Here is a 222,721-nt window from a genome sequence, read left to right as displayed (position 1 = left end):
ATTCTGTTTTTGATCAACTCAGCCACTACCTACTTAAGGCTAGCAGAAGAGAGTGAGTCCAAGCAGGTATATCATGACAAAGGAAAAGCAACATCCACCCATATTCAGCATGAAGAACATGGGCAAGTCTGAAGTATCTTGTGTGAGTCAGCATTCTCAGCTTTCACTAAGATGAAGCAAGTGGCCAAAAAAAAATCAGAAGCTGCATTAAGATGTGTTGGCTGATAAATACACCCACAATTCCAAAGTCTGGTAAAAGAAAGAGACTGCAAATTTCATGCTGAATGGTAGATTTTATTTTATTCATTTATGGGATGTGGGCATTGCTGCCTAGGCCAGCATTTAATGCCCATCTCTATTTGCCCTTGAGAAGGTGGTGGTGAGCTGCCTTCCTGAACCACGGTAGTCTCGTGTAGGTACGCCCACCATGCTGTTGGGGAGGGAATTCCAGTATTTTGACCTAGCAACAGTGAAGGAACAGCAACACTGTTCCAAGTCAGGATGGTGTGTGAGTTGGTAGGGAACTCCAGATGGTGGTGCTCTTATCCATCTACTGCCCTTGTCCTTCTAGATGTTAGGGGTCTTGGGTTTGGAAGGTGCTGCCTAAAGAGCTTTGGTGAGTTTCTGCAGAGCATCTTATACTTGGTACACACTGCTGCCACTGTGCATCAGTGGTGGAGGGAGTGAATGTGTATGGATGGGGTGTTCATTAAGCGGGCTGCTTTGTCCTGAATGGTGTCAAACTTCTTGTGTTGTTGGAGCTGCACTCATCTAGGCAAGTGGAAAGCGTTCCATCACACTCCTGACTTGTGTCTTTTGAATGGTGGACAGGCTTTGGGGTGCCTGGAGGTGAGTTACTCACCACAGGATTCCTAGCCTCTTGACCTGCTCTTGTAGCTACAATATTTTTGTAGTTTCTGGTCAGTGGTAACCCCAGGATGTTTGTAGTGGGTAATTCTGCAGTGATAATGGCATTGAATGTCAAGGGATGATAGTTAGATTCTCTTGTTGGAGCTGGTCATTACCTGGCACTTGTGTGGTGTGAATGTTACTTGCCACTTGTTAGCCCTAGTCTGGATATTGTCCATGTCTTGCTGCATTTGGACATGGACTGCTTCAGTGTCTGAGGAGTTGCAAATGGTGCTGAACATTATGTATCATCAGCGAACAACCCCACTCTGACCTTATGATGAAAGGATGATTATTGATGAAGCAGCTGAAAATGGTTGGGCCTAGGGCACTATCCTGAGGAACTCCTGCAGTGATGTCATGGGACTGAGAAGATTGACCTCCAACAACTACAACCATTTTCCTTTGTGCTACGTATGACTCCAACCAGCTGAGAGTTTTCCGCCTGATTCCCATTGACTCCAGTTTTGCTAGGGCTCCTTGATGCCACACTCGGTCAAATGCTGCCTTGATGTCAAGGGCAGTCACTCTCATACAGAAACAGAAATACTTGGAAAAACTCAGCAGGTCTGGCAGCATTGGTGGAGAAGAGTACAGTTGAAGTTTTGAGTCCTCATGAGCCTTCAATAGAACTAAGTAAAATTTGGAAAGGGGTGAAATATAAGCTGTTTTAAAGGGGGGGGGGGGTGGGCGTGTGGGGTTTGTTGGGACAAGCAGCCAGTGATAGGTGGAGATGACCAAAAGCTGTCACAGACAAAAGAACAGAGGTGTTGAAGGTGGTGATATTATCTAAATGAATGCGCTAATTAAGAGTATAAAACAGGATGGATAAGGTACAGATAGCTCTAGTGGGGCTGGGGGAATACTAAAAGTTAGGAATAAACGATGGTGGAAATACATTTAAAATAATGGAAATAGGTGGGAAAGAAAATATCTATGAATTATTGGAAAAAAAACAAAAAGGAGGGGGAAGAAACGGAAAAGGGGTGGGGATGGAGGAGAGAGTTCAAGATCTAAAATTGTTGAATTCAATATTCAGTCCGGATGGCTGTAAAGTGCCTAGTCGGAAGATGAGGTGCTGTTCCTCCAGTTTGCGTTGAGCTTCACTGGAACAATGCAGCAAGCCAAGGACAGACATGTGGGCAAGAGAGCAGGGTGGAGTGTTGAAATGGCAAGCGACAGGTAGGTCTGGGCCATGCTTGCAGACAGACCAAAAGTGTTCTGCAAAGCGGTCACCCAGTCTGCGTTTGGTCTCTCCAATGTAGAGGAAACTGCATTGGGAGCAACGAACGCAGTAGACTAAGTTGAGGGAAGTGCAAGTGAAATGCTGCTTCACTTGAAAGGAGTGTTGGGGCCCTTGGACAGTGAGGAGAGAGGAAGTGAAGGGGCAGATGTTGCATCTTCTGCGTTTACGTGGGGAGGTGCCGTGGGAGGAGGAGTAGAGGGTGATGGAGGAGTGGACCAGGGTGTCACGGAGGGAACAATCCCTATGGAATGCCGCCAGGGGGGGTGAAAGGAAGATGTGTTTGGTAGTGGCATCATGCTAGAGTTGGCGGAAATGGAGGATGATCCTTTGAATGTGGAGGCTGGTGGGGTGATAAATGAGGACAAGGGGGATCCTATCATGTTTCTGGGAGGGAGGAGAAGGTGTGAGGGCGGATGCATGGGAGATGGTCCGGACATGGTTGAGGGCCCTGTCAACTACCGTGGGTGGAAAACCGCAATTAAGGAAGAAGAAGGACATGTCAGAGGAACTGTTTTTGAAAGTAACATCATCAAGGTGGTCTCCTCTACATTGGAGAGGCCAAACGTAGACTGGGTGACCTCTTTGCAGAACACCTTCGGTCTGTCTGCAAGCATGACCCAGTCCTCCCTGTCGCTTGCCATTTCAACACTCCACCTTGCTCTTTTGCCCACATGTCTGTCCTTGGCTTGCTGCATTGTTCCAGTGAAGCTCAATGCAAACTGGAGGAACAGCACCTCATCTTCCGACTCGGCACTTTACAGCCTTCTGGACTGAATATTGAATTCAACAATTTTAGATCTTGAACTCTCCATCCCCACCCCTTTCCGTTTCTTCCCCCTCCTTTTTGTTTTTTCCAATTCATATAGATTTTTTCTTTTCCCACCTATTTCCATTATTTTAAAATGTATTTCCACCATTGTTTATTTCTACCTTTTAGTATTCCCCCACCCCCACTAGGTCTATCTGTACCTTATCTGTCCTGTCTTGTACTCTTAATTAGCACATTCCTTTAGATAATATCACCACCTTCAACACCTCTTTGTTCTTTTGCCTGTGACAGCTTTTGGTTATCTCCAGCTATCACTGGCTGCTTGTCCCAACAACACCCCCCCCCCCCCCCCACACTTAAACCAGCTTATATTTCACCCCCCTTTCCTAATTATACTTAGTTCTGTTGAAGGGTCATGAGGACTCGAAACATCAACTGTACTCTTCTCCGCTAATGCTGGCAGACCTGCTGAGTTTTTCCAGGTATTTCTGTTTCTGTTTTTGTTTTGGATTTCCAGCATCTGCAATTTTTTGTTTTTTTCTGTCACTCTCACATCAGCTTTGGCGTTCAGCTCTTTTGTCCATGTTTGAACGAATGTAATGAGGTCAGGAGCTGAGTGATCCTGGTGGAACCCAAACTGAGCATCAGTGAGCTGGTTATTGCTAAACAAGTGTCACTTGATAGCACTGTTAATGACACCTTCCATCATTTTACTGATGATCGAGAGTAGACTGATGGGGCGGTAATTGGTTGGATTGGATTTGCCCTGCTTTTTGTGTACAGGACATACCTCAGCAATTTTCAGCATTGCCAGATAGATGCCAATATTGTAGTTGTACTGGAACAACTTGGCTAGGGGTGCAGCAAGTTCTGGAGCATGAGTCTTCGGTACTAATGCTGGAATATTGTCAAGGTCCAAAGCCTTTGCAGTATCCAGTACCTTCAACCATTTCTTGATTTCACGTGGAGTGAATCAAATTGGCTGAGGACTGGCATCTGTGATGCTGGGGACTTCCGGAGGAGGTCATAAAGAAATCTGATTATTGTATTTGTGATGGCATCGTGCCAAAAAAAACAGTGAGAAATCACTTCACATAAATAACGATTCTGCATATCAATCCAGCAGGTACAACATTAAGGTACCAGCTCAAGCCGGCTGGTGCCTATACTAGTGGCCACTTGGAAACTGGAGGCCCATACTGGATTTCCAAAAAGTCCAGTGGAATTGCCAGTTTATTAGTCACTTCCATTAAAATCCTGTTAAGACCAGTTAAGCACCAATTAGTGTGGGCGTCAACTGGTCGGACCTGTTTTCTCCTGGAAAAGTTCTCAATCTTTAGTTTTACTTTTAACTCTTGTTACTGTGTGTTTAATTATTTAATTCTTTTACTCTCCTTTGTGAGATCCTGAAAACAATCCTTGACCCACAACCTTGGTTCTGCCTTATTTGGAATTTGCAGAATGTCAGTTTTAAGGATCTGGACTAATACACCAAAGGATAGATGTCCTGCCATGTACACATCTATATATCCCATATAGATCCTCCATTTCTCTTCAATCTAGCCAGTCTATCTTAGGGATGTCCAGTCCTCAGTTAGACACTCAATCTAAAATACTTAAATGCTTAAGTGTTTCTCATCCTGCCTGACACCAACAAAGTTTGTTTTATATTGACTATTGTTATAGATCCCTATTGCTCTTAGCTGGAGGTACTATAGAATATTGTCAAGCTCAAAGGTAGGCACACAGAAATATCTGGGTAATACTTTTTTTATCAAATCTGCTCAATGATGTACTAAAGGACAACTCCTTACAAGAAGTGCATATGAGTTATATGTACCAATATTCCCAATACACCAAGGACTCCTTCAGGATTCATCTTCTGCAAGGAGTTCCAGTGTCTTCTATCTTTTGGTACTTTAATTGCCTAAGGCAATTGTGGGTACCATATGTCATCATGTTCTGTGAGTATACTGCTGACACAAAGATCCTTTAGTTGTAAGGTTAGCTGTTACCATTTGTTGTACCTATCTTTGATGTCTTAGGCTACTTGTTGCACTGAGGACATTTCATACAACTGCTCATGAATTCTACAAACATACGAATTGGGAGCAAGAATAGGCCATTCAGGCCCTTGAGACCGCTCCACCATTCAATGAGATTTTGGCTGATTTGATTGTAACCTCAACTCCACATTCCTACCTCCCCTGATAGCCTTATCAATGATCTATCTATCTCTGCCTTAAAAATATTCAAAGACACTGCTTCGGCTGCCTTTTGAAGAAGTGAGTTGCAAAGGCTCACAACACTTTAAGAGAAAAAAATTTCCACTTTCCTTTGTCCTAAATGGGCGATCCCTTATTTTTAAACATTGGCCCCTAGTACTAGATTTTCCCACAAGTGGAAATATCCTCTCGACATTGTCCCTATCAAGACCCCTCAGGATCTTATATGTTTGTATCAAGTCACCTCTTACTCTTTTAAAATCCAGTGGATACAAGCCTAGCGTGTCCAACCTTTCCTCATAAGACAACCTGCCCATTGCTGGTATTAGTTTAGTAAAATTTCTCTGAACTGCTAATGCATTTATCCTTCCTTAAATAAGGAGACCAATACTGTACACAGTATTCCAGATGTGGTCTCACCAATGCCCTGTATGACTGAAGCATAATCATTCTACTTTTGTATTCAATTCCCCTCGCGATGAATGATACCATTCAATTAGCCTTCCTAATTACTTGCTGTACCTGCATACTCGTCTTTTGTGATTCATGCACTAGGACCCCTAGATCCTCTGCAACTCACACTCTGCAATCTCATGATTTAGGTAATATGCTTTTTTATTTTTCCTGCCAAAATGGACAATTTCACACTTCCTCACATTAAACTCCATTTGCCAGGTCTTTGCCCACTCACTTAACCTATCTATGTCCCTTTGTAACCTCCTTGTGTCTTCTTCATATCTTACTATCCTATTTATCTTTGTGCCATCAGCAAATTTAGCAACCATACCTTTAGTCCCTTCAGATCATTTATATAAATTGTAAATGGTTGAGGCCCCAGCACTGATCCCCATGGCACACCACCCATTACATCTTGCCAACCAGAAAAAGACCCATTTATGCCTACTGTTATGGCATGGCAGAGGGTAAATGCCGATCTGCTCAAATCCCAAAGGAAAACTTGAATCCACTTCCATAGTCTTTGCAATTTGTATAGTAGAGCGGTTCTGAAATCAGGAAATGATGTCTCCAACCACTTATGATGATTTTATAGTACAGTAAACAATTACGAAAAGAATAAAGAAAAATAAAACACAATTGCACTTAAACACACAAATGGCTTCACACAGTAAACAGTACTTTAAAGCAGTTCCACAAATCTTAACTTAACTACCCTCAGCGTTAACCTTCCTCTTTTCTGTTAGCAACCATCCCTATAGATTTTAGAATCTATTGGAGTCCACCATTTTTTTGTTACCACAAAGTGCTTTTTCCTGAGGTGTCCTCTGAGGTTGACAGCAACTGCTTCTTTCAGTCTGGCCTTGCTAACACTCTTCTAGGAGTTATGACTAGCTGCCGTAATGTCTGCTGGGAGCTCTAAGCAGCTACCCTCTCACACAGCCTTTAGTATTTCCTTAAATATGTTCCTTCCCTTTGATCTTTCTATTATCTCAACCAGTCTCTTCAGAAATGTTTCCTTCCCAGAATTGATTAAATTGTTCTTTACTTTAGCTCTTAGACTTGTAAAAACAAACTTACCTTATCTTTGTCTTATTTCCTTACACCTTCTAACAACCCACATATACCTCCTTTGAATTAGACAACTCAATTCAAAACTACTCCTGTTATTGCTTTATGCAAAACTCTGATTGAAGTTCCTCTTGGTTCATTAACATATCAAAACCACTCTTACTGTTGACTTTATACCCTTGCTGTTACTCTAGCTCTTAATCCAATTACAGCATGATTCCAGTACATAAGAAAATATGCCAGGGTTATTACCAGAAGAAATATATTACAATTTCTTGTTTTCTTGACACCTACCCTCTGTTTCCTATTAGACAGCCAATCATCTATCCATGGCAATATGCTCAACCTGTTATAACAGCAGTTGGTAAAGGCTGAGTTATTTAAAATCCCTGATGGAAACTTTAAATAACTGCCATAACCTATTTTTAATTGGTATGTTTGAAGTGCAGCTCTGAATTCTGAAATGAAACCACCAGGCCTCCAGAGGTTATTTATTTAAATTAAATTAAACATTTATTAATCTAACAACAAATTTAAATACATACACATGTCTACAAATTACTACCATTATAGCTTTTAAACAAATCCCCAAATCAATCACCCCTAGGTAAACCTTCACCAAGGCAACAATAACCCATAGACTTAAACAGACACCAGGCAAAGCACATTTTATCTTACAAATTCAAAATGAGGTCCCTTTCAATTTGTTGCTTTGCACAGACAGTAGTAAGGTTTCCTGGCTGCTTAGACCTCACATGCCTCTGACTCATACACAAAACTCTTTTTTTCTGTATAACCTAGCCTTCCCTTTGAATGCAAATTCTCATTGTATCACTAGACCCTTTGAAGTCCAACTCTTCTAACAATAAATCCCCCTTGATAGTACCAATTTTGTTAGTAATATAAACATATTGTTTGCTGTCTCCTAGCTAGGTGCAAGATTTCACCCCCAGTCTTTGAATGGTTTATTCAACAAATTGCAAATGTACTTTACCTTTTAACTTACATTTATCTAATTAACATCTCAAACTACTATACATCAAAGCACCTAGACTAGCTAGCTTTAATACAATTAAGCCACACACAGACACACACATAGACACAGACCCTACTACAAGTCCAATTTAAAAATAATTTATAATAACATTGTACACATTAATATCTCTTCATGACAAGCAACATCATGAGCTTTCATTTTTCACAATATCCTTAGCTGTGGCACCTTATCAAATGCCTTCTGGAAACCTAAGAACAGTACATCATCTTGATCCACAGCACATATTACTTTTTTTAAAGAACTCTAATAAATTAGTTAAATATGATTTCCTTTTCACAAAACCATGCTGACTCTGCCTGATTAACCTGATTTTTTCCAAGTGCCCTGCTATAACGTCTTTATTAATAGCTTCTAACATTTTCCCTATTTCTCTATAGATTTGAAGTCATATTTCTTCTGAGTACTTTCATAGCACAACACATATTCACACACACAATACTCCCTGCAATCTCCTTGACTGATTTATTCTGTACCTACTACATTTCCTATCTCTTAAGAGGTAATGAGGTTAAGGAGGTAATGTCTTCTATATTCTATAGCCACTCGCTAATTCTCCTCCTCCAGCGCTGAATAGTTTTGAAGCAAGCCGCGTCCATGGCCACCATGGTCAGCTCCTGGTAGCTGACACTGTGAAGGGATGGTGCTGGCTCCTCAATGCTCAGTTGCTCTCGCTCTCCCCCTCACTCATCCCAAATTTCCCACTGCTTGCACCTGGCACCAGTGGCCCACGCCGGATGCTGCAGCCATCCAGCCTCCGCAAACTCTGGATTCCATCATACATTTTACAGCCTTTTGGATTTGATATTGAATTCAATACAGTAACTGAAAGTATTGATCATAACCTTTGCCCACTGTTTTTCATTTTTGGGTGACAGCTGTTGTTGATGATTCTTCTCATTTACACCTCCTCTAGACACAACCTTTGTTTCGTCACTTGTTCCATTACCATCTCTTTTTGCCTTGCACCATCACCCATTTCATCGTTTAATCTCTCTTGCCCTCTACCCTGTCAAGGACTTTCCCTTTTGTCCTTTCCTCCCCTTCCTCACACCCCTTTCCTTGTCATGTTTCAAAACATGTTACATCTCTAAGCCCTCCCAGTTCTGATAAAGGGCCACTGATCTGAAAAGATGGACTGGATTTCATGGTCATAAATCGGGTGAGCTACCCCCTGCACGAACATAAAATAGGGAATGACCAAGTCAGACCGAGAATACAAAACAAAAACAAAAACAGAATTACCTGGAAAAACTCAGCAGGTCTGGCAGCATCGGCGGAGAAGAAAAGAGTTGACGTTTCGAGTCCTCATGACCCTTCGACAGAACTAGAACTAGAACGAGAATACAACATCATCAGGCCAGTTTCTGAAACTACAGAAGGTGAGAGGATATGGAAATTGGAAGCCTTCCCAACATTTTGAAATTACTAATCAAGACGATATTGACACAATGGTGTGCAATTTTTCATTGCCACTGCACTTTTCAGACATTGAACATGAAAATGTTTGGGAGTGTTTTACATTAGCTATGACAAAATGGCACAAAGGCGAAAGAGAAGACCTGCCACAAGGACCATGGTTGAGCAGATTCTGCTGTTGAAGGTGGCAGCGTCTGGTTTTTTTTTTAGCTTTTTGTATTCTTCCATAAGAAATAAAGACAAATTCAGAGCAGGGGGCCTTTAAATTTGTAGCTGTGACTGACTTCCTATTCGCAGCAGTGTCCTCTCTGCCACATACCGTCCCGACCTACAGCCCTGATTGGGTGTACCTCTAATATGCTGCCTTCCTGCCAGATGGTTACTAATCGGACCACTGAGTTTCTATTCTATTTCCTTTAGACCCTTGCCCGAGTAACATAAAATCTAGCTCGCTAACTCTGTTTCTGTCTCAAAAGACTTCTGCGTTTATCAAAAACCCCATTTTGTTTAAATATTGCAATGAGAATTTCCAGCACTATCTGTGTTTAACCTAATTCTTAACACTCCTATCAGAGATGCAGCCTCACTGTATCCAGCAGCTTTTCAGAAGGTAACCTGACCATGGTAAGCCTCACAACCAAGCCCACTGCTCATGGCTCAATTACAAACTACCTGCATCAACTCCAACTATTAGGGGAATGGCTATACCTTTTTGTACTTGAAAAGAATGCAGGTTTAAACATTCATAATTTCACTTCTGGAGCATTGGAAATCTGTGGAAACTGGACGCAGTCAAATTCGCATTGTGCTCCATTCTAAACATAACCTGGTCACAATTATGCTGCTTTTAATTTCAACTAAATCATTCATACGTTCATACATATGTTTCATAAGATAGCCTGGAGGATGTGTCTTGCAAAAATTCAATTAGATTGGTTTAACTTTTGGGCGTAAACCAATTGGGGCATTAGGCCGTCCACGCATTCTCTAAAAGTAAACCTATAAATGCCTATAAATATCCAGCAGACATACAGAGGGAGAAGCTGAAGTTCCTCAGCTCCGAACTCTTTTCTGGAGAGAAGTTAAAAACGCAGAACTGCTGAATATATTCAGTACATTGTTGAATAAAAAGAGACGAAAGAATCGGATTGGACAAGAACAACAAATCCGGTGAGTGCAATTTCTTTTCTATTGGGATGACCACTGAATCTTCCTAGTTTGGTCGAATGAATAATCCAAGAAACAGTTTGGTTGTGAGCTAGCCACACAAACTCACACCTTGCTTCAATAACTTTAACATTAAAAAGAAACATTTCCACCAAACTTGATGAAGAACATTTGGGGAGTGAATGTATCCAGTCTCTGGCCCCCACGTACACCGATCGGCTAAAAAAGTGTAAAACTTGGAAATGAGTGGGACTGGCTGAACTGGTCTTAAATACGTGAAATGGAAATTCAGTACTACTGATTTTTGACCATTTTGAACTGGTTTCTCCTGCAGCATTCACTGTGTTTTATTTTTTTTAGCTGATATAGAACATTTTCTTTTTGGGCTCCAAGGTTCTATGGATAAATCAGCTGCAACTGTGCATTCGTACAGTTTCAAACTCCGGTGAACACTCAGATATACAAGGAGTTTTTTTAAAGAAGTCTAACATAACCTATTAGAAAACCCACTTATAAAGAGCAGGTCTGTATTTGGAAAAATGAAAGACGGGGTTAGATTTTGGATCGAGAACTTCAGCACTGACACTTGAAACGGAACTAAGTGTCTTTTTTGTGGTTTCTTGTGCGGTTTATCCCATGCATTTTACAGCCTTAGCTATGTTCATGTTCTTTTAATGTATTTTGATGGTCTCGCGGAGATGATATTTTATGTTAACAAAGTTATCAACGTTCTTGTTTTTGTAATGAACAGTCTGCAAGACATTCAGTCATTGCAACTTTTCCTATCTTGCATTCACTAATTAAAAGCTTTCGCATCTCTAACTTTTCAATTCTCATGAAGGGTAACATATTTCCATTCTACAATTGCTGATTGTCTCATCTTTTTGTTTCTGTTGTTTCTTAGCTTTACTTCAGTTTGCAGCAGGTGTCATTTTCTTTATAATTGGTGATATACGGGTTTCAATTACCTTAAGAGTGCAACATGTTTACTGAAAAGCTGATAATCTATTCATAAAGGGGCCAATCATTCTGACCTTTGCCTCTAAATATCACTCACTTTCTAAACACAATGGTTAGGAAGAAGGAATCAATGATATGAGGAACAGCACCTTATCTTTCGACTAGGCACTTTACAGCCTTTCGGACTGAATATTGAGTTCAACAATTTTAGATCATGAACTTTCTCCTCCATCCCCACTCCATTTCCGATTATTCCGCCCCCATTTTGTTTTTTCCAGTAATTTATATAGATTTTTGTTTTCCCACCTATTTCCATTATTTTTAAATGTATTTCCATCCATTGTTTTATCTCTACCTTTTGGCCTTTTTCGATTCCTTCACCCCACCCCCACTAGGGCTATCTGTAGCTTGTTTGTCCTGATTTCTACCCTTAATTAGCACATTCCTCTAGATAATATCACCACCTTCAACACCTCTTTGTCCTTCTTTCTGTGACATCTTTTGGTTATCTCCACCTATCACTGGCCCTCTATCCAGCTCTCTTGTCCCAACCCCACCTCCCTCCACCCCATTAAACCAGCTTATATTTCACCCCTTTTCTATTTTTCCTTAGTTTTGTTGAAGAGTCATGCGGACTCAAAACATTAACTGCGCTCCCTTCCACAGATGCTGCCAGACCTGCTGAGTTTTTCCAGGTAATTTTGTTTTTGTTAATGATATGTTTTACTGGGTCTCCACTCACTTAGTTTTGCATTGTAATGTCCGGGTTTCTCCTGGGTTGGGAAGGGGCAGATAGCTGAGCTGCATCTGCAAAAGTCACTGCCCCATTGCAGACATGTAAATGAAGCAGTGGGGAACATTCCCAGCCTCCTGCCCCGCTTTCTTTCTAATTGGTCCATCCAACCTTGAAGTGGAGGATGCCCAAATAAGGTGGGCAATGGAGCTTGAGCTGGAGCAATGATGAGTCAGAGGTTCTGCGGAGATCCTGGGGCTGCAGCTCAGAAATTGATGGTGCAGGTTGGAGGAGAGCCACAATTATAAGGCTCCAGTTCCAGTGGGTAGGAACACAACTGGAGGCTTACAACTGTGCTCCAATTTTTCCCCCTTTAGCACTGCTAAGATCCATGCCCAAATGGGACAGGAAATAATAGACCATTATTAAAAAATAATCTGAAGGATTGGCCCCTTTATGTGTGGATTATCAGGATTTCAGTGAAGTGCAGACAAGCTATTTGTTCATTTATCAATGATTCAATCTATAAGCATTGGCTTGTAATAGATGACTGAAAGCATAATCAAACAAATAGGTGGGGAGAGAATTAGCTACGTGAAGGGATTTAAGGGGGAAAATCTCCGAAAGCAGGGCCAGGTTACAGAAGGTGTATGCCATTGATGACAGAGTACACATTGGGTTGCACAGGTGGTCAATGCTGGGGGACCACAGGATCGGGTTGCAGAGGTAACTGAGGTGAGGACATACAAGGATTTGCAAATGAGGACAGGATTTTGAGTTGGTTAGGACCAGAACATAGAAACATAGAAAAATAGAAGGAGGAGTAGATCATTCAGACCTTCGAGACTGCTCTGCCATTCAATATGATCGTGGCTGATCCTTTATCTCAACAACATACTCCTGCTCTCTTCCCATACCCTTTGATGCCTGTAGAGTCTAGAAATCTATCCATTTCCTTTTAAATATATTCAGTGACTTGGCCTCCACAGCCCTCAGTGGTAGAGAATTCCACAGGTTCACCACCCTCTGAATGAAGAAGTTTCTCCTCATCTCAGTCCTAAATGGCCAACTCCCTATCCTGAGATTGTAACCCCTTGTTCTAGACACCGTCCTTCCAACCGTCAGAGGAAACATCATCCCTGTATCCAGTCTGTCCAGTCCCGTCAGAATTTTATCTGTTTCAATGAGATCCCCTCTCATTCTTCTAAACTCCAGTGAATACAGACCTAGTCAGCCCAATCTCTCCTCATATGACAATCCTGCCATCCCAGGAATCAGTCTGGTGAACTTTCGCTGCACTCCCTCTATGGCAAGTATATCCTTTCCTAGGTAAGGAGACCAAAACTGCATACGATACTCCAGGTGTCATTTCACCAAGGCCCTGTATAGCTGCAGTTTGACATCCTGTACTCAAGTCCTCTCACAATGAAGGCCAACATGCCATTTGCCTTCTTAACTGCTTGCTGCACCTGCATACTTGCTTTCAGTGATTGGTGTACAAGGGCACCCTGTTCTTTTTGTATATCAACATTTCCCAATCTATCACAATTTAAATTCTGTTTTTCCCAGCAAAGTGGATAACTTTATACTTAGCCACGTTATATTGCATCTGCCATATATTTGCCCACTCACTCAACTTGTCAAAATTGCCTTGAAGCCTCTTAACATCCTCCTCACTACTCACATTCCCACCTAGTTTTGTGTTGTCAGCAAACTTGAAGACCAATAAAATCAGTCATATCATTAGTATTTAGTTGAACTATCAATTGGCTTAAAAAGTACACATTTAGCCCTTAAGTCATCAAGTATTGTTGAACATTATTTAACAGTGAGATAAAAGCAAAATACTGGGGATACTGGAAATCTGAAACAAAACAGAAAATGCAGGTAAAACTCAGCAGGTCTAGCAACATCTGTGGAGAGAGAAACAGAGTTAACGTTTCGAGTTTGTATGACCCTTCTTCAGAGCTGAAGAGAAGTGGAAATGCGATGAAATATATACTGTTTAAGCAGGGTGGAGCAGGTGGAGCTGGATAGAAGGCCAGTGATATGTGGGGACAAAGGAGAGATTGACAAAGATGTCATGAGCTAAAGGACAAAGGGAGTGTTAATGGTAGTGGTAAAGGCTAAAAAAGGTGCTTATAGTGGCAAAGGTAAGAAAGCAGAATGTGATAATAGCAGAACAAGGGCCAGCACTCTGAAAAAACCAACAGGAACAAATAACAGATGACCCTTTTGGGGATGGGGTGGGGAGAGGGGGCGGTGGTGGGTAAAAGAAGGATAGAAAATGAGATAAATGGGGGGGATAAAAAAGGGTATAAAATCATGGATAAATGAATAAAAATAAAAATAAGTGGATAAAAAACATATAGAAAAAAGGGGATAAAAAGGGGTGCGAATAGAGGAAAGAGTTCATGCTCCAAAGTTGCTGAAGTTAATGTTAAATCCAGAAAGCTGTAAAGTGCCTAATCAGAAATCAGGTGCTGTTCCTTCAGTTTGCATTGGGCTTCACTGGAACATTGCAGCAGGCCAAGGACGGACATGTGAGCACGAGAGCAGGATGGTGTATTGAAATTGCAACCGACAGGAAGTCTGAGTCATGCTTGTGGACAGACTGAAGGAGTTCCGCAAAGCAGTCACCCTGAGTTTTCATTATTTAACAGTGCCTTGTTTTTAAACTCTCTGAATTTCAGATTCTAACATGGCAAAGAAGCTGTTGCTTTTAGATGTTGACTGTGGGGTGGATGATGCTCAAGCGATGATGATGGCTCTTGCAGCTCCTAATGTGCAGATCCTGGGTATAACATGTACTCACGGAAACACAGCAATTGAAAATGTGTGTAAAAATGTACTTCGGGTGCTACAACTTTGCAAAAGGATGGAGGTAGGTGTTGAAGAGCAGAGGCACAAGTATCTGTGAGGGTGACTCTTTGCACTTTTTGCTCAGTAATAACTCAGTTCATAGGAGACTAAAACACAACAAAAGCTTCTAAAATTTCTTTATTTGTCAAAATGCTTCCAATTGTTTCTAGTTTATGGTTGCATTAAACGTATGTACATTTGCAAAGGATATTTTTGTTGTGGACTCTGTATAACATCTGTATTGTGCTAATTGAAAATGGATATCATTTCATAGACATAGTTAGATACATACAATCCATGAGTGTCTCTGATTGTGTCTGCATAATTTTAGACTGCATTCTAAGCCTATTAAAAAGTGTTACATCTTTATTACAACATTACTAGCATGGCATAGCTTTTTTCATTCCTGTTAAGGAAATAATTTTTACCCAGCTTTATTCTCTTCCCAGTTTTCTTCCCTTTGATCCTGAAGACAGGATAGTGCAGGAAAGGGGTTTTACCCATAGAAATCACCCTCCAAATCTTCAACTGCCTAACAACTTGGCTGTCGGCTGTGGATGATGATTTGTTATTTGCTCCTGGGTAGCATAGTGGCTGAATCAAATCCTGTCTTTGATATTGGTGTGCACATTCCAGTAGAGAGTTGCTGAATAACAGTCAGGTATTTGAAATCTGTCTGATTTCTTCACTTATTGATTTGCGGTGTTGGCCTCAACTCTACAACTCCTATTTGTAGCTGACATGCCAACAGTACTGAAACTGGAAACTACCTGATTTTTAACAACTCACTTGTGCACTGGGCTGATCACTTACAAACTAAACTATTCAGGGGAGCTGTTAAATAAAATTATTTTCCACCTTTCTTACATTGTTTTAACTGAACAGTAGGCATGATGTATGCTTAGTAATTCTGAAAATGAATTTTCCATGTTTGCACAGATTCCAGTCTACCGGGGTGCAGGTAACTCTCTCCTTGGAGAACGTCTGCATGACCCTGCTTACCATGGAAAGGATGGGCTGGGTGATGTTCCAGACCCTAATGCTCCAGGGCTGGTACACATTCAAGCTGAGCATGCGGTGAATGCCATGATAAGAATAGTCAATCAGCATGTTGGTCAGGTGAGATGTCATTTTCTTCTTAGACAATCCCTCAGGATCGAGGATGACTTGTTTCCTTCTGGTTTGATGGGTTCTGAGATGGCTGATAAGTCCAGTACATGAGCTGCAGACTCCGCCACGTGGGGCAGGTGGTGTTTGGAGGGTCAGGTAGATGGGTCGTTTAAAGATTTGTAAACCCTCTCTGCCACCTCAACTTCACCTCTGCGTGTTCCTGATGAAGTTTGTTGATGTGCTCTGTGCCTTCCCAAATGAAACCTTCTCCATTTTGGTCGATCACATGCCAGGGACACCCATAAGTTGATGGGGATGTTTGACCTCTTCAGGGATGCTTTCAGGACACCCCTTAAGCATTTTCATTGTCCTCCTGGGTGCCTCCTGTCATGTCCGAGTTCTCAGTAGAGCAGTTTCTTTGGGAGTCTGATGTCAAGCATAAAAATGAAATGTCCTGCCCAGGGGAACTAGTTTTCAATGATCAGCACCTCAATGCTGGGCAAGTTGGGTTGGAAGAACACCCTGCTGTTGGACCACCTTTCTTGTCATTGGATTTGGAGGATCTTGTGAAAGCACCTCTGGCCGTACTTCTCCAGTGCTTTGAGGTGCCTCCTGTAGATGTGAGATGTGAAGGTTTTAGGAAAGCAAAACTTGATGGCCTGAGGCTATCGCTATTTACTTTGAGGGCACATTGCTGAGTTAAACATAGGAAACTTGGGTGAACAAGTCTTTTATATTGGAGCAGAGCTATGTAAATGTGAGACATAGGGTTTTGGCAGGGTTATCTTGGGAGAGGTGCAAAAGATCAAGGAAATTTGCAAGTAGTGATATTTTACTGTAAAACCAGACATGCTAATTTCTTCAGGATGGAATGATGCACTTATTCTGTAGTTTAAGGTACAGGAAATTCTGGCCCACTAATCTAGTCTAATCGTGAACAAGTCAAAATTTGCTTCATGAGGAAGAATATTTGAATATCTCAACTATAATTTGAGCAAGTAATTCTCTATGTTTTGTCAATAGGGAAACTAGATAAGGAAGCTACTGTAGAGGGAATTAAATTGTTTCCAATAACAAAACCATTTTAGTGAGAGTTCTTAAGTAGGGTGAATGGAGTTGAATACTCATTGAAGTCAGTTATTGCATTCTCCATGGCAACGCTTCTACCAATCATAGCCCACTTGCCTACCAATCAGCACTGCCTTCTCATGCAGTATAAATTGTTGTTCCCTTTACAATTTGGTATTCTTGCGAATTGTCCTGATTAGTGCAAGATGAAAAGTTCTGACAACATATCTTTTTACAGAATACTCATTGAAAGTCTAATACATAATGCAGTAGCTTAAAAATATTTACAAACATTGTGGTGGTTTGTACTGAATGTAAAAATAATTCTTTAAACTATTGCAATGTACAAAGGACTGAATGCCTCACTATTACTATGCTAAAATACTTTCCATCTTTCCATCATCTTTTAGGTCTCTCTTGTTGCTATTGGACCCCTGACCAATGTGGCATTAGCTGCTAAAATGGATCCCACTTTTCCTTCAAAGCTGAAATGTTTGTATATCATGGGAGGAAACATGGAAGGTATGCCTGCTTTACAAAAGCAAAATACTGTGGATGCTATAAGTGTGAAATAAAACCAGAAAATTCTGGAAATACTCAGCAGATCTGGCTGCATCTGTGGAAAGAAAAACGGAGTTAATATGCGGAATAGTAGGGTGCCTACCCACTGTCTGAAAAATTGGTGGGGACCCTGTGTTGATCATTTTCAGGAGGCCTGATGCAATTTTGTAACAATTAGGCACTTATTGGGCAGCATTGGGCCTCCCATTGAATTAAGCCCAATGCAGGGCCGAAATCCGCCTTCCATCAGAAGCCAGCAGCTCTCTAATACTGGCAGCACCACTGGGAGCAGTGGCTACTTCTGGTACTGCACCAGGACTTTGAACAGGGACCAGTGCTGGATCCCTGTAGAGTGAGTGGGATGGGGGTAGCAGGGAGAGGTGGGCAACAGCAAGGCGGGTGAGGGGGTCAATAGACAGGACAATGGGGTGGCTTCCCAAGAAAGCCCCCTCTTCCTGATGTCAGGTCCTCAGTCGGGCAGAGTGCCTGAATACGTGGGCAACCCCCCTCCCCCCACCTCCCAGTAGGCTGCAGACAAACTCAACAGGGTTTGCTGGGTGGTTGTCTCACGTGGCAAGTTCCCCACCAGATGCTGGTAGAATTCTAGCAGCAGCAAGATGAGGTCCTTAAAGGCCCTTCAGTGGTTACTTAAGGGCCTCAATTGAATTCCAGGTGGGAAGACCATCCTCCACCCTTCCTGTCCAGCGCTTGATTGCAGGGGCAGGGGGAGCTTCTGAGCAAGATGGCTAAGAGAGCCCAGAGATCCCCAATCTTCCTGAGAGTTCAGAGATCCCCAATGTACCTGAGGGTCCAGAGATCCCCAATGTACCTGAGGGTCCAGAGATCCCCAATGTACCCGAGGGTCCAGAGATCCCCAATGTACCCGAGAAACCATAGATCCCCAATGTACCCGAGAGCCTGAAGATCTCCAATGTACCCGAGAGCCTGGAGATCCCCAATGTATCCAAGAATCCAGAGATCCCCAATGTACCCGAGACCCCAGAATTCCCCAATGTACCCGAGAGCCCAGAAATGTTTTATATCAATTTGTGCCCTCAAAATCTACCCTGTCTGCTTTACTTTCAGCCAGAGGGAATGTGAGAGTCTGCAGTGAGTTTAACTTTGTCACTGATCCAGAAGCAGCTTCCATTGTTCTCAGCCACTTTACATGCCCAACTTACATTGCCACCTTGGAGTACAGTCTCCGCCATCGATTACCATGGGTAAGTTGCTCAAACCACACAATAGCAATCTCAAGACCAGGGGTAGAGTTTTACGAGTGGTGGGGGTTTCCTGCCTCTCCACCCGGAGAATTGGTGGAGGATGCATCCCCGCCGGTGTAGGTTGCCCGTCAGCCATTTATCGCTCTGGTCCTCACTTGGGAGGAAGTCCCATCTCAGAGAGCTGCCAAGTCCCAGCGTGACCACTGGGAATGGTGGTCACTGCTTGGACTACATCCAGTCCCAGCAGAGAAACAAAGCTAAGCACTAGGGCAGGTTGTGTGTGTGTGTGTGTGTGTGTGTGTGTGTGGGGGGGGGGGGGGGGCAACATGCACATTCTGTTTTATGTTATTGGACTTGTCAACATAGTGTTGTAATCCTGGTCAAGACCAGACATTTTTTTAAAAAAAGAAATCCAAAATCCATTACTTACAGCAAGAATGAAGCCACAAAGTTCCATGGTTTAAAACAAAATAACTTTTACTATACAAGAGTCAAAGCAAATACTAAATCCTATCTTGGGTAACCACCTGTACTCTAAAACCCAAAATCTTTGTCTTTGGTTTTGCAGTTCCCTAATTTAGGGGCTGTGTTTATTTTGTCCCTGATTTTGTTAATTTGGTTTATTTGGTGGACTCTAAAAGAAAAAAAAAACTCCAAAATCAACAAAAGCTGAACAGGAATTAACAGGCAAATTGTGGTCGACTTGAGTTGGTCCACATCAAGCGGAATGCCTGAGGTAGCAGCTGTGGCGAAGGGTGGTGTGTCCCACTAGGCATCGAAGCAGTTACTGATGCAAGTCACCAAGATGCTGCCCGAGAAGTGGAGGAAATCTCACAAGTAGAGCTATTCCACTTACGTGTACAGGGTGCTGACCAAGGTCCACCCTTCCACCAGGAACTCATCCAAGGCAATGAGTGTTATGAGTTCCTTCATTGTCGATGTTTTTGAGCACATCACCTCTCACTCTTCGTATCTCATTTACTACAATAAGCACCACACCATCTCGGCCAGGTAGATCTAGAGTGCTGTCCACCTCCTGCTGCCAGGGGAACTGTCCAACCATACATTCTCCAAAGGCACAAAGGTGGTCGCCAAATACACCAACTCCATTTAGGTTGATCATTCTAAAGATTATAAATTATGAATTGCACATTCAACACAATGATACAATTAAGACAAATCTTACAAATTGGCTTGCAATCCACACATATGTATTATCAATCTCAGTCACAAAGTCCTTCAAAACCCTGTCCTCCTCACAAAGAATCAGCTCCTCTTCTCCTAAGATTTAGCCTGACAGCAGCACACAAGCAACTCAAATTCCACAGGCACATTCTTCACCAAAAACAGCACTCATCTGCAGAATCTCCTCAACTCTGCAGGTGATGGTCTGGATATTTGAGATCCATCAACGTTATCTTTAAGTACAGGAACAATTGCAGCAACTGTATATTTGTCTATTCTCAGGTCATGGATCCAGCCTCCGTTTTCTTCATCTGCCTGTAGTGTACCACTGGGATCATCATCTGAGCTCGGATGGCTCTGTGTCCTATTAAGTGGTTTCAACCAGTTTCAGTCTCCTCTGAAGTTTTGGTTTCCAATCTCAGTTTCAGCCTTAGTTTCCTCAGAAACTGGAAGATTCTGTTTCCTTTTTCAATTAGGGTCTGTCTCAAAAAATACAAACTTAGAAACAACGGATTCTGTCACAGTAGGAATTGGTATCTGCACAAATGTCATCATTCTTGATTTCCTATCAAATAGAATAGAACTAAATCCAGTTTCTTCATGTGCTTACAACAGCAGTCTCAGTTATCCAAGCCACAGTGACCATAGATTTTGAACCTGCCAAGCCCTACCTTCTAGTTTTCTCTGAAAACATACAATAATTACTCATTTTGGTATGCTGCCAAAACTTCAGGGAGTGACGTATGAGGAAAGATGGTCCACCTTCCTAAAAAGAGAGAGCTGAGAGGGGGTATGATGGAAGTGCTTCACATCATGAAAAGTTTGGAGTTTTCTGTTTATATAAGGTCATATTGTCTCCATTGAGCATGTTTGTGCAAATATGTGATAGATTTTTGTAGATCACCATTGAATAAACTAAACAAGTCTGCATGCAATGATATGCAACTAGCTTTTTTTAAACTGTAGTCTGTGACCAATGCAAACTGTAACATAACGCTATGTAAAGGGGATTAAGCACACAAAATGTAGTTGAGCATTAAAGAGATATTATATACTTATGTCTGTTCTTGCATTCAGTGCACCTTAACACGCTAATGAGTAACCACATCTGTTTCTGTCCAGAATAGAAGAGCACTTAAGATGCTACAACTGCCAAATTTGAAATTAATGTTAATACAAACAGATAATTGTTATTGCTTTTTGGCTGATATAAATGGCTGTCCATTTTTAAATGTGGACACTTTAACTCATGGCAGACTGTATTTACAAATTAAGAACAACAAAAGAAAATAGGAAATGCAGGAAGAGCTTTTGTTTCACTAAGCAAAAGTTTAAAATGATGCCATTGTGTGGAACAGGTTACTGACATGGGTGATGGAACCAAAAAGCTTAATGGGCTTCAGGAGGAAGCAGGCAGTTTGTTGTTGACAGTTGGGATTCAGGGTTATTAGAAACCCATCAAAGGAATATTGTGAATCGGTGGGCTGGAAGATCTTCTCGTGCCTGAAACTTTATGTTTCTAAATCATTTTCTTTTTAATTGCAGGACTTTTTTCAGAAGTGGATAAATCAAAATACTGAGAAAGCTCAATTCATGAAGAAGATAACTGCACATACTACTGAGTTTACCAAAGGTGATCAAGGCAGTAAAGAGTTGCATTTTGGACAAGGGTTTGTGTCCTGTGATTCATATGCAATGGCTGCTGCGATTGATGAGTCTGTTGTCACTGAAGATGCACGATATGGGGTAAGCGTGGAATTGCATGGATCATTGACCAGAGGGATGATGGTTCTGGATACCCTTGACCTACTGAAACTTAAGAGTAAAGCTGTTGTCTTCTTGAAATGCGATATGGAAAAATTTAAGCAGCTGTTGATGAATGCTCTGAAATAGGATGCTGCAGGCTTCAAATTAAAGGAAAGGGGGGAAAAGTGCCAGGTACATTTTATATAGTGCTAACGAGGATGTAAAGCCTAACTCTCGGTAAACTTAATTCAAATTTAAACAATATGCTCATACATTCCTAATATTATCTGGCATGAGTGAATTTAGCTTCTAAATGACAAATGTAACCTGTAATAGTTAAAATGTTTGCTCACACTTCCTGACTAATGCTTAGAAAATGGTCAAATAATAAATCTGAATGAATATTGTGGAGAGTAGTTTCATTTCATTTGGAACTGGGGAGTATTAAGCAGAACTTTCTTTGGGGGATTAAATGGATGGTGTAGGAAAAATGGACTGGAATTTATATTTTTGTCACACATGTTATATCAGCTGAGTTTGCCCAGCTTCAACTGCTCTGCTGTGGTTTCATTCATGCCTTTGGTACCTCTGGACCTGACTATTCCAATGTTCTTCTGTTAGCATTCTATCTTTTATCTTCCATAAACCTGAGGCCAACCAAACTTTCATTGCCTGTATCTTATCTCCCACGAAGTGCAGTTTATCGATCACAAGCCTCCATCCCCCACCGCCCCATGCTTGCTGATCTTTATTGGCTTCCGGTCCAGCAACACTCCAATTTTAAAATTCCCTTCCCTGTTTTCAAATCCCTCTCGACCTCTGTAACCTTTCAAGGTTTCTGCACTCCTCCAATTCTAGCCTCTTGCACACCGATTTTCATCGCTCTGCTATTAATGGTCATGCCTTCAGCTGCTTGTTTCCCAAGATCTGGAATTCTTCCCCTACACCTCTCCACCTCTCTCGTTCCTCCTTTAAATCCTATCTATTTGATCAAGCTTTTGATCAGCTATCCTAATATCTTATGTGGCTCAGGGTCAAATATTGTTTGACAGGGTTTCATTAAATGCCTTGGGATGAGTTCCTACATTAATGATGCTGTATAAATGGAAGCTGTTTTTATTGATTATTAAGATGTTAACTAACTCTGATTATGCTTTTAGTTCAGAGATTTGCATTTTAAGAATACCATTAAGAATACCATTTACTTTCTTGAACTTGAAAGTTATCGGAATGCAATGTTAGATAAATATAAATATAAACCTATAAAATTCTAACAGGACTAGACAGGGTAGATGCAGGAAGGATGTTCCCAATGGTGGGGGAGTCCAGAACCAGAGGCAACAGTCTGAGGATATGGGGAAGACCATTTAGGAACGAGATGAGGAGAAATTTCTTCATCCAGAGAGTGGTGAGCCTGTGGAATTTGCTACCACAGAAAGTAATTGAGGCCAAAACATTGTATGTTTTCAAGATATAGCTCTTGGGTTGAAAGAGATCAAGGATATGGGGAGAAAATGGGAGCAGGCTATTGAGTTGGATGATCAGCCATGATCATGATGAATGGTGGAGCAGGCTCGAAGGGCCGAGTGGCCTACTCCTGCTCCTAGTTTCTATGTTTCACTCATGTATGTTGTAAATCAATGGAAAATAAATGTAGCATGCAACTAAACTGCTTAAAATGCATTCATTTTCATTCAGCTTTGAATTAGAGCATTGAAATTTATTGAAAACTTGCCTCCTTAGTTAAAATAACCATAAGCAGATAAAGTTTGCACCAGACAGCATAGCTACCAGTCACAGAACATTTGAAAGTGGGGTCTAAAAAACTGCATGGCTATCATTTCTGCCTCGTCCCTACATGTATTTTCCCACCCAGTAGTTCTTGCATCCATTATAACCGTGTGTTTTAAAGGAAACTGGTTGAAGATCTAATTTACAAGCATAGTAAATATTATTGAGGTTTCATTTTTTGTAGATTTTGAAAATACGGTTTTGTACATTGGTCACAATATTTACTCAAGGCCATGAATAGAGGAAGGGAGAGGGTTTCAAGACAATTTTCCCTGTTTTTTTTAAACATTAAGACAACTTTTACATTTTTTGGCAGGTGTCCTGCCTGACAGTCCAGTTAATTGACAGGCTGGCTGCCTGATTCGTGATAAAGCAGCTGAGGGACGCTTGCTAGGTAGGTCAGAGGTCATGGGGGCTGGAGCTGGGATGTTGGGGTTAGCAGCCGAACATCGCAGGGTGTTGGGGGTCAGAGATATGAGATTGCACGGGATGTGGGAATTGGATATTGGGGTTGGGGGGGGTGTTGGAGATCAAGTTGGTGGGGGTGGTGGGTGGTGTGGGTCAGAGATTTCAGGGGTCGGGGACTGAGGAGCAGAAATTCAGTGTATGGGTATTGGAGATTACAGAAGCAATGGGGCTTGGAGATTGTGGCTGGTGAAGGTCGGAGTTTGCAGTGTGCTAATGGGCTAAGTTTGGGCCTGGAGAAAACACTTCTCCTGTAACTCCTGTAAGTACATTTATCTTATGGATCTGATCCTTCTCACCTCCTTTTAACTGATGTGATTCCTGTGAAATCTGGTCAACTTTAGTTAAATAAAAGTAAAACCAGAGACATACAGCCCCTTTAAAAGATTCCACTAACTGATCCACCTTGTGAGAATAGTTTGGTCACCATTAAATCAGAAATGGGTATATTGGTTGCGGCTTGGGAATGAATAAGAAACCTTACTTTTTTTTTACTTCCCATCCAACCCAAACTCACCCATTTTTGGGGAGTCAAAATTACCCCCATTGTTTCCCACTAATGTTTCATATATTTTCTGAATCAGAACAAGATGGAAACTTATACAAAATGAGAATAACAGCAGAATCATTTTACCAATATAACAGAGAAACTTACTAGAAACTCCTTCCAAGAGTTTTGCAAAAGAGGATGATACTTAAGATTAAATCTGTGTAACAAATGTTCATTCCAACTTAGAATGCTCCATGACATCCAACTGGAAATTATACCAAGTGACTCTCGATAATTATATTCACTCAAGTTACTGTTATCTTACTGTTGGGAATGTACTTTGAAAGCAGCTCAATCACAGTATTTCATTATTAAAGTGGTATAAGATGAACAAGAACATGACTATGCAACCAAATTAACTACACGTGCTAATCTTTTTAAAAGATGTACAATTTGTAAATGTTAATGTTCAAAGAGACTTCAATGTGCCCATACAAGAATTCAGAAAGTTAGCATGCAGGTACAGTAAGCAATTAGGAAGGCGAATGGCATGTTGGTCTTTATTGCAAGGGAATTGGAGTACAGGAATATAGGAGTCTTGCTACAATTGTACAGGGTTTTGGTAAGACCACACCTGGAACACTGTATGCAGTTTTGTCTCCATATTCAAGGAAAGATATGCTTGCATTGGAGGTGGTACAGAGAAGGTTCTATAGATTAGTTCCTGGGATGAGGGAATTACTGCATTTCCCAAACTGGCTGAGACCCTTGATGGTGAGCACTCCTTTTATGCCATGACTATTTTCTTCTCTTTGCCTATGCCTGTGACCTACCTTATTATACTTCCCCAAGCTCACTGTACTCTATAGGATGTGTACACCTACGCTGGTGCTTGCAAAGGTTGAAAAGGTGTGTTGACTTGGGCTACTGACAGTCCATAATGAAGTCTGTAATAGAGATTATAATGCTACCTTGAAGAGGCATTAAATTTGGCCTCGGAGCTATTTCAACGAAGGGGTCACCCTGACCACATCTGCACCATGATGGATGCATGTGCAACTCTGCTGTCCGCCTCTCCAGGTTGATCTGCCACAGAGGCCTTAAGGATAACCTTACCTTCTACGATGGAGGCTCGAGCAATTCCCATTGAGGCCTTGAGTTGAAACCCTGCCTCTCCACCAAAAAGCTGAGAAAATTGTTTGCAGAACACAGTTGGCATAGAATATACAGCACAGAAACAGGCTGTTTGGTCCAACCAATTCATATGAACCATTTGAGTTTTCATGCAATATCTGTAAAGGAAATTTCAAAATATTCCTGCCTTTGCATTCCTGCCTAGCAATGCTGGATGCCTGTCTTCTACTCAGCGTTGTGTGAAAATTAAGCCAAAGTGCAATGGCAATTTGATACCTAAATTTAACTTGCTGCTAACTTCTGGGGAAAATCAATAATGATACGTTTGTGGGAAGAGTGCGGCATAATGTGTCTCAGATTAACTTGTGATACTTCCCAGCCCAAAACTACATGAGGAAACTTTGGAAGATCTAGTCCAATGCCTCTGAATTGTCCTCAGTGTGCTGATATTTGTGAGGATTAGATTGCTTTTCAAACCTCCAGTCAAGCATTTAAGTGTCAAACTTCAAATTTCAAGAAGTGCACTGGTCATTGTGTTTGTGGTACCACTTGAAAGCTCACGTCAGTATTTTCTCACCCCAAAAATTTATGTTTGAACAGACATTTTATAACCAAACCTGTTTTGTCAAAAGATGGTTGGGGCCCAGGTTCAGAGAAACCTGATGCATCTCCTTTGGCAAAAAAATGGTTGTGTGTGAAAAATGATTCCAGGTGTGTACTAAAATCCCTAAAAGAAAACCTCAATTCCTGCCCATTATCTAATTTCATGATATATATGTGGCTAGAATTTTGTTACTCTTCAATTTTCATGTGCAGTGGAAACATAGAAAGAAAATGGACTGCTTTAACTCCACCCAAAGATAATTTTTAAAAAAGGCTCACGCCTACCTTATGAAATAAGTGCAAATATTTGCACAGAGTCAACGGTTAATGTGCAATGGTTGAGCAATGTTCAAAAATCTCTGAGACAAAGGGCAACAAAACACTTGCAACTGATACTTTACAATATTTACAATCATCAATTTTACTATCTTCTCTACTGAAGTAAGTACTATAGTGTTGGTGCCTTGTCACTTTTCAATGTTTCAGAATTTGGCATAATTATCTCACTTTGATTTACAGTATGGTGTGCAATAAATGGCATCAGAATAGTAGAATCAGGGAGAATGGAAAAGATGCTTAAATGAAGCATTACAATTGCCTAGCCCGTGTCCTCCGTAGTGGCTAAAGCCAGAGGCTGGACTGGCTCTACTTCTGGGACCTGGGCTGTGCTGGAAGAGCAGAAAAGAATAGGCCTTCACATCATCATTGCTAAGGTAGTTTATTGTTGGCGATGACCGAATGCACTGGCTGCAAATGGGCCATTAAACTGTGTGTCTCCGCGTCCCAACACAAGAATGTCACTCAAGACCAAGACTTCTATAATAATGTGACATCCTAGACAGGTTTCTATTTGACACAGATAACTTTATTACAGAGCAATTTCAGAAGCTACATGCTTGAACCAGGACCATGACTAGAAAACTCTGCCACCCCAGATTACCTGCGCTTAGGGCTCATTCATCAAGAACAATCACGTGAGCCTTAATGGGCAATAGGAAAGGTTATACCTTCAACCACTACATTTCTTTCCCCCTTTAGTTTTTTTTTACATTTCCTATTTACAAGGAACATTTTAATCCACAGCATATACATATATACAGGTCAGGTGATTAAAGATTAAGTCTCTGAGGTGGTTTTCTGATTTGGTTAGAGCAGCGCAGCTCTACCACTTGAGGTTCTTCCACTGGATCGACTTGATCAGAAACTGCAGCATCAAGTATACCATTAAAAAGTGGCAGTTCTGGATTAGGCAATTCATCAGGTATGTCTATTCTAGGTCAATCTGTCACCTCAGGAATTAAAGGTTTAACATCAATTGCAGGCGGAATAGCTGTTTGTTGGAATGTCTCTCTACTCCTTATATGATCCATGTTTCCGAACAATTCAGTCTTCCACTTACACTTGGAATGACAAGGGACTAGTTTCTGACATAATTGTACCAGGAGCCCAACAAGGTCCACTTCCAACATTCTGCACAAAAAATGTATTTCCTACAGTAAATCTTTGAGCTTTGCTATAAATATTGTGATTCGAGTTTTGATTATTCTGATTATTCTCTACCTTCCCCTCTAAATTTAGAAACACCAGACTTAACCTTGTACGTAGGCGGCACTTCACCAATAATTCAGACTGTGTTGAACCCATAGTTGCATGAGGAGTCGCACGATAATTGAGAAGAAAATGGGAAAGTCAAGTTTCTGAAGTACTTTTAGATAACCTTTACATTCCTGATTTGAAAGTTTGCAGTGCTCTTTTAGCTAACCCATTTGATGGGGGATGATATAGTACTTCTAAGAGTTAAACAGGGATTCCTATTTTTTTAATAAAACCAAAGGTCAACAGAATTCTCTAGATGAACCTTGTACACCATAAGGGCCAATATCAGCAGAACTCTGCAGAAAGATCTTGGGGATCATAAGGGATTAACTGGTTAGGAGACAGAAGGCATGATGAGGATACATAGATAAGGGTAAAGACAAACAGTACCAGGGACGGAGCCAGACTAGAACAAAATGAAGAGTCCCTGCTTGGGTGAGTAAAGATATGTACCTGGGACTGGAGACATCTGCTTATCATGTGATTATGTACTCTCAAGATTAGAATTTGAATGATGCAATGTGTACATAACTAGCTGTGTATAAAAAGATGCATTTCCTGTGATCGGGAGAGTTCTGTTTCAGCCAGTCTAAGGCAGATTCTCCCTGTGTTCACTTGAACAAGTGATTGTTAACTTGTATCTGAGTCTCCTGTGGTCGATTCTTAGAAGGCTACCACAATATCTTGCGCTGCAAGTAGGTTACTCGTCTTGAACCATCGGAGCAGCGCTGCAAAACTGGAGAGTATAGTTTATTTACCACCTGTAGTGTAGTAAGCTGACCTGAGGACAGTCCGATTGAGTATCAAAGAATCTAAAGGAGAACTCAGTACAGGAAGTGCTGAGAAAAGGGAGGCTGCTAGAGAAGGGCCAAATCCATGCTGGTGGTATCTGCGCAGGGGCTGTAAAAGAAGACCACGCTGGTGGCATCCACGTGGAGTACAAATAAATTTTAAAAATCAGCCAGGAAAGGAGAAAGGCAGCACCAAAGAGCTTGATTAGGGGTCGGAGGGCTCCATCGCAAGATTTATAGTGGAATGATGGCCAAAAATGATTAAGAAGAAGCAGAAGAAAGGGTGGAACCCACAGGGAACTCCCAAGGAACAAAAAGGCTGGTGGATGAGTCAGAAGAAGAATAAGGAACAAATGGGAATAATGATCATTGCCATTCTACACTTGCAATTGTGTAGGTGAGTTAATAGCAATGTCCAACGAAGTAATAAAGAAACTGCAAAGTCATTGACTGAGGGAGGCATTGATGCCGATAAAGGTACATAATCACATGATAAGCAGATGTCTCCAGTCCCAGGTACATATCTTTACTCACCCAAGCAGGGAGGTTAATTGGGGGAGTTTACAGGAGGAAGCAGCTGAGTATGGAGAGAGGGCAGATCCATCCCCATACAATGAATCTTAACCTCCCACCACACCACAGTGCGAGAACACACTAATTAACCCCATGACTCCCATGACTGTAACTTCCAGAAAGCCCAAGGCTAAGAAGTGAAAACCTAAAGTTGAGGGTCATAGGAATAAGGAAGCTAAGGTAGCAGGGGAAGACTTAGAAGAGGTGACAATAACGGAGAAGATTACACATGTGCCTTTTAGCCCCGGCGAGAAACAAATGTTGCTCAAGGACCTGCCTAGACTTAACTCCCGGAATGACAATTTGGAATTCTGGATGAAGCTACGGGAAATGCAGGAGTTTCAGGCAATGCACCCAAAAGACACTCATGTCTTACTAAAGGCAAAATGTCCAGGGAATGTTTGGGAGCAACTGCCTTGAACAATAAAGATTGGGGACTGGACCTACCCCCAGGCTATCCTCAATTGGGAGGGGATGCAAGACTTACGCGATTTTGAGACGGATGTCAGAATCACCCTGGGTGAGGGGGAAGCAAATTGTAGAACGTCCATTACCCAGAGAAAAGGCCAGTCAGTAATGGAATATGCGGAACAGAAATGGGAGGCGTATGCACAATTTTCAGGGCAGCGGAATCCCAGACAGGATGACGAAATATTTTTTTAAGATGTTAAAGGAGGGATTGGGACCGGAACACCAGAAGGTCCTCAGAATGGGTCTCTCAGTGGGTAGTAATCACATGGGTGTTATGCGATGGGCTACCGGACTAGAGACACAGGTTGGGAATAAGGTTGCGCTGGTGGTGGCCGTGAATACATGAAAAGGGTGCTTTAATTGTGGTAAGGAAAAACATTTAGCTAAAGAATTTAAGAGCCCACGGAGGTGACAATCGAGTGTGCGGCGTACAAACTGCAGAAGGCTTGGACACCACCAAAACGAATGTTGGTCGTCGGGTGGGGGTAGGAGGGCCAGGGCCCGAGGTAGACTCTGGGAACAGACCCAGGACAACAGTTTGTCGTGGCGGACGAAGCTCGGAAGCTCTTACGGACTTGGCCAACCGCCAATAGGTAGCACCAGCCCTTGGAACAGGCCCTTGTTGATGTGCTGTTAGGGGGCCGGCAGAGCAGTATGTTGATAGACAAGAGGCATCCATTTCAATCACAGACCTGATTTTGCCAATCACCCATGTTACAACAACGGTGACTGGGATAGGAGGGATATATCTTAGAGCAAAAGTGAGTGAGACTATTCCCTTAGTGGTAGGGGTTCTAGTCACCTCCATTCAAATCTCGGTGGGCCAAACTATGGAGGGAAGTATCATAGGAATGGACATCCTAACAAAACTGGGGGCCTTAATCAGTCCTCAGGACGGTAAGATCATAATGCAAGGTCCACTTAAGAAGAATCAATCACCGATGTTCTTATGTAATGTAGTTGCAGTAAGTGAGGCTGACCCAGACCCATGTGAACACCACGGGCAGTGGGGTACCCTGTGTCGACAAGTGGGTTTGGGCACGGCACAGGCACGACTGCAGGAGGATTAATATGACGCCAATCCATATTCCAGGGCCAGCACACCCTCCAAGGAAGCAGTACCCCATTAAACAGGAGGTGCAGGAATCGGTCTGGGGTATAGTACAGAATCTTGAATTTGGCGGGCACAGTCCACGACCAGCTTGCCCGTTCGTAAACTGAATGGGACTTATCAACTGACCAGCTCTAAATGTTTCCCATGCGGGATTGTTCAGCCACAACTGTTGCTCGAGTCATGCTAGAGGAAGTGATTCCCCAGTGGGGAAATCATTTCAGACAGATTCAGATTAGGGCACATATTTTACAGGGCGGGTGATTAAGGAAGTGTGTAAATGGCTGGGAAATGAAACAGGAGTTTCATATCCCCTACCTCTCGCAAAGTTCGGGCATGGTCAAACAAGTGAACAGGACGTTGAAGAAAGGGCTGGCCAAGACTATTCAGGACACAGTGTGGGGGCAGGCGGATTTGTTACCTAGTATCTTGGTGGGACTCAGGGCAACACCCAATAGGATGACTGGATTGACTCCATGTGAGTTGATGACGGGAAAAGCTAAGAGATTGCCAGGAGATGTCGTGACATGGAGTGAGGAAGTAGGATCGGTGAGAGCGAAAGTGAAGCAATTTGTGTGGGATCTGTGCAAGCAGCTGCACGCGATGAGGCAAGAGATTAGAGACCAGCAGTCATACATGATATAGAGGCAGAGGTAAGAGCAGAATAGGCTGAGGTACCCAGTGTGGGAGATATGGTAATAGTCAGGGTCACATCCAATAAACCAGTATTTGCACCTAGGTGGGCGGAACCATACAATGTAATCATGACCAGCAATACGTGAGCCTGTGTGGGTATTAGAGGAAAGGGATGCTAGACACACTGGTTATAGCTAAAGCGTTTCCCTAATCTATATTGGTTTGCAGAACTAATCTCGACTGACCAGTGTCAACCGGGATAGTTATTTGTTTAATTTACAGAATGTTAACCGTCACACCAATACTTGTGGGATTGGTAATCCTAGCAGAGGGAATGGGTAATACCGCCCGACAAACACCGCAGATGGTATATACCAAGCTTTGTGGAGTGCAGCACCCAGCATGGGACACTGAACGTAACAAAAGGAGAGCAAGTAACTTTGCATTGCAGTATAGGTCTGCTTAAGTTTGGATGCAGAAGCAGTAATGCCTTAACACACACGGACGGTTGGTTTGTTTGTTAAATTCCCGAGTCTAACTAATGTATGTTTTAAACGTAAGGAATGGAAGGATTTTGTTTGTGAGGCAGAAAGTCACATACATGTGGCAGGCCTGATAGGGTGTGCCCAGTTTTTTTACTCATTCTCCCCCCAAGAATCAGGGATGGGACACTTGTGGTCCGAATGACAATAATAGCCGAGCATGGACAGAGGGCGGTAATAGGTGGACGTGGGGAGTATACCCCAAGGAAAGGATCATTACAACCACTTCACCACCTTTCACAACAGGACAATCAGTCCCAGCGGATACATTCAAAACCCCACCAACCATGCCAACATTGTCCTATAACCTTGTCCTACATTGAGCCCAGGACCGAAAATGGACTTGGGCTGATTAATGATAATAAAATCTTGTTTGATAATGTACACCATGAGCTGGTACCCGTGGTCCTAAACATTTCCGACATAACCCTGCCCCGATGGTGCTCGACTCATACTCAAGCACTGCATCCGGCCTTAATGGGTCAGTTAGTGATAGAAGCAGCTCAGTTCAATGGTGGAACACGGCCAATGGCCCAGAGGAAGAACCAGCTGAAGCGCAGCCTGGTAAATGATGTCACTACAGTGTTTAATATAGGAAACTTGGTAATTAATTCCATTAACCTAACTACTGTGGACCAAAAGGTCTGAACCTTAAGTTCACAGCTTAAGAAAATTTTAGAAAAGGGGCAAGGGACCCAAGACACTCAACTAGGCACAGACCAAGACCTGACACGAATAGATCAGAGCTTGACCACTGTGCTGGAGGGTCATGCAAGCATTATCAACAAATTAATTGGAATGGGTAAGAACATCTCGGATGATGCAAATAGGAACAATGTCTGGAGTACCTGTGGATCATGGATGCTTGAACAAACACAGGAGAATTTGAAACCAATTCATGAGGGTATGGTCCCTTTATGGGTAACAAATGCACATCTTTTTAACCTTTCATAACACAATCATGATTCGACTGGTTGCCAGTTCAAGGGCTTAATGCATGTGTACGGAACCGATGCCGAATGTATGATGGATATTAACACATTGACAGGTTTTGTCCTGTTGATACCTGTTATAATGAAGTGAACACCCAGCAGGGTGTTATATAGGTGTAATCAGTGGGAATCATTATGTAAGATATCACAATTTACCACCATACACAATAGAGATAGAAGGTAGTATGGTTAATACTTCATTAGATGGATACAATATAGAAGCCACCTCAGTTGTATGCGCTCATCCGATATGCGAAACAGAAGGGGCAAGGTGTGGATTTAATGCTAAAGCCAATTGTACAATGGAGACTATATGGGCTGCAAAAGAGCCAACCCACATTGCATACATGAATAATGGGAAATATTGTCTTACCACATGGCAGTAAGAGTTCCGGTATGGGAATAACTGGTCATGTCCCACATACAACCATTCAGTGTGCTTACACCCACAGGTGCTGGCAAGAGTGGGCAAGTTGGAACTGGTTGAAATATATAAGAGATGAACAGTTAATGTTCAAGCTGTGAAAAGTGTAAAAGACAGCCTGATGCAGTATCTGAGCCAGTTACCCTATGGTCTCCCACTATTGCCCGATCACCTCACCATAATCAAGGACAAGGCCCAGCAAATATATGGGACATATTATACAGTCCAGCAACAGACTCGAGCCTTAACTGACATTAGACAAATAGGCGCTACCGTTTGGTGGGAGGAACTGTGGAACTAGGGATCAAATGTACAGATACACGAATTCGGATTATCTCCCATGTCCTGCTTATTGCCCAACTGTTATTAATTTTATGTCTAATATGCCTTATTTATCACACCAGAAAGTCACACAGGGAATGGCGATGGGGACTTAAAAGTTGGGGCAACAAAGTGTTAAATCAGGCGTCAAAATTGAAGGGCTAACAAGTACATATAGTCTGACTCAATACTTTTACAACCATAAGCTGGATATCTGACCATTATCGATGAATGGCAGAGCATAAAGAGGAAGAGCAGTACCACTGAATTGGCTACCTTGGGCTAAGCCAAGGGCCAAAAGGGGGGGGGGGACTATAAGAGTTAAACAAGGATTTCTATGTTTTTAGTCAAACCAAAGAACAGCAGAATTCTCCAGTTGAACCTTGTACACCATAAGGGCCGGTATCAGCAGAACTCTCCAGAGAGACCTTGGGGATCATAAGGGATTAACTGATTAGGAGAGAGAAGGGGGGTGAGGATAAATAATAAGGGTAAAGACAAACAGTACCAGGGATCGAGCCAGGCTAGAATGAGATGAAGAGGCCCTGCTTGGGTGAATAAAGATATGTACCTGGGACTGGAGACATCTGCTTATCATGTGATTATGTACTCCCAAGTTCAGAATTTGAATAATGCAATGTGTACGTGACTAGTTGTGTGTAAAAAGATGTTTTTCCTGTAATTGGGAGAGTTCTGTTTTAGCCAGTGCAAGGCAGATTCTCCCTGTGTTCACTTGAATAAATGATCGTTAACCTGTATCTGAGTCTCCTGTGGTCAATTCTTAGAAGGCACCACAACAGTGCTGTTTGATTCCACTTAAACTCATGAATCTCTGAAATTCTGCACCAGTAAAGACTGTATTATTATCCAAAACAATGACTTCCGGTAGGCTATGTATGTTAAAACATTGGCGCAGCTTTACAATAGTTGTATATGACGTCGGTGATCTAACTTCATACACATCCATCCACTGAGAATGCACATTGATGATCAATAAAAACATGGTACCCATAAATGGATCCACATAATCAATATGTAGTCAAACCCAAGGTCAACCACACCACTCCCACAGATGCATTGGAGCTGAAACGGGCAACTTTTGTTGTTGCGGACACTGGAGACAGTGCTGGCCCATACTTTCAATGTCACTGTCTATGCCTGGCCACCAGACATAGCTTCATGCAAGCATCTTTAACTTCGATATGCCTGGATATGCACTGTGACGTTCTGCCAAGAGTGGTTCTCCTCCTTGCAAAGGGATGACGACTCTTGATCCCTATAACAAGATTCCATCTTGACAACTCTTTTTTTTGGGCATGGAATGGTCTTATCTCTTCAGACACTGGTTAATTTGGCCACCCTTGCAATACAAGGTCTCGAACTTCTAACAAAATTGGATCCCTGTTCATCCAATTCCTTATTTGCTTCACAAATACAGGTGAAGGGTGCAAGAAATTCAGTACAAGGACAACTTGTTGTGGCACTGGAGCATGTACAATGCTATCTGGTAATGGTAGACGACTGAGTCCATCCGTGTTCGCAATGTGCAAGCCTGGACAGTGCATAAAAGTATACTCATTTGCAGATAAAATCAAAGCCCAGCATTGAATTCTTGTTGAGGCTATCGGCGGAATGGTTTATCCTCACTGAATAAACCCATCAATGATTTTAGGTCCGACATAATGGTGAAATGTCAGCCATGCAGATACTGGTGGAATTTCTTCATTCCAAATTTTTCTGATAAACCTCCCTTTTCTAGTTGTGAATAACCCTTCTTGGCTGCAGAACAGATTGGCCTTTCAGATCCATCTCCCCTACTGTGTGATTACACAGCCCCCACACCATAAGGAGATGCATCACAGATCAATATTAATTCTTTTGATGGGTCATAATATACCAGCAGACATGATGAATGTAATAGCTTCTTTACTTTCACAAAGACTTCTTCTTCTTGAGAATTCCGTGACCAATGAAGATTCTTTTTCAATAACAAGTGCTAACATTGTTGACAAGTTTGGCAAGCAGTGGCTATAATAATCATGCCCAAAATAGACTTGAGTTCAGTGACACTGAAAGGAGGGGGTGCCTCTTTAATTGCCCTGACTTCCTGTTCTATTGGATGCAACCTCATGGCATCCACTGAGTGACCCAAGTAAGTGACTTCTGGCACTTGGAATGTACACTTCTCTTTCTTCAGTTGTGCACCAGCTTCCAAAAATCATCTTAAAATCTCTTCTAGGTTGACCAAGTGTTCGGTGTCAGTTGACCCTGTGATCAGAACATCATCTAGGTATACTGCAACTCAGGGAAGTCCTTGTAAAAGACTCTCCTTTGACAGTCCTTTGGAAAATTGCACATGCAAACAATACTCCAAAGGGCAGGCACGTATATTGATACAGATCTTTGTGTGTGTTGATGGTTACATATCTTCTCGATGTACTATCCAGCTCTAACTGTTGGTATGCATGGCTCATGTCCAGTTTGGTGTAGGATTTGACTCCAGCTAGCTTTGCGTACAAGTCATCTATCCTAGGGATAGGATATTTATCTAGGTTAGCTGCCTTGTTCACGGCTAATTTGTAGTCCCGACAAATGTGAATAGTTTGATCAGGTTTAATCGCAGGGCCTATGGGTGCTGCCCATTCTGAAAATTGGGCTCTTTGGATGATGCCTAGCTTTTCTAAGTGGCACAGTTCTGCATCCACCTTCTCCTTCAGGGCATAAAGCACAGGTCTGGCCTTAAAGAACTGGGGTATTGCCTGCGAATCTACATATATTTTTGCTTTTTAGCTTTCCCAATTTGTCATGAAATACATTGTCATATTTCCTCAACAGTTCAGGAATTCCTCCCATTCTCATTTGAAATATTTCAGACCAGTTGAGCTCAATTTTTTGTAACCGGTCGTGGCCAGAAGACTAGGTCCTTCACCTGTCATTATGATCACTGGAAACTGGACTGTCTGTTGCCTATAGGACACAGGTACTGTGCCGATGACCTTTACCCTGTATGGACTCTCCAGTGTATGTCTTCAATTGAGTTGTGGTTTGCTCCAGATTCAGTGGCTGGGTACCTCATTTAGGTATTTAAATGTGTGCTCTCCCACCACTGTGGTTGATGCTCCCATATCTACCTCATGACTAGTGGCTTCCCATTTGCTTGACTGGTGATGGTTATTGGTTCAGTTTTTACTGCTTAGACATTGTACAGGGAATAGATATCAGTATCGGCAGCTTCAGGTTTTGTTACTTTATTCATTTTGGTCTGCTGCCTTTGGGCTGTCTCGATTTCATTCTGAATTGCTTTATTACATGTCCTTTCTTGTGGCAGTAATGACATTCATCCTCCTTGAATCTGCAGGTGTCCAGTACGTGGTCACCCCCACGTCTGTAACAGATTAACTTTGGGGTCACTGTTGAAATGCTTCCACTAGGCTTTTATGTTTTTTGAGCAGCAGAGGCTGTCTCTCTCTTCTCTGCTGTCTCTCTCTGGTTTTCATGTCACACCTAACGGTAGATTTCTGCCCCAGCTGACGAACGGCGCCATGTTGCACACTCTGAAAAGCCTGCAAGTCTCTCGCAGCACTTTCCGTGACTAGCGTTATTTCCACGGTGCACTTCAAATCAATGTTAACCTCTGCAAGTAAACGGTGCTGAATGGCGTAATCGTGAACGCCACAAACTAACCAGTCCCACAACATGACATTGAATGTGTCTTTGAAGTCACAGTGCTCAGTCAACTGCTTCAACTGCTATATCGGTTGCAGTGGACTCTCCCGGCACCCTTACTCTGGAGTTAAACTTAAACCTCTGCATTATTACGGATGGCTTTGGCTGAAAATGCGACTTCATGACATCTACCAATTTGTTAAAAGATTTAGAATTGGGTGCATTCGGGGCTGTCAGACTATGGATGAGGTTATATGTCTTGCTACCAAAGACACTCAAAATGGCTTTCTGCTTCTCTTCCATGGTTATTTTGTTTGCCACGAAATAAAAACCAAGACACTCTATAAATAGCTCCAGTCTTCCGTGCACGTGTCATAAGGATCGATTTGGCATGACTGGTGCGTACACTTTTCTTTTTTCCTTAAGAACTGATGTACTCACATTTACGAGGCAAGGTGCAGTGTCGGAGCTATTTTACCCTCGTCACCATATGTAATGACTTGACGTACTGGACAGGTTTCTACTTGAAACAGATAACTTTATTACAGAGAGCTCTCTTAGAAGCTACATGCTTGATCCAGGTCCACGGCTTGAAAACTCCGCCCCCGGATTACCCGCACTTAGGGCTCATTTGTCAAGAGCAATCACGTGACCCCTATAGGCAGTAGGAAAGGTTATACCTTCAATCACTACAACTTCCTTCTCAATGTGACTTATTGCTCCTCGCACTGCATACTGTTCCTAATGCCTAATCCAGGGACCCAGCTAATGCATGGCAGCTGGTGGAATTTGAATTCAGTTATCAAATCTGGAATATGAAGCTAATCTCAGTAATGGTGACTATGAAACTATCATTGATTGTTGTAAAAACCCATCTAGTTCACTAATGTCCTTTAGGGAAGGTAATTTGCCATCGTACCTGGTTTGGCCTATGCATGACTCCAGACCTACAGAAATGTGGTTGACACTTAACTGCCCACTGAAATGACCTAGCAAGCCATACAGTTTAAGGGCAATTAGGGATGGTCAATAAATGTTGGCCTTGCCAGCAATGCCCTATGAAACAATAAATAAAAAAAAGCTGAAGCAGTCCATGGAGTGATTTCTGGGACCAATTTATGGTAATTTTTGTGACCACAGTGAAAAACTGGCCAAAAGAGTACAGTCATGAATTTTGTACTGGCTTTGCCAGGAATGACATCAGGCTTTCAAACCATCAGGAGCTTGGTCTCAATATTGTTCAGTTAATCAGGAGTGGTGGGCTGAGTAATATGAAGTTACAGCATCAACTTCACATTCACAACACAACGGGGATATTGCAGTTAGCGACAAATGAACAGTTTTGCCATTCATTACACTCACAGCTAACCATTCATTCACCAGTGTTCAGTGCTACCAGAAGTATTAAACTCAGAACATCAGGCTAATAGATTCTGTTTTAAACTCAATCTTACACTTTTTGGGGGACCACAGATTCTAAGAAGCTGTTGCTCTTAGATCTCGACTGTGAGGTGGATGATGCCCAAGCGATGATGATGGCTCTTGCAGCTCCTAATGTGCAGATCCTGGGTATAATATGTACTCATGGAAACACAGCAATTGAAAATGTGTGCAAAAATGTACTTCGGGTGCTAAAGATTTGCCAGCAAACATAGGTAGGTGATGAAAACTAGGGGTAACGGAACAGTGTACTTTCAAAGATAACCTTTTACGGTGACTAGAATCCTCTTTTCATGTGTGGTTTTGAGAAATGAATGTTATTATGATATACATATAAGATGCAGATCTATGACAAAAAGCTATGTTTTTGTAAATGATAAAAACTGGAGTAGGCCATTTAGTCCCTTTAGTTCCACCATGCAATGAGTTCATTGCTGACCTGTGTCCTAACTCTATGTACTTGCCTTTGCCCCATATCCATAACCTTTTGTGAACAAAAATCTATCAATCTCAGAATTAACAGTTACAATTGATCTTGCATCAATTGCCATTTGTGGGAGAGATTTCTAAACTCCTACCACCCTTTGTGTGTAATATCCTAATTTCACTCCTGGAAAATCTGGCCCAAACCTTTAGGCTATGCCCCCTACTGCTAGTTTCCCTAGCCAATGCCAGTATTTTCTCTCTGTCTACCCTATCTGGTCCAATTAATATCTCAAATCACTCCTAACCTTCCAAACTCCAGTGAATATATCCCTAGTTTGTGTAATATCTCCACATAATTTAACCCTTGGAGACCAGTTAGCATTCCTGTAAACCTATGCTCTACTCCTTCCAATGCCAAGATATCCTTCCTAAGGTGTGGTGCCTAGATCTGCTCACAAAACTCCAGATGTGGTCTAACCAGGGCTTTGTATAGCTAAAGCATTACTTCCACCCTCTTGTTCCTTTAGATATAAAGACCTGCATTCCATTAGCGTTTTTTGATTATTTTCTGCATCTATTATTTTAATCCCCATAGAAACTGATAGCATTTTAAAAGAGATTATTTTCCCAACAACCAATGGAGAGAACCCAGGAAAAGGTAAGAAACAAACTGAAATTAACTTAGGTCTAACATGAATTAACAGGAAACTAATACATCAGACTACAGAAAAGGTACTTTTACATCAGCTATGCAACTGAAATATGCCTTATGAAATACTTTTACTGTATGCCATGCTTCTAGCAGATTTGTAGCATTAAAGGAACAGTCTCAACATCGCTCTGAGTTCTCCTTGGCCAATCAGAGTCAATTTGCCAACCAATCAGCACCTTGATTATACAAATTGTTGAAAGCATTTGAAATTTGGCATTCTTGCGTTTGTCCTGATGAGTGCAAAACAAAAGGTTTTGGCTGTTCAGCAATATTCAAGAGCAGGGATCATGGGCAGATATAGAAACATAGAAACAGAGAAACTAGGAGCAGGAGTAGGCCATTTGGCCCTTCGAGCCTGCTCCGCCATTCATTATGATCATGGCTAATCATCCAACTCAATAGCCTGCTCCCGCTTTCTCCCCTTTGATCCCTTTCACTCAAGAGCTATATCTAACTCTTTCTTGAAAACTTACAATGTTTTGGTCTCAACTACTTTCTGTGCTAACGAATTCCACGAAGTTTCTAACGAAATTTCTCCTCATCTCAGTCCTAAATGGTCTACCCCATATCCTCAGACTGTGACCCCTGGTTCTGGACTCCCCCACCATCGAGAACATCCTTCCTGCATCAACCCTGTCTAGTCCTGTTAGAATTTTATGGTTTTCTATGAGATCCCCCCTCATTCTTCTGAACTCCAGCCAATATAATCCTAATCGACTCAATCTCTCCTCATATGTCAGTCCCGCCATCCCAGGAATCATTCGGGTAAACCTTCACTGCACTCCCTCTATAGCAAGTACATTCTCCCTCAGATAAGGAGACCAAAACTACACACAATATTCCAGGTGTGGTCTCACCAAGGCCCTGTACAATTGCAGCAAGACATCCCTGTTCCTGTACTTGAATCCTCTCCCAATGGAAGCCAACATACCATTTGCCTTCTTTACTGCCTGCTGCACTTGCATGCTTACCTTCAGCGACTGGTGTACGAGAACACCCAGGTCTCGTTGCACATTCCCCTCTCTCAATTTATAGCCATTCAGATAATAATCTGCCTTCCTGTTTTTGCTACCAAAGTGGATAACCTCACATTTATCCACATTATATTGCATCTGCCATGCATTTGCCTACTCACTTAGCTTGTCCAAATTATCCTGAAACATTTCTGCATCATCCTCACAGCTCACCCTCCTACCCAGCTTTGTATCATCTGCAAATTGTGAGATATTACATTTAGCTCCCTCATCTAAATCATTAATATATATTGTGAATAACTGGAGTCCCAGCACCGACCCCTGCGGTACCCCACTAGTCACTGCCTGCCATTCGGAAAAAGACCCATTTATTCCTACTCTTTGTTTCCTGTCTGCCAACCAGTTTTCTATTCATCTCAATACACTACTCCCAATCCCATGTGCTTTAATTTTACACGCTAATCTCTTATGTGGGACTTTGTCAAAAGTCCAAATAAACCACACCCACTGGCTCCCCCTCATCAACTGTACCAGTTACATTTTTGAAAAATTCTAGTAGATTTGTCAAGCATGATTTCCCTTTCATAAATCTATGCTGACTCTGTCCGATAATGCCACTCTTTTCCAAGTGCTCACCTATTAAATCTTTTATAATGGACTCTAGAATTTTCCCCACTACTGACGTCAGGTTGACTGGTCTATAATTTCCTGTTTTCTCTCTACATGCCTTTTTAAATAGTGGGGTTACATTAGCTACCCTCCAATCTGTAGGAACTGTTCCAGAGTCTATAGAATCTCGGAAGATGATCACCAATGCGTCCACTATTTCTAGGGCCACTTCCTTAATTACTCTGGGGTGTAGATTATTAGGCCCTGGGGATTTATCAGCCTTCAATCCCATCAATTTCTCCAATACCATTTCCCTACTAATACTGATTTCTTTCAGTTCCTCCCTCTCACTAAACCCTGTGTTCCCCAACATTTCTGGTATGTTATTTGTGTCCTCTTTTGTGAAGACAGAACCAAAGTATATATTTAGTTGGTCAGCCATTTCTTTGTTCCCCATCATAAATTCCCCTGTTTCTGACTGTAAAGGACCTACATTTGTCTTCACCAAACTTTTCTCTTAACACACCTATAGAAACTTTTACAGTTTTTGTGTTCCCCTCAAGCTTACTCTCGTACCCTATTTTCCCCTTCTTAATCAATCCCTTGGTCCTCCGTTGCTAAATTCTAAACTGCTCCCAATCCTTAGGTCTGTTGTTTTTTCTGGCCAATTTGTAGGCCTCTTCCTTGCATCCAATACTATCTCTAATTTCCCTTGTAAGCCATGGTTTGGCCACCTTTTTACACTTTTGCGCCAGACAGGAATAAACAATTGTTTCAGTTCACCCATGGGCTCTTTGAATGTTTGCCATTGCCTATCCACTGTCTTCCCTTTAAGTAACATTTCCCAATCCATCATGGCCAACTCGCAGCTCATACCATCGTAGTTTCCTTCATTAAGATTCAGAGCCCAAGTCTCAGAATCAACTACGTCACTCTCCCATCTTGATGAAGAATTCTATCATATTATGGTCGCTCATCCCCAAGGGGCCTCACACAACTAGATTGCCAATTATTCCTTTCTCATTACACAATACCCAGTCGAGGATGGCCTGTTCTCTCGTTGGTTCCTCAATGTATTGGTCCAGAGAAACATCCGGTGTACATTCCTCTACGGAGGAATTTCTCCTCTACGGTATTGTTACTAATTTGATTTGCCCAATCTATATGCATATTAAAGTCACCCATAATTATAGATATTCCTTTATTACATGCGTCTCTAATTTCCTGTTTAATGCCATTCCCCACATCACCACTACAGTTTGGAGGTCTATATACAACCCCCACTAACATTTTTAGCCCCTTAGTGTTTCTCAGCTCGACCCATACAGATTCCACATCGTCGGAGCTAATATCTTTCCTCACTATTGCGTTAATTTCCTCTTTAACCAGCAATGCAACTCCACTGCCTTTTTCTTTTTGTCCGTCCTTCCTAAATACTGAATACCCCTGGATGTTCAGTTCCCATCCCTGGTCACCCTGCAGCCATGTCTCCTTAATCCCGACTATATCATACATGTTTACAACTATTTGTGCGGTTAATCCATCCACTTTATTGCAAATGCTCCTCGCGTTAAGGCACAAAGTCTTAAGGCTTGTCTTTTTAACATTAGTTGTCCCATCCCACTATTTTTTCACTGAGGCCCTGCTTGATTCTTGCCCTTGATTTCTCTTTCACTTTTCTTATTCCGCTTTCTGTCTTTTGTTCTTGTCTTTGATTCCCCTTCCTCTGACTCCTTGCATAGGTTCCCATCTCCCTGCCATTTTAGTTTAAACCCTCCGCAACCACTCTAGCAAATGTTCCCCTAGGACATCCATTCTGATCCTGCCCAGGTGTAACCCGTCCAGTTTGTACTGGTCCCACCTCCCCCAGAACCGGTCCCAATGCCCCAGGAATCTGAAACCCTCCCCTTCACACCATCTCTTCACGTATTCATCTGATATATCCTGCTATTGTGACTCTGACTGGCACGTGGCACTGGTAGTAATCCTGAGATCACTACCTTTGAGGTCCTACTTTTCAACTTACTACCTAACTCCCTATATTCTGCTTTTAGGACCTCATCCCTTTTTTACCTATGTCATTTGTACCAATGTGTACCACCCTTCAGAATGTCCTCTAGCCGCTCCGGGACATCCTTGACCCCAGCACCAGGGAGGCAACATACCATCCCAGAGTCTTGTTTGCGGCCACAGAAACGTCTTTCTAGTCCCCTTACAATTGAATCCCCTATAATTATTGCACTCCCACACTTTTTACTCCTCCCCTGTGCAGCAGAGCCAACCGCGGTGCAATGAATTTGGATGTTGCTGCTTTCTCCTGAGAAGCCATTCCCCCCAACAGTATCTAAAGTGGTATATCTGTTTTGCAGGGGAATAGCCACAGGAGATTCCTGCAAGGCTTGCCTAGTCCTCTTGCTCTGCCTGGTGGTCACCCATTCCCTTCCCTGCCTGTGGACTCTTAGCCTGTTGTGTGATCACCTCTCTATACGTGCTATCCACGATATTCTCCACCTTGTGGATGCTCCACAATGTCCCCAGCTGCTGCTCCAGCTCCAAAATCTGGGCTTCCAGGAGCTGCAGTTGGAGACACTTCCCAAACACATGCTGGCCCAGGGAACTGGAAATGTGCCCTGCTTCCCACATATAGCAGGATGAGCACACCATGGCTTTGAGCTCTCCTGTCATGACTTACCTCTTTAAATTAAATTAAACCTTTTGGAAGATACTTAATATCAATTACTCTCGGGCCCTTCTTTCTTGCTCCTCATTGTTACAGAATATAGCCCTTAGAAATGAAGAACCACAAAATAAGACCTTAAAAACCATAAGCAATAAAAGTAGTAAATACTTACCCTTCAAGGTACTCAAAAGATCACCTCATTCCCTCCTCATCAAACTCCCTCAGTCACCCCTGCTCTCCCAGCTTCTCTTCAACTCCCGACTCCTCTCGTGCTCCTCTTCAACTCCTGGCTCCTCTTGCGCTTCTCTTCAACCCCTGACTCCTCTCGTGCTCCTTTTCAACTCCCAGCTCCTCTCGCGTTCCTTTTCAACTCCTGACACATTGGCAGGATGTGACTAGTGGTGACCAAGAATCTGGGTCAGAGCTTCAAGTATTCACTGTATTCATTGATGGCTTAGATGATGGGATAGAAAGTCACCAATCTAAATTTGTTGATAAAACAAAGTTAGGTGGTGCTATAAGCAATGCAGATGAATGCATAAAATTACAAAGAGGTATTGATAGATTAACTGAATGGGCAAAACTCTAGTAAATAGATCTCTATATAGGCAAATATAACATCATCGAGTTTGGACCTAAAAAGGGTACTTTCTAAATGGTGTAAAGCTAGAAATAGTGGAACTCCAAAGAAACTTGGAAGTCCCAGTACATAGATCATTAAAATGTCATGAATAGGCACTGAAAATAATCAAAAAGGCAAATGGAATGCTGACCTTTCTATCTAGAAAATTAGAATATAAAGGGGATATGACCTTGAAGGAATTGCAGCACTGATCTACTAGAATGATGGATTTCATGACGTTACAAGGCGAGATTAAACAAACTAGGATTGTATTCTTTGGAATTTATTTTTATTGTGGGATGTGGGCATCACTGACAAGGCTAGCATTTGTTGCCCATTCCCAGTTGAACCAAGTGGCTTGTCACACCATTATTTAGGCCAGTTAAGATTCAACCACATTACTGTGGGTCTGGTGTCACATGTAGGCCAGACCAGGCAAGGACAGCAGATTTCCTTCCCTAAAAGACATTAGTGAAGCAGATAGTTTTTATAACAATCTAAAACGTTTCCATGGCCACCATTACTAAGACTAACTTTTCAATTCTGGATTATTAATTGAATTTAGATTCCAACAGTTCCTGTGGTGAGATTTGAACCCTTGTCCCCAGAGCATTAGCCTGGGCTTCAGGATTACTAGTCTAGTGACATTACCACTATGCCACCACCTCCTGTAAATTTAGAAATTTAAGAAGTGATTTGATCAAAATTTTCAAGATATTAAAGGAAAAAATAGGGTACATTGTGAGAAACTACTTTTGCTGGATGGAGAGTCTAGGAGTAGGGAGCATGGTCCAAAATTAGGGCCAGAACTTTCAGGAGTGAAATTAGGAAACACTTCTTCACACAAAGGGTGGTAGAAGCTTGGAACTCTCTTCCACAAATGGTAACTAATGCTAGATCAATTGTAAATTTAAAAACTGAGATTAATAAATTTTGTTAACTAAAACTATTAAGGAATATGGGACTAAGGCAGGTACTTAGAGTCAGATTGCAGGTCAGCCATGACTTCATTGAATAGCACAACAGGGACTAAATAGCTCACTCTTGTTCCTATAATCCTGTTTTTCCCCTCTTGGTTTAATTGTTTTACCCCTTTTAGGTTTTCCTTTACTTGTATTGCCTAATGCGCAATTTCTGACAGGTATTCTACTCTCGTTCCTTTTGTTTGATTTTGAAACATTATTAATTCTAACTTTTCCAATTGAGCAGACTTACCCTATTGTGCCCACCCCATTTATCCTTTCTGATAACACGGCAGAAGTATACAGAGTAGTTACTTGCACAAAATAATTGACCTTTTAGGTGCAACTATATGATTTTGGTTCATATAAGTATTCATCAACTAATGACAACTAAAACCATTGTTACCCCAAGCCACACTGTGGTGATTTAGAGTTCCACTTTTTTTCAATATAGTTCACACAGTTTGAAGAGGAACCTAGGGTAGGAGCTGTGAAAATGTAAATTCTGCTGGTTGTCTATCCTTTCAGCGGGTCCAACTGTGAACGTCAGTTGAGGACAGTCAAAGAGCCTCATAGCTGTTACTTTATAGACACCCACACGAAGATGGGTCATCTGGGTGGAATACCAAAAGGCTGCAGATGCCTGTGAAATTGTGCTCCACCTACAGGGAAAGATGAGATAATGATGACAGTATTGGTGGTAGGCAGACAGAGGAGTAGGAAAGTAATGTCGCAACAACATATTTACCCAACCAATGTCTTGACATAAAACCGATGCTGGTGAAGTGCTTCTACCCCCCCCAGCACTCCCACACTTACAGGGAAAACAGCAACATCTTCTTGGTCCCATCTAACGCAGCCTTACCTTCTAATTATAGTTAAACTATGTGCTTGAATTTCATTGAAACAGCTGTGTGAATTTTATCTGCTTATTTAACTATAAATATTTTCAAGCCATCAAGTTTATCTCTAAGTCTTGATGACCTCATGAACTTTTGTTTGAAAAAATTGTCCCTGATTCAGTTTGAGTTGTATTACGGTTTTTTTTTTAAATGTGCACATATTTTGTCTGTTCAGACGTGTAGAGTTAAAGGTTCAGCACAAAGGAGGAAGAATTGCTCTGCTAGCTTTGTGTAACAATGTAAACGGGCTCGAAGAAAATTGATCCCAAAATTCCTCGTCTTAAGACAGGCAGAACCTAGATGGATGTCATGTGATGTGGTGATGGAGATGGGTGATGTAATAGGGAGGAGAAGGGGTGGGGGTCTGTTGTGGCGTATCAAAGTAAAGACACTCAATGCTTTGCTGTAAGTAAATCAGACAAAGTTTATTACCAGGATGCATACTGGATGTGCCAGGGAAGGGACTCAACTTACATTCGTTCAGCATAAATTTATTGCTACGTTTGTTCAGCCAGTTGCCTGTTTCAACATATAGCCCCTTTGTTCTACATATCAGTTGCCAAGGTCATCTAGCTGTGGCTACACATTTAGTTCTCTTCTATGTTTCACTCCCTTCCCCTAGTCATGCCTTGTTCTAAGTTTATCTTGAACATGATTCAATGTCTCAGACTTCTCACTAACAAATTGCAATTATCAACTATTTACAGTATTAACAGCCCCAGCAATTCTATTATGAAATCCCATGGTTCTCCATCTTGTCAAATATCCCATGATTCTGCACTTTGGCGGCGGTGGTGGTGGGGGGGTGGTTGTGGTGGTTTAGAGTTTGAAGTGGCCCAGGTTCCGATGTTCAAAGTTTTAATGGGTGAGCTGGATGCTTCTTGTGCATGTTCCCTCCCATCCTGATTTTACTAAAATATGCAGAATTGATGGGGTGATGTTCATAATTAAAAATCTTAACAGTTCCAACTTTGCTGTGGCCAAGGTAAAGAATGCCTGCATGGTGCAAAAGTTGGGGTCTACTATAAGTTTACTACTACCAGTTGATCACTGATTGCTTTTTGGAAAGCAACACCAGGGGAAAGGGGTCTTCTTTCATGTCCCTTTCCCTCCTTTCATTGTAAAGAGTATCAAGCCCCCTGGATGGGCAGATACGCAGGCAATGTGAAAGGGGATATGGTCATCCATCACTTCCATGTAAGTAACCTTGTATTTGGGATGATTGATGGGCCAGCTTGATGGTCAGAAATGCTGCTCAATGGCACGTCCGGTGGCAGAGAGCTTTAACAAATTCCAAAACCCACATATTTACATCATGTCATTCCTTGGAGCAGCTACTGCATTTCATCCCCATGAATGCTGTTGAATATTTTTATATTATTATAATTGCAGATTCTTGTGTTCTGAATATGCAGTGAATGCCATGATAAAAATAGCCACTGCATATGCTGGTCAGGTGAGATTTATGTGTAATAGCAAATAAAATTCTAGTAATCAGTGGAACAGAGAAACAGGAGTAGGCCATTCAGATCGTGAAACCTGTTCGCCATTCAGTTAGACCATTACTGACTTATTTTACTTGACACCATCAAAACGCTTTGGTTCCTTAACCCTTAACCTTACCTAACAAAAATCCATCAATATCAGTTTTGAAATTTTCAGTTGAGCTAATCTCAACAGCTTGTTAGAAGATAAACTTTCACACTTCCACTACACTTTGTGTGATTAAATGCTTTCTGACTTCACCACTGAACAGTCAGTCTCTAATTTTAAGGTTATGTCCTACGTGTTCTAACCTTCCCTACCAGAAACAAATTGTTTCCCTCTATTTACCCTACCAATTCCTGGGAACTTCAGAATGATTATACTGGTATAATAAAAATCTCTGGAGCTAGCTGGGAGGACTGAATAGTCTATGCTGCCATTCCAGGTCTATTCTTTTTGTGGACAGGACAGTTGATGTCAGATTTTGCACAGGATTCATCTAGTGAGGTTTCAAGGACAGCTAAAGCTTCTTTAATAAGAACAAACATGTTTGAACATCAGGATGGAATTTGAACTACAATCCAAACATAAAATTAACCTTAATGTGTAGAGAACAAAAATAGCTGTTATATTTTATAATCGTACGAGCCTACTGTAACTTTAACATCTCTCAGTCACAGTGATAAGCATTTGTTTATTACTCCACAGGTCTTTCTTGTGGCTATTGGTCCCCTCACCAACATTGCTTTGGCATTTAAAATGGATCCCACCTTTCTATCGAAGTTCAAACATCTGTACATCGTGGGAGGAAACATGGAAAGTATGTCATAAAGCTTATTTGTGTCATTCTCTCAATTGTGGTTCTCTCAATGCTGCATGGCTTCCCACCTGAACCTGATCCAGTTCTCAACTGACATTCATTGCCTGCACTTTCAATAATCAAGGGTTGCAGTTGGGGGCTGGGGGTTGGTTCCCCCCATGTTTTAGGTCCAGTGCCTTGCTGGTTGATGTAAGCTAATGGGGGTGTAAACAGAGATCAAAGCTGATAGTTTCCTAGGTTTTATGGCTCAATACCTTGCTACGTGTGCACTTAGCCAATAAGTCACTGAGGAAACTCTGAAAATAATATTCTCCAGATTAGAATATCGGACAGTTATGTTGCTGTATGCAACTGTTTCTGTGTTCCTATTCTGTATAGTTTTCCTAATGCCCTGATATTTTTTTACAATAATTCATATTCATTTTTGCTCTCCTATATTTGTCTCATCTAAGCTAGTGGCGCTAAAACCTCTCAACTATATTATCATGCTAAACAGACAGCAATTTCCTATGTTAGTAAACTAAATTTGCAATAACTATATTATTGTTACAAATTTGTTTTACCATATAACTTCTGGGTTCAGTGGCAACAGACATTCTGAGTGCCTTGCTTTTTAAAAATTCATTCATGGGATGTGGGCATCGCTTGCTAGGCTGCCAGCATTTATTGCCCATCCCTAATTGCCCTCATTCAGAGGACATTTTTAAGAGTCAGCCACATTGCTGTGGGTCTGGAGTCATATGTAACAGACCAGCTAAGGACAGCAGGTTTCCTTCTTAAAGGGGAGGCTTTTTTTCCTAAAGGGCATTAGTGAACCAGATGGGTTTTTACACAATCAGCAATGGTTTCTTGGTTTTTATTGAACTCAAATTTCACCACTTACTGTGGCGGGATTCAAACCCAGGTCCCCAAAGCATTGCCCTGGGTCCCTGGAATACTAGTCCAGTGACAATACCACAGCCTCCCCTTGAGTTGGCTCCCCTCTGCCTTATATTTGCTTGTAGGACAGGAAGATCCAAGTGTAGCAATAGTACTTGCATCTTGAACAAGATGTTCATCTTTTTCAAGTGAATTTCATTCTCCCAAGGCAGCATGAGAACACACTTGGTGAGAAGAGGCTTGATACAAATAGATACACCACTTTATTTCACAGGCAATCAATACAACTGGTTTTCATATAAGGACACAATGGGCAGAATTTTACATTCGGCATGTGGGCACACACCCGACATGCTGGAATGTAATATGACGCGCGATGACATCGGGCATGCATCCCAACGTCATTGCGCACTCATGCGATATTTCATTTGGTGGGTGCGCCCTGGAATCAGCTACGCATCTGCCAATAATTGAAAGGCCTATTAAGGCCATTGAGGATCTAATTAACTTGAAGGTTACGCTGCCCATGCAACCTAATGGTTGGCGGGCAGGTGAAAAGGCCAAGTGGCCTTTACATTTTTTAGGAAACCTCATCCACAAGAGGGATGAGGATTCCTACAGCTAACACTAATTAAATAAAACCTTTATTTTGAAAATAAAAACATGTCCCATCTCATGTGCCACAGTCACACGAGGAGACATGTTTCATTAAATTTTTGATGTTTTTATTTATTTTTTAAAAAGTGCTTCAATCTCCCTGAGGCAGCTCTGTGCATCAGGGAGAATGAAGCACTCTTTCATGCTCATGCACGAACTTCACGAGAGGCCCGGCTCTCCCTCCTCCCCCGGCCCGCACAGGGATCACTACCACTCGTGCTCCCCGCAGGGCGGCCTGCCCATGTGAAATCACGGTGCGGAGGTGGTGATGGGCAGCAGTCGGCCCCCCGACTGTCTCCACCCACTCCCACCGAGTCCGCCCGACGAATGTAAACTCCAGGCAATGTAATGAATGTACTCCTCCCACATCAGTGCGCTGTCTTACCTGACTGAAACAAAATAGCTTCTCCGAATTCTACCCTTTAGCCTAGGGCAGGTCTGACTGCAGCAGCAATGAATGTGAGTGATCATTAGGATAACTTTGGGTTGGTTCAGAAGCCGCATCTCAATCCTAATCTATGTGGCTCAGCCCTGCTGAACTGTGAATTTAAACCCTTGAAAGCTAAATTGAGCTTACCAGTAATATCTCTTTTAATAAATGTTGCACTAAGCACTTACCATGGAAACATTTTCAGAATTCCTGATATGTGACAATGAGAATGGGTATGTATTTGATTGCTTAAAACATACACATTTTATAATGTTGAATAGTTGATGATTCCATCCAATATTGATATTTCCCTATAAAGGCTAGACACTTATTTTCACCAGACTGCTAAATGTGCCTGGATTAAGAAGCTTTTACAGTTGTCGTGGAATGAATTTCATTTGAAGGTTTTATCTTTTTCAGGCAGAGGGAATGTGACAATGTGTTCTGAGTTTAACTTCGCAGCAGATCCTGAAGCAGCTTATATTGTCCTGAATCATTTTGCATGTCCCATCTATATCGCCACTTGGGAATATTGTCTTCGTCATGCTCTGCCTTGGGTAAGCTGTTGTGAAAACATCGGAACAAACATAAAATCAGGACCAGTGAATGCATATATGCATCTTTTGATTTAGAAAATAAGAGAAATTGCTCCTGAACATGAGATGGGTGTCGATGAAAGTAGGAGTATGCTCTGCTGTGGAGGCTTAAAAATAGAATGGTTTCCATTCAGGTTTTTATTTATTTTCCTCTATCCCTGAAAAGAAAAAGCAAAGTAAAGCTGCCACATGGTAATTACAATAAACAACTCCTGCTGGAATCTTATGGGTGAATTGCAATGTTTCAATGTGTGGTTAGGTAGTATGGAAGAATTCAAGCAAATGCTAACATTTAGGTAAGAAATAGGAACAGGAGTAGACCATTTGGCCCCTTGAGCCTGCTCCGCCATTCAATAAGATCATGGCTGATCTTCCTGTGTTTCAATTTCCACATTCCCATATACCCCTGATAACCTTTGATTCCATTGCATAACAAGAATCTATCCACCTCTGCCTTAAAAATATTCAATGACCCTGCCTCCTCCACCTTCTGAGGCAGAGAGTTCCAAAGTCACACAACCCTCTGAGAGAAAAAATTTCTCCTCATCTCTATCCTAAAATGGTGACCCCTAATTTTAAAACAGTGGCCCCTAGTTCTGGACTCACCCACAAGAGGCAACATCCTTTTGACGTCCACTTTGTCAAGGCCATTCAGGGTCTTGTATACTTCAATCAAATCACCATTCACTCTTCTAAGCTCCAGTGGAAACAAGCCCAAGTCTGTCCAATCTTTCCTCATAAGACAACCCACTCATTCCAGGTGTCAATCTAGTATACCTCCTCTAAACCATCTCCAATGCATTTACATCCTTCCTTAAATAAGGAGACCAAAGCTGCACACTGTACTCGAGGTGCGGTCTCACCAATGTCCTGTATAACTGAAGCATAACATTCTTACTTTTATATTCAATCCCTCTCGTAATAAAGGATAGCATTCCATTAGCCTTCTTAATTACTTGCTGTACCTTCATACTAACTTTTTTGACTCATGTACTAGAGCACCTAGATTCTTCACCTCATACTTATGCAACCTTTCTCCATTTAAGTAATACTCTATGTTTTTGTTCTTCCTGCCAAAGTGAACAACTTCACATTTTCCCACATTAAATTTCATTTGTCAGATCTTTGCCCACTCATTCAACCTATCTATAACCATCTGCAACCTCCACATGCCTTTTTCACAACATACTTTGTGTCATCTGCAAATTTAGCTGCCATGTCTTTGCTCCCCTCATCTAAGTCATTGACGTAAATCATAAAAGGTTGAGGCCCCAGTACAGACCCCTGTGGGATCCACTCATCACATCCTGCCAGTCTGAAAAAGACCCATTTATGCATACTCTCTGCTTTCTGCCAGCCAGCCAATCCTCTATCCATGCTAATATGTTATCCCATACACCATGCATTTTATTTTCCATAATAACCTTTGATGTGGCACCTGAACAAAGTATCAGGAAGGGAATAAAGATGTTTCAATGAACCACAACTGTTTATCATTAGACTATGAGAGTTTTAGCACAAATCAGTGTTTGGTACCTTTACCAAGCAAACCATCAAGGGATCAGAATAGGGCAGTGTTGGTGCCTTTACCCAATGAACCTGTAGAGGGAGACTCACTTTTAAACACTGGACAAACTGTTTAATCTGCGGCCCTTATTTTGTGAAGTGCTTCAGCGGTCAGACCTGTGTTGATCCTGTGAAATTTTGCACCTGTGGGTTAATTAAATATCGTAACATTTAGGTATCAAGGGTGCTGAATTTAAGAATCTTTGATCCACCCATTACAAAACACCTAGAGTAAGGAGAGAGGATCCTGTTTCCAACCAGGACATGTTTCTTCTCATCACTGCCATGCCTATGTGACAAAAGACACTGCTGTCCTTTCGTGTGCGTAATTTGGCTGCTACTCTAAACCTGAGCAGATAATCTTTTCGCTTGGCCTCTCTTTGGTGCAATTCTCGTGCAATCTCCCCAGCTTTCACCAACCTATTTACCTCCCTGTTCTCCTTTTTATCCTCCTAAAAGCCTTTTCACCTCTCCCTAGATCTCTGAACCCTTTAGCTTAGCATTCATTTTTTTCCTTATACATCTGCGAACTGGCCTGTGCCTTTTCTATCTATATTAATTTCGATATTATTTCACAGAAAGTGCGTGTCTGGCCCATCTAGTCCGTGCCAGCTGTTTGATGGAGCTATCTTTCCCCTGAACCTGCTTCCACAATCCTTTCAGGCAGTACATTCCGGGTCACAACAACTCACTGAGTAACAAATATTTCTTCATGTCACTTCTGGCTTTTCTGCCAATCACTTTAATCTGTGCCCTCTGGTTCGAGACCTTTCTGCCACTGCAAACAGTTTTCCCTTATTTACTGTGTAAAAAAAATGCGATTTTGAACACCTCTATTAAATCTCTTGGTAAAAGATCTTGTACTGTTCGCTATACAAGTAGATGCTGGTGAAAATGAAGAAAGGAGTACAGACATTAAAAAAGTTGTACATAAGTTTTTGGGCTATCTTTCATTTATCTTGCAATATTAAGGGCTGAACTGTCCCAGCTTTGCACCAAGTATGGTAGCAGGCGGGAAAAAGGACGTTTTAATGCTGGCCACAATGGCGGCTTTTCACGCCGTATCATCCCATTCCCACCTTATTAATTATGCACTCCTGGGAAATATGCCGGGTCACTGGTGGGGCGGCCTCTGATTTGCCCACCCTGCTTTCACCTCAGGCCTTCAATAGACCGGGCATCATGTGCACAGAGCTAGCACTCTTCAAGGGATATGTAGCTGCTGGGAACTGATGGCTACCAATGGGAGGAAACATGCTGCCCCCAAATTTAGCGACACCTCCCTCGAGCGCCTAATGGAGGCAGTGGACGCCTGCCATGAAGTCCTTTACCCCCACTCTGGGCAAAGACCAGGACACAAGGTCACCAATCCAGCATGGGACGTGGTGACAGTGGTGGTCAGCGCCAACACACTGTGGAAGATGACAGCCATCCGGTGCAGGAAGAGGATAAATGGTCTCATCCGTTCCACCAGGATAAGTCAATCTTCTCATCACTCTCAACTCACACACTAACAAACCCATCACACATCCACAGGGATCTCACACCTGAAGGGACAACACCACTAACTCTCACACACACCCTCACATCTCCATCAGGCTCGCACTTTCTGGAGCTCATGCCCACACCCGGTCCATGGCTCTGCTGACCACACAAACATTCTATGCAGTGCCATGCATCCTGCTCACACTCTCTCCATCTGTTTTCATGCTGGAGAAACTGGCTCACGACAGCAGGGAGAGGTACCAGACCAGGGGTGGAGTGGCCCACCTTAGACCCCTCACTCACTTTGAGGAGTGTGCTATCACACGGACTGGTGAGGACGTGGACCATACCTGCGGTGACAGTGAGATTGGTGACGAAAACCCACATGAGGATCCTGCACCACATCTGTTTCATCGCAACTGTGAGTGCTCTCTCTCCTGCTTTTAACTCTGTTGCCATGTACTAATTATCTCTACTTTGGGTCACAGGGAGCTCTGCCAAGCGACCGACACCCTCAACCATCCAGTCCCTCAGCTCCATCCAGGTCCTCACCTCCAGCAAAGAGGACACGTAAAATTGCCATGTAAAATTAAAGTACATGGGATTGGGGGTAGTGTACTGAAATGGATAGAAAACCAGTTGGCAGACCAGGAACAAAGAGTAGGAATAAATGGGTCTTTTTTGAATGGCAGGCAGTGACTAGTGGGGTACCGTAGGGATCGGTGCTGGGACCCCAGCCACACACAATATATATTAATGATTTAGATGAGGGAATTAAATGTAATATCTCCAAATTTGCAGATGACACAAAGCTGGGTGGGAGGGTGAGCTGTGAGGAGGATGCAGAGATGCTTCAGTGTGATTTGGACAAGCTGAGTGAGTGGGAAAATGCATGGCAGATGCAGTATAATGTGGATCAATATGAGGTTATCCACTTTGGTAGCAAAAACAGGAAGGCAGATTATTATCTGAATGGCTATAAATTGAGAGAACGGAATGTGCAATGAGACCTGGGTGTCCTTGTACACCAGTCGCTGAAGGTAAGCATGCACGTGCAGCAGGCGGTAAAGAAGGCAAATGGTATGTTGGCCTTCATAGCCAGAGGATTTGAGTACAGGAGCAGGGATGTCTTGCTGCAATTGTATAGGGCCTTGGTGAGACCACACCTGGAATATTGTGTGCAGTTTTGATCTCCTTATCTGAGGAAGGATGTACTTGCTGTAGAGGGAGTGCAGCGAAGGTTTACCCGACTGATTCCTGGGATGACGGGACTGACATATGAGGAGAGATTGAGTTCATTAGGATTATATTGGCTGGAGTTCAGAAGAATGAGGGCGAATCTCAAAGAAACCTATAAAATTCTAACAGGACTAGACAGGATAGATGCAGGAAGGATGTTCCCGATGGTGGGGGAGTCCAGAACCAGGGGTCACAGTCTGAGGATACGGGATAGGCCATTTAGGACTGAGATGAGGAGAAATTTCTTCACTCAGAGAGGGGTGAGTGGAATTCGTTAGCACAGTAAGTAGTTGAGGCCAAAACATTTTATGTTTTCAAGAAGGAGTTAGATATAGCTCTCGGGACGAAAGGGATCAAAGGATATGGGGAGAAAGCGGGAGCAGGCTATTGAGTTAGATGATCAGCCATGATCATAATGAATGACAGAGCAGGCTCGAATGGCCGAATGACCTACTCCTGCTCCTAGTTTCTATGACACCTCTTCCATTGAAAAGCTGGAAATAAGCAGCCTGGAAGACCCTTCATCGCGCTTACCCACACCCTCCACCAATGCAAAGACATACACATTGATGGGACCTAGATCTAGAGCAGGCTTGGGTTCACAATCTGGTGGTCACCGTATGGACATGAGTCCACAGTGGGAGGAGGCAGATTCAGCCAAGCTCCCCTGCATTGAGAGGACTGCTATTTTGGATCTGGTAATGTGTAATGAGACAGGTTTAATAAATTACCTCAGGATCCCCTGGGAAACAGTAACCATAATATGGTAGAATTCAGCATTCAGTTTCAGAGTGGGAAACTTGGGTCAGAACCAACTGTGCTTAACTTAAATAAGGGTAATTACAATGGAATGAGGGCAGAGTTGGCTGGAGTGGATTGGGAAAGGAGTTTAGCGGGAAAGACGGTTGATGAACAATGGCAGACGTTTAAGAAAATAGTTCATGAATCTCAACAAAGATATGTCCCAGTGAGGAGGAAGGATTCAAGGGGATAAACCAACCATGAGTAACCAAGGAAGTTAAGGGCAGTATCAACTTAAAAGAAAAAACATACAATGTTGCAAAGATTAGTGGTAAGCTGGAGGATTGGGAAAGTTTTAAAAACCAATAAAAGATGACCAAAAAATAAAGAGGGAGAAAATAAACTTTGAGAGTAAACTAGCAAGTAATATAAAAATGGACAGGAAGGGCTTCTTTAAAGATGTAAAAAGGAAGAGAGAGGGCAAAGTGAACATAGGCTCCTTAGAGAATGAAGCTTGGGAAATAATAATGGGGAACCAGGAAATGACAGAGGAGTTGAATAAATACTTTGCTCAGTCTTCATGGTGGAAAAAAATAATAGCATTCCAAAAATATTAAACAACCAAGGGGCAAAAGTGGTGGAGGAAATAAATATAATAACTATCACTAGAGAAAAAGTACTAGGGAAACTAATGGGGCTAAAGGCCGATAAGTCCCTTGGATCCTAGGATATTAAAGGAAGTAGCTATGGTGACAGTGGATGCACTGGTAGTAATCTTCCAAGAATCCTTAGATTCTGGAAAAGTCCCAGAGGTTTGGAGAATGGCCAATGTAACACCCTTATTCAAAAAGGGAGGGAGACAAAAACAGGAAACTATAGGCCAGTTAGCTTAAAATCTGTCAAGGGAAAATATTGATGTCTGTTATAAAGGATGTAATAGCAGAGCATTTAGAAATGCATAATCTAAACACGCAGAATCAGCATGGCTTCATGAAGGGGAAATAATGCCTAATGATTTTATTAGAATTCTTTGAGGAGGTAACAAGCAGGATAGATAAAGGGGAACCAGTAGACATAATATAATTGGATTTCCAAAAGGTGTTCAATAAGGTACCACGCAAAAGGCTACTTAAAAAGATAAGAGCACATAGTGTTGGGGATTGTATATTAGCATGGATAGAGGATTGGCTAACTAATAGAAGACAGAGAGTTGGGATAAAGGGGGCATTTTCGGGATGGCAACCTGTAACTAGTGAAGTGCCACAGGGATCAGTGCTGGGGCCTCAATTATTTACAATCTATATTAATGTCTTAGATGAGGGAAGTGAATGTACTTTCGCCAAATTTGCAGATGACACAAAAATAAGTGGGAAGGCAAGTGGTGAGGATGACACAAGGGGCTGAATTTTCCCAGATTGCACTAAGTGTAGTAGCAGGTGGGTAAAATGGAGTCCTACCCGCCGATGAAAATGGCAGGTTTTCATGCTGTAACTTCCCGAGCCCACCTCATTATATGTTCACCTGCGTGGAACACGCTGTTTCCATGGTAGGCAGGCTCTCATTCGCCTGCTCACCATCACCCCACTGTTGCATCACACCAGCACCAATGCCCTTCAGAAGAGGACAGCCACCCAATGCCACAAAAGGATGAATGATCTCTGTTGCGTCAGGGTAAGTCACTCTTTTCATCACTCCCAACTCACACACTCACAAATCCATCACACACCCACAGGGACCTCACTCACTGCCAGTGCAAGGGACATCACCATTCACTCTCTCACACACACCATCACTGTCCCCATCCCATCCATGGGACCACTCACCACCCACACAGGCCAGGCATACTTATCATCTGGCCTAGCAGGCATCCTGATACACTCTCCCCACCTCTATCTATGCAGGACAAACTGGCTCACAATAAGAGGGAAAGGTCACAGATAGGTGGAGGGATGTTGGAATTCAAAGTTCTCACAGAATTTGAAAACAGAGCCATCCAGCTCGCCGGCGATGACCGGGACTGGTCTTGTGCTGACGGTGAAGTTGGCGCTGCTCTACCTAGTGAGGATCCATCAGTGCAACTTCCATCAGATATCCATGCCATGAGTGATGTGTCCTCTTTCACAGGCCACTGCCATGCGCTAATTATCTCCCCTTGCTTTCACAGGCACATCTGAGAAGCAGCAGACGGAGTCCACCAAACGAGCTCTGAAGAGGAATCTGGAGGCACCCTCTCTGAGGTCCTGTCACAGCGTTCACCCACACCCTACACCAGCGCGGAGAGACACACCTCAGTGGGACCTAGCTTTAGAGTAGCCTTGGGATCACAATCTGGTGAGCACATTGCACTTTCTGATCTGTAGCAGGCGGAGGCAGGGACTTCCCAGGTGTTCAGTACTCGGAGGACTGCTGGAGGCCAGAATGTTGCTGAGTCCAAGTCAGATGATGAGCCTCTCGAGTTGGTCATGGCACAGTTCCTGGAGCTGCAAAGGCAAGTTCGGGAACATCAGGAAGGGATGGCTGCTGCACTCCTCAGATTGCATGGTACGATGGAGGAGTCCGTCTGTCTTCAGGCTGAGGTGATAGCGCCGGCACTGCAACATACTGAGGTCAACACTGGCAGAATGGCGGCCGCCCTGGAGACCTTGGTCCAGGAAGTCACTCCTGCACTGCTGCGCAAGCTTAACTCTATCGCTGATACCATAGTTAGCCTCCAACCATGTGTACATGAGAGGAGGTGCTGGGCAGCTCGATCTCACTCCAGCTACCCCTTCCACTCACAGGGTCAGCCACAGGGAGGAGGATCAGCAGGTGCACGCTGCTGGGCCGTCAATCCAGGTGACTCTGGGAGTGACAGGCCCATCTGACTCTCCTCTTCCTGTGACGTCCGCAGATCCAGCTCATAAGCCAAGGAGAGTGCCACTGCCACACAAGGGACCCCGAAAGCAGGCTGGGCCCTCCAAGTCTTGGCCCTCCAGAGGACACCCGCCAAATTCACCACAGATAGGGCGTCACAGTCAGCAGGCTGCCTCTACCTCCGCTTTGGATGTTCGGGGAGAGCTAAGGGTTAGGACAGTTAAGGAGAATTAGTTGCACAGCCTGGGCATGGGTGTTAATCACTTGTACATAATGTTCACTATTGTCAAAAAACTCCAAAGAATGTCTCCCTGCCTATGGCTCCTTGTACTGATGAGCAATGTTCTTGTCACTCAGATGTGAAACCTTTCTCCACAAGATAAAAGGCAGGCATCTCAGTCCAGGGCCTCTCCCCTGTGCTCTGTGTGGCCTTCAGACCACAGTGATGGTCTGGCCTCACACTCCTTGGAAACATTACTGATGCCTGCACCTCTGCAGTGCTGGTCATCGCTGCTAGAATGCAGTGGGCAGGCTCCACAGAGTTCTCTCGTATTCTGTGCTCTCAGCACCTTTAATGTGGGGCTGGCCCCCATCACACCACCATCTGCAACCAGTGATGCTGTGCACTAGCTCCCGAAGTGCTGAGGTGCTGAAGGAAGACACATCATCAGATGCATCCAAAGTCTCATGGCTGCATCTCAGATATGGCCCTGATTATGGAGTGCAAGCGAGCTGCCCTCTGGCCAAGGGCAGACAGGAGTCAAACGTTCTCAGAGGCCATGTGAAGATCTATGGAGTGTCCTCACTGCATGTTGTCATCATCCTCCTGCAATCGAGTGACTATTCGGGCCTCCACTGCATCTCCATGACAGAAGCATTCTGTCAGAGGGTATTGGTGCTGAGATAAGCCAGACTGGAGCCAAACGTTCACAACTGCGATGTCAGGATCTGCAGGGACACCTCACTGCATGTTGTCATCATTCTCCACAAATCTGGCAGCTATGAGGGATTCCCGAGTGCGCCTGCTTTGTCTAGCCAGTGCAAGAGCCTCATCCCCGTTGTCGTCACCACCAAAGTCCCCCTCACCCTCATCCCCATCAGTGTCCTCCTCATCGAAGGAGACATGCGACTCCTCCATCTCCACGTTAGCCAGCTCCTCACCCCATTGCAGCACCAGGTTGTAAAGGATACAGCAGACGACGATGATGTGTGACACCCTCTGCGGACTGTGCTGCAGGGCTCCACCAGACCAGCCCAGGCACCGGAACCGCAACTTCAGCATCCCGGTGGTCTGCTCCAACAGGTTGTGAGCTGCTGCATGAGCCTCATTGCCTCATTATAGTGTCGCTCTGCTGCATCTGAGGCCACCACACGGGTGTTATCAGCCATGGCCTCTGCGGGTAGCCCTTGTCCCCAGGGAGCGAACTCAGCAGTCTCTGTGGATCCTGGAAGACTGCAGGGATCTGCGAGCAACTCAGGATGTAGGCATCAAACACAGTCCCTGGAAACCGTGCACATACCTGCAGGATGCGTTTCTGGTGGTCGCATACCAGCTGCACGTTCAGTGAGTGGAAGGCCTCGCGGTTGATGAAGTCCACCGAGTGTAGCGATGGAGATCTGAGTGCCACATGAGTGCAGTTAATCGCACCCTGCACCTGTGGGAATCCCAAGATCAGGACAAATCCAATGGCCCTTGCATCCTGGCCGTCCCAGTCCCAGGTGAAATGCACAAAGTTGTGTGCCATGGAGAAGATGGCAGGCGTGACCTCATGGATGCATTTGTGGGTGGCGGATTGTGAAATCCTACAGAGGTCACCTGTGGAGCGATGAAAGGAGCCACTGGCATAGAAATTGAGCGCCGCTGTCACTTTCACAGCCACTGGCAGTGGGTGCCCTCCATGTCCCCTTGGTGCCAAGTCCTGCAGTAAGTGGCAGATGTGAGCCCCAGATCCCTAGACATGTGCAGTCATAGGCCACACTGTCATCTTCAGGAATGATAGGCGGTGTCTATAGACCCTGGGTGTCGCCAGCTCAGACCAGCCACAGCTCGCTGTCGCCCATGGGCAGCATGTGCCAGATTCCCTGCTGTCCCTCCTTCATGAGGTTGCTGCTCTTGCCTTTACACAGCCAGGAGGCTTATTTGCTCTCTCCTCCGTCTTCTATGGTCTCTGTAGGCATACAGCTACGTCACCAGGGTCCATGATCCTGATGTGGTCCTCCTGCAGCCTGAAGGACAGAGAGACGTGGTTATCATGCCTGTACTTAGCACCTTTCCTGGCTTGTGTGACCGCCCCTTAATGCTTCCTAGAGAGTGCTGGTCACCCCTCGGATGGCCAGAGATGAGTGCCCTGCATGACTGTCCTGTCAGCCTGCGACATGGGGAATACTGGTCCAAACCAGGATGCTGAGATTGCAAGGGGCTGTGAGCACCTCCAGCAGTGACTGCTACATGGCCAGCGTCGGTGAGGAGATTGTACAATGTGTGCAGCCCAACTGCTCCGTGGTCCATTAATGGTGGCAGACTCGAAGGGAGGGGTGGAGGGGTTGAGGTGGGGTGCACGGTGAGGGGGATGGGCGGGGTAAGGTATGGAGGCCCTTTCATGCTTCTGCTTTGTTTGCATGGGCAGGCAGGCTAGGAGCCTGACCTCAATCATACCATTGTGGCTGTGCCTGATCTGTCTTAGTTGCAGAGGCATGGCCATTTTATACAGGTGTCCCTAATGTGTGGCCATTTCCCTCGCTTACCCTGACCCCCACCTCAATTGCCTGTGCGCAGGATGCAGCACCAGTGCAGCACTTCACCAACTCCCCCCCACCCCACCACCCCCAATCAGTCATCTCCAAGGCTGGCCAGCACTTGCCCCCAGATATCCCCCACCCCTCAGCAGTCCCCTGCGGGGCCAGGCATCAGTGCATCAGCTTCCCCTGCCCCCCACCACTCCTGAGGCCTGTAAACAACAGGCGAGCTGTGGAGAACGCTGCTGTTCACTCACTTCAGTTCCCCTGAAGTGAAGGCCGCCAAGTGCACATCGCCTGTGTGCTGTTGTGAAACACGTCGACCTGCTTTCCCGCCGACATGGACGGACGATACGGCAGGGTTCCAAGAGCCTGGCAGGATGGCCTTTTAATTATATGCTAATGTATTACAATTAACTCCTCGCTGATCAATGGCAGGAAATGTGGCCCACTATCAGCAGGCTGAGCGGAAGGTCGCGACCTGCCTTCACGTCATCGTGTAGTGGGTCCCACCATATTTTCCACGCACGCCACCTATCACGCCCACCGCCAGCGGGCTGGGAAAATTCCGCCCAAGGAGTCTACAGAGGGATATAGACAGGTTAAGTGAGTGGGCAAAAACTTGTCAGATGGAATATAATGTGGGAAAATGTGAGGTTATGCAGTTTGGCAGGAAGAATAGAGGAGCTGAATATTATTTAAATGGAGAAAGACTGCAGAAAACTGCAGCACAGAGGGATTTGGGAGTCCTTGTGCATGAATCCCAAAAAAGCTAACATACAAGTTCAACAGGTAATAGGGAAAGCAAATGGAATGTTGGCCTTTATTTCAAAGGCAATGGAATATAAAAATAGGGAAGTCTTGCTAAAACTGTACAAGGCATCAGTTCGGCCACACCTAGAACACTGTGAACAATTTTGATCCCCTTATCTAAGGAAAGATACACTAGCATTGGAGGCAGTCCAGAGAAAGTTCACTAGATTGATCCTGGGTATGAAGGGATTTTCTTATGAGGAGAGGTTGAGTAGGTTGGGCCTGTACTCATTGGAGTTTAGAAGAATGACAGGTAACCTTACTGAAACAAGGAAGATTCTTAGGGGGCTAAACAGGGTAGATGCTGAGAGGTTGTTTCCCCTTGTGGGAGAGTCAAGGACCAGAGGACATAATCTCAGAGTAAGAGGGCGCCCATTTAAAACAGAAATGAGCAGGAATTTCTTCTCTCAGAGGTAGTCAATCTGTGGAATTCTTTACCACAGAGAGCTGTAGGGGCTGGGTCATTAAGTATATTCAAGGCTGAGATAGACAGATTTTTAATCAGTAAGGGAATCAAAGGTTATGGGGAAAGTGGAGTTGAGGATTATCATATCAGCCATGTCGATGGGCTGAATGGCCTACTTCTGCTCCTAGGTCTTATGGTCTATATTCACCTGGATGTCCCCCCATCCCCTTACTCTTTCCTCCCCCTTACCCCTTCCTCCCCCCATGGACTCCTTCCTCCCCGGACTCCTTCCCCCTTGCAAACTCCTTCTTCTCCCTAGTATCATTCCCCACCTCCGAACTCCTTCCTCCCCTGAAGTCCTGCCCGCCAAACTATTTCCCTTACACCTTCCTCCCCCATTGCACCTACCTTCTCAATTGCCGCATTCTCCCCATTACACCGTCCTCCCCTTGTACTCCCTCCCCTCTCCCAACCTCAACCTCGACACCATTATCGCCCCTCCCAACTTCATACCCCCTGACACCATCATTCCCCCCTTTCCCAATCTCGGCCCCCACCCCCCCTCTCTACCCTGGCACACCTTCCTCTCCCAGTCAAACCTAGACCTTCTTCTTCCACCCCACCCGGTACACTTTCCCCTCCCACTCACAGCTAGACCTTCCTCTCCAGCCCCTCAATAACCATAGCAGACCATGGCTAAGACACTGATGTTCTGAAGCAGACCCTCAATGGTGACCTTCCACCTTCTGTGAGCTGCTTCCTGGCAGAGCCATGTCCATCAGAATCCACCCAGCATGCAATGCACGTGTTCCTGCAGGGTCCAGCTCCTGTAGAAGCATCTTTTGCTCCTTGCTGTCCACCATGTGAGCAAAGCCCTGATGGTAAGTCCCTCATCCAATCATCATCCCTCTGGTCACTGATCCCTTTAACTCCACGCTTACTCCATATTGTATATATTCAGTGGTAACACTCTTATCCATTGTAAAAGAGTCACAGGAGACAAAGCCGGGTCCAAGATACAGTTCTTTATTGCCTTGCTTGCCTTTGGCAAATTTTTCACCGTGTGCACTTATTGACTTCATGAAGCAAGCTTTCTCGGTGCCTTGATTTACCCATTCCTTAAAAAACTCCTGAAATGGACACAACAAAAGGTCAAAAACTTTGCACAACTTCCAAGTCATCATTTTCAAAACCAAAAACTAAACCATCAAAGGTGAAAATTATTTGTAACACCTGGAACCTCTCACTTTAAGACTGAATGTCTTAATATATTGACAGCTTTCCTCGTGGTTACTAAGTGAATTCCAAATGTACAGGCTTGACATTTAAAGTCTCTGTGATAAAGCAAGTTTACTGCAATGATCTGGAAATATATACAGACCGACAATATTATACTGGAAATGTTTGGTTTCATTTCTCTCATTAACAGCCTTATATTTAAGAACTATCAGTCACAATTTTTGATGGACGAGGGAGTCAAGATTATGGCGGGCAGACAGGGAAGTGGAGCTGAGACCACAACCAGGTCAGCTATGATCTTATTGAATGGCAGAGCAGGCTCGTAGAACCAAATAGTAAGTTGTATGTTCCTATGTATCATTCCATGATTCCAAGAAGGAAAGCCAAGACAGTGTCTGTTATACGACCCAGAAGTGGAAAAGGCGTAGCAGTGACAACAGAATCTTACAATTGTAAAATGGACCATATTGATAGCAAGATCAGTGAATGCAAATTGGCCAACTCTGCACGTCACACTCGTCAAGACGTGTTCTGGGCTGGTATGTTTTCCCACTGATGTAGGTGGTAAACTTGACGTGGGGGGATGATTGCAGCGAGCGGGGTTTATAATGATATGCAGATGTATGAAAACAACGTTCCCGACGCACGGTGACGGGCCATTGACGGCAGAGCTGGTTTCACAACAATGTGAAACCCATTTTTGGCCTCCCCACCATATTGTCCACTCACACCCGCTATGACGCCCAACACCAACAGGGACGGAAATTTCCGCCCTAAATCTCAACTACTACTTATATATTTGTCCAACCGATTTGGTAATTTCTGAGGTGCCTCCTCTCAATCCATTCCTTCTCCTAGTTTGTTACCACCTACAAATCTGGCCAAAGCTCAGTTGAATTTCTCTTCCCTCTTGGTTATGATTGTACTGCTTCTACTGCAAGATGACCTATCCCAACTCAGACTAAAAACGTGACATGCTACCTTTGCTAACTGGCTCAGTGGGTACAGGTAAAGTGTAGCAAAACTACAACAACACAATTTTAATTTATATAGTGCCTGTAACATAAAGGTCCCATGGTGCTTCACAGGAGTATAATAGGACAAAAAAATCATGTCAAACCAAAGAAGAATACATTAAGACATGTGACCAAAAGATTGACCAAAGGGGTCAGTTTTAAAGAGTGCCTTAAAGGAGGAGAGATAAGTGGTGACACAGAGAGGTTTAGGGAGTGAATTCCTTGGAGGAACTGTCAGTGCAGTTTTAAAATTTAGTCTGAACAGTTATCTTCCCAATTTATTAATCTTCCAGGAATAGTGAGTTGAGTTTTTAAACAAGAATGGCATTTTAAGAATATAAAGGAAGTGCAGATTACAATTTTATGCTGCTCCATTTGCAGCCAATTAGTGGGATTGTGACCTATTGCAAGCTGCATTTGACACTGTAACACATCTGTTCAAGAAGGAAGACAATCATAAACTAGATAGCGATCGACCAGTTAATCTAGTGCCAACTGTGCACAAACTCTTACATTCCCTAGTTCAAGGCAAAATTAAATGGTGTTCAGAAATGTGTAGGTTATCTAGGACACTCAACATAGATGTGATAATAATGAGCAGTATCACAGTATCTTTATAGAAGGAGGCCTTTCGGCCCATCAAGTCTGCACTGGCTCTCTGAAAGAGCATTCTGCCTAGTTCCATTTTGAAAAGTTTGAGTTTTTTGAAGAAGGAGCCAATTCAATAGAAGTCATGTAGTACTTGTAGTACACTCCCAGGGCTGCAGGCTCCGAACTCGTTCTCTGACAGGACCAGTTCCTTGGTCAACAACATACACTCTGTGCCATTGCAATAAAGTTTAAGGAGTCATACATCCATCATAACATCATGGCTTACCATGAACCTACAGAACAAAAAAGCATCCAGAGGCCAAATGCAGAAAAAAGAATCTCATTTACTGCTGACTGACAAACATTGCATTAATTAACATTGACTGGTGTTTTACATCACACCATTAAAAAAAAACAGAAAATTGGGGGAAACAAATATCACCCGTGATCAGACCGTTTAAGTTTTCGCTTGCAGGTGCTACTTCTAGATGCTCCCCCCTCGCTGGCACCACCTTTGGAGACAGCCTGCTCACTCTGCTGTCTTGTTGGCCTTTATGACCTTGGTGGGCGACCTCTGGCCTGTGGAGCCTGTGCATGCCCTGCCTGGGAGGGAGCGGCCAGTACCACAGCTGGCATCTCCCCAGTCACCGCAGCCTCATCAGATGCCACACTCACAGGCAGAGAGGCGGAGGAGCTGCTGCCATTATCCGGAGCGCCCTGAGATGAGCTCGCAGAGACAACAAGCAGCTCATGCGCCAATGTGAGGTTGCTTTGGACCTCCCTGCTCAACATTGATGGATGGGCCTAGCTGGGATACTGGGTGCTCAATCCATCTCCCACACCGACGCTGACCAACTGAGGTCATTGCCAGTGTGAGGGCTTGGAGTTTTGAGCGAATCCCCAGGAACACCTGATTGAGTCCTTGGAGAAGCCTCTCCATGAGACTCGCCACTTTCTCCATGGAGGAGGCATTGTGCTCGGCCATAAGGGTTAACACAGTGCTTATGCTCCACAGGGGCTCCTCCACAACATACACCATGGCACGCATTCCCCCATGTACCTCTGCCAGATCCTCCCATACCCCTGATGGACATCCAGCATCTGCTGCCTCATGGATGACTCCAGAGGCCCATCATCAGCCAATCAACTGAGCATTGTTCTGGCCCCCAGCAGACTGCCGGCACCCTGGGTACGTTCTGCGTCTGCCTGCACCTCAAGTGAGTGTGCACCAATGTGCACTGAGATACTAGATGGCGATCTTATGCCCACCGAGATGCTGGTATCTGCCCTGGTGCTTGCTTGACAGAGAGGATGTGACGCTGGTGTGTGCTCAGCATGCTGGTCCTCAGGGGTCAGGGTGGGCCTTCAGGGTCCTCAGAACGAAGGGCTGCTGGTGAGCCTAAAAGGGAGAAGAAGGACATGTCATTAGTTTAACTCATTAGACTGTCAGTGTGCATGCCTGGCACCCTGATGAGACAGAGATCTGCATCATTGTGCCCTTGTCTTTCCATTGTCAATGGGGATTCCAGGTTTGAGGCTTACATCAATATAGAGCCTACACTGAAATGGTTGCAAAAAACACACATTCTCACCTCAGTGCACTGCACCCTTACCTCCCCCTGGCACCCCAACCTCACTGTGGCCACTTGACCGAGGAGCATGGCGCCTCTCCAGCTCCAGGGCCTCCTGCTCCTATCGCATGAGAATGAGGAGGCGTGTGGGGGTCTCCCGTCAGTCCGCGCCCCCTCAGCATTGTTATGGGATGTTTTCTCCTGAAAGGGCAGAGGAGCACTGATTAGTCCACTCTCTACCTGCAGCGCCATTGCAGCCTGGCCAACCCCACCTGAGGAACACCTCGCAGGGCTCAGCCGATTCGTGACCCTGGAGCCACAAGGCACTCAGTCCAAGCAGTCAGGCTCACCCCCTTGGCCAGATCCTGCCTCATTGACATTTGCCACTCACACCCTAACACCTCTGAGGTCCACGGGGGGATGGGCAGCTCTTAACTGTTTTGTAAAGTGACCCAAGCCAACACGGGTACTCAACCTTTCCGATCGCAGGAGATCATTAAATCATTTCTGGTACTGCACCCATCTGCACCTCACCATGTTGTGGCTGCTGACCCTGGATGCCACCTTCTCCTAGGCCTTTTTGATGAGGTGGGGAGGTCCTCCTCCTCTTGTCCCTGAGAACAAGTGTTTGTCTCCTGGCTGCCACCTCCTCCAGGGGGGCAGCGAGGCTCTCATCTGAGAAACGCGGGGCCGACTGCCCCATAGCCTGCCCTCCCGCCTGCCTTGTCCACCCGCTATGTTCTCCGTGTACAGGGCTTCTGCGTCCTTCGGTGGCAGCCTTCCAGGGGTTGCCGAGGCTGCATTTGAATCAGCCACCAGGTCGTCATTGGACCCAGCAGACATTAAGCCCCTGCCCTCCTCTTCATGCTCATTCACAGGCTGTGTCACACACCGGACGGGCCTTAATTGGACCGCCCACATTAAATTGTGACGTGTTGCCGATCATGGGGGGGCAGTTAGCTTCCCGATTGCCCCCGCCTGCCGATCACCCCCGCCAAGGGTAAAATTCTGCCCATGGGGACACACCACCTGGACGTTCCCCTTCAAGCCACTTACCATCCTGATCTGGAAATGCACTGCCATTCCTTCACTGTCACTGGGTCAAAATCCTGGAACTCCTAAAGTACTATGATGGTACCTACACCACAGGGACTGAAGTTGTTCAAGAAGGCAGCTCACCAACACCTTCTCAAGGGCAATTAGGGATGGGCAATAAATACTAGCCAGCAGGGTCCACATCCCATGAATGAATAAAAAATTTCACAGATCAGAAGCTCCAATGGCCAAGCTGCCAATCTGAAGATGAAGAGAGAGAGGGAGAATGTCAGCTAAGTCTTTTTGATTTTTAAAATGGATAGAGCTGCATGGCCACTATTGGAGGGGCAATCCATCCACAGGCCTAGCAGCAGCCAGAGTTATGGCCCGGCAGCCATCATGGGTGTTTGGGGGTTTGGGGTATCTCTTCCAAATTCAGGTTAGCCACCTATTTCTTGACCTGAGTCCACCACGGTGGCCTGGAAATGTTCCAGGCCAACGTGGGCTTCCTGCATGGCAACTGGAAACTCAGTGAGCATGAGAACAAAGCCTTAACAGGAACATTAACTACATCAATTTGATCTAAATTGGCTACTGTTTTCTACCCCACTTGTCTTCTTTGAAAATGGCTCAGGGTTGTGATTGTGGTGGCACACCGACACTAAAGCAGGCAGTACCTTGTTGTGGGCCCTTCCACCTCGTTCCTGATCCTGAGCTTTTACAAAAATTCAGTCTACTATCTCCTTATGGGGCTCAATGTCAAATTTGGTTTGTTAACACACCGGTGAAGTGGCTTGGGACATTTTACTATATTAAAGCTGCTTTATGCAGCTTGTTGTAAAGATTTTCAGATGCCACTGATAAATGTCAGCTGTGGCACAGTGGGTAGCACTCTTGCCTCTGAGGCTCTGGATTCAATTCCCATTCCCAAGATTTGAGTAAAGTGCCAGCATTGAGCCAATTAGTTAAGGTTAACATTTAAGTCAAATGAAACATTGCAAAGGTATAATTTGCAATATAACTGATTTAACCTGTAAACAAAATACATAGATTGTATGCAAACTCAAAGGAAGAAATGGAACCCCACTGAGATCATCTTTCCTTCCTTGTTCCATTTCTTGGCATGTTCTATTAATCTTGCTGTAGTTTAATGTGCCCTTGAGATTTCTACAACCAAATTTGTGCCTTGCCAGCCACGTTGAATCTCTGTCTAGTAAAGTTCTTACTTTGAAAGAAGATTTTCATTTATATAGCATTTTCACAACCACCAGACAGCTCAGCATGCTTTACACCAGATGAAGTAATCCAGAAGTGTAGTCGTTGTTGTACTGTAGGAAATGTGACAGCCAATTTACACACAGCAAAGTGATACTGACCAGATAATTTGTATTTGTGATGTTGTTTGGAGGATAAATATTGGCCAGGAAACCAGGGATAACTCCTCTTAATCTTTTTTGAAATAGTGCCATGCGTGCAGAGGGGCGTCAGTTTAACATCTGATTCAAAAGATGCCACTCCTAACAGTATGGCACTCTCATTGGAGTGTCAGCTTTGACTTCTATCTTTTTTTTCTTTATTCTTTCATGATATGTGAGCATTGCTGGCAAGGCCAGCATTTGTTGCTCATCCCTAATTGCCCTTGAACTGAATGGCCATTTCAGAGGGCAATGAAGAGTCCAACACATTGCTGTGGGTCTGGAGTCACATATAGGCCAGACCAGGTAAGGAAGGTAAATTTCCTTCCCAAAAGGACATTAGTGAACCAGGTGTTTTTTTTACAGCAATCAACGACAGTTGTCATGGTTAGCATTACTGAAATGACTAACTTTATATTCCAGATTTATTAATTGAATTTAAATTCCACCAGCTGCTATGTCCACAAAATGTTAGCCTGAACCTCTGGATTACTAGTCCAGCAACATTACCACCATACTACCATCTTCCCTATTTCTCAAAAATGTCAAAATCTATTTATAAATTTGTATTTATGCACCTGCATTTCGATATTTCTTGCTGGAAGATTTATTGTCTGTTGCCTCATTTTGCAATTCCTCATTCCCATAAATTATTGAGCCCGTTTGTGCTCAGCGGCTCTACTGCTCCAGTCTTTGTACATCATTGTGTAGGATTACATAGGATTTACAACATAGAAACAGGCCATTCGGCCCAGCCAAACCACACTCTATTTGAACCGCCCCCATCTTTTCTCACCTAAATCTGCCATCACAACAATTTAATCCCTTCTCTCGCAAATGTTTGTCTAGTTTCCCCTTAAATGCATCAACACCATTCAATTCAACACTCCCTGTGGTAGTGAAGTCCATATTCTCAAAATTCTTTGGGTACAGAAGTTTCTTCTGAATTAACTACTAGATTCCTTGGTGACTATCTTACATTAATGGCCTCTAGTTGTGCTCTTCTCCACAAAAGGAAACATTGTCTCTGTATCCATCCTGTCAAAGCCTGTCATCATTTTTAAAATCCCTATTAGTCACCCCTCAGTATTTTCTCAAGAGAGAAGAGATCCAGCCTGTTAATCCTTTCCTGATATAGATACCCATGAATTTCTGCCCCCATGTGTCCTTTAACATTATGGCGACCAGCACTACACACAGTACTCTGAGTGTGGTTTAACCAAGGTTCAATACAAGTTAAGCAAAATTTCCCTACTTTTCAATTCTATTCCTCTAGAAATTAAACCTAGTGCTTGTTTTCCTTTTTTAATGGTCTTGCTAACCTGTGGTGCAATTACTTCTAGTGATTAGTGTATTTGTACTCCGAGTTCCCTTTATTCCTCTACCCCACCTGGACTTGAACCTTCAAGTAATAAGTGACTTCCCTATTCTTCCCACCAAAATGTACTGCCTAACATTTATCTTAGTTGAACTTCATTTGACAATTTTTTGCCCATTCTGTGAGCTGATTAATGCCCTCTTGTAATTTGTTGCTGTCCTCAATATTGACTTTCTACCCGCCCCCCCCACTTAATTTGTTGTCATCCGCAAATTTAGAAATTGTATTTTTGATTCCAAAGTCCAAATCATTAATGTAAATTATGAACAGCAGTGGCCCTAACACTGGTCCTTGTGGAAGACCACTTCCGAGCTTCTGCCGTTCTGAATAATTACCCTTTACTCCCACTCTGTTTTCTGTCTTGAAGCCCGCTAGCAATCCATTCTGTCACGTCCACTGTCTCCAAATTCTCTGACCTTATTCATTAGTCTTTTATGGGGCTTCTTATTAAAGGCCTTTTGGGACTACAGATAAATTACAAAGACTGCATTACCAATGTCTACTCTTTCTGTTACTTCCTCAAGAATTCAATAAAGTTGGTGAAGCAAGATTTTCCCTTTTGAAATCCATGATGACTATTTATTTTTATATTTCTTGTATCTAGATTGCCTTGGTTTTGCTTTGACATCCTTTGTTTATTCTTTCCTTAATTGCCCTTTCTAATTTATTTGGTACAATCCTTTTAAAGTTCTTAATTTCACTTTTTCTCTTTTAATGTTTTATTCTCCCACTAACTGGATTACTGGAAGGAGAAAGAATTTTTTGTATGCTGCATTTTGGCCTTCATCAGGTTTTTTTTAATTGAACTCTCATTTATATTATGTCAAGTGGGCTACCTGTCTTGCGGCTGATAAATAAAGGAATGAAAGCTAAAAATAAGATATAAAAAATAAGACAAAAAAAATGTTTTTCTGAAGTAATAAGCAAAGATATTTGCCCTACAGGTGGATGAAATGAATATCCAACAGATTTCAATCAACAATTCACTTATTTACCTTTATTCACACAATTATTTTAATTAACACTTTTAATCCCACAATTATGAAACATAAATACCTAAATTCTCACAAAATATTATACTTAAAAACATTATTTGACAAAAAATATTTCTTTTAACAATGAACTTACTTCCATTTGCTTTAGTTGGTTTGACTCTAATTTAATTAGGTTTACAAATTTTGCTGTATGGTTTTGACTAATCATTCTCTACATCCTGAGTGTCACTCTCAAAATCCTCAGGATCAAAATCTACATCAATGCCTTTTTCCTCAATATTTGTTAATACCATGAATATTTCATCGTCGGTGTCAAAGGAAACATCTGTAGCATCACTCTCTACATTTTCAGTGCCACTGTCTGCATTTTCAGTGTTGAAATATTCAATATCTCATGTTAGACCACATTAGAAGTTCTTCCTTCTTCAGCCAAAATATAGAGGTTTTGGTGATCATACCCAGCTGTTCTATTTTCCAATGTTTTTCAAAAAGTGCTTCAATTTTGTTGCTGCTCCACTAAGAGTCAGTGTACTGTACATTTTATGTAACACATTGAGGGCGGGTCTTTTTTTCCACTTTGTTGCACCACAACATCCAAATACCTCTGATCAACTGCCAATATCATATTCTGGTCTGACTCATAATTATAATGAGGATCAGAGATGAAGGCTTCCTTAAAGAGTCTTGGTCTCTTATTTGCAGCATTGGTTCTTCTGCATTCTGTCGCTATCAACTTCCTCCAGCCTCTTCATCTTCCCTTCCTCTAATTGTTGCCTGTCGCTTACTGTCAATTATTTGCCTTTTTGCTCTATTCCCTTCATCTCCCCAGGCTCTGAGTGATGCCTGTCACTTTTCTTACCAAGTAATGATGTGTAATGTCTCATAACATAAATTTACATGAAACTAGTAAAATGAGGATAAAAGAACAAATGAAATATGAAAGGGAGTTGGAAATTTATGCCGTAAATTCATTGCATTCTTTCTTGGAATATATGGTTAAGGTTGGTTAAAGCATGTCTGAGTTATGGTGTCAGCCGGGTCACAATGCAGGCGGGGCCACAGAATCCCCTGTTAGGAGGCCAAAACCACCCCACTGCCATCTTTCCCTAACCCCCTTCCTCCCAGTGATGGTGGTTATATGTTAACTTCTCTACAACATTCCCCTTGGTCCAAGGTATTAACCCACTCGCTCAGTTTGCCAGCATATCCCTGACCTTCCAGTCACTTGCCATTTCAGTTCGCCATCTTTGCTCTCATGCTCTCATTTTTGTACTCAGCCTGCTACAATGTAGCAGTGAAACCTAATGCAAGTTGGAGGAACAGGACCTCAACTTCTGATTAGATGCTTTACAGCCTTCTGGACTCAACATTGAGTTCGACAACTTCAGACCATGAACTCTGTACTCCATTTTGAATTTTCTCTCCCCAAAGTGCCAGTCTGTATCTTGTTCTCAAGTTTTTGCTTTCAGACAGCACTGACCTTTATTCTGCTATTAACACATTCTGCTATTTTGCTTACTGACAGTGCTGACCTTTATTCTGCTATTCACATCTACTTTGGACCAATCTTTTGTTTCTTTCAGACCATCATATCATTAACATTCCCCTTGCCTTTGGTTCCATGACATCTTTGTCATTTATCTCCTCCGCCCTCTAACCCATCCCTGACCTCTTTTGTTCCACCTGCGCCTTTTCGAAGACATAAAAAGACATTCCTACCTCTACTTAGTTCCGAAGAAGAGTTATACTGGACTCAGAAAGTTAACTTTGTTTCTCTCTCGACAGATGCTGCCAGGCCTGAGTTTTTCCAGCACTTGGTTTTTTTTAAAAAAAACTCCAGCATCCACAGTATTTTGCTTTTATTATCCCACCAAATTTGGTTGAGATTGGCTCAAGGACCTTGGAGGAGTTTGCCAATAAACAGACAGGCAGACATTTTACTTTTATAAGTATAGATGATAAAGAAGTAAGAGGCAACATAAAGAAAAAGCATAACATGCAAATAAAACACTAATCCTGTAAAATAGGGGAGGCAAATTAAATAGCAAAGACAGATAGTAATAGCTACTAAAAGAGGGTATGAAAATAAACTTTCAATCAAGGGATATCAAAATCAACTCAAAACAAATCAAGGACCCTCATTGTCACACTCCCCTGATTCTACTCTGTCCTTTGTACCAGGAGTTATCTGAATAAAATTTGTACAGTCATTTTAGACTGTTCAACAACATTGTCCAGTTGTAATCCTTGTTTTCAAGAACACCATCCATAGTAAATCAAAGTTACCAGAATTATGAACTGAAACAGCATCAGAACAAGAACTGGGGGTGTCTTTGCATTCATCACAGCAGTAGCTGTCAGGCTCTATTTGAATAACAACACCCACCAGCTTACATGTTCAGTCTGTCCAAAGTCAATCAAATGTTCTCAGTTGCAGCAGCGTGATGGTTAACTTCCACAATAATTGCTTGATTCAAATACTGAATTATACACATGCAATCACTTAATCCCATATTCACAATTGTAGATTCATTTAACCACCAAACTTGAACATTGCAAGAATGAGTCATTCCATACAGAGTGTTAAATTAATATTGCCCTGATGGATATTGTCACATAAATTTTCTTGCCAAACCTCTGACAAAATCTTAGATCCATTTCCAAGTAGGACTGAATAGCTTGTTACATAGAGTATACATTGGGCTCTTGATGGCTCCAATTACATTGTCACTTGGGTAACTAAAGTTTACAACTGGAAACACAACTTGTTGGGTGCCGTTTCCTGGTTACAGGACACAAACAAACAACCATAAAACTGACAATCCTCCAAATGAGCCTAAACCTGTTCAGGCCCAAATGGTCCCAGGGTCGTGCAGACCAAGTCCAGCGGTCAATTCTGGTTCAATAAAAATCAAATGATTGATCTTAACTAATTCTTTCATATTCAATTGTACATTTAGGCAAAGATTGGCCTATGCTGCCTCGTTTAACTCCTAAGGGCACTAATGCCATCAAGAATAAGTTTACATTCTGGCTGGAACTAATTGAAGCATTGATTATTATCTTCCACTCCTCAGTTATCATAATCCCTGTACTCATCCCTTCATTTCAGCTGGGTAATTCTAGTAATCTATTACTAAGAAGCTCTATACCCATTAAGTTTAGTAACCCTGTTTCACGCCCATGAATCCCAATACAGTATTGAACTTCAATTCCAATTTCAGAAATGAATGTTCACTTCATATCTGAATGTGCTTTCTTTGACTTGAGGAATATTGGGGAGCTGTTGGAAGGATTGGTAGGCTGAATATCAAACTGTTGAACTGCATCATGAATGCTCTTTCTATGGCCAGCAAGTCTTGGAGTGGAACTTGAACCTGGAATTTCTGGCTCAGAGACAGGGATGTGACTGACTGAGCTTCAGAAGCAAATAATGTTCGATATATAAATTTACATTCAGCAATACAAAAGTTATTGCTTGGTGAATTAAATAAAAATAGCTAACAACAAAGGGCTAACAGCCATATGGTTACCATTAGCAGAATGTGTGACAGTGGGGTCTGAAAAACAGCATGGCTATGATTTCTGAAACAAAAACAAAAATTGCTGGAAAAACTCAGCAGATCTGACAGCATCTATGGAGAAAAAGGCGGAGTTAACGTTTCGAGTCCATATGACTCTTCTTCAGAACTTCTGAAGGAATCCTTGGTTGAAGAAAAAGGAGGACATATAAACGCTGGAATGGAAGTAGCATCATAAGAATAGGCTCTTAAGTGGACAATTATTGGCCACTTAAATACCACATCCTGTCCCTGTTGCTACATTACCCATGGTAGTGGAAGACCCATGCCAGGTAGGTAGTCTAGCAGCTTTATGCAAGGGGGTACTTCCTTTGGGGGTCCCCTATGCCCTTTGGAAGCACCACCTCACAAGTTCATACTCTCCCTTTAGCCTTCTCCAGAAGGCTGGTACACTCCCTCTTTCCAAAGCACTGGTCCAGTGCCCATAAAATGCCTGAAGAGTGAGGAAAACAAGAACATTAGTGGCGCTCATTGAGATGCCTCACGCCACAAATTTTGTGCCAAAATATTCAAGTTGTACAGTTTCTGATTCATCATGCACAGTGCTAGTCAGCAATGAAAATGTTGAGTATAGGTGATGTTACAGATTATATATCAATGTTTGTTGGAGTCACAAAGTCAAAGGAAGTATGCAATTTGTAGTCCTGGAAAAAAAGTAAGAAAACACAAAAAAGTTATGCACATTATGCTGATCCATTTCAGCTTGCTTTACGGTTCAGATCCATTATTTTCTCTGATATATAACAGTTCAGCTTGCTTTGCTCCTTTGAGACTTCATCTTCGCTCAGCCCCTTCTTCAAATGATGAGTGAAACATGCTGCAGATGGGGAAGGAAGAAGGAAAACATAAGCATTGAGTCATTGAAACTATTTAAGTCACAACTGTAGTCACATTTGAGATAGCAGGGGCATACAATCACAGGGAGAGATGGGGTGTCAACAGAAGTTGATCAGAAGCATGGACATGTACAGTGTAGACAATCTAAGAGGAAACAGTGCATGTGGATGGCTACCTTTGACAGCACCCATCTTCCTGTGCGAAAGTGCGGGCTTTGCTGTTTGCTGTATGCCACTGTTTCTTAAGCATGAGCAAACACAGCCATATATGGAGCTGTGCTTCCTGCTGGGAGTTGTTCGACAGTTAACTGAATTATGGCTCTGCTCACCAGCAGATGAGGAATTTTACATTGGGTCTCCCCAAAATAGAGCCATGCTGGATGAGGGTCTGCATTCCATTTGGCCAACAAGTTTTGGAGCAAGGTCCCCAGGACCACTAGCTGAAAGGAAGTACTGGAAGGTCTCTGAATGGCAAGATAGCTAATGTTCTGCAGCCTGCCATATTTAAGGGGGATACTTTCAGATATTTACTTAGATCACTGGATGATCTGCCACTCATCATGGGTGAGTTTGCAAGCTGACCATTAATTAGAAGATTCTGCTGTGTGATGCTAAGTCCTAAGGAGCAAGATGACATTGCCCAGGAAACACTCTGAGGAGTAGCTTTATTTGGCAAAGATGCTATGCAGGCCTTCAATCCTCAAGAAGTAACAGCTGTATCTGGCTGGGGCTACACTGTTGTTGGGGATGAAGTGGCTCATGTAAATCATAGAATGCATAAGGATGAGGTGTTCTTTCGTACACCACAGTACAGAGCTGAACTATGCAAAGAAATGACTCTATTGTTTAATTTGGCAACAACTAATTGGGGATCTACAAATTACCTTTGCATTTCAAGGTCATTGCCTTATGATGAGCAAAGAACTATTATTCCAAGGCATTGCACCATTCTAGGATCTGGAAACGGGATGTATTGCACATCCGAGGATCTGCACCAGCATTTCTCCTGACATCCAGGCAGTGCCAGCTGAAGAACCTGTAGCCACCTGTGTTAAAATGGTGTTCAGTGATCTATGCCACGTTGCATACTTTCCAAGTCATGTGGCTCTGAACTAGACCTATTCCTTTCTTTCAGCATTTCAATACTGAGACTGAGTTGTTCTGCCATTTGGGGGCCAGCATTCATTCCTATTCTCACAGGAGAGAAAGGCATCTAGGACAGCCAGGTTATACAACACCATATTCACAAAACTTCTGGTGGGTGCACGGGTGAAAGGCATCCCGAGGAACTCTAATGGAATTAAAACAAAGTATGTGATTGATTTTTTAAAAAATATTGATTCATGGGATGTGGCCTTGAAAAAGGTAGTGAGCTGTCTTCTTGAACCGCTGTAGTCCCTGTGGTGTGGGTACACCCACAGTGCTATTAGGGAGGGTGTTCCAGAATTTTGACCCACCAACAATGAAGGAATGGCAATATATTTCCAAGTCAGGATGGGTGAGTGGCTTGGAAGGGATCTTCCAGGTGGTGGTGCTCCCATGTGTCTATGGGACCCCTTCCACAAGCATTCACTTCCTCCATCACTGACACACAGTAGCAGCAGTGTGTACCATCTACGACATGCACTGCAGAAACTCACCAAGGCTCCTTAGACAGCACCTTCCAAACCCACGACCGCAACGATTTAGAAGGACAAGGGCAACAGACACATGGGAACACTACCACTTGTAAGTTCCACTCCAAGCCACTTACCATCCTGACTTGGAAATATATTGCCGTTCCTTCACTGTCACTGGGTCAAAATCCTAGAACTCCCTTCCTAACAGCACTGTGGGTGTACCTACACCACAGGGACTGCAGCGGTACAAGGCAGTTCACCACCACCTTCTCAAGGGCAATTAGGGATGGCCTAGCTGACGAAGCCCACATCCTGTAAATGAATAAAAACAATACATTTGCAAAGTGTACATTAATTAAGTTAACAAAGCTTACATAATTACAATTACAAAGTTTCCATTTAAATAAATCTGCCAAGTCCACACAGTTAAATTTAAATTTAAATAGTTTCTATTCAATGAATGTCCTCTGGTACCGTTCCTGTTTTAAATCTCACCACACAGCAGCATTGGTGATCTGTTACTAATAGTTTATGGAACTAACTGGGAGCACTGGGATCAATAACAGAATCTATTCAGAATTGATGTAATGAAATCTATCACTTTTATTGCGTCTCATGAGTTTGGATTTGAACAGCCATGGTGCTGGAGGGAAGACATCGTGCACTAAAGCACAAACTTTATCTCCAACCTGGTGGCAAGCATAGAACTCCAGAATTGACTCTCTACAGGTGGAAAGTTGCATGCGGGCGGAAGAGCAGGCATTTGCAAATGTGAGTGATGGTCATGGCCAGCCAGATCAGCAGCAGGGTGCAACACAGCACCCTGTTGTCTTTTCACAGCAGCAGAGGGCTGAGGTTCTGTATGACGATGCGCCAGACAAAGAGCATATAGAGCCTCAGTGAGATCCTCCCATGAAATGATGGGGATGCAACCAGATGGACAACAGGACGAGATCCAGGAAAGCGATGCAACAGTTTGGGTTCGTGGAGCTTCAGACACATCATCCATAGATCTGGTAAGATTTGAACCTCTGAAACCAAGAATGGTGTCAGATAACCTTGGAAGCTACGGTAGCCATTGTGAAATTCCATGCCAATTATTCTCTTGAATAGGATTCTGGAAAAGTGTGCTGCGTCATCGAGTCGCTGTTGACACTCATGGGGCTTTTGAAGGATCAGTCAAGGTGGATCCAGGTATAGGTATACAACTTCAAATGGGATTCAAACTAAAGCAATTGGAATCAATGTATCCTGAATTGACCAGGCAGAAGCTTCACACTGCTCCGAATGGTAAATGTGTCCTCTCGGATCCAGCTCCCAAGATAGTTTTAGGAAGGAATGGTACTGCATTATATGATGGCAATTAGCCTGCAACTGAACCTGGGACAAGATAATTTTCTTGTCTTCATGAAACCTGCCCCGTAAATGCTGCTTCACACCCACTCAATGTTTTCCTCTGCAGATGCTGAATACGCGTGCGGCCATGAGCGGAAGAAAGCCACTGAGAGGAGGACTGTGAGGAACCGGCCAAACATTCATTCCATGAATTATTCAATGATCCACTATTTCTAGGATGTCAATGCACAAAGGCAGAATCAATATTTTTGGTTCTAAAATTCGCTGTGAGACACTGATTATCATCTGTTGTGGCGATGCATCTCCTGGAATTTGTAAATACCTTAGGTGGAAAGTTTGATATTTAGTTCCAGAAAGTTAATGCTCAAAAAAATCTTCTCCAGCAAAGCAGTGAGCTTAAAACTCCACTTCCATTGCCTGTATTGCTTTAGTTATGAAAACTCTGGAAGAGCTCTTGAAGAAGGTTCCATTTCCTAATTGTGAGCAGCCATGTGTCATTAAAAATCTAGCTGGTGGCAACTTTTTTGTCACTTCAGATCTCAAGTCACAAGTTCAGACACCGTTCCGGAGAGCTGAAATAAGGGAGAATTTGAAGTACAGAGAAAACCATAGAAATTTGGTGGAGGGGAACATTGAGGACGTACATGATGGAGTGCATTACAGGAAAATGTCTGAGGCAGGCCAACCACTTAGCGATAGAAATAACTTTTCATTCATCATCAACTCCAATGGATTCCCAGTATTTAAATCTTTCAAATATTCATTATGACCTGTGTATTCAATGATAAATGAGCTCCCCCAAAACTCAGAGCTAGTAATTTTATTCTAGCCAGGTTATGGTTTGGAAATTGCAAACCTAAAATTCCTGGATGAAGTTGTCAATGAAGCGAGGAGACTGTCAGAAGAAGGGTTTGAATGGAGTCGAGGGCGGGAAGTGATAACCAGCAGATTGTTCCTATTTTGCTGTCACATAAACTCTCCTGCACGTGCTGCAATGCAGAATAACATCAAATTGAATGTACATTATGGATGTGGCTTGTGCTACCATCCTGGTAAGGCAGTAGAGTGGGTTGTGAAATACCCTATAGATGCCTGTCAGTATAAGGACAGGACAGATGATAAAATACTTTATGACATGTCAAGGACATAGGAAAAGGACAGGACAGTTATAGGTTTTAAGGGAACTTGTGTCTTAGTGAACTTGCCATATTTCACGAAATCACAGAATTTTAACAGCACAGAAGGAGGCCATTCAGCCCAATGTGTCTGCACTGGCTCTCCAAATGAGCATTATGACCTGGTGCCATTGCCCTGCCTTTTCCCCATACCCCTGCACATTGTTTCTATTCAAATAATCATCTAATACCTTCTTGAATGCCTCGATTGAACCTGCCTCCACCACACTTCCAGGCAGTGCATTCCAGACCCGAGCCACTCGTTGTGTGAAAAAGTTTTTCCTCATGTCACATTTGCTTCTTTTGCAAATCAATTTAAATCTTTTCCCTCTCATTCTTAATCCTTTTACATGTAGGAACAGCTTCTCCCTATCTGCTCTGTCCAGCCCCCTCATGATTTTGAACATCTCCATCAAATCTCCTCTTAGCCTTCTTCTCTACTAGGAGAACAATCCCAACCTCTCCAATCTATCTTTGTAACTGAAGTTTCTCATGCCTGGAACCATTCTTGTAAATCTCCTCTGCACTGTCTCCAATGTGTTCACATCCTTCCTATAATGTGGCACCCAGAACTGTCCATAATACTCCAGCTGAGGTCTAACGGGTATCTTATATAAATTCAGCATAATGTCCTTGCTCTTGTACTCTGTACCCCTATTAATAAAGCCCAGGATACTATATGCTTTATTAACTGCTCTCTCCACCTGTCTTGTCACCTTCAATGACTTATGCACATGTACACCTAGGTCTTTCTGCTCCTGCACCCCCTTCAAAATTTCACCCCTTATTTTATATTGCCTCTCCATGTTCTTCTTACCAAAATGCATCACTTCACACTTCTCTGCATTGGACTTCATCTGCCACCTATCTGCCCACTCCACCAACTTGTCTATGACCTTTTGAAGGTCTACACTGTTCTCCTCACAATTTACAACACTCCCAAGTTGTGTATCATCCGCAAACTTTGAAATTGTCCCCTGCACACCAAGATTAAGATTATTAATATATAACAGGAAAAACATGGATCCCAATACCGACCCCTTGGGAACTCCACTACAAGCCTTCCTCCAGTTTGAAAAAATATCCATTGACCATTACTCCCTGCTTCCTATTTTTCAGCCAATTTTGTATCCACATTGTTACTGTCCTTTTTATTCCATGAACAATAGCTTTTCTCACAAGTCTGTTGTGTGGCACTGTATCAAATGCCTTATGAAAGTCCATGTACACCACATCAGCAGCATTGCCCTCATCAACCTTTTCTGTTAACTCTTCAAAAAACTCCAGCAAGTTAGTTAAACATGATTTCCCCTTTAGAAATCTATGCTGGCACTTCCTTATCAACCCGTATTTTTCCATGTGATTGCTAATTCTATTCCAAATAATTGCTTCAAGAATCTTGCACACCACTGGAGTTAAACTGACTGATCTGTAATTGCTGGACTTATCCTTACAACGTTTCTTGAACAAGGGCGTAATGTTTGCAATTCTCCAGTCCTCTGGCACCTTCCGAGTCTAGAGAAGACTGAAAATTTTTCCATGTTCTTGGTAATTTCTTCCAGACTTCATGCACTGCCTCCTGCTAGGAGTTGTCCGACAGTTTACTGCACTGTGGTTCTTCTCATAACAGATGAAGAATTTTACAGTGGGTCTTCCTGGAGTATAGCCATGCTGGATGAGAATTTGCATTCCATCAAAACTGGATAGCCAAGTTTTGTAGCCAGGTTCCTGAGACCATTAGACTGAAAGGAAACACTGGAAAGCTTCCAAATGATAGATGTGGCAATTGTTCTACAGCCTGCCATGTTGAAGCAGGGTACTTTCAGATATTTATTTAAATCAGTGGGTGGTGCTCGTTTAGGTTTCTTTCTCCTGTTACAAAAATCAATCTTTCCCAATTAGGTCATCAAATGTGAAGCATTTATGTATTCATTTGTCAGCAGGGTGCAAATTCTGTCCGGTGATGCTGCCGTGACCTTCAATGTGCTCTTGTTGACACATCTTCCAAACAGTGTGGAGTTGTGGGGCCCCCTGTGGCTCTTTCATGCTTCCCCTTTGAGACATGCAATTGGTGGGTGAAGTAATAGCTCAAAGGGTATCGGGGAATTATCTTACAAGTGGTGCATAAGTTTTCCTGATGCAAAATCTGCCACTCATGATGAGTGAGTTTGCAAGCTCACCATTAATTGGAAACTGTGCGATGTTAAGTCCTATGGAGCAAGATGACATTGCCCATGAAACACTCTGAGGGGTAGATCTTTTTGGCAAAGATGCTATGCAGGCCTTCAATCCTCAAGAAGTAACAGCTTTATCTGGCAGGGCCTACACTGTTGCTGGGGATGAAATGGCTCATGTAAATCATAGAATGCACAAGGATGGGATGTTCTTTCGTACATTGCAGTACAGAGATGAAACTATGCAAAGAAATAGCTCTATTGTTTTATTTGGCAACCAACTAATTGGAGAGCTACAAATTATCTTTGCATTTCAAGGTCATTGCCTTATGATGATCAAAGAACTATTATTCCAATTCACTGTCCATTCCAGGATCTGGAAACAGGATGTTTTGCACATTTGAGGATCTGCACCGGCATTTCTCCTGACATCCAGGCAGTGCCAGCTGAAGAAGCTGTGACCACCTGTGTTAAAATGGATCTTGGTGATAAATACCACATTGCTTACTTTGCAAATCACGTGGATCTGAACTAGACCCATCTCTTTTTTCAGCATTTTGGAATTGACACTGAGTTGTTCTGCCATGTTAGGGCCTACTTAAAATGACAGGAGAGAAATGCATCTAGGACAGCTAGGTTATACAACACCATATTCACAAAACATCTGGTGGGTGCACGGGTGAATGGTATCCCAAGGAACTCTAATGGAATTAAAACAAAGTCTGTGATTCATGTCATAAAGAAATCCATTTATTGTGTTTGTGATGAAATCATGCCAATAAAAGAGTAAAACATCACTCCACATAAATACAGAGCCTGTATATAAATGCACAAAGAGAAATAAGGTTACAATGTACACATTTATATCCACACAGGAGCGTCTGTATTGAATTTGTCAGTTATGTATTTATGTATTTTTTACAATTTTCTTTTGGCAACAAAAATAAAAAAGGCACAATCAACATGCACCTCAGCTGGAATTTCATTAAGACAACACGCTATTGCAAGACAATATAAAGCTTTCTGCCAGTGCGGGAGTGGCAGGGTCAAGACTAAGGAGTAGTAAGACTGAGGGAGAGAGACATAGTTGGGGGTGGGCACAGCTTGGGGGAGACAGCTGGAGCTGAGGGGCAGATAGGGAGAAATAGTGCCAATACAACATTATAAGCAGGGTAGGGGTAGGGGAAATTGGTTTGCATAAGGGGGAGCGGGGAACTTCCTGCATCTGGTTGGCAAAGTTGCATGCAACTCCAGGGAAATTTAGTCAGTGGGCACAAGGACAAAACCAGACCTGAAGATTAATGGAATTAGAAAGAATTAAAAGTCAGTGATTGAGAACAAGAGGGATGAGAGAAATGCATTCACTGGTGTTCAGTTTAGTAAAATTGACAGCAGTTGCAATATTAAGATATCAGCTCAAACTGGCTGAGAGGTACCAGTGCCTACACAGGTGGCCATTTGGAAACTGGAAGCCCCTACTGGATTTCTGAAGAGTTCAGCAGAATTGCCAGTTTATTAGTTGTTTCCATTAAAATCCAGTTAAGACCAGTTATGTACCAATTAGTGCCAGCTCAAACCAGTTCGGGCTTCAACTGGTCGAACTGTTTTTTCCTTCTGGATCAACAGCAGAATCTGCTGCTACATTCAGCCATAGTCCTGGTAGCAGGCAGGCCTTTGTGCCATTTTGTCATAGCTAATGTAAAACACTCCCAAACATTTTCATGTTCAACATCTGAAAAGTGCAGTGGCAATGAAAAATTGCAGATAATTGTGTCAATATCATGTTGAATAGTAATTTCAAAATGTTGGGAAGGCTTCCAATTTCCACATCCACTCACTTCTGTAGTATCAGAAACTGGCCTGATGATGTTGTATTCTCGGTCTGACTTGGTCATTCCCTATTTTATGTTCGTGCAGGGGGTAGCTCACCCGATTTATGACCATGAAATCCAGTCCATCTTTTCAGATCAATGGCCCTTTGTCAGAACTGGGAGTGCTTAGAGATGTAACATGTTTTGAAACATGACAAGGAAAGGGGTGTGAGGAAGGGGAGGAAAGGACAAAAGGGAAAGTCCTTGATAGGGTAGAGGGCAAGAGAGATTAAATGATGAAATGGGTGATGGTGCAAGGCAAAAAGAGATGGTAATGGAACAAGTGAAGAAACAAAGGTTGTGTCTAGAGGAGGTGTAAATGAGAAGAATCATCAACAACAGCTGTCACCCAAAAATGAAAAACAGTGGGCAAAGGTTATGATCAATACTTTCAGTTATTGTATTGAATTCAATATCAAATCCAAAAGGCTGTAAAATGTGTGATGGAATCCAGAGTTTGCAGAGCCTGGATGGTTGCAGCATCCAGCGTGGGCCACTGGTGCCAGGTGCAAGCAGCTGGAAATTTGGGATGAGTGAGGGGGAGAACGAGAGCAGCTGAGCAGTGTGGAGCCGGCACCATCCCTTCACAGTGTCAGCTACCAGGAGCTGACCATGGTGGCCATGGACGTGGCTTGCTTCAAAACTATTCAGCACTGGAGGAGGAGAATTAGCGAATGGCTATAGAATATAGAAGACATTACCTCCTTAACCTCATTACCTCTTAAGAGATAGGAAATGTAGTAGGTACAGAATAAATCAGTCAAGGAGATTGCAGGGAGTATTGTGTGTGTGAATAGGGGTTGTGTTATGAATGTACTGGGAAGAGATAAGACTTCAAATCTATACAGCAATCATGAGCACATGTGTGGAACGCACGGAGTGTAACAAACAGCTTAAGACATCAGAGGTAGTTACAACAAATGGTAACAGCTAACCTTATGACTAAAGGAGTTTTATGTCAGCAGTATACTCACAGAACATGATGACATATGGTACGCCACATTTGCCCTAGGTAATTAAATTACCAAAAGATACAAGACACTGGAACTCCTTGTTGAAGATGAATCCTGAAGTAGTCCTTTGTATGTGAATATTGGTACATATAACTCATACGCACTGCTTGTAAGGAGTTGTCCTTTATTATATTATTGACTAGATTTGAAAAAGAAGTATTAACCAGAAATTTTTTGTGTTTCTAGAGACTGCTTTTTCACACGGTACACCTCTCAGGATCTCATAGGGCCACTCCCCATACAGCTTTCCATTTCTCTAAATATATTTTCTCCCTTTTGATCTGTAAATCCCAATCCTTCACCCTTGAAAAACACAATGTAGAAAAAACTTTACTGTCGCCTAGTGGCAATAGTCCAGGGGCACAGACACAAAAAAATTTCAAGTGTTGAGATGGAGAGAGTTCAATGTGTGTCAGAGAGATAGGAGATAGGACAGGAATTTTAAGCTCTTTGATGAGAAAGGCTACAAGGCTATTGGGGACAGTAATTGACTGGATAGTCAGTTATGGAACTTAGTAAAATGATCAGTTTAGCAGAGGTGGTACTGGAAGGCTGAGTTTAGGGAACTCATTTGTTTGCTTTGCAGTTGAAGAGACAGTGAGTTTGGAGTGTGGTTTTGGGTGTCTTGGAGATAAGAGTTAGGTGAAAACCATCACATGAATGCTCAGGCACTCACCTGAAGAAAACCGTTTGCAACTCTGCCAGTCCACACGAGAAGCCTTTGTGTAAAGCTAGCAGTGACTCCTCACTGATTTATGTATCTGTAAAGAGATTGCTGGGGTAAAGGAATAGTGTGAATTTGAAGCATCTTCTTGTATTTGTATAGAGATCTTACCAACCTTTGTGTCTGATGTAATATAGCTCATTTTTTTGCTTAATAAATATTTTATCTGTGTTAAAAATTCAGCAGCAGACTCCTGGGGCAGAATTTTGCCCTTGGCTGTCAGGCTTGGCAGGGGCGGGCAGGAAGCCGACCACTGCCCACAATCGGGATCAGACCGCAATTTCACGCTGGCGGGCCAATTAAGGCTGCCCAGCGTGAAACGTGAGCAGCAGCGCTCAGTGCTGCCTGTGCGGGGCAGAGGAGGTCGAGTGGGCTGAGTTAGCGCTTCGTAATCTCCCTGGGGCACAGAGCTGCTTCAGGGAGATGAAGTGTTTTTAAAAACGAAAATGAAGAAAATAAAAATGTAATAAAACATGTCGCCTCATGTGACTTAATTAATAACATGTCCCTGAGCAGGAACATGTTATTCATTAAATTCTAAAACTTTTATTTTATTATTATGTGGGATGAGGTTTCCAAAAGAATGCATAGGCTGCTTCGCCTCTTCGCCCTCAAAAATTTTTAGTTAATTGATTATTTAATGGCCATAACGGGCCTTTTAATTGTTGGCGGGCATGCTGCCGACCCTGGCTGTGCCCGTTGACTGAACTATTGGGCGACTCGGCACACTCGGCTGATGACAACGCGAGTCATTTCACACTAGAGCGGGTCGGGTGCGTGTTCACCTGCCGAACGAAAATTTCCACCCCTGTGTACTTGTTCAGTAACTTTCCTCCATGGTTTCTAAAAAATGTTTAGCATCTATCAAGCCACGTTTCACTCTGGGATCTGACTTTGTCCAGTATTAATATCAGCTGGAATGGCAACACAGCCTATTCAAGTGTAAATAAATTTTTAATGGCATAGTAAATTTAATTATTACCAAACAACCTCTTGGCAACGAAAATTTACTTTCGAAGTGTGGAATCTTACTCCTTTAAATTTTAATTACTAATGGAAATCCTTTAAAAGGGTTTTTTCTTTTTACTTATCGCTTTATTTATCTTTCTTAATCCCTCTCTTTATTTCACTTTCTGTGCATGATTTGACATTGAATTAAATATTCTAAGTTATGTTTCCTGGTTTAGAGCTGCATACCTTGTTACGATCGCCATAGAGACCAATAACTTTTAAAAAGAGTTTCAAACTTCCAATTCATAGCTAAAGGATGAAAGAAGAAGATTGTATTTGTAAAGATTTTTACCAAAATAAAATATTAAAGCACTATTAGCTAAACACTGGGCGGAATTGTCCCAGATTTACAGGTAAGTACAGTAGCGGGCAGGTAAAATGACATTTTATCCACTGGCTACAATGGCAGCTTCTCACGCTGTATCACCCCAAACCCACCGCATTAATTATGCATGCCCAGGAAACACACTTTTTCAATGGCTGGCGGGTTCTCATTCGCCCGCCATGCCATCGCCTTGCCACTTCATCACGCTGGGTGCCATATTTAAAGTGCAGCTGCATACACACCTCTCAGTGCTCCCGGCCCAAGACTGCCGCATGGAAGGTAAAAAGACTTCAGCCACCCAGTTTAGTGATGTGGCCCTTCAGCGCCTTTTGGACGCCATGGAGGCCCACCGTAATGTTCTCCAAGCCTGTTCTGGCTGCAGGAGGGGCAGCTGAATCATCAATCCAGCATGGGAGGCAGTGGCAGCAGCGGGCAGCAGAGGACAGCCACCCAGTGCCACTACAGGGTAAATGGTCTCATCAGTTCCGCCAGAGTAACTCACTCTTCTCATCACTCTCAACCCACACAGTCACAAACACATCACACATCCACAGGGATCTCACACCTCAAGGGACAACATGATTAACTCTCACACACACCCTCACATCTCATCAGGCTCATACCCTCTCAAGCTCATGACCTCATCCTGTCCATGTCTCTGCTCACCACACACAAACATTCCACACAGTGCCATGTGTCCTGCTCACACTCTCTCCACCTGTTTCCACATGGCAGAACCTGCTCATATCAGCAGGTCCCTTTCCCTTCCTTCCTGAAAATCCTACCCCCATCGTTAACCTCCCCGACCCCCTCCTTTCCATCCCCAGGGTCTGTGTCTGCCTCCGGGTCCCCACCAATCACCCTCACCATCCCATCTACCGCTATCGTTGAACCATCACCCTCCCATTCTACCGCCTCACGCTGCCCTCGGTCATTCTCACCAATTCTTCATTCCATGTATACTCTCAGCTCGCTCCTCTGAAGGCAGTCATGGACTTATCAGAGCCCTCCCTTGCACATTCACCTGGCCATCTCCCCTTCAGACCCCTTCCCCCTTGGAACCCCTTTCTGCTTGGAACCTCTTCCGCCACCTCTCCCCCCACCACCACCCCCCTCAGAATCTACCTTTGCTTAGTCCTTCCCCCTTCCTGACTCCTTCAGACACCCTTACTTCTTCTGCCACCCTTAGTCCTGCCCCTCTCCTGTCTCTTTCCTCCAGTCTTACTCATTCCCTCTCCCTGCCTCCTCCCTCCACCCAGATTCCCTCTACTCTCCACACTCCATCCCCCCGAACTCATTCCCTTACACCTACCTCCCTAGTTGCCATCTTCTCTGCTGTTACCCCCTCCCCCCTTCGTACTCCCTCCCCACCTCCCAATACCCCCAACACCTTCCACCCACCAGCCAACCAGGCCCCCTGACACCTTCATTCTCCCCCCTCACAACCTCTCCCATCCTGATACCTCTTCCTCTCTCAGTCGAATCGAGACCATCCTCTCTATCCCCTCGACCATGATCTGTTGTGAGCAGACCCTCAACGGTGACTTTCCAACTTCCGTGGGCTGCTTTGCATGTCCATGAGAATCCACCCAGCATGCCAGTGTGCCATTGCTGTTAGGCTTCAGCACCTTCTGCTCCTCAGGTGTCCATGATGTGAGCAAGGCCCTGGCAGTAAGTCCCGACTTCTGTATGTCACACTTGCCAAGATGTGTTCTGCACCGGCATACAATCACACCAACGTGGACGGACGATCGAATTGGCCAGTGGAGGGGGGGGGGGGGGGTGGTGGGTGGGCGGGGGGTGGAGGGGTTGATTCTGGAGTGCTGGCCTTATAATGATATGCAGATGCATTACAATGAGGTTCCCAATGTCCAATGGTAGGGAACGTAGTCTGTCATTGACGAACCCTGAGTGGGCGATCCCAAACTGGTTTCACGATGTTGTGAAACTGACTTCCGGCCTTCTTGCCATATTGTGCACTCATTGCCAAGCATGCCCAACGGTAGTGGGCATGGAAAATTCCTCCCACTATCTTGGTAGGAAATTTATATTTAAAATTACAGAAAGAAATTTCCCTTTTTACTTTTAATACAACAGAAAACCCACTTCACAGATATACTTTACATTGTACCTTAAGTAGTTGTCTGATTTTCCTGGACCCAGTCCAAAGTGAAACTCAGCTCCCAAGGGTTTACTTCTGTTCCTTTCTTTTCCCAACCTGGTAACTTTTAACCCCAGACATGCCTTTCACCATTAGGGCCTTTCCTGGTGATTCTCCCTCTAGCATATGCTAGGCAAATCCTCCAACCTCGTTTCAAATCCTCACTAATTTTATCTTTTCAATCTGACTGCAAGCTCCTACCTGCACTCCTGCACAGTGAACCAAAGACACTGTTGGCCTCAAGCTGCTCGCTCTCTCTCTTGGATCCTGGCAGAGCAACCTGCCTTTGAGTTTCAGAGATATCTCAGAAACTGTTCCTCTCTCAAAGCCTATCTCCATGGCAACGTGAATGGGTCCTGTATCCAGGTAGAAATGCTGATTAGCTATCCCTGAGACCTCAATTCTATTCTACCTTGAAATTAAATAGGCTATTTGAAGCACAATGTTTACAACCCAACATTCCCAACATCTTCCTCGGATTTTGGAAACTAGTAGTCTAACCATTGTAAACAAATAGGTTGCTGCTGTTTTTCTCCAAGTGTGAACTCCTTTTTTTATTCATTCATGGGATGTGGGCATTTCTGGCTAGACAAGCATTTATTGTCCATCCCTAACTGCCCTGGAGAAGGTGGTATTCTGCCTTCTTGAACCACTGCAGTCCACATGATGTTGGTACACCCACAGAGCTGTTAGAGAGAGAGTTGCAGGATTTTGACCAAGACACAGTGAAGGAATGGCAATATAGTTCCAAGTCAGAGTGGTGCGTGACTTGGAGGGGAACTTGCAGGTGGTTGTGTTCCCATGCATCTGCTACCCTTGCCCTTCTAGGTGGTAGATGTCACAGGTTTGGAAGATGCTGCCAAAGGAGCATTGGTGAATTGCTGCAGTGCATCTTGTAGATGGTACACAGTGCTGCCACTGTGCATTGGTGGTGGAGGGCGTGAATGTTTAAGGTGCTGGATGGGTGCCAATCAAGTGGGCTGCTTTTCCAGGATGGTGTTGAGCTTCTTGAGTGTTGTTGGAGATGCACTCATCCAGGCAAATGGAGAGTATTCCATCACACTCCTGACTTATGCTTTGTAGATGGTGGACAGGCTTTGAGGAGTCAGGGGGTGAGTTACTCTCCATAGAATTCCCAGCTTCTGATCCACTCGTGTAGTTACAGTATTTAACTACTGGCTGGTCCAGGTCAGTTTCTGGTCAATGGTAACCCCCAGGGTGTTGATTCTGGGGGATTCTGCCATGATAATGCCATGGCAAAGCATGATGGTTGGGTTCTCTCTTGTTGGAGATGGTCATTGCCTGGCACTTGTGTGGCGCGAATGTTACTTGCCGCTTATCAGCTCAAGCCTGAATGTTGTCATAAATTATACAAATTATTTTTTTTTATAACGCATTCACTTAAGGTATCAATGGTAAAGGCTGCAAAAATGTTTTTACCTTCATCAATAATGTTTGTAAAACATAAGAATGTAATGAAGAACATTAAGAAATCAAAGATGAATAACCTAGCTCCATTTAGATTGAATTTTGTTTTGGCTGTATGCATTTAAATGGGTAATTCAAATCTCCGACTTTGTATCATATTTGTGAAAATTGTATTTTAAGTTAAATTGATTGAAACAACTTTTATAGATCCACAGGATAGATTATACTACTATAAATCAAAGAGTTAAACAAAAGTGCAAGAGAGAATTACAAGGTTACTATTGCGGGATAATGGGCAGAATTTTAGGCCTTGTGAGCGGGTATGCACGTGCCCAACCCAAACAGACATGAAATAGCGCGAGATGACATCGGGCAATCAATCTTCAGGTGGGTGTCAGAGCCACGCCGTCCAACAATGAAAAGGCCACTTAAGACAATTGTTCGCAATTTGACGTTGCCCGTGTGATTTCATGCTCGCCGCAGGGGCAAAATGGACAGGCAGGCCCACTTTTAATGAAATCTCGTCCAAGGGCAGGATAAAAAGGGTCAGCATCATTGCCATTGTGAGTAGTGAGGAGTTTAGGAGCTAGTTTGCTGCTGGTTGCTTATTTGAACTTGACAGCTTCATCTCTAATCTGAGCTTCAGTCTTAGCATTTCTAGGCTTCATTTCAAGACTTATTGATGTCTCCAAGGTCCCCGGAGGATTTTGACCATGTGGATCCTTCCAGGTACCAGACAGCCTTCTGTTACCCTGGTAATGGGGACTGTGGTCTCCGCTGGCAGCACCTCCTCTGAGGAGGAAGACAGGGGCAGAAGGGAGAGGAGACCAGGTGTCCCTATGCAGCTTCCAGGAAAGTGACCTGTGGGAGGAGAGGCGCAGGCACAAGGGGCGCAGGATTAGCAGCTCGTCCAAGGCATAAGGCGTTGCAAAAAACACAACTATCCTGCTGCCAGGGTTTGCAGGCAGTGATGCAGCTACCTCAACATGTCTGAGCTGCAATGCCGAAGGAGGCTCCCGCCTCTCCAGGGAGACTGTGACTTCCACTTTTCAGATAATTGGGCCTGCGATCACCTCCAACTGTGTTGGTGAATACCCCATGCCAGTGGCTTTGAAGATCACAGTGGTCCTCAACTTCTCTGCCTCTGGCTCTTTCCAGGGTTCAGTGGGGGGATCTTTTTTGAGTGTCCCAATCAGCTGTCCACAGTTGGGTCAAGCTGGTGACAGAAGCTCTGTTCAGGCGGGTAATGACATTTATTCATTTCCAAATGGATGAGCCAGGCTGAGCGAGCCAGAGGGTTTGCAGTGATTGCTGTGTTCTCCCGCATTCAGAGTGCAATCGACTGCACACATGTGGCTATCTAGGCGCCTGCAGGTCAGCCTGGTCAACAGGAAGGGATTCCACGTGATGAACGTCCAGATAGTTTGTGACCACAAGATGCAGATTCTGCAAGTCTGTGCAAGGTACCCTGGCAGCTCCCATGATGTCTACATCCTCTGACACTCACAGGTGCCAAGGCTATTCACTGAACCAGCTCAAATGGATGGATGGCTGCTGGGTAACAAGGGCTACCCTTTGAAAAGGTGGCTTATGATGCACTCCACGACCGAAGAACAGAGGCGAAACAGCGTTATAATAGGAATCATGCCTCAACAAGGACGGTGATAGAGAGGAACATAGGTCTTCTGAAGATGCGTTTCCGATGCCTGGACTGTTTGGGGGAGCACTACAATACCCCCCAGAATGGGTTTCACCGATCATGGTTGCATGCAGTGCTCTCCACAATCTGGCTCTGGCAAGGGGGGACTCACTGGAGGAAGAGGATCTTGAGGCAGCTCCACAGGTCACAGAGGATGAATCCAGTAGCAAGTCAGAAGAGGAGCCCAGTGAGGAGAATGCTGAGCACATGGAGGCTGACCTCTGGATCCTTCAGGGAGGCAGGGACGCCTTGATCCAACAGTCTTTCAGCCAGGCTGCCAAAGATCTGCTTCCACCTCATGCCAGGGGTGCCACCTCCATCCTGGATGTTTGAAATGACCCTTTCCTTTGAACCCAAAGTCCACTCAGTGGCTGTGCAATAAAGTTCAAAGCCACTCACCTCCAGCATTAGATACAGGCGTGCCCTGCACCTACAAAACAAGTGAAGTATACTCAGTTAAGACAAAAGCAAAATTAATATCATCTCGACACTCACATCAAATGAACATATTATATGGTGTTAATGGTCACACCAGTAAACATATTAATAAAACATAGCAGAACAGAAGATCATCCGTGAACAGTCCCTTGTGTGCTCATGGTGACTTAAACTTACGTTTGCGAGTGCTACATCTTGTTGCACCCAACTCCCAACCACCTCCCCCCCACCCCCCCCCCCCCCCCCCACCCCTCCCCCCCCAACCCGCCCCATTGGCAGCAGCATTGGAGGCAGCCTGCTGACTCTGCTGTCTTGTTGGCCTTGATGACCTTGGTGGTCAGCCCCTGGCCCGTGGAGCCTATGCTGACCCTGCCTGGGAGGGAGCAGCCATTGCCACAGCTGGCATCTCTCCAGACATCGCAGCCTCATCAGATGAAACGCTCACTGGCAGAGGGGCGGAGGAGTTGCTGCCATCATCCTGGGTGCCAGAAAAGAGCTCGCAGAGATGGCAAGCAGGTTGTGCACCAACGTGGAGTTGCTCTGGACCTCCCCGCTCGCCACTGATGGACGGGCATCTAGCTGAAATACTGGGTCCCTCATCCATCTCACACACTGGCACTGGCCACCTGAGGTCATTGCCTGTCTGAGGGCTTGCAGGTCCAAACGCAATCCCAGGAACTCCTGATTCTGTCCCTGGAGTTGCCTCTCCATGAGAATCGCCACTCTCTCAATGGAGGAGGCAGTGCGCTCGTCCATGAGGGTCAATGCAGTGCTTATGCTCTACATGGACTCCTCCACAACAGACACCATGGCACGCAGACCCTCATGGATCTCCACCAGATCTCCCTGTACATCCCGCTGGACATCCAGCATCTGCCGCCTAATAGGCAACTCCAGAGGCTTATCATCTACCTTTGCTTCAGCATGGTCCTGGTCTCCAGCAGTCCTCCGACTGCCAGCGGCCTGGGCACTCTCTGCCTCCCACTGCTCCTCAAGCGGGTGTGAAGTGCCCTCACAGCTGTGCAGCAACATTCTAGCTGATGATCTAATGCCCACCGAGGTGCTGGTATCTGCACTGGTGCCTAGTTCAGAGAGGGGGTGTGACGCAGGTACATTTAAAGCTCCGTAGTGCTCTGGCGCCAAGGGTGGCTCTTCAGGGTCCTACATTCGAGTGTAAGCTGGTGAATCTAAGGGATAACAATGACATGTCATTAAAGTTATCACACGCACACTGTGTTTGCCATCCAGCCTGGTGTGACAATGGAGATCTGCATCATAGTGCCATCATCTTTCAATGATCAATGGGGACTCCAGGTTTGAGGGTCCCATTAAGGATGAGATTACATAAGAATGTTTGCACAATCTGACACTCTCACACTCTCACCTCTGTGTACTGCACTCTTACCTTCGTCAGAGCCCTGCCGCTCCACAAACGGCTGACCAAGGTGGGTGGTGGCACTCCAGCTCCAAGGCATCCATTTTGTACCTCATCAAAATTAGGAGGTTTGGGGGGTCCTCTGGCTCCCCTTGACCTCTCAATGGTGTTATGGCTTCTCTTCTCCAGAAAGGAGAGAGGAGCATTGATTAGTCCACTCTCTACCTGCAGCACCTTTGCAACCTGGCCAATCCCAACTAAGGAGCACCTTGCAGGGCACATCTGAGTCGTGGCCCTCGCTCAGCAAGGCACTCAGGCCAAGCAGCCTGGATTCACCCTCTTGGCCAGTTCCGGTGTCAGTGAGAGTTGACACTCAGACTCTAACACCCCTGAGCTCCATGGGGGACGGCCAGCCCTTAACACTTCTCCACACTGATCCATGCCAACTCAGTATTCACCCTTTTTTATTTTTGTTGCAGAAAGAAATTTGTAAAAAATACATAAATACATAACTGACAAATTCAATACAAATTTTCATGTGTGGATACATATTTGTATATTCAAACCTTAGTTCTCTTTGTGGCATTTATATGCAGACTTGATATTTCTGTCAAGTGACGTATTACTGTTTTTTTGGCATGCTGCCCTGGTGCTGCATCCTGCACACAGGCAAATGAGGTGGGGGTCAGGGTAAGCGAGGGCAGTGGCCAGCATTAGGCACACCTGTATAAACTGACCATGCCTCTGCAACTGAGACAGATCAGGCTCAGCCACAATGCTATGATTGGGGTCAGGCTCCTAGCCTGCCCACTCATGTAAGCATCACGGAGGCACCAAAGGGCCACCAGTCGATACCTTACCACAACCCCCCCACCCCACGCCCCACCACCACCGCACCACCCCGCCCCCAAAACCACCCCCGGCACAGCCTTTGAGTCCACCACCACTTTACCGGACCATGGAGCAGTTCGACTGCACATGTTGTACAATCTCCTTGACAATGCTGGCCAATAGCAGTCACTGCTGGAGGCACTCACAGCCCCTTGCAATCTCAGCATCCTGGTTTGGACCAGTGTCTCCTATGTCACAGGCTGACAGGGCAGCTGTGCCGTGCACTCCTCTCTGGCCATTCGAGGGGTGACCAACATTCTCTGGGAAGCATTAAGGGGTGGTCACACAGAGCCAGGAAAGATGCTAAGTACAGCCATGATAACCATGGCTCTCGCTGTTTCATGCTGCAGGAGGACCACATCAGGATCATGAATCCTGGTGACCTAGATGTATGCCTGATGGCCTACAGAGACCATAGAAGACTGAGGAGCGAGTGACTGACTGTGCAAAGGCAGGAGCAGCCTCATGAAGAAGGGGCAGCAAGGGCTCCTGCACACATTGCCCAGGAGCAACAGTGAGCCATGGCTGGTTGGCACCTAGTGACACCCAGGGTCTATAGACGCCGTCTGCCATTCATGCAGATGACTGAGAACCAATGTCGCCGATGACTGCACATGTTTAGGGACCTGGTGGCTCACATCTGCCACATACTGCAGGACTTGGTGCCAAGGGGGCATGGAGGGCATCCACTGCCAGTTGCCGTGAAAGTGACTGTGGCTCTCAATTTCTATGCCAGTGGCTCCTTTTAGAGCTCCACAGGTGGGATTTCACAATCCGCCACCCACAAATGCATCCTTGAGGTCACGGATGCCATCTTCTCCATGGCACACAACTTTGTGCATTTTGCCTGGGACCAGGTGCAAGGGCCATTGGACTTGCCCTGATCTCAGGGTTCCCACAGGCACAGGGTGTGATTGACTGAACTCATGTAGTGCTCAGGTCTCTGTTGCTACACTCGGCAGACTTCATCAACTGCAAGGGCTTCCACTCACTGAACATGCAGCTGAGATGCAACCACCAGAAACGCATCCTGCAAACGTGCATACAGTTTCCAGGGCAGTTTTTTTTATTCATTCACTGGATGTGGGCTTCACTGGCTGGGCCAACATTTATTGCCCATCCCTAGTTGCCCTTGAGAAGGTGGTGGTGAGCTGCCTTCTTGAACTGCTGCAGCCATGTGGTATAGGTACACCCATAGTGCTGTTAGGAAGGGAGTTGCAGGATTTTGACCCAGCGACAGTGAAGGAACGGCAATATATTTCCAAATGAGGATGGTAAGTGACTTGGAGAGGAACTTCTAGGTGGTGGCGTTCCCATCTATCTGCTGCCCTTGTCATTCTAGATGGTAGCGGTCATGGGTTTGGAAGGTGCTGTCGAAGACATCTTGATGAATTCCTGCAGTACATCTTGTAGATGGTACACACTGCTGCTACTGTGCGTCAGCGGTGGAGGAAATGAATGTTTATGGATGTGATGCCAATCAAGCAGGCTGTTTTGTCCTGGATGATGTCGAACTTCTTCAGTGTTGTGGGAGCTGCATTCATCCAGGCAAGTGGAAAGTATTCCATCACGCTCCTGACTTGTGCCTTGTAGATGGTGGACAGGCTTTGGAGAGTCAGGAGGTGGGTTACACGTCGCACGATTCCTAGCCTCTGACCTGCCCTTATAGCCACAGTATTTATATGGCTAGTCCAGTTCAGTTTCTGGTCAATGGTAACCCCAGGATGTTGAAAGTGGGGGATTCAGTGATAATAATGCCATCGAACACCAAGGAGCGATGTTTGGATTCTCTCTTGTTGGAGATGGTCATTGCCTGACAATTGTGTGGTGCGAATGTTACTTGCCACTTGTCAGCCCAGGCCTGGATATTGTCCAGGTCTTGCTGCATTTGGATGTGGACGGCTTCAGTATCTGAGGAATCACAAATGGTGCTGAACATTGTGCAATCATCAGCGAACATCCCCACTTCTGACTTTATTATGGAAGGAAGGTCATTGATGAAGCAGCTGAAGATGGTCGGGTTGAGGGCACTACCCGGAAGAACTCCTGCAGTGATGTCCTGAAGCTGAGATGACTGACCTCTAACAACCACAACCATCTTCCTTTGTGCTGGGTGTAACTCCAAACAGCGGAAAGTTTACCTCCCGATTCCTACTGACTCCAGTTTTGCTAGGGCTTCTTGATGCCACACTCGGTCAAATGCTGCCTTGATGTCAAGGGCAGTCACTCTCACCTCACCTCGGGAGTTCAGCTCTTTTGTCCATGTTTGAACCAAGGCTGTAATGAGGTCAGGACCTGAGTGGCCCTAGCGGAACCCAAACTGGACGTCAGTGAGCAGGTTATTGCCAAGCAAGTGCTGTTTGATAGCACAGTTGATGACCCCTTCGATTACTTTACTGATGATCGAGAGTATACTGATGGGGTAGTAACTGGCTGGGTTGGATTTGTCCTGCTTTTTGCGTACAGGAAATACCTTGGCAATTTTCCACATAGCTGGGTAGGTGCCAGTGTTGTAGCTGTACTGGAATAGCTTGTCTAGGGGCGCAGCAAGTTCTGGAGCACAAGTCATCAGTACTATTGCCAGAATATTGTCAGGGCCCATAGCCTTTGCAGTATTCCAGTGCATTTAGCCATTTCTTGATATCACATGGAGTGAATCAATTTGGCTGAAGACTGGCATTTGTGAAGCTGGGGACCTCCGGAGGAGCCTAAGGTGAATCTTCTGGCTGAAGATTATTGCAGATGCTTCAGCCTTATCTTTTGCACTGCTGTGCTGGGCTCCTCCAGCATTGAGGATGGGGATATTTGAGAAGCCTCCTCCTCCAGTGAGTTTTCTAATTGTCCAACACCATTCACGGCTGGATATGGCAGGACTGCAGAGCTCAGATCTGATTAGTTGGTTGTGGGATTGCTTAGCTCTGTATATCACTTGCTGTTTGGCATGCAAGTAGTTCTGTGTTATAGCTTCACCAGGTTGACACCTCATTTTAGGTATGCCTGGTGCTGCTCTTGGCATGCTCTCCTGCACTCTCTATTGAACCAGGGTTGATTCCCTGGCTTGATGGTAATGGTGGAGTGGGGGATATGATGGACCATGACGTTACAGTGTGCACGATGCCTACATCCTGAGTGGTGTGCAGATCCCTGCAGGCTTCCATGGTCCACAGAGGCTGCAGGGTTGGCTCCTTGGGAACAAGGGCTACCCGCAGAAGCTGTGGCTGTGCTGCAGCCTCAGACTGCAGCAGAGCGACTCTTTAATGAGGCTCATGCAGCAGCTCGCGACTTGGTGGAGCAGACCATCGAGACTGATCTGGTGGAGCCCTGGAACACAGTCTGCAGAGGGTGTCACACATCGTCGTCTGCTGTGCCCTCTACAACCTGGCACTGCAACTGGGTGAGGAGCTGACTGGGGAGGAGATAGAGGAGCTGCACGTCTACTCCGATGAGGACGCCGAGGGCGATGAGGGTGAGGGATCCTCAGTGGTGACGATGGCGGGGATGAGGGTCTCGCATTGGTTAAATGAGGCAGGCGTGCTCGGGAGGCCCTCACAGCTGCCAGATTTGTGGAGGATGATGGCAACATGCAGTGAGGTGTCCCCATAGATCCCCACACCACAGTTGTGAACATTTGACTCCAGTCTGGATTATGACAGTGCCAATACCCTCTGTGAGAATGCCCCTGTCATGGAGATGCAGTGGTGGACCCATTAGTCGCTCAATCACAGGAATATGATGACAACATGCAGTGAGGACACTCCATAGATCTTCACATAGCCTCTGAGAATGTCTGACTCCTGTCTGGCTGAGGGCAGCTCACTTGTGCTCCAAGATCAGGGCCACCTCAGAGACGCAGCCGTGAAACTTTAAACGCATCTGATGCTGTGTTTGCCTTCAGCACCTCAGCCCTTCAGGAGCAGGTGCACAGCATCACTGGTCAGAGATGCTGGTGCAATGGGGGCCAGCCTCATCTTAAAGGTGCTGTGAGCACACTGAGAGAATGAGAGAACTCTGTGGTGACTACTCACTACTTTCTGGCAGCAATGACCAGCACTGCAGAGGTGCAGGCATCAGAAATGTTTCCAGGGAGTGTGAGGCTGGACCATCACTGTGGTCTGAAGGCCACACAAAGTGCAGGGGAGAGGCCCTGGACTGAGACACCTACCCTTTATCTTGTGCAGAAAGGTTTCACATCTGAGTGACAAGAACACTGCTCACCAGAACAAGGAGCCATGGGCAGGGAGACATTCTTAGGAGTTTATGGATAATAGTGAACAGTGTGTACAAGTGAATAACAGCCGTGCCCAGGCTGTGCAACTACTTTTACAAAACTTTCCTAACCATGCCACTACGTCTTAGTGCTCCCCGGACTTCCACAGCAGCCTGCTGACTCTGACACCCTGTCTATGATGACTTTGGCTGGCATCCTCTGGAGGGCCAAGACCTGGTGGGCCCCAGTCTGCTTTCGGGGTCCTGCTGTGTGGCAGTGGCACCCTCCTCGGCCTGTGAAGCTGGAGCTGCGGAAATCACAGTAAGAGGGGATTCGGTTGGGCCGGTCACTCCCAGAGTCACTTGGGTGGATGGCCCAGGAGTGTGCACCTGCTGATCCTCCTCCCTATGGGTGCCCGCGGGCCCTAGCTGACTCTATGAGGAGAAGGGGTAGCTGGAGTGAGATCGAGCTGCCCCGCACCCCTCTCGCGTACACACTGTTGGAGGCCAATTATGGCATCAGCGATGGAGTTAAGCCTGCGCAGCAGTGCAGGAGTGACATCCTGGACTAAGGTGTCCATGGCAGTCACCATCCAGTGTTGACCTCAGTGTGTTGCAATGCAGATGCTATCACCTCGGACTGAAGATGGATAGACTCTTCCATCGTGCCTTGCAATCTGAGGAGTGCAGCAGGCATCCTTTCCTGATGTTCCTGGACTTGCCTTTACAGCTCCAGGAACTGTGAAATGACTGAATCCAGAAGCTTGTCATCTGACTCGGATTCAGCAACATTCTGCCCTCTAGCCTCTGTGTATCTGTTTTTTGACATTTAATTAAAAAATACGAGGAAATAATAAAAAAAAATACACATTTAAAAAAAAACACAAAAAAAACATTTAAATAAAGATGTTGTGCCTTCTAAGAGTGTAAAAGAAAACTGCGATTCTGTTTTCCGACGTTTTGATGGCGGAGGTCAGTGACTGATAAATATCAGCCTCTGAGTGCCTGACACCTGGGAAGTCCCTGCCTCCACCTGCTGTGGGTCAGACAGTGCAATGTGCTCACCAGATTGTGATCCCGAGGCTGCTCTAAAGCTAGGTCCCATAAAGGTGTGTGTCTCTGCACCAGTGGAGGGTGTGGGTAGCGCTGTGATGGGACTTCAGGGAAGGTGCCTTCAGATTCTTTTTCAGGGGTTTCTTCAGGGTTTGATTGGAGGCCCTGGGTCATGGATTCTGTTGGCTGTTTGGCAGATGTGAATAGAAAGCAAGGGGAGATAATTACTGCATGGCAGTGGCCTGTGAAAGAGGACATATCACTCACAGCATGGTTGTCTGATAGATGTTACACTGCTGGATCCTCACTTGGTAGAGTAGCACCTACCTCACTGTCAGCACAGGACTGCTCCCAGGTCATCTGGATAGCTCTGTTTTCGAATTCTGTCAGAATTTTGATCTCCAGCATCCTTCCACCTGTCTGCACCTTTCCCTCCTGTTGTGTGCCAGTTTGTCCTGCATGGATAGAGATGGGGAGAGTGTATCAGGACGCCCACTGGGCCAGATGATAAGCATGCCTGGCCTGTGTGGGAGGTGAATGGTCCCATGGACGGGATGAGGACAACGATGGTGAGTGTGAAAGAGTGAATGGTGATGTCCCTTGCACTGGCAGTGAGTGAGGGCCCTGTGGGTGTGTGATGGGTTTGTGAGTTGGAAGTGATGAAAAGAGTGACTTACCCTGGCGGAACGGAGGAGATCATTCATCCTTTTGCGGCACTGGGTGGCTGTCATCCTCTGCAGGGTGTTTACGCTGACCACCACTGCCACCGCCTCACAAGCCTGGTTGGTGACTTTGCTGCCCATCCTGCAGCCAAAGCTGGGGTACATGACATCCAGCAGTTGCTCGAGGGTCTCGTGGTTGAAGCGGGGGCTGCAGTCATTTTTCCTTTGCTGGCCATGTCTCCTGGGCAGCGGTGGTGAGCTGTTGACAATGAGCGCTTTGCTGGTGGCTGCCTTTTAAAGATGGCGGCCGGCATGATGCAACAGCGGGGTGCTGGAGCCTGGGCGAATGAGAGCCCGCTCGCCATGGAAACTGTGCATTTCCTGGGAATGAATAAATAATGAGACAGGCTCGGGATGATATGACGTGAAAACCTGCCATTTTCGTCGGTGGGTAGAACCCCATTTTATCCACCTGCTACCGCACTTAGTACAATTCTGGGCAAATTCCACCCATTAAATGGATTTCTTTGAGATAAATCACATATTTTGTTTTAATTCCATTAGAGTTCCTTGGGATACCATTCATCCCGGCACCCACCAGGTGTTTGGTGAATATGAAGTTGTATAATCTGGCTGTCCTAGAGGCATTTCTCTCCTGTGATAATAAGTATGAATGCTGGCCCCCAAATGGTAGAACAGCTCGGTGTTAGTACCGAAGTGCTCAAAAAAAAGCATAGGTCTAGTTCAGATCCACGTGATTTGGAAAGTATGCAACGTGGCATAGATCACTGAACACCATTTTAACACAGGTGGCCACAGGTTCTTCAGTTGGCACTGCCTGGATGTCAGGAGAAATGCTGATGCAGATCCTCAGATGTGTAATACATCCTGTTTCCGGACCCAGGAATGGAGCACTGCCTTGGAATAATAGTTCTTTGATCATCATAAGGCAATGACCTTGAAATGCAAAGATAATTTATAGCTCCCCAATTAGTTGGCTGCCAAATAAAACAATAGAGTAATTTCTTTGCATAGTTTCAGCTTTGTACTATGGTGTACAAAAGAACATCCCATCCTTGTGTATTCTATGATTTACATGAGCCATTTCATCTCCAGGAATGGTGCAGTCCCTTCCAGATACAGCTGTTACTGCTTAAGGGTTGAAGGCCTGCATAGCATCTTTGTTGAAAAGGTCTATCCCTCGAAAGGTTTCATGGGCAATGTCATCTTGCTCCTTAGGGCTTAGCATCGCATAACAGAAACCTTTAATTAATGGTGAGCTTGCAAACTCACCCATCATGAGTGGCAGATTTTGCAGGAGGAGAAACTTATGCACCACTTGTAAGATAATTCCCCGATACCCTTTGAGTTGTTGCTTCGCCCGCCAATTGCATGTCTCAAAGGAGAAGCATGAAAGAGTCTACAAGGGGCCCCACACTTCTATGCTGTTTGGAAGATGTGTCAAAAAGAACACATTGAAGGTCAAGGCAGCATCACTGGACAGAATTTGCAACTTACCAACAAATGAATACATAAATGCATCACATTTGCTTACCTCATTGGGAGAGATTGATTTTTGTAATAGGAAAGAAACCTAAATGAGCACTACCCAGTGATCTAAATAAATATCTGAAAGTGCCCTGATTAAACATGGCAGGCTGTAGAATGCAGGTCGCATCTACCATTTGGACGCTTTCCAGTGTTTCCTTTCAGCTAATGGTCTCGGGGACCTTGCTACAAAACTTGGCGGCCTAATGGAATGCAGACGCTCATCAAGCACGGCTATACTCCAGGACAACCAGTGTAAGATTCCTCATCTGCTATGAACCACAGTTCAGTAAACTGTTGAACAACTCCTAGCAGGAGGCAGTGCATGAAGTCTGGGAGAAATCCCCAAGGTATTTGAAAATGTGGCAAGTTCATAAAGACACGAGGTCCCTTAACACATATAACTGTCCTCGTGTCTTCCAGTACCCTTGACATCTCATAAAGTATTTCATCATCTGTCCTGTCCTTATACTCAAAGGCATCTATTGGGTATTTCATAACCCACTCTACTGCCTTACCAAGATAGTAGCACAAGCCACATCCATAACATATATAAATGCAGCACATGCAGGAGAATTTATGTGACAGCAAAGTGGGAACAATCTGCTGGTTATCACTTCCACCTCTCGACTCCATTCAACCCCTTTTTCTGTTAGTCTCCTCGCTTCATTGGCAACTTCATCCAGGAATTTTAAGTTCGCAATTTCCAAACCATAACCTGGCTAGAATAAGATTACTAGCTCTGAGTTTTGCGGGGACCTCAATAATCATGAAACACACAGGCCATAATGAGTATTTGAAAGATTTAAATACTGGGAATCCATTGGAGTTGATGATGAATGAAAAGTTATTTCTATCGCTAAGTGGTTGGCCTGCCTCAGACATTTTCCTGTAATGCACTCCATCATGTACGTCCTCAATGTTCCCCTCCACCAAATTTCTATGGTTTTCTCTGTACTTCAAATTCTCCCTTATTTCAGCTCTCCAGAACAGTGTCTGAACTTGTGACTTCAGATTTGAAGTGACAAAAAAGTTGCCACCAGCTAGATTTTTAATGACACATGGCTGCTCACAATTAGGAAATGGAACCTTCTTCAAGAGCTCTTCCAGAGTTTTCATAACTAAATCAGTACAGGCAATGGAAGTGGAGTTTTAAGCTCACTGCTTTGCTGGAGAAGATTTTTTTGAGCACTAACTTTCTGGAACTAAATATCAAACTTTCCACCTAAGGTATTTACAAATCCCAGGAGATGCATCGCCACAACAGATGATAAACAGTGTCTCACAGCAAATTTTAGAACCAACAACATTGATTCTGCCTTTGTGCATTGACATCCTAGAAATTGTGGATCATTGAATAATTCATGGAATGAATGCTCTGCCGGTTCCTCACAGTCCTCATCTCATTGACTTTCTTCCACTTCATGGCCGTACGCATATTCAGCATCTGCAGAGGAAAACATTGAGTGGGTGTGAAGCAGCATTTACGGGGCTGGTTTCAAGAGGACAAGAAAATTATCTTGTCCCAGGTTCAGTTGCAGGCTAATTGCCATCATATATTGCAGTACCATTCCTTCCTAAAACTATCTTGGGAGCTGGATCCGAGAGGACACATTTACCATTCGGAGCAGTGTGAAGCTTCTGCCTGGTCAATTCAGGATACATTGATTCCAATTGCTTTAGTTTGAGTCAGAATTGAATCCTCCAGCAGAAGTGGTAGGCAGAAAAAGCAGCCTTCCAGCAGAAACTGAAGGAGTTTTCCGGGATCGATTGAGGCCTCCAGTAAAGGTTGGACTTTGAGCTATTGAGGCTCAACTGCAGGCTCCAGGACCAATTTTTCAACACCCCACATGCAGAGAAATACCCGTTCAGATGACTGCAACCCTTATAACGCAACTACCTTAGTGCTGAGGAGTTGATGAAGCTTTACTATTTCTCCTGCTTTCTTTTGTAGCCCGAGGACCACAGCAATCACATGTAGGGACACTGCAGCCCCTGATGATTCCACTCGGAGTGACAACCCCGCCCAGGCCTGCATAGATTGAAAACAAAAACAGAAACAGAAATACCTGGAAAAACTCAGCAGGTCTGGCAGCATCGGCGGAGGAGAGCACAGTTGATGTTTCGAGTCCTCATGACCCTTCACAGGTGCTGTCAGACCTGCTGAGTTTTTCCGGCATTGTTTGTTTTCGTTTCAGATTTCCAGCATCAACAGTATTTTGCCTTTATTAAAAAGAAACATTTTCACCAAACTTGATTAAGAACATTTGGGGAGTGAATGTATCCAGTCTCTGGCCCCCACATACACCGATCGGCTAAAGAAGTGTAAAACTTGGAAATGAGTGGGACTGGCCAAACTGGTCTTAAATATGTGAAATGGAAATTCAGTACTACTGGTTTTTGACCATTTTGAACTGGTTTCTCCTGCAGCATTCACTGTGTTTTATTTTTTTAGCTGATATGGAACATTTTGTTTTTGGGCTCCAGGGTTCTGTGGATAAATCAGCTGCAAATGTGCACTCGTACAGTTTCATACTCCGGTGAACACTCAGATATACAAGGAGTTTCTCTTTAAAAAGTATAACAAAACCTATTAGAAAATCCACTTATAAAGAGCAGGTCTGTATTTGGAAAAATAAAAGACAGGATTAGATTTTGGATAGAGAACTTCAGAACTAAAAGTTGAAACGGAACTAAGTGGCTTTTTTGTTGCTTTTTAAAACCATAGAACCATAGAAAAATTATGGTGCAGAAAGAGGCCATTCAGCCCATCATGTCTGCGGAGGCCAAAAAAGAGAAAGAAAAAACTAGTTGCTCATTTTAATCCCACTTCCAGCAGGTTACAGCACTTCAGATGAAGATCCAGGTATCTTTTAAATGAGTTGAGTGTTTTAGCCTCAACCATCAACATTGGCAGTGAATTCCAGATGCCCACCACCCTCTGGGTGAAAAAGATTTTCCTAATGCCCCCTCGAATCCTTCTACCCATCACCTTAAATCTATGCCCCCGATAATTGACCCCCCAGCTAGGGGAAACAAGTCTTTCCTGTCTACCCTATCTAGGCCCTTCATAATTGTGTACACCTCAATTAGGTCACCCCTCAGCCTCCTCTGTTCTAAGGATAACAACCCTAGCCTATCCAATATTTCCACATAGCTGCAATTTTCAAGCCCTGGCAACATTCTTGTAAATCTCCTCTGCACTCTCTCCAGAGCAGCTATGTCCTCCCTGTAATATGGTGACCAGAACTGTCCACAAAATTCCAGCTGTGGCCTAGCCAGCATTTTATACAGTTCCATCAGTACATCCCTGCTTTTGCATTCAATATCTCGCCCAATAAAGGAAAGCATTACCCCTTCTGCCACATACCGTCCCGACCTACAGCCCTGATTGGGTGCACCTCTAATATGCCACCTTCCTGCCAGATGGTTACTAATCGGACCACTGAGTTTCTGTTCTATTTCCTTTAGACCCTTGCCCCAAGTAATGTAAAATCTAGCTCGCTAACTCTGTTTCTGTCTCAAAAGACTTTTGCGTTTATCAAAAACCCCATCTGGTTTAAATATTGCAACAAGAATTTCCAGCACTATCTGTGTTTAACCTAATTCTTAACACTCCTGTCAGAGATGCAGCCTCATTGTATCCAGCAGCTTTTCAGAAGGTAACCTGACCATGGTAAGCCTCACAACCAAGCCCACTGCTCATGGCTCAATTACAAACTACCTGCATCAACTCCAACTATTAGGGGAATGGCTATACCTTCTTGTACTTGAAAAGAATGCAGGTTTAAACATTCATAATGTCACTTCTGGAGCATTGGGAGTCTGTGGAAACTGGACACAGTCAAATTCTCATTGTGCTCCGTTCTGAAAAATGACCTGGTGACTTGGTCACAATTATCCTGCTTTTAATTTCAAATAAATCATTCATACGTTCATACATATGTTTCATAAGATAGCCTGGAGGATGTGTCTTGCAAAAATTCAATTAGATTGGTTGTACTTTGGGGCGTAAACGAATTGGGGCATTAGGCCGTCCACGCATTCTCTAAAAGTAAACCTATAAATGCCTATAAATATCCAGCACACATACAGAGGGAGAAGCTGAAGTTCCTCAGCTCCAAACTCTTTTCTGGAGAGAAGTTAAAAACGCTGAACTGCTGAATATATTCAGTACCTTGTTAAATAAAAAGAGACGAAAGAATCGGATTGGACAAGAACAACAAATCCGGTGAGTGCAATTTCTTTTCTATTGGGATGACCACTGAATCTTCCTAGTTTGGTCGAATGAATAATCCAAGAAACAGTTTGGTTGTGAGCTAGCCACATAAACTCACATCTTACTTCAATAACTTTAACAACATTAAAAAGAAACATTTCCACCAAACTTGATGAAGAATATTTGGGGAGTGAATGTATCCAGTCTCTGGCCCCCATATACACCGATCGGCTAAAAAAGTGTAAAACTTGGAAATGAGTGGGACTGGCCGAACTGGTCTTAAATACGTGAAATGGAAATTCAGTACTACTGGTTTTTGACCATTTTGAACTGGTTTGTCCTGCAGCATTCACTGTTTTTTTTTAGCTGATATGGAACATTTTCTTTTTGGGCTCCAGGGTTCTGTGGATAAATCAGCTGCAAATGTGCATTCGTACAGTTTCAAACTCCGGTGAACACTCAGATATACAAGGAGTTTTTTTTAAAGAAGTCTAACATAACCTATTAGAAAACCGACTTATAAAGAGCAGGTCTGTATTTGGAAAAATGAATGAAGGGGTTAGATTTTGGATCGAGAACTTCAGCACTGACACTTGAAACGGAACTAAGTGGCTTTTTGTGGTTTTTTGTGTGGTTTATCCCAAGCATTTTACAGCTTTAGCTATGTTCATGTTCTTTTAATGTATTTTGATGGTCTCGCGGAGATGATATTTTATGTTAGTTATCAATGTTCTTGTTTTGTAATGAACAGTCTGCAAGACATTCAGTCATTGCAACTTTTCCTATCTTGCATTCACTAATTAAAAGCTTTCGCATCTCTAACTTTTCAATTCTCATGAAGGGTAACATATTTCCATTCTACAATTGCTGATTGTCTCATCTTTTTGTTTCTATTGTTCCTTGTTTTTTACTTCAGTTTGCAGCATGTGTCATTTTCTTTGTAATTGGTGATATACGGGTTTCAATTACCTTAAGAGTGCAACATGTTTACTGAAAAGCTGATAATCCATTCATAAAGGGGCCAATCATTCTGACCTTTGCCTCTAAATATCACTCACTTTCTAGACACAATGGTTAGGAAGAAGGAATCAATGATATGAGAAACAGCACCTTATCTTCCGACTAGGCACTTTACAGCCTTTCAGACTGAATATTGAGTTCAACAATTTTAGATCATGAACTCTCTCCTTCATCCACACTCCCTTTCCGATTTTCCCCCCTCCATTTTGTTTTTTCCAGTAATTTATATAGATTTTTGTTTTCCCACCTATTTCCATTATTCTTAAATGTATTTCCATCCATTGTTTTATCTCTACCTATTGGCCTTTTTCGATTCCTTCACCCCACCCCCACTAGGGCTATCTGTAGCTTGTTTGTCCTGATTTCTACCCTTAATTAGCACATTCCTCTAGATAATATCACCACCTTCAACACCTCTTTGTCCTTCTTTCTGAGACATCTTTTGGTTATCTCCACCTATCACTGGCCCTCTATCCAGCTCTCTTGTCCCAACCCCACCTCCCTCCACCCCCTTAAACCAGCTTATATTTCACCCCTTTTCTATTTTTCCTTAGTTTTGTTGAAGAGTCATGCGGACTCAAAACATTAACTGCGCTCCCTTCCGCAGATGCTGCCAGACCTGCTGAGTTTTTCCAGGTAATTTTGTTTTTGTTAATGATATGTTTTACTGGGTCTCCACTCACTTAGTTTTGCATTGTAATGTCTGGGTTTCTCCTGGGTTGGGAAGGGGCAGATAGCCGAGCTGCATCTGCATAAGTCACTGCCCCATTGCTGACATGTAAATGAGGCAGTGGGGAACATTCCCAGCCTCCTGCCCTGCTTTCTTTCTAATTGGTCCATCCAACCCTGAAGTGGAGGATGCCCAAATAAGGTGGGCAATAGAGTTTGAGCTGGAGCAACGATGAGTCAGAGGTTCTGCGGAGATCCTGGGGCTGCAGCTCAGAAATTGATTTTGCAGGTTGTAGGAGAGCCACAACTATAAGGCCACAGTGCCAGTGGGTAGGAACACAACTGGAGGCTTACAGTTGTGCTCCAATTTTTCCCCCTTTAGCACTGCTAAGATCCATACCCAAATGGGACAGGAAATAATAGACCTTTATTAAATAATAATCTGAAGGATTGGCCCCTTTATGTGTGGATTATCAGGATTTCAGTGAAGTGCAGACAAGCTATTTGTTCATTTATCAATGATTCAATCTATAAGCATTGGCTTGTAATAGATGACTGAAAGCATAATCAAACAAATAGGTGGGGAGAGAATTAGCTGCGTGAAGGGATATAAGGGGGAAAATCTCCGAGACCAGAGCCAGGTTACAGAAGGTGTATGCCATTGATGACAGAGTACACGTTGGGTTACACAGGTGGTCAATGCTGGGGGACCACAGGATCAGGCTGCAGGGGTAACTGAGGTGAGGACATACAAGGATTTGCAAATGAGGACAGGATTTTGAGTTGGTCAGGACCAGGACATAGAAACATAGAAAAATAGAAGCAGGAGTAGATCATTCAGACCTTCGAGCCTGCTCTGCCATTCAATATGATCGTGGCTGATCCTCTATCTCAACACCATACTCCTGCTCTCTTCCCATACCCTTTGATGCCTGTAGAGTCTAGAAATCTATCCATTTCCTTTTAAATATATTCAGTGGCTTGGCCTCCACAGCCCTCAGTGGTAGAGAATTCCACAGGTTCACCACCCTCTGAATGAAGAAGTTTCTCCTCATCTCAGTCCTAAATGGTCAACACCCTATCCTGAGATTGTAACCCCTTGTTCTAGACACCGTCCTCCCAACCGTCAGAGGAAACATCATCCCTGTATCCAGTCTGTCCAGTCCCGTCAGAATTTTATATGTTTCAATGAGATCCCCTCTCATTCTTCTAAACTCCAGTGAATACAGACCTAGTCAGCCCAATCTCTCCTCATATGACAATCCTGCCATCCCAGGAATCAGTCTGGTGAACCTTCGCTGCACTCCCTCTATGGCAAGTATATCCTTTCTTAGGTAAGGAGACCAAAACTGCATACGATTCTCCAGGTGTCATTTCACCAAGGCCCTGTATAGCTGCAATATGACATCCTGTACTCAAGTCCTCTCACAATGAAGGCCAACATGCCATTTGCCTTCTTAACTGCTTGCTGCACCTGCATGCTTGCTTTCAGTGATTGGTGTACAAGAGCACCCAGTTCTTTTTGTACATCAACATTTCCCAATCTATGACAATTTAAATTCTGTTTTTCCCAGCAAAGTGGATAACCTTACACTTAGCCACGTTATATTGCATCTGCCATATATTTGCCCACTCACTCAACTTGTCAAAATTGCCTTGAAGCCTCTTAACATCCTCCTCACTACTCACATTCCCACCTAGTTTTGTGTTGTCAGCAAACTTGAAGACCAATAAAATCAGTCATATCATTAATATTTAGTTGAACTATCAATTGGCTTAAAAAGTACACATTTAGCCCTTAAGTCATCAAGTATTGTTGAACATTATTTAACAGTGAGATAAAAGCAAAATACTGGGGATACTGGAAATCTGAAACAAAACAGAAAATGCAGGTAAAACTCAGCAGGTCTAGCAACATATGTGGAGAGAGAAACAGAGTTAATGTTTCGAGTTTGTATGACCCTTCTTCAGAGCTGAAGAGAAGTGGAAATGCGATGAAATATATACTGTTTAAGCAGGGTGGAGCAGGTGGAGCTGGATTGAAGGCCAGTGATATGTGGGGACAAAGGAGAGATTGACAAAGATGTCATGAGCTAAAGGACAAAGGGAGTGTTAATGGTAGTGGTAAAGGCTAAAAAAGGTGCTTATAGTGGCAAAGGTAAGAAAGCAGAATGTGATAATAGCAGAACAAGGGCCAGCACTCTGAAAAACCCAATATGAACAAGTAACAGATGACCCTTTTGGGGATGGGGTGGGGAGAGGGGGCAGTGGTGGGTAAAAGAAGGATAGAAAATGAGATAAATGGGGGGGATAAAAAAGGGTATAAAATCATGGATAAATGAATAAAAATAAAAATAAGTGGATAAAAAACATATAGAAAAAAGGGGATAAAAAGGGGTGCGAATAGAGGAAAGAGTTCATGCTCCAAAGTTGCTGAAGTTAATGTTAAATCCAGAAAGCTGTAAAGTGTCTAATCAGAAATCAGGTGCTGTTCCTTCAGTTTGCATTGGGCTTCACTGGAACATTGCAGCAGGCCAAGGACGGACATGTGAGCACGAGAGCAGGATGGTGTATTGAAATTGCAACCGACAGGAAGTCTGAGTCATGCTTGTGGACAGACTGAAGGAGTTCCGCAAAGCAGTCACCCTGAGTTTTCATTATTTAACAGTGCCTTGTTTTTAAACTCTCTGAATTTCAGATTCTAACATGGCAAAGAAGCTGTTGCTTTTAGATGTTGACTGTGGGGTGGATGATGCTCAAGCGATGATGATGGCTCTTGCAGCTCCTAATGTGCAGATCCTGGGTATAACATGTACTCACGGAAACACAGCAATTGAAAATGTGTGCAAAAATGTACTTCGGGTGCTACAACTTTGCAAGAGGATGGAGGTAGGTGTTGAAGAGCAGAGGCACAAGTATCTGTGAGGGTGACTCTTTGCACTTTTTGCTCAGTAATAACTCAGTTCATAGGAGACTAAAACACAACAAAAGCTTCTAAAAATTCTTTATTTGTCAAAATGCTTCCAATTGTTTCTAGTTTATGGTTGCATTAAACGTATGTACATTTGCAAAGGATATTTTTGTTGTGGACTCTGTATAACATCTGTATTGTGCTAATTGAAAATGGATATCATTTCATAGACATAGTTAGATACATACAATCCATGAGTGTCTCTGATTGTGTCTGCATAATTTTAGACTGCATTCTAAGCCTATTAAAAAGTGTTACATCTTTATTACAACATTACTAGCATGGCATAGCTTTTTTCATTCCCGTTAAGGAAATCATTTTTACCCAGCTTTATTCTCTTCCCAGTTTTCTTCCCTTTGATCCTGAAGACAGGATAGTGCAGGAAAGGGGTTTTACCCATAGAAATCACCCTCCAAATCTTCAACTGCCTAACAACTTGGCTGTCGGCTGTGGATGATGATTTGTTATTTGCTCCTGGGTAGCATAGTGGCTGAATCAAATCCTGTCTTTGATATTGGTGTGCACATTCCAGTAGAGAGTTGCTGAATAACAGTCAGGTATTTGAAATCTGTCTGATTTCTTCACTTATTGATTTGCGGTGTTGGCCTCAACTCTACAACTCCTATTTGTAGTTGACATGCCAACAGCACTGAAACTGGAAACTACCTGATTTTTAACAACTCACTTGTGCACTGGGCTGACCACTTACAAACTAAACCATTTAGCGGAGCTGTTAAATAAAATTATTTTCTATCTTTCTTACATTTACATTGTTTTTACTGAACAGCAGACGCGATGTATGCTTAGTATTTCTGAAAACTAATTTTCCATGTTTGCACAGATTCCAGTCTACCGGGGTGCAGGTAACTCTCTCCTTGGAGAACGTCTGCATGACCCTGCTTACCATGGAAAGGATGGGCTGGGTGATGTTCCAGACCCTAATGCTCCGGGTCTGGAACACATACAAGCTGAGCATGCGGTGAATGCCATGATAAGAATAGTCAATCAGCATGTTGGTCAGGTGAGGTGTCTTTTTCTTAGGCAGTCCCTCAGGAATGAGGATGACTTGCTTCCACTCTGGTTTGATGGGTTCTGAGATGGCTGATAAGTCCAGTGCATGAGCTGCAGACTTTGCCACATGTGGGGCAGGTGGTGCTTGGAGGGTCAGGTAGATGGGTTGTTGAGAAATTTGTACACTCTCTCTGTCACCTCAACTTCACCTCTGCGCATTCCTGATGAAGTTTGTCGATGTGCTCGGTGCCTTCCCAAATTAAACCTTCTCCATTTATGTAGGTCACATGCCAGGGACTTCCATGAGTTGGCGGGGATGTTTGGCCTCTTCAGGAATGCTTTCAGGACTTTCCTAAAACGTTTCTGTTGTCCTCCTGGGAGTCTCCTGCCCCATTTGAGTTCTGAGTGGAACAGTTAGTTTGGAACTCTGGTGTCTGGCATACAGTGACATGTTCTGCCCAGGGGAGCTGGTGACTAGTGACCAGTGCCTCAATGCTATGCAAATTGAGATGGGGGTGGATGCTGCTGATGGGCTGCCTTTCTTCTCATTGGATTTGGAGGATCTTGCGAAAGAACCGTTGGCCGTACTTCTTCAGTGCTTTGAGGTGACTGCTGTAGATGTGAGATGTGTAGGCTTTTGGAAAGCAAAACTTGATGGCCTGAGTCTATCGATATTTACTTTACTTGGGGGCACATTGCTGGGTTAAACATAGGAAACTTGAGTGAACAAGTCTTCTATATTTGAGCAGGGCTATTTAAATAAGAGACAGAGGGTTTTGGCAGGGTTATCGTGGGAGAGGTGCAAAAGAACTAGGAAATTTGCATTTAGTGATATTTTGATGTAAAACCAGCATAATTCATTACACGCTAATTTCTTCAGGATAAAAAGATGCACTTATGCCCTAGTTAAGTTACAGGAAATTCTGGCCCATTAATCTAGTCTAATCATGGACAAGTCAGAATTCACTTAATGAGGAATAATTTTTGAATATCCCAGCTATAATTTGAGCAAGTAATTCTCCATATTTTGGAAATAAGGATTTGAATTGTCTCCAATAACAAAACAATTTTAGTAACAGTTCCTAATTAAGTTGAATGGAATTGAATACTCATTGAAGTCAGTTAGCAGTTAATTGGTACCTTCGTCATGGCAACACCTCTACCAATCAGAGTCCACTTGCCGACCAATCTGCACCCTCTTTTCATGAAGTATAAATCATTGTTCCCTTTAAGATTTGGTGTTCTTGTAAATTGTCCTGATGAGTGCAAGACAAAAAGCTTCGATAACGTCTTTACAGAATACTCATTGAAACATTGTAAACCTAATACATAAGGCAGCTTAAAAACATTTACAAACATTGTGTTGGATTTTACTCCATGTAAAATTAATTCTTTACATTATTACAATGTACAAAATACTGAATGTCTCACTATTACTATGTTAAGATATTTTTCATCATCTTGTAGGTCACTCTTGTTGCTATTGGACCCCTGACCAATGTGGCTTTAGCTGCTAAAATGGACCCCACTTTTCCTTCAAAGCTGAAATATTTGTACATCATGGGAGGAAACATGGAAGGTATGCCTGCTTTGCGAAAGCAAAATACTGCATATGCTATAAGTCTGAAATAAAAACAGAAAATTCTGGAAATACTCAGCAGCTCTGGTAGGATCTGTGGAAGGAGAATAGCAGGGTATCTATCCACTGGCTGCAAAACCAGTGAAGACCCTGCATTACTTATTTTCAGGAGGCCTGATGAAATTTCGTAACTATCAGGCCTTATGTTGAATTAAGCCCAGTGCAGGATGGAAATCCCGCCCTTGAGAGCTGCTGACTAATCAGAGGCTGGCAGCTCTTCAGTACCGGCAGTGCTGCGAAAGCAGTGGCCTCTGCTGGTACTGTGCGGGGGCCTTTATCAAGGATCGACGATGGATCCCGGGAGAGAGGTAAGTGTGGGTGGCGTAGGGGTAACAGGGAGGGAGGGGCACTGGCAAGGTGGGTGGGGCGACTTCCCGTGAAAGCCCCCTCTTCCTGATGCCAGATCCTTGATCGGGCACAGAGTGCCTGAGTATGAGAGTACCTCTAACCCCCACCCCCAGTAGGTTGCAGGGAAATGCGACAGGGTTTGCTGGGCAGTTGCCCCACATGACAAGTTCCCCACTGGCTACTGGTAGAATTCAGGTCCTTAAAAGACCCTTAAGTGGTTACTTAAGGGCCTTAATTGACCTCCAGGTGGGAAGACTGCCCTCCACTCTTCCTGTCCAGCGCTTGATTGGAGGGTATCCTGAGCAAGATGGCTAATTAATGCTGCTTTATGTCAATCTGTGCCCTCAAAATCTACCCTGTCTGCTTTACTTTCAGCCAGAGGGAATGTGAGAGTCTGCGGTGAGTTTAACTTTGTCACTGATCCAGAAGCAGCTTCCATTGTTCTCAGCCACTTTACATGCCCAACTTACATTGCCACCTGGGAGTACAGTCTCCGCCATCGATTACCATGGGTAAGTTGCTCAAACCACACAATAGCAATCTCAAGACTAGGGGTAGAGTTTTACGAGTGATGGGGGTTTCCTGCCCCTCCATTCAGAGAGTTGACGGAGGATGCATCCCTGCTGAAACAGGCTGCCTGTCAGCCATTTATCGCTCTGGTCCTCACTTGGGAGGAAGTCCCATCTCAGCTGCCAAGTCCCAGCGTGACCACTGAGAATGGTGGCCACTGCTTGGACTACATCCAGTCTCAGCAAAGAGATGGAGGTATGTATTGGGGGGGTAGGGTGAGTGGGGGGGTTGGAGTTGGAGTTGGAGTTGGTGGGGATAGCCTTTTCTCGTGAACATTCTATTTTATGTTATTGGGCTTGTCAACATAGTGTTATGATCTTGGTCAAGACCAGTAACTCTTTTTTTAAAATCCAACATCCATTTTTACTAAAAAAAATGAAGCCACAAGATTCCACGGTTTAACACAAAATAATTTTTTACTATACAGGAGTCAAACAAAGCAAACATTAATTACAATTTTGGGTAATCGTCTATACTCTAAAACCCAAAATCAACAAAAGTCAATTAGGAATTAACAGGCAAATTGTGGTCCATTACAAACTATAAATTGCACGTTGAATACAATGATACAACTAAGACAGATCTTACAAGTTGGCTCGCAATCCATTCAGCATATCTGTTATCAATCTCTGCCACAATGTCCTTCAAAACTCTCTCCTCCTTATGAAGAATCAGCACCTCTTGTTCTAAGATTTAGCCAGACAGCAGCGCACAAACAACTCGAGTTCCACAAGCACATTCTTCACCAAAAATGACACTCCTCTGCAGAATCTCCTCAACTCTGCATGTGATGGTCTGGATGGCATAGATAACCAATGTTATCTTTAAGTACAGAAACAATTGCAGCCACTGTGTATTTGCCTATCCTCAGCTCCTGAATCCAGCCTCCATCTTCTTCAGCCTGCCTGTACTGTTCCACTGGGATCAATAGCAGAGCTCTGATGGTTCTGTGTCCTTTTTATATGGTTTCAACCACTTTCAGTTTCCTCATAAGTTTTGGTTTCCAATCTCAGTTTCAGTCTTAGTTTCCTCAGAAACTGGAAGATTCCATTTCCTTTTTCAGTTTTCTTTTTGAATTAGGGTCTGTCTCATAAAATGCAAGCTTAGAAACAACGGATTCCATCACAACAGTAATTAATATTTGCACAAATGTCATCATGCTTGGTTTCCTATTGAATAGAATAAAACTAAATCTAATTTCTTCATGTGTTCATGATAGCAGTCCCAGTTATCCAAGTCACAGTGACCATAGATTTTGAATCTGTCAAGCCCTCCCTTCTAGTTATCTTTTAAGTAGTAAAATAATTACTTATTTAGTATGTTGCCAAAACTTGAGGGAGTGATGTATGAGAAAAGATGACATATCTTCTCGAAAAGAGACAGCTGAGAGACGATATGATGGAAGTGTTTTAACTTATGAAAAGTTTGGATAAATTGAATCCAAGTAAGCTTTTCTGTTTATATAAGGACATAAAGGTCATTAGGTCTCCATTGAGCATGATTGTGCAAATACGTGATGGCTTTTTGTAGATCACGGTTGTATAAACTAAACAAGATTGTGTGCAAAGACAAGCAACTAGCTTTACTTAAACAGTATTCCACGCCCAATACAAACTGTAACAAATACTACTTAAAGTGGATTGGAAGAGCTTAAGCATACATAAGGTAGTTGAGCATGAAAGAGATATTATATACTTGTTTGTTCTTGCAATCAGTGCATCTTAACACACTAGCGAGTAAGCACAGCTGCTTCTGTCCAGAATAAAGGAGCACTTAAGACTGTACAACTGCCAGCTTTGAAATTAACGTTAATTCAAACAGATAATTGTTATTGCTTTTTGGCTGATATAAATGGCTGTCCATTTTAAACAGGAGGAAGAATTTTCCCGTTGGTGTGCGGGGGCGGGCCCCACACGCTGACATGTAAAATGAGGTGCAGCATCGGGCGAGTGTCCTGGTGTCACCGCAGGCCATCACGATATTTTGGTGGGCGGGCGAGTGATGACCTCCGATGCGCACCCGCCATTAATTAATGGGTCATTTAAGGCCCTTGAGGCAATTTTTCGGGGCCCATGCGATCTTCAGGTCATTGTATGGGCACAACGGGCAGGCAGGTAGGATATATTTGTATAAACCTCATCCACGGGTGGGAGCAGAGGGGTTAGTGGGGTCACGAATGTGCTCAATCAGATATTTAATTTGGAAAGCTCCTGATGCTTGCCTATGTGAGCAGAAATACTTTGAAACTTGTACCAGCTGCTTGGACAGAACTCACAACCTTCAGATCAGTCCTCTACAGTGAAGATCCTTTTTGGGGCCTGAAGGTTTCAGGAAGCCTTCCCTTAGCCTGGGAATGGGACTTGTGCTCTCCACAGGAAGCACATCCTCTGAGGAGGAGGGAGAGCCAGAAGGGGGAGGAGGCCAGGAGTGCACATTCTGCCTCCAGGGGAGCTACCTTTCGGAGGACAGGCACAGGCACAAGGGCTGCAGGGCCAACAGGAAGTCCAAAACGGAAAGGGCTGCAGAAGACACCACTATCCTGCTGCCAGGGTATACAGGTAGCGAAGCAGCTACCTCAATATGTCTGAGGTGCAGTGCCAAAGGAGGCTCTGTCTCTCAAGGGAGACAGTCAACTCTGTCAGATAGATAGCCCTGAGGTCTCGGCTAACTGTGTGGGTGGACACCCCATGCCAGTAGCTCTAAAGGTCACAGCTGCCCTCAACTTCTATGCCTCTGGCTCTTTCCAGGGCTCAGTGGGTGATCTTTGCGGTGTCTCCCAATCAGCTGTCCACACTTGTGTCAAGCAGGTTAGAGACACTCTGCTCAGGTGTGCATTGACGTTTATCCACTGTCGCTGGAACGAGGCCAGCCAGACAGAGTGAGCCAAAGGCTTCGTGGCCATTGCTGGCTTCCCCTGCGTCCAGGGTGCAATAGACTGTACACATGTGGCCATCAAAGCGCCAGCAGGTGAGCCCGGTGCCTTCGCCAACAGGAAGGGCTTTCACTCCATGAACGTGTAGATAGTGTGTGATCACAGGATGCTGATTCTACAAGTCTGTGCAAGCTACCCAGGCAGCTCCCACGGTGCCTACATCCTCAGACACTCCCAGATGCCGAGGCTCTTCAGTGCTCCAGTATGGCTGGATGGATGGCTGCTGGGTGACAAGGGCTATCCCCTCAGAAGGTGGCTCATGACACCTCTCTGCCACCCAAGAACAGAAGCTGAGCAGCGGTACAATTGGAGCCACATCTCCACAAAGGCTGTGTTGGAGAGAACCATTGCTCTTCTCAAGATGTGCTTTCGATGCCTGGACTGTTCAGGGGGTGCACTACAATACCCCCCAGATTGTGTGTCGGTTGCATGCTACATTCTCCACAATCTTGCGCTGGAAAGGGGCAATGCTGTGGACAGAGAAGATATTGACGCAGTTGCTGCGGCTGCACATGATGAGCCCAGCTGTGAGTCAGAGGATGAGCACGCACAGAGAAATGCTGAGGGGGTAGACACTGACCTGGGCAAACTCCAGGGAGGCAGGGACACCCAGGAGGCTTTAATCCAACAAACCTTCAGCTAGAACGCCACAGATGGACCTCCAACAAAAGCAGAGACGACAGGCAGCTGCTGCACCGACGTGAGGTCGCTTCAGACCTTGCTGCTCACTGTGGATGGGTGGACACCGAGCTGGGAAACTTGGTGCCCAGACCATCTCCCACACTGGCACTGACCAGCTGAGGTCAGTGCCAATGTGAGGGCTTGTTGGTCTGAGTTCATCCCCAGGGAGCCCTGATGGGTCTCCCAGAGGAGCCTCTCCACAAGAGTTGCCACTCTCTCCATGGACGAAGCATGGCGCTCGGCCACTAACTGAGCATGTGCCTGGTCCCATGCAGCCCTTCGAGTGCTGGCGCCATGGGCACTCTGTCTCCGCCAGTTCCTCCAGCGACTGTGAAGTGCCCTCACCGCTGTGCCCCGGGACACTAGCCAATGATCTAATTCCCACCACGGTGCTAGTAGTACCTGCACTGTTGCCTGCCTGGCGAAGATGGTGTGACGCTGGGGGTCAGAGACTTCAGGGCCCTCAGCTGTGAGAGTGGGCCCGTGTGCCTGCTCCTCCTGGCCCTGATCCACTGATGCTGAAAGGAAGAACAAGGATATTTGATTAGTTAACGTGTTGACAATGTCAATGAGCATCCCTGTCCCCCAGATCATTATGCGCTCATCCTTCCATAAGCAATGTTCAAGCCATGTTGCAAACTTCAATCACTGAACATTCAGCACTGCCATGGCTGCTGGGACACTAATGCTGACCTCAGTGCTGGGCTAAAATACCTGCCCAAGGCACCCCAGCCTCACCGACACTGGTGGACCTGGGCACATGGCGCCTCCCCAGATTGAGGGCCTCCTGCTCAAACCTGGTAATGATGGCCAACTGGGCCGGCCCTCTGCCAGTCCTCACCCGCTCAGCAGCATTATGAGCATTCTTCTCCTGAAAAGGAGAAAAGAGCATTGATTAGTGCAACTTGTACCTGGAATCTCTTCGCTGCCATTCCACCCCAACCAGAGTGGGACATTGCAAAGCTCCAGTGCCTCCTCATCCTGCAGCTACCACACACTCACACAAAGATACCAGGCCTATCACCCCCCCCCCCCCCACCCCAAAAACCTTGGCCAAATGCAGCCTACATCACATTTGGCACCACACGGTCCAACCTTGCAGAGCAAGGAGGCGCAAGCACGTGGAATGCAAAGAGCAGCAGATGGATCAGTGCCCCGCCACCTGGAAGCTCTCCTCCCAGCATGTCAGTCAGCGCCCTGACTTGGACATGTTTTGCGGTTCCAGCACTTTGCCTAGGTGCAGAACCAACAGGTTGCCCCCAAAACAGTAATGCGGTGTCATTGTACCACAGGCTGAGGGTGCAGCACCCATCTCATCACCACCCTCTCAGGGTGACCTCGGCATGGGCAATATCTGCTGGCCCACCCAGTGACCGACACAAGCCGTCAATGATTCAATGCAGTAACTGCACTCAGAGTTTGAGGGGGTGGGTGGCCAGGGGGGAAATGCCTACCTGCTGGGTTAAGTGACCAATGCCAACATGGTACTCATCCTTCCAGAGTGCAAATGGTCATTGAAATGCTTGCGGCACTGGATTCAGGAGTGTCGCTCCACGTCGCGGGAGCTCACTATCTCCATCACCTCCTCCCAAGCACCTTTAGTCATGTGGGGGGGCCTCCTCCTCCCGTCCTGGGGGTACCAGGACCTCCCACCATGCTGCCACCTCCTCGAGGAGGGCAGCAAGGCAATCGATTGAAAAACGAGGGGCACAGTGTCCTCCTGCCCTACCCTCCTGCCTGGCCTGCTCACCAGCAGCGCTCTGGGGAGCCCTTCTGCTGGCCATGATTGACAGCCTTTGCAAAGGCTGCAGGAGCACTTTTAATGGCCCCAGGTCGCCATTGGACCCGGTGGTCATAGCAGTCTGGCTGTTGCCCGCCCACACCCGCTGTCCTCAGGAGCCACGTTTCATGCTGGGCGGGCCCGTGTAAAATGGCGTCGTGGACCCAATCACGGGCCTGCCTGCTCCCACATGACCCGCACTGCCCACCCAACTGGCAGAAAATTCTGCCCATGGACATTTTAAATCATGGCGCATTTACAAATTAAGAACAACAAAAGAAAATAGGAAATGCAGGAGGAACTTTTGTTTTACATTGTGTGGAACAGGTTACTGGCATGGGTGGTGGAACCAAAAAACTTAATGGGCTTCAGGAGGAAGCAGGCAGTTTGTTGCGGGGGTTCAGGGTTATTAGAAAGGCACCAAAGGAATATTGTGAATAGATGGGCTGGAAGGTCTTCTCGTGCCTGAAACTTTATGTTTTGAAATCATTTTCTTTTTAATTGCAGGACTTTTTTCAGAAGTGGATAAATCAAAATACTGAGAAAGCTCAATTCATGAAGAAGATAACTGCACATACTACTGAGTTTACCAAAGGTGATCAAGGCAGTAAAGAGTTGCATTTTGGACAAGGGTTTGTGTCCTGTGATTCATATGCAATGGCTGCTGCAATTGATGAGTCTGTTGTCACTGAAGATGCACGATATGGGGTAAGCGTGGAATTGCATGGATCATTGACCAGAGGGATGATGGTTCTGGATACCCTTGACCTACTGAAACTTAAGAGTAAAGCTGTTGTCTTCTTGAAATGCGATATGGAAAAATTTAAGCAGCTGTTGATGAATGTTCTGAAATAGGATGCTGCAGGCTTCAAATTAAAGGAAAGGGGGAAAAAAGTGCCAGGTACATTTTAAATAGTACTAACGAGGATGTAAACCCTAACTCTCGGTAAACTTAATTCAATTTTAAACAATATGTTCATACATTCCTAATATTATCTAGCATGAGTGAACTTAGCTTCTATATTAGGCTTATTATAACCTGACAAATATAACTTGTAATAGTTAAAATGTTTGCTCACACTTCCTGACTAATGCTTAGAAAATGGTCAAATAAGAAATCTGAATGAATATTGCGCAGAGTAGTTTCATTTCTTTCAGAACTGGGGAGTATTAAGCAGAACTTTCTTTGGGGAATTAAATGGATGGTGTAGGAAAAATGGACTGGAATTTATATTTTTGTCACATGTCATATCAGCTGAGTCTGCCCAGTCTTAACTCATCTGCTGTGGTTTCATTCATGCTTTTGTTACCTCTAGACTTGGCAATTCCAATGTTCTTCTGTTAGCATCCTATCTTTCATCTTCCATAAACCTGATGTCAACCAAAATTTCATTGCCTGTATCTTAATTCCCAAGTGCAGTCCATCCATCACAAGCCCCCATCCCCCACCGCCCCATGCTTGCTGATCTATATTGGCTTCCGATCCAGCAACACTCCAATTTTAAAATTCCTTTCCCTGTTTTCAAATCCCACTCGACCTCTGTAACCTTTTGAGGTTTCTGCACTCCTCCAATTCTAGCCTCTTGCACACCGATTTTCATTGCTCTGCTATTAATGGTCATGCCTTCAGCTGCCTGTTCCCCAAGATCTGGAATTCTCCCCCTCTCCACCTCTCTCGTTCCTCCTTTAAATCCTATCTATTTGATAAAGCTTTTGGTCAGCTGTCCTAATATCTTATGTAGCTCAGGGTCAAATATTGTTTGACAGGGTTCCTTTAAATGTCTTGAGATGATTTCCTACATAAACAGCACTATATATATGGAAGCTGTTTTTATTGATTATTAAGGTGTTAACTAACTCTGATTATGCTTTTACCTCAGAGATTGGCATTTTAAAGAAACAATTTCCTTTCTTGATCAATATAATTATGGAAGCTGTCAACTTTCAATCTCATAGAGGAATCTGTTATACCTTTATAAATGTGGGCTTTGATTTACTGAATCTGGTGTATTAGCATTAAATTGCAATGGGTAAAAAGCACTCATGTATGTTGTGAATCAATAAAAAATAAATGCAGCATCCAACTAAACTGTTTAAAATGCATTAATTTTCATTCAACTCTGAATTAGTGCATTGAAGTTTATTAAAAACTTGCCTCCTTAGTTCAAATAACCATCAGCAGATGAAGTTTGCACAAGACAGTACCAGTTGCAGAATTTTTGAAAGTGGGGTCTAAAGACTGTTACAGTCCCAGCTGATGTTACTACTGGACAAATCAGATCCCAGGGTGGAACCTAGATTAATAGATCCTAACTTTTATTTTTTGCTTAAAAACGTGGAGGCCGACTACTGAACAGTCACAGGAGTCAGCTGACGAACTTTTAACAACATAATAAAACAATTATTAAACAAGAAAAGATGAACTATATTACAATACTCCTTCACCCACAACTATATCTTCACAGATATAGATAGATTTGTAAGGATAACACCAGTGGCTATTTTATAGTGTCAGGTTCAGAGTAAGTACACAGTCCATGTAAACCAATAGGGAACCTATGGTCAGGCATCACACTCTGAAACCAAGTGACAGATGCCACCCCAAACAGATGCTATGGATCTCTCATCAACTCCACCCAGACACTTGTCACACTGCGAGCCAACCAGTCTCACTGAACTTCCATGCACTCTCTCTCAGATACTTAGCTGTGTCAACAGAACACCACTGCTTCACATGCTCATAGTAAATAATTACAGACCATCAGCAGGTTTCTAATCTCTACTCTCGAAGAACTCGCTTTGGAATTGTCTCTCAAACGACACTTTCTCTCGGGTGCCTTCCACAAGGATCTACCTATTGGGTTTCGAACTCTCTTGCCAATGTTCCTCTCCCCTGGATCGCCATGTGCATTCGACCTTTGCCGTCCACGCACTCTCTCTCAGATACTCAGCCATGCCAACAGAACACCACTGCTTCACATGCCTATAATAAAGAATTGCAGACCATCAGCTATCTCTTTGGATCTCCTGGCTTCTCACAAGCCTAGTTTGCTTTAAGTCTGAATCCTGCAGCTTTCTCCCTTTAAGCTTTGAGCTTTGCTCTGCTCCTCACACTTAACTTCCACTGAACAGGACCTTTTCCAGATTCCTGTTCTTTTCCTTTGACTAGAAAGTCTTCTTGGGACTTTCCTCTTTTCCCCTTAGGACCTGCTCCCTGCAGTTCCCTCTCCCAGTAGACTGCTGACAACTTGATACCTCCGTTGTGATCCAAAACTCACTCGATACACTGTTACATTAACTTTAGAGAAATTAATCTAAGATTCTTAGACTTATTTTTCTCAGCAATCTGCTAGTATGTCCAGCTAGAGAGAGACTTAAACTGCTTCCTTCACATTAGAGCATAATGACCAACTGAACTGAATTACTTTTCTGTTTTCTCTGTCACTGTGAGGCCCTCTCTCTGGACCCCTGTTGCTAGGCAACAACACAGTTTATTCTACCTTGTGTTTGTTTTAATTTCCCTTCAAGAGTCATAAAACCTCATTAGAATGCAGTCATCTTTTAGAGTGAAACTAAAACTCAAGTTCCCCCCTTTCTTAATGCACCAATACGAAAACACAATTAAACTTAAAGCTAAAACTCATTCTTAACACCCACAAATATAAATATAATTTACTTAAGCTATCTCTAGTTCCTAACAAGAACTGCATGGTTAAAATATTTGCCTGGTCCCAGGTAAAAATATGACCCTGCGCATGTTTTCCCACCCAGTAGTACTTCCATCCATTATAACCACGTGTTAAATGTGTTACGACCAGTCCCTGGGCGAGCTCTCCCAATTTGTTAATTTCCTGAACGGGACCCCAATTTTGTTATGCTCCCAGGTGAAGAAGAATGAGTTGGCTTCCCTTCTTTATTCAACCCCTCGGCTGGTTACAACAAGGTTAATTTAAAATTCCCCTCCACCGTGGATACCTTTTCCCTGACCAAATGTATTTATCTAAGCCTCACCTAAGAAAGGATATACTTGCCATAGAGCAAGTGCAGTGAAGGTTCACCAGACTGATTCCTTGGATGGCAGGATTGAGTAGAGATTGGGCTGATTAGGCCCATATTCACTGCTGTTTAGAATATGAGGGGAATCTCATTGAAATGTATAAAATTCTGACAGGGCTGGACGGACTGGATGCAGGGATGATGTTCTCTCTGGCTGAGGGGGTCTAGAGCAAGGAGTCACAATCTCAGGATACGGGGTAGGCCATTTAGGACTGAGATGAGGAGAAACTTCTTCACTCAGAGGGTGGTGAATCTGTGGGATTCTCTACCACAGAAAGCTGTGGAGGCCAAGTCACTAAATATACTTAAGAAGGAACTTTAAAGGCATCAATGGGTATGGAGAGAGAGCAGGAGTTTGGCATTGAGATAGAGGGTCAGCCACGATCATATTGAATGGTAGAGCAGGCTCGAAGGGCCTTTCTGCTTCTATTTTCTATGTTACTTTTACAAGGAGCCAACTTAACTAAGCTTTCTTGAGTCAAAGAAAGAGTAAATTTATTCGTTGCAAAAAACCTGAGGAAAAATAATAAAAATGCAACACACACACACAGATCAGAAATGAGAAGTTAAGAGTCCGGATAATAGTTAAAAAAGATATATGAATCAATCTTTGGCTTGTCCATGAGGCGTAGATGGCGGTACGTTGGAACGATTAAGATGGGTGATTCCGGTAGGGCTGACTTTGGCAGAATTGCAGCTGGTTTGGAGACGCTTGGTTCTGCGGGATAATTGAAGAAGCTGTCCTATTTCCTTTTTGATTGTGACATTGGCTGAACATTGCCTCCAGCAAGAAAGAGAGAGAGAGGGAGACTTTACCTGCAACTGCAGGGGGTGAGTAATTGGTCTTCTTGTGCTGTCACTCTCACAGCACACTAGCACACACTGCACTGCTCTGCAGCCAGCTTTTTAACACATTTTACCCTGTGTATTCCTGTTAGAAAAATAAATTAACAGGAGATGGATTTTAGATGACTGCTGAGACATAGTAATCAGTCTTTTGTCTCGGTAACCACAGGAGATTAAAGTTCAGTCTTTTGCATCTATCCTATCTCTCTTTCAAGTGTCTCTGCTTGAATAAGGCCATGACACTTTTTCAGGTGTGACATTCTATGTTTTTGCAGGACAGGTCTGTTATTATAATCCACATAGGAATTTTCTAGTAAGTGTTCCTTGCGTTTATTTCTTTAAAAACACACAAATCTTCCTTAAAAAGTCCAAAATGCTCATTAGCAAATTGTGGCTGTAATCAGCTTTTCATGGAGATCTAATTTGCAAGCATAGTATTTTTGAAGTTATATTTTTTGCAGACTTTGGAACTACTGTTTTGTACATTGGCCACAATATTTACTCAAGGCCATGAATAGAGGAAAGGAAGGGCTTCCAGACAATTTTCCCTGGACTTTTAACAGCAGGGCAACTTATAAGTTTTTGTATTAAGTAAAAACAGAAAATGCTGGAAAAACTCAACAGGTCTAGTAGCATCTGTGGAGAGAGAAACAGAGTTAATGCTTCATGTCTGTATGACTCTTCTGCAGAGCTAAAAGAAGTGGAAATGTGATGGATTTTATACCGTTTAAGAGGGAGTGATAGGTTTCCTGCCTGACAGCCAAGTTGATTGACAGACTGGCTGCCTGACTCATGGTAAAGCAGCTGAGGAGCGCTTGCTAGGTAGGTCAGAGATCATGGGGGCTGGAGCAGGGTGTTGCGGGTCAGGGATAAGAGATTGCAAGGGATGTGGGAATTGGATATTGGGATCAGGAGGGTTGGAGATCGAGGAGGAGGGTCAGAGATTTCAAGGGTCAGGGGAGTGAGGAACAGAGATTTCAGGGTATGGGTATTGGAGATTGCAGGCGATGGGGCTTGGAGATTGTGGCTGGTGGAGGTTGGAGTTTGCAGTTTGCTAACGGGCTAAGTTTGGGCCTGGAAAAAACACTCCTTTAAGTACTTATCTTATGGATCTGATCCTTCTCACCTCCTTTTACCTGATGTGAGTCCTGTGGAATCTGGTCAACTTTAGCTAAATAAAATTAAACCAGAGACATACAGCCCCTTTAAAAGATTCCACTAACTGATCCACCTTGTGAGAATAGTTTGGTCACCATTAAATCAGAAATGGGTATATTGGTTGCGGCTTGGGAATGAATAAGAAACCTTACTTTTTTTTTACTTCCCATCCAACCCAAACTCATCCATTTTTAGGGAGTCAAGATTGCCCCCATTGTTTCCCACTAATGTTTCATATGTTCTCCCTATATTTTCTGAATCAGGACAAGATGGAAACATTTACATAATGAGAATAGCAGCAGAATCATTTTACCAATATAACAGAGAAACTGACTAGAAACTCCTTCCAAGAGTTTTGCAAAAGAAGATGATATTTTAAAAAGATTAAATCTGTAAGACAAATGTTCATTCCAACTTAAGGTACACCATGATATCCAACAAGTGACTGTCCATAATTGTATTTACACAAGTTACTGTTATCTTACTGTTGGGGATGTACTTTGAAAGCAGCTCAATCACAGTATTTCATTATTAAAGTGGTATAAGATGAACAAAAACATGACTATGCAGCCAAATTAACTACATGTGCTAACCTTTTTAAAAGGTGTACAGCTTGTAAATGTTAATGTTCAAAGAGACTTCAATGCGCCCATACAAGGAATTCAGAAAGTTAGCATGCAGGTACAGTAAGCAATTAGGAAGGCGAATCGCATGTTGGTCTTTATTACAAGGGAATTAGAGTACAGGAATAAAGGAGTCTTGCTACAGTGGTATAGGGTTTTGGTAAGACCACACCTGGAATCCTGTGTGCAGTTTTGGTCTCCATATTTAAGGAAGGATATACTTGCTTTGGAGGTGGCACAACAACGGTTCTGTAAATTAGTTCCTGGGATGAGGGGATTACTGCATTTCCCAAACTGGCTGGGACCTTTGATGGTGAGCACTCCTTTTATATCATGACTAATTGCTACTCTTTGCCTATGCCTGTGACCTACCTCATTATACTTCCCCAAGCTCTCTGTACCCTGTAGGATGTGTACACCTATGCTGGTGCTTGCAAAGGTTGAAAGGGTGAGTTGAGATACTGTGTTGACTTGGGCTACTGACAGTCCATAATGAAGTCTGTATTAAAGATTATGTTACCTTAAAGAGGTATTAAATTTGGCCTGGGAGTTATTTCAATGAAGGAGTCATAACGATAATCTTACCTTCTACGATGGAGGCTCAAACAACTCCCATTGAGGCCTTGAGTTGGGAAACCCTGCCTCTCCACCAAAAAGCTGAGAAATTTGTTTGCAAAACACAGTTGGCATAGAATATACAGCACAGAAACAGGCTGTTTGGTCCAACTAATTCATATGAACCATTTGAGTTTTCATGCAATATCTGTATAGGAAATTTCAAAATATTCCTGCCTTTGTATCCTGCCTAGCAATGCTGGATGCCTGTCTTCTACTCAGCATCGTGTGAAAATTAAGCAAAAGTGCAATGGCAATTTGACACCTAAATTTAACTTGCTGCTAACTTTCGGGGAAAATCAATAATGATACGTTTGTGGGAAGAATGCAGCATAATGTGTCTCAGATTAACTTGTGATTGTTCCCAGCCCAAAACCACATGAGGAAACTTTGGAAGATCTAGTCCAATGCCTCTGAATTCTCCTCAAGTATTCTTATATTTGTGAGGATTAGATCGCTTTTCAAACCTCCAGTCAAGCATTTAAGTGTCAAACTTCAATTTTCAAGAAGCGCACTGGCCATTGTGTTTGTGGTACCACTTGAAAGCTCATGCCAGTATTTTCTCACCCCAAAAGTTTATGTTTGAACAGACGTTCTACAACCAAATCTATTTTGTCAAAGTATGGTTGGGGCACAGGTTCAGAAAAACCTGATGCGTCTCCATTGGAAAGGCTGCGTGTGAAAAATGATGTTCCAGGTGATCTGTGTGTTTGTCAAAATCAGAATTATGTATCACAGAATCACACAGTGCAGAAGAGGCCCTTCGGCCCATCAAGTCTGCACCGACATGTGAGAAACACCTGATCTACCTAATCCCATTTACCAGCACTTGGTCCATAGCCTTGAATGTTATGGTGTGCAAGTGCTCATCCAGGTACTTTTTAAAGGTTGTGAGGCAACCCGCCTCCACCACCCTCCCAGACAGTGCATTCCAGACCTCTGGGTAAAAAGTTTTTCCTCACATCCCCCACTAAACCTCCTGCCCCTCACCTTGAACTTATGTCCCCTCATGACTGACCCTTCAACTAAGGGGAACAGCTGCTCCCTATCCCTAAAAGAAAATCTCAATTCCTGCCTATTATCTAATTTCACTATATGCAGCTAGAATTTTGTTACTCTTCAATTTTTGTGTGCAGTGGAAACATATAAAGAAATTGGACTGTTTTTAATAAGTTGATTATTTTAAATATTAAACTTAAGTTGTTAATAAACAAGTCTGTTTAATAACTCCACCCAAGGTATGATAGATAGAAAAAAAGGCTCACGCCCACTTGTGAAAAAAGTGCAAATATTTGTACAGGGTCAATGGTTAATGTGCAATGGTTGAGCAACGTTCAAAAATCTCAGAGACAAAGGGCAACAAAACACTTTCGACTGATATTTTACAACATTTACAATCATCAATTTTACTATTTTCTCTACCAAAGTAAGTACTATTGTGTCGGTGCCTCCTCACTGTTCAGCGTTTCAGAATTTGGCATGATTACCTTGCTTAGATTTACAGTATGATGTGCAATAAATGGCATCAGAATAGAAGTAAATTAGTAATCAAGAAGAATGGAAATAGATGATTAAATGAAACAATCCGATTGCCGAGCCCGTGTCCCCTGTAGTGGCTAAAGTCGGAGGCTGGACTGGCTCTGCTTGCTGGGACCTGGGCTGTGCTGGAAGAGCAGAAAAGAATTGGCCTTCACATCATTATTGCTAAGGTAGTTTATTGTAGATGGTGGCTGAATGCACTGGCTGCAAACGGGCCATTAAACTGTGTCTCTGTTCCCCAACACGAGAATGTCACTCAAGGTCAAAACCTCCTTCTCAATGTGACTTACTCCTCCTCACACTGCTTACTGTTCCTAACGCCTTTCTGGTCAATGGCAGGAGCTGTTGTTTAAGGGGGAACCCATGTTTTATTGTCATTACCCCTCAAAATAATGGGAGGATTTCTTGGGTCTTGGATTCCTTCTTGGATCTCAGAACTCTGAGTGTCCTCATGGATAATAGCAGTCTTATTAGTGAACAAATTGGACAAGTACAGTTAGACATAGTCAGGCTAATTCAGTTGCTAGATTCGTAATCATGATATTTATCGTTTCAAGCCCCGTATGGGGATGTTTTTTTTTCCTTACATATTTTTTAAAATTTGTATTTTTCTTAAATTTTTAACTAGTTGCTGGAGGGTGGGGGGGGGGGGGGAATGTCTTCCTCTCACTCCCAAGTATCTTGTATTCACTATCAGAATAACTATTTGGAAAATAGTATTGCTGTATTTAATAGTTTGCCAACATTTTTTTTATTTGTTCATGGATTGTGGGCATCGCTGGCTAGGCCAGCATTTATTGCTCTTCCCTAATTGCCCTTGTTTAGAGGGCATTTAAGAGTCAACCACATTGCTGTGGGTCTGGACTCACATGTGGGCCAGACCAGGTAAGGACGACAGATTTCCTTCCCTAAAGGACTTAACTGAACCAGATGGGTTTTTATGACAATCGACAATGGTTTCATGGTCATCATCAGACTTTTAGTTCCAGATTTTTATTGAATTCAAAATGCATCATCTGCCATGGTGGGATTTAAACCTGGGTTCCCCAGAGCATTACCCTGGGTCTCTGGATTACTAGTCTGGCGACAATACCACTACGCCATCACCGCCCCTTGTAAACCTTTACCTTAAATAAAACTCTCCATCATATATAAAGCTCCAAAAGATGTGTTCTGCAGGAGAATATGTGCAGAATCACAGTGCAGAATAGTCCCATAGTCATCTATGTCATTTATATAAATGACAAATAATAGGGGACCCAGCACTGACCCTGTGGTACGCCACTGGACATTGGCTTCCAGTAACTAAAGCAGCCTTCTGCCATCACCCATTGTCTCCTGCAACTAAGGCACCAACTTGCAAAAAAAAAATGCATAATTCAGCAACAGAAACCAGAGCTTCATTTATTACTTAAAGGCATCTCTCACTTTAAATAGTAAGAGCTGACACTACATTTGCGCATATGCTGTGGCACAAATAAACAGTCTTTCACAAACTGCAGGGGAGCAGGTGGCATTGTGGTAATGTCATAGGATTGGTAATCCAGGGACCCACCTAATGCATGACAACTGGTGGAATTTGAATTCAGCTAACAAATCTGGAATATAAAGCTAATCTCAGTAATGGTGACCATGAAACTATCATTGACTGTAGTAAAAAGTCATCCTTTAGGGAAGGAAATCTGCCACCCTTACCCGGTCTGATCTACGTGTGACTCCAGTCCCACAGTAATGTGATTGACTTTTAACTGCCCATGGAAATGACCTAGTGAGTCACTCTATTTCAGATGAGTTAGGGAGTGTCAATAAGTGGTGGCCTTGCCAACAATGCCCCATGAAACAAGCAATAAAAAAAAACTGGGGCAGTCTATGGAGTGAATTCTGGGACCAATTTATGGCAACTTTTGTGGCCACAGTGAAAAACTGGTCAAAAGTGTATTGTCATGAATTTTGTACTGGCTTTGTCAGGAATGACACCAGACTTTCAAACTATCAGGAGCTTGGTCTCATTGTTGTTCAGTTAATCAGGAGTGGTGGGCTGATTAATATGAAGCTACAACATCAACTTTGCATTCATAACACACCTTGGATATTGCAATTAGTGACAAATGAGCAATTTTGCCATTCATTACACTTACATCTAACCATTCATTCAACAGTGTTCACTGCCACCAGAAGTATTAAGTTCAGAATTAATAGAATCTGTTTTAAACTCAATCTTATACTTTTTTTGGGGCCACAGATTCTAAGATGGCAGAGAAGCTGTTGCTCTTAGATCTCGACTGTGGGGTGGATGATGCCCAAGCGATAATGATAGCTCTTGCAGCTCCTAATGTGCAGATCCTGGGTATAACATGTACTCATGGAAACACAAAAATTGAAAATGTGTGCAAAAACGTACTTCGGGTGCTAAAAGTTTGCCAGCGGACAGAGGTAGGTGATGAAAATTATGGGTAAAGGAACAATGTGCTTTCAATGGTAACCTTTTAAAGTGACTAGGATCCTCTTTTCATGGATGGTTTTAAGAAATGAATGTTACATTCATATGAATGTACATATAAGATGCAGATCTATGACAAAAAGCTATGTTTTTGTAAAACATAAAAACCGGAGTAGGCCATTTAGTCCCTTGATCCTGTTCCACCATGCAATGAGTTCATTGCTGACCTGCATCCTAACTCCATATATTTGCCTTTGCCCCATATCCATAAGCTTTTGTGAACAAAAATCTATCAATCTCAGAATTAACATTAACAATTGATCTTGCATCAATTGCCATTTGTGGAAGAGAGTTTCAAACTTCTAGCATCCATTGTGTGTAATATACTAATTTCACTCCTGAACAATCTGGCCCAAACTTTTAGACTATGCCCCCTACTCCTAGGACAGAAATCTCCTCCCGTCGGAGGGGTTGTGCGGGGGTGGGCACAAACCCAAACAGCGCCCCCAATCGGAGCCATGCCGCCATTTTACGTGGGCAGGCCAATTAAGGCATGCCCGGAAGCGCTGGGCACTCCCTGCTCGGAGGTGCCTCAGGGAGATTTGTTTAACTTATGGAAATCTGAATGAAGGTGGGAAAAAAATTTAAGGCCATGTCCCCTCATGTGAAACTGTCACATGAGCTGGGACATGTCCATTATTTATTTCAAAAATTTTCATTTAAATAATAAACTGTTTATGAAACCTCATCCTGCTCGTGGATGAGGCCTCATGAAAAATGCGAAGGCTGCCTGGGCTCTTTGCCTGCCTGCCAACCTTAAGGCTGGACAGGCAGCTCAGTTAATTACATTAATTACTTTTTAACAGGCCTTAATAGGTTTTGACAGTTCAGCGGGCGCGCAGCCGAGTCGGCTGTGCGCCCGTCAAACTGGCAATCTGAATGACAAACGATGACGTCTGGACGCATGCCCGACATCACCACGTGTCAGTGAGTGGGCCCCGTCCCCTGCCCCGAAAATTCTGACCCTAGTTTCCCTAGCCAATGCCAGTATTTTCTCTCTATTTACTCTCTGTGGTCCACTTATTATCTCAAATCACTCCTAACCTTCCAAATTCCAGTGAATATATCCCTAGTTTGTGTAATATCTCCACATAATTTAACCCTTGGAGTCCAGTTAGCATCCTCGTAAAACCTATGCTCTACTCCCTTATATGCCAAGATATCCTTTCTGAGGTGTGATGCCTAGAACTGGTCACAATGCTGCAGATGTGGTCTAACCAGGGCTTTGTATTGCCGAAGCATTACTTCCATCCTCTTGTTCCTTTAGATATAAGACCAGCATTCCATTAGCGTTTTTGATTATTTTCTGTGCCTGTTATTACAATCCCCATAGAAACTGATAGCATTTTAAGAGATTATTTTCTCAACAACCAATAGAGAGAACCCATGGACATGGTAACAAACAAACTGAAATCTACTTAGATCAAATGAGAATTAACAGGAAACTAATACATCATACTACAGAAAGGAACTTTTGCATCAACTAACTAATGCAACTGAAATATGCCTATGAAACATTTTTACTGTATGCCAAGCTTCTGCCAGATATGTAGCATTAAAGGAACAGTCTCAGTGTTGCTCCTAGTTCTGGAGTAGTGGTTCACTTCTTCCCCCTATACAATGTCAAAACTTCCAGTATCCTTTGGCAATTGTTCCACTCCACCCAAATTTTGGTACAATTATCGCCAGCAAGGCGTACATACCTCAATGATTCCTCATTCCTTAAATCTTAAAAAACCTGATCTGTTCTGTTACGTTTCTTTTGAACAGAAACTGAACTCTGAAAAGCATCCTGCTTGGTCATTAACTAAAAAGAGTTCCCCCTGCTTTTCCGTAATAGCTTCTTTGTTCCTCATTCTCCATGGTAATGCCATGGCCAATCAGAGTCAACTTGCCAACCAATCAGCACCCTGATTGTATAAATTGTTGTGAGCATTTGAAATTTGGCATTCTTGCATTTGTCCTGATGAGTGCAAGACAACAAGCTTTGGCAACCTGTCTCTCTTTTCAGCAATATGCAAGAGTAGGGTTCATGGGCAGATACTCATTGGCAGGGTATGGCTGGTGGTGACCAAGAATCTGCATCAGAGCTTCAAGCATTCACTGTATTCATTAATGGCTTAGATGATGGGATAGAAAGTCACCAATCTAAATTTGTTGATAAAACAAAGATAGGTGGTATTATAAGCAAGGCAGATGGAAGCATAAAATTACATAAAGATATTGACAAATTAACTATGGGCAAAACTCTGGTAAATAGATTTCTATGTAGGCAAATGTAATATCATCAACTTTGGTTCTTAAAAGGGTACTTTCTAAATGGTGTAGAGCTAGAAATAGTGGAACTCCAAAGAGATTTGCAAGACCAGGTACATAGATCATTAAAATGTCATGAATAGGTACTGAAAATAATCAAAAAGGCAAATGGAATGCTGACCTTTCTATCCAGAAAATTAGAACAAAAGTGGGGTACATTGGCCTTGGAGGGATTGCAGCACTGATTTACTAGAATGATGGGTTTCACAGCTTTAGCTAAAGGGAGAGATTAAACAGACTAGGATTGTATTCTTTGAAATTTATTTTTTCATGGGATGTGGATGTTGCTGGCAATGATAGCATTCATTGCCCATCCCCAATTGCCCTTGAACCTAGTGGTTTGCCACACTATTTCAGATTATAGCCAACCACATTTCTAGAATCACATGTAGGCCAGACCAGGCAAGGATGGCTGATTTTCTTCTCCTATAGGACATTAGTGAACCAGATGGGCTTTTATGATAATCAGCAATGTTTTCATGGTCACCATTACTGAGACTAGCTTTTCAATTCCAGATTATTAATTGAATTTGAATTCCACCAACTGCCATGGTGAGATTTGAACCTTGCCCCCGAAGCATTAGCCTGGGCTTCTTGGATTACTAGTCTAGCAACATTACCATAACACCATCATCTCCCCTAAATTTAGAAGGTTAAGAAATGATTGTATCAGTTCTGCTCAATGGCACATCCAGTGGCAAAGAGCTTTAATGAATTCTAAAACCCATGTATTTACACCATGTCATTCCTTGTGGTAACTACTGCATTTCATTCCCGTGAATGCTGTTGAAGATATTTTTATTATTATAATTGCAGATTCCTGTGTTCCGAGGTGCAGGTAAATCTCTACTTGAAGGTCAGCTAAATGCTGGCCAGTACCATGGAAAAGATGGTCTGGGTGATGTTCCAGACCCGAATGCTCCAGGCTTAGAACACATACAAACTGAAAATGCGGTGAATGCCATGATAAGAATAGCCACTGAACATGCTGGTCAGGTGAGAAGTATGTGTGTCAGCAAATATAATTCTCATAGTTGGTGGAAGTAGCCCATCCAGCCCCTGAAATCTATTCTGCCATTCAATTAGATCATTACTGATATGTATTTTATTTAATACCATTGAAATGCTTTGGTTCCTTAACCCTTAACCTTACCTAACAAAAATCTATCTCAGTTTTGAAATTTTCAGTTGAGCTAATCTCAACATCTTGTTTGGAGATAAACTTTCAGATTTCCACTACACTTTGTGTGATGAAATGCTTTCTGACATCACCGTTGAACAGCCTAGCTCTAACTTTAAGGTTTTGACCTACGCATTCTGAACTTCCCTACCAGAAAACTGGCTTCCCTCTATTTACCCTAACAATTCCTTAGGTGGGTAGTTTAGAATGGATGCTCATACTGATAAAATAAACATCTCCGGAGTTGGCTGGGAGGACTGGATAGTCTATGTTGCCATTCCAGGTCTCTTCTTTTTGTGGACATGACAGTTGATGTCAGATTTTGCACAGGATTCATCCAGTGAGGTAGCAAAGACAGCTAAAGCTCCTATAATAAGAACAAACATGTTTGAACATCAGGATGGAATTTGAACTACAATCTGAATATAAAATTAACCTTAACATGGAAAATAGAGAAAGAATGAAAATAGCTGTTATATTTTACAGTTGTACAAGCCTACTGTAACTTTAACGTTTCTCAGTCACAGTGATAAGCATTTGTTTATTACTCCACAGGTCTCTCTTGTGGCTATTGGTCCCCTGACCAACATTGCTTTGGCATTCAAAATGGATCCCACCTTTCCATCAAAGTTAAAACATCTGTACATCATGGGAGGAAACATGGAAAGTATGTCATATAGCTTATTTGCATCATTCTCTCAATGGTGGTTCTCTCAATGCTGCATGGCTTCCTACCTGAACCTGACCCAGGGATCCAAAATCGGTGTATGGATAAAGAATTTGAAGAAGGCAGCACTTTGACCTATCCAAAGGATCGAAAACCTTAAAACCCACATGATTCCAAGAATCTACTTTCACTTAGTCCTTGCAGAGGTATCACAAAACACACTGGTTAAACTAGATCAATTCATCAAAAATGCATCAAAAGAAATCCTCCAACCTGACATTCATTGCCTGTACTTTCAATAATCAAGGGTTGCAGTTGCGGGGTGGGGGTTAGTTCGCCCCATGTTCTAGGTCCAGTGCCTTGCTGGTTGATGTAAGCTAATAGGGGGAGTAAACAGAAATCAAAGCTGATAGTTTCCTGGGTTTTATGGCTCAACACCTTGTTACGTGTGCACCTACCCAATGAGTCATTGAGGAAACTCTCAAAATAAAATTCTCCAGATTAAAATATAGGACATTTATGTTGCTGTATGCAACTGTTTCTGTGTTCCTATTCTGTATGGTTTTCCTAATGCCCTGATTTTTTTTACAATAATTCATATTCATTTTTGCTCTCTCCTATTTGTCTCACCAAAGCTAAAGGCACTATACTATCACGCTGAACAGACAGCAATTTCCTGTGTTAGCAAGCTAAATTTGCAATAACTATATTATTGTTACAAATTAGCTTTACCATATAACTTCTGGGTTCAGTGGCAACAGACATTCTGAGTGCCTTACTTTTTAAAAATTCATTCATGGGATGTAGGCATTGCTGGCTAGGCCAGCATTTATTGCTCATCCCTAATTGTCCTCATTCAGAGGGCATTTTTAAGAGTCAGCCACATTGCTGTGGGTCTGGAGTCACATATAACAGACCAGCTAAGGACAGCAGATTTCCTTCCTAAAGGAAAGACTTCTTTTCCCTAGAGGACATTAGTGAACCAGATGGGTTTTTATAACAATCATGGTTTTCATTGAATTCAAATTTCACCATCTACCATGGTGGAATTCAAACCCAGGTCCCCAAAGCATTACCCTAGGTCTCTGGACCACAATGCCACTGCCTCTCCTTGAGCTGCTTCCCCTCTGCCATATATCTGATTGTAGGACGGGAAGATTCAAGTGTAGTGATAATAGTTACTTGCATCTTGAACAAAATATTCATCTTTTTCATGTGAATTTCATTCTCCCAAGGCAGCATAAGAATACACTTGGTGAGAAGAGGCTTGATACAAATAGATACACCACTTTACTTCACAGGCATTTGTTTCAATCAATACAACTAGTCTTTTTATAAGGACACAATGGGCAGAATTTTACATTGTGTGCAGGTGAGCACCCGACATGCCAGAATGTGATATGATGTGCGACATTTCATTCGGTGGGCACGCGCCGGAGTCAGCTGCGCATCTGCCAATAATTAAAAGGCTATCAAGGACCTAATTAACTTGAAGTTTACGCTGCCCATTCAACCAAGTGGCCTTTATATTTTTTAGGAAACCTCATCCACAAGAGGGATGAGGTTTCCTACAGCTAACACTAATTAAATAAAACCTTTATTTTGAAAATAAAAACATGTCCCATTTCATTAAATTTTTGATGTCTTTATTTTTTTAAAAACCACTTCAATTTCCCTGAGGCAGCTCCATGCCTCAGAGAGAATGAAGCGTTCTTTTGCACACAAGTGCAAACTACACGCAAGGCCCGGCTCTCCCTCCTCCCCCGGCCTGCACAGGTAGCACTGAGAGCCACCACTCACGATCCATGCAGGTGGCCCTTAATTGGCCCGCCCATGTGAAATCGCGGTGCGGAGCCGATGACGGGCGGTGGTTGGCTTCCCAACCGCGCCCGCCCGACGAATGTAAACTCCAGGCAATGTAATGAATATATTACTCCTCCCACATCAGTGCGCTGTCTTACCTGCCAGAAACAAAATAGTTTCTCTGAATTCTGCCTTTTAGCCTAGGGCAGATCTGATTGCAGCAGCAATGAATGTGAGTGATCATTAGGATAACTTTTGGTTGGTTCAGAAGCCACATCTCAATTCCAGGGCAGAATCTTTGGCTCAGCGAGCGGAAGTGTAGCTCGCTTGCTGAGGCGTAAAATGACACACGGTTACATCTGGCGTGCATCTTGATGTCACCTTGCATCGTTTAAATTTTCATTTCGGCGGATGTTCCAACTCAGCTGTGCGCCCGCCGAACTGTCAAAGGCCTATTAAGGCCATTTAAATGTCAATTGAATTAATAAATTGAGCTGCCCGTCCAACCTTAAGGTTGGCAGGCATGTGAAGAGCCCAGGCGGCCTTCGCATTTTTCATGGAACCTCATCCACAGGCGATGTGTTTTAAAAGTTTTTAATGAAATTAATGGACATGTCCCAGCTCATGTGACAGTTTCACATAAAGGGACATGCCCTTTAAATTTTTGTTTACCTTTAATCGATGTTTCATAAGTGAAGTTAATCTCCCTGATGCACCTCTGTGCCTCAGGGAGATTTCTGTGCTCTTTTGCGCGATTGCGCGAAAAAGCGCACTCCCGGCTCAGGCAACCACCCCCAACCCGCCTGCACAGGGAGCGCACAGCCTTAATTGGCTCACCCACGTAAAATGGCGGCGCAAACCCGATCGGGGGCACCCGCTCCCGCACCGCCTGCCCGACAGGCAGAAAATTCTGCCCCTAATCTTTGTGGCTCAGCCTTGCTGAACTGTGAATTTAAATCCTTGAAAGCTAAGTTGAGCTTACCAGTAATATTTCTTTTAATAAATGTTGCACTAAGCACTTACCATGGAAACATTTTCAGAATTCCTGATATGTGACAATGAGAATGGGTATGTATTTGATTGCTTAAAACATACATATTTTATAATGTTGAATAGTTGATGATTCCATCCAATATTGATATTTCCCTATAACGGCTAGACACTTATTTTCACCAGATGCTAAATGTGCCTGGATTAAGAAGCTTTTACACTTGTCGTGGAATGAATTTCATTTGAAGGTTTTATCTTTTTCAGGCAGAGGGAATGTGACAATGTGTTCTGAGTTTAACTTCGCAGCAGATCCTGAAGCAGCTTATATTGTCCTGAATCATTTTGCATGTCCCATCTATATCGCCACTTGGGAATATTGTCTTCGTCATGCTCTGCCTTGGGTAAGCTGTTGTGAAAACATCGAAACAAACATAAAATCAGGACCAGTGAATGCATATATGCATCTTTTGATTTAGAAAATAAGAGAAATTGCTCCTGAACATGAGATGGGTGTCGATGAAAGTAGGAGTATGCTCTGCTGTGGAGGCTTAAAAATAGAATGGTTTCCATTCAGGTTTTTAATTATTTTCCTCTTTCTCTAAAAAGGAAAAGCAAAGTAAAGTTGCCACATGGTAATTACAACAAACAACTACTGTTGGAATCTTAGGGGTGAATTGCAATGTTTCAATGTGCAATTAGGTAGTATGGAAGAATTCAAGCAAATGTTAACATTTGCATCAGGAAGGAAATAAAGATGTTTCAATGAACCACAACTTTTTATCATTAAACTATGAGAGTTTTAGCACGAATCAGGGTTTGGTACCTTTACCAAGCAAACCATCAAGGGATCAGAATAGGGCAAGGTTGGTGCCTTTATCCAATGAACCTGCAAGGGGAGACTTACTTTTAAACACTGGACAAACTCTGTTTAATTTGTGGCCCTTATTTTGTGAAGATGCTTCAGTGGTTGGTCCTGTGTTGCTCCTATGAAGTTTTGTACCTGTGGGTTAATTAAATTTGTAACATTTACGTATCAAGGGTGTTGAGTTTAAGAATCTTTCGTCCGCCCAATACAAGGCATCTAGAGTAAGGAGAGAGGATCCTGTTTCCAACCAGGACATGTTTCTTCTCATCACTGCCATGCCTATGTGACAAAAGATACTGCTGTCCTTTCGTGTGCATAATTTGGCTGCCACTCTAAACCTGAGCAGATAACCTTTCCACTTGGCCTCTCTTTGGTGCAATTCTCATGCAACCTCCCCAGCTTTCACCAAACTATTTACCTCCCTGTTCTTTTTATCCTCCTAAAAGCCTTTTCACCTCTTGCGAGATCTCCTAACCCTTTATCTTAGCATTCATTTTTTTCCTTATGCATCTGTGAACTGGCCTGAGCCTTTTTTTACTATATTAAAGGCACTATACAAATGCAAGTTGTTCTTGCGAGAATAAGGTTAGATATGCTATTTCACAGAAGGTAGCTGTCTGTCCCATCTAGCCTGTGCCAGCTGTTTGATAGAGCTATCTTTCCCCTGAATCTGTTTCTACTACTCTTTGAGGCAGTACATTCAGGATCATGACAACTCACTGAGTAAAAAACGTTTCTTCATGTCACTTATGGCTCTTATGTCAATCACCTTAATTCTGTGCCCTCTGGTTCCAAACCCTTCTGCCATTGCAAACAGTTTTTCCTTATTTACTCTGTAAAAAAAATGTGATGTTGAACGCCTCTGTCAAATTCTTGATAAAAGATCTCGTACTGTTCACGATACAACTAGATGCTGGTGAAAGTGAAGAAAGGAGTACAGACATTAACAGAGTTGTACATCAGTTTCTGAGCTATCTTTCCTTTATCTTGCAAAATTAAGATTTTTAAATCCCAAGATTGATGTCACCGAGCCATGACTTCCTGATTTACTTCATCTTTTTGTATTCTTTTCACTTTGAGCCATCGGGCAGAATTTTGCCCTTGTCAGGCGGGCTCAATGGGGGTGGTCAGGAAGCCGACTGCTGCTCGCGATCGGGGCCGGACTACAATTTCATGTTGGTGGGCCAATTAAGGCTGCCTGTGCGGGCAGGGAGGGGGGTGGAGGGCGAGTGCGAACTTCACGCTTGAAAATCTCCGAGACATGGAGCTGCCTTAAGGTGAACAGTTTTAAAAAAAAAATTAAAGATATTAAAAATGTTATAAAACATGTTCCCTCGTGTGACTCTGTCACATGAGCAAGGATATGTTATTAAATAAATTTAGAAATTTTCATTTTACTTTTATTTGATTTTGGAAACCTCATGGATGAGGTTTCCAAAAAAATGCAAAGGCCGCTTGGCCTTTTCGCCTGCCTGCCAACCGTAAGGGCAGTGAAAAATTTATTTTAGTTACCTTTTTAATGGTCACTTGCCAGACGTCATCGTACATCGTTTTATGCTTGGTTGGGTCGGGCATGTGCCCGTCCACCGAGCTAAAAATTCAGCCCTTTGTCTTGGTTCCTCAATAATTGATAAGAAGATGTTAAAGTATTTTCGTAACTTACAGGAACATCATGAAATACCAACTTAATTGGATCAAATATAATTATTATATATTCTAATTTGTTTGTTGGGTATTCTGTATGTGTCCTGAGAAAAATCACATCTACCGTAGAAAGGTCATCAATACTTCCATATTATGAGCAGTGCTTTGCACTTTCTGACCTCAACTGCTACTTATGTATCTGTCCAACCAATTTGGTAATTTCTGAGATGCCTCCTCTCAATCCACTGCTTTTCCTAGTTTGCTACCGCCTACAAATTTGGCCAATTTGCATTCACTGATCTTACTATCAATATGGTCCATTTAACAATTGTAAGATTCTGCTGTTACTGCTACACCTTTTCCACTTGTGGATTGTATAACAGATATCGGGAGGGCTTGGGGGGTCAGACATCAGGAGGAGGTGCTGGGGTTGGACATCAGGGGACTGGAGGGTTTGGACAAAAGGAGGGATGGTGGGCTGGTGGGGATTGGACTTCGGGAGGGGGTGCAGCGGGCCGGACATTTGGGGGGGGTTGAGGGGTTGGACATTCGGGGAGATGGGAGTGCGTGGGGTTGGACATCGAGAGGGGTGCAGCGGGTGTGACGTTCGTGGGGGTGGGGGTGATCGGACATCAGGAGGGGATATGGTGGGTGGACTTTGGGGGACTGGTGGGGTTGGACATCAGGGGGGCTGGGGGTTTGGACATTCGGGGGGTGGGGGGGCTGGGGGATGGGACATCGGGAGGGAACTGGGGGGGTTTGAATTTTGGGGGGGGTTTTCAATCAAACATGGGGGGGGTGGGGGTTGGGTCAGGTGGGGTAAGAGTTGGGCCCACAGGGGGTTTGAATGTTGGGTGAGCAGTCCCATGCGGGTGGAGGGAATCTCTGGGGGGGTGGGTCAGTGGGTGGAGAATACCGTGGTGGGGGGGGGTGCTGATTAGTGAAGGATGGGGGAGTCCCCTGGGGGGGTCGGGGCTGTGAGGGTAGTCCCGTGATCCGTGGGGATCAGTCTGGGTTTTTACAGTAGTTACCCAGAAGTTAGAAGAGGTTTTAATTCTTCTAACTTTTTCTGGGTAACAATTGGTATAACCCTGGCGCAACCATCCGAAGTTTGCGATTTAAGCCACATTTTTGGATGGTTTTCAGTGCAGCGCAATTGTCCAGAGGAACTGTGCACTTCTGGGAAATTGCCGTCCAAACCCTTACCTGGGTACTTCCCAGAGGGATTCCCCAGTGCATCTTTGGGATCCCCCCAAATCCGATGCTGGGGAGCTTGGAGGTTACAGCTCATTATCTTGGCTTCCCTTCTTAGAATCATACATAGGAACATGACACTTACCATTTCGCTGTACAAACCTGCTCCACTATACAATAAAATCATAGCTAATCCGTTTGTGGTCTCAGCTCCACTTTCCTGTCTGCCCGCCATAATCCTTGACTCCCTCATTTATCAAAACTCTATGTAACTCTGCCTTGAACAAATTTAAAGACCCAGGCTTCACTTTTGCGATTGGGAGCCTATGACGAGTGGTGTACCACAGGGATCGGTGCTGGGACCCTTGCTGTTTGTAGTATACATTAATGATTTAAAACTATATCGAATATATAGTTTTTTTGAATATAGAAGATATGATCAGTAAGTTCGCAGATGACACGAAAATTGGTGGTGTCATAAATAGCGAGGACGAAAGCCTTAGATTACAAGGCGATATAGATGGGCTGGTAAGATGGGCAGAGCAGTGGCAAATGGAATTTAATCCTGAGAAGTGTGGGGTGATGCATTTTGGGAGAACTAACACAGCAAGGGAATACATAATGAATGGTTGGACTCTAGGAAGTACAGAAGATCAGAGGGACCTTGGTGTACATGTCCATAGATTCCTGAAGGCAGCAGCACAGGTAAACAAGATGGTTAAGAAGACATATGGGATACTTGCCTTTATTAGCTGAGGCATAGAATATAAGAGCAGGGAGGTCATGTTGGAGCTGTACAAAATGCTAGTTAGGTCACAGCTGTAGTACTGTATGCAGTTCTGGTCACCACACTATAGGAAGGGTGTGATTGTACTGGAGAGGGTGCAGAGGAGATTCACCAGAATGTTGCCTGGGCTGGAGCGTTTCATGTTGATTTTAAAAAAATTTATTAAAGTTTTTGTGCACTTTATTAACATGACCCATCTCTTGTGACATTGTCACATGAGGGGGACATGTTAATGATTTTTTTATTTCTCTATTTTTAAACTTTGAAAACCTTTCAGTGATCTACCTGAGGCACCACTTAGCCTCAGGGAGATGTGTGCTCTTTCGCGCGCATTAGCGAAAGAGCGCACTCTCGCATTTGGGGAATTCCCCCCCCACCTGATTAGGGAGCGCTTAGCTCTTCCCAGTGGACGTCATGCTGGGCGGGCCTTAACTGGCCTGCCCATGCAAAATGGCGGCGCTGCCTGTTTCGGCGGCGGCAATTGGCTGCCCACCTGCTGCCAAGTTGGTCGGGCCCACCCACCCGACAAGGGCAAAATTCAGCCCTATGACTCTATTTTCTAGGTAAGAGAATTGCACAGACTAACAACCCTCTGAGAGAAAAAAATTCTCATCTCTGTCTCAAAAGGGAGACCTCTTATTCTTAAACTATATCCCTACTTTTAGTCTCAACCACAAGAAGAAACATCCTCCAGATACCCACCCTATCAAGTCCCTTCAGTGTCTTATGTTTCAAGATCACCTCTCATTCTTCTAACCTCCATTGGGTATAGGCCCAACCTGTTCAACATTTCATAATAAGATAAGCCCTTCATTCCTTCAACCTTCTCTGAACTTCTTCTAAAGAGTTATATCTTTTTTCAAATAAGGAGAGCAAAGCTGTACACAGTACTCTAGATGTGATTTGCCAAGGCCCAGCATGGCTGCAGTAAAATTTCCCTACTTTAACATTCCATTCCTCTTTCAATAAATACCAACATTCCATTTGCACTCCTAATCACTTACTGTACTGCATACTAACTTTATGTGATTCATATGGCACAGAAGGAGGTCATTTGGTCTATTTACCTGCCTTTACCTGCTCTTTGGTAGACCTATCTAGCTAATTCCATTCCTTTGTTCATTTGCCATAGCCCTGTAATTTTATTGTCAAGTATTTATCCACTTATAACTTAAATAATTTCACAAATATAGAGGAACAGTTATTCACGACTGATAGTATTAAATAGGAGGCTGTTAAACAGAGAAATGAAACCAAACATTTCCTGTATAATATCGTAGGTCTGTATTTCCAGATCATTGTAGTGTTTTTGCTTTGTCACAGAGGCTGTAAATGTAAAGCCTGTAATTTAGAATTCACTTGGTAACCACTAGGAAAGCTGTCAATACATTAAGACATTCACTCTTAAAATGAGAGGTTCTGTGTGTTACAAAAAATTTTAATCTTTGATGGTTTACTTTTTGGTTTTGAAAATGATGACTTGGAAGTTGTGCAAAGTTTTTGACCTTTTGTTATGTCCATTACAGGAGTTTTTTAAGGAATGGATAAATCAAGGCACCGAGAAAGCTTGCTTCATGAAAAACATAAGCGCACACAGTGAAAAATTTGCCAAAGCCAAGCAAAGCAATGGAGAACTGTATTTTGGACCCGGCTTTGTATCCTGTGATTCTTTTACAATGGCGGCTGCTATTGATGATAGTGTTGTCACTGAATATATACGATATGGAGTAAGCGTGGAGTTACAGGGATCAGTGACCAGAGGGATGATGATTGTGGATACACTTAACCTGCTGCAAAAACAAAATCAAGCTTTTATTATGACAAAATGTGATATTGAGAAGGTTAAGCAGCTCATGATGTCTGCTCTGAAATAGCAGATTTCGCTAGCAACAAGAAAGTTGAGCACAAGCATCTGTGGATTTTTTGAAGTGTGTAATTGTTTGCTTTCAGTGGCAAGTTACTTTTTCTGTTTCTTGTTAATTTACTGCAATGTTTATTTCATTTCTTCCTATTTTTACCCCTCCCCTTCTCATATATAAGTATAGAGTGAGACTCAGTGAGCCCTGTGTCCTTATGTATCTCATCCAAGCTGTTAACTTTCATGTTTGAGTGCAGATGTTGAATATTGCAGACTATTGCTCATGTTTGCAGCCAAATCTGATCTTACCCTTGTTGAATTTCTACACATACATTCTAGCCAGGGTCACTGGATAGCCACATGGCGCAGAAAGCTCGATTGAATTTCTCTTCCCTCTCCGGGACAATTGTAATGCTTCTATTGCAAGATGACCTATCTCAGCTCAGATTAGAAACGTGATATGCTACATTTACTAACTGGTTCAGTGGGTACAGGTAAAGTGCAGCAAAACTACAACACAATTTTAACTTATATAGTGCCTGTAACATAAAAAAAGGTCCCGTGGTGCTTCACAGGAGCACAATGGGACAAAAAAAGATCAATCCAAACCAAAGAAGGGTGCATTAAGACATGTGACCAAAAGGTTAATCAAAGAGGTCAGTTTTAAAAAGTGTCTTAAAGGAGGAGAAAGAAGTGCAGAGAGATTTAGGAAGTGAATTCCTTGGAGGAACTGTCAGTGTAGCTTTAGAAGTTTAGTCTGAACAGTTACCTTTCCAATTTATTGATCTTCCATAAATAGTGGGTTGAGTTTTTAAACAAGAATGGCACTTTAAGAATATAAAGGAGGTGCAGATTACAATTTTATGCTGTTCCATCTGCAGCCAATTAATGGGATTGTGACCAACTGAAAGCTGGGGGAGAATTTTCTCCCAGTCAGGTGGGCCGGTTGGGAGCAGGCACGGAGCCAATCACCGCCCGGGATAGGCTGCGCGCCGCCATTTTACGTGGGCTGGCCAATTAAGGCCCTCCCAGCATGATGTGCGCCTGGTAGAGCTTGGCGCTACCTGTGCAGGCAGGGGGATGAGGGAGAGTCAGGGCCTGCGCCCTTTCGCGTATGAGAGTGCAGAAATGTCCCTGAGGCAGCTCTGTGCCTAAAGGAGAATAAGTTCAGTATTAAAGTTTAAAATAAACAAAGTTAAAAATCATTTACACATGTCCCCTCATGTGATAGTGTCACATAAGTTGGGACATGTTTATGAAATGTATGAAAAATATTTATTAATCTACTAAACCCTTCATGAAACCTCATCCTGCCCATGGATGAGGTTTCATGAAAAATGCGAAGGTTGCCTGGGCTCTTCGCCTGCCCACCAACCTTAAGATTGGACGGGCAACCCCGTCAAGTTATTTAATTGTTTTATTAATGGCCTTAACAGGCCTTTGACAGTTCGGCAGGCGCGCGGCCGACTCTGGTGCACACCTGTCGAATGATAGATTGGAATGATGGGCATGCGTCCTGCCGTCACTGCGCGTCATTTTACGCTGCCCGTGGCCTTGCACGCCAAACAGAAGATTCTGCCCCTGCATTTGGCAATGTAACACATTTGTTCAAGAAGGAAGACAATTATAAACTAAGATAAAAGCAAAACACTGCAGATGCTGTAAATCCAAAACAAAAATGAAAATACCAGGGAAAACTCACCAGGTCTGGCAACTAGATAGCCATAGACCAATTAATCTAATGCCAATTGTGAGCAGACATTTTTTTATTCATTCAAGGGATGTGGGCTTCGCTGGCTAGGCCAGCATTTATTGCCCATCCCTAATTGCCCTTGAGAAGGCCATAAAACATAGGAGCAGAAATTAGGCCATTCGGCCCATCGAGTCTGCTCCACCATTCAATCATGGCTGATAAGTTTCTCAACCCCATTCTCCCGCCTTCTCCTCGTAACCTTTGATCCCGTTACCAATCAAGAACCTATCTATCTCGGTCTTAAATATACTCAATGATCTGGCCTCCATAACATTCTGTGGCAATTCCATAGATTCACCACTCTCTGGCTAAAGAAGTTTCTCCTCATCTCTGTTCTAAAAGGTCTTCCCTTTACTCTGAGGCTGTGCCCTCGGGTCCTAGTCTCTCCTACTAATGGAAACATCTTCCCCAAGTCCACTCTATCCAGGCCTTTCAGTATTCTGTAAGTTACAATCAGATCCCCTCTCATCCTTCTAAACTCCATCGAGTATAGACCCAGAGTCCTCAAACGTTCCTCATATGTTAAGCCTTTCATTCCTGGGATCGTTCTTGTGAACCTCCTCTGGACCCTCTCCAGGGCCAGAACATCCTTCCTGAGATACGGGGCCCACAATTGCTCACAATATTCTAAATGTGGTCTGACCAGAGCCTCATAAAGCCTCAGCAGCACATTCTAGTCCTCTCGAAATAAATGCCAATATTGTATTTGCCTTCCTAACTACCGACTCAACCTGTAAGTTAACCTTAAGAGAATCCTGGACTAGAACTCCCAAGTCCGTTTGCACTCCAGATTTCTGAATTCTCTCCCCATTTAGAAAACAGTCTATGACTCCATTCTTCCTACCAAAGTGCATGACCTCATACTTACCCATGTTGTATTCCATCTGCCACTTCTTTGTCCATTCTCCTAACCTGTCCAAATCCTTCTGCAGCCTTCCCGCCTCCTCAATACTACCTGTCCCTCCAGCTATCTTTGTATTATCTGCAAACTTAGCCAGGATGCCCTCAGTTCCTTCATCTAGATCATTAATGTATAAAGTGAAAAGTTGTGGTCCCAACACTGACCCCTGCAGAACTCCACTAATCACCGACCGCCATCCTGAGAAGGACCCCCTTATCCCCACTCTCTGCCTCCTGCCAGATAGCCAATCTTCTATCCATGCTAATGCCTTGCCTCTAACACCATGGGCTCTTATCTTACTGAGCAGCCTCCTGTTTGGCACTTGTCAAAGGCCTTCTGGAAGTCCAAGTAGATAACATCCATTGGCTCTCCTTTGTCTAACCTACTCGTTACCTCCTTAAAGAATTCTAACAGATTTGTCAGGCATGGCCTCCCCTTGATGAAACCATGTTCCACACAGTTTGCAGAGATCTCAGGAACAATCATCTGACAGATATAGTTGACTGTCTCCCTTGAGAGATGGAGCCTCCTTCAGCACTGCACCTCAGACATATTGAGGTGTCTGCCTGTATAGCCTGGCAGCAGGGTAGTGACGTCTTCTGCTGTCCTTTCTGCCTTCGACTACCTCTTCGCCCTGAACCCCTGTACCTGTGCCAGTCCTCCCAAAGATGGCTCCCCTAGAGACTGAATGTGCACTCCTGGCCTCCTCCCCCTTCTAGCCCTCCTTTCCTCCTCAGAGGAGGTGCCTCCTGTGGAGAGTTCAGCTCCCATTCCCAGGCTAAGGGAAGGCTTCCTGAAACCTGCAGGCCCAAAATAGATTCCTCACTGAAGATTGCTGGCTTGAAAGTTGTGAGTCCAGTGCAAGCAGCTGGTATGCGTTTTGAAGTATTGCAGATCACACAAGCAAGTATCAGTAATTTTGAAAAATCAATATTTGACAGAGCACACTTGCAACCCTACTGAACCCTCTTATACCGCCTGTGGATGAGGCTTATACAAACGTGTCCTACCTGCCTGCCCATTGCACCCCTGCACTGACCCAAAGATCGCATGTGCGCCGAAAAATCGCCATCGATTAGCGCCTTAAGTGACATGTTAATTAATGGCGGGCACGCAACAGATATCAACGTGTGCCCGCCCAGCGAAATATTGAGATGGCGTGCAGTGACGTCGGGATGCTCGCCCAATATTACTGTGCGTCATTTTATGCTTCGGCATGCAGGTCCCGGCCCCGCACGCCAATGGGAAAATTCTGGTCCTGATTTCACTCCACCATTGACAATTGTGTCTTCAGCTGCCTTAAACTTTGAAACTCCTTCCCTAAATCTCTCTTCCTTTAAGCTGCGCCTTAAAAACTACTTTGACTAAGCTGCCCTAATGGGTTGAATTTTCATTCTGTGGGACCTGTTCTGGGTCCCGAACCTCCATAGCATGTTCCAAATATGCCCACTGCTATTTTTAAAGAAATGGCCAGTTAAAGGCCAAGGAGTGGACTGACTCTCCAATTGAGGATGGTGGGCAGGCTCCCAAAGCTGGAAGGACAAAGGAAAACCCTCTAGCATTCCATGTCCTAATGCTGTCCATGTCGAAATACAGCAAGACCTGGACAATATTTGGCCTGACAAGCGGCAAGTAATATATGTGCCACACAAGTGCCAGGCAATGACCATCTCCAGTAAAAGAGAATCTAACCAACCCCACCCTTGACATTCAATGGCATTACCATCATTGAATCCCCCACTCTCAATATCCTGGGGGTTACGATTGATCAGAAACTGAACTGGACTAGCCATATAAATACTGTGGCTACAAGAGCAGATCAAAGGCTAGGAATCCTGCGGTAAGTAACCCACCTCCTGACTCTGCAAAGCCTGTCAATCACCTACAAAGCAGAAGTCAGGCGTGTGATGGAATACTCTCCACTTGTCTGGATGAGTGCAGCTCCGACAACACTCAAGCAGCTCGACACCATCCAAGACAAAGCAGCACACTTGATTGGCAGCCCCCATCTACAAACACACACTCCCTCAACCACGGACACACAATGGCAGTAGTGTGTGCCATCTACAAGACGCACTGTAAGAATTCAGCAAGGCTCCTTAGACAGCACCTTCCAAACACACGACCTCCATCATCTGGAAGGACAAGGGCAGCAGACACATGGGGACACCACCACCTGGAAGTTCCCCTCCAAGCGACTCACCATCCTGACTTGGAACTATATCATCATCTGTCACTGTCGCTGGGTCAAATTCCTGGAACTCCCTTCCTGACAGCACTGTGGGTGTTCCTATACCACATGGACTACAGCGGTTCAAGAAGACAGCTGATCACTGCCTTCTCAAGTGCAATTAGGGATGGGCAATAATTGCTGGCTTAGCTAGCATCCCATGAATGAATTTTAAAAAATCACAGGTCAGCAGCTCCAATGGCCAAGCTGTCGATCTGAAGATGGAGAGAGAGAGGGTGAATGTGGACAGAGCTGCAAGACTCTGTTGGAGGGGCATCCATCTATGGGACTGGCAGCAGCCACAGTTATGGGTGGGGGGTGGTGAGGTGGTTGGGATATCCTTTGTGAGTTCAGGTTAGCCCCCTCCCATTTCTCGACCTGAGCCCACCACGTTGGCCTGGAAATGGGCTTCCTGCATGGCAACTGGAAACCCAGTGAGCATGGGAACAAAGCTTTAACAGGCACCTTAATTACATTAATTTGATCTAAATTGGCTACTGTTTTCTACCTCACCTGTTTTCTCTGAAAATGGCTCAGGGTTGTGACTGTGGCGTCACACCGAAACTACAGCCGACAGTACCGACAGAAGGGCTGTGGGCCCTTCCACCTCGTTCCTGACCCTGGCCTTCTTTGAAAATTCTGTCCAAATTCTCCAAATTTGGTTTGCTAACGTGCCCGTGAGGTAGCTTGAGTCATTTTACTATATTAAAGGTGCATTATGCAACTTGTTGTAGAAATTTTCTGATGATGCTTATAAGTGTCAGCTGTGGCACAGTGGGTAGCACTCTTGCCTCTAAAGCACACTATTATGGGTTCAAGTTCCACCCCAAGATTTGAGTAAAGTGCCAGCATTAAACCAATTAGTTAAGGTTAACATTTAAGTCAAATAAAGCATTGCAAAGGTACAATTTGCTATATAACAGATTTAACATATAGACAAAATGCATGGATTGTATGCAAACTCAAAGGAAGAACCCCACTGAGATCATCTTTCCTTTCCTGTTCCATTTCTTGGCATGTTCTATTAATTCTGCTGTAGTTTAAGGTACCCTTGAGATTTCCACAGCCAAATGTGTGTCTTGCCGGCCAAATTGAATCTCTGTCTAGTAAAGTTCTTATTTTGAAAGAAAAAAAGACTCTCATTTATATAGCATTTTCACAACCTCCAGACATCTCAACATGCTTTACACCAGATGAATTAATTCAGAAGCATAGTCGCTGTTGTACTGTAGGAAATGTGATAGCCAGTTTACACACAGCAATATGATAATGACCAGATAATTTGTATTTGTGATATAGATATACATGAATTTCTGCCCCTATGTATCCTTTTACATTATGGTGACCAGCATTACACACAGTACTCTTAAGTGTGGTTTCACTAAGGTTCAATACAGGTTTAACAAACTTTCCCTACTTTCCAATTCTATTTCTCTAAAAATAAAACCTAGTGCTTGTTTTGCATTTTTAATGACCATGCTAACCTGTGGTGCAATGACTTTTGGTGATTGGTGTACTTGTACTCTGAGATCCCTTTGTTCCTCTACTCCATATGGACTTGGACCTTCCAGTAATAAGTGACTTCCCTATTCTTCTCACCAAAACATACTGGCTCACATTTATCTGAGTTGAACTTCATTTGCCAATTTTTTGCCCATTCTACAGGGTGATTAATGTCCTCCTCTAATTTGTTGCTGTGCTCAATATTGAATATTTGCCCCCTCCCCCACCCAATTTGTTGTCATTCGCAAATTTAGAAATTGTGTTTTTGATTCTAAAGTCCAAATCATTAATGTAAATTGTGAACAGCAGCGGCCCCAATGTGGGTCCTTGTGGAAGGCCACTTGCCACCTTCTGCCATTCTGAATAATTACCCTTTACTCCCACTCTGTTTTCTGTCTTGAAGCCTGCTAGCAATTCATTCTAACACTTGTCTCCTGGCTCCACATTCTCTGACCTTATTCATTAGTCTTTTATGGGGCATCTTATCAAAGGCCTTTTGAGACTACAGATAAATTACAAAGACTGCATTACGAACGTCTACTCTTTTTGTTACTTACTCAAAAATTCAATAAGGTTGGTGAAACAAGATTTTCCCTTTGAAATTCATGCTGACTACTAATTTTTATTTTTCTCATATCTATATTGCCTTGGTTTTGCTTCGAAATCCTTTGTTTATTCTTTCCTTAATTGTCCTTTCTAATTTATTTGGTACAATCCTTTTAGAGCTCTTAATTTTGCTGTTTCTTTTTTAATGCTTTATTCTCCCACTAACTGGATTATGGTAAAGCAATGAAAGAGAAATACTTTTTTTGTGTGCTGCATTTTGGCCTTCATCAGGTTAATTTATTGATCTTGCATTTATGATACACAAGTAGGCTACCTGTCTTGCGTTTGAGAAATAAAGGGATGAAAGTTAAAAATAAGATGTAGCAAGAGCTACAAAAAGAGGGTATGAGAATAAATTTTGAAGAGATATCAAAATCAACTCAAAAAATCCAGGACACTCGCCCTCACACTCCTCTGATTCCATTCTGTCCTTTGTGCCAGGAGTTATCTGAGTAAAATTTGTACAGTCATTCCAGACTGGTCACAAATTTGTCCAGTTGTAATCCTTGTTTTCAAAAACATCTTCTGTAGTGAATCAGTTACTTGCATCATGAACTGAATAAGAACTCTGGCTTTAATTGCATTCATTGCAGCAGTAGCTGTCAGGATCTATTCAAATAACAACGCCTTCTGGCTTACATGTTCAATCTTATCCAGATTTATACAAATGTTCTCAATTGCAGCAGTGTGATGGTTAACTTCCACAATAATTGCTTGATTCAAACGCTGAAACATGCATATGCATTCACTTAATCCCATATTCACAACCGTAGATTCATTAACCAAACCTGAACAGTGCAAGAATGAGTCATTCCACATTGGATGTTAAATTAACATTGCCTTGATGGAAATTATCATTTTGTTGTCAAATGTCTGACAAAATCTTAGATCCATTTCCAAGTAGGACCAAGTAGCTTGAGTATATATTGGTCTCTTGATGGCTCTTATGACATTGTCACTCAGGTAACCAAAGTTTACAACTGGAAGCACAACCTGTTGGGTGCCGTTTCATGGTTACAGGACCACAAACAAAACAACCATAAAACTGACAATATTCCAAATCAGCCTGAACCCATTCAGGCCCAAATGATCCCAGGGTCGTGCAGACCAAGTAGAGCGGCCAATTCTGATTGAATAAAAATCAAATGATTGATCTTAGCTAATTCTTTCATATTCAATTGTACATTTGGACAAAGGTTGGCCTATGCTGCCTCATTTAACTCCTAAGTGCCCTAATGCCATCAAGAATAAGTTTACATTCTGGCTGGAATTAATTGAAGCATTGATTACTATCTTCCAGTCCTCAGTTATCATAACCCCTGTATCCATCCCTTCCTTTCAGCCGGGTAATTCTAGTAATTTATTGCTAAAAACCTCTACGCCCATTATGTTTAGTAACCCTGTATCAATGCCTATGAATTCCAAAACAGTATTGAACTTAAAAGTCAGGTAAATTTTTCTATTCTTGTATGCTTGAAAAAGCAGCTCATATCAATTTATCTTATCAATTTCAATTTCAGAAATGAATATTCGCTTCATACCTTCACACACTTTTTTGCTTTGGGGAATAGTGGGGAGATGTTGGAAGGATTGGTAGGCTGAATATCAACCTGTTGAACTACGTCATGAATGCTCCTTCTGTGGCCAATAAGTCTTGGAGTGGAACTTGAACCTGGAGTTTCTGGTTCAGAGACAGAGATGTAACTGGTGAGCCACAAGACCTTCAGAAGCAAATAATGCTCGATAAATAAATTTACATTCAGCAATATAAAAGTTGTTGCTTGATGAATTAAATAAAGATATCAAACAGCAGAAAGAGCTAACAGCCACATGGTTACTATTAGCAAAATGTGTGACAGCGGGGTCTGAAAAACAGCATGGCTATGATTTCTGCCTGGTCCCTGGCAAAAATGTGGAATTTTCCCAGACCGTGGAATTTCCATCCATTATAACCAGGTGTAAATGGAAGCTCATTGAACTCTCAATTTACAGGCACAGAAAGTATGTTTATTGCAGATTTGGAAATGACTGTTTTGTACATTGGCCTCGATATTTATTCAAAGTTGTGAAAAGAGCCAGGGGGAGAGTTTCCATGGGGGTTTTCCTGATCTCCAGCAGGATTTAACTGCAGGAAGTCTTTTGGATTTTTGCAATAGATTTCCCAACTCCCAGTCAGGCTGATTGACAGGCTGGCTATCTAACTGGTAGAAAGCAGTTGAGTAACAGTTGTTAGTCAAGACTGAGATTGCTGTTGGGGGTGGGATAGGTGGGTCTGATATTGGGATTGGGAGCCGGAGATCACGGTGGAAGTTTGGGGTTTAGAGCTTGGAGATTGGTAGGGGTGGCAAGAAAGTCGAATATTGATTGGGGGGTGGGAGATCACTGGGGCAGGGCTTCAAAGATCAGAGTGAGTGGGGTGTTGGAGATTATGGGAGAGTCAGAGCATGAGGGTGGTACAGGGATAAGCTTGTAGGATCTTGAGGGAACACTCCTGTTCCTCCTAAACCATAAAAAGTGCTTTGAATGCATTTATCTTATGGATCCAGCCCTTCTCACCTTTTTTTACCTGACAAGATTTCCGAGTCCTGGGAAGACTCAGTCAACTTTAATTAAACATAAAAGACCTATAAAATTAGAGATACACAATCTCCTTAAAAGTTGCCTCCTGACAATGAATTGGTTGCCAGCACCTTGACCCACCTCTATTAAAACTACAAATGTATGTATTGGAGGAGGTTTGGGTCTGATTTAAAAGTCTTAATCTTTTTTCTTCCCACCTGACCCAAACCAAAACCATTTCTGGAGATCAAAATTACCCCCATCATTTCCCACTTGTGTTTCATACACTTTCCCTGCATTTTCTGAATCAGAACAAGATGAAAATACTTTCATGAGAATAGCAACAGAACCATTGTTGCTAATATAACAGAGAAACTGACCATAAACTACTTCCAAGAGTTTTGTAAAAGAGAATGAACCTTTACAAATAATAGATCTGTAAAGTGTTTCCCAAATTACAAATGTTCATTCCAACCTAGAATGCTCTATTACATCTAACTGGAAATTACACCAAGTGCCTTTACACAAGTGACTGTTTCTTTATTGCTGGGAATGTACTTTGAAAGCAACTCAACACAGCATTTATCTTTAAGTGGTATAATTTGAACAAGACGAAGACATTACAGCCATATTAGACACACCTGCTACTATGTCACCAACCAAATCTCCAGGGAAATGGATTCCATAGGCTTTAGAACTCCAGAAACCAGTGCAGAAATGTGAAAACCTGAAACAAGGTACCCTGCGGTCAACCTTATTGGTTTAGTACTGTTTATGGCAGGCCAGGATGCCAAGATACAACCACACAGTGCTAAAATTCTTAATGCCATGTTCGACTTAGTCAGCAACTTCATCTTTTCAACTGGTGTGCAACTGGAGGGTGGTAATGATGCCTATTGTCATTTCATTAATGCATTTCCCAAACTAGGGGATACACTTGATGATGACCATTCCCTCTCTGCCACCACAATTTGCTTCTACTTACCTATGCGCCATGACTTACTTCATGATAGTTCTCCAAGATCACTAACTGTATCCTGTGCTGATGCTTGCAAGGGTTTGCGAAGTTGATACAGGGTGATATGAGGTATTGTGTTGGCCTACTTATTGGCTGTGCTTCCGGCTGTTGTTTCAATGACGGAATAGTGATAAATGTTATAAGGCTACCTTAAAGATACAATAAATATGGCCTAGGTCTTATCTCAATGAGTGAATTGAAGGTGATCTCCTAACCATATTTGCATCATGCATGTGCAACAGAACAGTCCATTCCACCAGAATCTGTGACAGAGACTTTACAGGATAGTCTTCCCCTTTCCCCTCAATGATGAACTATTCCCAATGAGGCCTTGAGTCAGGAAATACTGCCTCTCCACCAAAAAGCAGAAAAAATGTTTACAAAACACAGTTTACACTGAATGTACAGTAGAGAAACAGGCCTTTTTGTCCAATCAGTTCATAACTGGTTAATAAAAATAGGAAATATTGGTAATACATTGCCTGCATTTGAATGGGAAGGTGCTGTGTGAAAGGGATGGGGTGTTGGCAATGATTGAGGACTGGGCTAGGGTGTCACATTAGGAATGGTCCTTTTGGAATGCTGAAAGTGGAGGGGACGAGATATGTTCAGTGGTGGCATCACGTTGGAGGTGGTAGAAATGGCAGAAAATGAACCATAGGACACGGAGACTGGTGGGTGGATGGTCAGGACAAGGGAAACCCTAACATGGTTCTGGGAGGGAGGGGAAGGGGTGAAAGCAGGAGTGCAAGAAATGAGTCCAACATGGTTGAGGGCCTCACAGTGGTTGAGGATAAAGCAGGATGTATCATAGACGCTGGCATGGAAGTTGCATCATCAGAACAGATACGACGGAGGCAGAAAAACTGGAAAAATTGAATGGACAGGGTGTAGGCTGTGTGGAAGTGTAGTTGCAGTAGCTTTGGAAGTCAGTGGGCATATAATGAATGTTTGTTGAAAGGCCATTGCCAGAAATGGAGATAAAGACATCAAGGAAAGGAATGGAGAGTCAGAGGTGAACCATGTGAAAGTGAGAGAAGGGTGGAAAGTAGAAGGAATATTCTTGCCTTTATGGCACAGCAGACGGTAAATGCTGAGCTGCTCAAATCCCAAAGGGAAACTTGAAACAACTGACACAACTATTTTGCAATTTGTATAAATTTTGAGACGCGTACCTTGAATTCAGTAGTAATAAGACCACCGAGTCTTATAGATTTCCTACATAACTAAATTAAACCATTATTAATAGAAGAAACAATTTTAAACACACACATAGATTTACAAATTACTACTAGGATAACTTCTAAATCTCCTAGTTAATCTAACTCCCAGTTACAGTTTTGTAAAGGCAACAGTAAGGCACATAGATTTTAAAAGGCTCAGGCAAAGAAACACAATACCCTGAACAATCCAATTCAAAGTGAGTTTTCTTTACTTCAGATCTTTGTAGACAGCAGCTTGAGGTATAGATGCTGAAGGCTTTTCACACTTGTTAGATCTTAGAATTCCTGCCCTTACACCCAGCCTTTGCTCCCATATACATATTTTCCCCTTTGAATGCAAATTCCCATTGTTTCACTATGTCTTTGGACTCTACCTTTCTGATAATAAAACCAATCATAGTACCAACTTTACCAGTAACCTTTGGGAAAAATAAACACACTGGGCAGAATTTTGCCCTTGGTGGGCTTGCGGGCCCTACCAGCTCGGCAGCGGGCGGACAGCTGACCTCCGCCACCAAAACAGGGCCCGCCGCCATTTTGAATGAGCGGGCCAATTAAGGCCCGCCCAGCGGTCTGCCCGACAGGTATGCGCTTCCTGTGCAGGGGGGGGAGGGAATACCCATCTGTCAAAGTGCACTCTTTCGCGCATGCGTGCGAAAGAGCGCACTGCTCCCTGAGACTAAGTGCCGTCTCAGGGAGATTAGTAACAGTCTAAAAAACTTAAACAATAGAAAAATAAAAATATTATTAACTTGACCCCCTCATGTGACAATGTCACACGAGATTGGCCATTGACAGGTCGGCGGGCGGACAGCTGATTTCGCTGTCCACCCGCCTTCCTGAAAATTTAAAGGGACTGGGATGACATCAGGGGTTCCTCCCGACGTCCTCTCGCATCAGTTTCCGTCAGCGAGAGGGCCCCGCCCCCAAATCACTGATGGGAAAATTCTGGCCTATGTTTACCTACTTAACATTTCAAACCTAGCTTATCTTCTATTACATCAAAGCCTTCAGACCCACTGTCTTTAATTCAATTAAGTCATATGCACACAGGCATAGACCCATAGACACAGACCACACTATTACTCTATAATAAATTCCAATAACATTATGAAAATTATGATATCTTCCTGACACACTGTCTAGCAATGCTGGATGCCTGTCTTATACTCAATATCATGTGAAAATGAGGCACAGAACTCAGGAATGTCATTTGCATGTAATTTTAATTTGCTTGTCACTTCCATGTGACAGCCTTTACCTGGGGGAAAATTAATAATACATTTGTGGGAAGGCATGCAGTGTAATGTGCTTCAGATCGACTTGTGATAGCACCCAAGCAAAAACTAGGTGAGGAAAAATTGGGAAATCTAGTGCAATACCTCTGAGTTGTTCTCCATTTTTTCATATTTGCCTTTTGAATCTCAAATCTGGAATTTTATGGCCCCATGGCAATGGGGACAGGGCCGAAAAATGCAGCGAGCCATTCTAAACTCCATTGGCTTCGGTGGAAACATAAAATCCCACTGGCTTAAAATTCAGCCCTAAGAATCAAGCATTTGAGTGTCATCTTTCAATTTTCATCAATGGTTATTGCGTTTATGGCACAACTTGAAGGCTTATGTTTTTTCCCACCAAAAACTTTTGTTACAATTTAATTTCTACAACTAAATCTTGATGATAAATTCAACTCCCTTTCTATATGTCAAAGTATGGTTAGGACCCAGAAACTTGATACTTCTCCTTTGGCAAGGAGGAATAATGTGTGAATAATAATGTTCCAGGTTATCTTTGTGTTCATCAAAATTCCTAAAAGAAAACTTCAATTCCCTCACATTGTCGAATTTTGCTACCTTTGGGTTTTATTTTGTGCGGTGGGAAGCCCGAGCATAGAAAACAACTGGTTATTTATTACAAAGTTTTAAATAACTAAGTACAAAACTGCTTTATAAATCCAACCAAAGTATATATAGAAAAAAAGAGTTCACACCTACCTTGTGAGGAAAGCTATTGCAAATATTTGCGCAAGATCAATAGTTGAGCAATGTTGAAAGTTAAGTATCTGATCTCTAAGGAGACAAAAAAAACAACAGAACACTTGATTTATATCTGATGCTTGGACTCACCAATTTTACAATCTTCTCTACCAAGTAAGTTGTATGCAGTGTTGGTGCCTCATTCTTAAATTGTTCATAATTTTGGCTCAATTGCTCTGAATGTTTACAAATTGATGAAAAATAGCAGAAGTAAACTGGCAGCCAGGAAGATTGGAAGAAGCAATATGATTGCTAAAAGCCTGCCCACCCATAGAGAGTAAAATAAGGGACTCGGGTAGCTCTAATTCCTGAGCTAGGCTGTGCTGTGCTAGAAGAACAGACAAAGGCTCAGGTGTCACAGAGGTGCAAAGCACAGCAATTCATCAGTGGGACAGCAGGTGTTTAATCTGAGCATTTGTTGGTCCCACTGCCAAATTCAGGGTCCCTTTCTGGGATGTCAAAAACAGCTCCCTTCTGTACTTAAATTAGAAGCTTACTGTTTGAATGATTCCATTAAAAAAATAATTTACTCAAGATTCTTCAGCGACCCCTGCAGCTGAATGTACCTATTAGCAATTTCAGGTATGCTGACAAACTGTTTTAATCATTTTTGAAGAGAAAATTTGGCAGCGTTTAAAATAGGCTGATAATTTGTGTTAGACCATTTTCACCTTCCACCCAAGACAAATATATACCACATGTTACGGTAGAGGTTATTGTTGCGGACCAGCCTTGAGAGTTGCACAAGTTTAGAAAAAGATGGAAATGGCACATTTCTAACCAATTTATATTGAGGCATTTGGTTCTGAGTTTCTTGTTTACTTGCTTTATGTGTGATAATTTTTGCAGTGAATTCTTGATTTTAAAAAGAGGAAAAATGTACATATTAGCAAATTTCAGTACACAAATAGTATCTAACAGTGGGGATTGGAAAACTGGGTGTCAGGTCTATAAAACACTGGAACCCAAAGAGCTAGGGGGGACACAGTACAACCTGCCTCGTTGTAGTTCAGCTAAACAGGAGCAGTAGGGTTGAGTAATATAAAACTACAGCAACAACTTTTCACACATATAATGGCCTAGGTTTTGCAGTGGGCAGCAAATAAACAATGCTTGCTGTTCATTACAGTTGCCTACAGATATTCACCAGTGTTGAGCATGCCAAAGTATTAACACCAGAACATCATGTGAAACCACATATGGAGAACTGTGTACAGTTTTGATCTCCTTACTTAAGAAAGGATATAATTGCTTTAGAAGCAGTGCAGAGAAGGTTCACTAGGCTAATTCCTGGAATGAAGGGGTTGTCTTATGAGGAAAGGTTAGACATGTTGGGCCTGTCTCCAACATGAGTTAGAAGAGTGAGAGGTGATCTTATTGAAACATAAAAGATCCTGAGGGCACTTGACAGGATGGATGCTGAAAAGATGTTTCCCCTTGTGAGAGAGACTAGGACTAGGGGACACAGCTTAAAAATAAGGAATCTCCCATTTAAGACAGAGATGAGAAGAATTTTTTCTCTCAGAGAGTCATTGGTCTGTGGAGTTCTCTTCCCCAGAGAGCAGTGGAAGCAGGGTTATTGAATATTTTTAAGGCTGAGTCAGTTAGATTCTTGATTGACCAGAGAGTCAAATGGCATAGGGGGCAAACAGGAATGTAGAGTTGAGGCCACAACAATACCAGCCATGATGTTATCAAATAGAGGAGCAGACTTGAGGGAACAAATAGCTTACTCATGCTCCTAATTGGTATGTTCGTATATACGTATGGTCAGATCAGACAACAGGTACCATTTTAAACTCAATCCTACACATTTCTTTGGACCGCAGATTCTGAGATGGCAAAGAAGCTATTGCTCTTAGATCTTGACTGTGGGGTGGATGATGCCCAAGCGATGATGATGGCTCTTGCAGCTCCTAATGTGCAGATCCTGGGTATAACATGTACTCATGGAAACACAAAAATTGAAAATGTGTGCAAAAATGTACTTCGGGTGCTGAAGGTTTGCCAGAGGACAGAGGTATGTGATGACAATTATGGATAAAGGTACAGAATGTTTTGAATATAATTAGTATTACTAAGGGAAATAGATACATGTTATTAGTCCAATCTAATGTCACCATAATGTCTGATTATAGCTCAATTATATACATGAATTTCACACACAATGTTGTGTGAATGAGATCTGCTTTTTTTAACTTTAAATATTTGCAAGCCATTTAAGTTTGTTCCTAATTCTTGACTACCCTCATGAATTGTCCTTTAAAAAAGTTCCAGGTTCAGACTGAGCTATATTACAGTACTTGTAAAATGTTTTCTCTTTTCAAATGTGTATATATTTTTGACCGATCAGATGCTTAGAATTAAAAATTCAGTATACAAAAAAGATTTGCTTTGTGTAACAATGTAAATGCACTCAAAGAAAAATGGCATCAAAATACCTGGTCCTAGGAAAGCAGAACCAGTGCCAACGTCATGGAGGGAATGGGGAAGGAGAGGTGAGGTCATAATTTGATGTGGAACCATGGTCTGAGGGTCAAAAACTCTGGTGAAGCATGTGTTTCTTATAATCACCCCCTCCCATCCTAAACTCACTAAAAGATTCAGGACTAGGGGGATAACGCACCCCATTAAAAAGGCCAACATAAAAAATGCCTGCATAATGTGGAAGATGGAGTCTAATATGCGTTTACCATTACTGGCTAATCAGAGTAAATGGACAAGGGAAAATTCCTGGCTATTGTCTTTAGAAAGGCTGCACCAGGAGAAAGGAGATTTCTTTCTATGGCCCTTTTCTTCCTCCTGCCCTAAAGAGCAGCAAGAGCCTGGAAGGAAAAATAGCCTGGCAATGTGAAAGGCAGTATGGTCATTCATTTGTTCCATGTAAGTGAATTTGTATCTGGAATTTGGGATAAGGTCAGTATCGGGCCAACCTGATGCCAAAGAGGAGAGCCCGTGAGTGAAATTTTACAATACCCTGTCCATGGGTTTGAAGGCAGGAGGACTCAGAAAATACAGCACATGGCCTGCATGCCACTTACCCGCCCACCTCAACCTGTCTCACTCGGTGTGGGGGGGGGGGGGGGGGTGGTGAGGCATGGGTGGCTCACCTGCCCTTAGGCCTATTGAGGCTCTTAAGTAGCCAATTAATGGCTGCTTAAATACACTCCCCTCCCCCACTGCTATATTACCCATGGGGGGGGAAGGTCCATGCCAGGTAGGTAGCCTGGCAGCTTGTTGCAGGCTCTCAGGCAAGGGGTGACCTCCTTCGGGGGTCCCCTGAGCCCATCAGAGGCAAGTTTGTGCTCCTGCGTTAGCCTTCACCCCATGGGCTCTCAAACCCAACCCCCACCCTGCTCAACGGAACCCCCCCCCCCCCCGCCCCGAGCCTTTAGGGTAGGACCTGCCAGCCAGGCTCTGCCACTACCCTGGGCTTACCTGAAATCCAGCATCCATAACCTCCTCTTCTTCAGGGGCTGCCTGTAGCCCCAGCAGTGGCCACCACTCAAATCTGCATTCCCTGTCAACATTTCAAGTGAAGGGGTGGGAAACCCCACCATTTAAGAAATCCTGCCCATGTGTTTACACAATGTCATTACATGTAGCAATCACTGCAGTTCATTCCTCATAAGAGCTATTTTATTTTCCTTATAATTGCAGATTCCTGTGTTCCGAGGTGCAGGTACCTCTCTCCTTGGAAATGAGCTAAATGCTGATCATTACCATGGAAAGGATGGCCTAGGTGATGCTCCAGACCCGAATGCTCCAGGGTTGGAACACATACAAGCTGAACATGCAGTGAATGCCATGATAAGGATAGCCACTGAACATGCTGGTCAGGTGAGATGTATGCGTATCAGCAAATAAAATTCTAGCAATCAGTGAAACAGATGAGCAGGAGTGGGCCATTCAGCCCCTGAAACCTGTTCCGCTATTCAATTATATCATGGCTGGTAAGTATCTTAACATCACCTTTTTTTCATTCATTTACGCAACGTGGGCATCGCTGGCTAGGCCAGCATTTATTGCCCATCACTAATTTCCCTTAAGAAGGTGGTGAGATGCCTTCTTGAGCCGCTGCAATCCCTGTGGTGTAGCTACACCCACAGTGCTGTTAGGGATGGAGTTCCAGGATTTTGACTCAGCGACAGTGAAGGAGTGGTGATGTATTTCCAAGTCAGGTTGGTGAGTGGCTTGGAGGGGAACTTCAAGTTAGTGGTGTTCCCATTTGTCTGCTGCCCTTGTTCTTCTAGATGGTAGCAGTCGTGGGTTTGGAAGGCGCTGCCTAAGGAGCCTTGGTGAGTGTCTAACTGCATTGGTCCTGTAACTCTTAATAGCCTTGCCTCAACTATCAGGTGTAGTGGTAATGTCACTGGATTAGTAATCCAGACGTCCAGGTTACTATTTAGGGGACAAGAATTCAAATTCCACAATTGATGGAATTTAAATTCAATTAATAATCTGGGATTGAAAACTTGACTCAGTAACCATGGTAACTATCGTTGATTGCTGTAAAAACCCATCTATGTTATCCTGCATAATGGCTACCCTGATCAGATCATTTCACGCTGTATATCACTCAAGCTCATGAATGGTCTTAAGGCTGTCACTTTTGGTCCTAAAAAGTGCCCAGTCTACATTCGGATTACCCAGGAAGGGCAAGGTATCTCAAAAGTTTGAGCAACAGGTGAAGCTAGCCATTTCACGCTGTTACCATGCAGCAACACAAGTGGTATTTGCCACTACCAGGATGCTGCTGTCAAGTCAAAAAGACATTCTGCCTATCATGCAAATGAATAATCTGGAAAATTAATTTCAGTGCCAGTATGATGCTAGGTATGTAGGCCGTACATCCTGAAGACTGGCGGGTCATATCAAACAGCATGTCCCAGTCTCTGTTCATAATGGGCAAGGTATAGACTGTACCTAACCAGCCCATGCTTGCAAAACTCAAAACACAGTGTCCAACCTTGAATGTGATTCTGTGATTGGACAACATTTGCTAAATAATCCTCGATGCTAAGAATTACGCTGACACCAATTTAAGTGTGGTGCATTTGAGTGTACTAGAAGCTAAATATACTATACACAGGGCCCTGTTCTTTGCGGACAGAAAAACCATGTACACACATTATGCCTATGTCAGCTAAACAAAATAAATGATAGCCATTTGCTGACTCATTCCTCAGGGCAATGCCTTGACCAATCAGGGTCAAGCAACCTGGTTTAAATTTCAAACAATGCTTGGCAGTTAACAGTCATTCGCCATCATTGGTGCTTTCTCCATGGCAATGCCACTTGACAACCAATCAGCTTTCTCTTCACATACAGTATAAATTATGGTTTTGCTCTTATATTGGTATTCTTGCGAGGTGTCCTGATGAGTGCAAGACAAAAAGCTTAGACATATCTCTTTTTCCAGCAATACTCAAGAATGAAAATAGCATCTGTTATATTTTACAGTTGTAAAAACCTACTGTAACTTTACCATCTTTCAGTGTCGCTGTGCTAAGAATTTGTTTATTATCCTACAGGTCTCTGTTGTGGCTACCGGCCCCCTGACCAATGTTGCCCTGGCACTTAAAATGGATTCCACCTTTCCATCTAAGTTAAGACATCTGTACATCATGGGAGGAAACATGGAAAGTATGTCACAGTTTGCATCATTCTATCCGACTCAGGGAGCTTCATACATGAACCTGACCCAGCCCTCACCTGAATACATATACATGTACTTTTAATGATAATCAATTGGTGGGGGATTTCTTTCTCCCCTGTCTTCCCCAAAGGGCCTGACTAGCTGACATAGCTGACAGGAGCAAGCATGAATAAAAGCTGAAACAAAAATAAAAATTGCTGGAAAAACTCAGTAGGTTTGACAGCATCTGTGGAGAGAGAGACAGAGTTAACATTTTGAGTCTGTATGATTCTTCTTCAAAATTAAAGAGAAGTAGAAATGTATATTGAAATATATACAGTTTAAAGGGGGGTAGGACAGATGAAGCTGGATAGAAGGCCAGTGATAGGTGGAGGCAAAGGAGAGATTGCAAAAGATGTCATAAACAAAAGGTAGAAAGGGTGTTGATAGTGGTGATACTGGCTAAAGGAAATGCTAAGGTTGACATTAAGAGTAGAAAGCAGGATGAGCAAGAGACAGATGGCCCTAGTGGGGGTGGGGTGGGGGAGGGGATGGTGTGGGAGAAAAGGTCAAAATAGGCTAAAAGGTGGAGGTAAAACAATGAATGGAAATAATTTTTTTAAAAATAGAAATGGGTGGGAAAAAATGTATATATAAAAATTAAAAATTTGAAAAAAGGGGATCAAAAGGGGTGAGGATGGAGGAGAGAGTTCATGATCTGAAGTTGTTGAAATCAATGTTAAGTCCAAAAGGCTGTAGAGTACCTAATCGGAAGATGAAGGGCTGTACTTCCAATTTGCATTGAGCTTCACTGGAACACTGCAGCAGGCCAAGGATGGACATGTGGGCATGAGAGCAGGGTGGTGTGTTGAAATGGCAAGTGACCGTAAGGTCGGGGTCATGTTTGTGGACAGACCAAAGGTGCTCCACAAAGCGGTCAGCCAGTCTGCATTTGGTCTCTCCAATGTAGAAGAGACCGCATTGGGAGAAGCGAATGCAGTAGACCAAATTGAGGGAAGTGCAAGTGAAGACCTGCTTCACTTGAAAGGTGTGTTTGAGTCCTTGGATGGTGAGGAGGGGGGGAAGTAAAGGGGAAGGTGCTGCACCTTCTGCGATTGTATGGGAAGGTGCTGTGGGAGGGGATTGAGGATGTTCCAGAGGGAAAGGTCCCTACAGAATGCCAACGGGGTGGGGGGGGTGAAGGGAAGATGTGTTTGGTGGTGGCATTATGCTGGAGTTGGCGGAAATGGCGAGGATGATCCTTTGAATGCAGAGGCTGGTGGGGTGAAAAGTTAGGGCAAAGGGGACCTTATCATGGTTCTGGGAGGGAGAGGAAGGTGTGAGGGCAGAGACGCGGGAGATGTGCCGGACACGGTTGAGGGCCCTGTCAACCACCATGGGTGAAAAACCTCGGTTAAGGAAGAAGGAAGACATGTCAGAAGCACTGTTTTGGGAAGAGGTATCATCGGAACAGATGCGATGGAGGCAAAGGAACTAAAGAATGGAATGGAGTCCTTACAGGAAGCAGGGTGTGAGGAGTTGTAGTCGAGGTAGCTGTGGGAGTGGGTCAGCTTGTAATGAGTATTAGTGGACAGTCTATCACCAGAAATTGAGACAAAGAGGTCAAGGCAGGGAAGGGAAGGGAATAAACTGATAGCTTTCTGGTCTTCATGGCTCAACAGCTCGTCATGTGTATCAATGAGTCCTTAGGGAAACTCTGAAAATAATATTCTCTGTAATAGAAATTTAGAGGAGAGGGGAGTGCAAGAGGAGGACCCCGCCAGGCAGTCAGCAGCACCTAGAGGAGAGCGCAAGAGGAGGGCCCCGAGACATGCAGTCAGTAGCACCTAATATCACAGGAAAAAAGTAAGTTCACTGGCTGGTGAGAAACAGCTGCTTGGGAATGTCATCAAATAGCTGAGAATTAGAAAAACACATTGGGCAGAAATTTCTGGCTGATATGCGGGTGGCGGAGCGTCCTGACATCAGTGCGCGGCATCGCAATATTTAGGTCAGCGGGTGCGCTATGCAGTGCGACGGGTGCCCGCCATTAATTAAAGACCTCGTTAAGGCCCGTAACTTGCCAACTGACAAGGATTTTGAGGGGCCCATGCGAATTTTGGCTCAGCACACAGGCCCAACGGGCAGGCGGGTAGGTGATTTTTTATTAAAACTCATGAACTGGCGGGATATGTGGACTCAAAGGGGTTGTTCATGTTTTTCATGAAGTATTTATGAAGTGTTTAAAGTGTTTTAAACTTGCTTGTGTGATTGTTAGCAGTTCATCGATTTCCAAGAGCTTTCTGTGTACTTTGAAGCTTCACCTCACCAGTCTGCAGACAGTAATCTTTATCGGGCCTGCAGCTTTCTGGAGGCCTCCATTTAGCCTGGGTATGGGTTCTGACATCTCCACTGGAGGCAGCTCCTCTGAGGAGGAAGGGAGGGATAGAATAAGGAGGAAGCCAGGAGTGGACAATCAGCCTCCAGGGGAGCAACCTTTGGGAGGCCAGGCACAGGCACAAGGGGCGCAGGGCCAAGAGGTTGTCCAAGGCGGAAGGGGCTGCAGAAAACGCCACTATCCTGCTGCCAGGGTATACAGGCGGCGAAGCAGTTACCTCAATATGACTGAGGTGCAGTGCCAAAGGAGGCTCCGTCTCTCAAGGGAGACAGTCAACTATATCTGTCAGATGATTGCCCCTGAGATCTCCCCTAACTGTGGGTGGACACCCCATGCCAGCAGCTCTGAAGCTCACAGCTGCACTCCACTTCCATGCCTCTGGCCTGGCCTCCCAAAGGTGGCTCCCCTGGAGGGTGATCTCTGCGGTGTCTCCCAATCAGCTGTCAAGCAGGTTACAGATGCTCTGTTCAGCCGGGCATTGACCTTCACAGAATCACAGTGCAGAAGAGGTCCTTCGGCCCATCGAGTCTGCACCGACACGTGAGAAACACCTGACCTACCTACCTATTACAAGCACTTGGCCCATAACCTTCATCCACTTCCGCTGTAACCAGGCAAGTCAGGCACAGTGACAACTCATGCTTATGTGTAAAAAATGGCTTAATTTCGAAATCCAATGTTGGTATTTGTGATATAGTTGTATAGCCTGGCTAACACAGGGTCTCTCCAACTTGTTCTATAAATGTCAGTTGCTGTAATTGGCAACTCACCTTCTTTGAAAAGAAAAATATACCTTCCTTGTCGGACTCTATCTCTGGTGGGGATGGTAGTCTAGACATCACATTGGCTTTACAATAATCTTCTGATCATCTATACTTAATGTCACACTTATAAGCAGACAAAATCAAAGACCATCTCTGCATTTGGGCTGCAGCTAAAGTGGGTACTGGAGACTTTGGATTCAAAATCGCTATCAATGAAATATGATCAATTTTGATCATGAAACTTATGATCATACAGGTATTTATGAGATCTTATTATTCCAAAACTCAAAGAAAATGCTTCATATTCTATCTGAGTAGAATTTTGCTCACTGGCACTGAGGGTGCGTGAGGCAAATGTCAGTCTCTCCTCATCATTACCCAACTGACTTTTATACAACTTGAATGCTTTGTCACACTCCTTCCTCCAATTCCGTGGAATACCCTTCATTCGATTGATATTTTGAGCATGTGGCATTTCTTATTGCTTGAGCCTTACTCTTGTTTGGATATGTAACACATCTTTGTTTACTCCGTAGTACTCTACAGAATTTTGAAACATTTCACATTTGTGGGCCTTCACCCAAATTCCATGCTTTGCCAAATGTTGGAGCACCTTTTTCAGTCTGTCATCATGGGTCTGCCTGTTTTGGAGCTGAAATAAGTATGTCATACAAATAGCACACCCTTCCCTGAATTCCTTGCAAAATTTGGTTCATCACCCCTTCGAAGATTCCAGGGGCTGAAGAAACACAAAATGGCAGCTTATGAAGTTGAAATAGACCCATGTGTGGTATTAATATTTAAATATGACTTATACTGATCATGTGACTCAAGTTGCAGATAGGCATTTTTCAGATCTATCTTTGAAAAAATCTGCCTTCCTGACTTGCGAACAGATCCTCCATGTTTGACAAAGTATAAGGTGGATTACATTCTGGTACCTGCTTTACCTGAGAACCACCACATATTCTTACACTACTGTCTGATTTTGGTACTAACACTATGGGAGTAGCCAATTACTCTGTTCTACTTTAGAGATAATGGTCTCAGTTTCAAGTTTTTTTGGCTCTTGCTCTACTTTCTCCCTTAGAGCATAGGGTACTGGATAAGGTCTTGTGTTCTTCTGCACCAGAACATAAGCATTGTAACCTTGAATTGGTTTGCCAGTTGTCAATAAACACCTGAGGGTACTTTTCAAGTGAATTTTGCATCAACACAAAAAACCTTGTTCCAATTTACCTTGAGTGCTGCTAACCTGACAAAGCTGGTTTTTCACCATTCACCACAACAATGGGCAATTTTGCACATTGCTCCTTGTATGTGACTGGAACCAACACACTTCTCATTATGGGAATTTTCTCTCCTCCATAACTTTGTAATCCTATGTACGATTTCTCCAGCTGATGTTGACTCAGTTTTTCAAGATACAGCGATTCAGGAATCACCCTAACTGATGCACTCATGTTGACCTTCATGTTTACCTGAGCTCCAACCAAAACTACTTGGACTACAATGCCCTGCGAATTTCCACTAGGCATCCTTGTGTTTCAAATTGTATGGATCTCAAGCGACCCCTCACCCACCTGGTGCTGTTCAACAACTCCATGCAGTGATTGCCGTTTCCTCCAGCCGACATTTTCTCCATTTACCTTCCTCTAACATGACTTGGCAAGATGACCCTTCTTCTCGCAGCTGTAGCATGGTCTTCACAATTCTGCGCCCAATATTGACCCAAGCTTCGGTAACAGCTCTTTATAGTACCACTGCTGTAGTTTTCACAAGTTTAAGCAAAGAAGGCCCATGATTGCTGGGGCGCCTGCCAAAATGGAGAAAAGTGCAGGAAACTTACAATGAAGAAAATTGGCAGCTGCAGAGACAGCCTGATTAAAAAATAATAGTTACTGCACACACTGTTGTAAAGAGGTGACAAAATTTAAAGCTGTAACTACAAGAAAACACAAACTGCCATGGACAGCAAATCAGAAGAGCTAGATGCATTTTGCTATGCAAAGGGAAAAAACCAGACCCAAGAGTGGAAGTCTTGGAGAAGACAATTTTTAGTCTACAAAAGAGCTACAAGATTAAATAACGAATCAGAAGTACAAGTTGATAAGTTTTTATTCATCTTTGGTTCATTTGTTGGTGAAGTACTCCACAGCCAACATATAGATCAATACTTGACAACATTTGGTGAGATATTAAATGGCTGTGACAGGTATTATAAACTCCAAGTTGTGGAGAGTGCAGACCCTCGAAGAAGGTCTAGTACACTCTCAATAAAGCACCAAGGGCAACAAGTGACTCCAGAGAGAGGGCGACTCCCAATAAAGTGCTGAGGACAACAACAAGAGACCCCAGAGAGAGAACAACTCCCAATAGAGCACTGAGGGCAACAAGAGACCACAGAGAGAGGGAGCCAAAAGATCCCAGAGTGAGGGAGATAGATGGCAGTGTGGAGTGAGAAGATGGCTATGAATGAAGAAAAGCTATCAGAGGTAATTCAAAAGAAGCAAAACATTCAAAAAGTAAATGAAGCTGTTCTACAGGAAAATGTTCGCATCAAAGCTGAACTAGAAGATTTGAAGTGTAGGATTCAAACTGAGTATATACTTCTGAAAACGTATGGTAAACAGAAGTCTTCAATGAACCAAGCTATTTGAGATCTGAACAAACAAACAAATTTCAGAGACAAAGGTACCAGGAGGAAATAAGGATCCTCAATTCCACAGTTGGCTAATCAAAGCAGGAGTTGGGAAAACTCAACCAGATATACAGCCAGGCAAAACATCAGGCAGAAAAGGCACACAAAGAAGTTATGATTCTGAATGACTCCTTGAAGAATCAAAATGCAGCCATGGAAAATCATGAGGAGCTAAAAAGGATGTTGAATATTACTTCAGAAAAAGCTGCATAGCAACAAAGATTATGCACTGAAGCCTAGAGTGAGTTGGCAAGAGGTCAACAAGAAAATAAACAGTTGAAAGAACAATTGATTGTCCTACAAGATCAAATATGAAAGGAATATGTAACTGTCTTAAACAGCAGAATGGAAACACATCATTAGAAACTCGAGAAGACTCTACTAAATTACAGGAAAGCTCAAGATGAAATAAGTGGGCTTCACAAAGGAAAGGAAGGTCTGTTGAAAGACCTTCACATGTTACAAGAATTCCTTTGGTCAAAGATTATTCCTCTGGAAAATTACAAAGAGAAGGAAAATGAATTTAATGTCATTCTGAACAAGCTGAAGGACCAGTTGTCAGAGAAGACTCAGCAATGTTCTACATTCCAGGAGGAAGCCGAAAGCTACAAGAAACAGACTGAAGAGCTGAAGAAGCAGTTGAATAGAAAAGAGGGGGCATTGAAAGGAAAAGCCATTGAACTTTCCAAACTGAGAGTGTATAATGGAGCCACGATAGCACAACTACAGTACTGAAATAAGTTAAGACTATGCCGGAGACAGACCTGGCAACAATGAATCCAAAATGAAGGACAAGGACAAAGTTCTGTTGCAGATAGAAAAAGAAAAGACAGAAATGAGATCGGAAAATATAAATCTGATGCTGAAGTAAGGCACTAGAAGAAGTAAAAGCTGAGATGAATGAAAGGATTCATAAGCTTGCAAAAGGATTTAGAAATAAAACAACACTCAAGTGTTGGACTGAAATTGTGAAATAAGTGGAAATGAAGATTCTACTTGCAAAATGTTAAGGTACAGCTAGAACATACCATGGGAAAAGCAAATCTGAGTCCACTCTGGGAAAGAATGGAGCGCAGGGTCCCCACAGAAGGAATGGGACATACCCACAGTGTCCGAAAAAAGCAGATAAGCTGTTAATAAAGAGAAACACAGCTCAAAGGATTGCAAAATGCAAATCAAGTGGTGTTGGCCAAGTACCAGAAAAACAAAGTACTACCACCATTCCGTCCAAACGTTACAGAGATGTGAAAGAACTGTCAAGCCTTAAGACCGTCTGAGTTTATAGAGTCAGAGATTTGAGATTGAGGAGCAGGGTTAGCAAGTAAAGATTGTATTACAAATAGGTATACTCAATTGGAAAGGAAAGTTTTCTTTGGAGAAGAAAGGGGGAGGTTGTATAATGTGCCTGCATGCCGCTGTAATGTAACACTTGCTCTTCCGAGCACCTTTAATGTGGGGCTGGAGAATAGCACCATCCATGGTATGATGTATAGAGTCACATGGTAATAGACTGACAGAACAATCAAGAGAGAATGCTGCAACCTGCCTGCATGGAGGTAATAGCACCATGCATGACAGTAACCTGGGATCTGTAAATAGTTAAAGATTAACAATAAAGAGTTCATGTTTAAATATACAAATGTCAAGATCTCATCACTGATACATCTAAAAAAACCCATTTTACATTTGGTGAAAAGAAGGTTGATTTGAATCAATATATCGCTATATTTCACAGCCATTTGTTTCAATCACTAGAACCTGTCTTTTTGTAAGAACACAAAATAATAACTACATTACACTTCCACAAATCAATGGGTTGTCTTATGTGACTTAAGTGAAATAGTTCCCCTGAATTCTGCCCTTTTGCTTAGGGCAGGACCTCTTTATTGCAGGAGCAATTAATATGATGTCAGATCTGAATCCTAATCCACTGTGGCTCAAATCTGCTGATTTGTGAATTTAAACCCTTGAAAGCTAAGCTGAGCTCATCAGTGGTATTTTTAACTAGTATTGCCCTGTGGTGTCCCCCAGAAACATATTCAGAATTCCTAAAATGTGATAATGGGTATAATTATGTATTTGATTCCTTAAAATATACTTATATTTTATAATATTGGATAGTTGATAATTCCTTCCAATATTGATATTTCATATAAATGCTAAGCATTTATTTTCATCAATGCTGAAGGTGACCAGATGAAGAAGCTTTTAAGGTTGTGGTGGAATGAATTTCATTTGAAGGTTTTATCTTTTTCAGGCAGGGGGAATGTGACAATGTGTTCTGAGTTTAACTTTGCAGCAGATCCTGAAGCAGCTTATATTGTCCTGAATCATTTTGTATGCCCTATCTATATCGCCACTTGGGAATACTGTCTTCGTCAGGCACTGCCTTGGGTAAGCTGTAGAAAATACATTTTAAACACAAAGTCAAGACCAGTGAATACATGTATACTTCTTTTGCATGTGTGGTTTATGTCAGTTACATTAATTGGAGAAAAACAATCAATCAAATTGTAAGGACATCGTTTTAAAATTGAAGATTATTGATGGGTTTTAAAATAAAATTATAGGCTAGAAATTGTCATTGATGGTAATAGCACACATACACAAAGCACTCACAAGACATTTCTTTGCTTTAATGAAGGCATTACCCATGGAAAAAAATAATGTCTGCACAGAACTAGCACATGGAAGAATATCATAAGAACATGGTAATCATTTGTCATTAATATCAGCAACAGCAATTCCTAGGATATTTGTCACATTATTTATATGCTGTCAGAGCACATGCACTGATTTAGAAAAGAAATTGATCCTAAACATGAGGTGGATATCAGGTGAAAGTAAGACTGTGCTGTGCTGTGTAGGCTTAAAAATAGATTGGTTTCCTCTGCTAGTTTTAGTTTACCTGCCTGCTGTAAAGAGCCAAGGCAATGTAAATCTGTCACACAAAATCTGTTTGTGGAAGTACTATGGTATCTTCTTGGAGGAGTTATGGTGACCTGCTGGTTTTGGAAGGGAGTGTTGCTGCATCCTGACAGGGAGGTGAAAGGATCTTTGTGACCTGTCAATGCCACTCTTGGCACCATTCTCACCTTGCTTTAGGGCTACAGGTTGGAATGCAGGAGGTTCGGTGACCAGTTTGTTGGTGAAATGCAGACACCTCAATTACTGCTCCTGGATGAGGTGGAAGTAAAAGAAGTACTTCCCTAATGGAAGTACATTGGTGCCTAGGGCCTCCTACTGAGATCCCTCCTCCTCCCTCTGCAGATTGCTTCACCTAGCTCTTTGCTACTTGTGCTCCATTTCCAAATTATGCTGCAGCCCAAGAGGTTTTGTGACTATAGCCCCCATTACAGAAACAGGCTTGTTCCTGAGAGGTTAAACGATCTTCTGACCTCCTTGTCAAGATCTAGTACCACGCCCTTTAAAATCCAAAAGGTTTGCAAAATACCTTCAATGACATAGCAAAAGTCAGTCAACAGTACTTCACCTGATTAGCCCTTTAAATAGCCCCAGTTGGTGTGGGGAGGATACTTAGCTGGAAATACTTTAGAAAGCATTTTAACTCGATATGTGCAGTCCAAAATGGCAGATCAAGCACAAAGTCAGCTTCATAGACTGTCTGATGTCATGATCCACCCACTTTGCAAGCTTTGAGTATACCTCCATGCCAGTGATCTGACAGTCAGGACGCGACATGCATTGGCAGAGGCCAGAAGCATTCTGCCTGATGTTTTCTGCATTTGAGGCTTCTGTAGCACAAGCGATATCAGCACTAACTGGGTGAATTCCACTATCACTGTCTCTTGTTTCTCTTCTTAGAATCATAGAATTATATAGCATAGGAGGCCATTCCACCCATCATGCCAGCACCAGCTCTTTGACAATTCATGATTATCAAATTAATCTCAGTCCTTTGTTCATTCCCCTTAACTTTGTAATCTTCTCCCTTCAAGTATTTGTCTCATTATTACACTTGTAGTTACAAGTTGCTGAATCACTTCACAAATGTAGAGGGCCAATTATTTATGACTGATTTTAATTATCTGGGTTATAATGAGTGAAATGAGCCTAATAATTGCCAGTTTAATATTATAGGTCTGTATTTTCCATATCAATGGTGTTCTTGCTTTTTCATTGTTGCTCTATAAGCTAGTAGCCACAAAGAAAAATGTTAACGTTTTAAGATGTTTACTCTTATAAATGATGAGGTCCATGTGTTAAAAAGGATTTTAACACCTGACAGTTTATTTTTTTCATTTTGATTTAAATAGAATGAAAAGGAGATGACTTGGAAGTTGTGCAAAGTTGATGGCCTTTCATTTTGTCCATTACAGGAGTTTTTTAAGGAGTGGGTAAATCAAGACACTGAGAAAGCTTGTTTCATGAAGAAAATAACGTCACACACTGAAAGATTTTCCAAAAGCAAGCAAGCCAGCAAAGAGATGTATTTTGGGCCTGGCTTCCTGTGCTGTGATTCTTTTGCAGTGGCTGCTGCTATTGATGCGAGTGTTGTCACTGAACATATACAATATGGAGTAAGCGTGGAGTTACAAGGATCAGTGACCAGAGGGATGATGATCGTGGATACACTTAACCTACTGCAAAAACAAAATCAAGCTTTTATTATGACAAAATGTGATGTTGAGAAGGTTAAACAGCTCATGATGTCTGCTATGAAATAACAGGCTTAATAGCACTAGCAAAAATTAAGCTGAACACAAGCATCAGTAGATTTTCTAGCATGCGTAGAGTGTTGATAGCAAATTACTTTCCTATTTCTTATTAATTTGCTAGAATGTTTATTTCATTTCTTCACTCTTTCTCTATCTCTTCTAATTTTCTCCTGAAGGCATAGTCAGGTTCAGTGGGCCCTAAGTGTCCTCTTATATATCGTGCAAGTTTTTTATTCTTCACGTATGAATGCAGATGTTGAGTATTACAGACCATTGCTCATGATGGCAGCATAACCAAATTGGTTCCCACACGTGACCATTTTCTGCATGTGCACTCCAGCAAGAATTGTGACTGGACAGTCAGAAGGAGCAGAAAGCTTGGTTGAATTTCTCCTCCTTCCCAAAGACAATTGTAATGCTTCTACTGCAAGGTGAACTATCTCAGCTCAGACTAAAAATGTGACATGCGACCTTTACTAACTGGCTCAGTGAGTAGAGATAAAGTGTAGCAAAACAACAACAACTGAACTTGTATTTAAATAACGCTTTTAATGAAGTAACATTTCCTATGGTGCTTCACAAGGGCATAAAATATGTAAAATTGACACTGAGTGAAAGAAGGATACATTAAGGCAGGAGACCAAAAACTTGGCCAAAGAGGTAGGTTTATCAAAGCATCTTACCTACCCAACTCCAGGAAAAATGGGTTGAGTTTTCAAACAAGAATGGCATTTTAGAAGTATAATGAAGGTACAGATTATGATTGCAGAGATGCTGTTCCATTCATAGCCAACTAATGGGATTGTGATGTATTGCGTGCTGCATTTGGTAATATAATCAAGAAGCCGCAGAATCATATGGGAAAAATTTTCCTCCCCGTTAGGCAAGCGCGCCATTTTACATGGGTGGGCCAATTAAGGGCCTGCCCAGCGTGATATCCGCCAGGAAGCGGGTGGGGGAGGATTCCCTCAGCTGAGAGTGCACTCTTTTGTGCATGCATGCCAAAGAGCATGCTGATCTCCCTGAGACTAAGTGCTGCCTCAGGGAGATTGGCTCCAAATTAAAAATTGTTAAACGAATGATAGAAAAGTTTCCCTGACATGTCCCCTCATGTGACACTGTCACATGAATTGGGACATGTCCATAACTTTTATTGAAACCTTTATTAAATATTTAAATACCCTCATGAAACCTCATCTCGCCCATGGATGAGGTTTCATACTTTTACTGAAGCTCGCCAGGGATCCCGGCCTGCCCGCCAATCTTAAGGTTGGACAGGCAGGTCCATTAATTATGTTAATTACTTTTTCGATGGCCTCAATAGACCGTTGACAGTTCGGCAGGCGCACAGCTGATTTGGCTGCGCCTCCACTGACCTGAAAACGGAAACGGCGCGGGTTGACATCGGGAGTTCCATCCGGCATCATCCCGTGTCATTTTACACATCCCCATAAATTAAACTCTTAAATTCCTGATTCAGCTAGCATTTGGAAATGTGTGGGTTAACTGGAACAGTCAACATGGATATCATGAAAGTAGGTCACATTTGAACAGTTTGTGTTTTTTTTGAAGCAACATCCAATTTGAGAAAGAGAATATTGTAGATGTTGCATGTATGAGTTTAAGTTTCTCATAAGGTACTTGTAAGAAAAAACAGGAATTTGGTCTAAGAACAACTATAATAGCATGGACAGAAAGCCGCTTTCCACCAGGAAAGACTTGCTTAGAAAAAGGTTAGAAGGTTTACTTTATGGATCTATTTGCATCCACTTTTGTTCTCAAGTTACCTTGATTTGGACTTGAACATGGAGAAAATAAATCCATTTGTTCTTATCCAGAGAATTACATGCAACGGCTTTTCTTCTGATTCCTACAATGTTGCCTCTGGCACTCTACAAAGATCTATCTTTGGCCCCTTTCTATTTCTCCCCCTACATGCTGCACCTTGGCAACATCATCAGAAAACACAACACCAGGATCCACATGTATGCTGATGACATCCAGCTCTACCTTACTACCACCTCTCTCGAATCTTCTATTTGCCACACTGCTTATCTGATAGCAAGTATTGATTTTTGTTTTATATTTGTCTAGGGAATGAGGGAGTCGCTAATAAGGCCAAAATTTGTTGCCCACCCCTAATTACCCTTGAGAAGGTGGTGGTGAGCCACCTTCTTAAAGTACATCAGTCCGTGTGTTGTAGTTACACCCATACTGCTGTTAGGTAGGGAGTTCCAGGATTTTAAAAGCGCCACTGAAGAAACGGTGAAATATTTCCCAGACAGTATAGTACTGTGACTTGAGCTGAAATTTTCTCTAACTAAATATTGGGAAAGCCAAAACCATTGTCTTCAATCCCTGTTACAAACTCGGTAACCACCTTCCTGACCACTGTCTTGAGGCTGAAGTAGATCATTCACAACCTTGGTGTTGTACTTGACCCAAAGGTGAGCTTCTGATAACATATCTACTCCATCACCAAGATTACCTTCTTCTACCATCTTGGTATTGCCTCATTCTATCACTGTCTTAGCTCAATTGCTGCAGAAACCCTTTGCCATGCCTTAATTACCTTTAGATTTTACTATAACATTGCTTTCCTGGCCAGCTTTCCATCTTCCAGCTTGTCCAAAACTCTGCATCCTGTTCACTTATTTTCCCTGTGGCTTGCTAACCTACATTGGCTCCTGGTCCAGCAATGCCTCAATTTTAAAATTCACATCCTTGTTTTCAAATCCCTCCATGGTCTTACTCCTCCCTATCTATGTAGTTTGCTTCTGCCCAATTTTCATCCACTGCACACTCCCAATTTTAACCAATTCAATCACTGGTTGTTGTGCCTACAGTTCCCTAGGTCCTGAGTTCTGAAATACCCTTGCTTAGCCTCACCACTTCTCTCTTGTCCTTTAAGAAGCTCCTTATGAATTCCTGATAAACTGTCTTAAAACCTCTTTATCTCAGCTTGGGTGAAGTGCTTTGGGATGTTTTACCACATTTAAGAAGCTAAATAAATGCAAGTCATTGTTGTTGTAGAAATTTGCTGATGACACCAAAATAAGAATTCTATTAGCCTGTGATTCAATAGGACCAGCAAGGCACATATTTGGCTGTTGAATTCTCATGGGTACATTAAACCACAGAAGGATTAATAGAACATGACAAGAAATGCAATGTGGAAGGAATGATGAACAGAGTGGGTTTCCATTTCTTCCTATGAGTTTAAGTACAATCTAGGCAATTTGTCTATATATTAAAATAGTTATATTGAAAATTATACCTGAGCAATGTTTTTTTGATCTAAATGTGAATCTAAATTTGATCTAAGCTTAACCACTGAATATATCGTTTAATGCTGACACTTTAATAAAAATGTTTTGATTGTATAATCCATTTCACAAAATGGTCAATATCTTTTTATAAGTTTGCATTTATGTACCTGCATTTTGGTATTCCTTACTGAAAGATTCATTGCTTGTTGCCTCATTTTTGCAATTCCTCCTCAATAAATTACTGAGCTCTTTTGTGCTGACTACTCTAGTTATCCAATATTTGTACCTCATTGTCCTGGACTTCCTTTTCATTTCAGCATACTTTGTTTGCTTTTTCCTTGCAATTGTCCTTCCTATTTTATTTGATACAATCCTATTAAAGTTCTCAATTTCACGTTTCTTTTTTAATGTTTTCTTTTCCAGTTAACTAGCCTATGATAAAGCTAAAAAAGGAAAAAGACCCTTTGTGTGGTGCAATTGTGTGGTCAATTTTATCTACTGTACTCTCTCTTATGATGATAAAAACTTTGAGATTTGCACTGTGAGTTGACTGCTCATAGTACTTAATGTCCACTGTTTTCATACAAACTTTTAATGTAATCCAGAACCAGCCTATGCTTATCAGGGGAAAAAGTCACACGTGAGAAAAGAACCATGAATAACTAAAGAGATTAGAGACAGAAAGGAAAAAGATACAAGTGCAAAATATGATGCAAATTCCACTGATTGGGAGAGATATGAAGAACGGCAAAGGCTGATAAAATAGATAGAGCTACAGAAAGGAAGTATGAAATAAAACTTGTAAGGGACATCAAAATCAGCACAAATTATTTTTGAAGTTAAATTACAACAAAAGGGTGGCCAGGAACAATGTGAGCTCCCTGAAAACTTTTAAAAAATTCATACATGGGATGTGGGTGTCACTGGCTAGGCCAGCATTCATTGCCCATCCCTATTTACTCTTGAGAAGGTGGTGGTGAGCTGCCTTCTTAAACCACTGAAGTCCCTGTGGTGTAGCTACACCCACAGTGCTGTTAGCGAGGGAGTTCCAGGGTTTTGACCAAGCGGCAGTGAAGGAACGACGATATATGTCCAAGGCAGGCTGGTGTGCTAATGGTGATAATGTCACTGAAAGTAAGGAAATGGTTGTAATGTTGAATTTTCCTCTGAGTAGAGGAAGATGTTAGCATGCCAGATTTTCCAAGGAAACTAATATTGAATCAAGGACCAGGATTAAAATTAAAGTAAGCAAAACAACAGAAATTAACAAAAGAATGGTACTAAAGATTGATAAATCCCCAGGACCAGATTGTTTTCATTTTAGAGTTTTAATGGAAGTAACCTAATTCGATATACATTGCGCTGCACCAATTATTCTAGATTCTTCAATAATACACATGCAGCCAATGCCACATTAGCTTTCATATTCCATTGTCTCACTAATGGTACTAGCATTTGACAACAAGGACCAAGCCATGAACTGCAGGCACTACTGATGCATAATTGCCAACCTTCTACTTTTGGAGCTGATGTCTGTAGTGCAATGGGTTAATAGAATAGTTATGGTTGTTATGACGAGGATGGGAGGAGTGCGCAGTTCATCTAGCCACACTACTCCACAGATTGCAACATCAGTGTAACTGTTTAATTCACTCAGCAAAACTCAGCCAATTGTTTACCTTCGCTACTGTTAGACCCAGAATAAAAGAGACTTTAACCAGGCTTCTTTCAATAAACTCAGAATGTTGCCTATGTCTTGCCTATCCCCTGTGACCTATGTTAGTATACTTCCCCAATTAAGCTCACTGTACCCTGTAGGGTGTGCACGCCTATTCTAGTGCTTGCAAAGGTTGCTGAGATACTGTACTGGCCAGGGCTACTGGTTGTGTTTCAGGCTGCTGACCCCGGTCTACAATGGTAGGAAAATGCTCAATGTTACTGTTTTGTGTGGTCAGTAAAAATGGCTTCTGCACAAAGTCTTTGTTTTACCCAAGATAACCTCAGTGGTCAAATGACTATGGCAAGCCTTGTATACAAGAGGCAGCAGTGCACAAAGACATTTCTCCAAACATCCCTCTTTATATAAAGAGAAATAATATACATTCTATGAACTATCATTTGCAGTTGCAAGTAACTCACATACTGTACACAGTCTATAAAGAAAGTCATCACGGTGAACAGAAAATTATTCATTCTAGTCTGTCTCACTTTAATCTGTTTCTACACATGCATTGCACACATATCTTTAAAGCATTCGGGTCTTGTAATGGTATGTGTGCGGGTTATTGTTGGTTGTTTTTCTGATGTCTGCTAGTTCCTAGGGTGACGGCACCTCTTGGGAAATGTCATTGCCATAGGAAGTATTGCTGCTGACCCATTGTATTTGTTGGTTCAGTTGGTGAAATCAACTCTTCCTCATAAGCTGTCTGCTGTGAATGTATATGCCTGCGGTTGTGACAATATATCCGGTCAATGACTTTGCTTTATACAGGTTCCAAGTTGCCAAGTGGGCTGAATTTTGTTGACTGCGTTGATTGTTTGCACTGACGGCTCTCCAATTCTCAACTCTGACAATGATTTGGTTGCTTTATCAAAGTGAAATTTTGCTTTGTCGTTTCACTTCGATTTTGTCACTCATTCCTGTTACTACTACTGGCTTCAGTAGTTTTTATTAGCTATTGGAAGAGTAGTTTGGATGTGGCATGACATTAGTGTTACAGATGGGAGTGGATTTAATTTAGAACAGCCCTCATTTCTCCACTCACTACATGTAAACAGAAAGGTGTTTTTGATTTTTTGATTCCCCGCCTTTTATAAGTGGTGGCTTAAGTGTCCCAACCCTTCAGTTTGGAGTGATCCAACCCTCTATTAATAACCTCACAGCAAACTCGAAATAAGGTAAAATAAGAGGGTTGGTTTATTTTACACACACATACAAAATGCAGGAAAGGGGCTTTGCATTCATACAATAAAAGAGAGATAAGGGAAAGAAAGGGTTTCAGGTCAAAGATCATGATAAAAATAAAAATGATGGTTTCACGTGAATCCAGAGTCCAGAACCAAAGTCTAAGGAGGAATTCTTTCGCAGAGTTCAGCTGGCTGAAGACCGGTGGTGTAAGATTCACTTTTCCAGTGGTGTTGATGTTCCAAGATGGAGTAGGCACACAGAAGTTGAATCATTTCTGTAGGTGATAGTATAAAATCACTCTAGCAGAGTCAGGTTAGATATGGGCCAGTTGTCCAACCTGGCCAAAGCTCACTTCTTTGTGACCTGCCAGTCAGATGTTAAACAGCAGACTGAAGATGGAATCTGAAGCTGTATAACTAGCAATTCAAACAGCTGAAGTCCCGGCCATGTGAGAGGGTGGTTTTGGGTTGAGCTATTCAGCTAATGGGGTTTCTTGTTAAACCCATTGTACTTTGTAACAATAGAACCATTAGCACAACGTTGGAGATGAGGAGCCACAAATAGCTCTGTCTTTATCCAAGCTGACTAGTGCAGACATGTCATCTACTATCCTTTGTGTTGGCTTGGCTGGAATGTTTCTACAATGCAAGGAGTGTTACATTCCAGGGGTTTGATGTTTTAGCCTTTGTCCATGTTTAAACTGTTCAGAAACTTCCAGTGCTACCATCATGTGGTCAGCAGTGGCCATTTTATCAGTCCAGCCATTTGTCCATTTTAAAAGAAAAATAATTTTATAAAGTAGCCAGGGTGACATTGATATATATATATATATATATATATATATATATATACACACATATATTTTCCTTCCTGTCTTCTAGACAGGACATTAGTCACTGGACTGGACTACTTTCCATTCTTTCATTAGGTGTATTTCTCCACTTTAAGACTGCCTTGCACATCTGTGCTGGATCTACTGGATTTTTTTATGTCCCCTTTGGCAATCCGCGCCCACCCCCGCCCGCTCCTGCCCAGTATCCCACCATAGGAAAAATTCTCCCCAATGTCTCTAATGACTTGATGACTTTCAGAGTATGTGGTGCCATTGCTTCTCATTGAATCTGGAAGATTTCACAGTCTATACTAGTGACATCAACTTCCTTCAAAAGGAGTGCGGCTTTTATCAGCATGTCGACGATGTACAGCTGTTTCCCTTGCTTGTACTTCGCTTCCAAATGATATCCCTGTAAACACAATAACTCCATCCTCTGCTGACGCTTTTGAGCAGATAGAAGCAGTTTGAGAGAGAAACTTTGATGTCGCTTGTTGTCAGATTCTACCATCACTTTGTCTCTCCCAAACAGGCACCGATTAAAAGCTCACAATCAAAGACAATAACCAGGCACTTTTTCTCAATGTGTAGCATTGTTCAGTTTGTGTTAAAGCTCTGGATCCAAATGCAACTGTTTTTCCTTGCTGCATGAGTGTTACGCCAAGTCCTGTTTCATTGCCATCACACTGCAAGGTGCTTTGCCATTGGCATCACTGTACCTCGGCACTGACGTTGTCGTCACCAGTTGTTTGATGTGAGTAAAAGCTGCTTCTTGTTCTGAGCTCCAATGCCAAGGAACATCCTATGCAGTGAGCTTGCATAGAGGTTCACACTCTGATGACAAATTCAGCAAGAACTTAGGTAGTTCACAAATCCAACAAATTGCTGCACCATCTTCACACCTGTAGGTTGCTGCATCGCAGCTATAGCTCATACCTTATCAGGATCAGGATCAGGACGAAGTTCTTTTGCTGTCAGTACATGACCTATGTAGTTACTCAGCTTCAGGTTCAGCTAGCAAATTGTCTCTAGCATTCTCACTAGATTCTGATCATGGTCTACGATGACTTCTTCCAGCATTTCTCCACATCCATAGACTAGCATATCATCCATGATCGCTTCCACTCCTGGAAGATCATTGACTATCTCATGTGTCTGTGTTGATTCTCTTCCCGGGCAATAGGAATGCCAAAGGGCATGCAACCACCTCTCCCTCCCAAATGACATGCAGAATGTAGTCAGAAAACTGCAGCATTCATCAAACTTTGCTTGCCAGTATCCATCCTTTGCATCTGGGGTAGTAAAGACCTTTGACTTGGCAAGTTGCATCAAAATTTCTTCAATGGTTGTCATGAGGTCATGAGATCAATGCAAAATTTTATTAAAGCCTCTGAGTCTATGCACACTCTCAGCTTTCCAGGTTTTTCTCACTGCGACTGTGCTGATAATCCAGTCTGTAGGAGTTGTCACTTTATTACTCCCATCTTTTTAAGCTCCTCTATCTTGTCTTTCAGACTGGACTTGAGAGCAGCTGGAACTTTCCTCGAAAGATGCTGACTTGGCCTCACATTCTCATCTATTTCAAGGTGATATTCACCAGGAAGACATCCAAGAGCCTTGAAAACATCCTCTTATTTTATCTTATTTTGTCAGGATCTGTTCAGCAGTCCAAGCTGAACTCCTGAGGTGAGGTGAGAGTGACTGCCCTTGACATCAAGGCCACAGTTGACAGAGTGTGGCATCAAGGAGCCCTAGCAAAACTGGAGTCAATGGGAATTAGGGGGAAAACTCTCCAGTGGTTGGAGTCATACCTAGCACAAAGGAAGATGATGGTTGTAGTTGTTGCAGGACAGTCATCTCAGTTCCAGGACATCAGTGCAGAGGTTCCTCAGCGCAACCATCTTCAGCTGCTTCATCAACGACTTTCCTCCGACCATAAGGTCAGAAATGGGGATGTTTGCTGATGATTGCACGATGTTCAGCACCATTCGCGACTCCTCACATACTGAAGATGCACTGCAGCAACTCACCAAGGCTCCTTGGACAGCACCTTACAAACCCACAGCTTCTACCACATAGAAGGACAAGGGTAGCAGATGCATGGGAACACCACCATCTACAAGTTCCCCTCCAAATCACACACCATCCTGATTTGATACTATATCGCCGTTCCTTCACTGTTGCTGAGTCAAAATCCAGGAAGTCCCTCCCTATCAGCACTGTGGGTGTAACTATACCAGAGGCACTGCAGCAGTTCAAGAAGGTGGCTCACCACCATCTTCGGGAAGACAATTAGGGATGGGCAATAAAAATGCTTTCCTAGCCAGCGATGCCCACATTCCCTGAAAGAATAATTCAAAAAAAGTTCAGCTAGACATCTCAATGCAGTCACATACTATTCAATGCTCTCCCCCTCTTGCTGAGTTCTGGTGTTGAACACACATTGTTCATAAATAACATTAGTAGATGGGTGTAGTGGGTCTTCAAAGCTTCCAATACTTCATAAGATTGGCTTTGCTACTCTTCGGTGAGGTCTAGGGTGCAATACTGCTTGTAGCACTCTTTCTCCAGCACTGATAACTGAATTGCTACTCTTATTTGTTCAGGTTTCTTGTTTAACTCTGATAATTTCATAGCTCTGTCATTGAGACTGGAAGAAGTTCCAATTTATTTTCAAATCTCCCTTCATCTCCATATGAGCCGATATTGGAATATTCAAAGCCATAGTGACTCACCCAACAGTCAATGCCCTGTACAAACTTGCAGACTGATATTTTAGCTAATCTCTGCTGTTACTTACAGTGGCTGGCTCTCTTACAGCTATCAAAGCCCACTCAAATTCAGCTGCACACTCCTAACGCCATGAGCCTGAACTTCCTCAGAGTGGCAATCAGCATAGGGTTGCCAATCCACTCCTAGTTTGTTACCCGAAATCCTGCCTCGCCCAAACTTTCAACTCAGGCTGGTCAATGCCTGAGTAGCATAGCATGCCCCAGGACTAGTGTAAAGGGTAACGCTGTCAAAGGGAAGGAAACCACTCCCCCTTTTTTATGTAACGAGCCACCTTAAAGCAGGTAAGGTAAAGATCCAGTGAAGAGTAAAGGTCCTTCACAGGCCAGAAAGAAGGCAAGTGTCTCAGATAAGTGGGTAGGATTTAGTTGGGTAGGAGAGGGTTGGGGGAGGGAGCGGAGATCAGAGTCAGGCCTTGTGGGAGGGGGGGTCAGACCTGGAAGGGGCTGGGCCTCGGGGATATGGGTCTCAGGGGGTGGGTGGGTTGGGCTTGGGGGGTGGTGGGTCAGACCTTAGGTGGGAGGGGTGTCAGGTCCCAGGGAGTGTTGGGTTGGGCTTCGTGGTGGAGCTGTGTCAGGCCTCAGCAGGGAGGGGGGGTTGGGCCAAAGGAGGGGGGAGTCGTGCCTTGGTGTGGGGGGGACCTTGTCAGGCTTCGGGGGTAGGTCGGGTTGGGATTTGGGATGGGGGGGGGTCAGGCTGTCGGGGTGGGGAGAGGTAGGTTGGGTCAGGCCAGGCCTTGGGGTTAGGAGGTGGTGTCAAGCCTTGCCAGTGGGTGGGAGTGGATCAGACCTCAGAGGGGTAGGGCTGAGAATTAGGCCTGGCAGGAAGATGGGGTGTTCCATGGGTTGGTGAGTTCCTGTCAGTGGGTCCAGTCCCTTGGGGCTGCGAGAAGTCCTGTATGGGGGTGGAGTGGGTTGTGGGGAGACACCTGGGGGTTCAGGCAGCTGGTGAAGTCCTGTGGAGAGGTGGGGGTGTGGGGTGTTCCCTGAGGGTTCAGGAGCATGCGAGGAGACCCATGGCATTCGGTGTGGGGCTGTGCAGTAGTTACACAGAAGTTGGAACCTTTTCAATTTTTTCTAGGTAACTATTGGTGTAAGCCAATAGTTGGAACCATCTGAAGTTTGTGATTTAAACCGCATTTTTTGATGGTTACCAGTGCAGGGCAATTGCTTAGGGGAAGTTTGCACTTCTGGGCAATTGCTATGCAAACCTTACAGTGAGCTTCCAAGGTGGAGGGGTTCCCCCAGCCCATCTTTGGGGTACTCCCACAATAGGATGCCATGAAGCTCAGATGTTATGGCCCCATGTTTCATGTGGTCAGTAAAATGGCTTCAGCACAAAGGCTTTGGCCAGGATTTTTTGGCCCTGTTGTGGCAAAACCCGCCACAGGAGATTCAGCGGCCCAGCCAAAAGTCCATTGACTTTCAATGGGGCCGGATGAGTCCGGTGGTGGGCGGGGCCAGAAAATCCCACCTTTTGTTTCACCCAAGATGATCTCAGTGGTCACAATACTATGGCACTGCAAGAGGCAGCAGTGCACAAAGGCATTTCCACAAACAGGTACAATGCTACTTAAAGAGACAATAAATTTGTCCTGGTGCTTATTCCAATGAGTGAATTGACGGAGTTTTCCTGACCATATCTGCACCATGTTGGATGCATGTGCAACATGCAACCCACACCTCCAGACAGTAGTGTGACACAGACCCCACCTTCTACCCTTACCTTCTATGATGGAGGGGCTCAGGCAACTGCCACTGAGGTCTTGAGATAGGAAACCCTGCCTCTCCACCAAAACACTGTAAAGTACTATTTACATAGAATGTACAAAAACATTTGGCCAATATTTATCCTCTACATTGGGGAGACCAAATGCAGATTTGGTGACTGCTTTGCAGGACACCTCTGCGCTGTTCACAAGCATGATCCCAAGCTTCCAGTTGCTTGCCATTTTAATCCTCCACCGTACTCTTGTGCTCACATTTCTGTCCATGGTCCTCTGCAGTATTCAACTTAAGTTCAACTCAAGCTTGAGCAACAACACCTCATCTTCTGAATAGTTACTTTACAGCCTTATGCACTCAACATTGAATTCAACAATTTCAGACCATGAATTCTGTTCCCCATTTTGATTCAGCTTTTTGTTGCCATGTGCCCGTCTGAATCTTGTTTTGAATGTTTTTGCTTTTGGACAGAGCTGTTCATTATTCAGCCATTCACATTCTGGACAAATGCTTTATTTCTTTACCACAACCATTACCACTCCCTTTGCCTTTTGTTCCAAGATATCTTTGTCCACTACCCTATCCCTTTTGTTCTTCCTTGCCCTCCCTCCTTTTAACAGCATAAAACCCATTATATATCTACCTACCTTCCTTCAGCTCTGAAGAAGACATATTCAGCTCGAAGTGTTAACTCTAGCCAAGATTTTCGCTACAATGGAGGGCCTCTCCGTCATGGTGAAAATCCCTTTGGGAGAGTAAGGTACCCTTTGGGATTGTTAAAAGTAAACATGATTGTACATAAAAGGTGCATAAATTCATTGGAACTGTCAAGACATCAAAGAACAGTGAGGGAGACGCACAGCTGTCAAAAAACTGTCCAGATGTCAAATAACTGTTGTTACGATCCCAGCTTGTGTTACTACTGGACAAAAGCCAGGTCCCAGGGTGGAACCCGACTTAATAGATCCCAACTTTTATTTTTAGTTTAGATATGTGGACAGTGGCTACTGAACAGAGTCACAGGAGTCAGCTGATGAACTTTTAACAAAAGGATAAAACATTTATTAAACAGGAAAAGATGATCTATATTACAATACTCCTTCACCCACAGCTATACCTTTACAGATGTACACAGATTTGTAACAATAACACAAGTTACAAAAGCTATCTTATACTCTAGCGTTCACAGTCAGTACACAGTCCATGTAAACCAATAGGCAACCTGTGGTCAGGCATACCACACACTGAAACCAAGTGACTGATGTCACCCCAAACAGATGCTATGGATCTTTCCTCAAATCCCCTCAAAAGCTTGTCACACTGTGAGCCAACCAGTCTCAGTGAACTCCACCTTTCACATGAGGGTTTCCAATCTCCACTCTCGAAAAATTCGCTTTGGAATCTGCTCTCAAGCCGATGCTTTCTCTCAGGCGCCTTCCACAGGGGTCCACCTCCAGGGTTTCGAACTCTCCTTCCAAGGTTCCTTTCTCTGGGTCACCACGCACTTTCTCTCACTGAATACTGCTGCTTCACATGCCCATAGTAAAGAGTTACTGACCTTCAGCTGTCTCCTTGGACCTCTGGCTTTCTCTGTTCCTCTCTTAATTTCACTTAACAGGACCTTTTTCAGATTTATGTTCTTGTCCTTTGACTTAACTGTCTTCTTGGGACCTTTCCTGTTCCATTGCCCTGGATTTGGGGACTTTCTTCTTCTGTTCTTTAGGGAAACCTGCTTTCTCCTGCTTCTGCTGGCCATTGCTTCCAACTTAATTTTGGGACTTACTATCTGTCCCTCTCTTATGCTGCTTCTGCTGGCAACTCCTTGCAACCTTGGAGCCCACTGACCAACTGTACTCAAACTGCTTTGGGTTTCTCTGTGTGTGTGTGTATGCAGGGCTTCCCTCTCTGGACCTCTGTTGCCAGCACAGTTTTTTCTTCTTTGTTGGAATTTCCATAAACCACTACCCCCTTGATAACACAGATCTCCACTTCAAGGGTCATAAAACACATTAAAAATCTTTAAAATTGAAATTAAAACTTAACTTCTCCTTTTCTTAACACACAAATACAGAAACACAAATAAAAATGACCTTAAAAGATAAAACTCATTCCTAGCACACACAAATACAACATACTTAAAACTTTCTCTATTTTCTAACACTGTCCAACTGTCAAAGAACTGTCAAGGAACTGTCAAAGTTGTCAAGGAACTCTTAAAGCTGTACAGGAACTGTCAAAGGATACTAGGTTAGTTGGATGGAGGGTGTAAGGGCAATGGGCAGTGAGTGGGCAGCATAGATTGCCATGAGTTGGCACTAAATTGGCATAGGGGCTATAAAGGCCCATGGGGATGTGAGGGTCATGGGGTTAGGAGGGGGCCATGGCGGTGGAGAGGCATAGGGATATAAGGGGCCAAAGGGATGCATAGAGGGGCATGAGGTGGCAAAGTTAGCATGGCTGCAGCATAGGGAGTGTTTGGGGGTGAGTGGTAAGGGCTATTTTTTGTTTTACTGTTTTCTGTTATTGAATTCAATACAGTGCCAGAGCACAGAGGCAGGCCCAGCCCTCCTCTGCACCCAACAGCCTCCCGCACTCATTCTGGGGGGCGGCGGGGCCGACTTTCAATCCGGCCCGGCCCCCAGAACGAACATCAGAACCGCGGGCGGCCGTTTTTAAAAATTGGGTTTGCAGGCCAGGGAGCGAAAATCTGGGCCTCTGTTGATCTCTTCACAGATGCTACCCGGCCTGCTGAGCATTTCCAGCATTTTCTGTTTTTATCCTTCACACAAGTTTTCAAGCAACTTTGGTTCAGCGAAATCGAAAAGAAATATTAGTGCCTTTTTTTTCTGTCAGTACCTAGCAACACTGGATGCCTGTTTTCCACTCGGTATCGTGTGAAAATGAGGCACAGCACTCAGGAATATCATTGGCAATTAATTTTAATTGGAGTGTTACTAACCTTGCTTTAGTAGGACTTCTGATAGCACCCATCCCAAAACCAGGTGAGGAAAAATTGTAAAATCTAGTGCATTGCCTCCGAGTTGTCTTCATGTTTCTGAAGGTAAAGAAAATGCTGGCACCTAGCTTTGTGAGGAAAGTTGCCTCAAATATTTGCGAAGGCTCAATGGTTAAGGAACGTGATAAATTGGGGTCTTTTTTTTTAATCTCGGAGGAGACAAAGGGCAATCAGCAGAAAGCTTTCGATTAACAAATACCTGGCTCACCGTCTGTCCAAACTTCAATTGGTGCTAATGGGCAACGATGAGCATCGCGAAAATGACCTTGGCTTGGCTTCGGGTGATTTGCAGTGAGGTGCGAAATTGTTGTCGGTACAATAGCAGAAGTAAAGTGGTGATGGAAATGAGGCAGTAAAACGAGAGGCTGGGCTGGAAGAGCTGGCTTCACACCTTCGTTGCTGAGGTAGTGTTTTTTTTTTGCCGGATGTGAGCGTTAGCCCGAATGGACCGGCCTCAAACGGCCGTTAAACGGCTGCGCACGCGCGCCAAGCGGAAGCGGTCCCTCCAGAGTAAGGTTAACACTCCCGCCTCCTCGCGCTTGCTTTGGCTCCTGATGGAAGGTTGCCGGCGCGAACCGTTAAATTCTCGTCCCACTCCACTCTGCACAGATGATGCCCGACCTGCTGAGTATAGCCAGCCTTTTCTGTCCTTTTTAAAATTTCGGATCTCCAGCCCCTCTCTCTCACTCCCTCATCCCTCCCCAAGTATTGCTGCCCGGTCGTTTTGTGGCCGCTCACTGCTTGGAAGGTACTTCACCAGCAAATAGATGAGCCCGTTGATGGAGTGAGTTCCCACCCCAGCCCCCACTTGCCCCCACCCGGAGCAGCTCATGGTGACTTATGTCGTTGCCTTGCCCAAAGGTTGTCAGGTCGGAACTGCCACGAAGATTTTGTCAGGCATGACGCCAAACTGTCAATCAGCACCCTGTGAGGGTGCCAAAGATTTTATATTATACTATATAGAGAGATAGATATAAGGCTTTCAAAAGGAAATTGGATAATTATCTGAAGAAAAAAGTTGATATGTACAGAGGAAAGGCAGGGGAGTGGCATGAGCTGAGTAGCTCATACATAGGGCCTGCATGGGCACGGTGGGCTGAATGGCTTCCTTCTGTGCCATAAGCATTCCATCATTCTGTAAATATTCCATTGTGCTGGGGCTCCTAGCTGAATGCAATGGTCTCCTTGGTCTGATATGACTATCTGGATCCAGGACTGACAAATATTGAAAGGAGGGTAGAGAAATTAGTGGGGGGGGGGGGGGGCGATTAGCTCATTTGGCTGGAGGCTAGCGTGTGGATCAGATTAATGCCAACAGCATGGCGTTGATCCCCATTTCGGCTGAGGAAGGCTCAGGGCTTGCCACTTCGCCCTACCTGTCGTAAAAAATCACAGCACTTAGCTCTGGCATCGTGAATAATTGCCAAGGACCTGCCTTCAGGCGGAGAACTCAAAGAAGTTCACATTGCACCCCAGTTTTTGGGAGTTAAGGGGGCTCAAAGCATAGCAGTGGGGGCAGCTTGTGCCCAATCTGTGCATTTGTTGGTCCCAATACTAATTTCTGGGTTCATTCCCCACATAGTAAAAATGAACTCTATCCCCATGAAATATGTATATAAGAGGCTTAATAAATGAAAGGCCCCATTGAGAAATTGGAATAGCCAGTGTTCTTCAAGAACTCTCCCATGGCTGCCATCTCCAGATATGCCAAAAAATGATTTTAGTTACTTTTGAAAATAAATTGGGCAGCCAGTTTGTTACTACAAGTTTGAACTTTTGCCCAAGGTAAATTTATACAATTTTTGACCCTCGTGGTTATGGTTGTGCGAATTTTTTTTTATTCGTTCACGAGGTGTGGCTGGGCCAACATTTATTGCCCATCCCCAGTTGCCCTTGAGAAAGTGGTGGTGAGCTGCCTTCTTGAACTGCTGCAGTCCATGTGGTGTAGGTACACCCACAGTGCTGTTAGGAAGGGAGTTCCAGGATTTTGATCCAGCGACAGTGAAGGAACAATGGTATATTTCCAGGTCAGGATGGTGAGTGACTTGGAGGGGAACTTTTAGGTGGTGGTGTTCCCCTCTATCTGCTGCCCTTGTCCTTCTCGATGGTAGTGGTTGTGGGTTTGGAAGTGCTGTCTAAGGACCCTTGGTGAATTCCTGCAGTGCATCTTGTAGATGGTACACACTGCTGCTATATGCGCCGGTGGTGGAGGGTGTGAATGTTTGTGAATGTGGTGCCAATCAAGCAGGCTACTTTGTCCTGGACAGTGTCAAGCTTCTTGAGTGTTGTGAGAGCTGCACTCATCCAGGCAAGTGGGTAGTATTCCATCACAGTCCTGACTTATGCCTTGTAGATGGTGGACAGGCTTTGGGGAGTCAGGAGGTGTGTCACTCAGCACAAGATTCCTAGCCTCTGACCTGCTCTTGTAGCCACAGTATTTATATGGCTAGTCCAGTTCAGTTTCTGGTCAATGGTGGGATGTTGATAGTGGGGGATTCAGTGATTGTAATGTCATTGAACGTCAAGGGTCGATGGCTAGATTCTCTCTTGTTGGAGATGATCATTCCTGGCACTTGTGTGGTGCAAATGTTACTTGTCACTTGTCAACCCAAGCTGGATATTGTCCTGGTCTAGCCGTATTTGGACATGGACTGCTTTGGAATCTGAGGAGTTGCAAATGGTGCTGAACAGTGTGCAATCATCAGCGAACATCACTACCTTCTGACCTTATGATGGAAGGAATGTCATTGATGCAGCAGCTGAAGTTGGTTGGGCTGAGGACACTACCCTGAGGTCCTCATGCAGTGATGTCCTGGAGCTGAGATGACTGATCTCCAACAACCACAACCACCATTTATTTGTGCTCGATATGAATGCAACAAGTGGAGAGTTTTCTCCCTGATTCCCATTGACTCCAGTTCTGCTAGGGCTCCTTGATGCCACACTCTGTTAAATGTGGTCTTGATGTCAAGGGTAGTCACTCTCACCACACCTGGGGAGTTCAGCTCTTTTGTCTATGTTTGAACCACAGCTGTAATAAGCTGAACAAGAGCTGATTGGCCCTGGCAGAACCCAAACTGGGCATCAGTGAGCAGGTTATTGCTAAGCAAGTGCCACTTCATAGCACTGTTGATGAGTCCCTCCATTACTTTACTGATTATGGAGAGTAGACTGATGGAGCAGTAATTGGCCAAGTTGGATTTGTCCTGCTTTTTGTGTACAGGACATACATGGACAATTTTACAGATAGCTGGGTAGATGCCAGTGTTGTAGCTGTACTGGAACAGCTTAGCTAGGGGAGCAGCAAGTTCTGAAGCACAGGTCTTCAGTACTATTGCCGGAATATTGTCAGGGACCAGAGCCTTTGCACTATCCAGTGCTTTCAGCTGTTTCTTGATATCACGTGGAGTGAATCGAATTGGCTGAAGAATGGCATCTGTGATGCAGGGGACCTCCGGAGGAGGCCAAGATGGAACATCTACTCGGCACTTCTGGCTGAAGATTGTAGCAAATGCTTCAGCCTTATCTTTTGCTCATTGAGGATGGGGATAGTTGTGGAATACCCTCCTCCAGTGGGTGTTCAATTGTCCACCACCATTCATGACTGGATGTGGCAGGACTGCAGAGCTTAGATCTGATCCAACAAAAACAGATCTGATCTGTTGGTTGTGGGATCACTAATCCCTGTCTATCACTTGCTGCTTGTGCTGTTTGGCATGCATGTAGTCCTGTGTTATAGCTTCACCAGGTTGACACCTCATTTTTAGGTATGCTTGGTGCTGCTCCTGGCATGCTCACCTATACTCTTCATTGAACCAGGGTTGATCCCCTGGCTTGATGGTAATAGTAGAGTTGGGGATATGCTGGGCCATGAGGTTGCAGATTCTGTTCAAGTACAATGCTGCTGCCGATGACCCGCAGTGCCTCATGAATGCCCAGTCTTGAGTTGCTAGGTCTGTTCGAAATCTATCGCATTTAGCATGGTGATAGTGCCACACAATACGATGGAGGGTATCCTCAATGTGAAGGCAGGACTTCATCTCCACAATGGTCACTCCTACTGAAACTGAACTTTTGCAATTCATTAATCAGTTCAGAAAAAGGCAAGTGGTGCATTCCTAATTTCATCCAGTAGGTTTATATTGACTAAATGGTGCTGAAATCCTGGTTTACTCACTTCACAAGTGATAATTTTTGAATGAAGTCTAGATTTTAAAAGGAGGAAAATTGTACATGTTAGAAAATCTCTGCATAGAAATAATATCTAAAAGTGAAGATTGGAAGACTGCGTACAACTCCAAAACACTGGGACTCAGAGCTTGGGCCTCAGTGACTCAATAGCCACAATATATTCTGTCTCATTGTTTTCAGTTAGTCAAGAGCAGTGGAAATGAGTAATCTGAAACTACAACTTCAGCTTTGCATTCAAATAACAGCCATGACTTTGTGGTCCATGACAAATGAACATTCATTCATTATGCCATTTATTATTCTCGTAGCCACCCCCACACATTCACCAGTGTTACCAAAGTAGTAACTACAGAATGTCAGACCAATAGATACCGTTTTGAACTCAACCTTACTAATTTTTTGGGCCACAGATTCTAAGATGGCAAAGAAGCAATTGCTTTTAGATCTCGACTGTGGGGTGGATGATGCCCAAGCGATGATGATGGCTCTTGCAGCTCCTAATGTGCAGATCCTGGGTATAACATGTACTCACGGAAACACAAAAATTGAAAATGTGTGCAAAAACGTACTTAGGGTGCTAAAAGTTTGCCAGAGGACCAAGGTACGTGATGGAAAGAAAGTTTTTATATCATATTATTTTACCATTTGCAGATCTACCAAGATGCAGAAATTAGACAAAAAATACTGTTGGGCATGTGTAAGAATGACAATTGTTTTATAAAACAGTGCAAAAGTATACTGAATGGTGTTACACAAAGTAATCAACCTTTTACTTGTAACTATATGATTTCGGTTCATAAAATTATTTTTTTACCTTAACGGTGACTTTAGTTGTCAAAAATTATATGGTGAGTATGCAGTGATTTAGAATTCTACTTTTCTGTAATGTTCACATAGCTTGAAGAGAAATCTGAGTTTGGTTAGGTGCTGTGAAAATGTAAATTCTGTTGGTTGTCTATCTCTTCAGTGGGTCTTCCTGGAAATTTCAGTTGAGGACAGTCAAAGAGCCTCATAGCTGTTACTTTATAGCCACCCACACGAAGATGGCTCATCTGGGTGGAATACCAAAAGGCTGCAGATGCCTGTGAAATTGTGCTCCACCTACAGGGAAAGATGAGATAATGATGACAGTATTGGTGGTAGGCAGACAGAGGAATGTAGTGGTAGGGCGTGGTACATACAAACTTAATGTGGGACTGAGTACACTACTGCCAATACAGTAATGTAAGAAGGCACATGACCCAGAGCCAGGGTCAGCCTAGAGATGGACAGAGATGAATAAAGACTTAGGATGGAGTATATATGTATATAGTTATGAATTGTTAATGAATACTTGCAGTTAATATACTCAAGACTACAACGCCTATTTCATGGTATCTGAAGCAGGAATGTTCAAGGAACAGGCAAGTCATTTGAGTTTGCAAATCCTATTTATCCAACCAGTGTTTTGAGATAAACCGATGTTGGTGAAGCGCTTCTATCCCCAAGCTCTCTGACACTTCTTGTATTACCAGGGGAAATAACAATATCCTATTGGTCAAATCTAATGCAGTCCTAACTTCTGATTATTGTTAAATTATGTACTTGAATTTCACACATATTGTGGGAATCGTATCTATTATTTTAACTTTGGAGATCTTGTGGCACAGTGGATAGTCTCCCTGCCTCTGAACCAGAAGCTCCGGGTTCAAGTTCCACTATAAGACTTGATGGCCATGGAAGGTGTATTCATAATGCGGCCAAACAGGTTGCGTACCTACTTGTATATCCTTCCAATTTTTGCCAATGGCAGATGGTAAGGGCAGGAGAGATTCCTGGTCAGCCATGTGTTGGAAAGGAAATCGGAGCCTCTGCCATCACTGTTCATAGCTCCAGACTACAATATGCATGTAAAAATGTATGGTGCCACAGAAACTCAGACTCCAGTAGGCTGGATGGCCAGTGTGGATCAGATTGGTGCCAACAGCACAGGATTCTATCCCCATTCTGGCTGGGGTGGGTTCAGCACCTGCCTCCTTGTCCTACCCTGGGTGGAGGCCATGGTGTTCTGGATGGTACATGCTTTCGGGCAGAGAACTGAAGGGGCTGGATCTTCTCAGAAGGAAAGTCAGCACGCAGCCGATGCACCTGAAGGAAGCTGCTCTGCAGCTATAACATGCTATGGGCAGGTTAAAGAAGATGAGATTGGGACTTCCGCCCTTCAGCACGAGAGCTGCCAGGGAATCTGATTTTGGAGGTTAGGTGGGGAGGAACAAATGAACAAATGGTGGGGTGGGTGTAACATCTTGGAGGTGGTGGGGGGTGCTGGGGGGGGCGCCCTAATGTACAAAGTGAGCCCCGGAATAATGTGCCCCCCTTCCTTCCCACCTTTACAAAAACGTTTTCAAAAAAAGTCTTGCTCACTCCCACTTGCCTGCCCACACCAGCCACATTATGTTGTGCGTAGCATATTATAGGAGTCAACTGAGCTTGTTAATTAAATCTGATTTTGAGCACTGATTTTGGCACCCACCTACCTAGCATATTAAGGCGACAGCTCAGGGGTGGACTGGAAGGCTTTCCACCTCGCGTTATATGTGCCCTCCCCCACCAGTTGGAGTCAGGAGCCGTAAAATCCAATTCAAGAAGAAGATGATTTTAACTTTAAATATTTTCAAGCCTTCAAGTTCATTTCTAATTCTTAACTACCCTCATGCTTTATCCTTAAAATAAACCCCTGGTTCAGCTTGAGCTGCACTACAGTATTTTCTTTTTAAATGTGTACATGTTTTATCTGATCAGAGTGCAGAAGAGGCCTTTCAGCCCATCAAGTCTGCACCGACACGTGGGAAACACCTGACCTACCTACCTAATCCCTTTTACCAGCACTTGGCCCATAGCCTTGAATGTTATGACGTGCCAAGTGCTCATCCAGGTACTTTTTAAAGGATGTGAGGCAACCCGCCTCCACCACCCTCCCAGGCAGTGCATTCCAGACCGTCACCATCCTCTGGCTAAAAAAGTTTTCCCTCACATCCCCTCTAAACTTCCTGCCCCTCACCTTGAACTTATGCCCCCTTGTGACTGACCCTTCAACTAAGGGGAACAGCTGCTCCCTGTCCATGCCCCTCATAATCATGCACACCTCGATCAGGTCGCTCCTCAGTCTTCTCTGCTCCAACGAAAACAACCCAAGTCTATCCAACCTTTCTTCATAACTTAAATGTTTCATCCCAGGCAACATCCTGGTGAATCTCCTCTGCACTGCCTCCAGTGCAATCACATCCTTCCTATAATGTGGTGACCAGAACTGCACACAGTACTCCAGCAGTGGCCTGACTAAGGTTCTGTACAAGTCCAAAGTGGCCTCCCTACTTTTGTAATCTATGCCTCGATTGATTAAGGCAAGTGTCCCATATGCCTTTTTCAGCATCCCGCTACCATGCCCCTCCGCCTTCAGAGATCTATGGACACACACGTCAAGGTCCGTTTGTTCCTCAGAACTTCTTAGTGTCATGCCGTTCATTGAATACTTCCTTGTCAAATTACTCCTTCCAAAGTGTATCACCTCACACTTTTCAGGGTTAAGCTCCATCAGCCACTTATCTGCCCATTTTGACCATTCTGTCTATATCTAGATGTATAGAATTAGAGGCGGAGCACAAAGAAGGAAGAATTGCTCTTCTTGCTTTGGAAGTAATTAAGTAATTAGCCATAGTCCACAATTGTAACAATGTAAATGCACACAAAGTAAAATAGCACCAACATTCCTTGGCTTTGGACTGCAGAAGCAGGGTGGATGTCATTTAGAGGGTATTGAAAAGGAGAAGAAAGTGGGATGAGAATGGCAAGTCAGAATCTAATGTGGGAACAAATTCTGATGGGTGAGGTGAATGCTTCTTGTGCTCATCCCCTCCCAACCTGACCTCACAAAAATGCAGGACTGGTAGGATGATATTCTCTATTAGAAATCGTTCCGCCTCCCTGTGACCAATGTAAAAAATGCCTGCATGATGAAGAATTTGATGTCTAAAAGTGGTTTACCACTGCCAGTCAATCGCTGAGCAAATGGTTGCCTTTAGGAATGTAACAGCAGGTATGAGGTGATTTTATTTCTTCATTGGCCGGTTCTTTCCACCTACCCTAAAGAGCAGCAAGGCTCCTAGAATGGCAGATATCCAGACTGTGCAGTGGACCAGATGGGCATCCACCTGTTCTGTGTAATTGACTTCGTTCCTGGGGTTTGGGATGAAATAAGCATCAGGCCAGGATGTCATGACCTATAGTATTCACTACATTTCAACCCACATAATTGCTGTTAAAGATTTCTTTTCTTTATGCAGATTCCTGTGTTCCGAGGTGCAGGTGCCTCACTCCTTGGAGATCAGTTAAATGCTGGTCATTACCATGGAGAGGATGGCCTGGGTGATGCTCCAGACCCTAATGCTCCAGGGTTGGAACACATACAAGCTGAATACGCAGTGAATGCCTTGTTAAGGATAGCCACTGAACATGCTGGCCAGGTGAGACGTATGAGTTTCAGGAAGTAAAGTTTTAATAAACAGTTCAGCCCCTCAAATCTGTTCCACCTTTCAATTAGATCATGGATTATATGTATATTAACACTGTCTAACTGCCTTGATTATGTAACCATTAATACCCTTACCTATCAAAAATCTATCAATTTCGGTTTTGAAATTTCCCATTTACCTAGACTCAACTTGTTATTGGCGAAACTTGCAGATTCCCTCAACGTTTTTTATGAAGAAATGCTTTCTGATGTCGCTACTGTAAAGCCTGGCTCTAATTTTTTTAAGCCCTACCTTTTCTGGACTGGCCTAACAGCGGAACTAGTCAGTGCCTCCCAAACTGTGGGTTATGCCCTCCAGGAGGGTTGCAAGATGAGATTTTGGGATCGCAAGCTCTGAGGCAGCTCTGAGGTCTTTGAGACCTGATTCCAGCTGCAAAAAGCCTGTGAAAAGATGAATACTTTTTAAAAAAAACTTGCAGTTTCAGCACTTCCCATCATGCTTAACCATTAAAAATCTCTCCCCATTTTGCTCTGACAAATCTCTGCCCTTCACTCTCTCAAATCCACCCCGACCTCACGGTTCTACTCCTTCATCCCACTGTCATACTGGGGTCAAGATGATTTTCAAGCTTTTCAAAATGAAGTCGCTTTGGGACAAAGTTTGGGAAGCACTGAACTAGTTTCTCTCTATTTACCCTTTAGGTGGTAACTTTTAAAATGGATACTCATACTGACATAACAAACATTTCTCACAGCCAGCTGAATGTCCAGACAGCCCACATTGGCATTCATATCTTGCTATCCAAGGACTGACTGCTAATGTAGCCTATACTTTTTGTATGCTGGTGATGTCAGAATTGCACAGAGCTGCATCTGGTGAGGTGACAAGGACAAATCCAGCTTATTTAAAGAATGGAATTACCTGGAAAAACTCAGCAGGTCCGGCAGCATCAGCGGAGAAGAAAAGAGTCGACGTTTCGAGCCCTCATGACCCTTTGATGAGGACTCGAAACGTCGACTCTTTTCTTCTCCACCGATGCTGCCGAACCTGCTGAGTTTTTCCAGGTAATTCTGTTTTTGTTTTGGATTTCCAGCATCCGCAGTTTTTTTGGTTTTTGTTTTTTTTGTTTTTTTTATTTAAAGAATGGTCTGGAATTTGAACCACTGATGAAACAAATCCAAAGATAAAATTAATCTTAACCTATAAAATAGAGAAAGACTGAAAAAATACAATGTATATTTTACAGTTGTTCTAGCTTTAGCTTTAATATCTCTCAGTCACTTGTCTATTGCCCTACAGGTCTCTCTTGTGGCTATTGGTCCCCTCACCAACATTGCTTTGGCATTTAAAATGGATCCCACCTTTCCATCGAAGTTAAAACATCTGTACATCATGGGAGGAAACATGGAAAGTATGGCATATAGCTTATTTGCATCATTCTCTCAACTATGATGGGGGGTGGGGGTGCATTCTTCATATCGGAGTCTGACCATGTCCTTACCTGATAAGTATTACATATACTTTTGATAATAATGAAGTTGCCGGGGGAGACGAGCGGGTGTTTGATTTTTTTTTCCCCCTTATCCTAGCCAAAGTGCCTGACTGGCTGACGTAAGCTGACAGCAACAAGCGTGATAGCTTTCTGGTCTTTATGGCTCAGCAGCCCGTCTTTAGTGCATTTACTCAATGAGTCATTAGGGAAACTGTGAAAATAATATGCTCTAGAATTAAAACTTAGAAGATTTACATCATAGTATGCAACTGGTTCTGTTTCTCTGTGGTATAGTTATCCCAATGTCCTGATTAATTTACCACCTTTTTCTCTCCCCTTTATTTATGTACCAAAGCTAATCATCTAATGGCTCTGAAACTGCTTTGAACTATATGATCATGATGACCAGACATTAATCTAGATTTGGAATAACTATTTAATTGAATATAGTTACTGTTACAAATTTGTTCAGACAAAGGTATCACCTGATTTGAGTGGCATCTGGTAAAAGCAGTCTAACTGCCTTTATTATGTGGGAGATGACTCACTTTGCTCTACATCTCCTTGTATGAAGATATGATCTAAGTCTAGCAATATCTAAACAAGATATTGATGCCTTTCATGTGAACTTCTTCAATCTCCAAAGGCGTACTGAGAACACGTTTGGCAATTAGAGGCGGAGAATATTGTGGGGGCAAACGGATTGCTCCTCATCCCCGGAACCAAAGTTGGAATGGAACCGACCCGCACTACACCAGCCCACCCCACAGCCATAACGCATTGTGGGTGGGCTAAATTGGGGCAGTATGGGACTCAGTTCCGGCAGTGCCAAGAGCACATTGCCCATTTAGTGGGCAAAAAACAGCTTGCCCACTCTTGCCCGACTGCCCACGCCAACCATTTTATGGTGTGGGATGTATTATTGGGGTCAGTTGGCTTGTTAACAAGCTCAATTGACCCTTGATTATTTATTTGAATTTGGTGGGTGTGATGCTGATTTCAACAGGAAACACACCCAGCTGGGGCACATAAAATGCTGCCCAGAATAGCTCCTCTTGAGTCTGCCCTTTAGCTTAGGGCAGACCTCATCACAGCAGCAATGAATGTGAGTGATCACTAGAATGATTATTCTTGATCGGTTCAGATGCCACATCTGAGTCCTGATCTCTGTGGCTCAACCCTGTTGAACAGTGAATAATAAACCCTTGAAAGTTAAACTGAGCTCAGCAGGAGTACTTTTAACCAATATTGCACCTAGGTCTCCCCATGGGAACATTTTGAGAATTCCCAAAAAGTTGGCAATGGGTATCATTGGGCTGAATTTTCTGGCTGGCGGGGGAGTGGAGCGGGCGCCCAATGTACTTCAAGACTCCAGTGCATAGCAGAAGTGGGCGGATGGCGGTGGGCGCGTTCAGCCCACTGGATCCAAAGGCAACCTCAAGGGAGGTGGCAGCATGGTGGGATGGGCTGGTTTCCCAGGATGGGAGGAGGAAGGCGCCACCACCACCACACACACACACACACACACACACACACACACACACACACACACACACACACACACACACCCCCCCGCAACATGACAAAATGTGCCTGGGAGGAGGTGGTGAGCTCCCGCGACCTGTTGCAGTGCACCTGGATCCAGTGTCACAAGCGCTTCAATTATTTGTTGTGCTCTGGAAGGGTGAGGACAATGTTGGCATTGGTCACTTAAACCAGCAGGTCGGCTTTCCCCCCCTGCTGCTACCCCACCCCCGAGTCTGAGTGTAGTGACTGCATTAAATCTCCATGTGTTCTTTGCTGGGTGGGCCAGCAGATATTGCCCATGCCGAGGTCAGCCTTAGAGGGTGGTGGAGAGATGGGTTCTGTGCCCACAGCATGTGGTACACTGGGACCCACATGACTGTTTTGGGGGCAACCTGGAGGAGCTGCGCATAGGCGATGTGCTTGAACTGCAGGGCATGTCTAAGTCAGAGTCATGACATGCTGGGAGGGGAGCTTCAAGGTGGCATGGCAATGAACCATCTGCTGCCCTCTGTGCTCCACGTGCTTGCGCCTCCTTGCTCCGGAAGGATATACCATGTGGTGTCTAATGTGATGTAGGCAGCATGTGGCCAAGGAGGGGGTAGGGAACAGGCCTAGCATCTTAGTGAGAGTGTTCGGCGGCAGCAGCGGGGTGAGGAGGCACTGGAGTCCTGATATGTCCTACTTTGGATGGGGTGGGTCATGCATGAAGGGAGTCCGTGTACAATTTGCACAAATCATTGCTCGTCTCTCATTTTCAGGAGAAGAATGCTCATAATGCTGCAGAGCATGTGAGGACTGGTGGCGGACAGGAGCAGTTAGCCATTCGCAGCCAGTTTGAGCAGGAGGCCCTGGATTTGGAGAGGCGCAATACGCCCAGATCCACTGGTGTCGGTGAGGGTGGGTGCCACGGACAGGTGTGTATGCCCAGCAGTGAGGTCAGCATTGTTCCTAAAACAGCCATAGCAATGCTGAATGTTAAGTGATTTAATTTTGCACATGGCTTGACCATTGCTTATGGAAGAATGAGTGCATAATGATCTGGGGGACCGGGATGCATTTTATCATTGTCTCCACGTTAACCGATCCAATGTCCTTGTTCTTCCTTTCAGCATCAGCAAAGCAGAGCTGGGAAGAGGAGCAGCAGAGGCCCCTTCTCACACCTGAGGACCCTGAAGTCTCATCAGCGTCACACCATCTCTGCCAGGCAGGCATCAGCGCAGATACTAGCAGCTCGGTGGGAATTAAAACATCGGCTAGTGTCCTGGGGCACAGCGGTGAGGGCACTTCACAGTCGCTGGAGGAGCTGGCAGAGACAGTGTGCCCATAGCGCCAGCAGTGGGAGGACTGCAGGGGACCAGGCACATGCTCAATCAGTGGCTGATGATGTGCCTCTGGAATCATGCGCGATGCAGCAGGGGCAGGAAATGCGGCTGGGTGTGCGGGAGCATCTGGAGGAGATACATGAGGCTCTGCTTGGCTTGGTCTCCATGGTGGAGGAGTCTACGTGGACGTTTGCCGAAGCAATGAGCCACATGTCCAAGCGCCATGCATCCTCCATGGAGTGAGTGGCGACTCTCGTGGAGAGGCTCCTCCAGGAGACCATCAGGGCTTTCTGGGGATGCGCTCTGACCAGCAAGCACTCATATCAGCATTGACCTGAGCTGGTCAGTGCCTGTGTGGGAGATGGTCTGTGCACCAAGTTTCTTAGCTCGGTGCCCATTAATCCACGGTGAACAGGGAGGTCCAAAGCAACCTCATGTTGGCGCAGCAGCTGCCTGTCATCTCTGCAGGTGCCTCTCAGGGGGTTCCTGATGAGGGTGGCAGCTCTTCCACCCCTCTCCCAGTACCATGGCATCCAGTGAGGCTGCAAGAATGCCTTTTCTGCATTTGCATGGTTTCCAAAAATGTTATGAGTGCTTTGTGGGTAGATGCCAGCTGTGGAACTGGCAGATCCCTCCCAGGCGGGGTCAGCACAGGCTCCATGGGCCAGAGGACGACCACCAAGATCATTGAGGCTGACAGGACAGCAGAGTCAGCAGGCTGTCTCAGATGCCACTCCCAGTGATGGGCCAGCACCAAGGCGTAGCACCCGGAAACGTAAGCATAAAGCACCTTAGGCAAATCACAGGTTTATCACTGGTGCTTTTGTGTTGGCCCGAGACGAGGTCGTTATGATTTGCTTTGAATTGAAACACCATTGTCATTTTTTTTTGCTTAAGTTTCTTTGCTTGTGATATTAAATTCAGACATGTGACCATGGCTGAGGGTGCCTCTTTTCTTCTGCATTTGTATGGTTTCCAAAAATATTGAGTGTTTTGTGGGACATTCAGCTTTATTAGCAAGGCCCTTAGTTACTGTTCCTAACATGGCAGATTTTGCACTTAGGTATTGAGAATGGAGCCTATAGCCCAGGCTTGTCCTGGAGGTCCATCTGTGGTGTGCTAGCTGATGGTTCATTGCCTCCCTGCAGTATGCTGGATCAGCATTTACCCCCTCAACATTTCCCTATGCATGCTTATCCTCGGACTCACTGCTGGACACAGCCACAGCCACTGCATTGACATCTTCATCGTCCACTCCACTTCCCCCCCCCCATCACTTTCCAACGCAAGATTGTGGAGAGCGCAGCGTGCAACCAACATCACTGACACACGATCTGGGGGGGTACTGGAGTGAGCGGCCCAGGTATTAGAAATGCATCTTGAGAAGACTGGTGGTTCTCTCCACCACAACACTTGTGGAGGCGTGGCTCCTATTGTACCGCTGCTCAACCTCTTCTTGATGGCAGAGAGGCATCATGAGCCACCATCTGAGGTGATAGCCCTTGTCACCCAGCAGCCATCCATCAAGCCGGGTTGGAGCACTGAAGAGCCCCAGCACCTAGGAGTGTCTGAAGACGTAGGTGTCATGGGAGCTGCCTGGGTACCTTGCACAGACTTGTGGAATCAGCATCCTGTGATCACACACTATCCACACGTTCATGGAGGCGAAGCCCTTCCTGTTGACGAAGGCATCAGGCTCACCTGCTGGTACCCTGATGACCACATGTGTACAGTTGATTGCACCCTGGACACGGGGCAAGCCAGCAATGGCTGCGAAGCCTCTGGCTTGTTATATCTGGCTTGCCTGATCCCAACAGAGGTCGATGAAGGTCAATGCACATCTAAACAGAGCGCCTGTAACCTGCTTGACATAAGTGTGGACAGCTGATTAGGAGACACCCACCAACCCCTGGAAGGAGCCAGAGGCATAGATGTTGAGGGCAGCTGTGACCATCAGGGCCACTGGCATGGGGTGTCCACCCACACCGTTAGCAGAAATCTCCGGCCTAATCATCTGACAGATATAGTTGACTGTCTCTCTTGAGAGACAGAGCCTCCTTCGGCACTGCACCTCTGACATATTGAGGTAGCTGCTTCGCCGCCTATATACCCTGGCAGCAGGATAGTGGTGCCTTCTGCGGCCCCTTCTGCCTTGGTCTACCTCTTGGCCTGTGCCTACCTTCCCAAAGGTGGCTCCCCTGGAGGCTCAATGTGTACTCCTGGCCCTTCTAGCTCTCCCTTCCTCCTCAGAGGAGGTGCCTCCAGTGGAGAGTTCAGTTCCCATTCCCAGGCTAAGGGAAGGCTTCCTGGAATCTGCAGGCCCAAAAAAGATTCCTCACTGCAGAGCGCTGACCTGAAGGTTGAGTCCAGACAAAGCAGCTGGTATGTGTTTTGAAGTATTGCAGATCACACAGGCACATTTCAATAACTTTGAAAAATCAATACTTGAGCGATCACACTCGCAACCCCAGTGAGCCCTCTTATCCCGCCCGTGGATGAGGTTTATACAGTGTCCTACCCGCCTATCCGTTGCGCCCATGTGCCGACCTAAAGATTGCACAGGCGCCAAAAAATTGCAGAGGATTGAAGCGTCAAGTGCCTTAAGTGGTCCGTTAATTAATGGCAGGTGCTCACCGGAGTGCAACGCAAGCCCACCCAATGAAATATCGCGATGGTGCACGGTGATGTCGGGACGCTTGCCCAATGTCACCGCACGTCATTTTACGCCCGTACGTGCGGGGTCCGCCCCACACGCCAATGGGAAAATTCTGCTCATTGTCTCCTTGTTTGTTGTATGTATTTACATTATTGGATAGCTAATATCCAATATTCACATGAATGATAAGCCTTTATTTCCACCTGACTGCTAACGATCCCATTAAGAAGCCTTTAATGTCGTCACACAGGGGTAATTATGATATTACAGATTTTAAGCGCAACTATTTTGAAGGTACATTTCTGTTTTTATAGTAAAAGGGTGTCTGGCATAGCAAGGGTTAATATGGAATTAGTGTGATGTAAACAAGCACATGACCTGAGACTAGGGTCAGTTCTGGACTACACAGATACCTGTGTAGAAGCAAGCATGGAATTAGCTCATAGCTTGGGCTATACCCTGAAAATATGTACATAGTTATGTGTTATCAATAAGCACTTAATGTACAACCATACAAGACTCAGAACCTCTTTGTGAGAATCCATCCTGGATTCAGAGTTGGCATCATACCACATGCCGCTGAGCTAGTTATAAGAAAATAAAGTGGCAGGTTTAAAAATGTCAGCCAAAGCCAGGAATCCACTGTAAAACAACAGAAAATCCTCTAATATCACAGGGATGGCCAAGCATAACTGATTTGACAAATTGCTGCAAAGATGTCAGGATGATCATGGCTGCAGGAGTCTGCCAAAATACGCAGGCACAGGAAGACTCTGGAGAAAATGGTTACTGCGGCACCATCTTTCAAACCTGCACACCATTTAAAGCTGCACTCACCTGAACTTTAAAGCACCCGTGGACCATAAATCAACACTACCAAACCAATTTGGACTGAGCCAAGGGCCGGACCAAACAAAATTGGGGATTTTGGCAGAAAAGTCTTAAGATACATGATAGCTTCAAGATTAGATAAAAAGACAGAAGCTGAACAAGTGAATACACTACTTTTGGTAGGTCTGAGAGCTGATGATTTTATTGTGAGGCAAGGAGTGAGCAAATTCTCAAATAAATTTAATGTCTAAAATCATTCAATATATATCTTAATCTAAGAAACAACAAAATTTCAGAGAGCAAAATTCAACAAATGTGTCCAACAGCTGGCTGATTCTTTTATAAACTAATTATACAAATTGGCTGAAGGCTGTGACTATTGTGACCTTAAGTCAGAACTCATAAGGGACAGAATTGTTGTCAGAGGGGCTGACAATGCCTTTTCTGACATACCTCAGGCCAAGGAAGATCTGACTTTAGAAAAGGTCATCCAAATCGACAGTCTGAAATCCGCCACCAGTACCTGCCATTTTACATGGCTAAGAACATAAGAAATAGGAGCAGGAGTAGGCTATTTAGCCCCTCAAGCCTGCCCTGCCATCCAGTAAGATCATGGCCGATCTGCCCCAGGCCTCAACTTCTTTTTCATGCCAGCTCCTCATAGCCCTCAACTCCCCGATTATTTCAAAAATCTATCTACCTCCTCTTTTAAACACTTTCAGTGATCTAGCCTCCACAACTCTTTGGAGTAGAGAATTCCAGGCATTCACTACCCTCAGAGAAGAAATTCTTTCACATCTGGTAAACCAAACCTCAAGTTTCAACACCTTCACATTGGAAAGAAGGAATTCAAACAAAGGGCCTGCAGCTATCTCAGACTGATTTGAAACCTCATCTTTAAGCATTTTTTTTCCTTTATCTGCATTTTAATCTTTGTATCTGTATTTTAGTTAATAACTTTAGAACTTTTACTTAAGTAACTTTCAGCAATAGTTTTGTAATAAAATAACCTTTATCTTATTTAGGAATGAAGCCTGACTGCTGGGTTATTTTTAAATTGGATCACTAGCAAATTAAAAAAGAGGGCTGCACATACACTACACATAAATTCTTAGCTTATGGACCACTTTGAAGAAATACCTTTTATGTGGTTGTGACAATGTTGTGATGGAATGAATTTTATTTAATGGTTTTATCTTTTTCAGGCAGAGGGAATGTGACAATGTGTTCTGAGTTTAACTTTGCAGCAGATCCTGAAGCAGCTTATATTGTCCTGAATCATTTTACATGTCCCATCCATATCGCCACTTGGGAATACTGTCTCCGTCATGCTTTGCCTTGGGTAAGCTGTTGAGAAAGCATTGTTACCAGCATAAAATCAAAACCAGTGGCTGGATGTACACATCTTTTGATTTAGAAAATCAAAGAAATTGCTCTTGAACATGAGGTGCATGGCAAAGAGACTGGTCTCCATGGTGGTTTCTGTTTCCTGCCTTCTGTAAAGAGGAAAAGCAAAGTAAAGCTGTCACATGGTAATAATAACAAACAACTGTGGAAGGTTGACAATGGGATCTTAGGGGTGAATTGCAATGTTTCAAGGTAGTATAGAAGAATTCAAGCAAATGGTAAAATTTGCATCAGGGGAGGAATAAAGATGTTTCAATGCACTACCACAGCCATTAAACCATGAGACTCTTAGCACCAATCAAGCATTGACACCTTTACACAGTGAACCATCAGGGAGTCAGAATAGGGCAGGATTGGTGCCTTTACCCAATGAGCTGCAGAGGAAGACTCACTTTAAAAAATGGAAAGCTTCTGTTGATTTTGTGGTCCTTATTTTGTGAGGGTTGTTGATCCAGAGATGTTTTGCACCTGTGGATTAATTCAATCTTTAACATTAAGGTACCAGGAACACTAAACATAACAATCCAATGCAAGGCACATGGAGAAAAAGCCCTGCTTACAACTTGGATGTGTTTCTAATCTCTGCTATGCCTGTGCGTGACAAATGCCTGCTGTCATTTTATTTGCACCATTTGGCTCTTGCTCCAAACATGAGCAGATAATTTTCATTTGGCTTCTGTTGTGAGCAACTCTCATGTCAACTACTCCCCCACAGCTACTTTTGCCAACCCATCCACCTCCCTCTTCTACTTTTGTCCTCCTTAACCTCTTCACCTGTCTTGATATCCCCTTTGGCTAAGTGTTTATTTTTTACTTTGTGCATCTATGAACGGACTTGGGACCCTTTTTTTCTGCATTAAGGGCACTATTTAAATGCAAGCTGTTGTTTTTAACAGATTGGGGTTTGAATCATGGAATTGATACTGTATGGAAGGAGGCTATTGAACTCAATGGCCAGAATTTTCCTGTCAGCGATTTGGGGGTGGGGCCCGCTTGCAGACAGGAAAATGACATGGGATGATGTCAGGAGAAGCCCCCGACGTCATCCCGTTCCCTTTAAATTTTTAGGAAGGCGGGCGGACAGCGAAATCGGTTGTCGGCCCGCCGACCTGTCAATAGCCAATTGAGGCCATTGATAGGCTAATTAAGATAATTAAAGACTTGCCTGTCCAACCTTAAGGCTGGTGGGCAGGCCAGGAGCCCCAGCGGGCTTCTGATAAAACATGAAACCTCGTCCACTGGCAGGATGAGGTTTCATGTTCGTTTTTAAAAACTTTAATAAATTGTCACATGAGGGGGACATGTTAATAATAATTTTTTATTTTTTCTATTTTTCATGATTTTTCAGTTGTCACTAATCTCCCTGAGACAGCACTTTAGGCTCAGGGAGCAGTGTGCTCTTTCGTGCGCATGCGTGGAAGAGTGCACTTTGACAGATGGGGAAGCCCTCTCTTCACCGCCCCCCTGCCCCCACACAGGAAGCACATAGCGCTTCCTGTCAGGCAGGCCGCTGGGCACACCTTAATTGGCCCGCCCACTCAAAATAGTGGCGGGCCCCGTTTTGGCGGCGGAGTTTGGCTGCCTGCCCACTGCTGAGCCGGTGGGGCCCGCCTGCCAACTGAGGGCAAAATTCTGCCCATTGTGTCTGTGCTAGCTCTTTGAAAAAGCTATCTTTCTACAGCCAGGATTTTACCCTTGTCAGGTGGGCTCAGGGGGGGAGAGCAGGAGCGTTCGGGAAGGCAACTGCCACCCAGGATCATGGCCCACTCAGTGAGAAATGCATGCTGCAGCGCTGCCTGTGTGGGGGGGTGAGGAGGGCAAGTGTGCAAGTTCACACATGCACGCTGTAATGATGCAGCAATTGGTAAAAGCTGAATTGTTTAAATCCCAGAGGGAAACTTGAACAACTGTCGTAATCTATATTTTCAATTGATATGTTTGAGATGCAGCTCTGAATTCAGGAATAAACCGCCAAGCCTCAAGAGGTGTTTTTTTTACATAAAACAAAATCAAACATTTATTAATTTAACAACAATTTAAACACAAACACATGTCTACAAATTATTACCATAACGACTTTTAAACAAATCCCCAAATTAATCACTCCCAGGTAAATCTTCACCAAGGTGACAGTAACCCATAGGGCAGAATTTGCCCGTTAGCGTGTACATCACTGCGCGCTATTGTGATATTTCGTTGGATGAAAAGACAAATGCCGTCAATGATTCAATGCAGTCACTACACTTGGGGGAGGGGTGCATGGCAGCAGGAGGGTAAGCTGACCTGCTGGGTTAAATGACCAATGCCAACATGGTACTCACCCTGCCAGAGCACAACAGGTCATTGAAGCGTTTGCGACACTGGATCCCGGTGTGCCACACCACATCACGGGAGTTCACCACCTCCCCCCAGGCACATTTGTAATGTGAGGGGGCATCCTCATCCCATCCTGGGGAACCAGCACCTCCTGCCATGCTGTCACCTGGAGGAAGGCAGCAAGGCAGTCATCCAAAAAACAAGGGGCACACAGGCCTACCTGCCCTATCCTCCAGCCTGGCCTGCTCTGCTGCCCTACCATCTGGACTGGCCTGCTCACTAAAAGCCCTCTGGTGAGCCCTTCTACTTGCCATTGTGAGCAGCCTTGCAAAGGCTGCCAGCGCTTCATATAAACAGGCCGCCAGGTCGCTATTGGACATGGCGGACAGTGCACTCCTGCTGCCACCCGCCCGCTCCCGCTATCCTTGAGATTCACATATTATGCTGGGCGGGCCTTAATTAGCCCGCATGAAATGGCTGTGTGGACCCGATCGCAGGCAGCGATCAGTTCCGTACCCGCTCCCGCTCCGCCCCCCTGCCAACCAGAAAATTCAGCCCCAGGTATTTTTAAAATATCCAATTTTCCCTTTTTAAGCTTCAAACTCTTTGATAACACAACTGTAAACAGATTTTCTCTACCAGCAACATGTATAATCCATGGATTAAATGGTTATAATAATAGTCCCCACCTGAAAAGTCTTGCACTTTTCTCTCTCAATTCGTCCAAAAACTTCAAAGGAATGCAGTCTGTATAAACAATTGTTTCTGATTAATTGCAACATAAATTTCAAAATGCTGCAATACTAACACCAAACCCAAGATCTCTTTTTTGATCGTTGAATATCTTCTCTGTTGTACATTCAGCTTTCATGAAAAATAACCTATCGGTTTTTCAATTCCAGTGCCATCCTCTTGTAACAGTACGGCCCCAATGCCTATATCGCTTGCGTCAACAGCCAACTTAAATTGCTTGGTGTAATTGGATACTACCAAAATGGGTGTGGTAGTCAGTACAGTTTTCAAACTGTCAAATGGATTCTGACACTCCTGCACCCATTGAAACTTCTTGTTCTTTTTAATAGTTCAGTCAGTGGAGCAACCACACTGCTAAAATTTCCAGTAAAACCCACTCATGCCCAGAAATCTCGAAACTTCTTGTTTTGTTGTAGGCACTGGGAAATCCACGATGGCCTTGACTTTCACCTCTCTCGGAGCCACCTTACCATATCCAATGGTATGGCCTAGATATGTAACTTACGCTTTTGCAAATTCACTTTTAGCCAAGTTCATCACCAAATTAGCTTCATGTAGTTGAGAAAATAATTCTTCCAGATACTGTGAATGCTCCTCCGATGTCTGACTGAAAACCATCAGATCATCAATATAAGCAGCACAATTGCTTAGATGTGTAATTACTTTGTTTGTCAGTCTTTGAAACATCACAGGTGCATTCTTCATGCCAAGTGGCATGATTTTAAACTGATATAGTCCATTTGGCATCACAAAAGCCGATATCTCCTTTGGTCTTTCTGACAACAGTACTTGCCAATATCCTTTTAGCAAGTCAATCTTTGTGATAAATTTCGATTGTCTCACTTTCTCAATGCAATCTTCCAACCATGGTATAGCATAGGAATCCACTTTTGTCACCACATTCACCTTTTAATAGTCCGCACACAGTCTTTGTGTTCCATCTGGTTTCAGTACCAGCACAATAAGCAAGCTCCAGTTACTGCAACTAGATTCAATGATATCATTTTGAAACACAAAGTTAATTTAGTTTTGTACTTATGATAACTTTGCTGGATTTAATCTATAAGGATGTTGCCTTATTGAAGATGAAATTTATACCAACATGTATAGCTAAATCTGACTTTCCCAACTTATTCCCACAAATAGGTTTTTGTGACTGCAATTGCTTTTCCAAATCACTTTGACACTTGTTTGGAAGGTAACTCAATATTTCACTTAGATTTTCAAGCACCCCCTCACTATCCAATTTGATTAGAGGAAAACCAATTTCAGAGTCCTGCACTTCTACCTCTTCCTCATCACCTTACATAGAAAAACTTTCCCTTCACACATAAAGTCTTTAAACTTTTCTGCAACTTGCCCCTTAGAATTCTCTTGGGTAAATTGTGAACACATTCCCACTGCTTTACCTTTCAATGCTTCTTCCTGTTTTACTTGTACGCAAACCACTGGTTTCTCCTGTGCCTGAACCTCACCCACAGTACTTTTACTTCCAGGACTATTCTGCACCCCAATAATTCCAACAGATTTTCCCTGTAATTTCCAACACACTGACTTTGTATGCCCCACTTTATTACAATGAAAACATCTGAACCTTCAAATGTCACTCCCACCCTCAGCACCTTCCTTTTTATTCTGAGAACAAACTTCCTGGGAAATTCCAGCTACTCCTCTTCCCTGACTATCTACCTTCCTTTCGCCTTCCCGCTTTCTATCCTTTTCGGATTTAAAAGGGTGGCGAGAGAAGGTTTAGCTCCATGAACTAACTCATAATCATCAGTTATCTCTGCTGCTTGCCTTACAGAATCAACCCTCTGTTCCTCCACATGAGTTCTCACTACCAAAGGGATTGAATCTTTTAAAGTCTTCCAAAAGAATTACCTCTCTAAGTGCTGCATACGTTGTCTCTATTTTTATTGCCCATTTTCACCAGTCAAAATTGCTTTGAAGGCCCTGTCTCTTTCCTTTGCTTCTAATTCAAGTTTTTTTCAGTTCCTTTGCTTGTTTTACTCTCTCAAACTTAATATAAGTTTGCCAAGGCTGTTTTCTCATATTCTTAAATTTCTGTCGATATGCTTCGGCAACCAACTTATATGCACTCAGAATAGCCTTTCTTTGCTATATCATAATTCATCGATACTTCTTCAGACAGCGAAGCATATATCTCATGTGCTGTATCCACCAACTTAGATTGTAACAATAATGTCCAGTTTTCCTTTGGCCATTTCATCTGTTTAGCTATCTTCTCAAATGAAATAAAAAATGCTTCAATATCCTTTCCTCATAATTTGGAAGAGCTTGTACAAATTTAAACATCTCCCCACTGGGTTCTAATTAACTGCCAACATTTTCAGGTCTCTAATATAAAAACAAAAAAACTGCGGATGCTGGAAATCCAAAACAAAAACAGAATTACCTGGAAAAACTCAGCAGGTCTGGCAGCATCGGCGGAGAAGAAAAGAGTTGACGTTTCGAGTCCTCATGACCCTTCGACAGAACTCTGTCGAAGGGTCATGAGGACTCGAAACGTCAACTCTTTTCTTCTCCGCCGATGCTGCCAGACCTGCTGAGTTTTTCCAGGTAATTCTGTTTTTATTTTCAGGTCTCTCTCCATCTCTCTCCCTCTCTCCCCACAATTTATAATTCATTTTCCTGTTTTCTTTCTCTCTCCTGCCTTTCTGCCTGTTCCCTTTGGAAGGCCCTGTCTCTTTCCTTTGCTTCTAATTCAAGTTTTTTCAGTTCCTTTGCTTGTTCAAGCTCAAGTGTTTTCATTTGTAACTGAAGCCTCACTACCTCCAGCTGTGACTCAATAGTATCAGGTAGCACTTCCAACTGTAGGTGCTGTGCTATACCTTTAATAATATCTAATTTCCTAGCCCCTGCAGGGAATCCCAATTGTCATTTATCTGCCAACACTTAATGTACTCTTGGTTACTTTTTGTAACCCAATCAGAGTTATATCTTATACTTGCAAAAAAGATTTAGCCATGGATACAGTCATTTTTGTAGTCTCACCACGTCAAAAATACCTCACCAACTATTCAAAGTGTTTCTCGTACTCGTAATTTTATGATTTCACCAATTTCAAACCCCCAATTGTTATGACACAGCAGTTGGTAAAGGCTGGGCTGTTTAAATCCCAGAGGGAAACTTGAGCAACTGTTGTAACCTATATTTTCAATTGGTATGGTTGAGATGCAGCTCTGAATTCAGGAATAAAACCACTAAGCCTAAAACTAAATTAAACATTTATTAATTTAACAACAAATTAAACACATACACATGTCTACACATTACTACCATAATAACTTTTAAACAAATCCCCATATTAATCACTCCCAGTTAAATCTTCACCAAGGTGACAGTAACCCATAGGGCAGAATTTTAAGCTCTGTGCAGGCGAGTGCCCGACACACCCGAGCATAAAATGACGTGCGATGATGTTGAGGTGTGCATCCTGACATCCTCGCGAATTTGAGTGATATTTTGTTCGGCGGGCGCATGCCAAAGTTGGCTGCACGCCTGCCGATAACTAAAAGGCCATTAACAAGCCAATTAAACTCAAATTTAAAAACAAAATACCTGGAAAAACTCAGCAGGTCTAACAGCTCTATTTTTCCTTAGTTCTGATGAAGAGTCATTCTGACTCGAAACGTTAACTGTGATCCTCTCCACAGATGCTGTCAGACCTGCTGAGTTTGTCCAGGTATTTTTGTTTTTCTTTTGGGTTTCCAGCATCTGCAGTTTTTTGCTTTTAAATTCAAATTTGCGCTGCCCGTCCAACCTTACAGTTCACAGGCAGGCGAAAACCTTTACATTTTTTAAGAAACCTCATCCACGAGTGGGATGAGGTTTCATAAAGCAAATAAACAATAAATATAAACTTAATTTTGGAATTAAAAACATATCCCATCTCGTGACAGAATCACGAGGGGACATGTTTTTTTTAATTTTTACTGTCTTTATTGATTTTTTAAAAAATTGCTTCAATCTCCCTGAGATACCTCCAGATCTCGGAGATTGACGTGCTCTTTTGTGCCAGGTCCACTTTCGCTGCCCGCACAGGTAGCGCTGAGCACTGCCGCTTGCGATCCACGCTGGGCGGGCCTTAATTGGCATGAAATTGCAGTGCAGCACTGATTGGGGCGGCGGTCGGCTTCCCGATTGCCCCGCCCGCTGTTGCTGAGCCCACCTGACGAGTGAAAAATTCTGGCCATGGACTTTAAATAGACACCAGGCAAAGCACATTTGACCTTACAAATTCAAAATGATGTTCCTTTCAATTTGGTTCCTTTGCAAACACAGTTGTAGGCTTACAGGCTGGTTAGATCTTAAATGCCTCTGACCTACACACACAAACTCCTTTCTGTTTATACCTAGCTTCCCCTTTGAATGTATATTTTCCATTGTATTACTAGGGGGAGAATTTTCTCCCTGTCGTTGGGGTTGGGTGGGAGCGGGCACGGGCGAGCGCACAGCCAATCGCCGCCCGCGATCGGTTGCACACCGCCATTTTACGTGGGCGGGCCAATTAAGGCCCGCCCAGCGTGAAGCACACGCGGAAGCGCTAAGCACTCCCTGTGTGGGTGGGGGGAGTAGGCTGAGCCTAGGCGTGTGCTCTTTCGCACATGCATGCGAAGGAGCACAAGGAATATCCCTGAAGCACTGAGCTGCCTCAGGGAAATTAGTTTGATTTTTAAAAATTTTAATAAAGAAAAAAAATTTTAAGACGTCCCCTCATGTGACAATGTCACATGAACTGGGACATGTCAATGAACTTTAATAAAAGCTTTCATTCATTTTATAAACACTTCATGAAACCTCATCCCGCTTGTGGATGAGGTTTCATGATGAATGTGAAGGCCGCCTGGGCTCTTCGCCTGCCCGCCAACCTTCAGGTTGGACGGGCAGCTCCGTTAAGTATTCCAGTTGATATTTAAATAGCCTTAATAGGCCTTTGACAGTTCGGCGTGCGCAGCTGACTCTGGTGCTTGCCCGCCGAACTGAAAATCAGAATGATGCATGGTGACTTCGGGACTCATGCTCAGTGTCACTGTGCGTCATTTTACGTGTCGGCGAGCAGGGCTCATCCCCAACTCCAGCTTCCCCATGACTGATATTAATTAACTATGAGGTTTTTAATGTAATATTGCAACTCCTTATCTTCTAGACCATGACAATGTTTTTGCTCATTCATAGCTGTTTTAAATTTACATGTAATTCACCTTGTAACCAAAAGGAAAGATGTCAACATATTAACATGTTTACCCATATGATGATAAGTTTCATGTGTAAGAAAGTATATTAACTTCGGTCACTTATTTTATGGTTTCAATTTAAGTGAAATGAATATGAGATTACTTGAAAGTTGTGCAAAGCTTATGGCCTTTTGTTGTGTCCATTACAGGAGTTTTTTAAGGAATGGGTAAACCAAGGCACTGGGAAAGCTTGCTTCATGAAGAAGATAACTGCAAAGACTGAACAATTTGCCAAAAGCAAGCAAGGCAGTAGGGAAATGTATTTAGGATCTGGCTTTATATCCTGTGATTCTTTAGCAATGGCGGCTGCTATTGATGAGAGTGTTGTCACTGAATATATGCGGTATGGAGTAAGCGTGGAGTTACGAGGATCAGTGACCAGAGGGATGATGATCGTGGATACACTTGACCTATTGCAAAAACAAGATCAAGCTTTTATTATGACAAAATGTGATATTGAGAAGATTAAGCAGCTCATGATGTCTGCTCTGAAATAGCAGATTTAATAGCACTAGCAAACAGAAAGTTGAACACAAGCATCAGTAGATTTTCTAGAATGCATAATCTAGAATATCTTTCTTAGTAGCAAGTTTCCTCACCAATTTCTTTTTATTCTATGGATTTCAGTTTGATTTGTTGTTTTTCTATCCCCAGCCCTACACCCTTTCTCTTGAAGGAATAAAATGGAACTCAATGGGCCCTCAGGGTCCTCTTGTAAGCTGTTATTCTTCACCTGTAAGAGCAGATGTTGAATATTAGCAGGTGATTGCTCATATTGGTATCACAGCCAAACCTGATCCTACCTTTGCCCAATTTCTACATGTGCAAGGACCACTGGATAGTCACAAAGAACAGAAATGCTGGTTGAATTTCTTTTCCTTCCCATGTTTCTACTGCAAGATTAACTAACTCTGCTCAGACTAGAAATGTTGCATGCTACCTTTACCTTAATGACTTAGTGGGCAAAGATAGACCGTGGTAAAACAACAACAACACAACTTACATCTATATAATGTCTTTAATGTAGTAAAATGTCCCCTGTGGCACTCCACAGGAGCATAGCTCAAAAGAAATTGACACTGAGCAAAGGTAGGATACATTGAAAGGTGACAAGAAGCTTGGCCAAAAAGGTCAATTTCAATCAGCATCTTAAAGCAGAGAGAGACGTGGAGAGTTTTAGGCAGGGATTCTTACATTCCCTAATTCAAAATAAATTTAGAAGACTTTGCGAAATGGACAATAAACATGGATGGGATTAAAAATAACCAAATGTGATTAAAGTAAGTTGAAAAGTTTGAATTTTTTTAAACAAGTGGCCAAATCAATAAAGACAGTGTAGTAGATGTTGGGTATTTGGGTTTTTGATGAGGTATCTCAGAAGAGACTTGTTTGAAAAATCAGGAGTTTGGTGTAAGAAGAGTTATAGCAGCATGGATAAAAAGTTGGTTGCTACCAGAAAAGAGTTGCTTAGATTTGAAAAAAAATTGGGATTGTCATCCTAGGGATCAGTGCTGGTTCACTTTTGTTCTCAGTGTATCTATAGATGATTTAAACTTAGGGAAAATAATCCTTTCAGTCATAGCCAGAGAATCACCCATAATGGCTTCTTATCCCACTCCCACATTGTTGCCTCTGGAAACCCCCAAGGATCTGTCATTGACCCCCTCCAATTTTTCATTTGCATGCTGCTCCTCAGCAGCATCTGAAAATACAATGTCAGGTTCGGCATATATGATGACGACACCCAACTCTACCTCTCCACTGTCTTTGATTTGTTAGACTGCTTATCTGATATCCAGTGCTGTATGGGCTTAAATTTTGAAATTTCCCCCCAACTAAATATTGGGAAGACCAAAGCCATTGTCTTCAATCCCCACAACAAACTTCATCAACTCCATCCATCTCCATATACACTTATCTGAGGCTGAACCTGATCATTTGTAAACTTAATGCTGTACTTAACATTGACGTGAGCTTCTGACAACATATCTGCTCCATCACTAACACTATTTACTTCCATCTTCATAGCAATGCCCAACTCTGTCTCTGCTTCAGCTGAGCTGCTGCTGAAACCATGTTCCCTGCCTTTGTTACCTCTAGACGTGATTATTACAATGCTTTCCTGGGCAGCTTTTGGTCTTCCATCCTATATAAACTTGAGTGCATTCAAAATTCTGCATCCCATTCACCTATTCCTCCTGTGTTCACTGACCCACGTTGACTACTAGTCCAGCAATGCCTCAATTTTAAAATTCTCATCCTTGTTTTCAAACCCCTCCATGACTGTGCCCCTACCTGTCTCTGTGGCCTCCTTCTGCCCTACAACCTTTCAGGATCTCTTTGCTGCTCCAACTTTGACCTGTTGGGCATCCTTGATTTTAATTGCTCCATTATTGGTGGTTGTGCCTTCAGCTGCCTAGAACCTAAATTCTCTCCATAAACCTCTCCACCTCTCTATTTCTCTGCCTCTTAACCTTTCTCTTCTCCTTTAAGCCAATCTATAAAACCTAAACTGTACTAATAGCTCCCTGTGTTGCACGATATTTGATAACACTCCTATGAAGCAACAGGGGATGTTTTACCATGTTAGAGGTGCTATATAAACACAAGTAGTTTTTATTGTTGTGGAAATTTGCCGATGAAACCAAAGTAAGAACTCTTCTAGCCAGTGATTCATTAGGGCCAGCAAGCCACGTATTTGGTTGCAGAATTTTAAAGGGTACATTAAAACTATTATAGGATTAATGGAGCATGACAAGAAATGCAGTGGGGGTGGAATGTTGATGTGAGTGGGCTTCCATTTCTTCCTTACGAGTTTGATAATGATCTATGCATATTAAACCAGTTATATTGAAAATAATAGCTGAGCAGTGTTGCATTTGAACTAAATGTTAACTTTAATTATTGAACATTTGGCTCAATGCTGGCAGTTTGGTAAAAGGCTTTCATTGGAAAATCTGGTTCTCAACAAGGTCAACATGTATAGATAAATTTATATTTATACATCCGCATTTTTATATTCCTTGCTTAAAGGTTTATTGTCTGTTGCCTCATTTTTGCAATTCTTATCTCAATAAATTTCTGATCTCATTTGTCTTCCAGTATTTGTACCACATTGCCTTGTTGTTTCTTTTCATTTCAACATCTTTTTTTGCTTTTCCCTGTTTTCTTGTAATTGTCCTTTCTGGTTTATTTGCCACAATATTCTTAAAGTTCTTAATTTTGTTTCTTCTCTTACAATGCTTTATTCTCCCACTAACTGGACAATGGTAAAGATGATGAAGGAGAAAGACTCTTTTGTGGGCTATGCTTTAGCATTTATCATTTTTTATCTATTTTAATTCTATTAATTCTATTTTATGATATTATGAATAAAAACCTTGAGAATTGTGCTATAACTTGGCTGGATATAAACTATCCATATGGTGATGTGCACTATTTCCATTCAAGCATTTAATGAGATTCAGAACCACCCTATGCCTTTGAGAAGCAATAATTCTACTTGCCAAAAAAAAGTCATAGTTGACTAAGGAGATAAGGGATGACCTAAAACTAAAAGAAATAGCATACAAAAATGAAAAGCAAAACAGATCCTGCTGAATAGGAGGGGCCAGACTGGAGAGAGAATGAACTCCCTCCCTAATAGCACTGTGGGTATACCAACACCACATGGATTTTAAAAAATATTTATTATTTCATTGGATGTGGACATCATTGGGAAGGCCAGCATTTGTTACCCTTCCCTAATTGCCCTTGAACTGAGTGGTTTGCCACACCATTTCAGAGGGCAGTTAAGAGTCACCTATATTGGGTAAGGAGGGTAAATTTCCTTCCCTAAAGGGTATTAGTGAACCAAACAGGTTTTTATGACAGTTGACATGGTTCCCTAGTCACCATTGCTGAGACTAGCTTTTCAGTTCCAGATCATTACTTGAATTGCAATTGCACCAGCTGACATGGTGGGATTTGAACCCTTGTCCCCAGGACATTAGTTGGGCTTCTGGATTACTAGTCCAGTGACATAGCCACGACACCACCATCTCCCCTGATTGCAGTGGTTTAAGGCAGCAGTTCATCATCATCTTTTCAAGGGCAATTAGGGATTGAGCAACAAATGCTGGCCTTGTCAGTGATGCTCACATCCGGAGGACGAATAAAAAAATTCATAAGAACATAAGAAATAAGTGAAGCAGTAACCCATTCGGCTCCTTGAGTCAACTGCATCAGTTAAAAAGATCATGGCTGATCCTCAACTCGACTTTTCTGCCGTTCCCCAGATCCCTTGATTCCCTTGGAGTTCAAAAATCTATCTAAATCTCGAATTTACTCAAATTTTCCTCATCTCAGTCTGAAATGGTTGATATATGCAACCTGGTTCTAGGCTCTGCTTCAAGGAAGAAACAACATTCCACTCTGGACAGAGCCACTGGACAAATAGGAAAGAGATTGGGGCAGTCCCATAGAATTCTTAGATTTCATTATTATAGGATTGGTTACATGCTGCAGACTAGGGATTTTAATACAAATAGCTGCTTTTGAGGTATGGGAATCAGTCTTTTTGTACTGATCTTAAGAATATGCTGGGATGGGGTAAGGATAGGGAGAAGGGCTGATAATATCTTAGAAATATAGGAATTTGCACCTCATTATTTTAAATAAAAAAGAGAAGCCATGTTCTAGGAAGTGAAACCAATAGCATTGCAATTGCAGTATATAGTCTGTGAGTAAGCTACACATGACTGATAATTTTTATCACATGATTCTCTCTAATTCTAGAAAGTTTGCTGACTAGTCTGTACCGCTAAACATGCAATGTACATCTCCTCTAGCCTCTTTGATGAAGTGAATAAAATCCTAGTAGTCAGTTCCCATTTTGGGAACGTGAGTCTGTGAGAACACCCGGCACTTCCAATACCCCGACAAGCCAAAACAAATGACAAAAGCAAAATTTTTAAGGACACTCAAAAATTAGGGAGAAGGGAAGTTGTAGGAGCTAGTTAAACATATGGATAAAAGTTCCATGTTGATTTCGTGATGAGACAAGCCCAAGGTTGATTGTTTGCAGTAGTGATTTTTCAGTAACAGGTTAAATACTGGGGATGCTCATTGTATTTTTGCTGCAGGTTGGGTGACCTGCAGGGTGATGTCAGCAGGCTGGTGTGAATAGTTCTTCTTGTTCACTGGCAAGACATCCATGTCAAAGGCTTTTTGTTCTGCCTTCAGGAGCTCCAAACTCCGACAGGCCCATGAGCCATCACGGGGAGGATTTTACCTCGTTGGGCGGGCATGGTGGGCAGGCATGGCCACGAAACAGTTCACCATCTGCGATTTCGTGCTGGCTCACCAATTAACGGTCAGTCAGCGTGAAACGTGTGCTGAGAGCCTCAGCGCTGCTGGGGGTGTGGGGGGGGAGGAGCACAAGCGCTGAAGTTTGCACATATGAAAGCACAGAGCTGCCTCAGGGAGCTGAAGGATTTAAAAATGAAAAATAAAGGGCACTTCGGGGGGGAAGTTGATGGGCGGGAGCATGTGGGCGCGCTTCCAATCGGTGCCCCTGATCGGAGGCGCAGAGCCATTTTACTTGTGTGGGCCAATTAAGGCCCGCCCAGCGTGATGTCCACAGGGAAATGCTGTGCGCA

The 222,721-nt window shown here is 43.5% G+C and overlaps 5 protein-coding genes and 1 long non-coding RNA gene across 7 annotated transcripts; 5 read left to right on the top strand and 1 right to left on the bottom strand.

Annotated features, from left to right (window-relative positions):
* The first annotated feature begins 10,160 nt into the window (after positions 1–10,160).
* Positions 10,161–23,433, top strand: LOC121283775 (inosine-uridine preferring nucleoside hydrolase-like). Its single transcript, XM_041198483.1, has 6 exons — positions 10,161–10,319; positions 14,703–14,893; positions 15,811–15,990; positions 17,460–17,571; positions 18,697–18,833; positions 21,564–23,433. Exons 2-6 carry the CDS (start codon positions 14,711–14,713, stop codon positions 21,909–21,911), a joined length of 960 nt encoding a protein of 319 aa, XP_041054417.1. The 5' UTR covers positions 10,161–10,319; positions 14,703–14,710; the 3' UTR covers positions 21,912–23,433.
* An 84,512-nt stretch (positions 23,434–107,945) lies between these two features.
* On the top strand, positions 107,946–123,713 carry LOC121283830 (inosine-uridine preferring nucleoside hydrolase-like). Its single transcript, XM_041198607.1, has 6 exons — positions 107,946–108,020; positions 112,396–112,586; positions 113,510–113,689; positions 115,147–115,258; positions 116,042–116,178; positions 122,137–123,713. Exons 2-6 carry the CDS (start codon positions 112,404–112,406, stop codon positions 122,482–122,484), a joined length of 960 nt encoding a protein of 319 aa, XP_041054541.1. The 5' UTR covers positions 107,946–108,020; positions 112,396–112,403; the 3' UTR covers positions 122,485–123,713.
* A 9,003-nt stretch (positions 123,714–132,716) lies between these two features.
* On the top strand, positions 132,717–146,286 carry LOC121284192 (inosine-uridine preferring nucleoside hydrolase-like). Its single transcript, XM_041199442.1, has 5 exons — positions 132,717–132,899; positions 136,099–136,278; positions 137,018–137,129; positions 140,187–140,323; positions 145,939–146,286. Exons 1-5 carry the CDS (start codon positions 132,717–132,719, stop codon positions 146,284–146,286), a joined length of 960 nt encoding a protein of 319 aa, XP_041055376.1.
* On the bottom strand, positions 140,190–191,188 carry LOC121284193. Its single transcript, XR_005944451.1, has 3 exons — positions 191,027–191,188; positions 160,058–160,132; positions 140,190–140,328 (listed from the first exon to the last, which is right to left on the bottom strand). It is a non-coding gene; the product is annotated as an uncharacterized LOC121284193 (long non-coding RNA).
* On the top strand, positions 161,937–176,288 carry LOC121284191 (inosine-uridine preferring nucleoside hydrolase-like). The gene is made up of 5 exons (XM_041199441.1): positions 161,937–162,119; positions 163,760–163,939; positions 165,634–165,745; positions 173,858–173,994; positions 175,941–176,288. Exons 1-5 carry the CDS (start codon positions 161,937–161,939, stop codon positions 176,286–176,288), a joined length of 960 nt encoding a protein of 319 aa, XP_041055375.1.
* A 4,163-nt stretch (positions 191,189–195,351) lies between the features above and the next one.
* Positions 195,352–220,160, top strand: LOC121284240 (inosine-uridine preferring nucleoside hydrolase-like). Of its 2 annotated transcripts, none has more exons than XM_041199553.1 (5): positions 195,352–195,610; positions 199,332–199,511; positions 200,820–200,931; positions 208,554–208,690; positions 217,232–220,160. In XM_041199553.1, exons 1-5 carry the CDS (start codon positions 195,428–195,430, stop codon positions 217,577–217,579), a joined length of 960 nt encoding a protein of 319 aa, XP_041055487.1. In that variant the 5' UTR covers positions 195,352–195,427; the 3' UTR covers positions 217,580–220,160. The 2 variants fall into 2 exon arrangements, with proteins under 2 accessions (XP_041055487.1, XP_041055488.1); XM_041199554.1 differs by lacking the exon at positions 195,352–195,610 and adding an exon at positions 196,279–196,412.
* The last annotated feature ends 2,561 nt before the right edge of the window (positions 220,161–222,721 follow it).

The sequence above is a fragment of the Carcharodon carcharias genome, chromosome 11 (genome assembly GCF_017639515.1).
Source record: "Carcharodon carcharias isolate sCarCar2 chromosome 11, sCarCar2.pri, whole genome shotgun sequence".
Taxonomy (NCBI): Eukaryota; Metazoa; Chordata; class Chondrichthyes; order Lamniformes; family Lamnidae; genus Carcharodon; species Carcharodon carcharias.
The sequence above is the reverse complement of the archived record's forward strand: the minus strand, read 5'-3'. Positions and strand labels throughout refer to the sequence as shown.

Coding starts and splice junctions, on each gene's coding strand:
- LOC121284191 (XM_041199441.1), top strand. CDS start 161,937: ATGGCAAAGAAGCTATTGCTCTTAGATCTTGACTGTGGGGTGGATGAT. Junction 163,940..165,633: donor CCACTGAACATGCTGGTCAG/GTGAGATGTATG, acceptor ATTATCCTACAG/GTCTCTGTTGTGGCTACCGG. Junction 173,995..175,940: donor TTCGTCAGGCACTGCCTTGG/GTAAGCTGTAGA, acceptor TGTCCATTACAG/GAGTTTTTTAAGGAGTGGGT.
- LOC121284192 (XM_041199442.1), top strand. CDS start 132,717: ATGGCAGAGAAGCTGTTGCTCTTAGATCTCGACTGTGGGGTGGATGAT. Junction 132,900..136,098: donor AAGTTTGCCAGCGGACAGAG/GTAGGTGATGAA, acceptor TTATAATTGCAG/ATTCCTGTGTTCCGAGGTGC. Junction 136,279..137,017: donor CCACTGAACATGCTGGTCAG/GTGAGAAGTATG, acceptor ATTACTCCACAG/GTCTCTCTTGTGGCTATTGG.
- LOC121283775 (XM_041198483.1), top strand. CDS start 14,711: ATGGCAAAGAAGCTGTTGCTTTTAGATGTTGACTGTGGGGTGGATGAT. Junction 17,572..18,696: donor CATGGGAGGAAACATGGAAG/GTATGCCTGCTT, acceptor CTTTACTTTCAG/CCAGAGGGAATGTGAGAGTC. Junction 18,834..21,563: donor TCCGCCATCGATTACCATGG/GTAAGTTGCTCA, acceptor TTTTAATTGCAG/GACTTTTTTCAGAAGTGGAT.
- LOC121284240 (XM_041199553.1), top strand. CDS start 195,428: ATGGCAAAGAAGCAATTGCTTTTAGATCTCGACTGTGGGGTGGATGAT. Junction 200,932..208,553: donor CATGGGAGGAAACATGGAAA/GTATGGCATATA, acceptor TATCTTTTTCAG/GCAGAGGGAATGTGACAATG. Junction 208,691..217,231: donor TCCGTCATGCTTTGCCTTGG/GTAAGCTGTTGA, acceptor TGTCCATTACAG/GAGTTTTTTAAGGAATGGGT.
- LOC121283830 (XM_041198607.1), top strand. CDS start 112,404: ATGGCAAAGAAGCTGTTGCTTTTAGATGTTGACTGTGGGGTGGATGAT. Junction 113,690..115,146: donor TCAATCAGCATGTTGGTCAG/GTGAGGTGTCTT, acceptor ATCATCTTGTAG/GTCACTCTTGTTGCTATTGG. Junction 116,179..122,136: donor TCCGCCATCGATTACCATGG/GTAAGTTGCTCA, acceptor TTTTAATTGCAG/GACTTTTTTCAGAAGTGGAT.